Source organism: Emys orbicularis, chromosome 13 (genome assembly GCF_028017835.1).
Source record: "Emys orbicularis isolate rEmyOrb1 chromosome 13, rEmyOrb1.hap1, whole genome shotgun sequence".
In the NCBI taxonomy this organism is placed as follows: Eukaryota; Metazoa; Chordata; order Testudines; family Emydidae; genus Emys; species Emys orbicularis.
Window position 1 is genome coordinate 42,232,886 of NC_088695.1, and position 288,358 is coordinate 42,521,243.

General features: G+C 41.7%; 4 protein-coding genes and 2 non-coding genes across 6 annotated transcripts in view; 3 read left to right on the plus strand and 3 right to left on the minus strand.

Moving 5' to 3' along the window:
- Nucleotides 1–9,119: 9,119 nt before the first annotated feature.
- On the minus strand, nt 9,120–45,806 carry ERN1 (endoplasmic reticulum to nucleus signaling 1). Its single transcript, XM_065415329.1, has 22 exons — nt 45,726–45,806; nt 44,545–44,665; nt 31,039–31,072; nt 30,047–30,119; nt 28,406–28,478; nt 26,790–26,912; nt 25,752–25,853; nt 23,475–23,736; nt 23,074–23,152; nt 21,502–21,664; nt 20,668–20,786; nt 20,002–20,193; nt 19,015–19,219; nt 17,927–18,017; nt 17,376–17,565; nt 13,986–14,085; nt 13,160–13,359; nt 12,232–12,379; nt 11,552–11,679; nt 11,001–11,124; nt 10,299–10,366; nt 9,120–9,917 (listed from the first exon to the last, which is right to left on the minus strand). Exons 1-22 carry the CDS (start codon nt 45,804–45,806, stop codon nt 9,711–9,713), a joined length of 2,883 nt encoding a protein of 960 aa, XP_065271401.1. The 3' UTR covers nt 9,120–9,710.
- Nucleotides 45,807–67,936: 22,130 nt separating this feature from the next.
- On the plus strand, nt 67,937–68,001 carry LOC135888544 (small nucleolar RNA SNORD104). Its single transcript, XR_010561887.1, has one exon. It is a non-coding gene; the product is annotated as a small nucleolar RNA SNORD104 (small nucleolar RNA).
- A 320-nt stretch (nt 68,002–68,321) lies between these two features.
- Nucleotides 68,322–68,459, plus strand: LOC135888546 (small nucleolar RNA SNORA50). The gene has a single exon (XR_010561889.1). It is a non-coding gene; the product is annotated as a small nucleolar RNA SNORA50 (small nucleolar RNA).
- A 5,073-nt stretch (nt 68,460–73,532) lies between these two features.
- TEX2 (testis expressed 2) lies at nt 73,533–183,044 on the minus strand. Its single transcript, XM_065415037.1, has 12 exons — nt 182,967–183,044; nt 130,920–132,571; nt 112,895–113,095; nt 110,516–110,852; nt 108,549–108,796; nt 103,252–103,401; nt 99,233–99,332; nt 90,889–91,021; nt 79,373–79,498; nt 76,131–76,340; nt 75,532–75,652; nt 73,533–73,655 (listed from the first exon to the last, which is right to left on the minus strand). Exons 2-12 carry the CDS (start codon nt 132,543–132,545, stop codon nt 73,533–73,535), a joined length of 3,375 nt encoding a protein of 1,124 aa, XP_065271109.1. The 5' UTR covers nt 132,546–132,571; nt 182,967–183,044.
- Nucleotides 183,045–191,333: 8,289 nt separating this feature from the next.
- PECAM1 (platelet and endothelial cell adhesion molecule 1) lies at nt 191,334–267,908 on the minus strand. Its single transcript, XM_065415330.1, has 19 exons — nt 267,875–267,908; nt 267,658–267,684; nt 261,900–262,190; nt 259,311–259,610; nt 257,481–257,750; nt 254,749–255,009; nt 253,031–253,318; nt 245,201–245,479; nt 243,499–243,603; nt 242,401–242,428; nt 241,873–241,946; nt 240,011–240,064; nt 237,104–237,172; nt 229,868–229,924; nt 219,879–219,901; nt 199,463–199,526; nt 196,673–196,771; nt 195,709–195,774; nt 191,334–191,434 (listed from the first exon to the last, which is right to left on the minus strand). Exons 1-19 carry the CDS (start codon nt 267,906–267,908, stop codon nt 191,334–191,336), a joined length of 2,490 nt encoding a protein of 829 aa, XP_065271402.1.
- Nucleotides 267,909–283,021: 15,113 nt separating this feature from the next.
- Nucleotides 283,022–288,358, plus strand: part of MILR1 (mast cell immunoglobulin like receptor 1) — a 15,679-nt gene continuing 10,342 nt past the window's right edge. Inside the window, exons 1-2 of the mRNA XM_065415660.1 lie at nt 283,022–283,064; nt 283,156–283,200. Of these exons, the coding sequence (XP_065271732.1) occupies nt 283,022–283,064; nt 283,156–283,200 (88 nt within the window). The remainder of the gene's footprint in view (nt 283,065–283,155; nt 283,201–288,358) is intronic.

Below are 288,358 nucleotides of genomic sequence, written 5' to 3' on the forward strand. Positions count from 1 at the left end.
CTGACCAGTGGATTACCAAGGGCAGTGTTGAAATAGCAACAGTAACCCTAGGGGACCTAGCGTACCTCCTGCTCCCCTCGCTCATCAAACTCCACCCCAGCCACCTCAACAGCACCAAGGAATGATTCAGCTACCACATCAGCAGGTGGAGAAGGACAGTTGAATGTGCTTTTAGTAAGCTGAAGGGACACTGTCACTGCGATCCAGTCTTGTTAGTAAGTAACACCAAAGATATCCCAATGGTTATAGCTGCCTATTGTGTCCTGCATAAGATCTGTGAGGCAAAGGGCGGTGTGGGGGGGAAGAGGGTGCAGCCAGGGTAGAGGGCCTCTCAGTTCAAACAACCAGATACAAGGGCTATTAAAAGAGCTTAACGCAGTGCTATGTGGCTGAGGGAGGCCTTGAAAGAGACTTTCCTTAACGTGGTGTAGAGGCCTGGGCTTTACCTAGCCCAGAAGGGTTGGGGGCTGACAGGAATTGTGTGATGCGTGGTGTACATTTGTTAATGCACCTATTAATTTTGTGGTGTTTGCTGTACCTTTATAATTATTACACTGTCACTGCTCATATGAGTTCCATCAGCCTGCACAATATCATGCTCTCAACAGCCTTAGTCATTCCACAGCATATGTTATGAAATAATAAAGATGAATTAGTTTCCAAAAAAATAGATTTTTATCATGTACCAAAACCCGTGCACAAGTGCTATGTTGCAACTAAAAACCCCATACAATAAAAACTTCTGAAATAAATAAACAAAAGAATTTAACAAGGAGGAATATTCATGTCCATTTTGACTATCCTACAGCAACCATGGCTCTCATAGGCCAGTGAATGTGAAGCTGTAGTTTTCCTGGGGGGGGGGGTGCATGTAAAAAAGGAGGTGCTAAAATGGACCTCTCACTTGACTAATTGTAGCCAATTATTTTATCATTCATTTATTGTGGGTGGTGTGATGTTAGGATTATAGAAGTATAAGACTGGTTAGTAGTTGGAAGAGACGAGTCTGTATGAGGTATCTAAGTAAGCAGGGCTGGAACACGAGGCCTAGAGCCTGAGGCCGGTAAGAGTTTGGCTTAGCCATATTAGCCCTTAGAGTTAAGAAATGCTGTATGTAAGTAAGTGACCGAAGAATAACCTGATGCCACAAGATTATGAAAAAAAAATATACCAATGAGTGGTATTGTGAAAAATTAGCTGCAAGATTAATTTTAGATTACAAAATGCCCTAGAGGCACTTTAAAAAACAAACAAACAAACATGTTCCTTAACCACAGGATACAGGTTGTGCGTCAGTGCTGAGAATAAAAGGAACTATACACAACCTATGGAAAACAGGGTACCCCAATATTCTTGGGGGATACAGTACAAATTAGGGAAAAGGTGGTTGACACTTTCACACATACATGCACAGGGTATGAGGTATAGTCAGAATCACATCATAAAAGAGAGTGCCCCGGTTGGGAAAATTGAGATCCCTATGGGAAAACTCCAGCAGGAACCCTCTGTCTACTGATGATCAATCCACGAGAGACCCATCAAACCCTAAGACCATCTAGGAGGAGATGAGTATAACTATAGCTATAATTTGTGCATGGATAGATGTAGGATTTGTCTGTGCTTGAATATTCATTGTTGGTCAATGAATTTTATTAAAGATATTAGAAGTTGTTCTAGTGAATGTATGTGTTACTTTCCTTGGTCTTCATGTGTTTCTAGAGACTCCAGATCTGAAACAAGTGGCAGAGGGAGCTTTCACTCTGTTGAGCTTGAGACTGTAGCCACCAGAGCCAAACCCACAGTGGTGTATACAACATTGTTAAATGATGCACAACGAATGTGCGGGTCAACTGACACTATTATGAACAGTTCCAGCTCCAGCACATGGTGCGCATGCACTCTTGGAATCCACACAGGGACCATCACTCAAAGAAGAATAAAAGGTAGGTCAACCAGCGTTTGCAGTGTCTGTGTTTGCTGCTAGAGACGCCCCATCTGCCTCTCCCTTTTCTGCCGGGACTCCTGGGGCTGTCTGCTCTTGCCCTCTCCACTGTCTGAAAATATTCACCCTCCAGGCCCCTCTGTTCATGGTGTAATGCAGCACAGGCTTGCAGGATCTCAGAGAACATGTCCTCCAGTATCCTCTTCTTTTGCCTCCTCATTTGGCTCAGGTATTCCGTAGGTGTGGTGGAAGGACCCCTCAAGGCCACTCTCTTACCACTTCAAAAGTTATTTTCTTCCCTTGGTATCCTGCTGTTAATTGATTTATCTCCTTAGACTGACCTCACACTTGGTAAAGCAACCCCCATCCTTTCATGTATTTATACCTGCTCCTGTATTTTTCACTTCATGCATCTGATAAAGTGGGTTCTAGCCCACGAAAGCTTATGCCCAAATAAATTTGTTAGTCTCTAAGGTGCCACCAGGACTCCTCGTTAACACGGCTACCACTGAAACCTATGCTCTCTGTGCATGTCTCCACTGCCCTCTGGTGGATGGAATGTCAGACTCACTCAAATGTTTAAAGAACAGGAGTACTTGTGGCACCTTAGAGACTAAGGCCTTGTCTACACTACGAGAGTACTTCGATTTTAGTTAATTCGACTATGTGGAATCGATATTACTAAGTCGAACGTGTGTGTCCACACTAAGGACAGTAATTCGACTTTGTGAGACTTTGTGAGTCCACACTAACGGGGCAAGCGTCGACATTGGAAGCGGTGCACTGTGGGCAGCTATCCCACAGTTCCCGCAGTCCCCCCTGCCCATTGGAATTCTGGGTCGAGCCCCAAATGGCTTCTGGGTAAAAAAATGTGTCGAGGGTGCTTTTGGGCGCCTGTCGTCATCCGTCAGTCACTCAAGCCCTCCCTCCCTCCCTCCCTGAAAGCGCCGGCGGGAAATCAGTTCGCGCGCTTTTCTGATTACTGACAGCGCGGACGCCACAGCAGTGCGAGCATGGATCCCGCTGCGACCATCGCTGCAGTTGTGGCAGTTCTCAACGCCTCGCAGCTTCTCCTCCACCTGTACCAGAGGCAGCTGCAGATCAATCATGAGAGGAGGCTACGGCACTACCGTGACGGCATGAAGTCGGACACTAGCTCCGACCTCTCTGAGAACATGAGACCCAGCACCCAGGACATCTCGCTGTCACTGGGTCTTGTTAATACTGTTGAACGGCGATTCTGGGCCCGTGAAACCAGCACGGAATGGTGGGACCGCATAGTGCTGCAGGTCTGGGATGAATCCCAGTGGCTGCGCAACTTTCGCATGCGGAAGGGGACTTTCCTCGAACTGTGTGAGTTGCTGTCCCCTGCCCTGAAGCGAAAGGACACCCGGATGCGGGCAGCCCTGACTGTCCAGAAGCGAGTGGCCATAGCCCTCTGGAAGCTCGCAACGCCAGACAGCTACCGGTCCGTCGCTAACCAGTTTGGCGTGGGCAAGTCTACCGTGGGGGTTGCTGTTATGCAAGTAGCCAGGGCAATCGTCAAGCTACTGCTATCTAAGGTAGTGACCCTGGGAAACGTGGAGCTCATCAGAGATGGCTTTGCCGAGATGGGATTCCCAAACTGCGGTGGGGCTATAGATGGGACTCACATCCCTATCCTGGCACCGGAACACCAGGCTAGCCAGTACATCAACCGGAAGGGCTACTTTTCCATGGTGCTGCAAGCACTGGTGGACCATCGGGGACGTTTTACCAATATCTACGTTGGATGGCCTGGCAAGGTTCATGACGCTAGGGTGTTCAGGAACTCTGGTCTGTGTAGACGGCTGCAGGAAGGTATTTACTTCCCGGACCACAAAGTAACTGTTGGGGATGTGGAGATGCCTACAGTCATCCTCGGGGACCCTGCATACCCGCTAATGCCCTGGCTCATGAAGCCCTACACTGGCGCACTGGACTCAGGGAAAGAACTATTCAACTACCGGCTCAGCAAGTGCAGAATGGTGGTGGAGTGTGCTTTTGGCCGTCTCAAGGGCAGATGGAGAAGCCTACTCACTCGCTGTGATCTCAGCGAGACCAATATCCCCATTGTGATAGCTGCTTGCTGTGTGCTCCACAATTTGTGTGAGAGCAAGGGGGAGACCTATATGTCGGGGTGGGAGGTTGAGGCAAATAGCCTGGCTTCTGATTACGTCCAGCCAGACAGCAGGGCGATTAGAAGATCACAGCGGGACGCACTGTGCATCAGGGAGGCTTTGAAAGTCAGGTTCCTGACTGAACAGGGTCTCCAGTGACTTTTTACTTTGTGGACACAGATGCTGAACCTGCCCCCGTTTCTTTACCCAGTTACTGTTGACTATCCTTCCAAGTTACATACCCCCTTCCCCACCTTCCCAACAAATAAAATCTGTTCTGTTCTGTTAATGAACAAGGTTTTCTTTTTTACTGTTTTCGCGGGAATGTTTTAAACCGGGGACGCAGACTGTGGCGGGGGGCGGGCTTACTGTTTTGATGCAAATGATGCTTCTAAAGTCCGGGAATGACAGGCTCCGCAGTGCTGCATTGGTTGTTTCAACGCAGCCTGCCAGCAGTCCTGGGCGGGACTGGATGTATGTGTCGGCCAAGTGACTTTCTGGCAGGGGGCGGAGGGTAACAGATCCCCTGCTGCGTGGCTCTGTGATCCAGGATAAGGACCGCGGCATAGGATCTCTAACTGCCCTCCCCCGACACAAAGTCACAGATCAATCCCCCTCGCACCCCAGAACAAGAAAACCGCCTCCCAGACTGACCAGGGTAACTGGTGACTGTGCTGTGTATGTGTCCTGATGCTGGACCTGCCCCCGCCTCTGTAGCCTGCTACAGGTGACTGTCCTGTCCAAGTAACAAACCCCTTCCCCCCCTTCAGACAGAATCCCCTCCAAAAGACACTCTCGGAAACAGTACTTAACAGAAACCGATGTTTTATTACGAACCGCACATGAAAAGGGGGGGGGGGGGGGGGGAAGGAAACTTGGACATGGGCTAGTGTGAGATGGGTAGGAAAGGACTTTTCAAACTTTGGAACGAGAGCCTTCCATTGCTGCAGCAGTGTGCAGTGGCCGACTGACAGTTTTAACGGCCCTTGCCGCCCCTCCTTCTTTGTACTTTTGGTGAGGGGGGTGTGGGACTTGGTGGCGGGGGAGGGCGGTTAGAGATAGACAGCAGCAGTGCTCTGTCCTCCTGCCTCCGGTCTTGCAGAACATCCACTAGGCGCCGGAGCGTCTCCGTTTGCTCCCTCATTAGTCCAAGCAGGGTTTGAGTAGCCTGCTGGTCCTCCTGGCGCCACCTCTCCTCCCGTTCCATGACTGCTCTGTGCATTTGTGACAAGTTCTCCCTCCACTGTGTCGTCTGGGCTGCCTGCTCTCGTGAGCACTCCATAAGTTCATAAAACATGTCTTCACGAGTTTTTCTCTTCCTTCTTCTAATCTGCGCTAGCCTCTGGGAGTGTGATGCCAGGCTGGGTTGGGAGACGTTCGCAGATGTGTCTGTTGGAATGGGAAAAAGGGAGTAAATTCCTGAGACAGATAAATGAAGTTGCTAACAAAGAGCATAGTCTTTCTCTGTGAACAACACCATGCACTGCACCTTTCACATGCGCACTCAGGACAAGGTCGAATTTTCGGCCCTCGCCTTATGTGTCTGGGGTCCTGCAGTTGCGATCAGAGAAGCGTTGCAGGACACCTCTACTTCTGCTGCGGGAAAACATGGTAAGCCGTAGACTTGTGGCAGCTTAAACATGTAATAGTAGCACTGGGCTCCTTTCGCACTGAATGCAAGGCCACTCTCTGCTGGCAGCAATCAGGGAAGCATGAGCTCTGCCCCTGTCCCACCACCTCGCGGCTGTCCCCGGGAAAGATCCCTGTATGCTGCCCCTCTGCCGCCTCCACCGCGTGGCTGTAAAGCAGTCCAAATACTAACATTCCCCTCCCTAATTTAAAGCAGGGCGTCATGTGTGACATAACCCTCATGAGGATCTCGGAGACCGAGAGGGGAAGGATGCTGCGTGAATGCATGCAGAGGCCTGGGCCATATGCCGCCATGCTGTGCCGCGCACTGATCCCCGACTACCTCATGGACTCATGGCGTGGGAACGTGTGCTACCACGGGGGACCAAACAAGATTGCCCTGCCGTTGAACCTCGTGCGCATGCTGGAGCGGTACCTCCAGGAGAGCTATGCGGAGCTATCACAGGAGGACTGTCTGTCCATTCCCGGGCACATTGACCGCCTTTTCCTTTAAGTTGAGCATAACGGACTACAGAGTGGAGGGGCCGTGTTGTGGACTAATCATGAATATCCGGACAGTACTTGATTTTCTATACATAGTTAGTAGAAAAAAGTTTACTAAGCCAACTAAATCATGAACAACAAATTACTGATATAGTTATTATTCCTGTTTTGTTATTAATAAAAGTTTCTATGTTTAACTGAGTGACTGAAAAGCCCATTCTTAACAATATAAATATTCCACTTATGTTAAAATGAAATGTTTAGATGTTTAAAGCACTCACTGCTTGATCCTTCCCCTGATTCGGTGTCCGGGGTAAGGGCTGTGGACGGTTGGTAGGGGATCTCGGTAAGGGTGATGAAGAGCTCCTGGCTGTCGTTGAAATCAGCGGTGCAAGCGCTGTCGACTGCCTCGTCCTCCTCATCTCCTTCCTCATCTTCCCCGTCACCTAACATTTCCGAGGAGGAACCGGTCGTGGACAATATCCCATCCTCGGAGTCCACGGTCACTGGTGGGGTAGTGGTGGCGGCCGCACCTAGGATGGAATGCAGTGCCTCGTAGAAACGTGATGTGTGGGGCTGGGATCCGGAGCGTCGGTTTGCCTCTTTGGTTTTTTGGTAGCCTTGTCTCAGCTCCTTGATTTTCACGCGGCACTGCGTTGCATCCCGGCTGTATCCTCTCTCTGCCATGGCTTTAGAGATCTTCTCATAGATCTTTGCATTCCTTCTTTTGGAGCGCAGCTCTGAAAGCACGGACTCATCGCCCCACACAGCGATGAGATCCAAGACCTCCCGATCAGTCCATGCTGGGGCCCTCTTTCTATTAGATTGCACGGCCAACTCCGCTGGAGAGCTCTGCATCGTTGCTAGTGCTGCTGAGCTCTCCACGCTGTCCAAACAGAAAATGAGATTCAAAGTGGCCAGACAGGAAAAGGAATTCAAATTTTCCCGGGGCTTTTCCTGTGTGGCTGGTCAGAGCATCCGAGCTCAGACTGCTGTCCAGAGCGTCAACAGAGTGGTGCACTGTGGGATAGCTCCCGGAGCTATTACCGTCGATTTCCATCCACACCTAGCCTAATTCGATATTGCCATTTCGAATTTAGCGCTACTCCTCTCGTTTTCGAGGATTACAGAAGTCGAATTTAAAAGAGCTCTATTTCGAACTAAGTAGCTTCCTGGTGTGGACGGGTGCAGGGTTAATTCGATGTAACGGCGCTAAATTCGATATAAGCTCCTAGTGTAGACCAGGCCTAACAAATTTATTTGAGCATAAGCTTTCATGGGCTAGAACCCACTTCATCAGATGTATGAAGTGAAAATGTTTATTGGCCTAGTGGTTGCAGCATAAAAACTCTTAACAGTACTGCACAAGCAGGGATTACCTTTAGCTCTTTATTTAGGAGTAAATAGGAACATACTTACCCAGCCCCTGTATCTATTTCAGAAACCTGATGCCTTGCTCAGGAGGAGTTAAAAAAAAAAAAAAAAAAAAAAAAAAAAGGGCAAAACCTTCCACCTTACCCTTTTTGCTTGGTTACCTTTAACACAGGTTTTCACACTCTCCTTCCCCCCCCCCCCCCCCGAAAGCCATGCTATTTCCATGAAAACAGCAGCAGAGAGTGCACAGCTTACTTTCTAGTCCTACCCATCTTCCCAGACTCCTACTGGTGAACAGCCATTTTACTAAAAAAGGGGAACACGCCTCAGTTTCTAAACCTATTTGTATTTATTATTGAGTACAAGTCATTATTTAGTAGAATTATAAAAGAACTGTACATTAGAGGTATAAAAATATGAAATAGGCTTTGAATCATCTTAGGTAAAACTACCATTTTTTCAAGCTTTTAAAAACATGTAACTTGCACAATTTGGCATCTTACCTTGATATCTGGTTTCATACAATGTAAAACTAGGAAACTCCCAAAAATGTAAGCTTCAGAAAGGTGACTGCATTAGAAAAAGAAAAAACACACACCCCATAGCAATGCCCAATCACACAAGTAACCGTCAATAATTTACTAGTTTACGACACAATGGCACAGTCAGACAAATTAAAAGCTTCCCTGTCCACATGATTTACCCATTAACAAAAACAGACAAATTAGTTCCATTGAAAGATGCAGTATAGCTTTTCCTCTTCCAGTTATTAAAAAGTGGTTAACAGAAAAAACTAGAAGGGTTTTGTTTTTTTAAAAAAGATTTGGCATGCTTTATCCTTGTACCATTTAAATTTGATACCACTTTGTAGTAAAAATTAAATAAATATAAATATGTTAAATAAATATATTGTAAAAGAATAATACACATGTATTACATCAGAACCCAGCATTTCTTAATGCTGTTCACACACTTAATGCTTGTCACAGCTTTAGGGCCACTGAAAAGGAATACTGCATCCTTTCAAATGTAAAGAAAATGTATATAAGCTTCACCTTGGACATCATTATCAATCCAGACATACAGGAACTCAGGTTCCATTGCTTATTACTACTTTCGTTCACCAATTAAAAATGTGGTCCATAATTTCAGTGTTCTTTAGAGCAATTCATATTTCGATCCCTTCCCCCCTATCGGGTCACATTGCTTCTGGCTCAGTAACCGAAGACCTTCTTAAGAAGAAAGCAAGCAACAATTCCAGCCAGACAGTTGCTGTGTTCAACACACCAACTGGCCTCCTTTCCTACAAAGGATCTAGAAACGGACATCTGAATATGCTTCTCCAAATTATGGCATAGCTCAGTTCTTAATACTGTGATCTAAGCCAAACACTGCCATTTCCTTTCTATGAACATTTGGCTGATCTCTCAAAACACCATGGCATGGAGTCTTGCATTTGTGAAGTAAATAAAACTGACCGATTTTTCCAATCGGTAATCGATAGGATGGCATTGTATCTACACAAGAATTGCAGACTAATATTCCAGGGTTGCACTAATTAGAAATTACATTCTCGTTACAGGTTTTGGATATTTTTAGATTATTCCCTTCACAATCACTGTATTGTATCTAAGACACTGTTTCAAATGCAGAATATGGCAGTAGTGCAATAGCAGGTTTGGATGGTTTGCTACAACTAAAAGGCTCCTTTTCCAGATCCTAATGCCTAGTAACGATATGGTTTCAGTCACTGTGTTTGATTCTGTGCAGTAAAATATATGAATTATAAAATCAAGTACAATGCAAGTATGTTCAACAGCAGAATGATGTTTACACACAACTATTTGCACTTCATTTTCATTTTCTTTCTTAAAAGCTGCCTTAGGATAACTCCACCAGCTTGGTTCAATGCTTTTCTGAAGTTAGCACTCATTCCTTGTGCTCCTACTGTACTTTTCCTGCTCCAGCGCAGACACAATATAAGGCACATTTGGAAGCTTGGTTTCTTCAAAGAGACATTTTACTCTCTGATGATCCCACTAGTCCCTGCTAAAGGTAGGCCAATTTCACAGCCCTATGCTTGGAATGTTCATCACAGAGAAGGGAACTCCATCCCCATCCTCTCAAATGGTATCTCCTGGAAGTCTTTGCTCTGCAGAGTCCTGACTATAGTAATGCTGAAAGAGTCTTTCCCCACTGCAGATTTGCATTGCGTGGTAGGTGTGAAGGAGAAGGCGAGGGAAACGAGATGTGAAGTAACATACAAAATAGTCTGGGATAGAGCCCAGCGTCTCCTGCACTTCCAGGGGCAGTTCTCTGTAATGATGTTTCTAGGGGGAAAAAAAAAAAATACAGACAAGCATTCTTTATAGGGTATTCACTTTTTTCCTCTATGCAACATACTAAAGAGATGCTCACGAAGAAGCAGCAGTTTAGTGGCCAAAGAAGCCTTACTAAATGACAAGTGTCATTTTATAGTGGTGGATTGTTGGTAGTAAAGTGGAACACCACCTAAGATAAGCCAATAAAAAGATGGTTTAGGTGGAAACCATAACATATTAGTGGAAACAGAATGCGTAACATTCAAGTTATTTTAAATGCTGTTTATACTTCTAAATAGGCATGGAGAATATGACCGGTATGGGTGGCTAAAGTTTAACGTGGTACAGATTCTAAGGTGGTTTGATGCTGGTTCACACACACCCCTTTACCTTATTTCTCATCGCCCGTAGAAGATCCCGTACTGAGCCCCCTTTATAGGATCTGAATTTTCGAAGATCTGCAAAAGCAAATAGGCTGTGTTTGTTTGGTTGTTTTTAAATGAACTGATGTGTACAAAGTCCTCCAGGGAGCTGATCTGTTGCTATCTCCCATACTTGCAGCCAAAACACATGAAAGACCTGTTTGTACTGTTCTGCCCAGGTAAATCAGGATTTGATGTATTACAACCTTTTTCAAACACTAAAGGAAAAAAATCAGTGCAGGAGGCATACTGACAATGCAGAATATTAAACAGTTTGATGCATGTGTGGCCCATATGATTTTTGAACTGTATTATCTCTGCTCTTAAAAAGTAAAATGTAAATACCACTAAAGCCTGGTAAATAAACAATGGAAAATAGGCCTGAAATTGCTACACTCTTGTTTTTTGTGTTTTCATGCTTGTTTTAAGTCACTCAGCTCTAAAATAGGATTATATATATATATATATATATATATATATATATGTATGTGCGCGCACAGGTGTACCTATATGTACTTTTTAATTTAGAACAATTCAGTGCTTCAGTTGCAGGCCAAGATCTCATGTAACAAATTTGAGAGACAATGGTATTGCTGCCTTCCTGTACATGCAGGTTAGGGATAATAGCCTGTAATTCCCTTACATTATTATGGAATATAATCTCAGTTACCTGTCTGAAGGGGAACCGTGATGTGCTCTCTCCAGTCCATTTTTACCACCTCTCTCCCTCCTCTCTCTAACTGCTTGACTATTGGACCATCTAGAGATTCTTTTTCTATTCGGTCACTCACATCCTGTAAGAAACGTTCAAGTTACTTCAAATGCTGTATTTTTACTTCCAACTCTCCTACCCACTCCCCTCCCCCCAATTACAAATTGCCACCCTCTGCCAGATTAAAGGGTGTCCTGAAAAACAGCTGCTTGCGGACAGTACAATGTAATTGGATTGGTAGTCAGGAGCTATCTGCCAGAGTTCTTTCAACACAGAAAACCCAACATGCTCACTGGATTGAAACCCTCCAAAGGGCTGAGCATTTCCTTACATGCACTGACTAAGCATACAACCTCACTTCTTTGTTCCTTACACTGTATGTTCATCAACTGCTGATTCTGCATGCAACTATCTCAAAGATTTTAAACTTGAAGTTTTAATGTATACGATTTTAAAAACATATGGAGAATGTTTAATCCTGGACAAAATAAAAAATTGACAAGACAGACCTGAAAAAACTGGAGCTGTCTTTCTAGATCCCAGAAGAACGGGTGCTTCAGCACACAGCTGGCAGATGGACGTTTCTGAGGATCCATGTTTATCATCTGCTCTATTAAGTCACGAGCAACTATGTCATCTAAGAGAAAAAGGGTGATTATTCCCAGACTGTCTGAAACAGTTAAAGTTGTTCTCAGTCTTTAAGAAGCCATCACGACTCCTTCGAGTTTGTCAGAGATCTAGAATTTCCAGTTGGATGCTCAGCCTACAAAAAACAGGCCAAATCCTGCCCTGATTTATACTCTGTGCAACCCATCAGAAAGTCATTGGGGTTGAACCAATACAGCTAAGAGCAAAGGTCAGTTCAATCTTTTGAACATCCCGGATATACATGAAATTCCTCTTAAAACTATCACAGTAAAGCTCAGAGGGCTCAAAACTTTGCAATCACCCGGAATTTCATATGCTTTTGGACAGTAAAGTCAATAGTTTTAAGGGCTTCTAACTTTTTAAAAGGAGCTTCCCATATAATTACTTCAAGTGCTTGTACTTCACATTTGCAACTTTGGGGGCATGGTGATTCATAGGTCTCAGACAATTTCCACTGGTGTTCTGGGCGCTATTGAGCCCCACAGAATAAACTGTGCAGTGCTTTACATTTAACAGAGTAGGAAAACATCCACCTGCTTACCATGCGTCTCTGGATTTAAGGAGTCCAGACTGTAAACACCCAGTAGAATGTTGGCTTGCCGCTGCAGGGATTTGCCAAAGGGATGGCTGCCTTCAGATACAACATAATAGAAGAGACAGCCAGCCGAAAAGATGTCCACCGTGTATGTCTGCAAATGAACATATGGTTTATAAGCAACATTACAATATAGTTTATTCAATACTTGGGCTCAACTTCACAAGTCAGTTGTGCATCTGAGGGAACAGCAGAAGTTTCTATAATCACACTTCTCTCCGCAGTATTCAAAAGTAATTAGAACATGGCAAATCCTGCACTAAAGCCCACCTCCAAGAACATCTCCAGTCTTAAGTGACCACTTAAAGTATCTCCACGTTTCTAGTACAATTCTGTTCTATCACTAAAGGCCACCATGAGTAAGTAACTGATTTTTGGTGGCCCCTTGGGTGATCACTTTGATTTCACTATGACTACAAAATATGGTACAGGATAATACAGTAACAGCCACACTGATCAGAAATTCAGCCCTCAACGAGAGCTAGTTGTGTTCACAACCTCTGAAAATTAGTCCACAGACATTTTAGTTCTAAACCAGCTTGAATGAAGAGGGGGGGAGGAATAGCTCAGTGGTTTGAGCATTGGCCTGCTAAACCCAGGGTTGTGAGTTCAATCCTTGAGGGGGCCACTTGGGGATCTGGGGCAAAATCAGTACTTGGTCCTGCTAGTGAAGGCAGGGGGCTGGACTCGATGACCTTTCAAGGTCCCTTCCAGTTCTAGGAGATAGGATATCTCCATTAATTTAATTTAATTTAAAAAAAAGAGGCAATGAACTGTGGACGTAAAGGTCTGATTGCAACAACGTGACACTTGCCAATCCCACTCCATGGAACTTCCCTAACCCTCGGAACAAGAACAATTATGATTGACTTACAGGGTTCTCTTTGCAATCTTCACTCAGCATCTCTGGAGCGATCCACCCTTCAGTGCCTGGCACCCCAGACTGACGGCTAAAACTGTGCCTGCCCACTGCCAGCTTCTTACACAGGCCGAAGTCTGAAATCATGGCTTTGACCTTGCCATGGGCATTGGGCATTGAAATTAGGATATTATGAGGTTTCAAATCCCTGTGGACTAATACAAACACCAAATAATTAATACAAGCACCAAGAGCATTTTTAATTGTTTTATTTATTTGGAATGAAATCCTTTCACATTGCTGAAGCAGTTTTTGTTAATGTTCAAGGGATCCATAGGCTTAAGTTCAAGGAACGTGTTGCCTGTTCATGTGGGATGCCTATCCTACTCCATTTCCTTCAAATCTTGCAAGCTCTTGTTAGAGCCATCACCCCCCCCAGGCATTCCAGAGAACATCATTCGTTATATTCTACTTCTACAGCAGCTGAGAAGCTCAAAGCAAATACTAATATAGCAGGGAAGTATTATCCTCATTTTACAGATAGGAGAAACTGAGGGATAAAGGGGTTGTGTCACATACAAGTCTGTGGAAGAGCTGGGAATGGAAGCCAGATCTCCTGGTTCCCAGTGCTGAGCGATCATGGCCACTCCGTAAATGGGCATCATAGAATGGTATTGTTATTTAAAAAAGGAAAGAAAAAGAATGACTGGTCTTCACTTCTCCCAGCCACCCAGCAACGAACTACATGGCTGCCACAGCTCCCTGCACCAGGCCAGCTTATTTTGCTTCTTAACCAATAAAACATACAGTCACCTGAAATCAAAACAAAGGGCCTTCTTACCAATATTGAGAGAGTGTAGATAAGTAAGACCAGATGTCGTCTGTTGCAGTAGGGTAATGGGCTGTAAGCCATGGCGACTGAAGTCCTTCTGCTCCACATACTATACATCATATAAGGGAAAACAGAAAGTAAGCCTAAAACCCCAGCACGTTCCTTATACACTGGTCTCTACATAGATCCCAGGCCACTGAAAAGCTCCCTCAACAGAGGTAAATTCTACCCAGTCTAATGAGAGCTGGTTATGCACTTGCAAGAGCCTATCCCACAGACAAAGGGGAACTTTAAGACATCAGACTGTACTAAAATTCTACAAGTCTGTCGCACAGAGAGCCCATGGGCTGGGCCACTCCAGCATGCTTTTCAGATGAAGGACTTTTATTTACAAGGGGATCCCAAATAAAAGCGAAGGGCAATAGACTGCTCAGTAGATCAGCAGAGTGATTTTTTTCAGCCTAACATTTATTTATTTTTGCCAGAAATGCAGATTCAGGTTCAAACTTTTTGTGTCTTTGAGTCAAATTTGCTGGTTTGGGTCGAACTCCACCCCCACGCGAAAAAATAATTCAGAAAAAAAAACTGTGTTTGAGTTTCGACATTTTCAAAACATAACGTTTTGATTTTTCAATTCAAAATGCCCATTTAGAATTTTACTGCAATTTTATTTTTAAAAAGGTTAACCGCCCCCCCACTAAAATTAAATGAAACTTTTTGTTTCAGGTTTCACTCAACTCAATTTTCTCCCCCAGTCTGGGCACCAAAGCAAAAACCCAGCTATTTGTACATACTCATAGAGGTCTGAAGGGACCATTGTGATCTTCTAGTCTGACCTGTGTAGCACAGGCCACACAACTTCCCCAAAATTATTCCTGGAGCGGATCTTTTCGACAATCATGATTTAAAATGGTCAATGATGGAGAATCCCACATGACCCTTGGTAAATTGTTCCACTGGCTAATTACTCTCACCATTAAAATGTATAGTGTATTTCCAGTCTGAATTTGTCTGGCTTCAACTTCAAGCCATTGGATCGTTTTATATCTTCTCTGCTAAATTAAAAGACCAATCTGAAATATCTGTTCCCCAAATGGATACTTATCATCAGCTCACCCTTTAATCTTCTCTTTGTTAAGCTAAATGGATCGAGCTCTTTGAGTCTATCACTATACGGCATAAAGAACAGGAGTACTTGTGGCACCTTAGAGACTAACAAATTTATTTGAGCATAAGCTTTCGTGGGCTAGAACCCACTTCATCAGATGCATCAGATGTAGCCCACAAAAGCTTATGCTCAAATAAATTTGTTAGTCTCTAAGGTGCCACAAGTACTCCTGTTCTTTTTGCGGATACAGACTAACACGGCTGCTACTCTGAAAACTATACAGCATGTTTTCTAATCCTTTAATCATTCTTGTGGCTCTTCTTCAAACCCTCTCTAATTTATCAACCTCATTCTTGAATTGTGGACAACAGTATTGGATGCAGTTTTCCAGCAGCAGTTACACTAATGGCAAATATAATGGTAAAATAACTTGTCTGTTCCTACTTGAGATTCCCCTTTTTATGTATCCCCGGATGGCATTAGCTCTTTTGACCCAGCGTTATACTGGGAACTCTTGTTCAGCCAGGACCCCCAAATCTTTTCCAGAATCACTGCTTCGCATGATGAAGTCCCCCATTCTATAAGTATGGCTACATTCTTTATTCCTTGGTGTATACATTTACATTTATCCATATTAAAACGCATATTGTTTGCTTGCACCTAGTTTACCAAGTGACCCAGATTGCTCTGAATCAGTGACATCTCCTCTTCATTATTTACCAATCCCCCAATTTTTGTGACATCTGCAAACTTTATCAGTGATGTCTTTTATGTTTTCTTCTAGGTCATTGATAAAAATGTTACATAGCATAGGGCCAAGGACATATCCCTGCAAGAGCTGACTGAAAAAAACATCCACTCGAAGATAATTTTCTATTACATGTTGAGATCTGTTAGCCAATTTTTAATCCATTTCATGTGTGCCAAATTAATTTTATATTGTTCTAGTTTTTTAATCACAATGTGGTGTGGGTACCTGTGATCCTAAGCACCCAAGTCAAATGCTTACACTATTACCTTTATCAACCATACTTGTAATTTCATCATCATCAAAAAAAAATAATGTTGATTTGCATTAATTACATCATCTTTTAATTCTTTATTAATTGAGTCCAATATCAGGAGCTCCATTATCTTGCCTGGGATCAATGTCAGGCTGACAGGCCTATAATTATCAAGCCATCCCATTTACTATTTTTAAAAACTGGCACAGCATTAGCTTTCTACTCTACCGCTCAGTATTAAATCTCCCTTATTTCCACAGTGAGAGCCCAAGATAGGTGGGGCTTTTACTCGTCAGTTTCCCTAGATGGCCTGGTTTTTAAAGGAACATAAAAATAATTATGTTTTATCCTAGCTCAGAGAAACCTTTCAACAAGAATTTAACTCTGAGTAAATGCTGCTCATTAGCACTGCCCAGTGGAGGCTGAAAGTAGGTAGGCCAAGGTGTCCAGCACCTTACTCACACCAGGGTAAGCAAAGCCCCTGCCTCACTTCCCCCCACAAAGCTTTGCTTAGCACATGCGCCACCTGCACACTCATGCTTCTGTGCTTCTTTAAAAGGCGGCTCTCAGGACAAGCTAAGGCCTTAAGAAGCAATATTTTAGAGAGGCTCCTAGTGAGGGCAGCAGATGCCTTACGCATGGTGGGAGATACAGAGTGACTGAGGAGAAGCCTTTTTCAAGAACACATATAGAAGGTTCAATAGTCCCTTCTCTTATATCAGAGACCTGGGGAGGGCTGGGAAGCCAAATGGCAGGAACACACAGCAAAGGGGGGAAAGGAATGTTGTCTGGGCAGCAGAAAGCCAGGGAGGAGGAAGGGTAAGAAAACGTTTTCTTGTTCTGTTTTACCACCAGGGCATTGGCAGGCTCTGTGACACTGATGCCATACCCCTTCTCTTTATTACAGTTGCTGATTACAAGATAGAAGGTAAACAGCAACTGTGTATAGCCCGTGAGGCTGTATCCTTTGCTTCTGTGATACCAGAGTATTACAGTAAATTGGGCTGTCTTAGATTCACCCTGGACTGTGATAACACTGAAGGGATGATGATGATACGAGGAGGAAAGCCTCTTAACTACACATACAGCAAACGACTACACTGTAAAAGTAAATAACCAATTACAGACGTTGTCTGCATATGACAGGTGCCTGAACTGCAGACTCAAAGCAGAGTTAAGAGTCTGCCATTGAGAAGCCTTTCACAGCCTGTGTTTTCTCTCTGCATTTACCCGGCAGCCAAAGCTCTTTGCTTTAGCAATCTTTGAGGTTTGTAAGTGACCTGTTACCTCCTGTAAGGTGGCAGCACAGAGCTCTATGGCAATGTACTGAAACTGCCTGTCCCTCTCAGTGCAGAAATAGCGGATCACGTTGGGGTGCTCGTCCGACTCACGCAGCAGCTGCACCTCGCGGTCAGCAAAGCTGAAGCATTCGGGGAGAATTCTTTTCACCGCCACATCTCTGTTATCAAATGTCCCTCTGTAGACAGTGAACCATACAGCAAAGAAACCTCTTTGAGTCACTCTGTGCACTGAGATAGGCGGGTTACATGGAACACACTTCACACAGCACTTCTTCAGTATTGGACAAGGTTCAATGCTTTCATTTCAAACAAACATTTACAAATGACAACATAACCCTGGATTTTTGTTAGTGAAGGGACACTGCAGAGAAGTGACACCCCCCCCCCCCCCCCACACACACACACCCCGCTTACTTTTAAAAGTTCCATGGTAACGTTTCCATTCATATTAGACCATAAGCATTTTTTAAAAAATATTCAAAAAAATAGTGGGGCATTAATTGGGCTCTAAAATCAAATGCATATATTGTCTTGTACCTGTAAACAATTGTTCCTTCAGCTCCATGTCCCAGTACGTCTTTCGGGCTAAATGAAATCTTGCCGACCATTACTATGCGTGTGTCCTCATCTGAACAAAAGCAAGCAGCGAAAGGATTAATTTAAGGCAGATTTTAAAAGTCAGCACTTTGCAGTTGCATTTCCATATGGAGTCGGTATGTAAAACCTTCTCTTTCAAGTTTAAATGCACAACACTGAGAACTAAGGAGCCCTTTGGAATTTTGGCTCTTACAACACAAAAGGCCATGGCTGGGGACATACATGAGACAAGCAGCTTTTAGGAGACAAGAAGCTCTTTCCAGTTTTTAAAATGCTTATGTGAATGTAGTGTTGGGGGAAGGTGCCGAACTGACAGAGCTGGAGAGTGGGTGCAGTGCAGGCACTGTGCTGCCCTGGGGGTGGAACTTACTTCCCTGGAGGGACCAGAGACAACATGCAGAAGGCAGAGGGAAGGGGAGTCCAGTTTCCATGGTCCACTCAATTCTTGGCTTCAATTACTGCCAATATAACAATTTTTTTTTGTATTAGGGTCTGGACTGAGGCCGCCAACCCATTTCAAATATGCCAATGAGCACATGGCCCATTGGCAGCTCAATACTGCACTCCTGACCCAGGCAAACCTTCTAGTGAAGTCAGTGGTAGGATTAAGCCTAAAATGACAAAAACTTGTGGTCAGCATTGAAAAAAGAATTTGAAAAGTCACCTCTCACTAGAAGAGCTCAAGAATAGGGATGGAGAGAATACACCCAATGGTGCACATGAATCCCCAAAATCAGGATTCAAGACCGGATGTCTTTCTAGGAGATGTTCTAGCTCAACCAGAAGTCATGGGCTTGCTGCAGGAATCAAAGGGGAGGGAAGTTCTCTGGTCTGTGTTATACAACAGGAGGTCACAAATCAATGGTTCCTTCAGGTCTTAATCTATGAAATATTGTCAATATCCTACTTTTGTCGTCCCCCCACCTCTTGTTGTACTTTGTTACCTTTGGCATTGGGGGAAATGTTATGAACTTTCTGATTTTAATTCTTATTGGGACACACTATGAAAGAAGTTAGATTAACGTTACCTCCCTCTTCCTGCTCAGTGGAGAGACATCTCCCAATGTCAGAGCCAGAGAGGTTGGAATACGCTGAGTGGTTTGATGCTTTGGGAGACACGTTGGGTGTGCTGGTGGCTGAACTCTCCGTCCGCACATAGGAGGTGTCCAAAAAGTCTGCCTCTGGGGGGAGATCACTGGGGGCACTGAAGGGCAGTTGCTGTTGCTGCGTACTCTTCAGGAGGAAAGAGAGATGGTCTTAACACCACACCAATGAAGGAATAACAATCTCAATAGACATGCCGACGAGAAAGCACGTCCATGACTCAGCATCCAGAAAGGGCAGATTCTACTATCCTCTGAGTGAAAAACTTCTCATTGCCAGACTCCTAACTTATTTCTGGTAGGGCAATTAAAGAGTCTCTATCACCCAAACTGTTCTCTATCTTGTTATACATTTTTAAAGCACGGTTGATAATTCAGGCTGGTTGTTTGTTATAGCAAAAAATGCCATTAGCCTGAAGTTTATTTTCCCTTAGAAAAGCATCTTTAGACTGAATAGCTATCATTAAACAGTAAAAGGATACAGGGCCTGATCCAAAGCCCAGTGAAGTGGATTTGGGGTGGGTGTGGGGGGGAGATCTTTTGGTAAATTCAGTGGTCTTTGGATCATGACCGGGAAAAAAAAAAAAGAGCAACACACACAAAATAACTGAATGGGCAAAAATCCATGGGAGAGTTGCAGGTGGAATAGGAAAAGTCTTGAGTGTAATGGTGTGGTGTCACAGAAATCACTGCCACATGCAGTAGCCTTAGTTATCAGATTGCACACCTGTGAGTTATCAAAGTGATAACCGTTACTACTGATAGCTAATGGAGAAAGCAGAATTGCCCTTCTTTTATGAAGTCGTGACTCTTTTCCTCTCCAGCTCCTGCATCATCTTTACCAGGCTAGGCTGCCAAACATTACAGCCCTTTCTCAGAATTCACTAGAATACCAAGCTCAATCAGCATTACCATTGGACAGGTGATGACGAATGCTACCCAGCCAACGAACAAAAAAGTGCTCAGGATGATTGTGGCCATGTCTTTCAGCATGGAATCTACGGGAGCCTCTGGCCGAGGTACAGGCTGACTGGGCTTCTCGTCAATGTCCTTTGGAACGGTAGGAGGCAATTCTTTTGAGGAACCTTCAACTATACCAATAACCTAGGAAACACAGAAGACTCCATCAGTTCAAAGTCTCAATGGATAATGTATTTTGCAGCTGTACTAGCATATATAACGTACATTTCAATGAGGGACCATTTCTTAAAAGCTTAATGATGTGCAAGACTCTCTTGGATGTAATGGTGGCTCACAGCAAAATTGGTCAATATTCTGACGACCCTGCAGTTCATTTATTCAATGGACTATTTCCACTGAAGTCAATGGGAGATTTGCATGTGGAAGGAAAAGCAGGACTCAGCCTTAAGTCTGATATCAAGAGTTCTATAACACAGAATAATGCCAATGACACCCCATTGGAGGGTACTGTGCTGCACTTCCACAAAGAACTTGGGATAATTCCCTACACTTTTTCCTATAGAGTCCAAGTTCTCCCAAAATTTTCATTTCCCTCCCCCTGTAATTTTCCAGTGGCTTCTTCCGTTATTCAGTAATACGATCAGGTTATTCACAAACCTCCTCAAAACTGGCTTTATCAGAGTCAGCTGGAATCACATTTTCATGCCGTTTAGGCAAACTGCTTGGAAATTTCTCCAGGATCTTTGTAGGGGCTGATAATGGTGTTTCATGGTGCCCTTTAAATAAAACAACATTTGTTACAAGAAGTGTTCCTTTTTAGGGCAAACATGCTTGATTTTGGCATCTCTGCCAAGAAGCAATACTCAGCATTAATAAAATGGGTTGAGGCCGTTACAGTATGACAGTTTAGAATAAAATGAGGCTCTCCTATATGTACCTTAACACCAGAGCGCTGTCCCTGTGGAATGACCCAAAGCTTGGAAGATTTGGGTATATATCTGAAAACTGTTACATGCCCTTTGAAGTGAAGCAATGCTCTTGCTCTTAAAGGCTCTAAACCTTCAAGTAGTGATTATGGCCACTGACTCCAGCAGGACTTGTGCTCAGGCTCTGGCTGCAGATTTGGACCCTGACTTTGTCTCTTGTTGAAAATAAATATTGAATAACTACCCATTCAGTGAGCATTGCCCATCTTGTGCACTGAATGAGACGGGGGCCTTTGGAAAATATAGGATGTGATCATGTAATTAAAAATTGTATCATAATGCATAAGGTGGCCAAATTAGGGTTGTAAGGCAAACTTAGTTCTGGCATCCTCTAACTTTTGAGTGCTTGACTTTGCATCTTTTACAGTCTTTTAATGTAGTGGTTTTGGATGTAATTTAAAATACTTTATATATGGTAACAATAATCTCTGTTTGGATTATTGCTTTTGTCCACCAGAGGACAGTGCAACAGAGAGCAGGTGGAATATTACTGACTTCCTGATACCTATTAACAGCCAGTGGTTCCTCCAATAGTTGAGTTTCTTTTCTTTCAATCCTGCTGAAAATTTTAGATCCGTACTAGGAGTGATAACACACTCGCCATTGTCTTCAATAGTAACTCCTTCTGTTTTGGGGCCCTCTAACAGAGGTATGGCTCTGCCACGGGGCTAGAAAGACAGAGATTTATTATTACAGTTAACAAAGCACTATATCGCTACACAATACTTTACAAAGCCTCAGAGAATAACTCGGACAAAAGACATGGGACATAACTCAAAAGTCATATTAGAAATAACACAAGCTTTCCCTTGGAATTAAGTAATGTTTAACTCAAAATATTTTATTGCTAAATTACAGGTGGGAAGCTCTACATTACTTTGGGGTTTATACTTCATATACCATGCCTCTCGTACCGCAGGGTCAGAGAGTGCTAGCAAGCAACAAGTTACATGCCAGCAATGCAGTAACTGCAGGTAAACATGAGCCATTATGCCCTCAGCCATAGTTCACAGAGCCTTAGACATTAGATCCTGCATTATTGAGAGAAGGAGTCTTGTTTAGGAGGTGGGGTTGCCCCCCTCTCTTTTTAAAAAAACAAACAAACAGGAAAAACGATCTTTATCTCCCCACAATGCCAGCAAATAAAACGTTGCTTTAACATCTCATCAAAATGTTGGTGCTTTCAACAGTATGAACTGGGTGGCAACTTTAACATCAATAACCACAACACATTGTCAATAGTGGTAGAAACAGCCTTGATGCAGAACTTGAACTCACACGCTCTGGTTCAGATGTGAGAGGGCTTCCGTCCAAGCTCAGCCACAGAGAGACACTTCCCGACTAGCTATAATATGCTTTCCTAAATTACATGGTTTGATTGATATCCTGTCACTGTTCAACATTTCCCTGCTATAAAGGATAGGAATGCTGTACAGGAGACTGTTTGTGGGTAAGAAGCCCTGCACTGATTACTCTCCGTTCATATTTGGAAAGGGATCTTCACAACCATAAGGACTATAATCTTAGTTAAATAGTAAAAGCAGTTCACAGAGGACTCCTGAGCATCTAGGACTTTTAAAGTAACAAATTACAAATCAAGGAAGCCACAGCAAACCATGAAAATTTGACAATCCAACCTTATTTCAAGAGCAGTTTCCAATGCTGTAAGTAACATTTTAATTATGCTTTATCACAACAAGATCTAGAATCACTAAATAACCATAACTCACAAAGATTCATTGTATCTATATTCTATGTGTATTATGGCTATTTCTCATTTGAATTAATTTAAGTACTTAGCAGATTTAAAAATAAAAACCACTCCGTAGATTTGAAAAAAACATTTTTTTCCCGCTGAAACTGACACTTGCATTTTTTGCTATGACAAAGCTGTGATTTTTCCAATGTTTTGCCAAGACAAACAGCCTTAAATGATAAGTAGAGATGGGCCTAAACACCCCAACATTACAGACAGGGTAAAGGGTCAGATCTCAACTTTTCAGCACAGAACCATACATAATACTAGAAAGTGGGCTTTTCAAAACATGGTATCAAAGTCCTGAAGTATCTAACTTACCACAATAGCCACTCCTTCATGCACCATTGATGGAGATGCATACAAGCTCGTTGAGTATTTTCCTACATAGAGCGTAGGCCTAGAACAACAACAAAAATTAGGAAGAAAGTTCAAAATGGCTGCTTTTATCACCCGAGTTACAAACTCAGTCAGACACTGTTTTAGAGACTCTTACATTTGAATCACTGGCATCATCAGCATTTATTTATTCCTGTACAAACACAATGTTCAGTAAATGTTAAAGAGTAAGGCGCCAATTATATAGTCCCTCCTTCTACTATCTTGCAATTTATAGAATAGCCGCTCTATTAAGTAACTGAATAGAAACACAATTTTTAATTAGAGTACTGCAAAGCACCATCAAGTCAGACTCTGAAAACAATACTAATATTTATACTCACGTCAACTTGCTCTTGGTCTCCGTTTCCTTCGGGAAAGGATACTTCCACTTAGTGATGCGTCCAACCTCCCCAGACATGAAGGTCAGGTAGCGCAGTGTTTCTATTCCCACGTTTGTGTGCATTACTTTCCGTAGTCCTTCACGCTGCCAGATGTAAAAAGCTACCACCGGGGAACCATAATTCTGAATCCACAGCACATCCCCAGACTCACTATCCACAGTCACCACCAGCCCGTCTCCGTTAGATACAAAGTGGGACATTTCTAAAACATACAAATACACAAGAGGTTATCTGGGTCTCCTGCTTATTCATGGCTATAGTAACACATACATTAGCAGTACTTGAACCTTAAATGAGCTACTAAAATCTGTTAGGGTTTGTCTACAAGAAGATGTAGTCCATGGCAAGCCAGAGTGTGAATCTACGGTGCATTCACTGCCCACTAACTGGCTGTGTGGACCCTGCTACTGCGCGCTAGTAGTGCACTTGGACATAGTGCTGTGTACATCAAAGTGCACTACGAGACTTTTAGTGCTTGGTAGCAGGATCTGCATGGCCAGTTGGTGCATAGCAAGCTACTGCGCTGTAGATTCACACGTTGGCGTGCCTCGCACTAAGTCTCTGTGTAGACAAGCCCTTAGACTGGTTCATTTTATATTGAAAAAGACTAGCCCTAGTGTGTGGCTCAAGAGTTCTCGAAATTATCCTGACGTAAATACATTCTTCTCTCTCACCAGTAGAAATAATATATTGTTTAGTTTCGCTCCTCAGCATACACTTCTAAGGACTTGCAGATCTGCCTCTTCTTTACATACAGAGTAATCATCATATAAACCACAGTATCTCCAAACACACATTACAAGACAGCACCACTCCTGTATAACTGGGAGTTCCCAGCTAGGAGGCTGAAAGTTCTTCCGTGCTCTATTTAAAATGACCAGATTCAGAATACATACAGCCCAATCCAGCAAAACAGTATGCTTGGGCAGGCCCCAGCACCTGCACACAGCCCCCCTGGAGTCAACAAGTCATCCCACTGCAGGACTGGAGCCTTAACTGGGAATTAAAGAACAAAACCATGTCATGCACATTTCTTTTTGTTTACTTCCATTAGAAGCAACTCTGACATTCAGGAATTAGGCTGAAATATTCAAGATTTACAGGGAAACCCCCGTGACATTGGGATTTAATGCTGCCTATTCCAGAGTCAAACATTTGTTTAAAAAAAAGCAGTATCAGCACTGAAAAGCCGCAGACATTTCCCAATAAGATGAACGGGAAGGTAACTGTTTCCATGTAAAGTTTGTGATTTACCGTAATTTGGGGGCACACTCCCATTGTGCAATAGTTTTGCAAGGTGAAGAAATACCCACTAGGAATCAGAACTGGAAGGTTCTTGTTTTTATTTCTAACTCACCTGATGCTCTCTTCCATACCACAGGACAAGTTTTAAATTTCAAGTGTGTTTTAAAGTTATTCTCTCTAGATCACAACCAGGCAGTGCCATTCTCCTGATCCACATGAAGCCCCACTGTTTTTAATAAACTTAGCCTCAATAGTTACCTCTTCCAAAATTTCCCCTTCCACACAATAGCTGTAAAGAATATCATCATCATCAATTCTGTGCTCAAACAGCAGGCACTGTAATTCTGGGGAGGATACACTGTATTCTTCATACATAACTACTGTCCTACTCTAATAGTCATATTCTTTTGCACTATCACACTTGTTGAGATCATCAGGTGTAAGTGCAAATCATTATCAATAGTATCAACACTAATAATATTTTGCATTTCTTTAGTGATATCCAACTGATGATGCCAAACATCAAGCTTTACAAATATGATTTAAGCTTCTCAACCTCTTTATGTAGCAGGGAATTATTATCCCATTTTACAGCTATGGAAACTGAGGCGCTGAGAGATTACGTGACTTGCCCAAGGTCACACAAGAAATCTGTGCCAGAGCAGTAGGGCCATCCTTTCCCTGATTGGACAAGTTAAAGGCTTGCCATATATGCACTCAGATTGAAGAAAAGACTCCAGGATTAAGTGGCTGAATTGAGTTTTTTCCTGGGGAGCGGGGGGGAGGGAGAGTTGGAAGGGGGGAGGAGAGAACAGAAGGGGGTAGGGCAGAGCAACTCAAAAAGATCAGTGTGTAGATACAGAGGCAGGGGGGAGGGAGGGGTTGGTTCTGCCCATTGCAGAGAAAAATGTCAGGATATTGGAGCTATCGCAAAAGTGAAAAAAATGCAAAGGACAAGATCAAAGTTCTTACTGTATTTCACATCTTCATCAGGTACAGTGGCTGCATAATCAAAGTAGGTGGCATTCCATCGGAGCTCCTTATTTTTGGTATCATACATTGTAATAGTGTATTCTGTTAAAAAATACACACTCTGTGAAAATAATCCTTTGAGACAACAGAACTAGTCACCTGTAATGCCAGACACTTCTCAGGACAACACACATCCTGCTTTTCATGTTTTTAGCCTTCTTTTAGGTTTTTTCTGGCACTCAGAGATATAGTCACACCTCATGGAACTTAAAGACAAAACTAATGTATGTTCCACTGAAATCTACTGCTCAAAAGGAAGCTCAGAAGACAAAAAGCAATAGCCAGTGCTCCAATCCATATTATCAGCTCTTTGTACTTCTTCCTCCAAGACTTCTTCTGTAGCATTCCTATCTAATTTTATCTACAACCAATCCCTCCATTTAAAAATTAGGTGCAATATGTTCTGTAACAGAATTTTTGCAATAAAGATAATTTTAAAAAATATTCTTAAAAACAGATTAATCTACAGATCTAATGGCAAATCTCTAAACACAGCCTACAGAGAGACATCCCAAATATAGGTCTTTGGTCTATTTTAATCTTCTTCACTTAGAACGGAGCATTTGTATTTTCAATATGACAGCTGCTGTCTCCATTTCCCCAACCCATTTATTCATGAAGACCAAAAGCTTCAGATGTAACCAGGGCTACAAGCTGCTAGCATGGTACATCATTGAATTAAAAGAATTTAAAAGCCACTTTGCTTGGGAGTCAGCCCCAGGAAACACTTACACAAGCACCACTATATGCAGGAACCACACATTAGTCTGTGAATGTATAAAATGGCACATTGCTATCGGAAGGCAAATAATTTTTTCTGTGTACATTATAAAGCCATCACCTCCAGAAGTTATTCTAGGAGATTAAACAAACCTGAGTTTATCATCACAAGGTTATCCTTTATGGGCCTGCACTAGCTTTAAAATGAACCCAAAAAGCCAAACTTTCTTTTAAGTGGTAGAGGGAAAAGTGTCTTACCGGTTCGCCCAAGATACAGGAGGGATGTTGATGGACAAAGGCTTTCTGCAAATGAAGACGTTAAGGTTTGTTGTTTCTCCCCAGTGACAAGGTCTATCACATACCAAATATCTTGCTTCTTTCCTGAAATCACCAGTTAAATTGCATTACTGTTCAGTCTGAAAATTACTCAGATACAAAATCCAGGCTCTTAGAAAAAGCTTTTTTGATTTGAGAAGTAATTCTCTAGTGGGCCCATAGTTTGGGATTTTTTTCATGGAAAATGTTTAGAAGTTTTTTTGTTAAACAAAATAATTTCAGACAATAATCAAAACTAGAAACCAAACAACACTGTTGTCCCCTCATTTAACGTTACTGACTCCTAGCAGGTACTGGCAAGCATAGTGACAACATTTCTATGATATCCTTATAAGCACTATCACGTAAAATAAGGTTATCACATTCACAATATCCAATTGGCAAATGGTTACTGAAGAGAGTTTTGAGGTTTGAAAATCCTTATGCTAGGAGAGGAAGAAGACTGAGGTGCTGTTTGTTGTAGCACAGTATGGTGGGAAGGAATTATCAGTTTCTACACATGTAGGAACAGTAGCACAATGGAACAGACTGCCTAGGGAAGTTGTGGAAGCTCCTTTGCCGAAGGTTTTCAAAAGGAGACTGGAGCCATCTGTCTTGGATATTTTAGACATAACAAATCCTGCATCTTGGCAGAGAGTTAAACTAGATGACCACTGCGGTCCCGTCTAACCCTATGATTCTATGATTCCAAACTGATAATGGATTTTAGTCCTCATAACCCAAATATCAGAGCCATAGTCTGTAGCAGCCTAGGTTAGAAGTGTCAAATAGTTAACCTGCTTCTCCCCCCCCCCCCCCCCAAACGGTTTGTGATGTGAACTGAACTGGAGAGCTAGAAGGAAGGGAGAGAGTGCAGATTTCTTCCAGGTCTTCACAGATGTGGTGTCATCTCCAAAGATGCCAACCAGGCAGAATAACGTAAATCCCCCTAACTATTAATGAATCAGGAGATCTGGTTACAACATGGTTAAAAACTGTAGTGTAAATTCAACCTAACCATGACCATGTAACCAGGCTTCAGATTTGAACCGTCCAGGACCGTACCCCAGTTAGGTCTCGCCTACACTACAACTTAGAACCATGTTGTAACTCAATTTCCTGACTCAGTTATAGTTGTAATGTAGGCAGGGATCTTTGGCTGGCTGAGGCAAGTACATTTATAAGCATGAGAAGGTGATTAAATATACCATATAACTGAGCTAAATATGTATTTGTGTCTGAATAAAGTTAATTACATTTTCTGTAGTGGAAGTGTAACTTTTTTTTTTTTTAAGGCAATGCAATGGTTTGAGAAGCTATTCTCCTTCTAAGGGAAGGCAGTTGACTTTTTATCTTCACACGTCAGTAAGTGCTGTATTTAACAGATTCTCTATCAGAAAATATTACGAAAGGTTATAATTAACAGCCAAGGCTGAGATGACATTTTCATGCAAGAAGTCCTCTGTCTGGTTTAGGCAGTTTGTATTTGTCAGTTGCTGTTGGGTAATGTTGCAATCTTTTAAATCAGTTAACCCATGGAGAGATTAACTAGAACTTACCCATGTACAGAATCCCATCTGAACTGCGACAGGGTGATGCCTGCACCAGCTCGGGGATTGTAAATGGAAGTTTCTAGAAAAAAAAAATGAAAAAGCTCAATTAAATCATAATATTTTTACACTTTGAAATTAGTGCGATTTTCCCAGTTGTGTTCAAGGGAACAGGGAACCAATACAGCTCATGTGGGGACTCCTCACTGTTTTACTACAAATGTAACAGGAAAAGGAGGAAATATTTATAGCACAGAAGACTGGAAGCCAGGACTCCTGGGTTTTATTCCTAACTCTACCTCCGACTTGTGCAACCTTGTCCATGTCCCAACACTGTGCTTTAATTGCCCCATCTGTTAACGAGTATACATATATTTACCTGCCTTGCAGGGGTGCAACATTAGCATTTGCAAAGCTCAGCGATCTTCATACAAACCGGGTTATTAAAAAGGCAATGAATTATTATGATCGCCAAATTCTATAATGCTCTTGGGCATGTATCACGCCTACATATTCGGTGAACAACCTTCCAGGATTTTAAGAGGCCTTCATCAGGAAGAGAAAAGTGACAAACAGAAGTGTTGCACAAACACAAGAGAGGCCAGGACTTTAAACAGTGAAATTACTTCCATCTAGCTTGGAACATCTACAATGATGCATCCAATCAGAATATTTTTACCTGAGGAGATTAACAGGTGAAAGGAAACATGATGTTCAGGACTGATCGCTACCTAGATCTACCCACAAAGAGCACCAAAAATACATACACAAATTAAGGCCACGTATCTGGGTGCATTAGGAAAAAAACCTGTCAGTAAATACTTCTCTGTTCAAAAATAAAAAAAAGTTAAAGTTCTAAAAGGAAGTCATAGTGGCTGCCAGGAAAAGAAACTTGTGGGAAGCCAAACATTTTATCTGAGTTTCATCACAAAGCTGTTGCTTTACTCAAGTGTTCAGCGGACATCTGCGGGGTTGACTATTTCGATGCAAATATTTTGGAAGGGTTCACAGTTTAGCCTGCTTACTAAGTGCTATAACAGCACCTGCTATTTAAGACAGCACAGAATCCGCATTTATCCTAGTATGGGTTGGACTTCTCAATAGGACTGCTAAAAATTTTATTTTTTTCAGGCCATAACTGAGTGTGCTGTATTGGATACCTCTCCCTCCCAGGCTGCTGTGAGGATTACTTAATATCTGGAGAGTGCTAAAGAAGTGGTGTTATCATCATCATTACATTAGCAAGTACTACAAAAATATCAAAGGTGGGTCAAAGCGGTCTGCCTTTTGTTGGTATCCTCAAGCCAAAGGGGTTTTCTGAAGCTCACAAGGAAGGCTGTAAATGTTGCCTGTCCTAAACTACAGGATGACCCTCTGACCCAGCAAGCAGCGCAACTCGAATGTTGTCATTCCAGGAATTTGTATCCTAAAATTGGCACTGAACAGTGCTCACTAGCCAATGTTGTCAGGCCTTCCCAAGAAATACTTGCTTCCAGTAAATGATTCAAAATGTGGGCAGCCTGAAGAACTTTACAACGCTGCCAGGAAAGCAGATAGTTGGGAAAGTAATTTAGGGACCTACCCTTCGTGCAATCTAATTAGGGTGCATGTGCAGACAGATTAGACACTAGCAAACCAAAATATACTCACAGTTAAGCCTTCATTATTTTTGCCACCAAGTGTATATAAACTGCCATCGTTTGGGTCTGGAAGAAATGCTGGCCTAGGAGTTAAATAGTGATTATAAATAAATCGAACACATTACACTTGTCACCAAACAGAGAAGCAGCAATGGTCAGTGTGTGTGTCCTGGTAAAGACCATTTGACATTTGCTTGTTGACTTTAGAATATCTGGTTGTTCGAAACACTTATTAATTGAACATCAAAGAGAATGAATATCAGAATTGGCACAGCCTGTTAAACCTAAGCTATTCTCAATAGTGTTCCTAGTCCAACTGAAGATGGGTTGTCCAGTATGAATACAATGCAGAAGGCCTTGCAGTATAGGGATCATAGTTCAAATCTCATTTATATATAGCAGCAATAAAACCAGCAGTAAAATATACAAACAAAAGCGGCACAAAAGCCAGGGGACAAAAAAGCCTGCCCAAGCCCCACTGCCCTGGGTGTGGGGGGCCAAAGCCCAAGCACTTCAGGCCCAGGCAGGGGACCTGTAACCTGAGCCCCGCCACCCAGTGCTGAAGCCCTAAGGGGGTTGGGCTCAGACTTCGGCTCTGGTGACCCCATTAAAATGGGGTCGGGACCCACTTGGGTCCCAACCCACAGTTTGAGAACTGCTGAGATAAGGTACTTAAACTAAATGTTTTGAATCTGAACACTGTTCCCCAGCAGGTTACGCTATTTTCCAGGCTGTTCAAGTCAGTGATCCTGAAACAGGCACGGTCAACCTGCATGTGTTCCAGTCATGTGCTCCAAGCATGGTTTTTGGAGAGAAAGTCTGAAGGAAGGACATTTCATTTGAATCCTACAAACAGGGAAAGTTTTTAATCTTTAACCCCATGTCCGGTTACCTGTGGTATTTCAACAGTTCCCTATTTTAAACTAAAACCAAACTTCATGATGTCAGTGAAAATCAAACAAGCAATAGAGGGCTGAAGTAAACAGAGAAAGAGAGACTTACTCTTCCACGTGTGTTGGCACCTGGAGGACAGGATCTGCACAGACAGAACATGCAGGAGTCAATGTATAGGCAATTAAAAGTCATGAACTCACACCAAACCCAGGATTAACCATTTTGCGAGCCACGTTGGGTGTTTGAGGGAGTCATCAATAGGAATGTATAGCATCATAACATTGCACACATCTGACAATGCAAACAGGGCTTGTAATTTATTGTATACCTCTGTAAGCATCAGCAGGGCACTTTTGCTCCCTATAAAGCTATCTTTGTACTCAGTGCTATCCGCACTCCTCCACTCTCAATAGGTAACTCCCCAAACCATCAACAGGAGGGGATTCACATGAAGCAGCAGTGTCACATCATGTCATGAGTCATCTCTGTATCTTTCCTTGGCCACAAGCACACTACACTGCATGTAAAGGCACCTTTCTAGCGTGCAAAAACTACCTCTTCTAAAACAAGTTCCTTGGTGTCTGGTCCTTGGCTGCCCAGAAGGAAGCTGATCATAATTCCCAAGCAGCCACAATGACAGGCTTCCGTGATCAATTTTATTTCAACACATGTAACATTCATTAACGTTAACGGGTCATGGAGAATAGAGAGAGGAGAATATAAATCTTAATGTCTGAATGCAAAAGGGCCTGCTTAATGCCTCTTTCATCTGTATTTTATGATCACTCACTATTCTGTGTCTACGCAGACAGGCAAGCATACTTCCTTAGCGAACTTCACACTTAATTTACGATGCAACTTGTAAACTGAGGACCTGGTTCTGCTCCCATTGAAATCAACAGGAACACAGCCACTGATTTAAGCAGGAAGCAGATCAAGACTTAAACCAGAACAACCCTCTTCAACTTCCTATTCCCAGGGAAAATATATGGGATATGGAATAATTTAACAAATTAAAATGTCACTGAAAAAAACCACAGTGTCCCAAGAACCTTCCTTCACATCTGTCTGTGACAGAAAGGATCATCTGAACACTCAAGGAAAAGTGCATTTAAATGATGTTTGGGGAAGTTTCACTGGAAAAATCCATTATTCACCCCTCAGCATTGCCAGTTCTCATGATTTTATTGCAAGTCTCGCAGTATTTAGTATTTTTCTTAAAGCCCGATCCCGGATTTCCTGTGATTCCATGACAATTACAGCTTCCATTTAAAAAAGGGAATTTCTAGACCTTTTGGATGCAGAGGAAAGCTTGAAAACATGATTCCTAAAGGCTCTCACAAGTAGGCATATTAAAAAAAAAAAAGTCGAGGTTGTTTTTGTTTTTTTAATCTCCTGATTTTTTTAGGCTAACTTCATACTGTTTTGGGGCTTGAGGTCTGAATGCCTGGGGTTGACAATACTGGTACCAACATACAGAGATACCCAAGTGTGCAGCATATACTCTTGTGTGCAGCATTTGAAAGAGGACTGTGTGCACAAAGCATGCATCCTTCACCCTCATCTGTAAGAAAGCTTTTAAAATAAACAAGAAGGTTCTTGCTCCCAAAAGAAAAAAAAATTAAAATAATTCAATGAATAAAGAAAACAGATTAAAGTTGACCAAACAAGCTACTGTAAAAAGCAACTCTTATTTATCTTTTACACCAGTTCTCTCTCCACACACAGGGCCTGGTCTACACTAACCCCCAAATTCGAACTAAGGTACGCATCTTCAGCTACGTGAATAACGTAGCTGAAGTCGACATACCTTAGTTCGAACTTACCGCGGTTCAGACGCGGTCCACACGCGGCAGGCAGGCTCCCCGTTGACTCCGCGGTACTCCTCTCGCCGAGCTGGAGTACCGCAGTCGACGGCGAGCGCTTCCGGGATCGATTTATCGCGTCCAGACCAGACGCGATAAATCGAACCCGGAACTTCGATTGCCAGCCGTCGAACTACCGCGGTAGTGTAGACCTGGCCCCACACACACACAAACAAAATGATGCAAGAGGAAGGAAATAAGGGCTCAAACATTCGCTTATGAGAGACTTTGATTGGGAAGCTGGCACATGTACTAGAGATTTCAAATACACTACAGTAATAGCAGAGCTATGCAAGATAAGGGCAACAGACTCATAATTCAGGGTGCCTGTGAACACCCTGAAGTCCCTCCACTCCCCGTGTCCTGCAGCGCACACACTGCTAGATCTGAAGAACAGTAGCAGAGCTTCCCCCACACCTTCAGCCATTTCTTCCCTTCCACTAAACAGCCCCACAGAGCTGCTGAGTTCAAAATCCAACAGGATCCAGAGTTTTGTTTGCTTTTTAAATCCTAAAAGATGACTGAGTAGGTTCTTTCTTAAAGCAGACAGAGCAGTTTAATTCAAAAGCACATAAAGCTTCTGGAAGAAACCCAATTCATGGGTGTGAAGCCAGCGCTCGGTTATGCTGTTCAGCAATGTTACACTTGTAGATTAGATCGCCCAGGGAGGCCATGGCAATAAAGTGTTGATGCCCCTACACACTAGCCCAGGGGTTCTCAAACTGGGGGTCGGGACGCCTCAGGGGGTCATGAGGTTATTTACATGGGGGGGCACGAGCTGTCAGACTCTACCCCACACCCCGCTTTGCCTCCAGCATTTATAATGGCGTTAAATATATAAAAAAGTGTTTTTAATTTATAAAGGGGGGGGGTCGCACTCAGAGGCTTGTGATGTGAAAGGGGTCACCAGTACAATAGTTTGAGAACCACTGCACTAGCCTGTATATGTCATAGAAAGCAGAAACCAGGACACTATCTACTGAAATCAATCATTTACTTAAAGATGAACTATCCTAGTACACCTCTACCCCGATATAACGCTGTCCTCGGGAGCCAAAAAATCTTACCGCGTTATAGGTGAAACCGCGTTATATTGAACTTGCTTTGATCCGAACGTGCAGCCCCTCCCCCCCCCTCCCCGGAGCACTGCTTTACCGCGTTATATCCGAATTCGTGTTATATCGGGTTGCGTTATATCGAGGTAGAGGTGTAATTATGGTTGGTCGAGGCAGGACAGGGATAGGGTTTAGACAATATAATGTACTGCTATATTTGATTTGTTGTGGGCCCAAGTGCCACAGCAATGAGCCTCAAAAGCAATTACATTTCAAAGACCTCTGAAATAGAGCAGCTAAGTGATTCCTAGTTGTACTATCTCCACAGGCCTGTTGGGTTAATCAGAATAATTTTTCCACCCAGCTACATAGAAGAACAAACTGCAACAACTCATTTCCATCTGTTCAGGGGAGAAAATGGTCTGAACAAACCCAATTTTTTCAATCTTCCCTCATAGGTCATGTTTTCTAGACCTTTAATCATTTTTGTTGCTCTTCTCTGGAATTTCTCCAATTTGTCAACATCTGTCCTGAAATGTGGCGCCCAGAACTGGACACAATACTCCAGTTGAGACCTAATCAGTGCGGAGTAGAGCAGGAGAATTACTTCTTGTGTCTTATTTACAACACTCCTGCTAATACATCCCAGAATGATGTTCGCTTTTTTTGCAACAGTGTCACATTGTTAACTCATATTTAGCTTATGGTCCACTATGACCCCCAGATCCCTTTCTGCAGTACTCCTTCCTAGGCAGTCATTTCCTATTTTGTATGTATGCAACTGATTGATCCTTCCTAAATGGAGTACTTTGCATTTGTACTTATTGAATTTCATCGTATTTACTTCAGACCATTTCTCCAGTTTGTCCAGATCATTTTGACATTTAATCCTATGCTCCAAAGCACTTGCAACCCTTCCAAGCTTATCATCTGCAAACTTTCCATTTAAATATCCATCTAATACAGGGGTTCCCAAACTTGGTTCACAGCTTGTTCAGGGTAAGCCCCTAGCGGGCCGTGAGACGCTTTGTTTACCTGAGCGTCTGCAGGTACGGCCGCTCGCAGCTCCCAGTGGCCCTGGTTCGCCGTTCCTGGCTAATGGGAGCTGTGGGAAGCTGATTTCCAAATCATCTCCTCACTGAAGATGCGTAGCAAAGAAAAAGCATGAGATGCCTGATGTAGGGTTTGGTTCAACTCAACAATAAAAAAACCAAAGACCCCTGTGAATTAAAGAGTGATCAGAAACCATAAGTGTCCATCAGAATCCGGGTGAGACAGACTAAAGGGAGAAAGATAGGACCACTATAGGCTAAGGTATTTATAGTCACAATGACCTCACAGGAAGGGGAAAAAATTGTTATTTGGTGATACGAGAGCATCATAAATCAGCAGTAAATGGCAAATGCTTCTGTTAAGTCAAACTTTAATTCAAATGTTACAAGCACTGCTTGAGGCACACACCAAGTGACTTTGCAAGTTCTTGATGAACTGATTATGTACAGAAATTTCTGATGTGGGAAGACATAAGCTGCCTTTGGTAATTTCAAAGATTTATATTGTCAGTCTATCTTCAGCAACAGTACTTGAGCAATGCTGCCAAAAGCCCTATCTATGATCATCGCTTCCTCAAGTGATCGCTCATGATGATAAACCTGTACACTTTGGTTTTGAAATGGTATATTTGTTTTTTGGGTTTTTATTAAACTCAGTACAACATTACACATTTTAAAAATCACTTACTCCCTAGTCTAGACAAGTTCTTAGGTGACTATTTCTTGCCTCAACTCTTCCTTTAAACTTTTCAGACATTTTTAGTCTAAGGGTCTCTTATTTATATGAACGTGAGAAGTAAGCCCATTGACAAACATGGTGTATAACTAGTGAGATCTGAATCAAGTTTCAACTTTTCTATTACACTATTTACTGACATACTATAGCATACACTCAAAGCTAATTCCAAATGTCACCTTTAATTTAAAGGCTGCTCTCATCTTCTTACTGCCGAAATCCACCATTATGTGTTACTTTACAACTTGCTTCTAAACAGAACTGGAAAGGATGTGGTGCTTTTTCTTCATATAGATTAGTACTTCAGGTTTTTCAACTAATGTATGAGAAAAGGCTTTAAGTGATCTGAACAACTGCAGGAATGGTCAGAAGGTTAGATTCTAGTGTGTGTGTGTGTGTGTGTGTGTGTGTGTGTGTGTGTGTGTGTCTTGTCCACAACCTTAGGCAAAGAGAGTTTTAGCTCTCCTCTCCCTGCAACAAAAATTAGAATTCAATTACAAACAGCCTAAGTTCCATAAAGCATTTGTGGACTAAAAGACCTTGAGTTCAACTCATCTTTTAATGCTGGAGAACCTACTCAAGAGGCATGCGCTTCAAGACTCAGCTCAAAGTAAAGCTCCCCTCCCCCTTTCCTACTACCTAAGGGCTCTTAACCCAAGAATATGCTGCGATTTTATCTACCAACTAGAACTAAGCAATATAAGAGACAGGAACACACACACGTTCCTATCTCTTATGCTCTCTCTTATACACACACACACACACACACACCTTAAACTCAGAGCTTTCTGAAGCTGTTAGAGAAGAGTGTCAATCATGACAATTTCATCAACCAATAGTACTCCCTTCAAGAGACTGAAGTCTCAACACCAGAAATCCAATTAATGTCATCTCTCCTTCCTCAATCAATCTTTCCTGTAGCATTGTTGCATGTCCCCAAATATGGAAAGAAAGTCTTGTAATGCTATGAAAATAATGAGCTCCACTGTGATGTAAAAAGTACTTTCTCCAGGATTTCAGGTAGATCCTTATAAAGATATCACCAGGACTGTGAGAAAGTTCTTAAAACTTTCTTTCCTGGCATCATGATTTCAAGCTCAAGCTCAAAGAAAGGGAAATAGTGATTCCTTAGAGGTGAGAATTCCAGCTTTTACTTACCCCCCTCAATGATGGTAATTTGATTTAGTAAAGAGTCAAAATTAGCAAGGCGGGTGGACTAGATTAAGATGTTATACTTAAGGGGCATGAAATTTTGTAGTACTTACTGCACAAAAAACAAAACCAAACACCAATCCCTCCTAGAACATTGCCTAAATGTCCCATATGAACCATAAGAAACAGCTGCCTATATATCAAAAATACATTTTCACTCCAGAGCCTGCTTGCAGCAGAGCATAACCTGATTGAGGAAAATCTTTTCTGTTCCTTTACCCATAATACAGTCTATCCAGAAAGACTGGTTGTGCACATCCACTTGTCTCAATTCATCCATTGAAACAAATTTTCTGATTTCCTGAACACTTACATTATCTTTAACTAAAGTTTAAATGCCCTTGTGAAACTTCCTTCACGTGACAGAGGGTGAACTTTTTCTTATTCTCTGTCATGTGGTTTGGGACACACTACAACTTTATTTCAAAGTTTAATTTGAAATAAGAAGTTACTTTGGGATAAAAAAAGAATCTTGTGAATCCAAGTTCATTGATATCATCTTCTGGCAGCTCCAATGTTAGCACAAGCAGACTAGTAAAATAAAGACGACTATCCTACTAGAACTGATGTCAAGCTTTTTCTACCTAATGGGCTAAAATGAAGAAGACCCTTGTCATAGTTACTAGGCTCTTTGAGTGCAGCCCTCAGGTCTTGGGCCTCGAGCCATCACTTCTCTCTTGGGGTGGAATCACGTAATTCTTCCACTCTCAGACCAGACCCTGGGCTGCAGTTCCTTGTGATCAACCGTGATTACCTCTGCAGGCCTGACTTATCTTCATGCCTACAGTTCTGTTTCCTCTGGGAACAATGACAGCAGTAACCAGTGACTAGACAGCTTCCTTAAAGAAACATATTATTTATTTAGAACCGAAGTATTGAAGAGAAAACGGATCTTAAAACAATAAGCCCGTCTAGATGCATGCCTGCTTCTGCCTGAGGCTCACCATTCCCCGAATCTAGGAATGATCCAGCTCCTTCAAACTCCAGCCTCTCTCTCTGTCAGCCTTTCTCCCTGGACAGCAGCTGACAACTCTCCCCCCCAGCCAAGTCTTTTTAACGGTTCAGTGTCCTTTTGATCACTAGGCTCCCAGCCTGGCAAAGCTATCTCACTTCAAGCTGGAGCCTGGAAGTATGCCCTTGTCCTGTAATTGCTCCCCATATTTGTTGGGAGGTTTGCTTATCTACATCTATTGTGCTGCTTTCCTGCTTGTTTTTTGCACTGTGCCCCTATTACACTAGATCAAAACATTCATATAATTCAATATATAACAACTTAACTTCACTGACCATTACATCACATTATTGCATCTCACTATTCCTAGATTATTAAACACAGCAGCTGCACGCCTGCCACAGTCCTGTCAAAGCCCTCAAAAGTACAGCTAACTCAGAGTTGAGAGATGAAAAAAACGATTGGCAGGGTCATTCAGTGCATACCCCTGATGATGCAGGAGTAGAAAATAATTTATTTCTTGAGATTTAACCAGTTTCCATTTTTGCAACTCTTTTAAAAAAAGATCTGTACTATTACAAAACCATCGGCTGGAAAAATAAAGGGTTAGAAAATAAGAGGTTGCTTCTAGATTCTCTCTGAGGGCCCACTTACAAGAACAGAGTCAAGGGGCCCATTTACATAATGATGGTCCATGGTTTTACCTCATGAATGGGGTCCAGTTATATCTCATTGGCAACAACATTATAACCAGGCAGCAGTCAGATGCCCTGACCCAGTTCTGCTTGTATTGTACTGTAGATGGACCCTACTAATGACAGACTAAATTAGTCTAGAATAATTCTAAACAGTATTTTGAAGGCACAGCCTGGAATTTAAGTAAAAAAAAAAAAACCCTGCCATATTTGTAGTATTTGAGAATAATTCCTAGGAAATGGCATAATCCTAAAAGCTGTATACAAACATCTATCGCTTTAAATTCTCTCTCTCTGCCTCATAAAAAAAGTGAGATAAGGAGAGATTTGCCCTTTGACAGTTCTTTTTAAATGCATGAGATATCACTTCCGATTTCCATCATTTTAACGTGCCTCTAGGTTGAACAGAAACACATGAAAACAATGACTAAAAAAGGAGAAGTGGCAGATTCTGAAACAACAACTGAACTAGTTGCTGCCACAGTGGAATGAACTGGAAAAAACGGTTTCTGAGCTAGGGTCTCATCAGAAGATGTGGGCTAATGGACTGGGCTAAAAAGTGTGTGTCATCCCAGCTAAGTGTTGCAACTTCTTTCGAAAAGATTAGAGACACTGACTCACAATCCTCTGGAATTTGCTAAGGACAGAGGAGTTGATCGCTTTCATGGATTTAACAGTTTCTCTCTCTAAAGTCCCTATGGATTTTAATCTTTGGATCTGCAATTCTGTACCAAACAATCCTCCAAGGCTGGGAATTATTATTATTTATTTTACAGTAGGATCTATAGATCCCAATCTGAATCCACTAGCAGTGCTTGAAATATAAATTATAAAAAGGGCCCAAACCTGCAACTTCTATTCATGAATCCTTAACTTCAGTGGGCTAGTCATGTCAGTAAGGCTTTGGAGGGTCAAGATCCTTTTTATAATTTATATTGACAACTGTTACTAGGCCCAACATTGTGCAGAAAAGAACATACAGTCCCTGCCCCAAAAAGCTTACACTCCAAATTAGACAATACACTCTAGACTAGGCTAGGGGAGGCAGACTGTGACTCTAGAGACCTGGCTCCATTTCTAGCCCTGCCACTGATCTGCTGGGTGACCTTGGGCAAGTTACTTCACCACCCTGTACCTCTATCAGGCAGGTGGGGCTGGTCAGCTCTGGCAAGCTGTCCACCCAGGAGACAGAAAACTCCAATTTCAAACCAAGAACATCTGGCCTGGCTGGCTGATTTGTAACAGTTGTGCCAATCACACATACTCTAAGAGTCTTCACACTGACTCTGACTAGTGGGACAAGGCAAAGGCAAAGCAAGCAAGCAACCAACCTACACTGGCAATAGATATAGCCTCAAACCTGTGCATGTTGTATATTCCTTTGGAAAACACTTCATGGAAGAAGTGGATTTTAGGTAGGTAGGGAAAATGAAGAGAAGGATCATTTGGGGCAAAAGGGCAAGGAGACTGTTCCAACCAGGACAGCGACAAAGGATGCAAAGAAATAAACTGGAGAAGGACAAAGACAAAATATACCCAAAATAGCACCCTGAAACACTTCATACTTAAATTCTTCACTGTTCAAGATGCTGCTTATTAACATAAAGTCACATGTTAACAGACTACCCAGAGCGCTTTTTGGGGAGACAGGGGGGACAGTACTTCTTACGAAACACCTTCTGAACAAAGACCACTGACATAAGACTTTTTAAAATACAGACCATTACATTGATGACATTCAGGGGAGAACCCTTCTTCAGATCCGATCTTGCCAATTGGCTCTGGGCCGCCTACTGTAATGCTCTCAGATTTCTCATCTGCACTTTTTCTCCAGCTCAGTCTTCCCTGCTCTGAGAGATTTCCTTTCCCCCATTGTGACACAGATTATAGTTTTGTGACCAAAGCAGGAGGCTGCCCAATAAGTCACTCGTAGGCTCATTACTGGTTGCTTGCTGGTAACTGATTCCATCTTCTTCTATAGAAAGAATACTGCATAGTTGTCAGATATGTTTAGCCAAGAGCACATAAGAATAGAGTCTGAACTGCTGCACCCTAGCCTTGCAACACAAACTAAGGAGGTGACACAGAAGCAGCATCAGCAGCAATGCCATCTCTAACTGCAGAGCCCCACCATTTTAAAAGAAAGAAGATGACCTTTCAATCCAGAGGGTTTTATTGATTAGTCCCTTAAGACATTGTAGATACAGATTCCAATCAGAAGGGTGAATGTTCACATTTTATGAGCAATAATGGTATGAAAAAGCTAAAGCGGAAAGAGCTGCAACTCTTTCAAGCTAACATGGAGACTGCTCAACAGTTTGTGAAAAGTGCAACTTTACATTGCCTGAATTTTGCCCTAATCGTAGCTTTGTTTAAATGATCGTTGTCTGGTGCAGTGGCCTGATGATACCCAAGTTGGATTCTCAGTCTCTGGATTCCACAGACAGGCTGTCAGTGCTGAGGAAGCTTGCTTAGCGTTTTGACAATGGTGAAAGGAGAAGGTAAGGGAGTGCGTCACCGCTCAGAACTAACCACTCCTTTTGTTGATCAGAGATGGCATTTCAGAGACTTGTTCAGAAATGGTGTCCACACGCTGGAGCCTCAAAATGCTACGGCTAGACTGTTTGGGGCTCCAGCAGGGACAAAGGCTCTTCCAGAATGGGACTACCATTTTTTTTTCTAACAACTCTAGGACCATCTTTGTGAAGTACATATGATGATGAAACATCAGTTACATGGCCAGTCACTGAGGGCCCAATCCTGCAAAGTGCTGAGCCCCAATTCCCATTGACACCATTGGAACCTGAAGGTACTCAGCACCTTGCAGTAACTGAGCCCACAGTTCACACTGCGGGTAACTGTATAATGTGTTCTTTCCTTTCTATATTACCTCGCTCACTGTTTACTGACAGTTGATTTGTGCTGCACATGGGGAGAAGAGAGCAGGAGCATTCAAATCATCTTTCTTGGCAGCACTAGATGAGGGCAGGAAACTCAAACAGGTTATTGTGGTGATAAGAGGCACTAGTTCATTTACTTTGCATTCCTGTAATAGGTTTTAGTGCTAATCAGGACAAACTGTAACTGGAAAGATGTTCGTGTTTGTTTAAGCACTACTAGAATGTGAATAACCCCCCTTCCTGATACTGAGTTTTAGCACAAGACGACACATGGCTGTTTTGTTTTTAACAAGAAGGTACTATACCAGTTGGTCGTGCTAAACACCTAACTTCTTAAGTGTAATAACAAAACCTTAGGTCACTGATAAGTGATTTCACTGTGCTGTAGGTGACCTCGAGAGTATCTCAAGTCATGTGAACAACAACATATGCTTAATTTTCCGATATCTAGGGTACAAAGCAGCTGTCCGAGAACCCAGGCAGTGTGTGCAATTTCGAAGTTTCACAAAAAGTTTTGTATGCGTTACAAACTTATAGTTAACAGAGACAGACAGCACAACATATAGTAAACATACCAAATTCAGTACTAATACTACAGCTCTTCTGGTATTGAACCCAGCATTAGAGCAGGATGGTAGGTGATTAGCCAACTCGGATGTTGGGCTCCCAGTACTGCAGCTGTCACACATCTTTAATGTGGGCTTTTCACCAACCTGGTAGCAACCAACGGAAGTTTCAGAAATGCCAATTTCAGTTAAAAATCTAATTTCCAAATTCAATTACCAGGTCATACATGTAGTTCCTTGCCCGTTGAGATTTCATAAGTTTCACTAAGCTAACCCAGAAGGATGCAGCTTGTTTTTAAATGAATTCCAATGCTAGTGACTATTACCATATATTTGTGCATTGAGGTTTGTGGTTTTCATTGTTGTATAGAACCAAACTAGTGGGTGATAAGCACTTCACAAAACACTAGTTGGGTGTACTGCACACAGATAAGGATCCAGAATATTAAGCAGTCAACAAAATAAAACTAGCACCACCAGACTGGATAATCCAGTTCTATAGGACATTAATGTACCAAAAAAACCAATGGTGTTTGGCAACTTTTTTTTTTTATAAGGAGGAGTAACTTAAACAATCTGGACTAAACTAGTGTCCTCTCTTATTTTCATTAGTTAGGTGTCCTCATCAGAGGCACCTAACCTCTTCCCCTTAATAAGACTGCTTACAAGTGAAGGCCAACTACTGCACTGAGTCTATACAAGCGAGTCTAATTCTACAGAGGATCGGGCTATACACTTGTATGCACATATGCTGTGTTGTCAGTATAGGTTAAAGTTTTTCTTAATATTAATATAGCTACAACCAACAAGGCAATAGTGAATTAAGAGAGTAGTAATTTTCATTCTTCTAATCAAGACTGCTCAGGGATAGAGGGGATCTCAGTGCAACATTTACCTGGGTGAAAATATTGGTACAGAGGGGGGGAAAATTGTGAGGATACCCATAAACTGAGATTCCCGAAATTTCTGGCTCACTAGCTTACCATTTCCTACTCTACTGTGGATAAGAGGGGTTTAAAAAGTGCTCCTTGTGCTCTTATAAAAATAACTGCTTGTTTGCTAGAACTACATTCAAACAATGAACAGTCTCATAAGGACAGAAGAACTGGTTTGGACCACAGAGATCAGACTAGCACAGTCCTTCGCCACCAATTCAGCCTGCTGACTGAAAAGGCAACTGGTTTACAAACACTGAGTAGAATGATGCAATCACTGTGACATTTCATTTAGCTGCTTTCTAATGGATTTCCAAAAGGTGAGGAGAAAGGGCTACATCTCAAATATATCTTTCATGTGTAATCAACCACCAGAGTCCAACCACAACCATTTTATTTTGTAGTAAATGCCATGTTTTCACAAAGAAAAAACGGATCAAAAGCTATTCTTATAAGAGCCTCTTTCTTATTATTTTATGTATTAAGTTATAAAAGTGTGCAGTCCCTAGCACACAACTTGTTCAACGTCTAATGCTGGGTTCAACGTCAACAATGACAGACCTGAACCATTAAACTTATGATATCCCTAATGCCATTTCCCTCAGGCACACAGCAGAGACCAGAGATGACCTTTATACCCTGCCCTTTAGGTCAATAGACTTAGCCTTTATTGTACCAGTGGGAGAAGCATATTCCAGGGTTAAGAGCCTTCCACTACAAATCTTTTGCCTCCAGTTCCCATGGTATCAGCAGAAGAACCCCAGGGAACCTCTATTCTAATCAGAGGCTTATAAGGCACCCATCATGCCATGGTATTTGGGTGCCTACTCAAGATTCTTATACCATGACTCAGTTGCCATGGTGGCACATACAGAGAGTGACTCTCTTTCAAGTAATCAGAAGCCTATCTGTGTACAGTTTTATAAATCAGACTCGACACTTTCAATCACATTTGGAAGCAACCATAGAGCTATTGCAGTATTCAGAGAATTAGTGCAACTGCTATGCTCCCCCACAGCTGGATGGGGGGAAAGCTATGTCCCGTAGTAGTGCTTTGTGTAATCCAATCTGGAAGGGACAAAGGTACTAAAAAATCCTTGCAGATCCACATTAAAAAAAATGGTCACTATCACTTTACCCAGTGCAGAAGAATCAACTTTAAAAGGGAACATTATGTCCAAAGGCAAATAAAGCTGTACAAATATTGCTAATGTGCAGGCCTGAACTAAGATGTTTGGTACAGTAATCATATCTATAACCTCTGCCTAAATGTTCTGAAACATTAAAAGAAAAAATCAGATCTAAAAAAAATCCAAATGTGAAAATATACAGATCAACATGATTACTGTAATGCTGCAGTTAGATATCAAGTCATGTCCAGAAGGAGAACAGCAGAGCTAAGGAATATGTCTTTCAGTATCTACATCTGTTTCAAAGATTTTTTTTGGCTTCTGCACCCCTATGTTCATCCTTTACAAAACCATGATAAATTTTGTACAAAGTATGTCTTGTGAGGAAGTATTTAAAAACTCATAATCAGCTGAACATTACTGTCCTGGTAAAATATGTGTATCAGCATTGTATGTAAAGTTATATAGAGTTATTGAAGTTACTGCACAGAAGACAGGAGGACACCTCGTACTCACCTTCTTTTAAAGCCCACTTGATTGATCCTGTCCTTTTGCTGACAGCATGCAAACTTCCATCAAGGGTTGAAACAAACAACAGCGTTTCTGGCACAGTCACCGAGCTAGTGCTTCCATAGCACTGAAAAAGAAGAGCCCATAAATTTACAGTATAATTTGTTTACAATCTGTTACTTTTAATTATTTTATGCTGCAAAAAGTCAAGATTCTTTGGTTTTGCATGTAAGGATTAGTCTGCTTTCTGCAAGACAAACTGTTTTACCAAATCCCTGCTAGGCAGCTGTGTATAGTAGAGATGAATGAATGTCACTCAGGGGCACCCAGTAAACCTGAAGGACAGAGGAAATGACACTGCCAGACAGAAAATTGAGGAATGGCTAGCACCAATCAGGAGATAAACTAAAGTATCTAAAATCTGAGCACTCATTTAGACCCCAGCATATCTCTTGGCTATTCCTGCTCCCACAGCTCAGCCCTCCTGCTGTATCATCACTGCAAAAACAAGCTGTGTTAGACACTTGGGGTGAAATCCTGGCCCTGTTAAATTCAATGGAAGTTTTACCATTAACTTTACCCTTAGTGTCAAGCCTTCTTTCCTACATGGGGTACTATACTCTGCTATTCCTTTTGATACCAGTGGAGAAATCATTCTCAACACTGGTTTGCATAGGCGGGAGAACTGTTTACTACTTGTCATTTTCATAGCACAGACAGTCTTTGAGTCTACCTATTATATACATGTAATTCTATCATAAGGCATCCCAAAACTATGTAAAAAGATAACTAGAACAATGAGGTTGGGTCAAAGATGCAAGCAGACTAAACCAGAAACTTAATTGAGTCACGCCTCTCTCTCTACATGGTACAAAATGAACCAATATATACCAACAGCCTCAACACATACATTTTGTTACAAGCCTTCAGTTATCACTCAAATAACTTCCTTGTTTGTAAACTGTATTTGTATTGCTCATCAGCCTGCCATCTGCCTTGTCTGGGAAGTTTCAGAACTATATTTAAATCTCAAGCTACTATTGTTGGTAAGGTGAAACTATGTGCATTGATAACCCAATGACTGAAATTTTAAAAATAATTTTTAGATAAATTCAAAGAGTTTTAGCCATATTAGAATTTGTGAAGGACAAAACATGAAGTTGCCAAGCTCAAAAGCTTTGGCTCACCTGTGGCTCTCTCCTTGGAAAATTATGGATGTTTTCAGAACAGATCAATTCTGCAGTAATATCCCCTAGTTCTTTTCCCATTATATAGCAGTATATTATAAAGTAATACTTAACTAACTCCTAGGCACCATGCACTGACATAGTAATATGGCGAGCATGCATGTTGCATTACAGCAATAATGAATATTTATGGAACAGCTTGATTTAAACACAGAAAACAGTTAAAAGTACAAATCAACAACAGTACTGAAAACAGGGATCGGAGATAAACTGCTGTAGGTGCAGAGGAAGGAAAAATATTTTAGTGCTTAAATATAGTTACAAACTCAGTCAAATAATAAAAGCTACAAGGCCTAATGTTTAGACAAAGGACATTTCCAGTTAAATAAAATATTTATACACTGTATTATAGACCAAACTATGTAATACTTGTTCAACAAGGGGCACTTAATAGCAGCCTCTCTCATGCTGATCTGTAGTGCATAAGGCAAATTATGTCAGTAATCAATGTTCAGTTTAAAAGCATCTTTCCACACAAATAAAATCAACTGCGGCACAGCAGGAAAAAGAGAAGCTATGTTTTAAAGACAGGGCATCTGAATCATCTTGCAAAAATTATGACAAGTTTTTTTGAAATCAAGAAGTGTCCCTAATTCTTAAGTTAATCATCTTTTGGTCTTTTCCTACTTATAGCAGTTAGCATTTATGCAGCATGTTTCCTCTTCAAATGCTGTACAAACAATTATTTAGTCTCATACTGCGTAAATCACCAGTTACTCCAGTGGAATTGCACTGGCGTAAACATGGTGCGAATGTCTGAGTAGGTCTGTGATGTGGTTCTAGGTGGGGGGCTGGCTTACATGGCCCCATAAGTCTGAAACCAGTTTTATTCAGCTACATCTGAAGAGGACCAGCTCCAGGAGACACACAGAGGTGTCTCTGGACTGATCAGATCTCTTCACTTATAAAATACAAAGTATAAAATCTAATCTTAATCTAATACATTTTAACTTTAAAGTCACATCCTTTAAAGTGACTTAGAGTAAGCTAAATTGCTCACGAGCGAAGACCTGGTGCAATGGATGTTAGCCTGGAGAGATTTATAATGGAAACGCTGGCACAAATGTGAGCAGAACACATCAGAATAAAAATGGAACACCCTTTTCTGATTAAACTGTAAAACATTAACAAGAACAGCACATGTGCATATCCTGCCTAGAGACTGGGAATACACTGCCCATGCCTTGCCTGCTATTGATTCTGTGCAGACCAGTTTGCCCCAGGGCGGAGTTCAAGAAGAAAACACATATACATACATATATATACACACACATACATACATACATACACACACACACACACACACACACACATATGTGCTTGTCGTGTTGCATAGTTTTGACACACCCTTTTTCTGACATGTGATTAGGATATCCTAAACCCACCATGAAAATACCCAGGGGGGAAAAATGGTGCAATAAGGACTGAACCACATACTGTGCTTCTATGAATTTTTGGCACTAGCATCATCATCTTAACAGGCTTTGCAATACAGAAAAACTGTCTGCTTGATAGGGTCCATCTTGATCTAAAGATTCCACCCAGTGTCTGTTGTAACTATCATTGTTTTGTGGATTGAACTCTGCAGCAGAGGCTTCATGTGGATGGGGATCATTGCAAGATCAAGGCCCAGAGCTTTTAACTATTAACACTGAGGATTAAAGGTAATAGACAATATTTTTAAATACAGTGCTGTTCATCACCAGATCTCAAAGTATTTACAAAAATGGATGTACATCATATCCTCATTTTATAAAAATGGAGACTTAGGCACAGTGGCTTGCCCCATTACACACACAGAATCAGTGGCTGAGCGGGGAATAAAGCACAGTACTTCTCCCTACCCACTCCACCATGCCTCTTCTCATAACTATACAAAAATGCTTTTCAAACAAATGCAGTGCAAATCTTTTTAAGCCATCAATTTTTAATTTTATAAAGTAGATTTGAAAGGTTAGGCCCAAAATAACTAGCAATTTTGGTGGCTCAATATTTGGGTGCCGAATTTGAGATGCTTAAAAGGCCCTAATTTTCAGAAAGTGGTCAGCAGCTGCCCTCTGAAAAATCTGGCCTCTAACATGTCACAGCTGGACACCCAAAATCACTAGTCACTTTTGAAAATGTAGGCCTTACCCTTCTTCAGTGACGTCAAAGGAGCATTTTTAAAAATTATGCATTAGATAAAATATTGAAAATAATAAATCGGACAAAAAAAAGATTGAAAGAGAAACACGTTAAAGAAAAAAAATAACCTCCCCACACTATTCTTACCTTCAACAGCAATAGCACCATAAGACAAAGTGTGAAAAATCTAATTGCTTTTCAATATTATACTATTTAACATTTTCAAGCTGAGAAATGCAAAAGTAAAAAGACCAATCAATTTCATTTCTGTTTATTGTAAATTTCACTTTTAGTTTTGATAATATGGTTCAGTGCTATCAGTCTAAAAAAAAACAAAGTGCTTACATTGGAATTTATTTGCTTTTTAACAATTAAATTTCATGTAAATATGAGTATGGGTATTAGGTTTATTGGATGTTAGTTTCACAAAACAATTTTTTATATATTTTATGGACAAGATTATGCAACAGCAAGATAGCCATCTAAAGTGCTTCTACAGAAAGATCAAAGACCTCACCCATAGGTCTCTTGTCCCACAGCAGGATTTCACTTTTTAAAATAACCTGCCCTTCTATTGTTCATTGTTGCTTAATATGCAATACAGATAATCATGTTGGGTTTTTTATTAATGTTCAATAAGGCATGAACTTTTTTTTTGGCAGGTTTTTATGATATGTGGTCAGGGTATGTGCCAGATCTTTCATGGCTTGCAAAGAGTTCCCAATTATTTTGTTTAGTAAACTGAGGCACAAAAACCCTAAGTAATTTGCCCAATATCACACAGCAAGTCAGTGGCAGATCTAGGAATAGAATGCAGGAGTCAAACACTAGATACCACTCCATCCTTGTTTACACAGGTGCTTTCCCACACCAGGTCAAAAAAAAAAAAAAAAAAAAAGGAGTGAGAACGACTGTATTACACGAGCAGTTGAAACCCTCCATAACTCTGAATATTTTCCCCATGAAGTTATGTGAAACCTACAGTATGTATTGTTCTCTCTCTTATGGTGTTATTTTTTCAGGTTTCAGACTTTTCCTGCAGCATTAGCACTACAGTGCAATTTAATTCCAAACTCTTTTCTTTCTATGGATCATCATCATCATTCATAAATTCAGGACATTCTGGTCTGGCATAACCAGACCTAACTTTCTGGTTTGCCTAAAGATTCAGCAAACAGCACTAACAGAACAAAAACGCTTATGTTTGTTTCTCATTCCCATGAAGTCAAATTCTTCCTCCCCAACAGGAAAATCAACATAAGATGTGAGTTAATCTGTGATATTTGTTTTGGAGGGGATTTGCTCAAGATCTGACAATATTCATCAGCAAAAATTAAAAAACACAGCCTTATGTCTTCCAAGAGATGTGCATGCACTCAGGCAAACTACATTAGTATTTTTAACCATTTTGACACTGTGTAATTAACAAAGAGTTAATATTTAAAGAAATTGGTTCTTGTTCTCAAGAATAAATTACTTTGAAAACAAAAACTAGTGAATTTTAATCAAACCTATAAATTTAAGGGAGGTTAATTTTCTGAATATCATCATTTGCACAATAATACTTTGTAACAGTACTTTTCATCTGGAAATTTTCACAGATGTCACAAAAGATAATTAAGCCTATCACTGCTGTGAGGTAGGTAACCATTTTAAAATGCATTTTAGAAATGGGTAAACAACCACAGAGAGGTGAGGTGATTTTCTCTTGGGCACATAAATCAGTGGCAAGCCCAGAAGCAGAAGTCAGGAGACCTGACTCCCAATCCCTTGCTCTAATCACCAAATATCACTTTCTTTCCAATATTGGTACAGCTGATACAGTGGAGTTTTCTCTTCTGGGCCAGAAATTTATGGATTTAATTCCATACCAAAAACTTTAGCTCAAATGCAATACCTGTAATGCAGTTCTAGGTGAAGGTGATGTATTGTTTATTAAAGGTGCCCATCCTTCAGGTGGTATATTAAATCAAGGGCCTGTCTGTCTATACTTTAGGCTGTCCATGTCAAAGTTAAAGATCTCATGTTACTTTAAGGAAAAATAAAAAAGAAGAGAGACTCTGGGATATATTACCCAAGTATCCTGAGCAACTTTCCCTATCTTGATAATACAGGTTCTAAAGTCCAGGACTCTGTGTTCAAGTAACTAACTGCAGAGTGTATAATGTCTGAATAGCTAACATAGTACTAAGAGCTACTAGTATCTAACAGCTTTGGAAATCACTCTGACGTACTTTAAATAAGACAGATACTATATAGTATCTTACTCTATTTCACTAGGTATTTTACCTCCAATGATTAATGAACAGCAGCACCTAGTTCTCAGTTAGCAGTCTCTAGTGTGCAAACTGAAAGAAAGCATAGAAGTTTCTTACTCCTGTATGTCAGGTATTCATTCTTCCTACATCTAAAAATGTTAAAGAGCTAATGTACATTTAAGCTAGTGTATACTTAAAGCACTCAAAATCATTGAAATACAAGAGAGGCCTGTAAAAAAAAAAAAAATAGATAAGCAATTTATTTAATTTGTTCAAACATTCTTTAAAACTGTTTGTAACAAATTAAATAGACATTCAAACATTTTTTGTTGTACAGAGTGATCCATCATCATTTGTCAGCGTCCGCAGGGAACTGAGCTGTTTTTAAAAAAAGAAAACAAACCACCACAGCGGAACCTAGGAAATTAAATAAATGTTCCAGTTCTGAATGATCTATAAACTACATAAACAAACTGTGCCCATCAAGTTAATTGCACTTAATTACGTATCATCCTCATATGCCAGATGTTGCCCAACTGTATGTAGCAGGTTAACTAATAATAGATAAAGCTCATACTGGACACCTGTGGTGGTTCATTTAAGGAGACAACCACTGAACTATAAATTTTAAACAACCTGTGTTTATGTCCACTTTATTCACTTGCTAACTCAGACTCTTACCTACTCCAATTATCAGAATGGGACAATTATCTCCCATGTCGTACATACGGCACTCCCATTAATACACTCCAGAATGATATTAGCCTTTTTTACAACTGCATCACATTGTTGACTCATTCAATTTGTGATCCACTAGAACCCCCAAATCCTTTTCAACAGTACTGCCACCTAGCCAGTTATTCCCCACTTACGTAGCTGTGCATTTGATTTTTCCTTCCCAAAAAATGGCTTCCTTCAAAAAGGAAGAAATAACATTCTATCTTTACATAACACCTTTTATCCCCAAAAGATCCCAAAGCACTTCACAAACAAAATGGTATTCAAACAGATATTACTTTATCCCACTACTAAAATGCAGTTATCTCTGGGGTGAAACACAGCAGTTGTTTAACAGCATACAGCCGTTAAAGACAGGAAGTGAAGATTATTGTAGCCATCTAAAACTGCAGGTAGGATTGAGGTAGGCAAAATGTAACAAATAGAGTTGGAATTTGGCCACGAATAAAATGGCTCAAGCAACAAATCTGTTTTCAGACTCTACACAGATTAACTCTGCTCTTCTAAACTACTCACTCTCTGAACAAGCATTTATCATCTCACAGATTCAGCTAGTTCTCCAACCAGCATTTTCACTTCCTGTCTTCTTTTGAGAAGTGAATCTAGTATGTATCATCACTGTAAAAAATAAACATATGCAGGAAATTCCTGTAGGGGCCCATTACTAATAACTAGGAGAAACACAGTCAGGCTGCAGAACTGATCATGGATCAACACCTTCAATAAAGGAGAGAATAAGGAAAGAGGAGAGGGTGAAGGACCTCAACTATCAAAGTCCTTCTCTCCAGAGATGAGGGGAAGAAGAGTCTGACCATCATTAGGGCACAATACAAAATTTGTGTTTTAGCACAAGCCTCCCCACAGTAATGAAGGCAGAATGGCAGTCCAGCTCCTTGCATGCCAGCCCGAATGCTATCCTATACAGACTGAGACACACCAGAGTAAGCTTAGCTGATCCCTGGCTACCATCCAGGCTTCTTTTTTCAGCTTGGAAAAGATATGACTGAGGTCTATAAAATCATGACTGGTGTGGAGAAAGTAAATAAAGTGTTATTTACACCTTCTCATAATACAAGAACTAAGGGTCACCAAATGAAATTAATAGCAGGTTTAAAACAAACAAAAGGAAGTATTTTTTTACACAACGCGCAGTCAACCTGTGGAACTCCTTGCCAGAGGATGTTGTGAAGGCCAAGACTAAAACAGGGGTCAAAAAGAACTAGATAAATTAATGGAGGATAGGTCCATCAATGGCTATTAGCCAAGATGGGCAGGGATGGTGTCCCTAGCCTCTGTTTGCCAGAAGCTGGGAATGGGCAACAAGGAATGGATCACTTGATGATTACCTGTTCTGTTCATTCCCTCTGGGGCACCTGGCATTGGTCACTGTCGGAAAATAGGATACTTGGCTAGATGGACCTTTGGTCTGACCCAGTATGGCCGTTCTTATGAGTTCTTCCATTGACCTAGCCACCATCTCTCAAGGGGGTGGATTAACTACAGTGATGGAAAAACCTTCCATTGTTGCAGTAAGTGTCTATGCTATGGCTCTGCAGCGGTAATGTAGACAAGCCCTGATATCACCCACTGGATTTTGAGTGTGCAAGGAGAGTTACTCACTATACAAATTCACAAAAGCAGTGTTTGAATAATTACACCTATATTTTAGTTACAAAAGACACACTGGGGATATTCGGCATGTTTTCTCCGCAGGCGATATTCAGCTGCTTCAGACCCTTACATTGGCTTGCACCATCATTCCTCACAGAAAGCTTCTAACTATTGAACCGCTGGTGCCATTAGCAGCTTGGGGTTTTCAGGTCTGAGTCAGTTCCTTACAGCTTTATTGTGGCTTCTTACAGATAAAGGCAACACCCAACAGGAAGAGAAAAACAAATAAGATCAAAACCTAATAAAGTCATTTTACCATAGTGTGCAAGAATCTAAATGATTAGACTCGGAAACAGTACCTGGAGATGCAGCACAACTCCTGAGGAGTCTCCACATACAAGAGAAGAACTCAAACATATTGAAATGTTCCTCTACTACTAAGGCTGCAGTACTGTGCATAGGAGGAAGAGGACCAACCCAGAAAACACTTCACATCCTTAGAGTTTTGAAATCTTATGAAGAAAAGTACTAGACAAGTGCAAACAATTAGAGAAATTGGTTATCTTCACCACATCACAGCAGAGATGGGAAGTTGGAAGGCATCACTGTAGCTCCAGATAAATCACTGGATTTTTCTTGATGCCTAGATGTCATGACGATGGGTGAACAATATATAGATCTATGAGATTCTGAACAAAGGAGAAATTAGGAATTGTACTAGGTGGCCTGGCACACCTGCAGTTTTACACCTACTGCCCTTGTTGCAGCTTTCAGAGTACAAGAGTTATGCCTGTAAAACCCATTCATTCTAAACTGTTTAAACAAGGTGCAGTTCCACAAACACAACTATACAAGGGGAAGGGCTGTAGCAGCCACTATTTATCAGGTGCTGTGGCTAGCCTATAGAAGGCACCTCAAAGCCAGGCCATTTGCAAATTTTGCAAAGCCTTTGCCTATAGGGATTGCTTCAAAAAAACATGCCTTGTCCATGGATTTCTGTTGTATCTACTCTTTACACAACATTAAGAATATGAGGAACACCCCCCACCCCAGAGACTACCCCCCAGAGTTAGGTTCTGGTAGCTTCCGCAATAGAAAACACGGAAACCCACGAGAGGGGTTCCAAAATATTTAAATGAATACTACCCAATTCCTGTACACTAACATTTCCATAACTTCTGACTGTGTGTGTGGCTCAAAAGCTTGCGTCTCTTATCACCAGAAGTGGGTCCAATAAAAGATATTATCTCACCCACCTTGTCTCTCTAACTTTCCCACAACTAATACAAAAAATTTCCCAGAAATCACCATGACAAATGATAATTGCAACCATAATGATGTTTGGAAGGTATGTATTGTTTTAAAAAACAGTACTTATGAAGCAGAGAACTGAAATGTTGCTTTGTCATGGCCACATGAATTGTGAACTAAACAAGACACCTAAACTGCTTGTTGGTATATCAAAAACCAATATTTCTTTTAACTCTCAGTTATTTTACATGATCAGTAGTACCTGGAAAGGAATGGAAAGTAGTTAATGTGCAAAGAGTTCTTTCTGCACACACTGCAAATGGGAAGCATGAAAGTATTTTCTTACTTTTAGCCTTCAGATCATTACTGAGTTTAAAGATAAAAGGGGAGAGCGGGGAGACCATAACTGAAGGAGGTATTCACACAACTTTCTACCACAAGCCAGACTGTCACCTGCACAGAGTATGACACAGAAAGTTCTGAAGTATTAATCAGATCATGAAATTCTAGCAGCAATCCACACTCATCTTAATCTGTTGGGTGTAGTATAACTGGAAGGGGGAGGGAATAATCTCACTCCCACACAGCCAGTTCCTTTTTAGTCAGGTAGAAACCTGACATCACTTTCTGGTTCAGGGACAGGGATAACCAGGAAATATGTACCTTCTATACCCCCTCTCTCATCCAAGTTTCAGTGAACAAGGTGGGCGCTTTAGTCTGCATGGCTGTCTGTCAATCTAATCCTGTTCACAAGCACTAAATAAAATAACTAAAATAATAATAGCGTTGAAGCACGTTTTCACTCAGAACATGCTTATATTCTAAGTATGTATGATCTACTAACTTTTACATATTTTCAGATTAAATGAAGAAATGTGAGAGAGACTGTGCTGAGAAGAAACCAACTGCTGCACAGCCTTTTCTGATACTAGTGTGGTATGTTTTTACGCTGGCAGTCAAGCCACAGAAAATAATCTACTTCCAATGCAGTTGGATACAACTAGCTAATCTCCTCCCCGACACGCCAAACAGGTTGCTGTGCACGTGGCCCACTATCGGTAAGAGTCCAAGAAGCAAACGTGCCAGGTTCTTTAATGGACCTTAGTCTTCTGCGACTTGGCACATAGCACAGACATTGCACAACTAGGATGGCAGTTACTTCTGGAATTCAGAACTCAAACTGGGACTAATATTTTGAAAAAGATAATATTAAGGTTGCAAAGCAGACACAGAAATCTCCTGTACCAAAGAACTTATTGTCAGGACTCCGAAGGCCAATTTCTGCTCACTTATGCCCAGGAGGTTGAAACCAACTAAGTTACATAGCTGTAAGCGACAGCAGAGTTTGGTCCCATGTATATATCTCTTCCCTTCAACCAACTGATCCTGTAACAATGATGCCCCTGTTAAACTTTGTTCTCCCTTGCTCCAATTGCCTTGTTCCATCACCTCTTGCTTCCTGCTTTTTTTTCTTCAGCCTTCCTTCATTCTCCATGCATAATCTCCAGCTGCTCAAGGGTTCTCTGTTTATATTAAACCATTAAAAGGGTGTTTATGTGGTGCTGCTTCTTACGCGCTGCAGCAGCCACCTTAGATAGCCAGGGTGCAATCATGAAGCCTTGAGCTGAACCCTGAAGGTGAGTCAACTATTTTAGGCTTGATACACTTGTCAGTGTTCCTTTATTTCCAATGCCCTATTTGTTTGACCTACTAACAGGTTAAAAATCCATAAGCATATGCAACTCTTAATTCAAAATCTCCAATTAATTTTAATTATTTGAGGCACAATATTTTTAAGACTTTTAAACTGACAGACCCATTGCAAATTACTGAAGTTTGTGAGTTAGCAAGTAAAAAAGAAACCAGGAATGCTGCATCACAAGATCTACTTTATTCACAAACAACTATACAGTCACCTGGAGCAACTGATAGGTGCTTAGTATAAAACAACAGAAATAAGTTGATTTCATAATTAAAATTCCTTCATGGCATATTTGTAAATATCAATAGATTATTGAAAAATTAACATGTATAAATGTCTAAATCCAAATTTTCATTATTCATGTTGTTTTCTTGGATTCTGCACTTCACATTGGACAATGAAAATAGACAAGTCAGTTTCACTTGTGTTTATTGGTGTACTTCAGCACTACCCAAAGGCTGCAGTGTCTGGGTTGCGAACACTGAACAGAAATGCATATTTGTTTTTCAAAAAAACCAAAAAAACAAAAAACCTGCTCAACTGGAATTTTTTTAAATGCCCAATGAAAATATTAGCATGAGATCTTATAAAAACTTGTATTTACAAAGCCTAAACTTGAGACAAGTTTAACCTGATGGTACCCAGAGAAACAGACTGCTCCACCATAAATAACACTAAAGCTCCAATCCTGAGATGAGCTCCAGGTATAGGGGTCCACTTCTTCAGATCTCATTTCAGCACTGGGGCCTAAATAGCTATAATTCAATACAAATTCTTAAAATAGATTCTCATTTCACATTACAATCATAGTCCAAGGAGATGTAATACAACACATTGCCAGAGATATATGGCAGGATGGAGAATTAACAGGGCAAGAAGACAGACCAAGCAATACCTCTTTAGTGAATAGCAGAAAAGATGATTATACAGAACACGTGAAAAGCTTAGTTTGGGTCCTCTCTCAAAAAACCACCCGCTGTGGAATCGATTATGAATTTCGATCAGCAGGATAGCTCCTTGCTAACCAGGAATTTCCATCCCATTGGTAAAATTACATGAAAGATTCACAAAAAGAACAGGAGTACTTGTGGCACCTTAGAGACTAACAAATTTATTTCAGCATAAGCTTTCGTGGGCTACAGCTTACTTCTTCAGATGCAGCTTATGCTGAAATAAATTTGTTAGTCTCTAAGGTGCCATAAGTCCTCCTGTTTTTTTTGCGGATACAGACTAACACGGCTGCTACTTTGAAACATGAAAGATTCAGAGTATTAAAGAAACTATATTGCTCCTTTTGGGATTCTAAACAAGAAATTCTTTCTTTAAATAAAAGCTAAAAAGATGGGGAATAATGATGGTGTTATCTGATATTTTAACTAGAAACCCAAATTTTTAGGTATTCTTCATGCCTTTAGCAAGTTAAACTTCAACAAATATTCTTGAATACTGAATGTTAATCAGGATATAATGGAAGAGGGTTGGATCTTTTAAGTGCTTGTTGCCACTAGCATAACAAACCTCCTCTTACTTAGACTCACTACCTCTTTGAGGGAAATAAATAAATAAATTACAAACCAATAAAGAAACGAGTCAAAACTAATTTGAATTAAAACAAAGCCAAAATAAAGTTGTGTTACAAATTCTGATATGTTTATGTATTTGTGCACAGCTGAGTATCAAACAGGGTATTATCTACCATTTAGGAAATCTCTGTATGGGTTATCAGATAAGTGCCCTATTTCTAATACTTCGCTTTTAAGACTAGAGAAGTTTGTCTAGAACTGGTTTAATGAAGATCAAATTCCTATGAGAATAGTTTCCTCCATTAATTTAGCTTTGTTTAAAGACAGTGGCCTATATTTCAGAAGTACTAAGCACCCATATCCTACTGAAGTCAATGGAAGCAGCAGTTTTGAAAAAAAAAAAAAAAATCAGGCCACTGATTCCTTAAAGTTTTAGTTCTGTAACTTAGAAGTATGTCATATTATTGGAGTGCTTATCACTAGGGGCTCCTCAGGTGCGAGTAAACAACACAGAAAAGTATTCCAGCTATCCACAATATGTCCCAAACCTTTTGCTTCATTGAAAGAGCTCAGACACCAGGGATGCCATGAATTAGCTGTGAGCTAGAATAGCAGTCTGAATATTGCTTCCTGTTACTTCAATAAAACAGCATACAGTTTGTTAGTAAGCAAATCACAATGCCACGTGTTACCAGTAAATGATTTCCACTTTTTAAATAAGAAAGTGTTTGGAAGAGATTATAAATGCATTTACAGTAAATTCAACTTGCAAGGTTTGGTGGGATAAAAACACTGACATTTTGCTAGGTTTAAATAAATCTTCACAACTTCGCTGCTAAGTAAAGTACTAACATAAAACTGTTGAAAGTATAAACTATTAAGAAAAGACCAAATCCTGCATTCCTTGGGCACTCAATACTCACTATTTCAATGGAATGCAGAATAAGACTGTATATTTATATTTGGAGATATTCTAGCAAAAGTAGAGTCTAAGCCTATTCCCACTGACTTCTATGGGAGCAGAATCAAGCACTTTAGCTACAGCAAAGACCAGAAATAAATTATAAATAAATAAATAATAAATTAATGGAGATATCCTATCTCCTAGAACTGGAAGGGACCTTGCAAGGTCATCATGTCCAGCCCCCTGCCTTCACTAGCAGGACCAAGTACTAATTTTGCCCCAGATCCCTAAGTGGCCCCCTCAAGGATTGAACTCACAACCCTGTGCTCCAGGAGACAAGGTGTGGACAAAGTAATATATTTTTTAAATGAGCATCTGCACAATACTGGAAACATTTAGCATAATCATCACGTGATCTATGATTCAGGGAGCCGATTTTGTCAGATAGTGCTCTAATTACATTGCTGGCTACAGGCTGAGAGTCACTGCATAATAAAACCAAGCCACTAAATAAATTTTGTGAAATTGAATGAACTAATTTTGCAGCATTAGTAATTAAGTTGATGCTTAAAGGAAAGCTGACCAAAAAAAAAAAAAAAGCTACTTTACACTTTCTTTAGAAAATTAAATAAAATCTAGCAACTATCTATCGGTTATTTCTAGAGTCCCCGTCACTGCAGTGTCTAGGCACTGGTGAGTCTTCATAATTGTGTACATGCACATGACAAGAACATGTCCGTACACCACATGCTGTACCTCTATTCCCAGGAGCAGGCAGGGTATTGAACTATACGTAAATTCCACTCTTACAGGATTCTATCCTCTTTCTAGGTCAAATTCTGAGAAGTGCTGAGCATCATCAACTCCTAAGAAAGCCAATGGACTGAGGCCCCTCTGGGGAAACAGAACTTGTTTAAATATTCACAAGAACACTAGAGCCAGGAAGGAAGGGTAAGGACAGAATGATACATATGCGCATCTGTACATTAAGCCACACTTGTCAGGTCTAATCTTAGGTACATGCATCTTGTTAGTATTCCTCTAAAGGAAGATAAACAGTAATTATTACAATGAGCTACCAAATGTATCAGCAATTCAAACCATATATACTGGTGTTATTCTACATAAACCTTAAAAAATATGTCTCTTTTCAAGTCTTAATACTGTCTCACCTTAGTTTTCATGCATGTTTGGCAACTTAACTAATACTGCCTGATGACAGAAAAAATACTTAAGAAGAAAACATATGATCAAGGCTGGGGTTTTCCACTTTCTAGAACATGCTGCATGTGTTGCACCTTATGTATGTTATTAGACAGCATTAAAACTCAGCCCACATCCCACGGTAGAGGACATACCAGTGCTCTAAACACTCATTTTATTCTTAACAAGAGGTTGCTATTTTTGAGCTGTATAATCTTCAAAGGCAAACAGGGAGAATTCAGGATGTTCCACTATAGCACTGATCACAAGGAAAGGGTTAAACTAACTAGCTTTCTTAAATATATTTATCTTCTCAGTTCACCATAACACATTTTCTTTCAAATTCCAGTGTTATATTTCAGTGCTCTATAATATTTATTGCGGCACCAGTGACTATTTATAGGCCACTCTATTATACTCTTCACTGTTGTATCTAAGATGTTGCTCCCTCATAATGTCCGTCCATTTATTGCTTGGGCAATTCCAAGAACTGCTCACTGAGTCGCCTAAATAATGAGGAAGGCCATGTTAAAATACAAGAAAAAATAAATATAAATATAAACTACAAACAACAGCAATGGTATCACACAAAATGACAAAGGCTGGGAAATTAGCAAACTTCTACAACAGAATGTTCCCATTACTTTTTCTTAATATGTTCATCTACGTCTGTCCAGTTATTTGGGTGATCTGCATTTTCTAGACTGTTCCATGTTGTTCACATCTTACTTCAATGTTATAGTGATACCAAAAATTATATGCCAGTTGGCCATTTTCATATGTATTTATTATCCAAGTGAGCTCTTCTGGTCAATTACCTTAATTATTGTCCGGGATGGGGGAGGGGGAGGGAGACTGGGACTGGCTGAGCATTGAGATTGAGAGTGGGAGATGGAGAGGGAAAGGGAGGGAACAGGGAGCTAGTAGGGGCAGGAATGGAACTAGCCAGGCAAGGAGACTGGGACTGAGAACCAGTGGGGTGGTGAAAATAGGGAGTGGGAACAGATCTGACAGGGAGCCAAGGTGCAGGGGAAGAACTTGGATGGGCTGGTCAAAGAGACTGGGACAAGGATCTGGGGGGTGCGGGAAGAATATCCAGATTGGCCAAAGAGCCCAGGGAGGGAGATTGGAACTGGGAGCCCGTGGGAATAGGGAATGTGGGGTGTGACTGGAGGCCAGGGTAGGAGAAAGACAAATTGAATAAGGAATTGGGATGTGGGGACTGGTTGGGAAAGGAGACTGAGGACCAGGAGCTGAGGGCCTGGAGAACTTGGAATGGCTGGTCAAAAAGACTGTACCTGGGCGTGGGGAGGAGACTGGGAGGGGCATTCCAGAGGGGTGAGACTAGGACGTGCAAAAAGATTGAGATTAGAAGCCTGAGGAGTAGAGACTGGTACGTGCAAGGTGAAGAGACTGGGACAAGGAGCAAGGGATGGGGAAGAGACAGGACTGGTAGGAGAGGATAAGGCAGAAGGGTTATGCTTGAGGGGAGTGGGCAGAAAAGTCTGTGCCTACTAGAGCATGTTCCCCTACAGAGCCTAGAGTAGAACCCAAGTTCCCTGAGTCTCATTATTCCTCTGCTGTCAGCAAATATCTTTGAAACCCACTGACAAAGTGTCTCATCCTCCTCTACTGCCGGTCCATGTGATAGAATCGTACGACTGGAAGGGACCTCGAGAGGTCATCTAGTCCAGTCCCCTGCACTCATGGCAGGACTAAGTATTATCTAGACCATCCCTGACAGGTGTTTATCTAATCTACTCTTAAAAATCTCCAGTGATGGAGATTCCACAACCTCCCTAGGCAACCACTCTGACAGTTGGGAAGTTTCTCCTAATATCCAACCTAAATCGCCCTTGCTGCAACTTAAGCCCATTGCTTCTTGTCCTATCCTCAGAGGTCTGTCCCCTCTCAGTCTTCAATGCTCCAGATTAAACAAACCCAATTTTTTCCAACCTTCCCTCGTGTTTGCTAGACCGTTAATCATTTTCATTGCTCTTCTCTGGACTTCTCCACATCTTTCCTGAAATGTGATGCCCAGAACTGGACACAGTACTCCAGTTGAGACCTAATCAACGCGAATAGAGTGGAAGAATTATTTTGTGTCTTGCTCACAACACTTCTGCTAATACATCCCCGAATGGTGTTTGCTTTTTTTTTTTTTGCAACAGTGTTACTACGTTGACTCATATGTAGCTTGTGATCCACTATGACCCCCAGATCCCTTTCTGCAGTACTCCTTCCTAGGCAGTCATTTCCCATTTTGTATGTGTGCAACTGATTGTTCCTTCCTAACTGGAGTACTCTGCATTTATCCTTATTGAATTTCACCCTCTTTACTTCAGACCATTTCTCCAGTTTGTCCAGATCATTTTGACTTTTAATCCTATCATCCAAAGCACTTGCAACTCCATCCAGCTTGGTATCGTATGCAAACTTCGTAAGTGTACTGTCTATGCCATTATCTAAATCATTGATGAAGATACTGAACAGAACTGATCCCTGGGGGACCCCACTCGATATGCCCTTCCAGCTTGACTGTGAACCACTGATAACTACCTACTACTGATATCCGTTACTCTGTTAGCTCAAGTGGCAGTGGTCTGTGTGGTGGACCTAAAGGTTGCAACTCTCTTGATGATCCATATGGATGTTCATATGATGGAATTTGTTTTTTTCCCCCCAACTTCTGCAATAAATGACATAGGGGTCCTACAGACAGCAGTTTCTTCAATTGCATAACCCTGATTCATTCTCAGAGCAGATCCATCCTGTGCACTGAATGAGGCAGGGGTCCTGTGGAAAAAATAGTATATGGTTATGTAATTAAATACTGTATCATAATGCATGTGTACAAGGGGGCTAAATTAAGGTTGCCCAGGCAACCATAATTCTGGCATTTCCCTAAAGTTGAGTGCTGTAACGTTAATAATGTTATTTTAATGTAGTTTTGTGCGTGTGTAATATAAATTTAAGTTATACATTTCCAATGGGTGGGAAAAATTGTATCTACAAAATATATTTTTTCAAGTGATCTTTACCTGACTGGATGGAAGTTCCTTCTCAGAGCCATTACAGCACAGATGAAATATAGACAGAGTTTTGCACTGATCTCTTATCATTTGTTAGTGTTAATATGGATGAATTTTAAAGTAACTGCAGCTTGTGAATAAAACCTAGATAGCCTAACCTATTTTTAGGGTGGAGCAAAGGGGAGGGGAAGCCGAAGGGAAAAGGAGTTTCATTTCAAGCCCAGCACCAGCAATCCTAATTGTAACTAAGGAGTATTAATGTGATCTAGTGACTAGGGCTTTACTCTGGGACTCGGGAGACCTGGGTTCTAGTCTCAGTTGTGCAAGCGACCTTGGACAATTGCTCCTTGCTTGTGTCTCCTTCTGTAATGGATAATAATCATACCTGTGACTAAACATTTGTTCCTAAAAACAAATAAAAGGCTGTCCCTGGACAAAATCATACATGCCAAGTTTTAGGTTGGAAAGAATTATCATAGTCAAGTTATAAACTTCTACATACAAAAAGCACTAATATTAACTATGGTCCCAATCCCACACTGTGATCCTCATGAGCAAACAAACGACTGTGCTCATACAGTGCCCGTTGATTTCAATGGACTCTGAATGGGTTCAGCAGTCCACCCAGGCAAATCATCATGCAAGATTTAGCCCTATAGCAGGATGAAATTAAATGGGGTTTGCAAATGTGTTTGGACCAGGTTTCATTTATAAGACGGACCCTGCCAGGCATAGGTGCTAGAAGTAGGGGTGCTGCTGCACCCCCTGGCTTGAAGTGGTTTCCATCATATACAGGATTTACAGTTTGGTTCAATGGCTCTCAGCACCCCCACTATGCAAACTGTTCCTGCACCCCTGCTGCCAGGCCCAAAATTTAGGTTTTTCTGATGGTGTTGGCATGGTGAGAATTTTACAAAACTTACTATTAATCTTTTTTTTTTCAACGTTAAAACACAGTGGGAGATTAGGAGACTATTTAAAGTTTTCCTCTGCAGTGCTCCAAATGCAATAGCAACATGCTACGCAATGAAACTCACCAATTTAGATAAACTGTCCAAACTGACTAGAATAAAAGAAGCAGCTCTCCATTTATGTTGGTTACATCTTTTTTTCCTTTGAAGCAACCATATAATTATACCTAAAATTCAATACAAACTATGTATACAAAAATCATCCTAAATGGTGAAAGGCAAATTAGATTACCAAAACAAGGAGCGTAGAGAACAATATCTAACGTATTACCACTACACAAAGATTTTTACGGTAATTTATCTTGACAGTATGCTTTCAACTTTTGCACTTTTCCTAATTGAGCAACAGTATAAAACACTTTAAAGTTTCACTGTTAAGCATGTTTACTTTTAAAAAGGGGAGTGGAGCTGTGTAGGGAAAAAGAAAGCCTCCAGCTTTGCTTAACCTGAACTATAACCCCATCTATCAAATCGGTATTTTCAGGTGAACAACAAGCAAGCCATTATACCTGCTTAAAAAGCATAACCTTAAAACACCCCTCTCCCAGATTCAGGTATAGCTCAAATACCAAGAACTGCATGGCAGTTGGTCCTTTTCACTATCACTGGATCCATGAAGGTCATGAAATAGAGGGTCTTTTTCAGGAATGGGATTTTTAAAGAATAGATATTCGATCTAAACACACTTTTTTAAAAGGAAATAATTTAAAACAACCTGTCTCTGTAGCAAAAGCTAATTGCCATATTAAATTTATCTGCAAAAAGAATTCACTGGTTAAACACACTATCTACCTTGGTGAGTCCATGGCTACATTCTTTCCCATACCTTTTGATGCCCAATGATGCAAATCCAGGCACAACCTGATTATTTTTCAAGAGAGTTTGTGATAGTGCATGGTTCACTTGCTTTTCACCCCTAGAGATCAAGTTTCAAATTCTGAATAAGAGTCCCCTCTATATATTTGTTCACATCACAAAGTCATCAAGTCATCAAGCACATTTAGCATAACTGGCAATTTTTGGTCAAGAGAGCATGGAAGTAAAACAACAAGAGCTGCACATTGGGAATGCAGTGGACTGGCTGAGTTGTGTGGGAGACACTTAATCATTTTTATCTCCACCATCAAGAGTGTTTAGGTGTTTCACAGAATGTAAGAAGACAAGGCCTCTGATTTGAAGAGCTTACAATCTAAACAGAAATCTACAGATGAAGGACAGGAGACAGCAAACAACAAAAAAAGTGAAGGGACTAAGCTGTGATGTTTTATCACGTCTATCTAGTTGCTTTATTTTTCTACATTCTTTTATCCATCACCAGTTTTGTTCATGCTTCTTTAACCATCACCCATCTGCTTGCTACCAAGTTCATTCTATTTTTGGTTTGAAAATTAGTATATATACCCATTTTTGCAGCAAATATTTAGATAGCGTATTATAAGTAACCATGGCAGATAGCAAGTGGGTACACAGCTGCGTGTTTAGGACAGAAGTGAAACCGAGAACGTCATCCACATGCATGCGTATACAGAGTCATTGGGCATTCAACGGGAGAAAACGGAGATCACACAGTGACGTTTAAATAGGCAAATAAATAGCTTTACAAAGATATACAAAAATTATTGCCATTATTATTATGCAGACGCAGGCGGCTGTCTGACTTTGCAGATGTGACCTACATAAGTTACAGTAACCTCTTGGCAAGCCCTAGCCAAACACACCCAGATGGCAGCTCCCCTCTTACATATTCCCACATACACCCACAGCTAAGGGAGCAGCTCCTCTCTGTTCAACTCCCTTCACACAGTATCCTTGTGGAACTGGGGGGAGCAATTCCCTCCTCTCTCTGTTCACACTGTAACTCAGGCTGAGGGTACTTCCCCATATCTCTGTCCCACACACTGAGCCCAGGGGAGCACCCCTACCTTCATAGGCCTGAAGCAATTCTCTCTCACACCCCCCCCAAGGGATGCACAGCCCTGATCCCCCCCACTCTTTTATACACATCTCCTACACAGCCAGAGGCACAGCCTGAGCAACTACCCCAGAGTGGGGGAGGAGACAGCTCCTCAGTCACCACCCCAGCTGCCACCAAAACTCTTGACAGAGCCCCAGGGAGCTGGGTGCCAGTTTGGACAGGGCTCTCAATACTGGGGAGGGGGAGTACACAGCCTGACCAGAGAAGGGTTCCCTCAACCAGCGCAGGGGGATACATTGGGTAACTCGCCCATCTCAGCCCTGGGGGTGGGGTGCCGGGGGCAAGTCCCCACTCGCTATGCCCCCCTCCCAGCCCCGGGTGGGGCGAGGGATGTCGGGGGGCAACTCCTCCCTCCCAGCCCCGGGGGTGCAGGGTATGGAGGGAACTCCCCCGGTGCCCCCGCTCACAGCCCGACTGACTGGTATACATGGGGCTCCCCTCCTCTCTGTGCCGCCAACCCCGGGCCCTGGTGGAGGCTGAGCCCCGGGCCGCCACTCACTTACTCTGGGCCCCGGCGGCAGCAGCACCAGCAACGCGCCCAGGCTGAGGAGGCAGCGGCGGAGCAGGGCCCGGTGCGGGGGGCGGCCGCCCCGCTCCATGGTTCTGCACCGGGGGGCTCAGCGGCGCCCGGCCGGCTCGGCGGCTCCCTGGCTGAGCCGCGGTGCAGCGTGTCCGGCCCCCCTGGCTCCGCGGGGCGGAGCCGGGCCGGGGAAGGCCACCGACGTCACCCCCGGCAAAGGAGGTGGAGCAGACTGGGAGGGAGCCTGGCACGGCTCGGGAGGAGCCAGGGCGTACAGGGGCCATGCCCGCCGGCCCGTGGTGGGCTGAGCCAGCGCGTACACGGGGAAGTGCCCCCAGCCCCTAGCTGCAGACGGGGACACCGTTTTATTGCGCCCGGGCATACACGGGCGATTCCCCCTGACCCTCATGCAGAGAGACAGCCACAGTGCTGTACTCACTTTCTCATTAGCCTCGCAGCTCCCATGAATGCTGCTCTCCGTAAGGGGAGCTGCAAAGCTAGCGCAAAGGGCCTTTAAAACTCTCGGACTCTGTGGGTGGTGGGGTGCACTGATCTAAACCGCAACTTTACATACTTTACATATTAAAACAATTTACCTTTTAGAATGGCTCAGCAAAAGTTTGAATTTCACATATAAGAAAAGTGTCTTCCAAAAATATGGAATATGGAAAGATTAAAATATGGAAACTTTGCAAAAATAAGCAAACACACTGGAATCAACATTGTACAATATCTATGAAAAACAGCATGTTTAGAAAGTGCCTTATGTTTAATGAAAAGGAAACTCTTTTCTCTGGGCACAGTTAAAATACATTTTGAAATGATCAACTCCCACAAAAGAGAAATTAGGATGACATCAAATTCTGGAGTGGAGGTACTTTACCTGTTTCCATTGTAGAGAGTGACTGTCTCCCTCTGCTGGGCAAAACACATCCTAGGCATTACAAGTCATGTATTAGATCACAAGTCATGTATTAAAACGTATGATCTTAACAGACAACTGCTGGTGGAGATTAGCAAAAGCATGTGAAAAACGACCTTACTGTTTTTCCTACTTATTTAGGTGTGTACAGTGCTTTAAACATATATAATAAACAAAAACGAGGTCACACCCTTTAGTATTCACATAGAGGCCTGGTCATGGAAATTCTGCACAGAGAAGGGCTGGACTTCTATACAAGACAGAGAACATATAATGGCAACTGACCGCAGAGATGGGGAGAGTTCACAGGAAATAAGGGGAAAGGGAAAACTCCTCTTGGGTGAGGATCATTTATCAAGGAAGCAGAGTTTTGAATTGTCAGTGTAATACTGTACAGGTCAATATTTGGGATTTATGCATCTCATTTAGTTGTCATAATCCTGAAATCCACGCCCTAGTAAAAAGCACGTTTCCCAGGGTCTCAGAACTGGTGTTTTTTAACACAAGGCAGGCAGGATAAATGCTTCTGTGGGGGGAATCAAGAGAGCAATGGTCAGTGGGTTTGGAGCTGGTTAATCTAAGGGAGCTCTGGCGCCCACTGGTCCCAGGTGGGCTGGACGCTACCGGGTCTGACTCAGCCAGGCTTGGCCCAACCTGGTACAGTCAAATTCAGCTATTGTTCAACCCACGATCATGCTTCCGACCCAAGGCCCTGCCGCTGAGCCCATCTCAGCTCCTTTGACCCCAGCCTAGTTCGAAACAGGACCGCTAGCTCACGGTGCTCTGTGCGCACCAGCCAGAAGCGGTTGGCGCCAGCCCCAGACCAACCAGCCCCGTGCGGGCCAGTTTGGGCCTAACTGGCTCAATAGACCCCGCCCCCTCATCATATCCCCCCCCTTCTCGCGGCCCAAATTGCGCGAGAACCAGCCGCTGACATCAAACTGTCATGTGGCCTGTGACTTACATTTTATTGGTTGCTGATGAGAAGGGGAGGCGCCTGTTGAGGCGCCCGAACTATAAATACCGGCGAGCGGCCCCGCTCCGCCTTTCTCTCTGCCTATGGAGGTAGGCAGTGCTGGAGGTGAGCGGGGGGAGGCGGGGGTAGATGGGGCCGGGTCGGGTCGGCGTTCCGTGGAGAGGATAAGGACTGGCGGCGGGGGCAGTGAGGTGACCCGGTGGGGTGTACCATTGGCTCGGGGGAGTGCGTGGGCCGTTTGCTCTGGCGGTTGGGGAGGGAAGCGGTGGGAGGCGGCGGCTCTAGGGATGGGGTGTCCCACCCGCTCCGGCAGTCGGGAGGGGAGTACGGGGGGCGGTGTCCCGTGGGGGGGGGGGAGGAAGGAGTGGGGGTTGGGGTGTCCTGCCCGCGGCTCTAGGCGGCCGCCTGGGGGCGGGGGCGTCCGTCCCACCGGCGCCGGCTGCCGTGATGATTCTCCTTACACGTGTTAGACTTCTGACGCGGATGAAGTAAAGCCTAGTCTGAGCCCCCGGCGCCGGGTCCCTCTAGCTCGGGCGGGATATGGCGTCCTGCCTCCCCCTGGGCTGCGGGTTGAGCCCGGCCCGGCCCCCAGACGCGTTGTGGCTGCCGGGGAGTCGGGGCCGTGCCCTCGGGCTGGGATCCTAACAGGGCTCCTGTTCCCCGCAGGCATGACAGGAGCTGGCCTGGGACCTGCTGCAATCCCTGGAGAGCGCCTACCCAGTGCTGCTGACCCATCGCCAGCTGCTTTTCTTTTTGTAAAGGGGGAGAATGGTTAATAAAACAGCAGAAAAAAATTGTGAAACTTGTATTTCCTTATTGTGCTCTCCAGCACTGTCTTTGAACTGGTGAAGTGTCCGGCTGATGGCTTCACTGGCTAAGCAACAGTGCAACAGGAAAAAGCTTGTTCATAACTGGTGCTGCTTAGTTAAAATCTGAGTGGCTCTTTTAAGATCAAGTAACAATGTGATTACTGCACCTCTTAAATCTTAGTTGAAGACCATAATTAAATTCAAGCCCTCCCCTTTCTGAATGAAATTTCCTTTGCCTAGAGGCCCTGGACTTGTGGATGGAGGACTTCTGAAAGATATACCTGTCTCTGATCAAAGTTAATATGATCTCTACTCAGTTGCCAGCCTTGTCTTTTCATAGTGTCCTTAAGACATTGGCACACCCTTCATAGAATTAACTCTTCCTATGATGGAATAAAGGTAGCATCAGGTATACCACACTTGAAGCCTGGTGATGTATAATATACAGTTTTGCATTGTATGAGGGGGTAGAATAGCTTGCAGCAATATAGTCCTCCTCTACCCCAGTGGTGCCTAAACTTTTCCTGTCCTGTACAATTGGTGCAGTAAAGGAGCTTGAGGGGAAGGAGGTAGTGTTAAAGGCAGAGCTAGCTTAAGGGTGGAAGGGGAACAAGGGCAGGGTGGTGCTCTCCCTGTCATATGGCCCCTGAACAGTCCTCTGCTCCTAGAGGGAATGCCCTGGAGTTAGGCCTGTTGGGAATTTGTGAGCAGCAAAAACCAGGGTAAATACTTAATTTTAAACACTGGGTGAAAAGTGAAATGCACTCAAATGCTGGCAGGATCTAAAAATAAAATGAGCATAAGGCTATAATACAACAACTGAACAAAGCTTTTGCACAGTGGAATAAGATGCAACATGTGAAGTGGATAGGGAAAGAATTTTTCATCTCCCATACATAAATTGGGTTGTCACCTAATCCTATAGTAGCTTTAAGATCTATGTATAGGATTTTTCCCAAGTTTGGCCTCACTACTGTTTTCCTGCAATGAAGATCAAGCAGAGGAAAGAAAGGTGTGTAAACTGTATTTGAACCACACCACCTTGAGTAGGGCCCAGTGATTATAACTATTAAGGTTTTTCCTTCACAGTTCTAAGGCATCTTTCAAAGGTACTTAAGATGTCCACTACCCTTATCAGCCATGATCAGTGAGTTTGTCCTTCCACTTCTGGTAAGGCATACTGACTTGTAAGAGGAAGACTTGGCAGCAGCTAGAATTGAGCCTAGGACTAGACAAGGGGATAGCTTTCAGAGAGGAGCTATTTTTTGTCTTTGACCAAAATATTTTGAGAGCCACATCACATGCAAAGCGTAAAGTTAGAATTTATCAACTAATAATTGAACATATTAAAGTTATTACTACTCACCAATACTTTTAATGTGACTTCTGCTGTTTGAATTTGACTATAAACAGGAGGGAGCTATGTGTTGTGTGGTTGCAGCCCACATAATATATATGCACACACATCACCTGTATGGCCCTCAGGAGGGGCTGCAGTCCAATCAGAGCACAGCTGCAAGTGGGCCATGAGTTGTGAACCACTGGATTAAGGAATCCTACGACCTACCGTACCAAATCAGACTAGTGGCCTCTCTAAATCCAGGTTTCAGAGTAGCAGCCGTGTTAGTCTGTATCCGCAAAAAGAACAGGAGTACTTGTGGCACCTAGAGACTAACAAATTTATTAGAGCATAAGCTTTCGTGGGCTACAGCCCACTTCTTCGGATGCATATAGAGTGAAACATATATTGAGGAGATATATATACACACACATACAGAGAGCATGAACAGGTGGGAGTTGTCTTACCAACTCTGGGAGGCCAATTAAGAGAAAAAAAACTTTTGAACTGAGCCATCGTGATTATCACTACAGACAGTTTGATAAGAAGCAAGTGTGAAAATACTTACAAGGGGAGATAATTCAATGTTTGTAATGGCTCAGCCATTCCCAGTCTTTATTTAATCCTGTGTTGATTGTGTCTAGTTTGCATATCAATTCCAGCTCAGCAGTCTCTCGTTGGAGTCTGTTTTTGAAGTTTTTCTGTTTTAAGATAGCCACCCGCAGGTCTGTCATAGAATGGCCAGACAGGTTAAAGTGTTCTCCCACTGGTTTTTGAGTATTAATCACATCAGCCATACCATCAGGGGCTCGTTCACCTGCACATCTACCAATGTGATATATGCCATCATGTGCCAGCAATGCCCCTCTGCCATGTACATTGGCCAAACCCGACAGTCTCTACGCAAAAGAATTAATGGACACAAATCTGACATCAGGAATCATAATACTCAAAAACCAGTGGGAGAACACTTTAACCTGTCTGGCCATTCTATGACAGACCTGCGGGTGGCTATCTTAAAACAGAAAAACTTCAAAAACAGACTCCAACGAGAGACTGCTGAGCTGGAATTGATATGCAAACTAGACACAATCAACACAGGATTAAATAAAGACTGGGAATGGCTGAGCCATTACAAACATTGAATTATCTCCCCTTGTAAGTATTTTCACACTTGCTTCTTATCAAACTGTCTGTAGTGAGCCATCTTGATTATCACTTCAAAAGTTTTTTTCCCTCTTACTTAATTGGCCTCTCAGAGTTGGTAAGACAACTCCCACCTGTTCATGGGGGGTGGGGTGTGTGTGTGTGTGTGTGTGTGTGTGTGTCCCCTTTTTTCACTCTATATGCATCCGAAGAAGTGGGTTGTAGCCCACGAAAGCTTATACTCTAATAAATTTGTTCGTCTCTAAGGTGCCACAAGTACTCCTGTTCTTTTTTCTCTAAATCCAGTTTCCTAATTGTAGCCTGTACTCTGTTTCAAGAAATGCTGAAGTGGCCAACTGTTGGATAACCTTGGCTTATGGTTTAAAATAAGTTTATCACTTTCCTCATCTAATGTAGCTAAATAGTCTTTATCCATATGTCTACTTCCTCTACATTTGGAATACTTTTACATAAACTTTCTACTGGAACTAAATGAACCCATTTATCCATTACAGCAGCATAGAATTCAAAATTTTGATTTTTAAGCTTTTATTTTCAAAGCCAGAACAATATATCCTTTAAATCCCTTATCCTAAAGCATCAGTCTCTATAGCCTCATAGTGCAGCTTGAATTGAACATACAATAAAAATGAACTTCTGGAGAAATTGTAAGAGTGGGGTACAACATGAAAGTGGCTTCCCAAATACATCTTTTGAAAACATGGGTGTCTTGCACAAACTCAAACTACTGGCCAAACAAAATTATGCAGAAATAACTTACAAGCTATGTAATGTGTCTGACATGGGATAACTTTATTTCAGAAAACAAAGCAAGCCAATTGTAGTTACCCACATAGTTTGATTAGGAAGTGCAATATGACAATTGTGTAACAAATCTGGATATCTTTACACATTAGTGCATCTAGTCCTTTGACTTATAATTCAGTTATTGCACATAGAAATCATATAAAAGACCTGCGTACAAGACATGCAGACTTCATGAAAGGCAAATAATGCCTATGTAGTAATGAGCGCAATACCAGAACAGTATACACAAACTGGAATGGTCACAGGAGTTTAGGTAACAAATATAACCTGCTAATATTGCAATTAAAAGTAACCAAAAAATAGGTGTTCAAATATAGACTTAATTTTTAAATATATTAAATGCTAATTTTATTTATGATGTTTCAGGCAAGGTGCTGTTTAAAAAAATCTTCACTATGATAGCTTCATTTAGAGATGGTAAATCATCAAAAGTTACACAAGGTCATTCTGATTTACAACAAATGGGACTGAACACAATATACAAAGTTCTTAAAAATTTACTTTTCAAAAGAAAAAAGCAAATTATGCTATTCAAAGGGGAGCTACAAAACTCACCTTTGTAAACTAAAACATTCTGACACAAATACATGAACAGTTGGCAACACTGAGAAAAAAAAGTCATGTTAAATATCAGATATGTAGTGTTCAAATAGTTATTGATTTAATGCATACATTTAATCTTGAATCTCCACACAGGATAGAAATAAAAAGGCAGTTTTTTTCTCATAGTTTTGGCCATTTATTAGCAGAAACAGTCCTTACATCTGTCATAACCAGCTTGTGATCAGCCTGAACAACTTCAAATGCTTGAATTCCTATTTCACATACAAAACTGAGAAAAACACCTGGGTGTCAAAATCTGCCTTCAGTTACAGCTACAAATCCTCACCAACATCTGGTGATTTGAAGTCACTGTGGATGCATGGCTGTCACAGATCAGAATTTAGTCCCATGCTTTGCATGTAAACACTGGTGTCATGGGAAAACACAGCAACAGAAACTCCTATGAGAATCCCACTGTTTATTTCATTGTATAAGAGACTTCATACACAAGTAGGATAATTATTTCTGGTCAGTATGTGCAGTTTTAGACATTTTCATGTGTGCTCATATCTTTAAACATTCAGAATTAATCACAAACCATGGTGATTGTACCTCACTATGAGGCAGGCTTGCTATGGTTTGGTCTCATGGCTTTGCCTAATGCTTTCTTAATCACAATAACCCCACCAATTCCCACCTTCACTGATATTTGAGAGTGTGTGTTTTATGGCTACTTGCTTCCCAAAAAGCACTAACTTTGTATGAAAAAAATAAGTTAATATGTATACTCCACATAAATGGATTCACAATATTACCTATACATCCAATTTACATTCTTTTCTCCTGAAAGCATTTCATATTTCAATTGCTTGACACAAGCTATTGACTGCAGAAGTGAAAGAACATAAAACAGTTCATTCTACACCTCCAACTGCCTGAGAGAGAAAAATAGTCTTCCAGTTGTATACATTTGTTCCTGCCAGAGGATTTGGCATGCAGGTCCTTTACTGCAAAAGAACCACCCTTCAATGCAGCAGCATGATGTATGAACACAAACTGACCACAATTTGTGTCATCAAGCTCCTTGATCTATTACAATTAGATTTTCTTTTTTTTCTTCAGAACAGGTCATCTTAGCCTCAGTTAAAATCCTGACAACAGCCATTACAAAATAAATCAACTTATAAATGGAATTAAACTTCGTATAAGTGCAGTAAACAGGAACAATAACCAGGCATGTTGAGCGCAAAGAAATGGGTATAGGCAGTCCTCTTTAAAAAGGTGTGGCACAAGTTAAGGACAAAACTACCGCACAGTTTAAAAAACCATGAAAATAAATTTCTTAATACTGTACACTGCAAATCTTCACATTTCATGGTTGATCAGCAGCCTCTGTGACTGGATCTTTTGAAGGGCACGTAGATAAGCGGGGATCCATGGCTGAGTGCATTAGAGGAATATAAACATCATCCATGTTTGGCATGACAAAAATTTTCTGCGAAATGAAGGCAAAATTAAATGCAACTTAGTTTAATATGTCATTCAACATTTTTGGGTTTCTGATTAGCATAATTCAAAAGTAAGTAGCATACTTAAAATCAATTTCGGTTTCCCTGGGTTGGCTGGAATCTGATGCAATTTGTATATGCAAACTCTGCAGTGCCTACTAGCCACAACAGTTTGGGTAATATGTGACACTGCACCCCATATTCTTCATAGTGATTATTATGGTATGATTATAGCATAATTATGGTGTATTTTATGCAAGACGAGTCATGTGAGGGGTCATTGGAAAAGTTATGATTTGTCAAATATGATTATCCTATTTGAATGCATCTATCATTTTTGTATCTAAAGTTAGGAATATTGACTATGTATCTGTATTTCAATTGTGCTTACTCTGGGTGACAACCATAACTAGCCTTTCCAGTACAACAATGAAAAGCCAGACAGTGCTGATGGCCCATCAGCAAAGACAATGGACCCTGGAAGAACTTAACCTTCCTGTGAACATTCCAGACAGCCTGTAAGTAATGGCTGCTATGACTCTACAAGGACATGAGACCAGGCCACATGATTCTGGACGCCATCTTGGGATGTCAGTATTTTTCCACAAACCAGTCTGAGAACCAAGTTTTGAAACAAAGGGTTCCTGCCATATGCTATAAAGGCAGGGAGTGATATCATCTGTTGTTCTTCACTCCCCACGCTGAAAGATTCCTGGAAACACCTGAGCTGGGGGAAGTGCTGGACCCAGGCTAAAGGGATTTCTAGCCTGTGTATGAAGACCTGAGAAACCCAAGCTGTAAAGCTAATGCAGCTTGTGCCTTAAGAATCTACACGTCTGCCTGTACCATCAGTTAGATTGGATATGAACAGCAGAGTCTCATCCTATCTAGTATATAAAGCTTAGGTTACGTTTTTGTTTATTTGCTAGGTAATCTGCTTTGATCTGTTTGCTCTCGCTTATAATCACTAAAATCTGTCTTTTGTAGTTAATACATTTATTTTGTGTTTTAATCTAAACCAGTGAGTTTGGAGTGAAATGCATGGGAATCTTAGCTCAGAGAGCTGTTGCATATTCCTCTCCACGTTGGGGGTGGAGTGAGGGGAAGCGAACTCTATGAGCTTACGCTGTGCACCGCAATACGGTATAATTTTTGGGTTTATGCTCCAGAGGGGGTGCGTGCCTGGGGAGCTGAGAGTTACCTTGGCTTTTGCCTTTCTACAGTTGGTTCGTGCAGTGGCTAGTCAGAGAGCCCGCATGTAACTGCCGCTGGGTGTGTCCCCCCCTACCTATGTTTATGCTGATGGAAGCGTAAGACTGGGAGCGGGTCTGCAGCTTGTCACAGCTGCACAGTGTGAGAGAGGGCTCAGCCGTACCCCAGTTCCAGGTGGCACCCGGGGGGAACCCGTCACAGTATAAACCACATAATTGAAGATGAAACATTAGGAAGTGTTGAGATCCCTGCACATTTCACTCAACTCAATAAAGAGCCACAGGGAAGTGCCTGTTTCCCCCCCCGCAACCCACAGCATATGTCTCATTGCAGTTCCCTTCAAGCAGAATTCAAGGTGGCAATTTTGATCTAGCCAGTCTGCTTGATAGGTTTGTCTCAAGTTTGACTCTCCCACTCTTTTGACCATCCTGGAAATTTATATAAGTTGGGGTGATCAGTCTGCCAGATTTTCAGCAGTGCTCAGCACTAGCAGCTCTCACAGAACAGGAGAACTGCTGGATGCTGACCACTTCTGCAAATTGAAAATCTGCACTTCTCTTATGTCTGCACTAGGAATTAAGGGAACAATTTTGAACTGTAACCTCCGTTAGTTAAATGAAAAATGTCTTTAAAGTTATTAAAGAAACATACCTGAAACTCTTGTTCCAGTTTCTTTTCTATCCAGTCAGTCACAGGAACCAAAGTCACTTCTCTCTCGCCGAGCTTTGGCCGAGCTTTTAGCTCTAGATAGGGAGGTCTTCGGAAACCGTACCTCAAGAGCACACACACAAAGAGGAGAGAGTTTTTTATTGTGACTATCTCTTGAAGGAAATGCTTGAACACATTAATTGTAAAAGCAATTCAGATTTTGATGATAGCGCCTGTCACCACTCTAGTTTATAAATATTAATTCCTATTGCATCTCTTCCAAAAGACATTCCAGCTGAGTGTCTAAGCTTTTCTTGTTCTTCTCAGAACTATTTTGCATATGAAATACTCTGCAGTTTGCAGAGGAAGGTTCTATTGATACTAGAGCTTCTGACGTGATGGCGCACACATTTTGTAGCAAAACATTTCAAAGACGCTAGGCAAGGGAAGAAAGAATCACACTGATTATTTTATTTTACAGAACTGTCAAATAGCTGCAAAGATATAAAAGTACCCAGTGTCTTTTATAAAGGAAATTAGTATCACAAGTGGAAAATGACAGTTAAAAGAATTTAATTTCTATTTTGATTTACTACACTTACCATATTCTGTCAGTAGGTGGTGGTGGAATGTTAACTGCTAGTGTTCCTTTACACTCCTGTATTTCAACAGTTAGCAGTAGTGGAGTGTTGGAGACCTCTTCAATCTTCTTTTTAATGAACTCAGTCTCTGTTGCTTTCTGGAAATATTTTGACTTGGTAATTTTATCCACAATCCTCATGATCTTACTTGTCCGATGTCCTCCAACATACCTTCATATGTAGAATAAGAAAAATACATAATCAAAATGATCTGGTTTTCCTAAAAATGTCTATCTCCGCATGCTCCATGAAGGAACAGCATAGTAGGAGCTACAGGCTGTAAAAACAATGATCTGACACTAAAAGCTTTGGAATAAAATGTAGGCTGAATGCCAGGGAAAAGGTGTGTGATGGAAGCCTCAGCAGTTGAGAAATGTAAAGCAAGGCATGCTAAAAGCACTCCTCCAAAAAAAATTTTTTATACATATGCTGGGATTTTCAAGGGGTTCTAATAGAATTAGATGCCTAGCTCCTTTAGGACCCTCAAAATCTCAGTGATAGTGTAGGATTGTTCCCTAAACTATCTGGGGAATAGACTAGGCCAGATTTTCACCGGTATTCAGGTGCCCACCGGAGTTTTCAAAACAGCGCCTAAGTGCCTAACTATTTTAATTTCAATGGAAGTTAGGTGCCCAGATGCTTTTGAAAATCCTAGTAGGTGCCTAAACACCTTTGAAAATCTGGCCCTAGGTGACTTAAGAGGTCTTTTCCATCTTGACTGCCCAAACAACTTACATTTTTTTCCTGGGTGTCTTGCATAGGGTCAACTAGATGGGGCCCCAATTCTATTTGCAGCCTTTGGGCAGTACGGCAACACAAAAAAGCTACAATTTCTATGACTATCACCAATTTCATTTGCTAAATTATTTATAGATTTTCTGTGAAGTCATGCTGATTTGCAAGGTCTTCAATAAAAGTCCTAAACACAGATTCACACTGATGTGTCCAGGCAATGCTGTCAGAGTCTGTACCCAGCACAAACACCCTGCTGGTTACAAGTGACTAGTGGCTCTTCTATCCAGTCTAAGTGCACTTCCTTTCCAGATGGCACTAAAAGCATGACAATTTTTTTTTAAATGGCGAACGATGCTTACACGCCTGTCAACAGTAAGTTGGCATGATGTGTGCAAATTTGTATATCACCATCTTAACAAAAATTGTCAGGAGACAGATGCACTGAAGCATGTGCACATACATCTTGAGCTCAAGGGGACCAAACACCATGTCCCAGCTGTTTAATTATAGGTTTTTACAATTGTTACTGCGTTTAGTGTGGCGTTACTGGCAGGAGGACCAAGGAGGAAAGAAGAACCAGGCAGTAGAAGGCGGCTCCAGGAACTGTTAGCTGCACATATGCAGAAAGACTGTTTCCCCCCCCCCCCCCCCCACTACAACGGAGTCTAGATGGGATGGTAGCAAAACAGACACTTTGTTGTAAGGACAAAGTACATCTCTACTTCCTTCTACACCTAGCACATCTAGGAATCCGAGCACTGCATAAAAGCCATAAGGATGGCATCTTCCACATTCCTGCGGTGCCCAAGTCATCCACTGAATGAGATGGTCCTGACAGAACCTAGCAACAGATGAGATACCACCCCCTCTCTACAATACATGCAACTAATAATTCATGAATTTATTCAGGTTCCTTTCTCCCAGGCACTAATCTCTATTAACACAATGGGCCAATTTTCAACTGGTATAAAACCAATGTATCTCCATTAATTTCAATTCCCCGATTTACACCAGCTGTGGATCTAGCCCAAACAGAAACAGAGTTATCCATTCATTGGATACTATGGTGGCAATGGTGAAAATTTTCAAAGGCATGAAAGAGAGTTAGGTGGCCAAGCAGAATTTCCTTCTACATTTACATAAAAGTACAGATTGCATATAATTAACGTTGCCAGAACAAAAAGGGAAAACAAAGTATTTGTAAAAATATAAGATATATTACATATAAATAATTCTAGTATCAGAGGGGTAGCCGTGTTAGTCTGGATCTGTAAAAAGCGACAAAGAGTCCTGTGGCACCTTATAGACTAACAGACGTATTGGAGCATAAGCTTCCGTGGGTGAATGCTCACTTTGTCAGATATGTCTGTTAGTCTATAAGGTGCCACAGGACTCTTTGTCGATAAATAATTCTGACAGACCACCATATACAAATTAAATGGATTTGCCGGTTAAAAATACACACTTTGGGGAACTACTGCACAGTCAAGCTACTCTAAAAGCCATTGAAGAGAAAATAAAAGTGACAGTGATCAAATGCTATGCACTTAAGCATCAAGTTTAGAAATTCCTAAACCCTAAAGACAGGTTCAAACCCCAACAAAGGTGACCTAGTCTTTCAGCCTCTCAAGGTATTTAAGACAGCTGTGGTTTAGTTGGTGGTTTAAGCACAATGCTAGGAGTTCTATTCCTGGCTCTGCCATTGGGTGAGACATCTTAGGCATAGGCCTTGTCTATACTACAGGGGAAATTTGATCTAAGCTACACAATTTGAGTTACGTGAATAATGTAACTCAAAATCGACGTAGCTTAGACCTACTTACCGCGGGGTCCACACTACATGATATCAACGGGAGACGCTTTCCTGTTGATTCCCCCTACTCTTCTCGATCCGGTGGAGTACAGGAGTCGACGGGAGAGCGATCTGCAGTCGATTTAGCAGGTCTTCACTAGACCTGCTAAATCGACCGCCGATGCATCGCTCGTCGATCCCTCCTTAAGTGTAGACAAGCCCATAGAAACTTCAAAGTAACTTGGCGAAGTCACCACATCTGTAACATGGGATAGGGACATTTAGTCATCTTTAAAATCTGCAGATAAGTTATGGAAGTATCAGGTGTTGTAAACTGAGCACTACGCAGTTCACTCTGCAGAGATCTTTTGCACAATACATTAGAAACTAAGCTCCTGTCTTTTCTGCTATGATAACTTGCAAGAGTAGCTATTTGTTTTGGTCAATATTTCCCTTTCTTCCTTTATTGTGTACCTAATTGCCCCCCTCCATCCCAGAAGCGGCTGCTTTTCAGTTGTGCTGTTGGATGGACATATACACACACGTATATAAGTGATGCCCTTTCCCATGACAAGCACTATAGTGGAACAGAACATGAAAGGTGGTCATAATCCTTCAGCTGGCAAAGCATGGTTTAAAAAAAAATAAAAATAAAAAAATCAGGTAAACGTCTCACCCTTCTGCACCAGGAGTCAGCTGCTTCTCTCCTCCCATCACCTCGGGAGCATCATCCTCCTCTGAAGACCCAGCACTAGAAGACTCCTCATCACTGTCTGCAAGGCAATATGCCCTTGGCCTGAAACTGAAAGAGACAGAGATGACAATTTCCATATGAAACTTGACATTAACACCCATTCGCTATGGGTAGCTCTTTTGGTGCCTTATATATTTATATACTAAACTGTCTGTAATCCCCCCACTCCCTTTCCTTAACTATCCAGAGAGATAAAGTAAAACAAACAAACAAATAAATGCACACTGGGATTGGTTGCAGAATCCTTGAATTAAATATACATGACTATTTATACAGAAGCCTGTTTTTCTTCAGTAAAGCCGAATCCTGCATGAAATGAGAGGGTATTGTACGGCAAGACAGAAAACAGAATGGCTATTTTGCATGCCACCTAACGGAATGGGAGATAGCTTGAAATATGTTTGCAGACACATTCTTGTTGGTGTTAGTTGCTTTCCAAAAGGTTTGAATAAAATGAAGAATGTCAAAAGTTTTTAAAAACAAACAAACCCAAACATGAGTTTTAAAATGCTGAGATGAGAATATGCAGCTGTATTTTGTGCTGAACAAGTGGATTTATATTGAATGCCAACATAGGACTCTATTCAACACAAATTTTGACTAAGGGTTCCAGGATGGGAAGTTTCAGTTTTTATTTTGGAGAGCATAAAAAATGCATACTGTGCCATGCCAGGTATGGGGTTTATGCTTCACATATGTACACAAGCTATTATCCCTGGTCACTACCAGAGTCACATGGGTCCTTTGCATCTATCTACCATAATTGTTGTGGGGTGCCAGATTTAGAAACGATGTGTAAAGTGGTGTAAATTACAAACTGGTAGGTGAGTGTACAGGAGGCTACCTGATTTTAAGAGAATCCGAGTGAAATCTACATGCTGAAGGGCCAGATGGTGGTTTAAGGGAAAGTATCTTGCCCACACACAGTTTAACTCACACCCTCCTGTTGGCTGCTTTTCTTCCTATATCTTCTCTCTTCTGGCCCCTACCTGGGCAAGTTGTACGAATTCAGGCTCTCTTACAGCACATACACCCACTTACTGGTGTGTAACTTATAGCATCTTACATATTCTTTTTTAATTGAAATCTGTGCAAAGCAATGTGTTGTGCACACTGTTGGTACTTAAGATATTGAACCTCTCATTTTAGGTGAGAAAGTCTATGATCATTAGTAGTTATGAAGACAACACCTCCTCTAGAAACTCATAGACCTTAGTGCAGTGGTTCTCAAACTTTTCTACTGGTTACCCCTTTCACATAGCACGCCTTTGAGTGTGACCTCCCCTTATAAATTAAGAACACTTTTTATATATTTAACACCATTATAAATGCTGGAGGCAAAGCAGGGTTTGGGGTGGAGGCTGACAGCTCATGACCGCCCATGTAATAACCTCATGACCCCCTGAGGGGTCCCGACCCCCAGTTTGAGAACCCCTGCCCTAGTGGGTGTTAGAGAGAGAAGGAAAAAAAGACTAAATGGGAATTTCAAGGGACACTGGGCCTGATTCTCCATTGGTCTCTAAATAATGTATTCATGTACATCCGAAATTGATAGTATTCTACACCCACTTTGCATGAATGTAAGTGATTACACAAGGTGCAGGGCACTGGAGATTCAGGTCTGAAGGCTCTGTCTACATCAAGGAAACTTGCAGTGTTGTAATTAATTGGTGTGGTTACATTAGTAATTTGTATCATTGCAGCTACAGTTGATGTAGCTACATGGGTATAAATTTCCCTAATGCAAGTTTAAAAGGGAAGGGTAAGAAAGGAATTTTGCTGCTGGGCAAAAAGAAAAAATGATTCTAGGTACTAAAATTCCTTTAAAAAAGTATTTTGTAGAATTCCCTCCATCCCACCCTAGCTGGGACACAATCTCCAATTGGTCTCTTTGTGGCACACATTTCCCGCCCTATGGGGAAATGGTTCTGCAGGCTGATCAAGTTGTAGCTCATTGTGCCAGTGAGGCACAGGAATCTGGTCAGTGACCTGGTGTATATGGCAATAGTGTAATTTCTGCTGAAGAGAGTCCATCATGGATTAAGAGGAGCAGGGGTAGTGGCGCAAAAAGGTTACTCACTTTGTACAGTAACTGCGATTCTTCAAGGTGTGTCCCCCGATGGGTGCTCCACTTCGCATGTGCATGTGCCTCCTAAGCCCTTGATCGGAGATTTTCAGTTATCAACATCCATTTGGCCTAGGCATGTACCCTATGCCTCCTTGTGCAAGGTAACAAGGCTATATAGAGATGCGCAGGCAAACTGCATTCAGTTCCTTATTCAATCAAAACATCCCCTAAGGAACAGTCTGAAGCAGAGGGGAAGGAGAATGGGTACTGGAGCACTCATGGGGGGACACATCTCAAAGAACCAGTTACTGCACCAAGTGAGTAACCTCCTCCCCATGGGTGCTCCACTTCAGGTGACTTTTGAGCAGTATCCCCAGATGGAGTTTTGAACTGCGTCCAGAATTGAAGACAGTACTGCAGAACCAAGTACCACATCGGATCTGACAGCATGGATCAGGGCATAATGTTTCAAAAATGTATGTATTGAAGCCCATGTAGCGGACCTACATATTTCAGATACTGGTACATTCTTCAGTAATGCCGTAGACATTGCCTGAGATCTGGTTGATTGTGCTATCACCCTTTTGGGGGTGAGGGGGAAAGCCCACAGCATCGTAAGTGATAATACATCCCAATATCCATCTCAATAGTTTCTGACTAGAGACTGAGCACTCCAGGGATCTACCTACGAAGGAAATGAAGAGCCTAGGTGACTTCCTAAATTGCTTGGTTCCCTTCTATCATCCATGGTACGTAAACAAGATTGTTGTAGAGAACTATGTGGCTTCAGGAAAAACCCTGATAGATGAATGGATTAAGGCGGAACTCTGACAGAACCTTAGGTAAGAATTTAGGTTGTGGGCGTGAAGAGACCTTGTCTATAAAGAACACCGTAAAGGGACGATTTGCTGTCAAGCCTCCAATCTTCCTGATCCTACTGGTCTAGGTGATGGTTACTAAAAAGACCATCTTAATAGACAAATGCAACAGAAAACAGGTTGCCATTGGTTTGAATGGAGGTCTCATAAGGTAACTGAGTACCAAGTTGAGGTTCCAGGTCGGGGTAGTGTCTCCAAACCTTTAATAAGCCTAGATGATACCAGATGTGCAAATATGGAGTATCCTTCCATTGAAGGATGAAAGACTGATATTGTGGCTAAATGGACCTTAACTGAACTAACACATAACCCTGATTTTTTTAGATCCAACAGATAATCCAGGATGAGTGAAAGTGGCACCAAATCAGGCAGAAGGCAGCACCACCACCACTAATGGAAGAATCTCTTCCATTTCTGCACACAAATAGTGTGGGTTGATCTCCTTCTACTATTCAGTAACACTTCTTGTACTTCTGTAGAGCAGAAGGATTCTAACCCCATGAACCAACAAGAAGCTATGCCCTGAGGCGGATAACCACTAGATTGGGATGAAGCACGCGACCTGCATGTTGTGACAGGAGATGAAGACTGGTCAGGAGCCTGAACAATGGTTGGACACATAGGTGAAGCAGGTAATGGTACCACTACTCTCACGCTTTATGTAAATTAACTATACTAACCACTACAAAATATTAGAAAAGCGAAGGCACGCTCAAGGCAGACATGCTAGGGTACCATGTGCGGCCACGGTGGTTGAGAAGAAACTAAGGACCATTTGTCTGCGTATCCCTATATTGCCTCGGTATTCGGCACGAGGAGGCATAGGGTATATGAGCAGGCCAAGCAGGCACTGCTAACTGAAAATCTCTGATCAACGGCTTGAGAGGCATGCACACCTGAAGTGGAGCACCCAGAGGGAAACTACTTGAAGAATAATCTTAATCAGGATGCAAAATATTACACAATAGCAACTAATTCCTGGACTCCATTTTTGGAGTAATTTTGTGCCCAAATGAGAACCAAATCTTTTCACAACAGATTCAAGTTAAGGAAGGATATGGGTGAATACACTTTGACATTAATATATCTCTTGTAATGCAAGAGCAAGAGTTTTAAGCAGTTATAAAACAAAAACTTCAGGCAAGAGTGAATTACCCAGGATTGTAATTTTAGGTGTGTAATATTTCACAGCTTGTTAAGAACATGCAATTTATAGCTGGGTTTTCTTTCATTTTTGTTGTTGTGGTTTTGTTCTCATGTTTCCCTTTTTCAAAGGAACCAGGCAGAACACTGATTGAAGCCATTGTCACTGCCCATATAAGTGGGCAGAGGAAGATGTTTAGATAAGGTTGCTGTATGGAGTCCCACCTAAGGACAGTTCAAGTACAATGCACCAGTACACAGCATTCTTCCCTAAGAGCATGTGTAAAGAATGAGGGCAATAATCTCAAATTCCTTTTTAACTAGCAAGTATCCAAGTTGTGAGGTTTGGATTTGACCTTCCTCAAAGATATCTTCGTAGGTACAAACCCACTGTAGCTCCCTGCTTGTATCAGAGCACCTAAAAGTGATGAATACCAAGTGCTTCTACACTAAGGCTGAAAGAGGTCAGTCTCACAATACTCCCAGTGAGCATTCCTAAAATAATCCCACAACTGTGACACTACCAGCCAAGACATCAGCAAGTCCTCTCTGCATTAAATTAAGTGATATCAAAGACTATCTCCAATCTCAGTATATGATGAGTGGATCATACTACATGATCACAACAGAAGGGAGTGCCATTCTCAAAGTACCTTCTTGTGCTGACTGCATGGGATTTTACTGAACTGCCACTTGTACCCTGTATTATTACGTAGTATACTAAACTAAGAGGAATTATATTGTGCAGGAGACTGCATTGCATTTCTAAATGTAGATTAGCTTGCCTGTATTTGCATACAGAAATCTCTGGTATGCTGCCTGAGACCTGCTACAGTCATTTGTTTATAGAATAGCCGTTTCACATTTTGCTCATTGGCAGTGTCTCAGAGTTGCATTTTGTGTCTGAGTGCTCTCCAGCAGGATAATATCCCAACACACTTCAGAGTACGGTCCAAAACATTAATGCAAGATACTGTTTTTGACAGAATAATGCTGGACATGTCCGTCAATATGAGGGACTGAAAGCAACTTAAAGCTAACTAGTGTTGTGCCTTTTTCAAATGAGGGAGATGTCTTTTTCCAGCTATTTGGGATGTAGGCTTTTTTGTCTGTTGTAGCTCCAGAGCCAATTTGGCTCAAGGCACTTCAGTAAAGGTCACATTCAGTCAACTGCCTACGCTCATTTATATATGGTCTGCACTGCTAACTGATATTTCCCCACTTGTTTATACAAAACTCACCCATACTCAAATCAAGTATCGCTTTGGCAGACAGTGAAGTGTGGTATGGGGAGACACTGACAGAATAAAGGTTTGTGTGTTAGGCACTGCGGTCTGGCAGAATAAGTATATTGCTGGGAGCCAGGAGGTTTGAAGTTCCACTCCTGGTTTTGCCACTGACTCTCTGAGATGCATTGGTAAGTCCTTCAACCTCCCGGTCTCAATTTTCCCATTGTGAGGGATTGCAATTTGTAAAGCATTTTGGACATGTCATAATAGTAAGATTACTTGAAGAAAAGATGTTGAAAGAAAGCTTCACTCACTCAATGAGAAATATTTATGATGGCTTCATTATTTATGGCTATTTCTGATTTCCTCATAGTAATTAACCCTTTCGTGCCAAAAATCAGATATCCCAATGCTGTCTGTTAACACACGCTCCAAGAGGTAACATTTCACCACTCAAGAAACTTCAGTTTCCAAAGGATTTGTTGGAAAGTTTTCAATCTATCATGCTTCCTTGGCATCCCTACTTAGAATGGATATGCCTTTTTACAGTCTGTTTTGCCTAGAAGTGATTGTTTTGTTGGTTTGTTTGTTTTTTTGGTGTGGCCAAAGAAGGGTAAAAAGGTTTTATATATATAGGATAGCGACAGCAGTGTTGTGATCAAAATGTTCCTGATATGATGGACCTTCAGCCTGCTTCTCATGCTACACCAGTCTCTCAAAACTCTACCTCGACAACTGGCCTGGGGATAATGATTTCTTCAAATAGGCAAGTAATATCTCACTTCTTTATTACTGTCGTGGTAAAGGCAGGTGAGCAGATTAGGTCTGGGTTGGAGAATCTTTGCAAGGCCATGCTACACCATTATGTGGCTATGTTTTATTTTTAAAGTGCTTGTCAGAAATACCTGCACAACTATGGAGATAATTATATTGTAGTATGGTTAGCTGAACTGAAGTAAGTGAAGTCATTTCTCCCCACAGTTATGAAATAGTTTTGCATATTACCATCTACCTTCTCCAGTGAAGGGCACGGACAACGACTATCAAACTTGGATTCAGAAGCATGGAGTTCAGTTCAATTTGTCATGGCAATTATCCTGACATAATCTGAACTAATACTTCACTGTGCTAATTTAATAGTTTGAATTAAGATGAGCTGTGCAGATCAGAACTGAACTGTGATTACTACTAAGGTTTCCATACTCTTCATATATCACATTTAATTTTCAGAAGCTTCAGACAGTATCCATTGTATATGGTAAAAACAAAAGTATATTGGAAGTGTCCATGGGTCAAATTGATGAACATCTGGCCCTGGGCACGATGCACACTTAGGAGAGGCCATCTAAACTACAGTTTTAGTTCTAAATTCAAAGTATACATTGCCTAGTTACTGATATTAACATTTACTTTACCTATAAATTATTGCTGTGTGAGAATTCAAACTATGGGTAAATTTAAAAAAGAGAGGTGTGGAATCAATGTGTTTGCCCGCTGTATTTCAAAGACTGTTCCTTCCTTGCAAGGATATAAATCCATACAAAGACAATTCTGTAGGTTTGAGGGAGGGGAAGCAGAATCTCCATCTCTATAGGTGTTTGTTTTTTTCCATGGGGGGGAGGGGGGCGCGCATTGTGTGGAAAAGCTCCTTTTAATATTTAGGATCACATTCTTTGTGTTAGTGACACGGATGTAAATCAAAAGTAATTTGTGTAGTGACTCCACCAAAGTCTGACATTTTACTTTATTAAAACAGAGCAGAATCCCGCACACTGACTTCAGATTCCAGATTTATCTGTGCAACAGTGCAGAATTTGGTCATTAATATGTTTTTGCTTGTATTTACTTTTTACGTCATGTCATTTAGCACTGCTATAAATCTCACTTTAATATACTTCAGAATGGACCAGGTTATGTCTTGAGCATGCAAATTAGCTTTCATTAAATATTAAGAGACAGTTTTATTTATATACCAGCAAAAGGTTAGATTTGCAAGAATATTTTCTGGATTTGTTGGCAGTGGATATCCACTAAATCATGGAGTCTGCCTACTGTTCAGGGACTGGTGATTTCTCAGGAACTACTATGACATTCTAGTTTGTTGCTGGAAGAGAAAAAGAGTTACTTTGAACCATGCAAATTCTAGGACCCCAGTGGCTACTTAAAGTCTGACTTCACTACATAGCAAAACTAGCATAGGACATATGGATTTAGGAGCATTCTTAGCTTCCAAGGATTCCGAAATGGTGTTTTTATATCCAGGCTCGATAGTACTGAGACACTAGGGGGCAGTAACAGCAAATGAGGAGGCTGAGAGCAACCTATATTAACTTAGCCTCTAACTTAATGCATTATTAAGATTCCTTTTCCTTCTAAACTTAGAGAAAGAAAACCCATTGAATGGTTTTATATAGCACAAAAAGAATCAACATTCCACAGCTAAATTAGTTGGATATTTGACAAATACCACTCACCAGATAAATACAAATCCACAGAATGATGAATCCAAACACATTATAAAAAATGAAACAAAAATAGCACAAATACAAGTTAGATAGGATACAGTATGTAATTTCTAGCCAGTTTATCTAAGAGGCATTTCTCATTTAAACATAGGAGGTAAACAGAACTGTGATATATACAAAATTGGACTTTAAAAGGTGGACGTGTTTATTCACACTGTGCAGTAAAGTTACTGAGGAGTGTCTGAACTGTTGACATGCAGGATGCAGCTATCCTTTCACATTCATTTGCAACATTATTTGTGTTATAGTAGCACCACATAATACCTTCTAGTCTAAAGAAGAAACTGGGCAGAGTATTGATTTCTCAGGCACAAATGGGAGCGTTGTGTTTATGAAAGAAAAATGGGAAACCACTATGGACTCACCAAAGGCACATTCAGCATTTAGAATTTTGCGCATGAGAGATTCAAGTCAAGTCTAATGCCTAAACAGCACATACCTAGACAACTACAAAAGAATGGTATGTAGAGCCAATGAATAGGGATGAAAATAGGTGTCAGAAAAACCTAGGCTCTACTTTCAGTTCTGCCATAGTTGTGTAATCTTAGGCAAGTTGCTCCACCTCTCTGACTCACTTTCCCCCCCATTTGTTAAACATTAATACTTGCCTGCTTACTTACTATACAAGAATAATTTGAGAACTATCTAATAACTAAAGGTCTTTGAAAATGTAACATCCATATTGGTTTATGCTCACATAATATTCGCTAATTTAAATTTCAGAAAGACTAACTACACACAAATGTGGAAACTAGTTAAACAGAAATAAAAAGGTACAGTCACAAAAGTGAAATGCCTGCAAGCTGCATGGAAACTTTTAAAAACACCATAAAAGAGGCTCACATTAAATCTATATCCCAAATTAAAAACAGTAAGAGGACCAAAAAATGCCACCATTGCTAAACAAAGTAAAAAGCAGTTAGAGGCAAAAATGCATCCTTTAAAAATTGGAAGTCCTACTAAGGAAAATAGAAAGGAGCATAAACTGTGGCAAGTCAAGTGTACAAGCATAATTAGTCAGGCCAAAAAACAATCTGAAGAGCAACTAGCCAAAGACTCAAACTAATAGCAAAACATTTTTTAAGTACATCAGAAGCAGGACGCCTGCCAAACAATCAGTGGGGACACTGGAAGATCGAGGTGCTAAAGGAGCATTCAAGGAAGATAAGACCATTGCAGAGAAACTAAATGAATTCTTTGCATCAGCCTTCACTGCAGAGGATGTGAGGGAGGTTCCCAAACATGAGCTATTCTTTTTAGGTGACAAATCTGAGGAACTGTCCCAGACTGAGGTGTCAAGAGAGGAGGCTGTGGAACAAATTGGTAAATTAAACAGGAATCAGTCACCAGGGCCAGATGGTTTTCACCCAAGCGTTCTGAAGAAACTCAAATATGAAACTGCAGAACTATTAACTGTGGTCCCTATCATTTAAATCAGCTTCTGTACCAGATGACTGGAGAATACCTAATGTGACACCATTTTTTAAAAAAGGATCCTGGCAATTTCAGGTCTGTAAGCCAAACTTCAGTATCAAGTAAATTGGTTGAAACTACAGTAAAGAACAGAATTATCAGACACACAGATGAACACGATTTGTTGGGGGAAGAGTCAACATGGGCTTTTGGAAAGGGAAATCATGCCTCACCAATCTATTAGAGTTCTTTGAGGGTGTCAACAAACATGTGGATACGGGTGATCCAGTGGATATAGTGTACTTGGACTTTCAGAAAGCCTTTGAAAAGGTCCCTCATCAAAGGCACTTAAGCAAAGTAAGCAGTCATGGGATAAGAGGGAAGGTCCTCTCATGGATGAGTAACTGGTTAAAAGACAGGAAACAAAGGGTAGGAATAAATGGTCAGTTTTCAGAATGGAGAGAGGCAAATAGTGGCATCTCGAGGGATCTGTATTGGGATTAGTGCTGTTCAACATATTCATAAATGATCTGGAAAAAGGGTAAACAGTGAGGTGGCAAAATTTGCAGATGATACAAAATTACTCAAGGTTGCTAAATCCAAAGCAGAGAGCAAAGAGTTACGAAGGGATCTCAAAAAACTGGGTGACTGGGCAACAAAATGGTAGATGAAATTCAAAATGTTGATAAATGCAAAGTAATGCACAATGGAAAAAACATGATCCCAATTATACATACAAAATGATGAGATCTAAATTAGCTGTTACTACTCAGGAAATAAAATCTTGGAGTCATTGTGGATAGTTCTCTGAAAACATCTGCTTAATGTGCAGTGGCAGTCGAAAGAGCTAAACAAATAAGAAAGTGTTATTTACTCCTTCACTTAACATAAGAACCAGGGGTCACCCAATGAAATTAATAGGCAGCAGGTTTAAAACAAACTAAAGGAAGTATTTCTTCACACAATGCACAGTCAACTTGTGGAACTTGTTGCAGGGGATGTTGTGAAGGCCAAAACTATAATGGGGTTCAAAAAAGTATTAGATAAGTTCAATGGCTATTAGCCAAGATGTCAGGGATGTCACCCCATGCTCTGGCATGTCCATAGCCTCTGACTGCCAGAAGCTAGGAGTGGATGACAGGGGATGGATCACTCGATGATTGTGTGTTCTGTTCATTCCCTCTGAAGCACCTGGCACTGGCCACTTGCAGAAGACTGGATAGATTCTCGGCTAGATGGACCATTGGTCTGATCCAGTATGGCCGTTCTTATGTTCTAATTTAGGTACACTTGGGTATCATCTGCAATATTGGTGAATATGTTAAAAATTTCACAGCAAGAATGGACAAAATTAATCTCTAGTGGGAGCCTACCAATGCCACTGGAGTTACATTGAGAATGTATTTATCCAATATTTGCAGTTAAACTAAATACTTCTATTACATACTTATCAGTGTCAAAGAAGAGAACACTGGAAGGAGACCTTATACACGTTCAAATACCTATATAAATTTGTTAGTCTCTAAGGTGCCGCAAGTACTCCTGTTCTTTTTACCTATATTTTAGTTTATCAACATTTTTCCTTTTAGAAGTTAGCATTTCACAATGTCACCATTTGTCTTTTTCTTGCAGAAAATATACAGAATAATGAAATCAGAACTTATCAGGTAATTAATGAATGAATTCAATTGATTTTAAAATAGTCTTTTCAAATCTACTTATTGGTAATTTAAATGTCTATATGTTCTAAGATTTGGGATAAAAAAAGTATTTTGTTCTGCTTACAAAAGCTTTATAATTATTATTTTTTTAAAAATAGGTCCTATTTGGAGAGCATATTTAGACCTTGTATACAGACTTATCTTCAGAATTTGCCAGGGGTCTAATGCAAGTAGAAGACATCTTAAGATCAAAATCTATTGTCTAAACAATGAAGAACTGATATAATAAAGTATATTATCTTGTTATAAAAAGTTAGTTTATGAAGATAATCAAATATCAATAAATAGAAGTAGTTGCCTGGTTCCAAATGTTATTATATACGTAAGGCCAAATTCAGTCCTCGGATACAAACATCAACTTCCACTGATCTAGAATTAAACTGCAGTAATATCTGAGGGTAGAATTAGCCCTGCCTTTCTAAACACACGTCTGGTTTCTTTCTTGGGCAGTAATATCTTACCCTTCTTTGCCAATCTCTCCAACTTTCAGTGCTTCACCAAGAGGCTCTTTACCAAGTTTGGTCAAATTCATTTTAGTCTCGAGGGTCATTAGAAAAGACCCATTGTAGGACATTTCCAAATCAATCCAAAGCCCTAGAATTGTTAATAAAAAAATTAATTTTTTTAAAATGTGACATTGCAACTTAGAGTAACTTACACAATGATTTTATATTAAAGTGATGTCAAGCTAGAAATAATTTTAGAACAAAAGCGTTCATAGGGTTACTAACACGACCAGAGATTTTTGAAAATGGAAAATATTTTTAAAATATCTTACTTTTTAACCACTTGTGCTGTTTACTTTTCACATTTCACTCAGCTTGGACAGTGCAGGTAATGAAGATGTGTCAGTTACGCTATGTGGCGAGCCCGCCCTACCATAATGCCATTATGGTTCAACTTCCAAAACTTTGGGGCATTGTTTTATATGTGAGTATAACATTTTTGCTTAGTTTTCATAAAATAAAATTATTTTTAAATTGTTTGAATCCCTGGGCTAGTTGATATCTCTTTAAACATTATATCCCGAGGCTACCAAATGAAGACTTGTCAAAACCCTTCTGCTGTCAGCCATGATTTGTTGAGGTAATATATAAATGCTCAATCACTTTTAACTCAAATTTAACTTTTTCCTGAGGTCTAACTCCAAATATATCACTCATGAAAGTTGCTGTATAAGTGTAATGTTTAACTTGCACTTTCAATCATCTGACTGTCATTCACTTTGTACAGGTGGCCTCTTATCACAGTGACCAAGAGAATTTCTGGAGACTTGGATATGTGTGCCTATCCCTTATCAGTGACACATCCTTGCTCCTAAATGCAACTGTTAGACATGGTGCTGTTTATCCTCCTGTGAGGCATGAAGTGATTGTCAAATGTGAAGAGCTATAGGCCATCTGTGATATGGAAAGTAGAGATAAACAGGTGCCACTGAACATGCTACAGAGAAATGCTACATTTTCACAAATGAGGAACTGACATACTCTTTTGAGGCACTACCCAGCTAGCAATTCAGGGAAGACTAGCTTCAAGTTATGTGCATGTATAACTTCCAGTAGTCCACATTCCTGCTGTACCCCCACTTTAGTGGTTTGATAAAATACCAAAATAATTAATTAAATAATTACTAAATAGTTACTAGTGAAGTTCTAGTTCTACTGTGGTGCTCAGAAATCTATACAATATCATCATAATCAACATTAAATGATGAAACTGCCTATAAATTAGACAATCACTCCCTCTACTGGCTCTATAGAGTCACAATCCTTTCTAAGCCACTGTAAAAAATGAGCTGGGGAAGACCCTCTGATACGTCCTCTGCAAGGGAAGGAGAGTGCCACACCTTCCTGAATGGCAAGATAGAGCCCCTCAGAGAAGGTAACAGACAGTCTCATATTGCATGATCTTACCCAAACAATCCTTGAGAAATGACTTCTATATATTCACATTAAGGCTTCATAATACAAAAAAGAATTCTTCTTTGAATAGCCTTATTTCCTCTAACGATTTACCTTATGTGAATAATAATAAACACTCTCCTGCTGCAGTGCTCTAATGCACTGCAGACCAATATGAATATAATTCAAGTATTTTTAAAAAAAAGTAAAAACCGCCCTCTTAAAATTCAAACAAAACCTTTTGAAGAGACTGAATACAAAAAATTCAGATCTATGTTTTCAGAAGTGATTAGTGATTTTAGGTGCCCAATTTGAGACACCTTAAAAAGCCCCAATATACAAAGGGCAGGTGCTCAACACTCAGAAAAATCAGGCCCCTTTGAACTGTCTCAAGTTGGGCAACCAAAAATTGATCCACTAAGAACACTAGTCACTTTTGAAAATGTAGGCCTATGTGAATGCAAAGTATCTATGGTTCTCTTTTCTGCAAACACACATAAGCAAAACTGAAATGCCATATACAGGGTCCAACCCTGAAACCACAAATTCCAGGATGCAGGCCCCTAAGTATACCAAGTCTGCTATCATCATACAGTTAGAAATAATTCTGAAGGCAAATTGTCTTTAGTTTCCTCAGTTACTAATATAAAACGTCTCTACAATTCAGATGAATGTGAGTTGACTGTTTCACATTATGTTTCTAAACAAGGAAACAAATGCCAATTTATGCAGAATTTCCCCCCTCTGCTTTCTGCTGGTGAAATTAAAGATGGCATTGGGAACCAGATATCACAGGTCTGAACAGCTGAGGCCAACTCTTTTTGTAATCAGCATGCTCCAAACTTCAATGATGTTTTAACAATTGATTAAATTAAGCTAAGGAAACAATTCAATCAGATTACTGAGAGAAAGGATGTTCTCTTCTACTCAGGGTGACTGGTTTGTTAGTATAAAAAAAAAAAAAAAAAAAAAAAAGATAGCCCCCGCCCCGGTACAATTTAGTCATCAAGTTGTCTGTGGCCTAACCTTGATGAAGATACAGTAACACCACAGCACATCTTATCAAGTTATGGTTATATTAACACAAGTACTGTTTAAATTAAAAAGCTGCTTTCTCTGTCAAGGTCCGTAATTGCTCAAATGATGAAAGCCACATGAGCAGAATGTCTGTTTCTTGAAGTCAAGCATTAGTGGAAATTTGTTGTTTGTGAGGCTCTGAAAGAGTTCTTCAAATATTGTACATCACTGCATTTTTAAGACCCAAATCGACTTTGTGAAGTGGCCTCGAACAGCATAAAACCACATTTCATTCAAAACTGCAATTTTGATTGAGAAAGTTGTCTAAATTACCTTTATGCTAAGGAACTTACTGACAAGGAAGTTCACATTGCTTATGCAAAAATAAAAATATTTTCCAATGATTGTTGTCATATTCACATATATCCCCTTAAAAATTAGGGCCAAAAGAGAATTAAACTAAGATTACTGCAGTGGTTCCATGTTTATTACAAGAATTAATAAAATGCAGGAACTAAAACATCACGTAATTGGACAACGTGACTGCAATTACAAGGATTATGAATCCTACCATAAACACTTGTCTGCTATAACTAGTCTGTAAACAAGAAACCGAAAGGATTAGTTTTACTGAATGGTAGTGCTGTCGTAAATACAAAAGTAAACCAAAACACACAGCAATCTCATAAAACCTGTCTCCTGACTTTTAAATGCGACACATTTATTACAAAGATAAGAACATAGAACTGAAGTACTAAGTCAGAACTGGCAGTCCAAACAGATTCTTAATTCAAACAAGCACTTCCAGAATAAAATTTTTTAGAAACCAATTTAAAAAGTTGTTGAATCTCACTATCAGTGAATCTGTCTACAAAATCTTAGAATAAATAAAGCTTAATATACTGGAGCAGTTAATGCAGTTTTATTGGTTTTTAATCAAGGTTGGGTGTGATATGTATTTTTGTATTCTGTTCAGTTATTTCTGTTAAAAGTCACAGTAATGCTGATGGGTTTTGTATACTAACAGCTTTCAGCTTCCAGACATGGGCATCATTTCAGAAAAATTTTGATGGTGGGAAAAAGAGGGCAAAATTGTGTCAGCATATAGAACATTATATTATATTCTGTAAAATTGGCGGGGGATTAGAAGACATAATGGAACATATACACCTGTGAAATGTCGGGGGGAGGGAAGGAGGGAAACCAAGGTCACGGGGGGCAATTCCCCTCCCCTGCCCTTGCTCTACAGCAGGGGTAGGCAACCTATGGCACATGTGCCAAAGGCGGCACGCGAGCTGATTTTCAGTGGCACTCACACTGCCCGGGTCCTGGCCACCAGTCCAGAGGGCTCTGCATTTTAATTTAATTTTAAATGAAGCTTCTTAAACATTTTTAAAACCTTATTTACTTTACATACAACAATACTTTAGTTATATATTATAGACTTATAGAAAGAGACCACCTAAAAACGTTAAAATGTATTACTGGCACGCGAAACCTTAAATCAGAGTGAATAAATGAAGACTCGGCACCCCACTTCTGAAAGGCTGCCGACCCCTGCTCTACAGTAAATGATGCCCTTGCTTGCACATACTGGGGATAAACCTGCCACTTGTGGAGACCAGTATCAGCAGAGTGCAATTTTCATTGCACAAAATATAAAGCTTATTGGCAATCTACTTTTATGAGAGTTCTTTGCATCTTTACTGGAGAGAACAGGCAAACATCTGCCACTAGACTGGATAGCTAGGTCACATGTTTTGCAGTCTAATTCTTCCCTAATTTACATGTGCATCCCACATTGAAATCAATGGAATTACAAAAGGAGTAATTCAAGATAGGACTACTAGAGATCCAAGTATACAGTCTGCATTCTACATGTGGAATAGAATTGATGACAAAAGTAAAGAACAGATTTTTTAAATACACAAAAACAGTTCAGTGAAAAATGTCAGAAGTTTATGCAAAACAAAACTATTTTGCTCACACTTCTGATAGGGACATTAGAGCTTATAGGCCTTCTCGTGTCCTTCGTTGATTTGAGAAAACAGAATTTTTAGTGTCATTCATAAAGTGTGTGTATGGCATTAACCAACTGATAAGTGTTACAATTTTCAGTGAGTGTCAATCATTGCAAAACTTGGTCTGACATCATAGAGTTTGCACTAAGTTAATTCAATTAATATATCAGACTCTCAGCCCTTTAAGAAGATGATGCAAGATGATCTTGTATATTGCACCCAAGCACTTCAGACAGTAACTATCAGATATGAAATTGATGAAACAACTTTACATAGAAGTTAGGCAAAGAAATATGGAAGAGTTGAATAGAGGAGTCTATCAGATGTTAAAAAGTTCTGACTTTACATCATTTTTATGTGGAGCCAAGGAATCCTAGCCTAGAGACAGAGTTAGTTATTTCCCAAGTTTACAAATAGAATCTGCATCAACTTAGTCAACTGGCAAAAATGCTTTTTCAAAGATCCTAATCTTTTTGATGAAGGGAGAGCTTGTTGGATATTCTGTTTTTTTCCAAATGATTAAGCTACACCTTCACCAGTTATCTTACTGCACTGGAACAAAACTCATCTTCAAGATCAAATTAAAAATGATGGGTCTTGGTCAAATAAACAGCTATTTACTCGGAGACTAAGGAGATGCACGCAGTTGTGCATGCTCACATCATGACTTCCATGTTTCCTAGAATAGAACAGGTGTATTGACTTTCGGCAAATCCCTGAAGCACAGTCCCCAACTTGAGAGCACCCCAAATCTCATATCAGAAGGTAAACATAAATGTTTCTAAGATCTTGCCTGATCATGAAGTTATACCACTTTAACTCTACTAATAGAATTCAAAAGTGGTAGAACTGCCCTCGTGTGGATGCAGTTATATTGGTACAAAAGTACTGGTATACACTGGTATAGCTTATTTATGTAAATTTAGTGGAATAAACTATACATCAGAATAACTGCATCCATACTAGGGGCGGTTGTACTGATTTAATTATTTTGGTGAAAAGTCACACCTCCAACCAAAATAGTTAAACTGGTACAAAACCTGTGTGTAGACAGGACCTAAAGTTCTGCTGGGCAGACTGTGATGATCTGGATATGATGTTAAGTAAGTAAAATGCAGCTAAGCACAGCAACACTACCACAGGTCTCCAGCTCCAGTGAGCCATCGTCACCTGATCTTTTTAAATCTTGGTTCCTCTCATTTGTTTGCAAAGACAGAAAATACCCACCCTGGTCAGGAATTCATCAGCTAGTTTAGTACTGAAATTTCCCCTAAGAAGCACTGGAGAAGAGACCTGGTGGTTTATGCATGAGTGTGTGTATGTTTTACCATCCTTGTGTTCTGAGAAAATATTGTTGTTGTTATCTTTATTTAATATGTTTATTCCTGGTAAGGGACACTGGTGGAAAAGTCGGTTGGTCAGGAGTATTTCCCTAAAGTTCTACTTAATGGAAACTACTTAGTACTTATTTTCATCCCATGACGTCAGTGTACTTCAAACATTACGTAAGCCTTTAATGCTTTTGTGAGGGATTATACTTGTTTCACAGATTGAGAAACTGAGCACAGAGCATGTATACAACTTTCCTAAGGCACACAGCAAGTCAGCAGGAGAGCCTGAAATAGAACCTAGTCACATGTTCTAATCTACCCTGCCAGCGGATCGAATTTTCATTAGTCTTGAGCAAAATTATCTTTGGGGCCATTAATTTGACTGAACACCTGTGCACTGTCTCGAGTACAGAAGCAAGAAGCTGGATACAATCCTGCTCTACCGTTTGAATACATTCTGTTGAGAAGTTTGTAGAAATAAATGGAGTTTAACCTTTTGCTAACTCAGTCTCTGAGACTTAGAGGCTCTATAATGTTCTCCAAAGTCCCCACAACTGAGGCAATTTAAAATCCATGCTGACTCATGCTATGATTAGTCGGGGTATGGTTAGGATCCAGACATAGGTTACTGAGTGCCAGCTGGAGCAAGTTCTTATTCTGACATCTTTGCTGTTCAACTATCTGAAAGATGGGAAAATGGCTTTAAAGAGTGACTAAGTTATGAAGCAGATGTGGAGGGATGGTAAACAACGGGCTCCCTCAAGGGAGCATTTCCCCATAGACCAATTAGAGCCTTCTAAACTCTGGGTCAAATAAGCCCTTGTAGATCAACTAGATCCTTCAAAAACATTTCCAATAAGTCACCATCAAAATTAAAACAGGGAAGAGAAGATGTGGAATTTAAAAAGAAAAGGTTTGCTAAAGGAGACAGCTGAAAATCATGCCCAATGGCTACAATCAAAATCTAGTTCCTATCTAACAAACTGTTTCATCTATCAGAATAGATTTCTATGTTAATGGGAGGCAGGGGGACACGAGAGGGGGAAGACCTACCTGCCCCCTCTCTTTAAGTGTACATCAAATACTTCTAAAAACAGACAGACTTTTTTCAAGCTATAACACTCTGTCAATCTTTGAACTTTTTTCAAAAAAGGACGTTTAAGCTATTCTTCATCTGAGTGGACTGACAAAAGATCCTGCATCTTTACGAAAATACCAAGGTGACAAAAGTCACAGCCATGACAAATGCCTTGCTTTGGGGATACGTTATGCCAGAAAGAACCCAGACTGAATTTCAGCTCCCAGGGATTGCAGTAAGAAAATCATCACTTCACAAGTTATCACCTTTGACATTGAAAGACCAACACAATACCCCACAATGCTATTTTTAAGAAGTCTCTTTTCAGAGCTGAGCCAATGTGTGTTTTCTGGTTTATTAGTTATAGTATTTTGCTGAATCATTGTTTACATAGAGCAAGGCTGCAGCTCTTGAACAGAAGTCAAATCTGGGTTCGCTATAGTACAGACAATTCTTCTCTGGGCATGAAGAAAAGATGCTGGATCCTTTACTACTTTGTACTTCCTCAAATTTTACTTTACTTTTATAATTCTGTGAATTTAGTGGTTTTCAGTTGGGAAGAGGATATCATTTCCTTAAATTCATCCTGCTGCTCACCTATAAAAGTTATAACATTGGTGCCAGGCACTCAGTACCTTGCACAGCCAAACCTCTAGGGCCTTCATTTGGCACTCCTCCCTCAAGCAAAACTCATACTGAAATCCAAGGGCCAAATTCTGCTCTCAGCAGTTTCACAGGGTAGAACTGGAAAAAGAGGGAAGTCGGCTTTTCATCAGAATAAGTTTTGCTAAAGAGAACCCTCAAAGTGGGCTGCTTTTCCCAGGTTTACCAGATCCCAGCCTCCTACACCAGTCTACATCTTCTATACAACTTTTCAGGCATACAGCATATTTGGAGTGCTAAAGACACTTTATAATCACTGCAATCTGAACGTCAACAGCTTTACAAATCCGTTCTTAATAATGGTATGGTAGCCAAATGAAAAATAAGAGAGGGGCACCTAGATAGTTTAAGCCGAGATCTTGTGCTTTGTTTAGAAAAATGTTTTGCCAAACATAAGAGAAACCGTTGTGGGGTGGTTCTGTTTGTATTTTCTTAATATTTCAGTAGAAATAGTTTAGGTTGCAGACACTAGGGAACATTTATATCTATCTATTGTAGTAGTGAACAATAACAGGAAATGAGAAATAAAAATGGAGTATAAGCACAAGTGAAGCTAATTATGTGTCCAAATTGAATGAAACGGAAAAATTAAACAAGTCACAAGTAGTAAAGTGTAACTACATGGTTAGTTTCAAAAATTTAAAGGTTATCAGTAACACTGGGTAAAGTGTTTTTAAAATAAATGGTTTATAACTTGACAGTGTCCTTTTAATTCTGCAATAGACGCAAAACATAATGAATATCCTTTTTACCATCAAGCTAAAAAATTCCTGTTCAAACCAAGTGGTCATTACCTTTGTGATCAACAGAAGGTTTGAAGGCTTGAAGGATCTTCGGCACCGCTACTCCCATGTCAAGTTCAGTTAGAGCTAGCTCATTCATGAAATATGGCAGCTGGAAGAAAGGAGAGAATACAAAAATCAACTATAAAGAGACCAGGTGTTCTGTGATATTTGGAAGGCGGTTAAAGTATATTACATTTGAGAAAACGTTTAGCTGAGTTACCAATTAAAGGACACACAAATGACGATTACATGCAGAAATTTAAATTCTAGGATTTAGCATTCCTTTATTTGAAAATGATATTTTAGAGGATGCCTTGGTTTATAAACTCTGAGCCAATGCATTTTTAATATTTCCATTCCAATCAGTTGTGTGCACCCAATCAAGAATACAAATTTCAACCTACAGCAATAGGTTGATACATTGTCAAACACTTGTATCCCACATTTGACTGATAAATGAACTGTATGCTCTATTGGTCAAAACAAACAAAAGGTGTAGACCAAGAATGAAGTGTAGATACTTGGCAGTTTGCCAGACTTAAAATGATCAGTTTTTTGTTTTTAAACATGTTATCCAACTGCAGTTACACACTTTTTAGTGGAGAAATTCTGCAGTTAGGCTGATATTTTAAAATAATAAGACCATCACTACTATTATCCACAGCAAACTCTGCCTGGGGTCTATGCCTTTTATCCTACATCATGCTACTAGTACTATATCTTGCATGTGCACAAACATACAAAATAGGGATTTAGAACGAAAGCATATGAATGCTAATCATATAAACATTATTAAGATATAAATATATATTTATAACACTATATGCAAAGGTACTTTCATTCTGAATCCCAGTGTTTACCTATATAATTTCAAACACATACATGTCCTAAACTGTGTTATACATGGTGAAGAAACCCTCATTTTTCTATTCTTGTTGCTGGAGGCTCATACATTCCCTAACTCGCACTGCCCTGTGCTATGCTGCTCATCGGTCACAGTACACATGCTTTGCCTCTCTGCCTCCATCCTAGATGTTCCTTGCCTAAGTGAAGAGATTAGACAAATTGCTAAACAGCTGTTTTATTTACTAGGGGAAAGTAGTAATTTCAAGGAAAATGCTGTAGGTGAGAAAGTACATTATGAACACACTCAAGCAGTCCGTAATTAGAAATTATTTAGGGCTTGTCTACACTACCGCTAAAGTTGATGCAACTTACGTTGCTCAGGGGAGTGAAAAAGCCACCCTCCTGAGCCACATAAGTTACATCGACTTAAAGCACTTCTACACTGTGCTAAGTCGGCAAGAGAGCGTCTCCTGCCAACACAGCTTCCGCCTCTCATTTATGTGGAGTAATTACATTGACAGGAGAGCGCTCTCCCGTCGACAAAGCGCATCTTCACCACATGTTCTACATGGGTGCAGCTGCATTGCTGCAGCTGCGCTGATGTAGCACGGTAATGAAGACAAGCCCTATGCTGATGTGACTGAGTCTCTTGCAGCACTGTTTCCAACCAGGATAATGCTGCCTTTTCTAATTTTGCCCAAGACACAGCAATTCCCCCTCTATCACTGCATGGATTAATACCAAATGTAGGCAAGGGGAACTTCTGCTGGGTTTAGATTGGTGCCATCACTGACAGCATTACAGAGTTCAAAGCTGGCAGATGCATTATTTTCTGTAATAACATTCCTGCTGAGATTCCTGGAGGAATTAAGGGGAGAAGTGTGGGAGGGAAATGAAAAAGGCAGCAATTTAGCCAACCAAATTAAGGGAAAGTTCCTAACATCAAGATGCTCAGCAGGGATGAGACTGTTCTAAGCTGGTTGCACAGTAATCAGACTGCTCTAAAGGTCATATAATAAAGTACTGCAGCTTGCAAGAGGAAGAGGGTTAAATGGGCTGTTTGACATAAGGTGAGGACAGCCTTGAACAAGAACACCATGAGCACAAATTTGAAGACTACAATAACCTCAGCAATTCAAGGCACCAGGACCCAACAGGGAGGCAACTAAGAGCCCAACATCTTCCCATTCTCCACTGATACGTGGCCACTATTTGGGGGAGTCACATGGTAATGCCATTGCTTGGGGCCCTCACCATGCAGACTGAGCACTTTACAGACTATGTAGTCATTGCTGAACAAGGTAAAACATTTGAAATATTAAAGGCTAGACTATGGCATCTAGGGGTGTTTCAGGGCCACACGGCCAGGAGCAGCTTGGGAAGATATTGTGCCACATTCAGACTCTTTCCCTCATGGAAAAAATTATTTCTAAGACTTTAGAGGAAACCCACATGTCACCTATGAAGTCCAGAAGCAGCATAGAAGATTTATTGCGCGTTTCCCCCACTTTACTTTTACAGTGATGTGAAAGAAAGCTGAGAAGTGCTGGCTTATTTGAACCTTGAGTCAGTGGATGGAGCCCACTGAAACAAAAGGCCCACCCCCCCAAAAAAAATAAGAGTGGGCCCACAGTCCCCAGGACTTAATAGAGGACAAAGAATGAACAAGGGGCAGTTCACAGGGTCAAAACAAGGGACCAAAAGAGAGAGACCAAGCAAAGAACTGCAGCCAACACCCACTGCTCAGAGGAATCATCTGGACTCCACTTAGAGGAACTCTGCCTGGATGTGTGAATGGATGAGGGACCAGACACAGGCCCCAAAATCAGAGACCACCACCCTGAAGAGTGAAGCCCACCTGCTGAGACCACCTAGGGTACCTGTTGTGGGGGGTAGGGTTCTGTGCTGTGGACAACTCCCAACAAGAGACGGCACTGACACCATAAACGCATTCCCCACAGGACACCAAACCATCAGAGGGGCTAACTTTGTTACCAGCAGACTGAATTTGCACTGACTGCCAAGGAGGTGAAAGGCCCAGAACAGCAGAAGGGCAGCAAATGAGAGAAAATATATTGTATACCTTTGCCAGTAATAGCAGCGAATATTTATAACAGAGTAGTGCCCTATACATTTATGGTGTTTATCAGCATTTCACCTCTCTCTCTCTCTCTCTCCCTCCCCATTCCAATTTTTTGCACTCAAACTGTTCTCAAGATGTTTGAATAGCTTGCTTCAGTGGCTGTGGAAACAGCCCTGGGTTTATTGCTTTCTTTCAGTAGTACAAGGCGCACTCTCACACAGCTGGTTTTGGCAGCTAAATTCCAGTGCTGGTGACAGCAGGTCCACTCCTTCCTTTGTGTTTAGGAACAGACTGATAAACACCCCCACCCCACAAGTTGTTGAACAAACCTGTGATTAGCTGCTGCTATTTGGAAGAGTTTGAGAATGCAAGGGGCAGACCACGAAAGTCAGTCAAAACCCTCTCTCCTTTTCTTTTTTGAGCTTGTGCATTAGATAGCACAATTATACCCCTTTGCCCTTCAGATAGCTGCTGCCTTTACCACTACTCCCACAGAGAATCCTTGTTTGTAATGGATTTCTGAATTTAAAGTGTGCTCATATGGGCACAATTACAGCTACCTGGTCCCCACCCCTTCCTGTTGTCAATATACCATTTCTAAAAGCAGTTTGCATTTCACTGAAATCCTGAATCCTCATCGGGGGTTCCTGTTCAGATGTGCCAGTGAGTAGAGAAACAATACACTATAGCACAATGGGTTTGCAACATTAGCCTTAGAGATTTGCTGGTCAGGCAAGCTTAAAATGCTATAATACTACTGCTTAATGCTAATACAGTAATACTTTCCACCTCTCTCAGAGGACCTCTGTGTGTTTTGCAAACATCCATGAATTCAGCCTCCACACCCCATGAAGCAAACAATTACTACAATCTACATTTTGCAATCAGATTAAGTGACGTGGCCAAGATGCCACCGTGAAATCAGTGGCAGAGCATGATTACATCTAACTACTCCTTTTGTCATTAACAGGGCTCAAGACACTATTTCAAAGTACAAGATATTTCAAAAAAGTATTTTTAAATAAATTCTTTTTATAAATCATGTAACTAAACTTAAAAAAATATCCTTTTTTATGTTGGAGTCCCCAAGGAGAGATACCTTTATTTTGCTGAGTTTCATTTGGATCTTCTTGGACACAAGATCAGACCAGTACTTTTCTCCTAAGAAATCCCAAAATATTCTTCCAAGCAAAGCATTTACCCATGCCTCCTGTTCCTCTTCTTCAGCTACCGTATGGATATCTGGCAACTGGCAACACAAACATATCATTCAGTTATGGAGCACAGCTTAGACAATCTAGTCATACTGCCTAAAGAAACATTTCCCTCTAGATCTGGTCTACACTGGGAAATTCATACTGTTCGTTAACACATATTAAAATAATGTCTACACTGTTTAACAAGGACTATAATCTTCAAAATCATGTAAACTGATCATGGTTAACCCTCGTGTGTGTCTGTTAATGCAATAAAATTTCTCAGTGGAGACCTAAACTAGACAGATTTGGAGTCATTTGCAGCAAAGGATGAAGGTATTCAAGTTATCAGATAGTCACACAGACTATTTTTAATGCTAACAGCAAAACCAACATTTTTCATACTAAAAGATACAAAATTCCACAGCACAGCAGATAAGAATCTGACAAGTGCTTAGGTCTCCTTCCTGCCCAAACCCACTTGCCTTATCAAGTCCGAAAGCAAAGCTAAACATTTTTTTGCTAAGCAAAACTAAATCAGAAAAAAAGGAATATGAGGAAAATGTGAGATAATAGAAGGGAAAAATCCTTTGTATTCTTCCTCCACTTTATGTCCAAAAGTCCACTAATGGAATGACCAGAGCTATATACAGTTAAAGATGAAGACTGAATCAGTGAGAGAGAGGAAATAGGTTAGGAAATGATTCTTTGCAAAGTTACAGGGGTTCAAGCACAAAAATGCAACATGACCAGACAACATGAAGCAAATCTCCCACATCACTGACGTTTGACTGTATGTCTGAAGAAATTATACGGTTTGCTTTCCACTGAGCTGGGAGTTTTGCAGCAATATCTGAATGGATCATGTCTTGATTCATTTGAGAGTAATCTCAAACAAATGAAGACACAATCCATTTGATACGGCAACGTTCTGACTTCAGCTATAAAGGCAGAGCCAACCAAAGCTACATGCCAATACGTACGCACCTCCACTTTCAGATTCAGATGCAGGGAATCTGAACTCTACATTGAGGAGAGAAAGAATGTATGTGATTTCTCTATAAAAAGTTTAGAACAGGGGAGAGGTACAGGAAAACTTAATTCAAAGACTCCTAAAGCACAGTCTTTCAGCACACTGTATTATATACATATCTCCTCTTGTTCATGGGAGAAGTGTGTGCATAAATATTCCTCTCCCCTCCCTCCAAATCTACTCCCAAGAAGCTCAAAGGAACATGGTCAGTCCTTTGACTGAGTACACTTAAAATAAATGCTTGCTCAAAAGGAACTGACCTGTTATTTAGATTGAAAGCTCTTCAGGGCAGAGACCATCTACCATGGTTTCGTATAGTGCCTAGTACAATAGGGCCCTGATTCACAGATAAGGCCAAAAGGGACCATTGTGATCATCTAGTCTGACCTCCAGCATAAAACATAGGTCATAGGACTTGACTGATTCATGTCTGGGGCCCCTAGGTTTTACCATAATACTAATATTGTGAGTAGGGAGCTCCAAATATACATGCAGAATTCTAGTGGAGCCATTAGTGATAGAAATACACCAGTTAAAAGAAACTTCTAGTCAGTAGAACACAGAAGCTAAGTTGCTGTGTCTCAAACGGAATGTATTCATTAATGGAGCTTTGCTCAATGGCTTCCTTGAAGGAAATCATCTTCCCCCACCCCTTCAAAAATGTGTGCATCAACTTTCACACCCAAATTCCAGGATAAGGCTAATGGCTCACTTGAAGGAGATTTTAAAACATTTGGACAGGAGGATAATGGCCATTCTGCGAGATGCCTTAAGCTTACAAAAGGCTGCCCCAGCTGTCAACTGAACTCAATATTTCTTGCTTAAAAACAAATCTCTGATGTGTTTATTGTTACAGACAACTTAATCTTAATGTGCATGTTTAAACTTACAGGAGGAGGAAAGTGACTGCCACATTTCCCAATCAATACTGTTTAGTGATGCATTTCCAAGCTGCTTGTAAAATTAATGCAAAATTAGAAAGCTTTTGATCTTTTTTTTTTTTTTTTTAATTAAAAAATGCAACTGACAAGTACAACTAATAGTTCTTGGATGGTGTATGGAGAAAGTTCTTGCTCAGAAATCTCATGAGACTATGTTCTGAATAATGCTCTAAGAAGTTCCTTTTATATAAAAGCCTCATTTGAATTTTATTGTAAGAAAAGCCCCACATTCTAAATTGTCGTGGAACATACATTAGTCAAGCTAGCATTAAGAGTCACTGATGGGACTTTCATTAAATAAAATTGATTTTTAAAAGCTAGCTTCTCTGCTTTGAGGTGATGCAGAGTTGATTTTCCTGAGGCAGTGTAGATTGCACATTTCCATGCTACTCTAGATCTCATTAAAAAGAAACAAGTTTAATAGGGAAAAAAACAGCAGCAGGCAGTATATTTACAGTGATAAACTGAGACACTGATAATATACGTGGCACATGTTTCAGTCTAAATTCTTTTATGCGCACCAAGAGGATGGTCTTAAAATGCCAATTATAAACAAGATATGCATAGATTTTGTGCTCTCTGAGAAGCTCCACAACTTAACAATAAGTGACTCTAAACACATTTAAAATCTGCCATATTAAAAAGGGGCATAGTGCAGATGGCAGCTTGCCTAGGACCATAGGAGGTGGCATGTTATTTTGCTCAAGACAGAAGGATCAAGTTTCCCAAGTCTGGACTCTGGTAAAGTGATAACTTGATTTGAAGTGCAATTAGTTTCACTAGCTGCAACAAGTTTTCCCCCTGGCTCCACAGTATCTTTGTTTATTTTTTAAATTTTCTGTGTTGTTGATATTTCACATGTATATCCCCATACACAAAAAAGGAAGCTTTTTTTTTTTTACCATTTTAAGTTAATATTTATCCCCCCTGCTTCAAACTCTTGTTTTGGCACAGCAATCAGCTAGACACAGTGGCTGCTCTGAAATCAGCTGAACAGGATTTCTTTCCAACCTTAATATTCCCAAGGGCTGTGACTTTATACAAAAAGAGAATTTGCTGGATTGCTAAATTCTGTCATGACCCAAGTTCTTGCCAGCACTGTTTCAGAGGTTGAGTGGCCAGGATCTCTCCTGGCCAGGGCCAATGAGCACCAAATCAGCTCGTATCATGTACTGTACGTGGTCCTCCTTAACTATGAGCTGTATGAGGGTCCTGAAGTGCAGATTATTTTACATGCCACAAAATATATATTAAATAAACTGGGGTCACATTTTATATTAAGGTTCCATTTATTAAGGATAAATGAATGGATTAATAGGTGTTTTACTAAATAGTTGAGCAATTGGAGAGTCCAAGAGGTGAAGAGACTCCTGATAAGCCATGGTTTCTCTACAACACCCACTCATAACACGTACTACTCACATATATAACATGCTTATAACATGTGTTAATCATTTAGTAACCCTTTATAAAAACGGAAACTTAATATACATACATACATACACACATACACAATACCCATGGTTTAGTCTTTGTGTGGAAGGTTGCATCTGAAAGCAAGTAGCAATCTAAATAGAAAAGTGGATAGTTCCATTGCTTTCACTCAATTAACTCTCTTGGAAGGGCTCCTGCATTAGAAACTATGTCTCTTGGTCTTGGAAACCAAACAAACACTCAAAAGGTCATCAGATGACATTTACATCAGTGATGAAATCCTGACCCTATTTGAGTCAATGTGGCAACAATTTCACCCTAGATGAATAAAAAAACCTTTCCTTTGGGTGAATTTAAAAATACACAGAAAAATACACTTGCATGATATAAAGAATTGGAGAGATGAATCAGCTTTTGAAACATGGATAGAAAAACTACATCGCAGGTTCCTGAGTCAATTTGTGTTTATTCCTAGTGTACTCCCATGCAGTTTAGAAAAGAGAATAGTGGAAGCTTTTAGGTAACACAACTTAGGTTGAGGGAAGGAACAGGAAAAATAGTTTGTTTATGGAAGTGTCCAGCGTATTGCACACACACAAACTGCCAGAGATCATAAATGCAGAGCTAAGCAGAACAACTGTGTGTAGTGGCTCTAAGGGGACCGAAGTTCTTAATCAGATTATCAAAGTCCACTGAATTGTTGGCCGTTCTGAGCTGAAAACAGAATATGTATTAAATAACATCACAGTACAAGTCCCTACTTACATGCATCTGAGGATGGGCTCATCATAAAATAATTCCATCTGTGGGATGGTGGAGATACATGGACATATCTGAATGTTTTATAACTCCCCTAAGGCCTGGTCTACACTGGGGGGAGGGGAGGGGCGAGATCGATCTAAGAGACGCAACTTCAGCTGAGAATAGCGTAGCTGAAGTCGACGTATCTTAGATTGACTTGCTTTGCGTCCTCGCGGCGCAGGATCGACGGCCGCCGCTCCCCCATCTACTCCACTTCCGCCTCTCGCAGCGGTGGAGTTCCGGAGTCGACAGGGAGCGCGTTCGGGGATCGATTTATCACGTCTAGATGAGATGCGATAAATTGATCCCCGATAGATCGATCACTACCCACCGATCTTAGTGTAGACGTACCCTAAGAAAGATTAGCTAATGAGAATAAACTCTTTACTCAGCACTAAATTGCATTTATGGCTGAAAAAGGAACTCTAAAAATGACTCCCTCCTGATTTCAGCACGTCTGCACACCAATTACGTTTTTAGTTGGCTCTGGTTAACATTAAACGAAAGTTAGTTGATATGATCTTTTTACTACTCTTACTATTGCAGCATGAGCACAGCTATAGGAGAGTGAACTGGATGGTATCATGGTTTACCCATCAACAAAAGAGGTAACTCCATATTTATTGTAGGGACTAATTCTGCCACCCTCAGTTACCCCTGTGTTAACACCAACTGAAGGAAAACAGCTGAGGGAAAACTTGGCCTACAGAATAATTTTTGGTACTGATGTCGCACAAGCCAGGAGACCACAACTGGACTTTGGAGATCCCAGGTTGAGCCTAAAGTGCTGGCACTTAGAAACAATGTTTTTATAAGGAAGCAAGGGACAAACACAGATCCTCACAATGCCAGTTTCAGAACAGAGCTGCACTTTCCAGACTTATTTTTTTCCCTTCTATACAATCTATACTTTTTAAAGCAACAAGTGTTAAAAAAGTAACAGGACCTTACAATGTGTCTCATGGAAGTACACTAAGCACAGGGCTTTTACCTTTTTCACAGAAGTAGGGCTACTGTCTGCACTACAGGCTGGACTAACCACAGGGCTTTTATTTTCTTGTGGAACACACTTTGCCATGTATACACTGTAGTCCAAAATCATCTTCTGTCGCACGTTTCCTGCCAGCTCCTTTTGCTTAGGCTGGGACATGATTTCTTCTCCGCTTCCTTTGCTACTGCTGCGACTGTGCGTAAGAATTCCAGACTGGCTATTGGTTCTACTGTGTGATGGCAAGAACCCTAAAGCAGAAGGAATAACAGCCATTAACAAACAGGGTGGAGAAGGGAAGAGAACAGCAAAGCAAGTAGCAAACCACGTGAAAATAGATGGCTGTAGAGTATCAAGCATGAGGCATGATTATCACTAAAAAAAAAAAAAAAAAAAAATCTAGCATCACCAAACATATGGCTACAAGGTTACTTGTGCTTAATTTATTTCATAAAAGGTACAATTCAAAGAAGTGCTTTTCCATCACTCTTTTAAGGCTACAATAAATTCCATAGTTACATGTTTAGATGGCCTTAAACTCTAAAGGTATGTCTACACTACGGGATTAATCCGAATTTATCTAATTCGAATTTAGGAAACCGATTTTATAAATTCGAATTTATTCGGCCACACTAGGCACCATTAATTCGGTGGTGTGCGTCCAAGCTACCGTAGTAGCATCGATTTCCAGAGCGTTGCATTGTGGGTAGCCAATAACATTGAATTGCCAATAACATCGAATTGTGGCCACACTAACCTTAATTCGGATTAACAATACCGATTTTGACGCTACTCCTCTCGTCGAGGAGGAGTACAGAAATCGAATTAAAGGGCTCTTTAATTCGAATTAAATGGCTTCGTTGTGTGGACGGGTCAAGCGTTAATTCGAATTAAAGCAGCTAAATCCGAATTAAAGTCGTAGTGTAGACCAGGCCTAATTTGCCAGTATTTAGAACGATTCAACATCCAGCAACAATGCATGCAACTGGAGATGTCAAACTCCTCAGTTACCCAAATCATATGCAAGCAGGTTTGTGGTCACCTGTACAACAGATGCTCGATTTTCAGAGAGTTTTGTTGGGGAGTGCCTAAGGCAAGTACAGACTACACTTAATTTTAGACTATAAGGATTAAATAGATTGTCCAAGGATCTGAATATCTGAAATTTATAATCCTCAGGAGAAATGTACAAAATATCAGTTTTGAATTTGCATTTCAGATACAAAAATGATGTTGTCTACACATTTCAAGAGAAAAACTCATAATAGGGAGGCATGATAAGGAGAGGGAAAGGAAATTTAGGATTACACCAAATGAAGTATTAATTAAAAAGCATCCAACACTTAAGAACTTTAACACTTGGGTCATTAGGAAGACGTTCCTCCACATATTTCTTGTTAGTTGCGGCTGATATTAAGGCAACAGGATTTCATAATTAAAGAGCACTGTCAGCATACATGGCCATTGACAAAAATATGTATTTGTGTGAATCTACCGATGGGAAGGCTTTTAATTTTTTAACAAAAAGGAAAGGGGGGGAGATGTAAGTAAAAACTTACAGACCTAATTCCTACACCCATTGAAGTCAGCTGCAAAAAACTCATTGACTTCAATAGTGGAGGACTGAACCCTTTTTGTAAAAATATTCAAATCTTTGCACTATGAAAATAAATTGATACTAAAGAAAAATTTTCAAGTAACAGTTTATATGTATGAGGTTACAACCACATACAATTGTATCTTGGTAACAGACGATCTCTAAAAACCTGCTTAAATCACAATTTTAGGGAATATCTAATTCTGCATGATTATTTTTAGACTTGCTTTTTAAGAGCTAATGCTTAAATTGGTTCACTACAAACAACACTAGCCAGACATTCAGTTTTATGGAAGCTTTTTTTGTACTTATTGTAACTCCCTTTATAAAACTGTAAATTAAAAAAAAAAAAAAAAAAAAAGATACTGGTTACCTGGCTTGTTTCCACATAAGCTGAGAGGCTTCTTCGCTTCAGACTTTAACTTGGAAGCCAGAAGGAATCTCCTAAACCATTCCTCCTTCTCCCTACCCGTTCTTCCAAACAAATAAAGTATTTGATCCTTCTGGCTAATGGGCTTTGTCCCATCTTGAGGTTTCTTAGATTCTTCACTGCCTAAGTCTAAGTTCTCTGCTGGTGACCTTTCTTCTAAGTTCTCTTTATCAGTCTGGGCCTTAGCCATAAAGTCATCTTGTCTACCAAGTTCAATGCAAATAGGATACTTTTTATTCCAAATTCGTTTTCGAGCCAAACTCTTGGGAACCAGATAAATCTGTGAAATAAAAAGGGAGAGGGTCAGATAGATCAAAAAAACCCAAAAACAAAAAAAGAAATTCCATATGAATCAATATCTTCTCCACTTATATATTAATGTATAGCATTGTGCATTAAGTGATGAGGTCATTCACCTCAAAGATGGTGAATGACCTCAGTTCCCACTTGGTTTAATGGGAGTGGTGGGTGCTCAACTCACTGGTCGATCAACAGGCTTCTAACAAATGATATGGAGAGGCTTAGCAATAAGCCTTATTTGAACCGGATCATGCTCAGGTAGTTTATACTCCTGGAATCACGTGAATACACAAGAATCTCTGCTTTCATTTAAAAAAAAAAAAAAAAAGGTTTTCAGCTCTCATAATTGTGCACAAAAAAAAAAAAAAATCTTGAAAATGTGACTCAGAAGCCAGAAGGTAAAGAACCCCAACATTTTTTTTTTTAAAGTCTCATGACATTTGGGGGTCCAACACATGATTTTTGGATGCTCGAGATCTGCAATACTGGTGCTGTGTGACTGCATAGGAACCAGAAAGCAAAACTATTTGATGGTCATATTCTAAGCTGAGTAAATGCAAACAGCACCCAAATGCAAGTAGAAAGAAGGAATTTCTTTAAAGCAAAAATTTCTTACCTCAACTGTTCCTTTAAAAAGGCCTATGTTGCTAAAGATACCCACAGTGTGTTTAAAAAGTAACGCTTAGCTTAAATTCCATTATTTGCTTATTGCATTTGGGGCACACTGTCCCTCTGTAATGGATTTTGTAACAAAAACGTCATGCTACTTTTGGTCAGATTTTAGATACCACTAAGAACAAACAACCAAGTCCTGTTGTACTGAGCTATAAAACTGCTCAATCGTGATTTCAAAGTCTTATCGTTAAAATGTTTCCAGCAAGAGAAAATATGCACAGAGGACAGGAATCTTTACAAATTTCTACCTCATCTTTCTATCATGGAAGTAGTTGGGCCCCCTCTGTGTGCAGATCTTGGGAGATCAATGAAGGCCTATTGCCCCTTTAGTTTTCTTTATTCTTCTCTTCCCCAGTCCCAGATTCCACTGTAGCATGGTTTCCTCCTTCACCTGTGCTGCCAATACCTTTCTGTGGTCACCATCCCTTGTGATGCACAGGGATATCATGCAAGATAATGCTGATATAGTCAGCTTTTTTTTATGCTGGGATCCCCCACAAATTTGGGAGAGGGGCAACGTAGGGCAAACATTTCCCAGCCTCACTTCTTCCCACTCTTGTCTTGGTGTACAGAAACTCAGAACCCATAATGCACCTACCTGGAGGGAAGCTTCCACAGCACTGTAGTGGGAAGGGACATGATGCAGCAGAGCTATCCCTTTCATCCATCTACCCACCCACCTCCCACTCTCTTCTGCTGCATCCACACAATTTGTGTTCCCTCCACTTGTGCAACAGCAAAAATGACTGGGCTCTGAATCCTTTTGCAGTCTTGAAACAAGCAAATTTGATTGCAGATTTCTAAAATATTATATGCATATTGTTTCATGTATATGAGAAGGAATGCTCAATCTTCCCATACCACACAGTTTCAAGACTCTGCATATTTACGTGAGGAAATAAAGGGGGGTTGAGTTTTTAAATGTCCTTTTGCTTATGTGCTGCTGATTTATTCTCCCAGTCCCCTTTTTAACTTTTCAAGAGGATGCTCTGAACGTTGTTCCCGATGGTTTTATTCTTTTTATAGCAAGATTCATCTATGTGGCAATGTAATGGAAGGCTTGCGTAAAAAAAAAGATACCAGCCCAAAAATGTTTATGTTTTAATATTTTTATACCCATAAAAAGAGATTACACATAGATCAGTCTTCAGTATGAAATAGCCACTGGCTAATGTCTGTTCCCTTTTACGCTCGCAGATTAAACCAGCATAATACTTTGAAAGCTAATCAGTAAATAAATAATCTTCATTTACATGACAGCAGAAATTAAACAACTAATAATGTAAAAAGGTAGTCTCTCTCTATACTACTATACAGCAATCAGCTGCATAACTAAATAGAACTCACCTTGCTGTCCGTAAGCTCATAAATTTTCTGGCCAATGTAGGTGACATCAGGCTTAGATTCATTGTAAATCGCCCTTCTGGAAATATTTTTATTGGGTTTTGAAAGTCTTAAGGTGCTTCCTTCAAGTCGCACGTAGACAGAATGAGTCAATGTAGCATGATAAGTTTCTGGATCATAATTATAAATTTCATTCATCCAACCCTAGAAAAAGGAAAGATTTGTTAATTGATATTGAATTGGCAACCTGATGTAGTATGAAAATAAAATTTTAAATAAATAGTTGTCAACCATTTATAGTAAGAGACTCCTTCCCACCTCATGTCACATATTGCATGGATGAATGCAATGAAGCAGTAGATTGGGACCAGAGTGAAATCAGGAAAGCAGGATTCTTTTCCTACCTCTAGCACTGGCTGTCTGAGACTTTGGGCAAATCAGTTCACCTCTCTGCACCTCTTTGTTTCCTTATCTATATAAATAGGGACAAATGTTTCTTAGCCACCTTTATAAAGTGCTGTGAGATCTAGGGTGAAAAGCTCCATATTTAAGTAATTATTCCCAATCCTAGGGGTACCAGATTAGCCAATGGAGGCACTTGGCAGAGGAGGAAAGAAGCAGTGTATTACCCACAGCATACATGCATGAGACATGAAGTCAATCTTTTCCTTGTCATAGTCTGCCAGATGACATACCTTAACAGTGACTCCTGCATTTGTGCATTAAGAGCCAAGTCCTGCAAGGTTTTGAGTATCCTCAGTGCTCAGTGAAGTCAATGGAAAGTGAAGCTACTCAGGACCTTGCAGTCAAGCCTTAAATCTGCACAGTAGAAATCCTTACAATACTGAAGGAGGGCGTGGGAGGGACGGAGAGAGAAAGGGAGGAGGAAAAGAGTCTATGAACGTACATCTCTCAATACCCTATTAAAAATAAGTTACACAAGCCACTATACAAAAAGTCAATTTACATATTATTGCAGCACTATAGCCAATTTAAAAAATCTCCTACACAAAAAAACCAGGACAATTTTCTAAGGCCAATTTACTTCATTGGGAGCTGGTGCCAGACAGTTTCTCAGAACAGACATTGCACAATTTTCTGAGGATTCTTAGATGCCATTACCAATTAATGGTGCCTAGATTATATTAATTTCACTGCCTATTTGCATTTTCACTAATACCCACAAACAAAACACTAGGAAAATTAAGCTATTTTATATGTTCAGTAGCCACCTCACTAAGTCACACATCTGACATTTCAATTTAAAACACATACAGTCTGCTTTTAGATTTCACCAACACCTAAACTCGCTTTTAGAGCCGTTTTGTATTTGGGTTTTGTTTACAGTGGAGATAACCAGCCTTCACATACAGAAATAAAAATGCATCAAGGAGACAGTTTGTAAAGCCATGATGATTTACAGTATGCACAGCAGGGTTCGTTTGTAATGGGCCCACCCTACTTCCTTTCTGGAAGTTATTAAGCCAAAAAGTTCCAGAGCAGACACAGCAACTAGTTTTCATTTGAGTTTTGAATTTCATCCAGAAATTCCAGCTGGAATTATCAAAGCACAAGGACATCACAAGACTTGCCTACAGTCATAGTGTGTTACTCTGTGCAAGCCCAGAGTATCCATATGGCTCATGTAAAAGTTCCACCTCCGCCCCAAAGAAGTTCTCTAGTGTAATGCAGATCTTTGAGCTTTCTCTGGACTTCCTACGGCCATACTAACAGATGGGCATGCTTCTGAGGCAGTGGCTCTAACCAACATCGCACCAACACCAGAGACAGCTCACACTATACCAATGGCCTCAGCCTAGCTTCACTTTTTTTTGTTGTTGTTGTTGTTTCTTTTGGGGAAGAAAAATCAAGCTTTCTTCCCATCTCCACTGAACCTTTGGCCATAAAAGTCTTGACAGTCCACCTTACAAAGAGAGGCAGTAACAGACTAGAAAACCCTTTGTTCAGGGTGCAGTCCTGTACGTGTGGTAGGTCTTCCCTCTAGCCAGGGTCAGCCAACTCCATCAGCAAGCTCTCAAGGGTGAAAGAGGGTTAAGCTGGCAGCACCCTCATGGAACAATATACTTTGATCACCTTTGAGGTGTGGGCAGCTGTGTAAGGGGGAGTCTGCCACACCTTCATCAAGTGAGCCTGCCCAAGGTCAGGTGCCAGGGCACAGCAACCCTGGCAGATGAGACTACAGGTCCAGGTCCTTTAACTGTGTCCTTTGAGTTAAAACTGGTACAGGAATCTACAAAGTCAGCTGCCTTGGACAACTTCTGTAATACCTGAGGGAAAGATGCTGTATTTCCCGAAGGATCACTATCCTGGTGATCTTCTATAGTGGAAGAATATTTGGCATTAGAGCCTTTCGACTCAGAGTCCAAATAGTAGATTTATTGCCCCAATCCTCAGCTCTGTTTACCTGCAAGCCTCCACTGCATACGGGCCAGTCCTGGAAGAATGGAGGGGGGGGCTCACAGGACATGTGCGCATGTCACATGATACTGGAATCCATCTTTAACCTGGTGCTTTTCCATTTAGAAGGAGGGGTGGGAACCCAGAGAGACAAAAGATTCCCGCCTTGTGCCAAAGATATAAAAGGGGGTGGAACAGAACAAAGGGGGCTGCCAGTCATGAGAAATCCCCTAGTTACCACCTGAGCTGGAACTAACAAGGATTGACTAACCTAATTGCCTTCTATGATGAGATAACTGGCTCTGTGGATGAGGGGAAAGCAGTGGATGTGTTATTCCTTGACTTTAGCAAAGCTTTTGATACAGTCTCCCACAGTATTCTTGCCGCCAAGTTAAAGAAGTATGGGCTGGATGAAGGGACTGTGAGGTGGATAGAAAGCTGGCTAGATCGTCGGGCTCAACGGGTAGTGATCAATGGCTCCATGTCTAGTTGGGCAGCCGGTTTCAAGCGGAGTGCCCCAAGGGTCGGTCCTGGGGCCGGTTTTGTTTAATATTTTTATTAATGATCTGGAGGATGGTGTGGACTGCACTCTCAGCAAGTTTGCAGATGACACTAAACTGGGAGGCGTGGTAGATACACTAGAGGGTAGGGATCGGATACAGAGGGACCTAGACAAATTAGAGGATTGGGCCAAAAAAAACCAGATGAGGTTCAACAAGGACAAGTGCAGAGTCCTGCACTTAGGACGGAAGAATTCCATGCACTGCTACAGACTAGGGACCGAATGGCTAAGTAGCAGTTCTGCAGAAAAGGACCTAGGGGTCACAGTGGACGAGAAGCTGGATATGAGTCAACAGTGTGCTCTTGTTGCCAAGAAGGCTAACGGCATTTTGGGCTGTATAAGTAGGGGCATTGCCAGCAGATCGAGGAACGTGATCGTTCCCCTTTATTCGACACTGGTGAGGTCTCATCTGGAGTACTGTGTCCAGTTTTGGGCCCCACACTACAAGAAGGATGTGGAAAAATTGGAAAGAGTCCAGCGGAGGGCAACAAAAATGACTAGGGGTCTGGAGCACATGACTTATGAGGAGAGGCTGAGGGAACTGGGATTGTTTAGTCTCCAGAAGAGAAGAATGAGAGGGGATTTGATAGCTGCTTTCAACTACCTGAAGGGGGGTTCCAAAGAGGATGGAGCTCGGTTGTTCTCAGTGGTGGCAGATGACAGAACAAGGAGCAATGGTCTCAAGTTGCAGTGGGGGAGGTCTAGGTTGGATAGTAGGAAACACTATTTCACTAGGAGGGTGGTGAAGCACTGGAATGCGTTACCTAAGGAGTCTCCTTCCTTGGAGGTTTTTAAGGCCCGGCTTGACAAAGCCCTGGCTGGGATGATTTAGTTGGGAATTGGTCCTGCTTTGAGCAGGGGGTTGGACTAGATACCTCCTGAGGTCCCTTCCAACCCTGATATTCTATGATTCTATGTACCAGGGGAAAGGATTGGGCCCAGACTAGGAAGGAGTCCAGTCTGTAAAAGAAGCTTATTGGAACATCTCTGAGCATTCACTGAGAGGCTTGAAGCTGGTGAGTAGTTTTCCTTCCTTCTAGGTATCATACCTGCAAAAGAAAGACAGAGTACTGGCCACAGTTAAGACAGAACTGACTGGAATGTTCAGCAAGGGGCGCATGGCAGCTAAGATGATGCATGGCTCATGCTCCATTCTGTTACTGTTGTCATCAAGGGCAAAAAAAAAAAAAACCCCTTCCAATTGAGCAGAGTTCTACCAGTCTCATGATGATTAAGGAGCTCAGACTATAAGAGTGAAAACTTTAGACAATGGATTTTCATAATTTAAAAATACTAAACTAACTAGAGAAGCAAAGTGCATAAACTTTGCTATTCTGTCTAGATACTTGTGTGACCCCATATCTTAGTGCCTCAATCATAATTAATTCTATCCTCAACAGTTCTGAAAGTAGGAAAATATTATCCCAATCTGTGAAACAGGGAACGGAGGAACAGGGTAGATTAAATGACTCACATGAAGTCATACAAGGAATCTGTGGCACAGCAGGGAACTGAACCCCTGGCTCTTGAGTCCCCATCTAGTGCCCTATCCACTACATGATCCTTCCTATCCAGTCAGTAATCACTCCATCACAGAATACTGTATCAAATCTGCATAATTAGACACAATATAGTACTTGTTGATTGCACCACAACAGAAGATTCCTTAACACAACATCATTACATAGCAAGAGAGACACCACTGAAGGTGGTCCCATTTTTTTCACATGTATAAACTCTTAGTTGGAAAGCAATCAGACAAAATTAAACCAGCATCTTGTTTTCCTCTGTTTATATATTCCTGACTCTTTTCTCAGAATGGCTGGATAATGAAATTAGAAGAGACCCACACAGCTTTACTGATTTCTGCCATGTGCTCCAGCTTTATGTTTAAAATAACTGGATAAGCTCTGTAATCAGCCAGTCTAACAAACACTTCTAAAAATCCTGTCCTGATCATTTGCTTGCTCTCTCTCTATTCAATAACCCAAACAGAGGCTCTCTCTTCATTCAATACATGCTATTTCTCCAAACATCATTTTACTGGGGATACAGGAATGGCAGCAAAGATTTTCAAATGTGACTAGTGATTTTTGGATACCTGATGTATCTCCATTTGGGCACCCAGAAATTGTCACTTCTGAAAATCTTATCCATTATTCATACATAGTTCCTGCATAAGAGGACACAGAGAATGGCAAACAGCATATAAAACAAGACAATGGGTACTATGCACACTTATAGTTTAGTGCAAAGAACAAAGCTACAAAAGAGTTAAGAAATTCAAGTTAGCTATTACTTAACTAATATCCAGGCCATCATCAACACTTTAGGATATAATGTCTGATACAATACTTCTACATAAACTCTGAGGGTCACTCTACATGAGCCTTCAATTCGCAGCAAGCTGGGGTGCAATTCTATCTTGCACCAGTGTGCCACACATTAACGGTCTGTGTGGACACTGCACGTTAACCCGGTTTCAAAGCAGGGTAGATCAAACCACACTAATGAACTATTAATGTGCATCAGCAGAGTCCACACAAACAGTTAGCGTGCACAGGCTATTACAGGGAAGATTCACACCCCAGCTTCCTCCAAAGAAAATATTTGTGTATACAAGTTCTGAGTTTTCCTGACTTGTAAGGAAGCATAGTTTCCTTTTTACACTGAAATTTCAAGATATTTAACAGCAAATAAATTTAAACAGGTCCATGAATAGATGAAAAGCTGCATTACTTGAAGTCAAGTGAGAATTCTTTGTCAAATGACCTTTGTTAATTAATCTGAAGCTATAAGCCTGATGAAGAAGTATTTTCCGAATATCTGCTATTTTACCTCAAATTTAATTGGCTGATCAATAAATCTGCTTGGGGGGGGGAGGAGAGGGGAGAAGGTGTTTTTGCATGTTTTGTTTAGAATAAAACCTTTGGAGAACAAGTGCAAAAGACATGTGAAAACCTCAAGATTCTTTTCTCCAATTCTCATATTTTTAAAGCAATTTAGTTACTTTCTGAAATTCCTCCTCTCTCTGAAAAATAGTCAGTGCGGATGGGCACATATTTTCAACCCATGTTGCAACCTATTTTGCAGCGTGTCCAAAACAATTAAATTAATGGACTATGCTTAAATATAGCAATTCCATCACTATAATCCATTAGAGACAGATACATTATCCCAGGCTATTGGAACATCAACAATGGACTTCATTGTTGTTTGAGGGATTGTATGGTTTGGTTTTCGGTACTACTGAAGCAGTTAAATTAAGAAATTTAGTAACTCAGGGAGGACAATGGGAACAGTCAAACGACTTTGCAGCTGTTTGCCATGGACAGTGATCTTATGATCTCCATCTTTAAAGATGAGCAGTTTTGTTTAGAGGATGGAATAGGAGAAATTGTCTGGCTATCAGTAGAATAACTAAATTGAAACGTGCTTTGTTAAAAACATTAGGTGAAACTGCTTTTAGGAAAGGTCAGCCATACTGTTAAAACAGCTAGATACACTAACAGGACCTGGCCTGGTTATTAGACAGTAAATGTTAAGCTTCTGGCTTTAATGAACTGTGTGACCTCTGTCTTACCAGTACCATAGGCTGTCCTAAATCTCCTATGAAGGCATACTTCTAAAGAGCGCTCACAAGAAATTCAAGTAATTTAGGTTAAGATGGACTAACATTTTATATATATTCCCTCACCACCTGCCCAATCCTGCAACTTTGTACTTGAGTTGTAGTCCCATTGAAACCATTGGGATTACTCTTGTAAGAGCTGCAGAATCAGGCTCTTTAGTACCACACTTAAGCAATCAGACATATTAGATAATTTCAATGTAACAGTTTAATACAGTACAGTTAAACTATAACATGCCTGAGATTTCAACATGAAAAACTGAGGCTGCCTCTTGGAACAGTAAAAATAACAGGAGTACTTGTGGCACCTTAGAGACTAACAAATTTATTAGAGCATAAGCTTTCGTGGGCTACAACCCACTTCTTCGGATGCATATCTTGGAACAGTGTTACGACTGACAAGCCAAAGTGTTCAAAAATACCAGGTTTTCTGCACAAAGATACCATCAAGCACATAAATGAAAACAACAGCCAGCCAGTTTCACAACATGAGACAGAATTCAAAATATCACTTCCTCCAAGAGTCACTTGGCACCACTTTCACAGAGATTGATTAGCAGACATTAGCACTAAACTGATTTCATTTTAAGCCCCAGTACTGAGATCCAGAAATGCCTGCGAAATCTGATAGATATGCAGTCTTCATCAGAACAATTCCTCTTTCGTAGGTTGTTTCTACTCTTTCGTAATTAATTCATTTCAAGAATATGTTGCTTGATAAAATGGGGAAGATAAAGAAAAAGATACCTTGAACCAGCATCTTTCAAATCAGAGATATCAAGCCACTTTACAAAAGGTAGCCAGTTAACGATAGGGGATACAGAGGCACAGGGAGGTTAAAAAGACTTGCCCAAGGTCACAAAAAAAAAAAACCTCAATGGCGTTATCAGGAATGGAATATGTGTCTCTCACTTTAATCATTAATACACTTTAATACATTTTTTCAAAAAATGCTCAGAAGTCCACTTGTCCCTGTAAGTGCTCCTCTCCCCCCCTTTTAAAAAAAAGCGTATGTCTCCAGACTTAAAGTCGTATCTTCATTGCATAAAGGTGTAAAAATTGATAAACCTAAACACAGGGTGGGGAATCTAGCATAAATTAAATATAGGAAATGATCTGTGCATGATGTAAAGCATAAACATGATGGAATAAAGCTTAGCATCCATAAACAGAAAAAAAAAAATTAGAAAAGGCTTACTAAGTTTATCTATGCTCCAACAACATAATTGAACCATTAGCTTCTGGAAATCAAACTTCAACAATTACTGTGGCCAAGTGAATGGACTGTGGCCAAGTGAATTCCAGACACATTAGCCAAATTCAACCCTGGCGTAATTCCACTAACTTGAACTGAGTTACTTATTTGGTCCATTCCGTGAGCCTCGGCCTAGTGTCTCAAGGCATAAGATCAGCAAATTCAATATTAATGCAAGGCTTTGGGGGATCAAATACTTGAAAGAACTGACTTCAGAAGGGACATTGGCTATATTGCTGAATCATAGGCCTAAGAGGAAATTGAACTCTGAGCCAGCGGACATATTCTGCACAGTTCTGTGCCGCAAGCTGAATCTAGTGCATAGATGAAACACCATCTGAAAGTACACCGTTTCTTCAATAAACCAAAGTTTGCTACACTCAAAGCTATCCGTTTCCTAACAAAGTAGATTGTAAGTTCTTTGGGGTAGGGACTGCCTTTTACTACAATATATTTTTGTACAGTGCCAAGTGCAACAGAGCCCCTCTATTCTGATTAGGGGCTTTGGGCTTTTTAATTCATATTACCTGTATTATAGTAGATAGAAACTGAGACCTAACCTCTTTGCTTTTGTCCTCTCATTCAAAAGACACCTTACTTTTCTGCTTTTAGAACTAAACAACTTCCTTTTGCTACACAGATACTTACTGGATAACATCTAAAGGCCAACTAATATATTTTGCATTTAGATAGCATCTTCCAGCTGAGCTTTCAGCATGCTTTACAAACACTAAATATAGCATTGCAACCCACTTGTGAGGTAAACACTGTAATTTGTATAGATTAGGAAACTGACACAAAAAGGGTAAATGATTTGCCCAAGAACACACGGGAAGTCTGCTCCAGTGCCAAGAATAGAACCCAGATCTGCTGATGCCTGGTATTGTGCCTTACCCCCATAGCCATCCTTTCTTCTAACTCAGCCAGACCAAAAATCTTCAATCGTAAAGATGACCAGCTACTTCAGGAATAGTTTTTCTGAACTTACTGCTGTAGTTATTTAAAAGGGTGTGAAAACTAGGGAATTCTATGTTTATGACAGAGATTTCAAACCTAATGACTCCGTAGGTCCTAGATCACACACACACACACACACACACACACACACACACACACACACACACACACACACACACACAACCATATTTACCAAGACCATTCAGCAATAGCTTTCAAATGGGGGAATTCTTAAATTTCCAACTGCTTTTATGGGTGAGTTTTACAAGATCTCAAGGGACAAAATTTACAAGTCAAAATCAAAGCTGTGCTCCATGATTGACAATTACTCCCAGACTAATCCTATAAATAGTCATTCTTTTAATTAGTCAAATCCAAACATTAAGTATTCATGTAGCCAAAGATTAGTCATTTTAAGTTAAGGGACAAGGAAGGAAAACATAACATACAGAAGAGCCTTTCAAATTTTGATTTACCTCTAGAATTGACAACCGTTTACATTAAAAAACATGATTACAGATAAATACATAGATGAAAAAATTGCCTGTGAAACTTGGGTTTTTAAGGCATAATTTGAGATCTCCATTGTTCATCTATGCATTTATATAGTTGGTCATTGAAGTATGGGGGGAGGGATAGCTCAGTGGTTTGAGCATTGGCCTGCTAAACCCAGGGTTGTGAGTTCAATCCTTGAGGGGGCCATTTAGGGAACTGGGATAAAAAAATCTGTCTGGGGATTGGTCCCCCTTTGAGCAGGGGGTTGGACTAGATGATCTCCTGAGGTCCCTTCCAACCCTGATATTCTATGATTCTATTTGCCTCCTGCATTACCTATGATTTCTGCTGGTGGATTACGCTCCGCTATACAAGTACCAAGAGCTATTGTTCATGACCATAATACAAAACTGGCAAAACAAGTTACTCTCTAATGTAAGTGTCCTGTTGGATCTGAAGGATGCTTTTTGCTACAACTAAGTAAGTGCATAGCTAAATCAGCAGCTAAAACCAGGCTCTGCAATTTAAAATTTGGGGTTTTTTTTCCTGCAGGCAAATAAAGAGAGAGGACATAATCTGAACCTCCAAGATAGTATTGATTGAAAGACTTAGAGGAAAGACAAAGGTAGTTACAATTGTGGATCAGAAATCAATAGGATGAAACAAGACTATTTAGTTGGGGAAAGAAAAGGGGACTCAGGTGTTCAGAGTTCTCAAGAATGTAAATTAAAACTAGTCACCTCCTCTTAAAACACTATGTGCCAAATACAAAGAGGCATTTGAACTTAAAAGGACAGCACAGCAGCGGTTTTCAACCTTTCCAGACTACTGTACCGCTTTCAGGAGTGATTTGTCTTGCCTACCCCCAAGTTTCACCTCACTTAAAAACTACTTGCTTATAAAATCAGACACAAAAATATAAAAAAAAAAGTCACAGAACACTATTAATGAAAAATTGCTTACTTTCTCATTTTGTCTGTATGAAATTTTAGTTTGTACTGCCTTCGATAGTGCTTTTTCTGTAACCTGTTGTAAAGCTAGGCAAATATCTAGATGAATTGATGTACCCCCGGAAGACTTTTGTGTAGCCCCAGGGGTACGCCTACCCCTGTTTGAGAACCATTGCAGTAAAGCACTAAAGAGGATGTGGAAGAACAGGCCTTCAATCATGAACGGTTGTCCTTCTCTGCACCTTTTCCAATTCTAATATATCTTTTTTGAGATGGGACAACCAGAACTGCATACAGCATTCAAGGTGTGGGGTGTATCATGGATTTATATAGTGACATTATGATATCTACTGTTTTATTATGTATCCCTTTCTTAATAGTTCCTAATATTGTTAGCTTTTTTGACTGCTTCTGCACATTGAGCAGACATTTTCAGAGAACTATCCATGATGATTCAATATCTCTTTCTTGAGTGGTAACAGCTAATATAGATTCCATCATTTTGTATGGATCATTGGGATGATGTTTTCCAGTGTGCATTACTTTGCATTTATCAATACTGAATTTTGTCTGCGATTGTGTTTCCCAGTCACCCAGTTTTGCAAAACTCCTTTGTAACTCCTCGCAATCTGCTTTGGACTAAATTATCTTGAGGAAACGTGCATCATCTGCAAGCTTTGATGCCTCACTGCCTGCTCCTTTTTCCACAGTAAGGCAAGCAGCATCTTCTTTCTTGCTCCCTGGCAATGGCAATCAACAGCTGCCTTGAACCTGTGTAGGATAATTTCTCTGTAACCCACTTGAATGTGGTGTAATGGGAAGTAGCACCAGAGATTCCTACAATGAAACACAGAAGATTTATTCCCCTTTATCCTTTTGCTATCGGCATGAATGTGATTCAGTACTAGCTTCTCTCTTCAGTGCTGCACTGCAACATCTGAGCACTATTTGGGGTCAGGCTGAGTTAAGGGGGGAGGCAATTGCAGAAGGTGAAAATAGCCCAGGAATTTGATTCAGCGGGAGGTGGCCAGGCCAGAAACCACTGTTCTCCAGAGCCCTCAGAAGATAAACACGTTAAGACCATAAACCTTTGGACCTTGGTTTTTGTAAATATTTTTACTTTATCAAGTTGGGTTTTTTTTTGACTGAACCAGGTACAGATGGAGAGAAAAAGAATGTTCATTTTTAGCAGTCAGAGTTATTTTATGTATGTGTGTGTGGTGGGGGAGTGGTAGGGTTGCCAACTTTCTAGTCGCACAAAATTGAACACCCTAATCCCACCCCTTCCCCTCGCTCACTAAAGCATCAAACATTCCTGGAAAATCACTTTCCAAGTCCAACATAAACAACTACATTTTGTTAATTATTTCATTGACAGAAGAATAGTTTTGGGGTTGTTGTTGTTTGTTTTTAAAAGAGACAGTACGGCAGGTCAAATGCTGGGTCTAACCAACCTGGCCTTCTCCACTTAGGCGTCTAAAAAAAGTCTGTATCATTGCTTGAAATATAAAGCAGTCAGAATTGTGCATTGGCTAGATTATTAATAAGGAGCATATTTTAAGATAGATGTAATAAGACATGCTGGCAAAGTCAAGAGACCTTTAATAACAGATGGTGTTTCTGACACAGCCTATTGAGTTTGTACAGGTAAAGGTGATTATCATTTCTCAGGTTGACTAAAGATTGCTCAAGCAATACATTCTGAATACAGATGTGAACCTTCCAAAACAAAAAACATACCCCACTTTGCTGGAAATATGAGGTTTAAAAGAATTAGTTAAGTATTCTTTTAAGCTATATAAAATAGGCAGGTAGCAAAAAGAAAAAAAAATTACAATAAGTGCACCAAGATTTTTTTTTTTTTTCTTTCAAAGTGATAATCAAGCTGTGCTCATTCTTGGCCTATGTAAACATGTCATCTTAATATTACATTTGTGGCTCCTTTCACACTTCACTCCTGTTATTTTTCCCTTTCCCCTCCCTCTCTAGTCTTCTCTTAAATTAAGCTGTTTGGGGCAGGGGCCACATCTACCTCTATTTGTAGAATACCTAGCACAATGAGTCCCTGATCCTTATTGTAGACTTTTGTTGATACCATAATATAAATAAAGTTGAAGTACTATGCTAGTGTAGTTTTGCTCATGCTAATCCAAGGCATGGACCCCAAACCAAAACTTTACGTGAAGTCGGGAAGAGTTTTTCCAAACTAACACAAAAAACGTAAACATCAAGAGCAAATACACTGAAGCAGACTGAGCGGTTCAGCAATATTCACCATAGATACTTGATACACGAATCATGCTGAATTGGATGGGCCTGGTAAGCCTCTCGCCTATATCCCCCCCTCTCATATAAATGTATTACCTAAATCTGAAATACAGGATAAGAAAGAGGTGGCATAGATACACCTCAGGATGTTTAGCATCAACTGTAATCCAACCTTCTGCTCACTAGCTCTTGCAGATTTGAGGATGAAGTGGTCATTCAGAAAGTAGTAACTGGCAAGATTAAAAAGTTGGTAGGATGATAGGTCAACAAGGTGGCAAGGAGGATGGCTTTTGGTGCAAGAGAGAACAGCAAAGAGAAAAATGGTACCACTTAGCCAGATCAAATGAGAGCAGTGTACCTGCCTGCCAAAGCCCAGAAGTATTCAAGATGGATCCAGCCCTGAAAAACTCATATGGAAAAATCTTCAAATTCGTTTTTCCCAAGTTCACATTTGCAGTAAACTATTTAAGATATAAAGACATTTTCCCATGTGATAAAGGGGAACCCTAATATCTCCCATCACGTTATATAACATTTGGCCAAAGACTATTCTTGTTAGATTCTAAAATGATTCAAAATTCAGGACTGTTTCCCCCCCAATCCGTACTCAGAGTACATTGTCTGTGCTAGTTCAGATGCCTTATTGGACTGAGCCCTCATCTGCACCATGAACTTTATTCTCAGAGGTAAATATGATGCAGATAAAGTGATTTGATTTGAGAGCACCAAAGTACACCCGGTTTAATCCACCTCTAGTGCTCATCCTCTTCCCCGTCACTGCTTCATATTAGAGTATTTGAACACTATGTACACAGAACTTTCTGCCTAGGAACAGCAGCAGCAGCCTCAAACTGAAACTCTATCACATAAGCACATTGAAACTTAAACAATACAGCACATTGTATGATTGCTAACAAGCTAATGCAAAGTGCCCCCTACGCACCAACAAAACCCTCTTAAAGTTAAATCATATGCAGCACTGGAAAATGATTTTAACAGAAGCCAACTCAGTCCCTGCTAAGAACACTGCCATTTCAATACACAGATTAATCTAATGTATTCAATGCTTGAGAATTTCATGACTAAATATGTATCATCAAAATAACCTGTATATATTTAGTCTATTCTACCACATCAAATTCAAGCTCCTTGCCTCTCACTAAGCTCTGCACAAACGTCAGCCCTGCCCACGTTTGCCCTCTCTCATTTCTTATTTTTCCTCCCAACTACTGTTACTGGGCTTATTTTCTTTTCCCACTTGACTTCCCACCTTCTTTCAAGCCCACCATTACTCTTGGAATAGCCTTCCATTTTGTGTTTGACTAGCACCTTCTCTCTCTTCTCCTTCAGATCCCCTTTAGAACTACAGCTGTGCTAAATGACATCAATGAACCCTCAAGTACACACCAGCAATGCTTTTAGAAGTTAGCAGTTCAGTGCATCTCAGACTATACTTGTGAAAGTTTAACAAACATGGGTTGAAGCTATCCAGCCTCCCCACAGCCTTCCAAGCATCTGAAGACCCTCTCCCCATTATTCATATGAAGCTTTTGGATGAAGGTTAATAAATTTCTGTGAGAGGTAGTAAGAATTCTTTTTAGGACTGAAGTGAAAACTGGCAATTCCTGTTAGCCTCACCTGTTTTAAAGCCCACAGTTCAATAGCTTCAGCAATTAATGGATTTTCAGTGGGTGACTCTTGCTTGAGCTGATCAGAACGAAAATCCTTCAAATATAATCAACTACACAAATGGATGTTATGCTGTTTTATTAGTTACTTAACCAGAAAGGTCGAGAGTTTCCATGTTAGCTTGCTAAAATTAGCATCCACTTACAATCCAATGGCAGCAAATCAGAAGTGCTACAACCATGCTAGTCACTTCCCTCATTATTTCATGCATTTAATCTGGAGAGATCAAAAATTTAGGCCACAGAATTCTACAATGTGGTTTGCAGTAGCCTTCATCTTAGGAACTCACAGAAACTACAGGTCCCAGTATGCAATGTTCTCTCTTGAAGTAACATGCCATTTTATGCATCTTAGTTACTGCCGAACCCTCAGCAAGTTCTCAGTTTGGCAAAATCTGGGCACACCTGCTATAAATACAATGTCATCCAAAATATTCACTATCCTTTGATTAGGAACTAAAGTATTCCTGTGGAAAATTAAGATGTTGTGTGTAATATTTTTATAACTATCATGTGGCCCTCAGGTAATCTGTTTGATATCAATCTGCCTGAATGCCAAGAGTTGAATAAAAAAAGGCTATAAAGGATGAAACCCACAGGAAACGAAACAATGGCAAAGATAAGGCTCCTGGAGTAACCAGTGCAGGGGAGCTATCAACTGGGGAATACCCCCATCTGGCTCCATAGAATGGTTTCATCTTCCTAAGGCTGAGCTAAGATCAAAGGGGATCCTAAAGCTTCCAAGATGCTAGAAAAAAAGGAAAAAGGTAATGAGTGAGTAGCCAAAGGCTACCAGTGTGTGCTGGTGAAAGCTGACACCGTATGACATGCAGAGACAGGGAACTAGCCCAGGAAATTAAACAAAATACAGTATATACATCAAAATTCTTCAAAGAACCTGCACAAAATTCCAAACATCTTCCTGAGCTCATTCTAATGCAAACACATAGCATATGATTTAGTGAATTTCAAAATGTAATTTTACCTGGAAAATTGAATCAAAAAAGCTTTCTTAAGCCTCCATCCCACATATCTGACATTCCCCATAGCTTTGATGCAGTGCTGGACAGAAAAATAAAAGTGATTAAAGTCGAGACTTCCTGAGGATTCAGATTATATCTATCCTCCCACTGGCAACAGAACAAAAGACTACTTGGCTACAATGGCCAACTACAGATCTATGTCTGCACTGCAAGGCTGCTCAACTTCAGGGTCCAGTCCACACACAGAACTAGGGCTGGTTGAAAACTGAAACTACTTCTTCCCCCTTCCCATTCAGAAAATTGATTTTTTTTTTAAACTAAAAAAAGAATTTTGGGGGAACTGCTTTCCTTGAAAAATTTCAGCTTTAAAAAAAAAAAAATGTATTGTATTCTTTGGTTGCTATAAATTTTGTAAAAATGTCCACGTTTTCTATAGAAGTAGAATTCCCCCCCACCCCACACAAGCTTTACACAAAAAGAGAAAAATGACAAACACTTCAGATTATAAACCTTTCGGGGCAGGTACTGTCTCTTTCACATTTGTGCAGCACCCAGAAATTGTGGTGTTTATTACTACAACATTTGTGACTGTGGGGGGGAGAGGGGGAGTGAGATTACAACACAGTGAAGAAAACAATGAGGGAAGAGTGACAAGTGTGTGGGGAGTGAAAAAAATGACGTGAGATACTGACTGAAAAGAGAAAAAAAGAGGACATGGTCAACCAAACTCATTTTTAGCAGAGTAACCCAATCCACATCGGTTTTATAGGGAAGGTGTGTTAGGAACCAAATTCAGTCAAATATTTTTCAAATACCACGAACTCCAACTTCCGCCTGCATACCCCTCCACACTCTCTCTCTCTCTCCCACCTGCTTTTCAGCCATGCCTGCCGTTTCACCAGAATTTAGTAAGTGCTCCTGAGTACATGTGCATTTTCAGTAGCATCAACTGCAAAGAATACACATTCCTAGCTATGCCACTGGGAAAATACTCAGGCTCGGGAACAGCTGCTGGAGCAGACAGTCCTTATGGTCACCTGTTGGAGAAGAGGTAATGTGCTGTCAGTCAGTTTGCATCTTGGGATGACAAGCTAGTGACATGAACACCTGCGCTGAAGAGAACAAAGATTGATTGAGAGGAAGACCCCAGACTGAGAAAACAATAAGTAGAAGAGAGAGAACTAGACTGAGAACAGCAATAAAAGGAGTTGATTATTTATTGAACACAAGGTGTTTCTGGAACAGTGTTAAGGATGACACTCTCCACCCCAAAGAACTTTTCTCACTCTAAATTAGAGTGTGAAAAATATACAAATGCACATGACAGTGTGTAGGCTGAAGGTCTCAGCTTCAGAGAAAAAAAATACTGGAACAGAGAAGTAGTAAAACAAAAAAGACACAGAAGAAAATCAATCATTACAAAAAACCAAGCCATTATCTAAAGAAAAATACAGAATGAAGAATGTTACATAAATACTAAAAACAGTCCTAAGAGAATTTATGAAGATCATACCAAAAAGGAAAACATTTTTACTTGTTCTAATAAATATTCTAACGTTAAAAATCAAGAGACTTTTTGTCATTAAAAATATTCACTAGTTCAATCTGCTTTCCCCCTCCCCAAATCTCTGACTGAAGGGCTTTTAAAGCATATGACATTACGTTCCTGAATATGTGACAACTAAAAACAGAGATTAAAAGAGAGCTCCAACCAGGTTTATATTCCTTTAATAATCAGTATTTAGTTTAATCTATTATAAGTAGACTCTTTCTGGAGAGTTTTAACTGTCATCTACCTAAAAAACAAAATAGTCTTCAATTAGAGAAAAAAAATAAGCAACTTGTCTAGAAAGTCCGATTCTCCAATGCAGCCAGACACATTGCAGCAACATTTTTATGTTCTCTGATGGGAATGGACTCCATTAAGAACGCCAAGAGATCTGCATCATTTCACAACAGCCTATTCATTATTTTTATAACCAGTATTTTGGGTTGACTTGTTAATGGACAATTTTTTTAAAATAAGACTCACATTATACTGAGATTTTAATCAGTTAAAATGATATCAAGCGAAATTCATGGTCACTGAGAAGTTTGAGGTTATGTTCTATTCCAGACATAATTTCTTATCTAAACTATCCAATTAACAAATTGCCTATTCTTTTTCAAGTTTTATTTTTATTATGGTCACCAATGTAAAAAGATGATTACGTGACTACAAGTGAAAACATCAAAGTAATAGAAAGAGTGGTCACATGGGTCACAGCTGAACAAAGTACAGTTGTAAATTATACAAGGCAAGAGAGAGTACATCGGCTCTGAACAAGGAGGGGAAAAAACAGTGCTAGCACTTTTAAAATCCAGGTCTTAGCTCATTTGATTGGTTGCAATTATCAAACTAAGATATTTACAAAGTATTCAAATAGAGACATACCCCAACCCAGACTGTCCCCCTTGACATTTTTCCACTTACCATTTCCTCCTCCCACCCTAATTATCTGACATTTGAGGTAAGTTTGTTTTCTCTCTATTTCTATATTGGAAAGGTGGAAGCTTCACTAAAAAACTAAAAAGTCTATTGTAGGTGAAAGGTTTTTAGAGGCAGAATAGAGGAAAAGTACAAAAGCAGATCTATCTATAATTATAAGGCCTATGATTCATAATGGCTCATTAACATTAAATCATTTCTGATATTGCCAACACTACATGCTCCCAAAGGGATACTTCAATTGCACTCACTGACAGATATGATTCTAAGGTGCAAATGAGCTAAGTTACTTTACTCTGGCTAGAAAAAACTATGTCCATTAAGAAACCTCACCTTCAATATTTCTGGTTCTTTGATGTCCAGAGATGCTGTATTCCATTGCTTGCTCCGTTTTTTATGTAGTTTGTGATATTCACGAGCACTTGGTGTCAGAAGCCAAATCACACAGATAGCAATCATAAATCCAAGGGCAACTCCCAGGAAGAGTCCAGAGAAGTAACTAGGGAGAGGGAGTATAAGATAAGCATAGACTAACATTGTAAAGAAGTACAAAGTCTTAACGGGTATTTTAGGCTGCTGCACACATAAATCAACTTCGTCTTCGCTATTGAGTGCAGTACCATATTCCTCAGTTATTTCTGCCTGGAGCAAAGGTTCTGTGGGTTTTTCCACTTTGCTTTCATCCTCTATTAAAAAAAAATCTTCAGAATACAGTTCACAAAATTCTTCATCCTCTTTGCTTGCCAGTGCAGACAAAGAACATTTTTCCAATACCAGCAGAGTCTTCAAATTTGGGTCCTTTGTGCTTACAGACTGGGAGCTTTTAGTCTCGGTGTCTTTCACATGTTCCTCAGCAGTTTTGGACTGGTTACTTTTATTTAGAGTAGAATCACTTCCATAGTAGTCCCCTTCAGAATCACATTCTTCTTCCTTAATGCTATAGTTGTTATTGCTTTCCAAGTGGCCATTTAAATTGGAAAGATTTGAGAGTTCTGAAGCACTTGAAGATAAGGCTTTGGGCCTGTGGCTACTACTTTCATCGCCCATTATTTTGCTGAGGAGTTGAAAAGGCTCATAGATGACCTCTGAAAGGCGTCTTTTAGTGTCTTCAATTTTAGCCTCCATTTCAGGTACTTTAAAAAAGGAACGAGTATCTGAAGGAGACGTTAATGGGGAAGAGGGGGCAGTTTTGGAATCGCCCCCTGTAACTCGAGGCTGAGTGAACTGTTTGAACAGGTGCAAGTTCAGTTTAGAGTCAGGTTTGTAGGATACAGCTTCAGATTCTTGTTTAGATGTGTCTGTGGACAGAGATTTCACTAAGGTTTTCATTAAGTGTCTATGTCTCGTGGGCGGGGTGGGCTCTTTTGGTTCTACATCTGTTGAAAGGGACCTAACTAAACTCATAAAAGGCTTTGAACTAGAAACAGTGGATGAAGCAGTAGACAAGACAGTTGGCTTGGATGGAGAGGACAATGGGGAGGATGACAAGCTGGCTTTCTGTTCCAAAGGAGACAACACACCTGATGAGCTAGCTACATGATACGAATCAGATGAGGGTGATGGAACTAATGGCACTGCACTGAATACTTGCGATGCTGAAGAAGAATCCAATGGCTTTACAGTGTTTACGGTTGGCAAAATCACAGGTGACGAAGATAAGAGGGATGCAGAGTCGACCATGCTATGCGAGGTAGCTGGACCAGAAAAATCATGGCCACCATGTTCAAAGCAGAGGTCTTCCTTGGCTTCAAGTGCTGTTACAATGCTTTGGTCATCCAGTTCATCATTGGGAGACTCCTTAAACTCCTCTTCCTCCTCCTCTTCCTCCTTCCCAAATGCCGAGAAGTGAATGGTGATGACATCTCGGGAAACAGATCGCTGAACTTGCACTTTTGGGGCAGACTGCTTTGAAGACATTTCATCAGTTTTCTCTGCATGGCTACTGTTCAGACTTGTCATTGCAGGTCCCAGAGATGTGTCAGGGTCTGTGGAGAGAATATTGAACTAAATTAAAGGCAATTTCTCCCCAGACTCCACTCTTATTTCCAACTATTAAGACAAACACAGAAAAAACTATGTACATATGACATGTCTGCAACTTAAGAGCAGCAAATATCCATACTGGCACTTTTCATTCCACTGGATTTAATTGTATTTTATCAAGTGAAACAAACGTATTCTACAGTAACTAAGAATTTATTTTCAAAAGTCAGACTTATATGTTTTAGATAAAATACGTACAAACTTGAGGAAAAAGTAGTTTCTCCTAGTGCACATAACAATGCTTTGCATATCATATGCAAAGATTAAAAGGGGAACTTTTAATCTTTGAAAAGAAATGAGAAAATGTGACAGGGAGCAAAGGAGGTGGAGGAGAATGAAGGCAAAGGAGAAGTGTGGGGGGGGGGGGGGAAGAAACAGGGGAATGGAGAGATAAGAAGATTCCTGCCAAACCCTTTCAGATGAAACTATCAAGATTTTGGTGGTAGTGGTGGGAAGAAAGAAAAGATAACAAAGATGCCAGGAATTAGAGGTATGAATTACTAGTGTTCTCCGTGATAGCAGAAGTGCAGCTAACAGCCAATGCATGTTTCCACACAGCAGAAAAATATACCTTCCACCATTAAGATAGTTAAAAAGATTCTACGCTGTTAAGCTACCTTTAAGTTTCTACAATTATTTGCCCTGTGAAGAACCCCCATCATCTATATCCCCAGTATATTTAGTTCTTACAGATTTATTTCCTGGGATTGAGATGCTATCCAGGCTTTAACAAAGCCTCCAAACTCTAAGCAAAGACAGAAACATGTAGAAATGGTGAGGTTAGCCTTTTTGGTTGCCTTTTTAGTTCTCATTTCAAGTTCTGTGAATTATGGACAAATGGTCAGGATAACTATCATTTTAGCAATATGCACTAGAACAATAATTGCAAACAATCAAAATTAGTTTTGGGCAGTACTGAAATTCTAAAGTCATCATTTAAAAAGAATTCTCAATCCCTTTTGACTGAAAATCCTTTAAAATACATATTAAATTTTGGCAGTATTCCCAATAAAGCAAATTGTAAAATGGTTCAAAACTCTGAAAATAAGCAGCTAGTGTGCTTGTCAAAAGGTTACTACTACCTTAGTTAGGACCATTTGCCTTGTCATTGGATATGAATTTCTTCTCTGAGAAACACCTCAGACAATGAAGTTCAAGGCAATTCTATTGCTAGGAGGGTAAGTGTACGACTGTCTTTGACTGTGTGTGGTAATAAAAGGGTGTTTCCATTTTGATCCAGGTTTTGAACAGGGTGTTCAGATCTGGGACAGTTCAGATTCACCCCATTGCAGAGATAAGAGGTGAGGTGTATAACATGATCATCTAATTTCCAAACCCTTCAACTAGCTTGGGGTTGTTCACATTGAGGGGGTTGTTTTAAGCCCATCTTTAGCTGTGACGTCAGTTCAGACATATTACAAGTGCCCAGAAATCTATTGCTTGTCATGTAGGCTTCCTGGGGAGAGGTCTAAAGCTGAAAAATGGAAATATAAAAAAATACAGTTAAGGCAGGGAGTGTGTGCACCCAGTGGCTAGAACTGGGGTCTGGGAGTCAGGAGATCTGGGTTCCATTCTTGGATCTGAGGGAAAAAAGCCTCAGTTTCACCCTCTATAAAATGAAGGATCATGCCACCTACACCACAAGGGTGTTGCCAGGTGTAGGTTAGGAATGAAAGCATTTTGAGATCCTTTGATGGAAAGGTGTTGTGTAAAAGCAAAGCTTTATGTCTGTCATTTAGGAAATTGAACTCCAAGTAATATTGAAAATGATGAAGTTACAGCCCCGTAAAATCATCTGACAAAGCAGCAACTAAAAAGTAAAAGAGCATAATAATAGAGACAAGGAGAATTAAATAACAGGAGGCTTCTAGCTTGAGTTAGAGAAAAAACTTTTTTTTTTCTTTTTTTTTTTTAAAGTTCCATCCCCACTGCATGCTAAGAACTAACAAAGTCTCCTTTCCACACCTCTCAACATGAAGCAGCCCTTAGCTTATACAAAGAAGATGGTACTGCAGTATAGGCAGACCGACTCCATTTTCTGAAGCCTAATTGTGTCACCATTATGACATACTTCTATTAGCTCAGTGACAAATGATCACAAATCTGTTTCAAAGATACTCATCTCCACGTCTAGTTCAATGCACCAAGGTCACTTAAAAAATAAAGTCCTACTGAGCCAAACTTGCTAGCAACACCACTTTGTATATTATCACATCACATCCATTAATGACAGGCATACGATAATTCAGGCATCTTTCCTGTCCAAAAAAGGACTGGGGGAAAAAAAAAATGGAACTAGCACACACACACACACACACACACTTACTTTTAACAAGAAATGAATCCAAGGCACTGGTGACCACCATCCAAAATGGTCAGGCAGAATAGAACCTCTGCAATTTCCCATGAGGCAGTACTTTATTTTCATTGTCAAGACAATACGTTTGTCACTTTAGTAACTAAGCTATTTTCAGGCGCTGTGAACATGCTGAAATCAAACTGACAAGCGGAATTAATCAGAAGTCTTTGCTGATGTTTAAAGTGCTGTTATACTTAGAAAGGCTATGGGAGAGGGAGCTGGATTCTGTTCTGGGTTACACATCATCCACCGAACTGTTAACCAAGTTCCAACTGCAGGACCAAGTTTTGCCATGCGGTTCAGCAGTGCAATCCTACTGCAGACAAGGAGCTAAATTTGGCCTGCAGAAGCAATTACAGGTGATAACGTAAAAGAATGGAAAAACCCAGCTGAGGTTTCAGATACCAAGGTGAATTTGCAGTTGGGGGGGGGGGGGGGGGAGATATAAATATATAAAAATGTGTTTTACTTGTAACATGAGCAATTTGCTCTGGAAATTAAGGGTGTCTTCACTATCAATGTTATAGCCCTGCCGCGGCAGAGCTTTAACATGGCTGTGTAGTCGCGGTGCCAGCGCTAGACGACAGCTCTCCCAGCACTGTAAAAAACCCACCCCCACAAGGGGCCTGGTTCCCAGCACTGATGCACTGTCTACACTGCCACTTTACAGCGCTGAAACTTGCATCGCTCAGGGGTGTGTTTTTTCACACCCTGAGCGAGAAAGTTTCAGCACTGTAAAGCGGCAGTGTAGGCAAGGCCTAAGATACAAACATGAAATCCTATATTGTCTGTTTTACAGATTCACTTTACATAACAGAAGAGCATTTTTACTGATAATTATGCAAACTGGTATCTTTGTACCAGACATAAAAGCAGTCACATATACCAAGCTTCTTAAACTAAATTAATAGCAAGAAAATTATGAATATTAAGGTTTCCCCCACCCCAGAAACAGTAGAATGCAGATTAGGAGAGAAATGGGTGTGGAGTGCTATTCCCAGTATTTTGGGAATGTTTTCTGTTCTCCACCAAAATTTGATCAAACACATTCCTTGTGTCCCATGATTTACCTCCCACTTTTTTTTTTTTTTTTTTTGGCTTTGTTACACAGCTAAGTTAACAGTTCATTTCTGAGAAACTCTGTATATTGCTTTCAGAATGCAAGACCAGAGTCAAATAGGATTTTGACTTGATGCCCATAGTTAGGACACTAACAAAGAACGTACTCTTGTAATAAAACATGCATTACTGAATCATATTTTACTGTTTAGATCATAATCTAGATCTCTTAAAACATACAGAATGCACAGTGTAGATGAATTAATGCACTCAAAACCTTAACTTCTGCACTTCCTAATTTTTTTTTTTTCCTTTTAATTGCACAATCCTCTGGTGTTTCATCTTTTTACTTCCACAGCACCTTTCTTCTGAGGAGCTCAAAGATTTTTACAGGTATAATAAATTAAGCCTTACAAAACCATCAGCATTTTGCCCCATTTCAAGTGGGGAAACTGAGACAAAATATAAGAGACTTGATCTAGGTCATACAGGAAGTCTATAGCAGATCCCCAAGCTTCTCAGTCACACGAGACCATCCTTCCTTATATTTAGTATGCAACAGTTTAGATAGGAAATTTGATATTAACAAAGTTATTTAATAAGAAGTTCAGCACTTTGCCACCATTAAAGAACCAGGAGTGTGCTTGCTGAATCAGCCAGCCAGGCCAGAAGACTTGTTTTCCCCAGCCAATAGACTACTTCTTCACTGAAACTAGAGAACGTTTACGGCTGAACATTGTCCCAAGTGGCTTATTTTGCTGGTCTGTTCTGAACCAAGGCTTTTAGAAATCACAGTATCACCACATCACTACTGCTCCCCCATCCAAAAGAACTCAGGATGGAATTAAGTCCATTTTAATCTCATCAGAAGGATGTCATCATTCTTGACCACAGTGTACTTCTCTCCTGGATATATGCATAAGAACTCTTTAAAAAAAAACGAAGGGGGAGAGGGGTGGAATATTCAAGACCCTCGCAAATGTTTTGTTGTTACAAAAAATCCAAATAAACTCCACTGGAATCACAACTCTTCCAGTGTCCTTAGTAGTTACTGGTACATATTGCCTAACTTGCATATTTTTACTTATGTGTAAAGAACCTTGCAATATTTCAGTTTGAAAAACAGAATTAGTTCACACTGTCAAACACCTCACAGTGATTAGTTGGAATACAATAAACACAGGTCTTGGTTTCATTGTATTTGCTATTAAAATACAGAGACATCTACCACAGCTTGCAAACCTGCTCATAATTTGATTGTTACCAAGGAATGAAAGGCTGGAGAAATCAATACTTCAGGGCACAACTGTCAAACTCTCAAGTACAGATATATTGTTTTTGAGAAGATTCATACAAGAAACCCAAACAATATGAAATTGATTAACCAATCTTTAGTTTGCTTTGCTTTCCCTCCTAACAGTGAAGTTAGTGCTATTAATCTTTCACTTTACTTGAGCCAAGCTTAGTGCAGGTAAGAACTAGGGCAGGTTTTCTTACCTAGCTCCACCATCACACTGCAAACCTGACCTACAACACTCCCACATCTCGGTCAATGCATTTCAGTCATAACCTACAGCATCTCTGCTATTCCAGTTCTCTGCAACTTTCCCTACTTTCCCTCCCACCTCCCATGTACACTCCCCCACTGTAACAGTCCTAGGTCCCCCACCTTACCTCTGCCAATGCCCATCAATCCTGATCTTCAGCACTCCCTCTCAACTGCCTCCCACCATTCTAGTTTTGAGCCATTTGTTTATGCACTATCAACTGTGCCAAACTGTGTAGATCTGATTTTGGGGGGGCTCATGAAGTGTAATTGTATTACCAGAATAATAAGTTGAAGTTGCCTGTGCCCCTGCTCCATAAATTTAAATACTAGTAGTACAAAAACTTTCCCATGCCATTTTGCCTCTTGAAGGCACCACTTCTCGAGGGTTAGAAAGAAAGAAAGTAGATGAGCATGCTTGCCAACAAGGGAGATGGCAATTTCTGCAATATGGGTTTCTGGTTATTAGGAACTGCCCTAAGGTCACCAATTAATTTCACACAAGCTACCTATAATGGGTGTAGAGATTAACGATCTTCAAATCCTATGGACCTAATTCTGGATCTGAATCAGTATCCTAGAAATGAAAAGCTCCTTTTATTTATAGTATGAAATTGCATCTGAGCCCTCTAGCCCCCACTGTTAAGTATTCGGATTTTATATATATGTATATGTATATGTATATGTAATCCAAATACTTAATATATATATATAGCCCTGCACGGATATAAAATTTGTATCTGCAGCCGATCCGCAATAAGAGAGCCACATAAGTAAATGACACTATGTGCCCCAAAAGAGTAAGGCATACCCAAGCTAATGTTCAAGTGTTGTGCGTAATGTGGTCTCTCAGAGTGCCCATGGCATGAACTCTGTCATGGGGAGATAAGCCCTTGGCCCTGACAGTCTAGGGCTGCTCTTATAAATTCTACTGTCTGCATTGGAGTCAGGTTAGACTTCTCCATGTTTACACAGAATCCCAAGGATGCTAGGAAGTGGAGTAGCAATAAAGTGGATGCCAGGACTTCTAGGCAGGACTAGCTGTTCAGAAGCTAGTCATCTAAATACAGGAAAATGTGATGAGTAATCTCTGAGTTACCTCTCAGTCTAAGCCTGTTTACGCCTGATGAGTCATCCCTGAATTACCTCTGAGCCTGCTTGAGCTGGTTTAAACCTGATGAGTCATCCCCCGAGCCAGAAAGTGTGATGAGCCTCTGTAGGTAATTACCTACAGGTCTTGTGATAGGCCACACGGCATTCAACCAAGCTTCAGCCAATCCACAGGTAAGGATTCACCCAGGTGATCCCAAGGTAGGTAGGTAAGTTCCTAAGGGAAGCAGCGTCTCCAGTCGGCTCAACATTACATGGCCAGGAATACTCCCATTGCCTAGTAGTTCTGATGGGCACAGCTGGAGCAGGGGTAGTCTGTTTCCACGCTAGCCAGCCCCTGCTCCAATCTCAGCTGGCCGCCTGATGATTCTGACACTCATCTCAGCTGTGCTACTACTACTGAAAAAACACTTTTGTGAAGACCTTGCATGCTGTTGCAGGGCCAAACAGAAGTACCCAGTATTGGTAATGTTTGGGATCCAACACAAACCTATAGAATCTTCTGTGGGAAAGGTGAAAGTCCACATGAAAGCACATGTCTTTCAAGTCAAGAGCTGTGAAACATGTACCCTTTACAATAGGACCAATAAAAAGCCTCCCTGGAAAACATGGGGAATTTTAGTTTGCAAATAAAAATGCTGAGCCAGCACAGATAGAGAACCTCCCCTTTTCTTGGGAACTAGGAAATATTTTGAATATAGCCCCTTTCCCTGATGTTGAGGCAGCACCCACTCTATTGCTCCCTGTTGGAGGAAAAGATGCTAACTCCTGAAGGAGGATCTCCTCCTTGAAGTAGTCTCTGAAAAGGAGTGGGAAAGGGTTTTTTGGAGGGGGTGGGGAGAAAAACCTTAAATGGTATAGCCAAAATGGATGGTATCCAGCACTCACTTGCCTGTTATCTCCCTCCAGTTGTGGGGAAATTATGATACGCATATACATTGGTTCACAGTTCCCAAGTGTCCCATCAAAGTATTTTTGGACCAGGGGATGGAAGTTGGATAGCTGTAGTTGAAGTGGAAGGGGCAGCGTATCAACCTCTGTATCTCCTGCCATTTGCAATACAACTCATAAGAGGACTGGTGATTGAAGGGTTGCAGTAAAGGCCTCTGTTTGTACGGCTGGTTCTGGTATTTCCTCTTTGGAGCTGGTGTATCTATACACTTAGGGAGTGGAGGGTTTCCCTGGAATCTTTTAAATGAGTACAATGACTCGTCTGAGGTTTTGGATGAAAAGGTTGTGCAAGTCCTCTAGAGTGTTTTGTACCTCCCTGGGAAACCCAGAAAAGTGCAACCATGATTCCCACCACATCAACATGCCAGTTGCCATTGATCTCGATGCCATATCGGCTGCATCAATCACAGCTTATATCAAGATTCTAGCCACTAGCTTGCCATAGCCAATGAGGGCTTGAAATTGACCTGTCTTCCCAGGGTAATTTGTCCTTAGAGTTCAGGAGCTCAGAATAATTCAGAAAGTTGTACTTAGGCAGGAGAGCCTGAATTCCAAATTGGAGGCTAACAGATGTAAACCTTGGCCTCATCTACAGGGTGGCCATTGGGTGGTGTTGCCTGGGCAATCAGGGAGCTCAGGGGAGGATGAGCGAACAAGAACTCTGCTCCCTTCAACATGAAGCACCACTTTTCTGCCTTCTTGGGGTAGGGGCATGTGTTGCCATTATGTGCCATATGGCCCTAGTCAGTTCCAGTATGGCTTTGTTCACCAGGAGTTCTCAGTCCACCAGGTCCTGGTGCTTTGTCTGAGTCAGTACAGCAGTCAGTGTCACTGTTGATTCAGAGTGGTACCGTAGAAGCCTTGGTACGATGCATCTTATGATTATGAGGCTTAGGGAGGCTTATGTCCTCATGGCCTGGGCATGAAGACTCACCTGACTTGGACATAGTCGGGAGGGATCTCTCCTATTAGTAGATCTAGGAAGAATCTGCTTTGATACTTATGAGAATGTCCCCTACTCTCGTGAGAAGGCCCAGCCAAAGGGTCCTTAGCCTTGCTCTTTCCCACTCCTGGGTGAGATATTGCACTAGGAGGTGCACTTCTTGGTGACTCTGGCTGATGTACGGAGGATTCTCCATCCCAGGTCTAAGTCCTCATTGTGCATTCCATAAAGGTGCTTCCAAAGCCAGAGTTCTCAGGCCTGCCCTGTTTGACTGGGATAAGAGTGGTAGATTACTGCACTTAGTGGGGATATGTGCTTCTCGGAGGCAGTACAGGCGGTTGTCACCGACTGAAAAGGAGCAGGGACACGAGACCCAGTTTTGAAGGCTGATAGCCTGGGTATAATTTAAGTCTCATGCAGGAAGACCATGAGGGGTCACTGGGGTAGGCTTTCTAACAGCTAGCTAAACTGGAAAAGCTATTACTCTAACAATAAATTGTGAATTATAAAAAAAACTTTGAAACACTTCCAGGAGAGAGGAGCAGCTCCAGACACTGGAATATTCCGACGCAGGCCATGCGGCGGACAGAAAGACTCTGAGAGGCAGTCAGTCTGCACTGACCCTTTTACCATCAGTGCAGAGCAGGGGGAGGAAAAGGGTGCAGGTGTAGACTAAACCAACAGACACCTCTTGCAAGAATTCTCTGGTCTCGGGTGCAAGGAGCACATGTTTACCCACAGTGGGATACACATAAGGAATAGCCTCAAAGAACAAAGAATTAAGAGAATTCTCTGTAAAGCTCATACAACTGCAGAAGAATCTCACATGAAGGGGTAACAAACAAAGATGTAGCATACAGGAATACAGAGTTTGTAACATATGTATTGACGACTGAGGTGAACAACTGGTAACAGTTTTAAACATCATATGAACAAAAACAGCTCTGCATAAAAACAGAACAACACTGACCCAGAGGGTGGAAAAAGCCACACCAAGAAAGAGGGGGTAGGTAACAAGATCTATCTGAGAGAAGGTTTTGTGGAAGTTTAAGTGCAACAGACAAAAACAAACTATAAATTAACCTACAAGACCAACAGCTACCAACCTAACCTTTGCAATAATGCTAGCAAACAAGGATATTTTGACTGAATATCATACTATATGCTACTAGAAATATTTTTTCTCTGTCTTTCCCTTTTATAAACTCCCTATGTCACTTTTCTATCAGCGAAGAGCCTATTATGTTCTACAATGACACCTCTTAAGGACTGCTTCTTTTATCGTTATTCTACCTTCCAATTGGAAGGACAAGTCCCTCCAAAAATCAAAACCAAAAACCAGTACTTTTTAAATCAGCTACTCAAACCCAATAGAGAAACAGGAGTTGGAACAAAGCTTATTGGACCATATACAGATTGATTGAAATTTACTTTTTTCAGTTTTAAGTATCAGGCTCATAGTGGGGACAAAGATCCCGTATCATAGAGCAGAAGGAAGCAAGGCACCCACGCATGCACACCCACCCATCTCCAGGATTCTAGAGGAGCCGTCCCTCAGTTTCTGCTGCAGGAGATGTTGCTAAAACCTCATGCATCTTCTTACAACACCATTGGTGAAACCTGATTTATTTACTGTCATGAACATACAGCTGAAGGGTAGCATAAAATCCCTCCTTTATCTATAAAAGGTTAAGAAGCTCAAATAACCTGGTTGGCACCTGACCAAAAGGACCAATAAGGGGAGAAGATACTTTCAAATCTGTGAGGGAAGGTTTTTGCTTTGTGCTCTGTGTTGTGGTTCTCTCTGAGACAAAGAGAGACCGAACAAGTAATCCAGCTCCTATTGAAATGATACTTACTATTTCTGTAATATTAGATGTAATAGCAAGGAAATATGTTAGATTCTTTTTTTTTAGCTTGTGAATTTTCCCTAGGTTAAGAGGGAAGTATATTCCTGTTTTTTTTTTTTAATATAACTTTAAAGTTTTGCCTAGAGGGGAATCCTCTGTGTTTTGAATCTTTTTGTTACCCTGTAAAGTCATCTTCCACCCTGAGTTTACAGAGGTGATTCTTTTATCTTTTTTTAAACAAACTTATTTTAAGAACCTGATTGTTTTTCAGTGTCCTAAAGACCAAGGGGGTTTTATCTGTGCTCACTTTGTAACCAATTGGTTAGGATATTATTCTCAAGCCTCCCCGGAAAGGGGGTGTAGAGGCTTGGGGGAGGTAGGGCTCCAAGTGGCCCTCCCTGAATGTTTGTTTAAAATCATTTGGTGATGGCAGCGATACCAAGGGCAAGGAAGGAATTTATGCCTTGGGGAAGTTTTTAACCTAAGCTGGTAGAAATAAGCTTAGGGGGGTTTTCATGTGGGTCCCCACATCTGTACTCCAGAGTTCAGAGTGGGTAGGGAACCCTGACATTTACAAACAGGGAGATCCTTGAGAAACTTAATATATTCCTTAACATTTCATCTCCTTCAACATGCAGCATTTTACACGGTTTGACAAATATTTGAAGCAATGGGCTATTGTTACAATAAGGAGATGTACAGTTTCAGTTTTTAAAATAAATAATTTAGTACCACATCTTGCAGTGGAGAGAAATTTCATCGTTCTGGACCACATTTTTGGAGCTTTAGGATTTCATTTGCTATAGACTTAGATATAATTTGCCTTGGTAAGAGAATCAGCAAGCTACCAATATAAAATAGGTCTTTGAACTAAAAAAATTTATATAGCAAACTGCAACAAAAATATTATGCAACAGTCCAAACAGCAGTCATTTGATGTGAAGCAATACACCTTCTGAAGGACTCCTCTCAGTAAATGTTCCTTATCTGGTCTTTCTTTACCCTTCTGTAAAATACGAGCATTGGCCCTGCACTCTGGTCTAAACCATCAATTCTTTCCCTTAAAAAAAGGGTAAAGAAAGTTCCCTGAGCTCCACATAACCATGGCTAACCTTTACCTTTATATTTATTTTAAGAGCAAAGACAAATGTGAAAAACAAATGATTCAAGCTGCAGTGACATTCATACCTTAGGCAGCCCGAATTCTTGACAAAAGAGCAAAATTTTCAGATTCTGTTTGTTACCTCCAATCAAAATGTCAGAAGTCTGCCACTTGGCGATAGATCTGATTATCAGAGTTGCTTCAGGCAGGCTCCATATTGAGTTATCTTACAAATTACAGTCAGGAAGACAGGGTCTTGTATTTCTATATTTTGTTGTTGTTGAAATAATAAGTAAAAGGATCAGTCTTAAGGGCTCTTGTGGTCACTTGACAGAAATACAGAGTTTAATTGAGGCTAAAGTGTATAATGGTGTAGTATCAGTTAAGAGAGAAATTTACCCCTCCTAACACTGCTTTGAAAAAGAACTTCTGTGCTTTTAAAAATTAAACATATATTGACATTTATTTATTTATTGAAAGCAGATTTGGGGTTTGTCTACCTTATAGATTTCTGCATTAGTGCTAAAATCCTAACACTTCACTGCTGTAGTTTATTGTGGAGTAAGCAAGCCACTTCTAGTGGCGTTATGTCAGTGCACAGTCCACAGGGTAGACAAACCCTTGAAAGCACATTCATCTGTGTTTGACAGGAAAAATGTAGTTCCGCCTCATGGCCAGATAATACAGCTACAGTACAGGGAGCCAGAATCTCCATTATAGTGCACTGACTGTCAGAGGCATACTGCAGCAAGTAACTAAATAGCTGTAATGGGATATCAGTAGGAGGATGGAGGAGGAAAATCCATGCAATGAAGGTAATGATTGAGAATACTTTACACAGGCCTCTTCTCATTTAGAGAAGTGTATTTGCAAGATCGCTTTGACTTACACCTCCATTGTGGAATTTTTTTCCCTACTCCTCCCTCAAATTCCACTGCCCTCTCAAAAATAAACAATGCCCTCACCCCCGCCAAACAAACAACCTACTGAGAAAAAAAACACAGGAAGGAAAAATCCTCCTTTATTTAAGTAATAGAACTTTAACTCCAGGCCATTAATCAAAACACATAAACAAGTTTGTTTGTTTCTTTCCACTTTCAAAATATGCAGTCAAATAGCTTGTTTCCCTAAACAGTGTAAACTCTCTTCAATTATTCACAAGCTCAGATACAGATTCTTTTTTACAGGTATCTGAGCAGATATTTTGCAACTGGATGAGCCTTGTGTGTAAGCTAAGGGGAGAATACCATAGTATTAAAGAGAAACATTTTCATCAGCTGCTGGAATCTGAGTGAGAAGGTGGCTCTTCCGGACAGTGTGTGGCTCAAAGTGGTGAATCTAGAGAGCTGATGTGAAAGCTAACAGCGAAGCCATTTCCTTGGTAAGGTGTACATTAGGGATAGGCACAAATGTATTACCAAGACAACTCATCTTCCTGTCCAAATCCATAAGGATAGTTAGCTCTGAATAAGTGTATTTATAGGCACAGAGGGACAAGGTGGGTTATGTAATATCTTTTATTGGACCAACTTCTGGTGAGAGAGAGAGAGAGATATGCTTTTGAGCTTACACAGAGTTCTTCTTCAGGTCTGGGAAATATACACACAGCATCACAGCTAAATACAAGGTGGAACAGATTGTTTAGCATAAGTCCAGTAAAAGATATTACTGTATCCACCTTGAGTCTCTAATATCCTGGGACTGACACAGCTACACCACCACAGCATATTTATGGACATATTTATTCTAATACACCAAATCCCAGACTGTTGGAGGCGCTCAAAATGCTTTCACACAAATGCTATGCATCTCCTTGATGAATAAACGAACAGGCACCAGCCAGCACGCCCAATTACACCTTTAGTCTTTAGCAATTTACATTTAAATCAGATTCTGGTAACAGGTGAAAAGGGGTTTGTCTATTTCCTGCAATAGGAAACACTTGTCCTCATCGCCCAAAATCCATTGCAACAGAGCACACTTATCAGATCCTTCCGCAAAGACATGGTAAATAACAATGTGTCAGCATTAGGTACGAGCCAAAATCAGTTTCAAAACCACAATTTTACAATCCATAAGTGAGATCTTCAAATGACAATATGCCCAGGAACTTTGGTAACAAATACTTAAATGTCTTTAGGGTTCTGCTTCAAAGTTCTGGAGAATGTTTTTGAAACACGCTGGTTTAAATTTTACTGTTTTCAAGTTTCATTTACTGTTTTCAATTTACAGCCAAAGACAACCAAATCTGTAGAGTGTAAATACACTACTCTAGATACAAACTCTCAATGGGCAAATTTACAGCTTGTCTAAATGATTGCTTAAGTTTAAAAGCAGGGTGGATCAAAGCACACCAAGAAACTTTTAGTGTGCAGCAGCAGGGGCCACATGACAGTTAGCGCACAGCACACCAGTGCAGCACAGATTTACTTTCCAGCTTGCCACACACTGTGTGTCTGTATAGACAACTGTTAGTTGTCTTTATTGGAACAGAGCTATTTTATGAAAACAGGAGTGCGTTATATATTTAGGATTTCCGTTTGGTGGGAGATTGTGTTTTTTGAAACATGCTTTCTTATCCCTGCAACACTACAAAATTATGTCGACCTAATTTACGCTGGCATACAGCCACTGCAGTTATTAAATCGTTTGTGTGCACGCAAACTTGGCTCCTTGTGTCAGAGGTGCGCAACCTCACCCGGAGTGCTTGTATTGTATTGTTAGTGTGGGGCATCGTGGGATGGCTCCTGAAAGCCAGTAACAGTTGATGTAAGCAACACAGTGTCTACATTGACACTTCATCAACCTAATTACATTGACTGTGACTCTACACCAATTGGGGAGGTGGTGTTAGTAAATCCGCATAGAGAGGCACTTACATCAGCAGGAGCCAAACTGAAGTGAAGACACTTCCACAGCATGGCAGCTGATGGCAACCTAACTGTGTAGTGTAGACCAGGCCTATCTCAGAGACAACAGTCAAGGGCATTATAAGTACATAAACATCTCACAATCTTTAAAATGTATTTATCCTAAGACCCTCCCTATGAGGTAAGGAAGTACTATTACCCCCATTTTGCAGATGGGGAACTGAGACATGCAAATTAAGTAGCTTGGCCAAGGTCACACAGGAAGACTGGCACAGCTAGGAATTGAACCCAGGTCTCCAGAATCCCATTCACTGGACTGTCCTTTTCGGATTATATATATCAGTATGCCACAGTAGTTTTCTGAGTTCTAATGTTTTGCACCATGTATAAATCATACATGAATGACCTACTAAATGTAGGAAAAGAGCAAAAGAATGCACACACACCATTCAACCATGAATTACGGGACATCAACATTTGAAAGGTGAAAAAATGTACAATCCAAGTTCTCTCATATACCACTTTCTTATACTTTCCTTAACTGTAGACCCTAGCTTCTCTCAAATGCACTAAAATCACCCCAAACTCAGAAAGGTGATGGGAGAAAAAAAACATTTGCAACTGAAAAGTAAAAAAATTAATTGGTTTGTTAACAGAATTATCTGCCAGATAAAAGAATTAAAAAAAAAAAATCAAAGTACCATGGTCACCCTTAAAGACACTGTTTGCATGCAGACAATGTTCACTTAAAAGTTATTTTCTAATCTAAGTATAGGGGAAACTGCAGCATCTGACCCCAACATGTGGTAACTGTTTTTCCCTAAATGGCAAACATTTGCAATTATTCTGTAAGTGCATGTGTACACACCCATACACAGTGATTGCCTTTAAAAACTTTTCAATTACTTTAGACAAAGTAAATGTTCTATCATTACGTGCAATTTTTCCTATGTTAACTACACTGATGTACACAGAATAATGCAAATGAGGTATCCTTATGCAAGACAAAACTTTTTAAGGCTGACGACTCTAGTTTCACAAGTTGACCAGAGGTGAGTGGTGCAACAACAATGCACTTGAGCACTATTACCTTGCCATTTTTTTTTAGCCTCCATAGATTAAATCTTTTAAGGGCGTCCATTTGGATCATGAGTCTGGCAACACAAAAGAAATAACATGCTCTTCAGGTTTGTTTTAAACATTTTATTTCCTATACAATATTTTTGACTAGCAATAAGTGTACTCTTTAGTTAGGTCATTAGCACAATCTGTATTTACAATCCCAGATTCACAATGTAGTGTTAATTACCTGGTATTTAAGTTATTTAAATATCAGTTGCTAATATATACGGTGTTAATTACCTGAAACAGATTAATTTTACTAACAAAACAAGTGGGTTGGAAATAATTTTGATACATAATGAATAAGCAAGTTTTTATACCATGATTGACTAATCATCATACCAAACAGGGAAAGTCTCAATTAGCTGATATTTTCCCACCTCCATATTATGAAGTATATATAATTTTATTAAAAAAAAAAAAAAAAACCTTCCTAAATGCCACTCTCAACACAAATAGCGTAGACTTTGGCATCAGTGTTACAAGACACAGCAGGACATTCCCTATGGTCAGGATATGCTTACACTTTGGCCTCATCTACGCAAAGCTATTTAAGGTTAACTCTATATTGACTGAAACCTATAACAGTATGGCCAAACCATGGTATAAGTGGGTTAAAAAAAAAAAAAAAAAAAAAAACACGACATGTTTCTACCTTACTCCCCCACCTGGGCTAGAGCATTTTAACCTGGTTTGATCCTGCCAACACAGATTCAGCTATGTTTATAACCCAGTTCTGCCACAAGAATTTAAACTGTGCTCATGCAGTTTAAGTTAAACTCTTGAATGCAGTGTATGCATGGGGCCTTACACCTTCAGACTAGTTTGTCCAACTAATACTATCTGTGCAAGAGAGAATACACATCTGCAACTCCTTACTGTAGATGGCTACGTTCAATTTAGCATGTCACACACCATGCATACATATCTTTAGCAGATCCTGTTTACTTCCAACACTATTCATTTCAACCCCAGATCAGCTGCCCCAATGAAATTCACTCTGTGAAACTGCAGTTAATTCAACCTATCAGCTTAGTAATTTAAATTTTAATATAAAGATTGACCACCAGTGTAATAGGGTCAAGGGATTTTCATTCTTCAAGATGTTATTCTTAAGAGCCTGTCTATTGACTTCATTTATTATAAACATTTTAATTATCCATCAGGATTATGACAATGTCTCTATTACCTCTGAGAGAAAAGCAGATCTAATCTGGACTCACTAAACATCATAGGTACCACAATGAGTCTGCTTCAAAAGGTATTTGTTCACCCTTATTGAGGTCATCAGCTATATTAAAATAATGTAGTTGTAATGCAAGTTCCACTGTTAAAAGAAAAAAATCTGAACTCCCTGGAACTTGGCAAATTAACACCTCAAACACAGTGCATGCTGATACCATAAACATTCTCAGAAACAAAGAAACACGTATTCCCATCTGGAATAACCCTGTTTAAAATAGTTCTTTCTAATTTGCAGATATTTCAACATTCCCTCTCCAAACCCATATTTTTAATGTCTTTGGTTGATTCACAAGATGTTTCTCCGTGACCTGGGAAAAGGCGAGAACTAGAAATTTCCCTGATCCTACCTGTGACCATTTTTCTAGTCAATATCTTGACACCTACATCCCCTTTTTAATAGGCAGGGAAATAATTTTTAAAAATACAAGTTTAAAAAAGGTTTCTTAAAGACAACACAAGAACTATTCAATATTAACATCCACAACTACTTCTCACTAGCTACACGCCATCCGGCAAAGGTTTCCCCTTTAAAAAGCTGATAAATAGCTAATATTTAAGATTCTTCTCCTCCACTGAGGAGCCTGTTCTCCCCCTCTAAACTTTGATTTGTTTCTTAAATCATTTTATATATTTGCTCTCCCTCCATCTTAGATTTCTCTTCTTCACACTCTTGCTCAGGCTTCTCCTAATTCCAATTAAGTTTTCCTCACTTACTCCTCCCACTTTCTCTGCTGTTCCTGAAGAGTCCTGCTTCTCTCTTCTCTTCCAGATGCTTAAAACAAACTGCCATTTCCCAACCTCTAGGGAACCTTCTGACACCAACATTCTTTCCCCTTTTTCTTTTAAAGGAACATCACCACAAACAGTCTGCTTGCTATTTTAAGCAGATAACATAAGCACCAATATTGAGTAACACCAGAAAGAATTAACACATTTTATACCCCCATTGACTGGGATATTTAAAACACTCCTTTACCACTTTTCCTAGTTTACAGGTTGATATTTAAAATCACAATAGTAAAACAGTTATGTTTATTTAATAGAGAAATGGACCTGAACCAAAATGCTTGATCCCTGCACCTCAGACTTTGGGTGTTTCAAAACCCGACCTCCAGCTTGGCTTGGTGGCTGGCTGTTCCTTCCCTCAAATGGTCCAAGACAAACAAGCCTGCACTTGGATGCCTTTGCAGGGTGGGGTAGGAGGGTCACAAAGTTTTATCTTGAACAATCACAGCAATGTCATTGCTGGTATCCAGGTGATCGTAGCAAGTTTAATTTGTAATTCTTACCCAGTAGGCTTTTCTTTTAGAGTTCTGCAACATAACCCTGGTTTGCTGTCCCTGATGATTGTGCAGCACTTAGCCCTAGACAGTGCATTCTGCTCTTGTGTGAGGGGGGAGGGGCATTAACGGTCTTTTAATGGGATTCTAATGGCACGTCTGCACTGCAGCTGGGAGTGTGGTTCCCGCCTGGGTAGGCAGTCAGCTAATGCGCTAAAAATAGCAGTGTTAGAGTGTGTTTTCCCCCAACCGACATTTGTGTACTTTTCCTATCCTTTAAGAGATATCAGTTTATTTCTCTGTAGAAAACTCACTTTCTCCAAGACATTCCCCTTTATTATGTCCTTACTTCCCTCCATCAATTCCACGCATCTCTCCATTGTCTACTTCTTGGTTCTCTCCTAGAGCTCACTGAAGTCAGTGGATAAAGTCCCATTGCCTTCAATGGGCTTTGGATCAGACCTTTGCAATGGGGCTGGAGCATGAGCCCTGCTCACCCTCTAGATGTAGGTGAGTTGACAGCCCTGCTGCTGTTGTCTTATTTCTACCCTCAGTTTGTGGGCTTGAATCAGAGGCTGTAGATGATTTATTTTGAAGCTGGTTGAATGTTTATTTCTCAGTCTTCTAACTGGTCATTATTTGATATTAGTCATGTGAAAGGACTAACAAATGACATACTCATTGCTCATTAGTGAAGCAGCAGCTGCAGCCACTTCAGTCAACAGTTAAGAGCCAGGAACTGGTTGGCTTTACAGTATGTTGCAAGAAAGGTCTGTCTCCCCATCCCACACATTATACTCTTAATTCTGAGTGGCTGCCTACACAATCTTTGCCGTTGATGTCAATACACCCACTCTGGCAGTGGGTCAAGGGGCATTCTCCAGATTAACTGCCAAGAAAGGAGACGGAGTATCCATTCTGGGACACAGCAAAGAGGAGGGTGAAATGACTAAACACTGGTATGTCTTTGAATGACCAGCATTAGACCTTGGACATACTGTCCTGGAAGGACTATGAAGCCAGACAAAAGTATCTGGACTGAGTCCAGCTGAACATTCAAAGGGCTGCTACAAAACGCAAATTGATGTGGATATGACATATGTTGCTTTTACACAGTGCTGCCAGGATCGATCATTAGCTTTCCTTCACGCCACTAGAGATATTTCTATTGAACTTGTGCAAAGGGTAGTTCTAACAAGGCATTGTGAAGCATGCTGGAAAATACGAGACACAAAGACATTCTCTGCAGGATAAGGAAAAAGATTTTTAAACATATGAAACGCAAATCACGACCCCTATCCCTACTCCACTATCAAGAAGATTAAGGGGACACAGCAACGGTCAATGAAGTTCTTTCCTCCTATCCCCTAGATCTCAATGGTTCCTCAGCCCTCATTCCTGGAGCTGGATCCCAGTTTAATCACTACTCCCAGGCTTTACCTGGCTGGAATTCGGTTTTCAAGCTCTGGCTTTCAAACTCCATTGGTGTTAGGTTCTTCCTCCTGTCTTAGCAGTACAGTCCCAGTGCTCTTATCTAGGGCAACTACCCTGATCTCAGGGTCTTTCCTGTAGGAACCTCTCTGCAGACACCGCCACAGCTTTCAGAACTTCCACCCCAGCTTCCTGCTGCCCTTTATAGGGGAAATCAGCTGTCCTCTGTCAGGCCCAATCAAGGTTAACGCAGCACAGGTGGCTCTTTCGGTAATCAGGTTTGGCTGGCCCCTATCCAAAGACCCTTAAGGAGCAAGCTACCTCATACTAACATTTAACGTGTAGATTTTATTCTCAGGAGAATTAGCCCTCTTGAAATTTCCCCTCTTTAAAACTAATGGTTAGAGGATAAACCTTATCATTTGTAAATGAAAAGGTATCATTGCCTATTGTAGTATAAAAAATAAGAGCCTGTGATTAAATAAACTCAGAGGACAACCATCTGGATAAGGCACTGTGTATATCACTGAACAAGTGGGAGGGATCCCTTGCAAGCAGAAGGACTAGGGAAGTTTTACTTTTATAATGAAAGGAGTGGAAGTGTGTTGTGTTTTGCTTTAATCTTTCCCACCCCATCCCCAGCCAGTCCCCCCTCAACAGTGACAGACAATTTCATATTTCAGTCTTGGCATAAGCCAGGAGGGATCTACTGCTACTGCAGTTTGGCACCCTTCAACAAGCTTCCTACAGCTTCAGTAAAAGGTCTATTTATGAGAGACAGAGGAACAGCCACACGGAGGCAACTGGTTCAACAACAAAACAGAACACTTCAACTTGAGGGGGGGAAAAAAATGGAATGAGCATCTCCAAATGAGACCCCAGAGATTATATCTTTATATTCAATGTCCTGCTCTCCAAAAGTGGTGCCCCATAAATATAGACCTCCTAGGCTGATTCCCCAGAATCATAACACTGTATATTACAGCAGACCCTCTTATTCACAACACTACTAGAAGACCTCCCGCAAGATACTAGATATTGTGTATACTTCTGGTAGTTTGCCCTGCCACATCCAGACACAGCATCTTAAAAGAGTTCTCTCACTTGCCGGATGGAGAGTGCTTAAGGATTGAGATCTGAAAATTTCAGCTTCTGCACCGAGAAAACAGACTGACTTATCAGAAAATAAGAAGGGAGACGTGGAGCATATACAGTTGGTGCTATTTGATTCCTAAATGGGTTATTTACCTATTCTAGTCTTGATTGTAAATTGATCATTGCGCATGCATTCTGCACACAGAGTTGATTGTCTGCATGTGTTTATTTTACTCTCTAATAAAAACATCAATGATTTAAAAAGGTTAAAGCCATACAGAATTGCAGAAAGGCTATGATGCAAGGCCAGAACCTTTTCAGGAAGTTTATTATAAACTCAACTCTGAAAAAATGGCTTTCAAAAGGAAACTCTCAGAAAATGAACATTAGAGAGAAAGGTAGGATCCGCTGGCATCCACACACAGTTATTTAGGGATGGAGGAGGGATGTAGTTCAGAAAGGAAAACAACATTTCTTAATTATTTGCTAGTGTTGTGACTAAGGACAGGGAAGGCAAGGTGTTTCTTTCACTATCAAGATTCTGCCTGATCTGAGTGGTATCAGTTTCACACTGCTAGCCACCAAAGCCAATTCTCACCTCCAACACTTGGGGCTCCTGCAGACCACTGGGAGACCCACATGCGTTCTGAGAGCAGGATTTGGCTCTTAGAGTGTAATTATACACTACAGTGAAAGGCCAGCAATCAGATCTTCACAGATACCGGCAATTCAGCTGTCCTATTAAAACATCCATGCCTTAAAAAGAGGAACAAATAAACTGGATGCTTTGTACAACTAAGCAAATCCCTCTCTCTTTGAATTGCATTTGACAGGGTAATGTGAAACGGACAGAACACTAAGATATAGACTATAAAACTGATGTTCTACTTTTGTTAAAAAATAAAAAAGTAGAAGCAGGACACAGGATTGCAAACAGCAGTTTGGAGAAATAAATGGCCACTGAAGAGATTACACACACACACACACACACACACACACACACACACACACACACACACTCTTTAGTTTTTCCTCTGCAGTTCAATGATCATTGTGAAATACATGCAGCTTTATCATGATGGATGGGTCACAAAGCAGTGTCTCTATCAAGACAGTAGGGAGTGGAGGTGGATCAATCAGTAACGCTTGAAATAATTAAGTCTTACTTGATTTCATATGCAAGAGAAATGGGACACTTTCCTATCAACTAAGATATTTAACAAAATGTTAAGCCTGCCTGGAAAGTTTGACTGATGCACACCAGGTTGCTTTCCAAACTCATGAGAAAAAAAAACCACCACCACAACACTTTGATGCACTTCCAGTCCACCAAAAGGGATGTTTTAACAAAACAGGATTCACAGGGTGGAACCAGTTCATCTGGTTACAAATGGCTTCAGCTTAGCATTCTTTTGGCTCCACACTAGCTTGCAAGGGACGCTGCTAGCCAAGTACACGTCCTACATTAATAAGCAAACCCAAAATTATATGTTCAGCCTTTGCTTACTCTAGTTATCCTTCATTTATTAAACAGACAAAACTGCTGGTCATTAATTGCGGCAGAGGAGACAGTATAGTCAGCCAAGCACAGTGGTTTGAACCAGGGGTACACGTACTCCTGGGGGTACATCATCTCATCTAGATATTTGCCTAGTTTTACAACAGGCTACATAAAATGCACTAGCAAAGTCAGTACAAACTAAAATTTCATACAGACAGTGACTTGTTTATACAGCTCTATATACTATACACTGAAATGTAAGGACAATATTTATATTCCAATTGATTTTATAATTATATAGTAAAAATGAGAAAGGGAGCAATTCTTCAGTACTAGTGTGCTGGGACACTTTTTTATTTCTAAGTCTGATTTTGTAAGCAAGTAGTTTTTAAGTGCGGTGAAACTTGGGAGTACAGAGGACAAATCATACTCCTGAAAGGGGTACAGTAGTCTGGAAAGGTTGGACCTAGCAGCACAGTTACGGTAACCTATTTACTGCACCACAAGATAAGCAGGAAAGACAGAGGTGAGCAGCAGGGCCACAGTAAGATCACTCAAGGCTGGGAAAGACTTGGTGGACTGGAGATAAGGCCATGAAGGCCTGAAGCACTAGCTTAGATGCCAAGAAACTGGGCCAGTAGCCAAATATCTTTCCCAGACCTGAAGAAGAGCTCTGTGTGGCTTGAAAGCTTGTCTCTCTCACCAACAGAAGTTGGTCCAATAAGAGATGCCACTTTGTCTCTCTAAGCTGAAGATGAGAAAGTTTGGAAACATGAAGAGAAGGCTGTGGGGACAGTGAGAAGAACCAGCTTTCATACAATTCACTCATTGGTGCTAGTTTCAGCTCTCACTCACCCAGAAACTAGCAAGCAAGCTAAACCTCTCCATTAGTGACCATTTGCAGCACTGTGGATCTACTCTCCCCCCCAACCAGGACAAAAGCATCCCATCAAAAGCTCTTGGGAGAAGAACATGCCCTCTCTTGTGTTTGGAAAGCACCTAGCTCACTCATGTAGATCTTTCCAAAACCAAATAATAGTACCCAGCAACTAGTTATTGGTGTTTGATTTTATGCACTATTTTCTCTCTCCTATTTTTTATTTGAAAGCTTTGTTTCTGCCACTGGGCTTTAGTATTGTTTTAATCTCATTCAACATCTTAGACACTTTAAAAGAAATAAGTGAAAGTCAGTACAGTCAGTTTCTAAAAAGGTTTGTTTTTACAAAGAAAATTTCTGCAGTCCTTTAAGGCCACAATAGGGACTAGGCTGTTTTTAGATATTTTACATGTATGTATACACATACCCACGCAAAACTCCTCATATTTTGGTCCAAAGCTACCTAACAGTGCCCCCTTTAGCACAGGGGGTTTTGGTGATGTTTAATTGTGCTAAAACCAGCACAGGATCCAACTATCCAGTCCACAGTGCTTCTTGAAAAGGTTAAATGTTGAGATTAACCTCAATTTACATGTTCAGAACTTTTAAAAAAAAATTCAAATACATATGTAAGTCAATGGGAACATTTTCTTTTTTCTATCTTCTAAAAAAGGATACTTAAAGTGTCTATTTCATGATTAACTTTATACATGAAGGAAAGTCACATCTGCACAAACTAGCAACTTATTAAAGGAGGCTGATTAAAATAACCCATAAAGTACTGTAGTAAGCTAACAGACAATTTGAAAGAGCAGGTCAAAACCAGGGTAGGCAGTACTTATCTTGCCTGCCTTAAGAAACTTCAACACAGCCAAATTTACTGTAATGGTTACAAAGGAGAATTTAATTGTGCAATTCAGTATTTTCATAACCTTTTCATCTGAGTGGAAAGGGGTAGTAGTGGAACTCAATTCAGACATACTGAAACAGGCCAACCATTCCTGATTGTGTTATCATTGCTTAATGCAACATTCTATTTGGAGGCAACAGGAGTGATTCTTACTAATAGTGTGCAACAAACAAGTCTGTACAAATGGTTCAAACCTTCTGCAGCAAATGTCCTATAAGAAAACAAAATATTTGGCATTGCTATGAACAAACAGGAGCAGATGAGCTCTTAATTTAAAAATAGTTTTCAATTAAATATGCATATTTCCTTAACAAGTGAGGGGGAAATATAAACATTCTAAATAAAAGGCTTTTCAATTTTTTTCCTTATGAGCTGTCAGCTGCACTTTAAGTGTAGGCTCTGCCAGCTGCCCATGAAGACAATAATTTGATTATTCTGAATGCTATGATTGGATTTCATTCAGATTACCTCTCACAGCCCTTTTGAAGAGGAAAGAAGTTTTTAACCTGTTAAATCTTAGCTTTCTCAAATGATTCCTTTTGCCTTATATGTGCCATCATTCCTTAAACATGCATCCCTTGTCTTGGCATGCAGACATCTGGTGAAGGGCAGGTGAAAGAGGAGGAATAGATTTGTTGAGACCATCACACTTCACAGTAAGGGCCTGTCTTCACTGCACTTTCAATGGGATGGAGGTGTACCAGCTACACAGGTCCCTGTGGTATCTAAACCAGTAGTGTTTCAAAACATGCCAGGAGCCAGTCTGTGGTACCACAGACTGGCTCCTGGCATGTTTTGAAACACTACTCCTGAGTCATGCTAGAGGCATGGGAAATATTTAAAAGCAAGGTTATTTCAAAACAGGATTTTACGTCAGCTTGATTCTAGACGACCTGGTCATGCGTCCTATACTGTTGTTAAGGAATAATGGGCCAATTACAAAGAGAAAATTGTTTTCAGGTATTCTTATTTGAAAGTGAGAAGCATTAGCTGTTCAAACACAACTGCACCTCATGGCCAACGCAGCACCATTTTTCTAATCCGTCAGTCTTCATTCAAGAACAATAGCTTTTCCAAAATACAACAGCCACTGAATTTTGTTTTCCTGTTCTGCCAGTTAATTTATAATATTTTGTCTGTTTAGTGTGTTAGAAAGAGGTCAGGCAGATAGGATTGTTAAGGTTTGTAAGATACGTTAAAATGAGGACAAACCTAGCCTTGTAGTTCATTGAGCATGTTTTGGGATGTTGATATAACCACTATTTTATTCTCCATTATAAATCACTTGAGTACTTTGACAGTCATATCACTGCATGATACTTAATCTTGACTTTTGTCCTTCATAAAGCAAATACTATTAAAGCATGGCCCTTTACTCCCCTGTCCATTTACACTGATTTTCCTTACAAAGCACTGTGCTAAATATTGTCTGGACTCAGTACATTTCTTCATGGTACACAGAAATGAAAACTTCTCGTTTTGTACTGCATACAATCACACACACCGGTAAAATATAAGCAAATTTTGTTGCATGCTTTCTCTGTCAAATCATCAGGGATGCGATCTATGCCACAGCATTCAAGTCTGACCTCTCTACATGGGGAGATTCTTTAACTGGTTAAAACCAGTTCAGCTATAGTGGTCTGAACTGTAGCCCAGTTTGAGGTGCCTTAAGGTAGTCTGACCTGTTCTTACTAAACCAGTTGAAAGGGCAAATTGTGGCCACATTCATACAGACACCATAGTCACCAGCAAGGATTGAACCTAGGACCTTCTGCACAAAAGCACAAGCCCATATCACTTTAGCTGAAGGAGTACTTCTTGTGCACCAGGTCACTGGGGCCAGCCACTAAAGAAAGCATGGTCACACACTAAGCCAGTACACATTACTACATTGGATCTAGGATTTCAGTTTGGACCCCCAGATACAATTTTAAGGCACCAAGAACACCTTTGGAACATTTGGGGGTTATTTACTAGCTAAATAAAAAACTGGAAAACCCAGTTTCCCACATTAGCATCTTATAGGTTTTTTTGCATCGTTCTGAAGATGCCGATCTCTAGCTGTCAGCCACCTCTCCCCTCTCAAGAGCTATCTGCTTTTCCATGTTTCTGAATCTCTTTGATACCCTTCAAGGTGGAAAGCACTATAGAATCTGGATATATTTATGCTACAGTTACCATTTGGACAGCCAGTTTCTATGTTATCATACTATCAAGGCATAACAGATGCCAGTTTTCAGCAGGATGCCTCATTCAGGCCTGTTTAGTATGCTAGAGATTTCCAATTAACATACCATTCCTACTTTTATAGTAACAGATTGGTGGGAATAAGTACTGTTTCTTTAAATATGTAGAAGGATGCCAGAAAACACAAGGGCTAGAGGAAGCTTCCAGCTAGAAGAAGCTCTGCAATGATATATTCTAATAAAGGTCTTTGTTCAGTGTTAGAAAAAAGTTACTTTTTAACATTGCCAAAATGACAATCACAACCCAGAATAAGAATACAACAAGTATCCACAGCAGCAATCAGGAATCCCACTGGAACATTAAAAGCTTAGATATCAGCCCTATAATAGTAATCTTAAAAATATGTGCTCTCTCATAGTTGTACAAAATTAATCCATCAGATGAATATATTTAAAACAAAGTAAAATTGGAGCTGCCTAACCCAAAAATGCAAGTGATTTAAAATGTAGATGTCGCTATTTGATTAAAAATTTATAACAGCAACTTTGTTAATGCCTACATACACACACAAACTATGCCAAAGGTCTGATAGCAACAGAGTATAATAGAGAACAACAGAAGCCACTACATCACCAAAGCAGCATATTCAACACTTTAATTAGTTATTAAGTGGATTAATGCCGAATTCAAAGCAAGTTTCTATACTGTACGGGTTAGTTATAAAAGCTACTCCACCCTACTAAAAGCTTTTAGAGCACTCAGAACAAAAGGCAGCCACTGACAAATGCATACATTGTCCTGTATTTGCATTACCAATGCAGCTTTTGACTAAGCCCACTTGATTTGGGGTTCATCTTTTCCTCTCAAGAATTCTATTCTCCAGAATATTCACTAGAATCTCAGCCAGCATCTTCATGTCATCATTGAGAAACATAGGATAGTAGTTGTCTGGTGTTCTCCAGTCACTTTGAAAAACAAAATCGAGATCTTTATCATCAATTCAGCCTCTGTCAACAGCCAGAATTCCAAATACAACCAAAAGAATAAAAACTAAAAATCTCCAGTCTATGCGTACAAAACTCAATCTCCACAAAATACTTGTGGTCAAAGTGGTTATAGCCTCGAACTAAGCAACGAACTGTTTCATCAAGCCAGTAACTGAAATAATCACCAATAAACTTGCAACACTACCTTTGCCATAAAGCTAGGCTGGAATGCTCCTCCCAGTATGTTCAGCTAAGAATGATCCTGCACTAATGGAGGGATGCAGAAAAATAATCTACCATTAAAGGTCTCTCTCTAATTTCTGGGACTCCGTTTATTTATATCAGGAAAGTGATTTAATTCCTTGACAAACGTAACTTATTTTCCCTACTCAGTCTCCAGTCTTTTTCTAAGCTGGGACATTAAATATCCTCCTTAAAACAGAATCACAGAGCATTACATTACAAAACCATGGTTCCACTGGGCTACATTTCCTCATACTTTGAAAATAAACTATTTTGTGACATTAGAAGCTGACTGAAGGGAGAGGTGACTAACAAGTACTCGAGACAAATGCACAGGTCATTACCGACCTTTATGTATGATAAGGTACGTTATGTCCTTGAAAGGGCAGGAAAAAAAAAAACCAATAGGGATATGTGAAAGGCAGATTTTGTAATTGCTGGGGTCAGAAAACCACAATTCATTGCGATAGTTTTCAGTGCACAACAGTTGCAAGAATAAAGCCAAGATGTCTTCCCAGCTTTTATCTGTACTGCTTGAAGTTAGTTTGACCTCAATGTTGAGGGAATACAAACTTTAGAACCACGAAGGATTCAGATGGTAGTTGCTTATCAAGTGCTTCTAAAGCAACACCTCAGATTTAATAAATGCAGCCTACAAAACTGATGTGCTTCCAATCATCCTACAATTTCTGCAATTCATGCAATTTTAGAGATAGGACCATTTAATCCAAGGTCATTTTTTATCATTCTAATTTCCCCTTTACCACCACCCAGACTAACTAAATGCTTATCTTTGCATATTTACTGTATGATCACTGAACTTGAGTCAATTAACCACAGATCATCTGTGTTATGTGCAAGGGGGAAGAAAAACCCACCCCACCCTGCAAAGTAGAGTGGCCAGCATGGAAAGATCCTTCAGCGTTTGCTGGGATGAACAGGCAAACGGCATTATGCTGTGAGGATCTGGGAGGCATGCCTTCTGCAAGAAGATTGTTGTTGGATAGGCTTTTTGGTTGGGGGGGAATGCAGTAAGGGAATGGGGTGGGAGGATGGAAGGAATGTCTCTTTGTGCTAACAGAAGAAAAATCAAGATACACAGAAGAATAATTGGGCAACAGGCTGGAGATTACTGGTTATAAAAGCAGCGTGGGGAGGAGAGAGTCAGAACAGAAGACAAGAAACATGAACACTTAAATTTTAATCAATATACTCATACATCTGCCTATATAGATTTGACCAGCTGCTATCATGTATATTATTTTCAATATTACTTTTCCCTTATGTAATGCTTTAGCAAAGTACATTACAAAATAACTATCCTTGCCACCCCTTTATAGAAATAGGCAACGAAATATTTTCTATACAGCAAAAGTGACTTGCCCAAGAGCACGTAGGAAGCCAGAGGAAGAACCAGGAATGGAACTTAGGAGTCCCTGGTACAAACCCCGACGTAAGGCTGCTGGATCACGCTGCTTCTCTGAATATCTTTATAAAGGGTGGAAGAAGAGGATATATAGGCTTTCAGAGCGGTGATGATTCTGTCACCAGCCTAGTAATTCACCAGCATGCTCAACCATAGCCAGGATGTATACACAAATTGGCTATTTTCATTAAAATTAGCAGAAGGTAAGATGCAAATGTGAAGGGAGTTTAGTTTTTAAAAAACAGGTTGTGTTCCAAGGTGTTCTTGGTGATAAAAAAAATGTGGAATGTGATTTTTAAATCCACGTGACAAGGATTTTCAGAAGTGCTCACAAAGCAGCTCTACCACTGAGAATGACAAAGAATCCTCCCACCACCCTAGAGACAAGAGAGGGAGCTGAGCACTTTTGAAAGTGTGCCCTTAAAATAGATGTTTATAAGAGCTTTGTTGAATTGAAAACGTCTAACTCTTCATAGGTGCTTCATGTAACTTTCCTAGTGAAGATAAGAAATTCTGCCACTCACTTGAATGGTTAAGATAGAACTTTTGAATAGCAAGGAGAAGCACACAGAAGTGTTGTGTATAATTTATTGGACTAAATTCATCCCCATGTAACACCACTGGAACTAATGGATTATCATCTATCATGCAAATCCACTGCCTCCAATTAATTTAGTCCATCACCATAACGTAACTCAACAGGATCTAAAAATAAAACTAAATATCAGAGGTCCCCCAACTACTACATCCCCATTCGTGATTCTCAATAAGTTATTAGCAGATTTGGAGTCTCCTTCAGATAATGTATTCCACAGTCAACCTCGATTGTTGCTCTCTTACATCTACTAGTCATTATTTTTAAATGAACTACACAGGCAGGGTCAATAATTACCACCTCATGACAAGTCCACAAAATCTTTGTATCAGACAAGGGATCCAGTTACCAGGGTACAGACAATGCTCTCACAGATCACTTTCCTACAGCATTTAAAAAAAAAAAAAAAAAGGATCAGGCTGTGTCTTAGGTTTGTGCTACCAGCTGCAGGGGTAAAAAAAGTGAGCTTAAAACAATATTTTGAATAGTTGGGTGTTTATAAGGGACATAATACAAAGAACACAATACACATTCACATAGGGAATAGCTGCAGTGGTCTGGAAAGCAACTCGAAGTAGCATGTAAATGAACTGAAATATCAATTATCTGATAGAAGAAGTCTAACGTGCTCAACAAAAGCCAGCACTCAGAGGAGATCACAGTATGCACATTACCATAGCCAAAATTGTCCCCCCCCCCTTACCTCTGCATAAAGAATCCAACTACAATTCAAAGGGGCAGATAAGAACATAAGAATGGCCATACTGGGTAAACCCAAAGATCTATCTAGCCCAGTACCCTGTCTTCCGACAGTGGCCAATGCCAGGTGCCCCAGAGGGAATGAACAGAACAGGTAATTATCAAGTGATCCATCCCGTCGCCCATTCCCAGCTTCTGGCAAACAGAGGCTAGGGACATCATCCCTGCCCATCCCGGCTGATAGCCATTGATGGACCCATCTTCCATGAACTTATCTAGTTCTTGCCAGAGGATGTTGTGAAGGCCAAGAGTATAACAGGGTTCAAAAAAGGAGTTCCACAGATTGACTGACTGCATTGTGTGGGGGGGGGGGAAAAAACTTCCTTTTGTTTGTTTTAAACCTGCTATTAATTTCATTTGGTGACCCTTAGTTCTTGTATTATGAGAAGGCGTAAATAACAATTTCTTATTTACTTTCTCCACACCAGTCATGATTTTATAGACCTCAATTATATTCCCCCTTAGTCGTTTCTTTTCCAAGCTAAAAAGTCCCAGTCTTATTAATCTCTCCTCATTCGTTGTATTCCCCTAATAATTTTTGTTCCCCTTTTTTGAACCTTTTCCAATTCCAATATATCTTTTTTGAGATGGGGAGACATCTGCACACAGTATTCAAGATATGGGCATACCATGGATTTATATAGAGGCAATATGATATTTCTGTCTTATTATGTATCCCTTTCTTACTGATTCCCAACATCCTGTTAGCTTTTTTGACTGCGGCTACACATTGAGTGGATGTTTTCAGAGAACTACCCACAATGACGTCAAGATCTCTTTCTTGGGGTCTAAATTAGCAGTTACCACTCATCATTTATATGTATAGTTGGGATTATGTTTTCCAGTGTGCATTACTGTGCATTTATCAACACTGAATTTCATCTGCCATTTTGTTGCCCAGATACCCAGTTTTGTGAGATCCTTTTGTAGTTCTTCGCAGTCTTCCTGGGACTTAACTGTCTTGAGCAGATCTTCAGCCGATGTAAACTGTCATAACTCTACTGAAGTCAATGGAGCCATGACAATTTACACAATTTACACCAGCTGAAGATCTGCCCAAGAATCTTTCTTTTTAAAGACCACACACTTCAGGAAGAGGAGGATTACCTCAGCAGATTTTGATTTTTAAAAAAAGTGTTCTCCTGGAAAGTAATAAGTAATTCAACATCCTGCCTAATGTTTCTCTCTCTTTTAGCTGTACCTTAAGAATATATACATCAAGGAAAGATAACAACCTTAAAAATTAATTTATTTATATATATTCCTCTTTCTTAAAATACCAAACCTGAGTTCAGGGCACTGTTTCTCTTCTGGAAAGTTACTTCAATTACTACAGGAGAATAGAACCCTGAACTCTGATCCTGGCAGGTAATGCCTTTCACTCCAACTAGAAAGGTGCAGACATAAAAGTATGTGATTTTGCCCAGAGATTAAAAACAAAACAAAGCCAAAACGAAAAACAAAAACAGGTAAGAGCATCTATAAAAAAAAAAAAAAAAAAAAAAAAAAGTTCTTAAAAATACCACCTGTAAAATGGGTAAAAATATTCACCACCTTGAGAGGATAGTTTGTTGAGCTTCATTAAAGCAGGATTATGTTTCTGTGAAAATGAAAAGCATGAGTATTAAGTAATGAATGTTTGTAAAGCTCTTTGATTGTTCAGAAAATTCTGAGATTCATGGATGAAAGGTTCTACAGAAAGTGCAAAGCATTATTCTACTTTAATGAAAGCTGTTTCAAACTATCACCCAAGAGACAAGCAAGATGGGTTGTCCAATAAAGAACAGCTTTTAAACAAAAGGTCAAACAAAATTGCAATGGAAAATATGGGGACATTTTAAAAGAGAGAGTCACCCCAGTGAGCTTTAGTGCAGGTAACACTGTACTAGAGGCCTTTATAAGTATTTCTAAATTCATACGAAGAACTTCATTTAGTGTTAGCTAAATTTGCTTTGTTCTACTTCAATCACATGTTCCTCAAGCACTGTTTTTCTTAGCTTTCCAGCATTGGGTGAACATGTTATTAAAGTAGAACAAAGCAAATTTAGCTAACACTAAATGAAGTTCTTTGTGTAAATTCCCCTAAGTTTTAAAGAAACTGTAAATCAGAGATGAAAAATAAAAAGCAAACATAGTACCTTACAAAGAATGACAACAATATAGCAACTAGAGCTGGGCGTAGAAAGGTAATCCCATTTCACAGAGGATTATGATATTTCAGAATTTAATTTTGTTCAACTTTAGAATGGAAATCGGAAGTCCTGAAGTTCTCTGTGAAAGGGAATGGAGCTCTGGCTCCAGGGCAGTTTGCCTGGTGGGCCGCCCCAGAGCTGGGGCCCTTCAAAGCCGTGGGCTGCCAAGGAGCTGTGAACCTGGGAGCCAACTATTCAAATGTGGACCACACTGAAAAAGTTTGAGATCCCCTGCAGTAATTGATTTTGACAATACATTTTGAGGGAGAGGTATTGTCTATCTAGTGGATTGACCACAGGAATGGGAGACAGGAACTTCTGAGTTCCTGTCCTGGCTCTGATCCCAACTTCCTGAGGATTTACATAGGATAAGACAGTATTTTTACAAAATGTAGCATAGAGAGGGCAAGTCGTATTTTAAACACATTAACTGGTTGAAGTGAACATTATGCTCCCCATAGTGTGGACCTTGACCAGCTAACGTTTTTCTCATACACACTTTTATGCTAGTCCAGGCAGGCCCTTACAGGGCTTGAGCAAGTCACTTAGCTTGCCTTACTTCCCTAAAATGGGGATGATATTAATGAACCTACCTCACAGGGGCAATATGTGGGATTCGTTAGTGCTTGAAAAGTGTTCTGCAGATGGAGAGAGCTACCAGTATTAGATATTTACTCTAGTACAAAAACAAAATATGAAAGAGATTAAACACACAATGTAGGTATAAACTAAAGTGAAATCTTCTTAGTGATGCAGGATGGGGTAAGTACGGTGCTGCGCGGAACTTTATTGCACAGGAGAACGAGTTGTAAAGAGCAAACAATCAGCTCCTCTTTAATCTGATGAAAGATTATTTCAAACTTCAGTGGATTAGTCTATGGTTGACAGGGCTGCCTGCATCAGTGATTAAATTAAAGGATGTTGTAAAAGCTTTTTATTTGTTGTTGAAGTGTCCAATAGAAAAACCAAGAAAGGATAGAATGTCCATTTTGGATTTAAAATTTTAAAAAGCAAAGCCTAACAGTCTCCAAACTGTATTATAACCAGCTTTATTTTATTCAGTTCTGATTCTTGGTCACCAAGGTGAAGCTACCTCTAGGTGAGAATACACAAGTATTTCCCCCTCCCTCCCAAGAGATTTACATAATAGAGCAAAACTCTTAAAATTTCAGTTTCACTTTTTTAAAAAACCATACTTACAGATTATACTGAAACAGACTAATCAGTCTAATGCCACCTGCACTTGCTCATAAATCTTTTATTTTATACAAAAATTGTTTTTCTTCCAAAAAGCATGTGCTACTATCCACCTCAAATCTTTTCTTTTTTTCCCTTTTAAAAAAGTAGAATAATTTGCATGCTAAATTACTGCACATGTAGCACTGGCATATTTGCCATATAAAAATATACAATATACAGAGATCAAATTCTGCCCCTATATACTAATCAGGCAACCCCATTAACAATAATGGTTTGCCCACTGAGTAAGCCAGGGCAAAATATAACTCAAGATGTCTAACTTTCACAAATTGAAAACTACTAAAAAACTAGGAAAGAGGTCTCCACATACAGGAATAAAGAGAATAGTGTAACGGACGTGATTTAAAATAAAGGGAGTTAACAGCAACAAGAAACTACAAATAAAAATGAGCAGCACTGGATTAGTCACTAACTTTTTACTCTCGGGGATCCTGAGTTCAAATATGAAAGGTCACTGAAAAAAAGCCATGGAACTACAGCTTTGCAAACCATAACTCAGATTACACCAAACATGGTCTTTGCTCAACAGTTATTCTTAACCACACAAGTGCCCTCAAGTGCCTCCTAATGAGATTTGCCTCCTTGTGTGTTTTTATTTTTCAGAAGAAGAAGAAAACTATTAACTTACATTTTTTCATATTTTACATTTATAATCATAATTCTGATTTAATGCCATTCAGAGGATTATCAAACTGCAGGATTAGTATTTTAAGGCTCTTTTATATCTGATGACAAGACATATTCCATTCATTTTTTTCAGTTAAACATTTCCAAAAAGGTTGTTCCAAGGGTTTATTTATTTTTGTGAACTAAAAGCCACATTTACAGAACCATCTAAAAATTTGTGTGATTAACAATCAGAGAACAGAATTGCACAGGATGCACCTTTCTAGGCAGCGAGGTAGTAATCTAAAAAGAGTTGCTGCTCAATCATTAGAGAAAGACAGTACCAGCCCAGTAGCTTCTTTGTAGGTTAGTGCAATTTGGAATTCACATATTTTACACTATAAACCTATTTTAAGAAATCACAGAGGTAAAGGAGAATGGGGGTGGGAGGAAGAGGCAGGGAGAATCTCTTTGCTCTCAATCTCTAATGAACCAAGGTAAGTGATGGTCAGCTATAACACAATACTCCCCATGAGTCATGGACACACACACTGCACCAAATGCTGCTTGTCTGCCTCTCACAAGCACTGCCACTGATTAACTATGGCCCACATGCTGTCATCCTCAGTCAAGCAAACTCCCCTTAATTTCAATCAGAGTATCTGCCATCCTCCTTGTACAAATGCGTCCCTCGATTTGTAACTGTATTTGTCATAGGTGGGTTAACTTCATTCACAGTTTGATTGAAAGAAAAGCCAAGGTTGTATTTAATGGGCTATCATCATCCTGGTTCCTACACTTTTTGTGGGTTTAGCTACACAATACCATGCAGTTCTAACAATCCCACTCCAAACATGAAGGCCCTGAAAACAGACAAGCAGTAGCTACTGCATCAGTTAACATGGGTCATTGCTGACAAAGGGTTTATGAATCACAAAAGGTTATTCCTGCCTCACCTGGGGGTGGGGGTGGGGAGGGAGAAAAAACTAAACTGGTCTTCAATAAATGCAAGCCATACATCTCAAGATTGGACAGAGAAAACACAAGCAAACCTGGAGGTCATGTCTTCCTGAGCAAGCGTTCTCAAATTTGTTCCTAGCGCTGACAGTAACTTAACAAGAAATTGTCTAGCGAATACCTTTTCTCCCATTCATTATTGGATGAGCCATGTCTCCTCTCATTCATATCCTTGTGGCAGCTACTGCAATGGCTTACATGAAAAAGTAATTGTAGAAAAGTATTTAATGGATTCTTAGCCTTTTAATGTGATTTGGCAGCTGGAAATGAGAAAAGCCAGCACCATATGACCAGCCAGCTCTCCATGGTCCATGGCCCACAATTTGGGAACCAATGGTCTAGTGGGCCAGGATTTCCCAAGTTCTGGCCCTGGCACCTGATCTACACTACAAAGTTGGTCAACCTAAGTCGATGACTTGCGTCAACCTAGTTGTGCATGTGAGCTAAGGGGCCACCTGCCTTTCTGCTATTTGATTCTTCCCTCGCCATGTAGGGGACAAGAACATTTCCATCCAGGGAATTTCTTTTGAACTATTGTGCTGGAGAGATGGACTTTGCCTTCCCTTCTCATTCTCACGCCCCCCACCCCACTTCAGCAAATGAGGCTCAGAGCTGGTCTACACTTACAGCGCTGCAGCTGCACCACTGTAGCATTTAGTGAAGATGCTGCTTATGCCAACAGGAGGGCTTCTCCTGTCAGCGTAGGTACTTCATCTCCCCGATAGGTGACAGCTATGTCAACGGGAGAAGCCTTCCTGTCAACATAGCGCTATCTACACCAGGGGTTAGGCTGGTATAACAATGTCACTCAGGGGTGCGGAAAATCCATGACGCAGTTATACTGATGTAAGTTGGTAGCGTAGACCAGAGTTCTGCTGCCCAAAACAACAGAGGTGCCAAGACCAGCACAGATCTCAGGAGAATCACAGGTGAAAGAAGCATCTGAACAGACACACAATAACCTTTGCTCTCCCTTCCCATGAAGCCAAGCAAAAAGCCACCAATCTAATAACCCTAAAGCAAGGTAGGGCAAAGGATCTTGCAATATAACCAGAGAGGATAAAGCTTTCCATAGCGATCATCTCACCTGTATAGAAAATTATTAACTTAATCTTTAAATCCTTTTAACTCTATGCTAGCCCACAAATAAAGACCTGATTTCTTTTCCCCCCACTGGTGTGTGAAGAGGCACAGAGGAAGCAACGGGTAGGAAAACACAATTTAGACTATCATGTTCCAGTTAGTGTGCCAAAGAGGGCACAAATTCTGATCTGATGCCCCTAATAACTATATCAATATCTATGGGGTTACATCGAGAGATGAGTGGGGAGCCAGCACACACTTTGGCTCTACTTTAAAGCAGCAAATTGTTAGATCACCTAAAAATAGCATTCAAACTGGGACTTTGACAACAAATTAAGGATGACCAGCCAGGAAAGAACACCAACAAAAACTCCAATAAAAATCAATACATATTTACGGCATAGGTAAATTAACAAGATATAAGGGAAGTGTATGATCATGCAGATGTATCCCTCCAGCTGTGCTAGAAAATCTGAGGCTATGGCTACACTGAGGCTTTTAGCAACACGGCTGTGCCGCTACAGCCATGATGCTAAATGGCACACAGCGTAGCTGCTGTTTGTCAGAGAGAGCTCGCCTGCTGACAAAAATCTTCCAACCCACACAAGCAACAGCGGCTTTGTCGGCAGGAGAGCGCTCCTGCTGACAAAGCGCTGTTCACACCGGCGCTTTTGGTTGGTAAAACTTTTGTCGTTCAGGGGGGTGTTTTTTTGTTTTTTGTTTTTAAACACCCCTGAACGACAAAAGTTTTGCCGACTAAGTGCCAGTGTAGACAAACCCCAAGTTTCTTAATGTAGGGATAGCTCTTCCAAGCCCATTCTTATGCAAAACTTGCAGTCACTCATGCAATAAGGACCAAAGAGGTCCATCAGTGGGCCTTCTTGTCTGAGGATTACTCACACGAGTAAGGATTTGCAAGCGCTGGCCTTTAAATATAACCCAGTAGCAAATCATTAGTATTCTACTCTTAAACAATATATCTATTTCCAAGTAATGTTCCTTTAGTTTTTAATTCAAAATGTGGAACATAAAATTCTCAGCCTAGATTACTATAAACTCGCAAAAATATGTAAAACTCAAAACTACGGGTAACTAACCATTTTGAAACATTAAAAATGCTAAACAGCACAATTAAAAACAGGATCTCTCTATGGGCACTCCTTACTATTGCTCATCACAACATATAGTTTTAAGACAGGAATTAGATTTTTTTTTTTTTTTTTTAAGTATGTTACAGACATGATTAGGGACAGATACTAAAATAATTCGTTGCTTAGGTCAGAAATCTGAAATTTTCTGGTCCATTGTCATATGCCTTTATTATACAAGTTTTCAGTGCTTTTGAACAGTGCTGGTTTTAAATGAGGATGTCGCTCCAAACAAGGAGGATAAAGCCAGCCCTGTGGAGGACCCAAATAAAGTATGACAGTTTAACAAGAAAATTAAATTTATGGTAAAAAAAAATTCAAGAGTCTAAATCTCACTGAAAGCAAATCTGATCAGGGATCCTGTCTGTTTTAGTGGGTTTGTAAATGCATATTTAATAGTACTTCACAAACAATGTGAAACCAAGATATGAACTTGGGATTTAGACAACATTCCAGACATCCAACTGATTTAGCTGTACTTATGATTCCTAATCTTTTGTATTGGTAGTATTAGAATTGTTAATTGGTCCTGGTTGCAGGTCAGGGCTAACATTCAGCTGCTACCTGAAGTTAGTGAAAATCCTCAACTATAAAACCTAACAGTTACTAGTCTAAATTAAATGCTAATGAAATCAGCAGCACAATTTGACCAGTCCTATTCAGTTTTTAGGTGTCATCGGGGGAAGTTAATAAACAAACCTAGATTGGTAGGTAGGTCTATGGTATCCATCACTATAATATGAGTGCTGTGGTTCACACCTTAGTATAAACTAAGCCAGGGGAAAGGACAAGATGCTGAAGAGGAAGCTCAGGGGAACCGGTAGACATTGAACCAGTCTTCAGCACTTACTTTGCCTGAAGATTAAAAGTTCTCTATTGTCAAACACTCTCCACTATCAGCAAATGGGGTGGAATGTTGAAATTAAGAAACAATGCTTATTCATGAAAAACTGTTGCCTCGCCCGTTACCCAGAAAATGACATTTCTTCTTTAGGAACCAAGAAAACACATGACATTTAACACCTTCTCCCCACCCCAGTATCCTAAGTAAGGTGGCAGGAAGTGGTAGCAAACTGTCAGAGACAAAGAAAAAGTAGTTTTAATCCACTATGATCAATAGGCATTGTACTGTAATGTTTGCTAGTTTTAGCATCCCTCCATTGGGCCCCAAGTAATGTGACTACTGTTAAATTCCTTTCATTTACTGAGAGTGTTTTTCTTTTGTATCTTAGTATTAAGTCTATTTTGTTTCAATAATCTGCCCAGATTCCATAGTTATTTGTTTTATTAATTCTGAGATAGGAATCTTTTATATGCTGAAATCAAAATAAAACATTAGGACTAATACTTTTGGGAGAGAATCTTGTATATAAGAGTGGTGCAAGCACTTTGTGGACCAAAGAGATTGTGGGCTCCACTCTTAAGAGACACCACTAAGAAACCAAAGAGCACAGGGCTGAAGCAACTGTAACAATTGGAGTCACTACAAAGGCAGTACATTTTTTACACAATGCATAATTAGCCCATGGAACTCCTTGACACTAGACAGCGTTGAGGCCAAGAGCTCAGTAGGATTCAGAGAAGGACTGGACGCATATAGATAAACACATCCACATTTACTGTAGATAGCAATTTAAAAAAAAATGCAAATAAAAACGAAATGTTTCAGTGTATAAACCCAACCACTAGCCAACAGGAATTAGCAAGAAACTTTCCTGTGGGCAGATTATTCCACTGCAGGGTTTCATGCACCTTCCTCTAAAGACAGATGCTGGCCACTGTCAAAGACAGGATACTAGACAAGATGGACCAATAGTCAGAACTGGTATGAATTTCTGTGTTCCGTTTGTGTACCTCAACTTCATGTTTTAAGCAAGGTGTGGGGTAATAGCCTTAGGACAGTGTGTTATATTAGCAGATATTACAGTTCAATAATAGGCTAGGGCACTTGCATAATAACTCCTAATTCCAAAAACATTTTTGTATACTGCATGTTTATTGAAAAGGCAACATGGTGAGGCTGATTATAGAGTATCTACCAGGTGCTGAGCAGGTTCAGTTCCTACTGAAATCAGCTGGAACTGAGGGTGCAGCACAAGATTTTAATACAATCAACACAGTAAACCACAGCAGCTAGCTATATGCATTTGAAGGATTGAACAAATGCAGCTTTGCTATCCACTTGGAATAAATAGGTTCAAATTATGAAAGACTAGCAGGCACTATTGCTCATGACCTGACTGGCAGAAATCCCCATAGTCAAGATGACAATTATTGTTGGACTGATAAAATCACCCTCCCACTGTTCCCCTTTCTCAATGGCCAGAACACTGGTGACATCCCGAGCGGAGTTTCACATCATATGTAATTACAGCGGCTCCAAGAAGAAAATTGCAATGGTAAGGAGAGGGGAAGCTATGTTTTCTTTCCTGCAACTGTTGCTCTCTTCTCTCAGCTACATGATCCATCTCAGCATGGGTCTTCTCCATTACAAAGCAGGGTCAGGAAGTTAAAGGGAAAATTAAAAACAAAGCTCACTGAAGGGTTTAAATAAATTAGATACTGGAATTTTTAGCACTCACCAAAAGTACTCTTGCCCCTCAGGTGAAGAGGTGGCTTCCAATGGGCAATAATGCTTGGCGCCACATAGCCAACCATTTTATGCACACACTACCTCCTCCCTCAACTCAGAGGGCAATTGTTTTCCACTGTATGTCGTAGCTCCAGTCAAATACATGTAAGGTACAAACATATAGTGAAACAGATCTAGATCCCCTTATTTTACTAGAAAATGGACCTCAGCCAGCATAGACAGCTACTGTCCAATCCTCCCAAATCAAATCATTCCTCTAGGCTGCTACATAAAGAAGATGCTCATATTCTGAATTCTGACTGGCTACATATGGAGCTGTAAAACGTGTAGGCAGATTTCATTTTGCAAATGTTAATCAACCTAATTTTCTCCATGACCCTATAGAGGACAACTATACAGTTGAAAATAAAAGATTGTAGGTGGGAATATGTATCCTACTTCCCTGTTTGTCTGCAGAAGTCACAGTGCAATAATGTATTAAAATCACTGTTCTACTATCTAAGATCAGCTACCATGTATGCAAGTTCCCTGTTTCCCCTTCACGGCCAATATTTTATAACTAGTCTAACTTGAGACTGAACCTGCAAAGCCTTACTTGCACCAACAGTCCTTACTCATATGATTAGCCACATTGACTCATTGGCAGCCAATTACCTTGGGTCCAATCCTGAGAAGTACTGAGCCTTCAACTCTCATTCAAGTTAGTGGCACATATGGCACTCAGGACTATGTAAGATCACGCCACTCGTACATCTGCCTGTAAAGTGCCATGAAGATCTACAGTGCAGGAAAAATAATCAGTATTACAAGAAACTGGGTCAAACCTAGGGCCTCAGCTACTTGATAGCTTTCATCCAATCTAATACATCCCACTGGTTTTCTTCCCCTACCCCCAGTAGAAATACTATGTAATTAAAAGCAGTGCTGAGAAAGCATTAGTTATTTTATGTCTTGATTTGCCTGGCAATAAGTTAAAGAACAGCAAAAGCCACCAGATGGACTCCAAAGGGCAATATAAAATAATTGTCTTAGATCTACATCCTTCCTTGTTCAATTACCCTATGTATATTATGCAGGTCATTCAGACTTTGATACATATTGCCATGCATGCTATCTACCATAAAATGTTCTAATGTAGAGCTCATAAAAATTACTCTAGTTGGTAGATATGCTGTTAAAGCTATCTACTCATACATCTCTATGCACCGGGGGTGTGGTTGTTTCTATAAGACTATTAATTGCTGAGCCAAACTGGGGGTGGGGTGGGGGGATGTGCACAGGTGGCAGCAACAGTTGCCTTGCAGCACCAGATAACACAGCAGCACTGACTGAAATCTGAGGATGTCATCCATTATTGTCATGTCTCTTTAACGAAGTCCCATTTCCAACAAACAAAAAGGGAAGTGAATAACTCCCCCTCCCCCCCCCTTTTTTTTTTTTTTAGGGGGAAGGGAGACTGCTCATGGAATACAGTAACTTTCACCTCATATCCGTCCATCACAAGTCAATAGTGACTAAAGGTGTAGTGTAGGCGATGGAACAGCCATCCTAAATATAATAATAACTAAGTTTCCATACAGTTCTTAGTAGATAGTGTCCATGTCACAAAAGTGACCACAACTGACATCAGTCCTTCATCGCAGCCTCAACAGCATGAGATGTGAATGGACCATGCAGACTGAACTACCTACTCATTGCTAAAAGTGGTCTTGCTAGGTCACCAATAGGCATTTTGCCTAGAAGGTGTGGAAAGAAAGGTTGCAGTGCCACTACCCGTGTTTATCCACAGAATGGGTACCAGAGAACTTGAAAGGGCTGTCAAATCACACACAGTATATTCACTAATTATAATCACTATGGAATCTAGTCACAAGAAGAAGTAAAAAAGAAGTACAAGGGAGAGAATAAAAGCCAAGGTCACTGGCCAGAAGTAAAGTAAAGTAGCATTCAAGATACAGGGGTTTACTCACTGTTAACATTCCTACAGTTAAGCGTCTGTTGGCATTTCCATTACAAGCCCAGATCCGGTTCGAGAGTTGTATAACTTAGCCATTTAAAAAAAAAAAGTCTGCTCCAGGCTGAAAGTTGGCATATAATGTCTCAGAGGAACACAGATTTTTAGGGGTTGTTGTTTCTTAAGTATTAATTTAGCTCTGCACATTTTAAAGGCATAGGATGGCAGAAATAACAGAAGTTCTTACAGTTAAATACTGTTTCTGCTCTTATAAATGTGGCATTTTAAAAAATAGTATTTTCAGGCAATTAATGTATATGGCCCCGATGCAAAGAATTGCTGTGCATGGTACGTTAGCGTGCTTATAACATCCTATGAGTCACTAAGCACCTTGCAGAACTAGGCCTATTGTCACCAAAAAGCAATGAGCAATAAATGACAATCACTTTGCACGCAGAGCTAGTCCTTTTCCTCTAAGTATCTTTCTTGTGATGCTTTGGAAATTATGCATATAATAGCTGCACTGTTTTAATATATATTCACAAAATATAGTATAATGGTACTGCAGGGACAGTTAGGGTATTTGTTCAGGATGTCTATTAAAGACACAATGAAACCTTTATTAATAAACATTTTATTCAATTCACAGCTACCGAAGGATTAATATTCAATCATAGGACTATTTCCCTTTCATCCCCATTTTTTAAAAATATTTCAATCTAGCCATGAAGTCATAAAGTTAAAAAAACAAAAAGTGAAAAGGACACCCAAAGAGCTATGGAAATTCAGTGCAAGAACTGCAAAGCTCTTTACAAAGATTAGCTTATCAGGTCTAACAACCCAGCTATGAAGACAGCAAGAGATACATAAGGATCATTACATCCACCACTGAAATGCATTTACCCCTGAGGTGGAACACAAGCAACACTATGCAACAGGGTTGGGACAGAAAGTGAAGAACACCAGCCAATTGAAATTGCAGGGGGACATTAAGGAGGCAAAATGGAATTACCTGACCTGGAATCTGGCCAGGCCACTGTGAGCTAGAAGTGCTCCACTTAAAATAAAGTTCGTATGGTGGCAGTGGTGTGGGTTTTTTGTTTTGTTTTTAAAAGAACTCAATTGTCTGGACTTTGGCTTTAGATCTCAGCCAGAGGATGAATTCTTCAATCTTTAAATCACAGAGATATGTGTTGGTGTTCAGAGGGGTTTCTAAAGAGTGGACAATCATATATATTATATACTGCAAATCCTAGGCAGAAAAGGGTGAAAAAGGAGTAAACCCAAACCCAGCTTACAACTTTCATACTATCTGGTTTCAGTATTACATATGAAATATTCTTTTATCAAACTAGCACTATTTCACTCTATGCATCTGAAGAAGTGAGCTGTAGCCCACGAAAGCTTATGCTGAAATAAATTTGTTAGTCTCTAAGGTGCCACAAGTACTCCTGTTCTTATTCCAAGGATGTAAGTATCTTTTCCCCCAAAGCATAATTCTTTCATATGGCCGCCAAAACATGGACTTTTTAATTCCCCAACATTAATTCCCATTTCTGAATCATAACAGAACAAAAACTACATTATTGCATTACATTATTAATTTCACACCATGAGTTCATTTCAGATCATGAAGGATAGGCTACATTTATGAAAGTTATAGTACTTTGGATGCAAGGGGCTAGAAGTACAATTTCAAAGCACTTCACAAACATGAATCAGATCTCAACAATTCTGCCAAGACGGTGTGAAACATAGTTTAAACTAAGGAAACTTGCCCCAACTCTGGAGACAGGCCTAAAATAGATCCCAGTTATCTTGATTCCTAGTCCTCTGTAGCCACATTTTAATGGGGTCACCAGGGCTCACTTAGACTTACTGTGGCCCAGGGACAAAGCCAAGCCTGAGGGCTTCAGTCTTGGGCAGCAGGGCTAAGGTTACAGGCCCCCTGCCTGGGGCTGAAGCCCTTGGGCTTCGGCCCCTTGACCTGGGGCAGTGGGGCTTTGGCTTTCCGTTCCCCCTCCCCCACCCTGGGTGGCAGGACTTGGGCAGGCTCAGGCTTCAGTCCCCCTTCCTAGGGTCCTGTAATAATTTTTGTTGTCAGAAGGAGCAATTAATTTTGAGAACCTCTGATCTATACCACCCTTCTGGGCTTTAAGGGAAAAATGCCAATGTTTGTTATATTTTATTATCTGTCCTTCAGAGTCACCTCTTCTCATCTAAAACACTGACTCAGAGAGTAGTATATTGGTCTGTACTTTTCGCAGCAAAACAATATTTTAAAAGAATTAAGGTGCAATAGAGAGAAAGAATGGTCTTGCAGTTAACATATAGGGATGGGAGTTGGGAGATCCAGGAGGGGAAGAAATTGAGGCTTAAATTGCCCTCTTTTCCCAATCTTATTCTCCTACCTCCTCCAAGGTATTAATGACAAACTCAGACCAGACCTCTAGATCTGATCTGACTACCACCAGACTTGCAGCAAGTTTAGATTTCAACTCTGCAGGTTAGGGACCATCTCTGCAAACTACATGCAAGACTGGCACTGTTCATCACTTCACAAGAAATTATTCAACCATCCAGCCCCATTTTGTTCCCAAATAATTTTCTGCTGTATTTCAGATTTTTCAGTATTTTCTGGTTGGGAGAAGACTGAATATGGTCCAGCAATAATCCATTTAAGACATTTTTCAAAACCAACCTCTGACTTTGGGTATCTCAAGTTTTGAGCACCCAACTTGGGACACTTGGACTTCATTTTCAGGGTGCTGACTACAAGCAACTCCAATTAAAGTAAATGGGAGTGCACATGCTAAGTAACTGTTAAAAGGTGGCCACAAAGCATCAGATTAGACATCCAATATAAGCAGACACTTCTGGAAAATTCAGGTGTTATCCTCTAACAGCCTCAATCTACAGCACCAAACTGAAGAGGAAGAAGACACTCCTTAATTATTTTGCTAAACAATTAGACATGTAAATATGGTACTATGAAAATGATCTGATACAATCTGTCACACCATGCCAGGCATACTTCGATTTTGTCAGAAAATTTTTGCTGCATTAGAATGCTCAGAATTTATTAGAACTCAATGCTAACATAAAGTAGCTCTGTGTCAGAGACTGCAATATGGCTTTGGCTCTTCTGGGAGAACTTAAACATAACCTCCAGTAATTACTTTCACCTGCCAGACAACAATAAATTTTTTTGCCAGTTTGATTTTATTGTTAAATATTAAAGTAACTAAAACGTTTTTTGCGTATGTACATTACCATCTGTAACATACAGCATAGGGAAAAAATGAGCATTATGAACTTATAATTAGCATTTAATATTGTGATGTTTATATTGAAAAGCAAAAAAAAAATCTTTAATAAAAAAATATGTTTGCAGAGAAGGGAAAGTTTCTTCCGTCTCTCGGGTGACGGACAGCCCATCCTGACAATCACTCTCTTTCCCTCGCTCCTGGCTGTCCAAGAGCTTCATCTCATCACATACTTACAGTATGCAAGATGTTGCCCCATTTGCTTTCAACTCTTTTTCTAAATCCCTTGTTCTTAGAATAGAGGCATATAAGGACATGGAAAGTTGCTAACTCCTGTTTTAATCAAATATATGGAGAGGGGAGGGTAAAAAAGCCTGTGGTTGTTTCTCTAGCAGCCTTGATTTAAGGATCACAAGCAGATAAAGTTAAGTCTCACAACATTCCATGTATTATTATTGCCATGAGCAAGCTAAGGCATAGAAAGATTAAGAAACTTGGGCTCCTCTGACCTTCAAATGTTCCCGTTCTTAATCTAACCACTATGCCACAGTCTTAAACTGGAATGGGATCTTAACCAATACAATCAAAAAAAGTTTCCTAACTTTATTGGTAAGAGCTTCACTTTAAACCAGCATTGTTTTGGGTTGTCAGAATATCTAATTATAGAGATAAACCCTCTGCTTTAAACCTATTGACCGTGCTAAGTTAATGGTAGAGGCTTCCATGAAAACAAGGGGATACGTTCAGTGGGACTTCAGAACTTTCCTGAATCAGGGTCTTTATTATATAAACACTTGAAAGTTTTCATGTTTACCTCTCTATCTGAAAACTGAAATAGTTAATTCTGTTCTACAGTCATGTGGTGGAAAGTCAATCCTATTGCTCTCAATAAGCAAGCTACTATAGTCAACAAACACAGCATCACTTAAATAAATTTGATATTTCTTTACTACCCAATAAAAACTAATATAATGTAGAAAGGAAGGAGGAAAACAGGTACAATACAGTGACCAAACAGGTAGCTTAACAAGTCTAAAATGCAGGTTTGTTTGAAGCAGATGGATGCTACAAAACCAGAATCAAATTCCAAGAGAGTTAACTAATCATTTCATCCTACTGAGGTAGTTAGTACTAGGTGATTTATTAAATGTGGGATTTTTCTACTAAGGATTTAAAAACCAGTGTTAAAAGTATTCTTTGTCATTGCAGAGATTATTGCACTCTCCACTCCAGAGATGCCTACATCTCAATGGTGCCAGGTTTAGGTACATATAAATGCTACAGGATGAAAGGTGCTTATTAATGTAATTTCCTGTCTGCATACACACAAAGTAATACAGAGAGTGTGTTAAACTGAAGTGATCAAATCAAATGACTGTTTTCAGGGGGCATAAGTGAAAGTTTAAGCAAAAGAAACCACAGGTTTAATATGCAGCTGAAAATTTTAAATCTGAAAAGGCCAGATAGATTAAGGCCAATGATTAGTGCCATATAAATATCAAAGGAGCTAAATTTACAGCTGTCATTTCTCCGTCAGAACATTGTCATTTTGCATTCTATATCCAAGTGGTGGCAACATGAATAAGGTCAGCTGAACATTCAGAGTTGCAAATCTGGGATCGCCAAACACTACTAAGAGTTATACTAGATCAAGGTTTAGACTTTCATAGGAAGAATCTCTCACTACCTACAGGGGTAGAGCCAACCCTGCCCTCTTACTTCCTTCATCTGCCCTCTGAATTACAAAGCCTAACACTCCTGACCTGCAGTATATTCAGCTCCTTCCTAACATTTTCCATAAAATCCTTCTGCATTTCCATCCTTTAGTCTTGTCTTTCCTGCTGAATACGCAAAGTAGAAATCATTCCCTCCTAGAACAGTGTATACATACAAGGGGGTCACTGAACTAAGTTATTTTTATTGTACCTCTCTACTCCTACATTATTCTATTCACCTCTCTCATCAATATACTGTCCTGCCTGAAGCACCACATGATGCTCTACAGCTTTTAAGAAGAAAAATATTTTGGATCATACCATCTTCTGCTCAAGGATATCAGAGTGCTTGAGAGGCATCCATTAATTAAGCTTCAGAGTAGCAGCCGTGTTAGTCTGTATCCGCAAAAAGAACAGGAGTACTTGTGGCACCTTAGAGACTAACAAATTTATTAGAGCATAAGCTTTCGTGGGCTACAGCCCACTTCTTCTGATGCATCCGAAGAAGTGGGCTGTAGCCCACGAAAGCTTATGCTCTAATAAATTTGTTAGTCTCTAAGGTGCCACAAGTACTCCTGTTCTTTTATTAATTAAGCTGGCGAACAACCATCATTATTTCATCTGTGGGAAAATGGAGGTGCTGAGATTTGAGTGACTTGCAAACTCATTAGTGATCCTGGGCAGCAGGGCCAAAAGCAGAACCCACATCTCCTGACTCCCAGTCTTTTAACCACTAAACTATGCCTCAATAATAAGCTAATTTTGCTTCTCCTCCCTCCCCAGGCCTGCTCCTCCAACTACTCCATCATATTTAAAATCCCACTAGGTCTCAGTTCCATTTTTACCTAGCTGTATCATATTAAGAACTATAACAGAATGAAGTTTGGTCCTTCAACCTCTGTAGGATATGTCTGCATTCTAAATCTAATACACACCACTTCAAACACATGGGGGCTTGCTCGTCACTGGGCTCACAACCGGCCCTCAGTAAGTCTCACACAGCTCAAAGTTGTTGGCTTTCTGGGCATGCGGCAAGACTTTACCTCTTTTCCCAGATTTCACCTAAGGGGTTGAATGAGTGGAGAGGTGAGAGCTGGAGTCCAGATGGATTGACATTCACAGTTATTGATTATCAGGAAGGTTTTAGCATATAATGTTTATAAATCTAGAGCAGGGACAAGGGGACACAATTACACTTTTCCCTGATCATTGCCCCTTTCAGTAGACTAATATGTTGCTACATATTTCTCCTGATGTTATGTTCTCTTCACTGTCTACCTCCCTTCATTTGTTCCATATTGTTCTCTTCAAATTTCAGTAAAGCCCCTAACCCACCTTACTGCCATGTAACATATCAAATATTTCTGTCCATAACTGTATAAATTGCCTGTCTCACTTCATACTCATTACATCTTTTTATCTACATCATCCCACAGCTATCTAAACAGTTGTGTAGAGAAAACTAAATATTCTCTAGTAGCATTTGAAACTCAAACACTGATATGATAAAAATATGAATATGAAACTAACTATAAAATAGAAGTGCAAGTGACTTCTTTATCCAAAAGAAATAAAAAATAAATAAAGATCATTAATGTGTATTTTTAAAATTCTTTCATTTTTAATATTCTAAGGTACTTGTATTATGTTGTAAAAGTTTGTTTTTACCTATTGTAGTTAATAGTGTTCATTAAATATTCCCCCATATTCTCTATATATGATAAAGAATATGTTTACTTTGCACCTGAAATGTCAAATTTAATTATATGATTCGGATGCGAATAGTTCTTGGCCCATGACAAGAGCCAAGTAATAATACTACTATGATTTTTTTAACTTGACAGAAAGAGGCAGATTTAAGCCGCCAATCAGAACCATTCAGACCACTACCTCCATAGAAGCCCATTGAGAGGTCACCCAAATGGATCAGCTTGCAGAACAAGGTCTTAAGTCAATCAAAACATGTAACCCCCCTCATATATTATGGCATATCACAACAAACACTTAAAGGCTGACTTCTTTATTCCACAAAACTTTAACTTTACTTTCTTCTGCTGAAATTAAAATGCTTATACTTCTCAAATACTCTATTTTTAAGAGCGATCAAGTACTCACTCTAAAAATAATCTGAAGTTACACAAATATTTTCACTTTTTAAAGTACATAACGTTTTTCTAAATTCCAGTTAATGTTATAACTTATTGTATAAAACAAACCAGTGACATTGTGTGGTTGTTTTGGTTTTTTAAGCCACACAAACAAGATAGTGAAATTGGCATGTATGGAGACAAACAAGTATGACAAAGCAAACAGGACGATAGGTTTTATGGATTGGGATTTTCAAAGGTGATTAAGAGAGCTAGGCACTCAATTCCAACTGAATTTCAATGGGAGCTGGGCACCAAGCTACCGCAGGCCTTTCTGAATCCAAGCCACGGTTCAGAACACATTTGTGGATCAGGTATACGCTAGCAAGAAGTTTACACCCAACGTTTAGAGGGAACTTTGTTATTATTTATTTATTTATTATATATATATATATAGTTGCAAAACCCAATTTTAATGCCAACTAGAATAATGTCCTGGGATTTAAACACTGAACATCAATGGAGGAACACTAACATAGCAGTTCTGAGAATTAATTGCAGGAGAACCAGAAGGCGCAATGGACAAAGCCCACTTTTATTGAACAGAGTAAAGCACTAAAACAAAACAAAAAAAACATCAATACTGAAGAGTAAATTAATTTTTTTCAAAGTTTCAACAATTATTATTTGAAGGTTATTAACAGTAGAGGCCAGGAAACTTGTTTTTAAGTTAGGATAGTTTTTAAGATTTAAACAGTGTTCCTGTCAGGTTACATACCACTGAATACTAGTATCAAACTAGATTCCAATTTCAGTTACATTGGTGTGTAAATCAGGAATAACTCCACTGACTTCTGAATCTGAACTGATCAGAATCCAACCTAATAGAAAAAAATGGCAATCCTGATATATCTGACCAGAACCGCGCATTGCTCACCGGAAGGCAACCATCCAACCCCTCTTAATAGTAAGTGGAAAACAAAACAAAAACGTGATAAAGCACCGTTCACTAAGTCTGCTTTCAGCTGTGGCATACAGGCACGCAGCGTACGTGACATTAAGTACAGACCAACGTAATCTATATCGGGATGAAAACTGGCTGTTCTTCAAGTACTCTCTCCTGTTGCGGCTGGGGCTGTTCCCTGCATCGCAGGCTGGCTACCTGTGAGCTTCAGCTACTACAAGCTACAGAGACAGACATGATACAGCCTTCCTCCCAACTCCACTGCTGAAATCAATATGCGTGTCTGTCGCCTACGGGAACAAGGGGACAGATAACCTAGAGCGATGGATTAGGCTGCCTCATGGCGAAAGGGGAATTTTGACGGGAAGGTCACTCCTCCAACTGCCACCTCCCTCAACCACGTTAAAGTTCCCTTGACAGTCAGATCTCTAGACACCCAGCCCAGATCAGACCCTTACAACAATCCTGACAGTGACCCCCCCACACACACACCCCACTAAAAATTCTTCCACCCAGAGTCCCCTACACCCTAGGGAAACCCAGAGCCCCAATACAAGCTCTGTTACCCAGACTCCCCCAAATAAACACCCTGGCGCCGAGCCCCCTGCTACCCCAGTCATCACCCTGTCACCCCACCGCTGCCCAGAGCCCCAACACCCCAGTCATCACCCTGTCACCCCACCGCTGCCAGATCCCTGTCATCCCAATAAACACGTTGCTGCCCAGAGCCCGCCTCGCCCAACCCTGCCATGTGCCGCCCCAGAGGGGCAGCTGCGTATCCTCCCCTGCGTAGGCCCAACCAGGCTACTGTTACCTCCGAGGCCGGAGGTCTCCTCCTCGGCCAGTCCCGGAGCCTGCAGGAGGCTGCCGGGCTCCAGCGCCTCAGCCGGGGCTCTGCAGCAGGCGCTCCCGCCCGGCAGGCTGTAGCTGTGGGAGCGGGAAGGAGGGCGGTAGAAAGCCCAGTCCGGGGCGGGGGACGGGAACCAGCCCTGCCCCTCTTACCTTATCGCCGGCTCATGGTACTGCTCTGCCCGGGGTGTGGGTGGCTCCAGCGTCGCCCTGCCCGGTCCCTCGCTGCCAGGCCAGCCCCGAGTCCCGGCGGCGGCAGGAGGAGGGGGGTGGCAGAGCTGCCTGACGCGACGCGGCCAATCCAGGCCTGGCGGTGGGCTGGGCCTACCACGGCAATTAGCTTGGCTGTTAAAGGCACAGGGGCCACGGCGCGGGGCGCTCCCGCCGGACGGGGGGCCCAGTGTATGGGGGGGTGGAGCGGAGCTGGGCTCCAGTGTATGGGGAGGGTGCTGTGTTCCAGTGTAGTGGGGTGTATGGGGGGGGAGCTTGGATCCAGTGTAAGTGGGGTGGATGGGGAGGGGAGCTTGGATCCAGTATAGTGGGGTGGATGGGGGAGGGCTTGGATCCAGTGTAGTGTGGTGTATGGGGGGGTTGGATCTAGTGTAGTGGGGTGTATAGGGGGTGCTGTGTTCCAGTACAGTGGGGTGTATGGGGGAGGGCTTGGATCCAGTGTAGTGTGGTGTATGGGGGGGTTGGATCCAGTGTAGTGGGGTGTATAGGGGGTGCTGTGTTCCAGTGTAGTGGGGTGTATGGGGGGGAGCTTGGATCCAGTGTGGTGGGGTGGATGGGGGGGGGCTTGGATCCAGTGTAGTGGGGTGGATGGGGCAGAGCTTGGATCCAGTGTAGTGGGGTGGATGGGGGGGAGCTTGGGTCCAGTATAGTGGGGTGTATGGGGGGGCTTGGATCCAGTGTAGTGGGGCGGATGGGGAGGGGAGCTTGGATCCAGTATAGTGGGGTGTATGGGGGAGGGCTTGGATCCAGTGTAGTGTGGTGTATGGGGGGGTTGGATCTAGTGTAGTGGGGTGTATAGGGGGTGCTGTGTTCCAGTACAGTGGGGTGTATGGGGGGGAGCTTGGATCCAGTGTAGTGGGGCCGATGGGGTGGGGAGCTTGGATCCAGTATAGTGGGGTGTATGGGGGGGGCTTGGATCCAGTGTAGTGGGGTGTATGGAGGGAGCTTGGATCCAGTATAGTGTGGTGTATGGGGGGGGCTTGGATCCAGTGTAGTGGGGTGTATGGGGGGTTGGATCCAGTGTAGTAGGGTGTATAGGGGGTGCTGTGTTCCAGTGTAGTGGGGTGTATGGGGGGAGCTTGGATACAGTGTAGTGGGGCGGATGGGGAGGGGAGCTTGGATCCAGTATAGTGGGGTGTATGGGGGGGCTTGGATCCAGTGTAGTGGGGCGGATGGGGAGGGGAGATTGGATCCAGTGTAGTGGGGTGTATGGGGGGGGTTGAATCCAGTGAAGTGGGGTGTAGGGGGAGGGAGCTTGGATCCAGTGTAGTGGGGCGTATGGGGGGGCTTGGATCCAGTGTAGTGGGGTGTATAGGGGGTGCTGTGTTCCAGTGTAGTGGGGTGTATGGGGAGGGAGCTTGGGTCCAGTATAGTGGGGTGTATGGGGGGGCTTGGATCCAGTGTAGTGGGGCGGATGGGGAGGGGAGATTGGATCCAGTGTAGTGGGGTGTATGGGGGAGTTGAATCCAGTGTAGTGGGGTGGATGGGGAGGGGAGCTTGGATCCAGTGTGGTGGGGTGGATGGGGGGGGGCTTGGATCCAGTGTAGTGGGGTGGATGGGGCAGAGCTTGGATCCAGTGTAGTGGGGTGGATGGGGGGGAGCTTGAATCCAGTGTAGTGGGGTGTATTGGGGGGCTTGGATCCAGTGTAGTGTGGCAGATGGGGAGGGGAGCTTGGATCCAGTGTAGTGGGGGAACCACATAGGAATTGAGAATTGACAGATTCCCACAGACAGACAGACAAAGGAAAAGACTGGTTGGGAGGGGAATGAATTCTATACAGAGAAAAGGAGAGAGAATGGCACAGAAGAGACTATTCTGATGTGTTAATCTCTGTAGGGCTTTCCCCCTCCATCCATAAACCTGGCTGAAGTTTTAAATTTGGGGCAGGGACCGTTTACTACTGTGTTTGTGGTGCCTAGCACAATGCAGCCCCAATATTGGTTGGTCCCCAGGCACGACCATGATAAACAATAATAAAAATTCAACTCAGATATTTTTGCATATAAGAGCATGAAGCTGGATTTGCCAGAATTTGCAGTTTCTCATTACTATCAAGTGTTCAGGGAACGGTCAGATGTCTGTGAAAGTGTTTGCAAATCCTGAACAAGTACTCCTGTTCTTTTTGTGATAGGAATTATAATTTGTTCAAATGACCTGTGCATGAGTGTCTTGTTTAAAAACTTTAAATAATGCAGTCAGCAAGCAGAAACACAACTTAGGGTTTGTCTACATGGGAAAATTTACCGGCGTTACTATACTGGTATAATTACATTGCTATAATTATTCCAGTATAACTCCCTGTGAGAACACTCTTATTTTGGAATGAGTGCCTTTTTCCAGTTTAGTTTATAGCATTACCAAAGCAACATAAGCTAAACCAGAAAAAGGCATTCCTTCTAAAATAAGTGTGTCCTCATGGGGAGTTATACCTGTATAACTATAGTGGCTTATTAAATCCGCATAGTTATGCTGGTAAATTTCCCTGTGTAGAAAAGGTCTTAGGTCACTTTATTAGGTGATATGTCAAAATGGCAAATTTAATTTACTAACTAAAATTAAAATGAGATATGGAAACAGATTGCAATAGTTCCAAACTGGCTAGTGCAACCAATTAAGAACGTCTTTTAAAATACCCTTTGACCACCTGTGACAGTTTCTAAATCTTATTATTGATTGTTATCATAGAACAGTAGCACCTAAAGACCCCAATCAAGTATTGGGGCTCATTATGCTAGGCAGAGTATTGACATAAAGAGAGAGTGATTTTTTACTATTTCAAAACCAAATACAAATAGCATTCAGACTGTTTTTCTCTACACATCAAGTGAATTTTAGTGCTTGTGAAAAGGGATGGATTAACAGCCTGGAGACTGCAGACTAGGATGCTTACATCACTACATTATCTGAGTATCTTTAATGTATTTATCCTCATAACACCTGTGGAGGTAGGAAAGTGTTGTTATCCCTACTTTTCAGGTGGAGAACAGAGGCCCAGATCCAAAGGCACCTAACTCCCATTGAAATAATTGGAAGTCTGGCATCTAAATACCTTTGAAGTTCTGGGCCTACATGACTTGCTGAAGGTCACAGAGGATATCTACAGCAGAGCAGAAATTGAACACAGACCTCCAGAGTCCTGACCCCAACCTTAACCATAAGGCCATACCTCCTCCCCTTGCCTCAGAACAGGCAGTGGTGGTACAAGTTTCCCACATGCTGCCCTGCCATTATCCTGGTTCTAAAGAGACCAGCTCTCTGAATAAGAGGGTATTACACTCCTAATACTCATGAGGGTCACAATCCTTAATGCTGCTTAGTAGCTCCTCTAAAGGCTGAATGCTCACAACTCACACTGAAATCAATGGTAGTTGAAGGTGTTCAACATCTAGCAAGACCTGGCCCTAGTACACTAGGAAATGTACTGAGACTAACAACTTAAAGGCCAGATCCTTCAAGATGCTGAGCACCTCCTATGATAGTGAGCACTCACAACTCCCACTGAAGCTAATGGAAGTTGAGGGTGCTCAGCACCTCAGAGGAACAGGCCCTTATTTCCTATAGAGCATTGAACATCCAGCAGATGGGAATAACTTTTGATCACTACCAATGTGAATTGGATTTTCAGCCAGTGATCTGTGCAGGCAATAGTCTCTGTATCCCATTACCAATTTTTTGAGCCATCTAGTAGCATTCAAACATCAAATTAACCTGAAATATTGGTTCCCAAAATAGCATCAGGTACATTTAGGGCTCTCTGGCTCTATGATTTACTGAACCAAGATTGTTGCTATTATTGCCCAAAGTCATCACACCAACAAAAGGTGTAATAGGATCCTGAGAGCGGTTTACTCAGGATACGTAAACAAAATAAATATGATCGTGCAAAATGCAGATAATTATGTTAATCTTCCTGTTCTTGCTTTATCCTCTTGGAATATCCAGGTGAATGGAGGCTGGAAATATATGTGCAGGTTATTTGCAGCTTTGCTGATTGCTGTTGTTGCTGTTCATTTTAACATAGAAATCATTTTCAGGCTTCTGGTCTTAGGGCCTGATTCTCCACTACCTTGCATTTTGTGTCATTATTTACTCTACAGAGCCAAATCCTACAGCTCTTATTCAGTGGATTGCTCCTTCTGAATGCAAAAGGCTGGCTTGTTGAGTAAAGATTGCAGGGTGAGGACATTATTGTTATGTTTTTACCTGCCTTGCTATATTATACACAACAGATCATGGTGTTCCAAAGTTTAAAGATTGTGGTTTTTATTTTTCTAGCAGCATGTTTTATATAGCAGGAACATATCCTACTGCCTGAAACTGACCGATGGATTGTTCTCTTTTTTTAGCTACAGATGACATAACAGAAGCGCTGAAGTTATATTTTTAATACCTCAAAAATATGTAACAAAACATTACACTAAGATTCCAGTTCAGGAAAGCACTTAAGCACAAGCTTAACTTTAAACACATGTTTTGATCTGATTGACTTCAGTGGGATTTAAGCAGCTACTTGAGTTCTTTGCTGAATAAATATGGGATTATTTGTCTGCGTAAAGATAAGCACATACCTGATATTTACATGGCAAGGATCTATAAACCTGTTAAAACTTCCTAAATGAATAGGAATAGGAACTAAAACCTCCTAAATAAAAAGATTTAAATGCTTAGCTGAATTGGGACCTAAATGATCAAATCCTCCCCCTACATCCTTCCAATCTGAAACTTTTTTCACTTTGTATGGACAAATCAACAAATTGGCAGCATAATGAGGATATTCAGACTTATAATTAATATGTTTTAACATGTCCCAGACCAGTGTCCATATAGACAATGTTTACATATTTTAAATGAAAATCAAGGCCTCCAGTCAGTGACTGCCTGGTTGTATATTTGTTTTAGAGCATGAGTATGGGTATATATTCCATGTAGGCAAATGGGTTGAGGCTCTTTACAATGGTTGCTAGTGTTGTCCCTTCTCCTGATATGAGTGTCCTGTTCTGAAACCACTGTCAGCCAGCTGCCATGCAGTAGCAGATGTTTTGGGTCTTGCCAGTTGATTTCAGGAGAAATCAGCAATGTGGAATCTGAATATATTTTAAGTGCAACTTGTTTCATTTATACATACACACCAGTCCTGGAGCACAAGTGACTCCAACAGCTTGCAGGCAAGCCTTTCTCTCAAGAATCTCTGCAGTGCAGAGCACCAGAGAGCCATTCTGTTTCTAGAATTGATGCTAATCAGAGACCACAGCAGAGTGCAAACTCTCTGGCTGCTTGCACAGCTCCCTTGCCAAGGTCTACTGCCTCCGGCCAGAACCTTGCATATCCCAAGCTAACACCACCACTACATGTCTTCCCAAGACTGAATATTTGCTCATGTAAAATTGTGCTCCTGGAAAGGTCATTGATAGTGGGGATCAAACTGGGATCTCTGGATCTTAAGCATGAGCCCCTTGTGACGGGTTGGATCACAGAAACCCCCCTGGGAGCTGCCAACCAATATGCCAAGACTACTCCTGTTCCTATTTTCCCTGCCAGCTCAGGACTCCAGCACCCTGTCTTGCTGAGCCAGATACTCCCATCTGCTCCAACAAAGACCCAGGGTCTGAATTACTTGCCCCAAAGCTGCAGGTTTACCTGAAAACAGCTCACAGAAGTGTGCTTGTCTTTAGCACTCAGATGCCCAACTCCCAATGGGGTCTAAACCCAAATAAATCCATTTTACCCTGTATAAAGCTTATGCAGGGTAAACTCATAAATTGTTCGCCCTCTATAACACGGATAGAGAGATATGTACAGTTGTTTGCTCCCCCAGGTATTAATACATACTCTGAGTTAATTAATAAGTAAAAAGTGATTTTATTAAATACAGAAAGTAGGATTTAAGTGGTTCCAAGTAGTAACAGACAGAACAAAGTAAGTTACCAAGCAAAATAAAATAAAATGCGCAAATCTATGTCTAATCAAACTAAATACAGATAAGATCCTCACCAGTTCCAGAATGCTCCCTTTTACAGGCTAATCTCCTTTTAGTCAGGGTCCAGCAATCACTCACACCCTTGTAGTTACTGTCCTTTGTTCCAGTTTCCTTTAAGTATCCTGGGGGGGTGGAGAGGCTCCTTCTTTAGCCAGCTGAAAACCAAATGGAGGGGTCTCCCAGGGGTTTAAATAGACTTTCTCTTGTGGGTGGAGACCCCCTCCTCACCCTGTGTAGAATCCAGTCACAAAATGGAGATTCGGAATCACATTGGCAAGTCACATGCCTGTGCATGACTCAGGACTTACAGGTAGCAGCCATTACCCACATGCTACCTTGAATGTCCTCAGGTAGACTTCTTATGTGGATTGGAGTCTTCCAAGCTCTTTTGTCTGTTAAGTGCTCAGTCAGGAAGCACTTAATTTGCACATTCCTTTCCCAAGAAGTGGCCAAATGTTCTAACTAAGGCTACTTAGAAATCAAGCAATTATACAGCCAATGTTCATAACTTTGAACACACAAATGGAGCCTGCATACAACTAGGATGAACATAACCAGTAGATCATAACCTTTACATAGATATGTTACATGGCATATGTAGCAAAACCCTATTCCAGTTATATCATACATACATTTATGAGCACCCCCCCATAAAGCCTTATGGGGTATACTGTCACACCCCTACTGCCTGAACTAAAAGTCACAGCTCTGTAAGCCAATGCTGCAGCAGACTTATCAGTCTCACTAGGTGGCCTAGCCACCACCAGAGGGAGACAAAGGGATTGAGTCCGTGTTGATTAGCTACTCCTACTAGCCAGGGACTCTCCTGCTGAGCTTCAGCAGTCCACCTCTCTATGTTTCACCACAGTCTTTTACTTCAGGCAGTAGAAGTTCAAGTCTCATTCCTTTAGATCCAGAGGTCCTCAGTTCATTCCCCACTGCCAACAACCCAGCCTAGGGCAATTAGCAACACCCACATGCTAAATACTTGAAGACTGGGCGTAGCAGGAGCACCTGGTGACACCTGCCAGAACCCTTTATATAAATGGCTCTTGGTGTAATTTTTATTTATTTATGGGACAATGTTATATTTTTCTGTGTCAGGTGAGAAGAGCATAGAGGAAGAACAAGGGCTAAGGAAATCAGTGTCTAATATTTTTGTTTTAAGCACTGTTTCTAATTGCAAAAAGTTGTTGCTTACCTTCTATTATAGTTTTGTCAGGTATTTACAATCCATGAAAAGTCAAATTATGCCCAAGACTCAGTTTTTGTACAAACAAGATTTCAGAGACTTTAGGGCCAATATGAATGTTTCAATCCAATGACAAGAGCTTTTGCCTGGATTTGACCTGTCCTCTGCACTGTTTCTAACACAGAGCACTGTGTTACTGCACGAGGAAGAGAGAAACTCACTACAAACAGACTAGAAACAAAACATAACAGACAGAAATCCTGTCAGTACTGATGCTGCAGAACTCAGCAATAGCTAAGCATGGACCTCCCGGGATTCGTCCCCTTCTATTCACAGAACACTGCACAGGAGGTCTTTGCAGGGGGAGCTGCAGAGGTGACAGAGCCAGTTCTGCACCTGCTGGTGCACCAGGGTAGTTAGTACAGGGTGACCATGACGTGGGCCCAAATTGTCCAGGCTGTATCCTTGTCCACATTGAAATAAAATGCCAAAGTAAACAATCCACATTAATGGTCTGATCATTGGATCAAGTTAGAATTTTGAAATTCGTTCAGCTTTAATCATCGGTCAGATATATGTAATGGCTAGGTTTTTCAAAAGCAGGCACTGATTTTGGGAGCCTGAGCTGAAAGCACCATGGGCCTGATTTTCAGAGGTGTTGTACACCTGCCTCCAATATTGACTTCAGGTGGAGTCCTGGGTGCTAAGCATCTCTAAAAAGTAGTCACTCATCTATAGGTGAAGAATGCTATCACTTGTGAGAGTGTCAGTTTGAGAGTGATATAAGCTGACTGATCTGCCTTGGCATTAAACTACCTAACAGAACTGGCAGCATCATAGCACGATAGAGCTTTACCTCCATGCATTTGTCTGAGATGGGGAGTGAGCATATGGATACAAGGAACAATAGTGGGGCTTCCCAAGCATATCCTCACAACAGGATTCAACTGCATGTCCTACAAATTAGGGGTCTGATTCTCAGTATAAATCAGGGGTAGTTCCACTGAAATCACTTTATTTAAACCAGCATGGGGGGGGGGGAGATGCCCTATGAGTAATGGAAACACAACAACCCTCACACAATGAGGATGGGAGCGTAGCAAAGACATGAGTGGGAGACTATCTCTTTGCATTTAACAGCACACGTAATTCTTGAATGAGGCAATGCTCTGAGAAACAGATCAGATCATTTGACTGGATAATGTGATCTTCCAACCATCCTACAAAAAGACAAGGGAATAGAATACACCTTGGTATTCTTGGTATTCGTGCCATGAATGCAGGGGACTGGACTAGACGACCTCTCAAGGTCCCTTCCAGTCCTACAGTTCTATGATTCTCCAGGTAAATGTGAAGCAGTTCTCAGAAAGAGCAAATCCGGTAAGCTTCAGAAATAGGTTGGGTCAATGATTCTTAACTGCGGCATTTGAAGTGGCCTCTGATTTTGGGTGCCCTTTTGAAAAAGAAAAAAAATTGATCTAATCTCTCAGTGCCTGTAGTGGCTTTCAAATGGGAATTCTACTTATCTACTTCATGGGGGCATGGTGAGGCTTAATTAATTAATGTCTGTAAAGCACTAGGAGACCCAGATCAGACTTTCACAGTTCAGGCCCCTTTAGTGCTCACACTTTTGTCAGGAGATAAATTTGCCTGTCTGCATGGGTTACAGGAGCTTTTGAGAATGATTTGTTTCCATTGAGATACATTCTGAAGCCCTCCGTTGTCACTGAAGGCGATGAGAGTTCACTGAAAACAGTGCCTGGGCAAGATCTGGGAATTGCAGGACTTGGCCCATTCTAAATGTTATCCTCTGAACCTTTGAAATGAATTGGACAGCTCCAGTTCTCTGCATGAGTCAGGGGGTGCACACTTGGCTGTGTGTGTGTGTGTGTGTGTGTGTGTGTGTGTGTGTGTGTGTGTGTGTGTGTGTGTGTGTGTGTGTGTGTGTGATCTTCTTTTCTTCTGCTTCCAATTTTAATTTGCTGTGGTGCTGTACAAAACAAAGACCCAAGACCTGCCTGCTTCAGGGTATGGGTCATTCCAGTGAACACTTACAAGCTCTTCCTATTGCTGCAGCTGGTGCTGATTACATGTGGAGAGAGTGGGAGTTTACTGAATAATTCGCTCCTTTAACAGTGTTTGTCTGCGCCTCTGTTCTACCTGTCAATTAAATGCCTCAAAGAAAGAAGTGCTTCGTTTGTGCAAGAAAAGCATCCTTTACAACCCACCCCTCCAGCTCTTACCTCCCACTTCTTTGATTGTCATCCTTGAACCTGAACTCTCCTCCTCCTCCTCCCACACACCCTCTGTTTGCAAATCTCCCCGTCACAGCCCCTACATACATCACTGTCTCAATTACACCTCTGCTGATTTTCTCACCCATGCCTTTACACTACCCAAGGTGAGAGGCAGTATCTCCCTTCTCTTCCCCACCTGCTAGAGCCCCTGCTCTCCAGCAAGTACACAGTGCTGCTGCCCATCCTCTTTCATGTACAAAGAAACACAACCGTGTTGGAACACCACTGGCTCCACTTCCACCCTGTTCATTCCAAAATCCAGCTCCAAATGCCTTCGGTGCATTTTTAATCCTCCAGGGACCCTGTTGCAGGTCTCACCAATGCTGAACTGCCTCTACTCTCGTTAAGCATTGGCCTCCTCTCTACCTGCCATATGGTCTCACTGCTGGTGTTGCAAGAACCATCTCTGCAGATCCTGTCTTTGGGATTGGCTTTCCTGCACTGTTGCCTTATTGACTCTTAATTCCTTTTCCAAAGCTCAGCTGAAGATCAATCCTTTCCCCCTTGCCTGTCTCTTAATCTCTCACTTTCTCTCTATTATAATTATGAACACAGAGTTCTACCTTGTAAAGCATCTCTGTAGAAGTGGCCCCTTCTGACTCATCACATCAGTTCCTTGCATGTATTCAGAGATAGTCACGTCAGTTTGCTTTAGTGATAATAAAAGCAAGGGCTGGGGCTTTGTAGAGCCAGCACAGCCATGAGAAGCAGCTGAATTCTGTTCTTTCATTTGTGTCATTAATAAAATTGATTACTAAGCTTCAGTTACTGACACCTGTGCACCCTCAAAGTCAACAGGGTCAGTGACCAAAACTGGCCAAAACTCCGAATTTCTGGTTTGCAGGAAACAGCAATATTTAGAAAGTTGGTTTCGGTCTGATTCAGCAGGAAACCAGATTTTTTCAAAATGTGACGGAGAGTCTGAAAAATTCTCATTTGGGAAACACCTACAACATGGGGTGGAACAGCTGCCTGTCCCTGAATAGCAGCTTCCAGGGCGGCCAAGCTCCCTGCGGCACAACTGGGAACTACTTAAAGCTGGGACTTCCAGGGCTTTCAGGCTCCCAGCTTCATCCCAGGGAGTTGGAAGCCCTGGCATGGTGGAGCTACCCTGGAAATCCTAGGGTCACCAGCCCTGGGGCAGTCCACATAGCAGGGCTGACTAGGAGCCATGGACCCTGGCAGCCCACCAGGAAACCAGGCAGGTTTCCATCATGATTCAACAAAAGTTTGTCAAACTCAAGATGTTTCCACAAAACATTTCAGGTTTGACGAATTAGCATTTTCGGTCCAACAAAAGAGAGTTTGTCAATTCCAGGCAGCCAGCTGTCATTCCCACGTGGAAGGTCCCATAATCCTAGTGCTGGGGCAGGGATGAGGGAAGACAGCATGGGCCTCCCTCTCCTGTGGCTGCCAGGGGGCTGTTCAGCCCCCAACACAGATTAGGGAAACCCTCTCCCTTGCCCCTTTGAGGCTTGCGAGAACCCCCCTGCCATGCCTTCTCCCAATCCCAGCATGCCCCTGGCATTACCCCTGCACTAGGGAGATTCTGCAGGGTGGTAGCAGGGATATAGCACTAGCATAGTTAGTGCTATACACATCCTATAGCAGGGATATTCCTAGAGTGGGTGCTTCACAGCCCTTTTATGCCAACATAGTCAATGAAAAGCAGCCTGAGGGCACCCACTAACTGAGCCCAAAGAGTTTGCACAGATGAGTCCAAGGGCAGAATCTGTCCTGTAGAACCCTCCTGGAGCTTTTCAGATCGGCTCATTGCATCCCTAATGCAGACTTCAGACAGGTGACACAGCTGGTGCTTACCTGTCTGTTGTGCCATCCATCTCTCACAGGGAGGTGATCCTGTATTCTGTGCAGCATAGCCACATGTACACTGCCAAAGTCAGATGAAGGTTGCAGGAGCTGGTATCTGGAGTTCAATGCACCCAACCTGGCAGTTGCACAAAGCTCTAAGAGGCTGAAATTTGATCTGTACATGACGGAGAAGTCAATACCCCTCCTTTTGCAGAACAATTGTGAACAACACACATTGACCAGGCTTTATGGTGCAAGCTTGATAAAATACAGTAGCTGCAGAGGATAAAATAGCACTCAGTATTTTAAATGCTCTCACCGCAGACATTATACCAGAAATCACCAACAACACCAGACAGCTCAGGTATTTGCTATTGGCTTGTTATTAATAGAGAAAAGCAAAAGCCTGGGAAAGGCTCTAAGTAAACAGCAAGTGTCTTGCCTTCTTACCTGCTAAATCAGTCATTATTTTAAATGTATGAGTGAATTCAGTGCCGCTGAGCTTTAAAACACAGGTTTTAAGCTCTGCAAGCTTCCACACATACCCCTCTGCTAAGGGGGTCTCAGTGCCAAGCTGCAATACCTGGCTGTTCTTCTCTGGAACCATAACAACCACCGTCAGATGGAGAGAGTAGAATGCAACCACCGAAGTCAATTTCCTTTGTTAACTGAACCCAGGTCTGGAGAGACGAAGGACCCTGGAGGGCTTAATGGCACAAAGAAGTAGCTTGACTATTCCACAGTGTTCCAGACAGGCTCAGAATAGGTCAGAGTGTCATTTGGTACTGTTTACTCTTCCCTTTAACTCGAGAGTCACACACTTCACAACTTCGGCAGGTCACGCTCCCTGCACACACAAGGGGCTCCTTGCATCCCTCCTTTACCTTCCCTTCCCCTCCCCTCCCCCCCATACGTGCTCCCTGTGTGCCACTCTTCCTTCCCCCTCTATTTCAGGGTCTTCCTACAACTCCCCCCCCCCCCAGTAACCCGCTGCCAGGGGCTTGCTGTGCTCTCCATTCCCCCTATGCCAGCATCTGTGTGCTCCCCATTCCCCTGATCTCCCCTACCAGAGTCCCCCATTCTCTCACTGCATGGCACTCTGTGAGTGTGGCCCTCTTCCTCCTTTTTCCCCAATCCACGGGCTGTGTGCGCCTCCTCATTCCCCCATCTCTCCCTCATTTCAAGAAGCTCTGTATGCACCCCTAGTGTCCCCCTTTCCCTGATGTTCCCTTTCCCCCCATGCTAGTGGCTCTCCGTTGCCTCCCATTACCATTATTATTTCTTTTCCTTCTGTCCAGGAGATAAGTCATTCAGGGTGTCAGCATGTTAAACTCTATTGGGAAGATGGGCAGAGATGGGCATCTGTTCAAGAATTGTACCTGTACCTGGTAACAGATAATCAGAGACTGCAATATAAAGGGAATTCTTGGTTGCAAATGCAGAATACAAAACTGAAGATGTAAACAAGATAGATCATTTTCATAAGTGAATGACAGCAAAGCCAGTGCATAGTTCCAGGTAGTGTGACTTCAAAGCCAAGTGTTGCAGGAATCATTTTTTAAATGACCTTTACAGAAGTGCCAGGAACTACATTCTCTGCCGTAATTAGTTGTAACCTTTCTATAAGCAGCAGGGCTGCCATGGTCCATAATTGCACTTCATAGCAGAATCCAACACAACTGCACCGCGACAGTACATCAAAAAAACAACAGGGCTCCCTGTGTGGAGAGTCAGGCCCTTTTCTAAATGATGCAAATTAGTCCCTGAGCTTTGTATAACCGACACTACAGCTAGAGGAATGTGTTGAAAAGCAGAGTTATCATATATAATTCAAGGTTACTGTTTCCTCTTTTTAAGTTTCTAGGAAATTAAATAGTTAAAATAAGTGCCAACAAAGTTGGGGGAAAGAAATCGAGGTTTGTATGAAAACCCTACATGACTTTGATTTCTCTTTACCTGCTCTTTATCTGTGCAACAGTCAACTGCCTCTGCAGTCCACTAGAGATTTACAGACCACATATTGAGAACTGCTCCCCTTAGACATATCCAGCAGCAGCCTGGGAGGCTATCTGTGTGTGCCTGATAATGAATGCAGCCTCAAACTGTCCTTTAGCAACTATGGAGCTACATTCACTGGGCAGGCACTAAGACAGCCTTGAAAGCGGATGGAGGGTAGTCTGGCCTTTTGCTGTGACACAGGGCCCCCCTGTGGAAGAGTGCTGGCCACTTGTCAGTTCATTGGGAATAATCGCAGACCAGATCCAAACACTGCTGAACTTTGATGGTGGCAGGTGCCATTCAGAAGCTCAACCTGGATCTGTGTGTACAGATTTCACACCTGGCCCTTACCTGTAACAACAGATTGGACACAAACTCCAGAGCCAAATAGTTCTCCAAAGCCCAGATCCGGGTCCAAACTGTGCCACTTCCTCAATCCATCTATTTTATCTGAAAAGCATTGGGGATAAAAAGCTCTGTGCACACAGAAACATAAAATATTACTTCATTAAATTCCAGCTGGTCATTTTACTGACCTGAGGCTTAACTCCTTTTTTTCAGTCCAGGATAACTATGAGTTACTAATCCACAATATCCATATCTAGCTCCTGTTGCCAGATACGGACCTAGAATGGGATTTGCAATGCAGTTCTGCACAAATAAGCACAAGGGAAAAAAGCCATGAGCAGGAAGGGACGTGCAGAGGAAATCAGTCCCATATTAATGAGGGATGCTGCTGCATAGCTACCAAGTTATTCCTGTCTAGTAGCAACAGTAAGGCCAATGAGGGGAGCATACATTTAAGAACTTCAAGCAAACGGCAAGGATCACATTTAAGCTCCAAGCCATCCGCTCCCTCCTCTGCACTTGCCCCTTCATTCCCTGCCGCCTGGAGACCAACCATGCCATGGCCTCAAGGCTTCAGCTGAGTGCAGAAGCTTATGCCTAGTGGCACCCAACCACAGTGCTGTGTTGGGGGATTGGGAAAGAGCCCCACTGAAGCTGGTAGGCATAACCACTGCACTTCATTCAAGATAAGTGTAAGAAACAATCAATATGTTCTGTGGAACTAGATAGCTGAAACAATGGGAACCACCACCCAAAACAAGCCCATGGCAAGGCTTCAGTAGAAGCTGAATGGTGTGGCCTAGGGGTTTCCCTGGAGGTTGATACAGCAAATGCAGGGGCTGTGGCACGGATTGATAGAGCTGGATGTGTTTGTGTGTGACAGGGAAGCAGCAGAATGACACAGAAGGACGTAGGGTAGGAGCAAAGAAGACTCAGACACCCTCAGAGAAGCCCTGGTAGAATAATCTTGGGGAAAAAGTTAAGGAGACCTTTTGTGTTTGGGTACATGATGGCTGAAAGTTTCTTTGCTCACAGTTCAAAGCCTCTGTCTCCTGTTGCTGGATTCCTACTTCGTTCAGTGAAGCTGGATTTCATCCATTCTTTGTAAATAAAACAGGACTACATCAAAGAGATACGTGATTCCATCAGCAACTTCTCCTCCTTAGGGAAACAACCCACTAGACCCACCACAGTTGGCTACCTGCTTGGGTCAACAAAAAAAAAATCAGGTTTCCATTCACACTGGGTCTTGAAAGCAACAGTATCATGCTGCTGACTGCACAGGACTCACAGGGTCCAGGCCTAAATGGATGGCTGCTCCTATTCTTTAACTGGAATTGCAGGTGCCTCTTTATTGGTTGCATAGCCTTGATTGTCCACATACCATATACAGCATTAACTAGGCTTTCAAACAGAGATGACACATAACTGTTGATAGTGGGGGGGAGGGCACAATTTAAAGGCTCTGGTGGTATGCAGCAGGGTTCAGGGCAGAGCATATAAACCCAGCAGAAATCTGGGGCGCACGTGACCCTCCCCTCCATACACATCACCTCTGCTTTCAAACCAGTGGACTGGACTAGCTAGTTGAAAAACTGGGAGGAGTTGGGGGAGGAAGGAGAACTATTCAGCAAGTTTTCTTCCTCACACTTTTATTCCGGAAGTTACAGAAGATGGGAAAAGATGTGCCCGGTTCTGTAACAATCAGGCACAGAGCTCTGCCTCCTCAAAGGCCTTTTCCAGTTGGTTGGGGAAGACCCTTGCCCCACCCACTCTACAAGGCTCCTGGCCCTGAGCCCTTCAAGGAATAGAAGCACAGGTTTTCCCCAAGCAAAGACTATTCTCTGAGTTGCTTCCTCTTTCCCCATATCTGCCTTTGTCATTTTTCTGGATTCTTGGGTACCAAAACTTAAAGGGACCACACCACGAGGACAAGGGTGGTTTTGTGGATTGGTAGGCCTGTTGTGATAATTGGGCCTACCAAATTTTCCCTATAAGCTCAGCTATAAAGTAGTGAGTGTAAGTTCATAAGTTACCACAATAACCTATAACAACAACGTTGATGGGGAAAGGTACGAAAGGGAGACGGAGACACTGAATTAGCCCAAACTGAAAGGCTTCCTAATACAATTCAAGGACTGTGTTAAGATCATGCCTGGTAAATAAGAAAAGTGAATCAGTGAACCAAAATTGGTGTGCCAAAAACTAGCCCTAACTGGGGTACAAAATAATGAGGGGAAGAGTTATTCCACCTACAACTTCCTTTGCATGTCCTTAAAGAAAGAAACTGCCACCCTCACCATCCCCTGGGCCTTCATCATCCTGATTAGGCTAGGTCTACACTGCAGCGGGGTTCCGACCTAAGATACGCAACTTCAGCTACGTGAATACCGTAGCTGAAGTTGCGTATTTTAGGTCGGCTTACCTAGCGGTGAGGACGCGGGAAAGTCGACCGCTGCTGCGCTGCCGCCGACTCCGCTGCCGCCTCCTGCCGAGGTGGATTTCCGGAGTCGACGGCAGAGCGATCAGGGATCGATTTTACCGCGTCTTCACTAGACGCGGTAAGTCGATCCCCGAAAAACCGATTGCTACCCGCCGGATCGGCGGGTAGTGAAGACAAAGAGATGTCCGGAAGAGACCAGGCCAGACAAAGGGACCCAGACAATTTCACCACCATTCTGGTTCCAGCTGAATCCCAACCACCACCTAGGATGAAATGGGATTGGACATTTACAACAATAGCTCTAGCCCATTTCAACAAACTTCTTTTCCCCCCAAAGGGACAGTTATTACCATCTTTGATACCATCTAAGAGACTGTCAAACAAGGGTTTTTTTAGTCTAAAAACTCTCTGCAGCTAAAGAGAAAGGGAACAAGGGATGTTGTTAAAATGAAAGTCTGATTTAATACTTTACATTTAAGATGTTTTTCCCTCTTTTCTTTATCTTTAATAAAAGGTTAAAATGATTTTTAATGCAGTGTTTGCCATGAATTGAGCAGGCTGAGATCTCTGTATACCTAATCCCAAATCTGGTTTAACACTGTTTCAGGTGACTGGGTTACGTTAACACCTTTAGCCCATGTATTAATTTAGATGGAATATAACAGGCCCTACAACCCTGAAGGGGACAGACGAACCCTGTCACGTAGGCCCTGTGGTTTTACATTGGTGTGAGAACACAGTCAAACCCATGGTTTGTATGTGGTAGGGGAAAATATAGGTGTGACCTTTCTTAGAGTCAGTATGCTAATTAGCATGTCAGATAATAAGCATTAAAGCTTGATCTACATCTACTATAAAGGAGAAAAGGCAGCAATTTAGTTAAGCCTAGTATTATACTGTTAATGTTGGCGAGTTTAAAAAAATATACCGTAATCCTGGAAATCTATAATTAAAAAGCATAAATTATACTCTTTTCATTGTAGGGGACATTAATGAAGTCTGCTTTGCCCAGCACAAGACAGATATGTAGGATTATATGAATTATCCCATAACAGTAAAAAGGGAATAGAGACATTGGGAGAAGAATCAGCTTCAGCAGGGGGGAAAATATAATTAAAATGGCTTTAAAAATTTGTCAGCATAGCCTGTTATTTGACTAACCCTGACATGCACCTGGGCTTTCATTACAATACTGGGACTCCCTCACTTCCCTAAGGAAGGGTCTACAGTAAATTTAACTAGGATACACAAGGTTCTAAAGGTTTGGGCCTGAGACAGCTAATAGCTTAGCTCATGCTGACCGTACCATCTTCCTGGAGCGAGGAACAGGTCCCAGTGATCTCAGTGAATGACCTGGCTTATTCCTAAATCTTCTTATTTCCCACCTCTGCTTCCCAAAGATCTTTGACATCCAGACATGGGGCCCCAAGTTTTCTAAAGAGCTGGAGGCCAAATTTTAAACCGCTCAGCCCCCACAACCACAGCCAAATTTTCAAGAGCATTTAGAGCCCATCAGCTCCAATTGTGACACTGCCTGATTTTCCAAAAAGCTCAGCACCTAATGCGCACATTTGAAAATCTGGCCGTGGTTGTGTGTGCTGAGCCATTCTGAGAATTCCAGCCATGGAACTTGATTCTCCCCTACCTTGCCCCTTGTGCAGTAATTTACAGCTGTGCAGAGAGAATGCAAAGTAGATGCAAAATGCTCCCGTTCTGCTCTGGACGCATCTGTGCAGGGGTAAATAACTACACAAGATGCATATTAGTAGAGGATCAGGCCCATAGTGCCCAGTCCTGCTTGTGAGTACAGTAAGCAGGATTTGCCCCTTGATGGCCTCAGTGATTAGAGTTATATAGGTCATCTATTCATGGATGGTAAAGGGTTGGTAATCTGAAAACAGGGCTAGGAAGATGGATCACCTTGTCTATGCTGGTCAGAAAAACCAGTGTTAGCACCTTGCATTCAAGTACTGCACTGAGAACACGCTCTGGCTTACCTAGTTTCAACTTTAGTATGGACAGGGCCCCAGGCTCACAACCCGCCTCTTGAGACTTTGCCTCATGACAGATTTTATAGAGTTTGGCATTTGCTAGGCTTTGAAAAGCTGCTGAACCTTTAACAATACAATGATCTGGCCTGAAGACAAAGTGACCAAACACACTTATATTGAAACAAAGCCCAAAATATGTGTTGTGCATTGTAGAGATTTGGGGGGCTTTTTGTTACTTTGCCTTTTACTTTTAAATAATTTTAAGTTATTTAATCTAGTTTTCTTATTGACCATCTCATTTTAGTTTAGTAACCTGGGCTTGCTGCAATTTTCATTAATTTGACTTACAGTTGCTGTGTCAACTTGGTGCTATGGGTATTTAAAAATGAATATGTGGACAGCCAGTGCAGAGGACTTAAAAGCAAGCTCTGTGCATGCAGTGTCAATAACTGCTTTGTGTAAGGAGGATAGCTAGCATTTGTGCTTACTCTTCAAACTGCACATCACTTGGATAATACCATTTAATTGACAGATTAGACAGTATCACTTGTCTACACAAGCTCCCAATGACAAACGTCATGGTCTATTGCAGGGGTCGGCAACCTTTCAGAAGTGGTGTGCCGAGTCTTCATTTATTCACTCTCATTTAAGGTTTTGCGTGCCAGTAATACATTTTAACGTTTATAGACGGTCTCTTTCTATAAGTCTATAATATATAACTAAACTGTTGTTGTATGTAAAGTAAATAAGATTTTTAAAATGTTTAAGAAGCTTCATTAAAAATTAAATTAAAATGCAGAGCCCCCCAGACCAGTGGCCAGGACCCGGGCAGTGTGAGTGCCACTGAAAATCAGCTCGGGTGCTGCCTTCGGCACCCGTGCCATAGGTTGCCTACCCCTGGTCTATTGTATCAATAGTCCATGGATTAAAGTTCCCCAGAATCACATGGCTACATGTCCTAATCCAGTACTAATTAATAGACACCATAGAGTGCAGTGATCCAATGGTCTCCCTGGCTCAATGTATAAAAGTAGCTTTTATTGACATCTATATTTTTCTATTTTACCTCTCAAGAAAAGGACTCAGACCTTTGCTGATTTGTGCTTAACCCTTTTGTGCTGCTATGTTGTGTCGCTATCATTGCAGCTTCTTTCTCTGATGAAACTGTGTGATTCTGCACTAACTCAGCTATGATTGTTTGTTCCCTTTGTTGGGAGAGCTCTCTCAACCTTCCCACGCAGTATTTCAGTGTATGCGGAGAAAACAAATTACCTGTATAAATGTACACTCATATTTAAATTCAACTTCCCATGAAAGCCACATTCTGATGATTGCTAGACTCTCTGGGCTACTCTTTATGAGAGCACCTCTGATTTCAGGCTGGTGTGCTTCAAATAAGAAAAAGACAATAAAAGTCATTCTTTTTTGGTTCTTTAATTTAGACATGACAGGCATCTGCCCCCTGGCAGTACCCCACAGTCTCGCTGGGTCTCCCCTCCCCAGGGAACCCCCAAAACCCCTATCCCCACCTCACCTCAGTCTTTGGCTACTGCCAGTCACTATCTAGCCCCCGCTCACTGGGGCAGACGGCAGTATAATTGCCACTCATCAGCAGCAAGGAGGGTTTGGACCTACTGCCTCTGCCTACCCTTGGGCTGCCCCTCTGCAACCCCAGTACCTTTCCTGGCCATTACCAAGGCCTGCAGTCTCGGGGTTTTCCAGGCTGGAGCTCCCCAGCTCCTCTTGCCTTCCCCCGGCCCTGCTACACTCCAGGCACCTTGCTCAGCTCCCAGCAGCCAGGCCCATCCCTCTCAACATCTAGAGAGAGACTCTCTGTCTGCTTCTAGCCCACTGTCCTCTTATAAGGGCCAGCTGAGGCCTGATTGGGGTGTGACCCCACCTGTGGCTACTTCCCCCAATCAGCTTATCCTTCCTGGTTCCCTACCACAGCCCTCTCCCAGGGCTGTTTTAAGCCCGTCAGGGCAGGAGCAGGGTTACTGCCCCACTACACCCGCCTTTATAAAATGGTTTGACATCTGTGGATGAAAAGTGCCATATTGGTGCTAAATATTATTATATTACTCAATGCTTTGCATAGCTATTGCGGCGTTTGTCTCAAAAGTTTTGTACAAAAAAAAAAGACTAGTTAACCCTCATAGTGTGATTTAAGTATTATTATCCCCATTTCAGAGGTGGAAGGTCATGCACAGAAAGATGAAGGCCAAGAGCCTTCAAAGTCACTTGACTAAGAGTCAAGTGGGTTGCGCAGGCTGTAATATTGAATTTAGATTAATAGATCCCAAGGCCAGAAGGGTCTATTGTGATCATCTAGTCCAGGGGTTCTCAACCTTTTTCTTTCTGAGCCCCCTCCCTACCCCCTGCCCCCGGCTATAAAAACTCCACGGCCTACCTGTGCCACAACAACTGGTTTTCTGCATATAAAAGCCAGGGCCAGCGTTAGGGGGTAGCAAGCAGGGCAATTGCCTGGGGCCCCATGCCACGGGGCCCCTGCGAAGCTACATTGCTCAGGCTTTGGCTTCAGCCTGGGTGGCGGGGTTCAGGGCCCCAGGTTTCAGCCCCAGGCCGTGGGGCTTCAGCTTTCTGCCCTGGGCCCCAGCAAGTCTAATGCTGGCCCTGCTTGGTGAACCCCCTGAAACCTGCTCGCGGCCCCCCCAAGGGGCCCTGAACCCCTGGTTGAGAACTGCTCTAGTCTGACCTCCTGTATAGCATAGGCCATAGAACTTCCCCAAAATAATTCCTAGAGCAGATCTTTTAGAAAAACATCCTATTGTGATTTAAAAATTGTCAGTGACGGAGAATGGACCACGGCCCCTGGTATATTGTTCCAATGGTTAATTACTCTCACTGTGACAAATTTACATCTTATTTCCAGCTATATGAACATATGCTTAAAAAATTAAAGTATTATTAGGAATAGAAATCAGGGACAACTCCTGCAGTATTTGCTTGAAGAAAACTCCCATCGACAATGGAAACTGCAAGATTTACAGAGCATTCCATCTCATTTTCAAATGTTTAGGAAATGGCCTGTAAATTCTTTGGCCACCAGAGGTCAGAACTGGATTAACACTAGAACACAGGGGCTGCAATGGGTGTTTTTAGATAGAAAGCTCCAATCAAGCGTTGGTATAACAAAGTGGACGATAAGAAAATAGGCTAAATTCAACCCATGTGCATTGAATGAGTCCATTGATCCCATGTGTGTGCCCAGATGTCTACAGGGAGAGAAATTGTAATGAGAAGTTTGACATTATCTTGGGGAGAGAGGTTATTACCAAAATAGTTTGTACCACAATCGCTGTGGCCCACACTGAAGATATGTATTGTCAGGCCTTTTATGGTAAATATGAAAACTGTCTAATTTTAAGTAGATCTTATACTAACGTTAGTCAAATTGCAAAATGGTGCTATTCATTTTACTACATACGGTATAATCTTATATACAAGGTACAAAATATACAGGGAAACATCGTTTATCTGAAACTTGATTCTCCAAAATTCCTTCGTATCCAAAGCAAGGTCACGTTCAGCGACGTGAATCATTTGCATTATAAACTCCTAATCTGTGTTTGCACATGGACCTGCTTTTATTATTAGGAGTATGTTACATACCCAGGACAACTATGTTGTGTATCTGGGACAGAGGGGAGGGAGTGAACAAGTGAGCTTGCACTCTGATCACTTCGACACCCATTAGTTCCCCTGAAGAAAGCTGACTGGGTAATTAGAGATAATTAGATAATCAGGCAGGGGGATAGGTGAGATAATTAGCCCATCAGCCCAGAAGGATAGAGACACAGGAAGGAAATGCAAGGGGAAGGGAGGAATTGGGCTAGCTGAACCCAGGCTCCTAAAGGCCTTAGGGAAGGGAGACCTTTGGTCCCCTCTGGTCCTGAGGAGAGTGCTGAAAACACAGAGGATATTGTAAATAGATTGCTGCATGGGGACTGTAGTGGCGTTGGTAGAGGAAACTCAAACAAATGGCACTGTGAATGCCCCATCCATGGAGTTTGTGCCATTTCTGCAGGGCAAGATAGGGTGACCAGATGTCCCGCTTTTATAGGGACAGTCCGATATCTGGGGCTTTGTCTTATATAGGCACCTATTACCCCCCCACCCCGTCCTGATTTTTCACACTTGCTGTCTGGTCACCCTAGGGCAAGAAGACAGGAGTAAAGGCACACCCTGATCCAGTACAAAAACTCATCAAAAGCTTTTATTTATTTAAAGGAAAAAGCCTTCATCAGTTATGTCAACTTGTGTTTATACAGACAAGTGTGATGTTCACCATAACATTTGGATACCAGAGGGCACACTCCTTATCCCGTACAGAATATTAGATATGCACTTGGCTACAAATATCTGTTACACATAGCATATGTCCCACCCACCCATGAGCATGTTTAAAGCATTGTACCAGGAACTCTTGAATTATTCTATTTAATAAGCCGCTTCAAGAAACATTGCACTGGAAGAGCAAGAAGAAGAAAACAATAAAAAAGTAATAAACATTTCAAGCTCTCCTGCTACTTCTCCTCGCCTCACCCATCTCGTCCTTTAAGTATCTGCTGTGCCTCAAGACAGACTGTGTGAAAAATAATAAAAATACCAGCAATAGAAGAGAACAGGTTAAGCAAGCCACTGAGCATGGGTTTGAGACCCCTTTTGGAACCAGGACTCAAACACAGAGGGGTGCCAAGTGATTATTAAAACTATTGGGTTGCTTTCTAAATTACAAAATAATACAAAGGTACAACATGAAAAATAAATGGGACTAAAAAACAAGGAGGTCTACATTGTGGTTTGACAGCAGCATTTTTCATTGTAATTCCTCTTCCAGCCACCACATTTTATTGACAACTTGGAGTATTTAAAAAAAAAAAATCAGTAATTATGCCCCCAGAATAATGAAAGTTTAAAAAAATTAATAAATTTGCCCTCTGGGTAAGATGTCCTCTTTGTCCCTGGAGGTTTTGGTTCAGCTCCTTCCCTTGTGGGATGGATTGTGTGTGTGTAGGGTCACTTGAGAAGCTCATTGCCCTTCCAGAGGCTGGATGTGTTGTTTCTATGGTGCTTCTAGGCAGGGCCAGCTCCAGGCACCAGCGGAGAAAGCATGTGCCTGGGGCGGCACATGCTAAGGGGCGGCATTCCGTCCATTCTTGGGGCAGCACAGTCCGAGCGGCTTTTTTTTTTTTTTGTACTTCGGCAGTCCAAGCGACTTATTTTATTTATTTATTTATTTTTGCTTGGGGCGGCAAAAATGGTAGAGCCAGCCCTGCTTCTAGGCCCTTCCAATGAAGACAGCAAAGGGCAAACTTGGGACCTGAACTCAGCTCTCCAGCATGACGAAGCACTCCTAGAAGCATTGGCTCTGTCTTTTCTCCATGTGGGCTACTCTAACACGCAGACAGAACAGAAGGGCAGATCCTTGGTTAGTGTAGATTTTCAGAGCTTCATTGACTTCCCCTGAGGATCTGCCCTAGAGCAAAATATTAGTGGTATCTAAACTTTTCCAACCAGTTTAGTGAGAGGCTGGAAGTGGGACCAGGAGAAGAACTTGGTCACAAATTTTATGACAAAAAGATGTTTGGTGGGGGAAGGGTTGGTCAAAAACATTTTTTTCCACAGAAAAAATTTTCAACTGAATTATTCATTTTCTGGAAAATATGAACAATTTTGGGGAAATCTCCTGGAAAAAAATTGAAATAAAATTTTTCAGGAAAAAAATGGAATTTTTCAGAGTTTTCTAATTTCTATAAATTTTAAAGGTTGTCAGTTCTTCCCCCCCACACACACACACACACTGAATTTTCCATCTTTTGCCAGTTGGAAAAATGTAACAAAGTGTTAATTTCAGAGAGAAAGCACATAATTCTTAAATGTGAATTAAGTGCAACACGTAATAGCGAAAGTTACTTTTAAAAGTCAAAAGTTGTTGCTCACACACACACACACACTTTCTAAATGGTTTCCCAAATGGAAAAAGTTGGGAACAATAAGAAAGTTGGGGCAAAGTTACTTTCTTACATTTTTAAAATTTCCATGGGAAAGTCAGAATTGCCCAACAGGAAAATTTCCAAGGGAATTCCAAGCTCTCAAAGCATTTCCAGACAGCTCTAACTAGGACATATATCCCAGATGAATATTTTTGAGGCTAAGCCTCCCCACCACTACTTATCACAAAGTCTTGAAAAGTTGTATTTACAAAAGTTTTGCCATATAAATACCCTTACTGGTGCATTGGATGACCTGAGTCAGTCCACCCAGGTGCTGTGCAAGAAACATTAATATTTTGCATTTCATGGCATCCTCCATTCCATGATCTCAAAGCACTTCACAAAGCATAAAGGCAAAATAGTCAATACTGGACACCGATTTTCACTGCCACAGTTTTTAGGTGCTCAATTTGAGACATCTAAGGGCGTGATTGTCACAGGTGCTGAGCAACCACAGCTCCCATTGACTTTGGCTGAAGTGGTGCGCGCTCAGCACCTTCGCAGATTAGGTGCATGGTGTCTCAGGTGCTGCACCCAAAGTTCAATAGTGGCTTTTGAAAATGTTGCCATTACTTAAGCTTCACAGTCTCCCTGGGGGATAGAGGAGTGTTGGCTTCATTTCACAGATGGGAAAACCAAGTCAGAATCTTGGGGGATTTATAGTGTCTTCTATGGGGGAAGGAAACCCCCTCATCCTGTTGAGAGATTAAGTAGGAAAATTCACAAATTGGAACTCAAGCTATCCCTGTGCAGGGACGAACGGGGCCCCTTGATGAGCAGTGACTTTGTATCACATGCAGTAAGGTAAATTATTCAAATCTGCAAATAACTCTAGCAAAAATCAGTAATGCTATGGCAGCTCCAGCAAGGGATGAAATTACTAAACACCATGAGCCACAGTTGGCAATCTCAAAAATAATAAGGGAAACATCATTAAGCACTTAGGAAGGGGAAGAGAAATAAATTTCTTCTGGGCCCTCTGAATTTTGCAATTTCTCTTGGAAAGTTTAGCACAAGCCAGGGGGGTTACCGTGCCAAGATATTCCAGGAAAAATCCTAACACAGCTGAGTGTTTTCTGGAAATCACGTAGTGCCCAAACTTGGTCTCATTTAAATCAATGACAAAACACCTATTGATTTCAGAGGGAGCAAGGTTGGACCTTTAATGAGGTTTCAGTTAGGATTAAGCAACAGAAATAATTGTCTATAATTTCTTAGGATACATTTGAACACAGGGCTGGATTTAAGTACCCACAAAACCAGTGACCACTTGGAGTGCCTGCTTCAGTCCTATGCCAGCAGCAATAGGATCGGAATGGGAAGGAAAGTTACCACCCGATTCCCAACCAGGCAGCAGAATAGATTTTTAAGGATGAAGAACACTGAATTCCTTTCTGTTCAACTCCACAGTCTGACTAATAGGATTGCTGTGTGCTTTGCAAGCTAGGGAATTAGTAGGTTCTTCTTCCACTTGCAGATGACTGTGACTGTGTAAGGAAAAAGAGCAAATAAAATGGAAGTTCAAAGCTCAAAAAAGAAATCTACATTATCAGTAAGATGGCTGGCCTCTGTGTAACAAGTCTGGTCCAGTTCCCAGTGGACAGTTGTCCATAATACAAAAACCAGCTCCCCCTGTTGGCACTGTTATTGGCAGCTTCAGAGAGGCCCACACTGGATGGACACAGAGATAAAAGTACCCTCTCACCTCCACAGGTGAATGATCAATTCAGGTCACAGGATTATTTTTAATTCATTCTTTAGAAAAATATCAGTGTGTTCATCATGTAAATAATACAGTGATAACGCTGTATCATCCCAAAACTGAAGGAGATACAGTAAGCGTCATTAATTCCAGTAACAATTTCATTTAGCAACATGAAGCCTAAGAAATCTCAATCATACCAACCCCAAGCATTCAAGAGTCTGGAGTCAGGGTGCAAAAAAAATCCAGCAAACCAAAACAAAAAATACCCCCACAACCATGAATTTTTTTAAAAAGAAGCTTTGAGTAACTTTTATTTGGCATCTGGTTTCTGAGCTGTTGGCATGTACCTGGGTCATGTTTCCAGGCTGTTTTCTGTAAAACTGAGAGCCTGAAACTTTGAGTTGTCATTTAAAAAAGAAAGTGATTGTCTTCTTGTCCTCCTCACTTGACTCCAGAAGCTGGAGCTCTAGGAAAAGCATCTAATATCATGAGATTTCTGATAAAGTCATGAGCTGGCAACACTGAGATCCACTCATCATTTGTTTTTCAAAAGGAACACCCATGATATCTTTGTTGATGAGGAAAAGCTAAACCCACAGCATATACAAGACATCCACTTGAAAATTGTATATTGGTGAGGCAGATTGGGGGAAGCTGCCACACCTGTCCTGGGGAACAAGAGGGTTTCAATCACCAGAGATCTCTCTCCATCACCTTTCAGAGGCTGCCCTAATTTGTGCTCCTGCTTCAAAGGAGCAATAGAGCTTTGAAGGAATTCAGAATAGCCAGAGCATAAGAGCTTCTCGACAAACATCTCAGTCCTCTTCCAACCTTTGCTCATGCCCTGTCCCAGAATGCCGCCTGCACCTGTGAAGTCACAGAGCTCCCTGTGCTGGAGGAATTCCCCACAGTGCCCCAACACCTGCCCTGCAGCTGCTTTCTACTAGCAAGGGCCATATCACAATGATGAATAGGGCCCTTAAATTCACACAAGAGTGGTGGGGGGGAAGGGCAATGCTGGATTTCACAGACCGTTTAGAAGTATCCCCAAACTGAAGAAAAAGTTACCTTTAGAATTTCATTCCTTCAAAGCTCTATTGGGCCCTAGTGACTAAGATAACGAGTGAGTGAATGTTGCAGGCTCAAGCCTCACAGCCCGAAACAGCCATGTAGCCATGGTTGAGAATTCCTGCCCCTCAGTCTGCGCTGTACTGATAGATTCCAGGAATCACACTTCTGAAAGCTGTTGCATTGTCTTCTGAAATTATTATTAATTTCCTCCTGGCAGCATTCTCCCCATCTGCTGCTTTTCCCATGGAGACTTCTTGGCTTCTGACTTCTCTAGCTTAACACAAGAGGCTGGCTCTGTGTTCTCTTTTTCCACATTTTGCAGAATCAGTGCTTGCACTTTAATGATGACCAATTCAAGCAGCCTCATATGTGCTTTACATTAAGGGGATCTAGGTTTCCTTTCTATTTGCTCTTTCACTGTGTAGCCCCATGGAGAACAATCCCCTTGTGTCATTCTGGGACAGAGAGACTCTACTCACTCTCTCTCAACATATTGGCTAAAGATTTCTATGGGACACAAGAATAAGGCCAGTGGTTTTGGACACAAGTCTCCTACAAACTGTCTTAAATTTGTTTAAACTGGCTGCTGTTGCTAGTATGTTTTCTGCAAGTGAGGCTCGGAGGTCAAGCAAACCGGATCTGCATGCCTGAAAATAAGCCATCTAGTAGAAAATTGGTGTCTGAGGCAACAAGGTCTGTTCCCCCTCTCAGACCTGGAAACTCTAGCTCTCACCACTGGGAATTACACATGCAGGACCAGTTCTATGAAGTGATTTAACCGGTTGCTTCTCACACTATTGTGTAAAATGAATCTCATGAAACAACAGCTCCATTCTGTCTTATGCAAAATGGTATCCCCCAGTCGCTCTTCGAATGGAACTGAGGCTAGGGGATGAGGAGGATGAACTGGGGCTTTTGTAAAAGACCCCTTTCCCCCCTGCTTTTTAAGGTGAATACTTACAGCACACTTGGTTTTACATTTGCTGAGCCAGACTTGGTGAGATGCTAGAAATCTGAAGAACTAAACCAGCAGATTTGTAATGGCTCATTGTTTTGAGTCTTAATTGAATATGGGCACTGTTTCAACAACAGACAAGAATCTTTCCCAAGTGTTCAGTTTAACAGGTTAACAAATGAGGCTTGCTTGGCATCTGAAGCCACATTCTGTGGAACAGGAAGCTGAACTCATCATGTATGACTGTTCTTTGTTTAGTGGGTAGGTACATTCACTTTGTCTGCAGCAGAGAAGTTTACTGATCTATTCCCCAGCATGCCAGTGACACACTCCACTTCCACACACAAAAGTGTTCAAACCAATTCACATGAACGATTTCCCTTTATCCCTGAGCACCTCCCTAACCAGAGTTACCCTCCCACTGCCTCTCTCAGTCCCCAAGGGCTCCAGGACAGGCTCTCTTGGTTCAAGAAACCAGCCCCTAGGACATAGTGCAAATATGCCATAGCAAGAGTCCCAAAACATAGTCCATTTATCACCCCCAGTGCACGCAGGCTTTCAAATCCCACAACATACAATCCCTCAGCCTAGCACATACCACATTCCAGAATCTTCCACCACACCCAGACTCTTCTGCCAGACAAGCACGCCAGCCCTCCCTGCTGTTGTGTAACCCCAGTCTTCCCAGCAGGCACATCCCACTACCAACACTCTCCTGGGAGTTTGTCTTCACCAGGGAAGCAGCCATCACTCTCCCTGTGCTATTAACCAGTCATCTCAGACAAGCCCACAGGTAGACCTAGCCCTCAGCCCTCTCCAGCACGGAGATGTCAGCAGGTAAGCTCTCCCACTGTCCTTGCCTTCAGCTCGCTTTAGCCCTTAGCTCCAGCTCAAGAAGATCAGCCAGCAAATGCCTTGCCTTGCCCTGCCCTCTCCTTCTCCCACTACTGCTGCCTTCTTCAAGAACTTCCCACAACTCTAATTCTCCCTGATCCTTTATAGCCCCAAGTTCTGCCTTGCCCTCTTAACTGGACAAACTGGGAGCACCTGTACTGGCATGGAGGGAGGGGGGAAGGGCTGGATCTGTTTTATTAAAGGGCCCAGCTACCCTGTGACACGTTCCAAGAACCAGATGGAGTAGATGAATCTTTCAGCAGGGTAAAGAAATGGTTCAGCCTAAACTGTTTCTGTCTGAAATACTTCGCACCGGTGTGGGCATAGACAAGATGAAACAGCCCCACAGGCTCCTTGCTGCTCCATGGTGCACTGGGAGTCTTTTGAAACCTCCAAGAGTCCACTGGTTCTGGGAGCCATGCCTGGGACTGTAGGATAGATTTCTGGAGGGCCTTTTAACTGAAGTGGTTTTGAGCAGCACTAATGTGAATGTGGGGCAAGCCTGCAATGGTTCTTAAAGTGATTCAGCATGGCTGGTGTGGACACACTTGTTTGAGATTAATCTGGTTCATGACAACAGGTTCAGCTATTTCAAGTTGACAGAGTTTGGGCAGAGTCCATGCTTTCCCCCACGTTCTGTGACATGCTCTGTTCATTGATATCCCCACAGTTTACCATTAATAATAACCCGTCCACACAGCCACTTGTGATTTGCTGATAAGAAAAACATCCAAGGATGCAAAGTTAAGTTCAAAGATTTCTTTATTAAAATACCTTTTCCAAATTCACTGTAATAACATTTGAGGAATTTTTTGGGGGGTGGGAGGGTTTGTGGGATGCTTGAATGTATATTTGCCAACAGAGATGTGCTACAAAGCCCGTTGTTGTTTGTGAAAGGTTTAAATGTTTTATGATACAAGCAACCTTTTCCTAGGGAAAAATAAATTAAAAAGATATTAGTAAGAAACTGAACAGTTTAAGCTTGGTGGGAGGGGGGCAAAAAAAATCCTTTGCTTTCAAAGGAGATATATATCTTTTCTGTTCCAGAGCCTTTGATAAAGAGTTTAAAGCAGTAAATATATATATATATATATATGAATCCATATGTCATCTCTTTGTAAGAATGACTTAGATCCTTGTTGATTTAATTATTTTAAATGCTATTTGTCATTTAATACAAGAGCCTTCTTATCTATGTCCCTGATCCTGCAATTGAATCTGCAGTGATACATGGGAACAGATTGCAGGATTGGGACCCACTTTACAGTTTGAAAAAGAAAATCTCTGTTTGGGGTTTTTGTTTGTTTGTATTTTCTTGGCATCAATAAACCTGAGATTAGCATGAACTGCAAAGTTCTGATCTGGATCCAAACTTCTCCAAAGTTCTGGAGTATTTGCATCCAGGGCTTTGTTTGAACCCATTGTTGAAACAGGGAACAGCTACCTTAGTGGGATCTGGATGTAGTGCCAATCTTCAAAAGCAAGGAATCAAGGTGTTGGTTTGGCATATTGTAGAGATAAGGTAGGGCCAGGTATGAGGTTACAATCTGGACCCAAATAAGCTTCTGCACTTCATTAAAGTTTGGGGATGGGATTTGGATAAGGGTTTAGCTTCAGGTCCAAATCTGATGACCCAACATCTGTGATCTATATTTTGTCTAATCTGGACTGTGATGTGCAGTCATTCTTTCAAGAGAGAACCAATATGCCAACCAGCTCAATGAGCAGTGAAACTTTTAGATACAAGAAGTGATTTAACAAAGAACAAGGAATATTTGTGTCTCTAATAATGTAGGCATTATTTAATGTAGTAAAGTTCTGAATCGCTGTACAGTTATTAAGTTTTTAAAAAGCCCAGAATGTACTCTTACTCTATACTCCCACCTCCCCAGAGCAGGATGAAATGGAGGATAGAGAAACAAAACTCTTTTAGTGAGAGAAATGAACCATGTGGGGGACATGGCATTGGGTTCCATAGGCACTTTCCCATTCGAAACTTTATTCGTAATTTTTTTTAATTACATGCTTTAGGAATGTCCCTGTTGTTCACCCTGAGGAAACGAACATTGAAGAGAGGAGGCTGGCAGGTTCATAAATAAGTGCCATAGAGCTTTTGAAACAGGCACATCATCTCGCATCTTGTTTTTGTCTCCCAGCAGTTGATGTTTCCGATGAATCTTTTAAGTGGCATCAGGAGAACCTTCTATTCTCTATTGGCAATGAGGAGGGGGAAAAAAGCTAATAAGCATAAATTAAAAAAAAACTCTTGGATCAATGAAATTGCATAAAGAGATGAAATATAACAACAACTCTTTCCAAGAGCTGCACAATAAGCTAAACAATCATCATGTCTCCTCTCTAAAGTCATTTAACATCTCCATGGTACGGAGAGGAAACTAAGACACAGTGATATTTAGGCTAACATTTTCAAACTGCTTGCCTATAGTTAAACACTTAAATCTATGTTTGGGCACTGACTAATAAATAAGTGGCTAGATTTTCAGTTCTGCAAGTGGGTGGAGAATTGGAGACTTTTGTCTCCAGGATGGTACATTTTGTATTAGTACAAATGTACACCTGAAAGTACAGCGTGTCCTAAGTGATGCTAATCAGTCCACGTTCACCACCAGGACAAAATAAAACAAACAAACAAGTAAAAATGACAGGGGAGAATATGAAGTCAGAATGTATGGCTGCAGCAAATCCAACACAATACCAAATTAGTATTTGGCGAAGTGGCTATCTCATTGTTAAGATATTTCCTTCAATATGTTTTCAGAAACTAAGACCATTAAATAACTTAGAAAGATTGCCAGCTCTGATTCCAGGAAGGAAACCTCCTCCCAGTTCCTCTCTGAGTAATTCAATTAATTTACTCCAGACACTTCCAAGCTGATTTTAGGTAAAAAATAATTCAAAGACACCCGTTTCTTTTGCAAACGCTTCCTATGGATGGAACTTAAGATCTAAAATCCTGTAGCAGACAAGAAAAAGAGAAGAGGCCACAAGCCCAGAGTTTGGATCTAGTTCTGAATATCCCTCAAGTCCAATGTGTTGAGGCCCAGGTTACTTTGGTCTGTGCCCCTCTCTAATCAGAACTTGGACTGCAATTTGATTTTAACCCATTTAAATAATTCAGGCTTTGACTGGATTTGTCGAACATATCACCCTCATTGACTTAAATGGGATCAAACCCTTACTGTGAATCTGTGAAATGTAACCCTTTGTTGTCAATGTGTGGCATTTATTAAAGCACTGGGCTTACTTTTATCATGGCCTCACACAGCATGGAGGGAGCAAAGTTCTTCATTGTTTTCATGCTGGATTAGACTTATTCTGACAGTGACACAACTTCTTATGGGTTGGGGTTGGAGTAATGGAGGTGTGAGAGCTCATTATAAAGCTGTTTTCTTCATTTTTTTCTTCAACGCAGCAATTCTTGGCTTTGCCTTATGACTTCCTCACCATTAACGCAGAACATCATAATTTAATAGGTTTATTAGAAGCGAGGTGGGAGAGCATTACTTGAATTTGGAGTAAGAAGCAGACACTAAGGATCAGATTTCAAGCACCCACAACTGTCGCTGAAGTCAAAAGGAAGGCATGTGCTCCCACCTCTGAAACCCAGACTCCAAATAGGGGTTCGGTCCCACAGTCCTTACTCCCTTCTGTCCCCCCCAATACATTTGTATGGTGTATTGCCACAAAAATCCCCACTGTGTCATGTTCTCTCCATGAAAATGTCAAATCATGAGTCTTCAAGACCTACACTCTGACATGTAGCTATAGCCAGGAAACCTGCTACCTGGGCATAACGTTCTTTCCTGAACATGTTCCCTTTGATTAGGATGCCACAGTGTCAGGCCTGGAGACCAAAGGCCTCTATCCACAGATCAGGGGCAGCAAGAGCAGCAGCAGGGCCAGTCTCCCCTGCAGAGAGGTCTTCCACCTCCCCCAAGCTCTTCTCCAGACCTCTAAAGTAGAAAACTGCCTGTAGAGGAAGGTTAAGCCACTTGATCAGGTTATTAGGACTCTTTTCGCTTTGATAGGCAGGGTCAGCAACTCCCCTCAGTCGGACTCTCCCTGTGAGGCATTGCAGAGCATAGTGCTGCAGGAAAATAAGCTACAGAAGTAAAGTACTTCAATAAAATGAGGAGAAAAGGCACGGCCAGAGTCTCTCCGTCTCTTTTCTCTCTGCACTTTTATGTTGCCTGAGCAATGTTGAGAAGAAGAAAGAAAGAAAGAAAAAAAAACCCGAGGAAATTCACTTTCTGATCCCCACTGTGGCTCATTTATGTGGAGAAGAGAAAGAAACACTTTGGATTGCTCCTGCTCAGCAGGCAAAAGAACCAAGGCCTGATGCTGCTTTTTATCCAGAGATGGCCCTGCAAGCAGAACTGGGCCCCGTTGGCACAAGCCCTGGTGATTCAAATAGCTATTTAATCAGGAGAAGTTACAGTATTTAACTGCAACAGGGATGCCTAGCGAGGTGTTTCCTGTCCGATAATGTTATGTCAGAGTTTCTAGGGGATGCCTGTGTGTTGTGCAAGTGCCATTTCCTGGGAAGTATCGTGCTCACCCTCAGGGTTTAAGTTTAGTGGCACATGTACATCCTGATCCTGCACATCTATGTGCTGTCAATGTGAACCCCAAGGGCATATTGCTGGGGAAAACTCAGGTAACATGCACAGCTTGTTCCAAAGCAGGTTTTTCTTTTGTATATTGATGAGAAACTAAAAATGTTTGCGACCGTCTGTTGAATTTTACAGGGGATCTTATTACTCCTTTCCAGATGCGAACAGGGATTTGTGCGAGCAAGGAAAAGGCAGCCCTAAATCCAACTCCTCTCAGCTTGTCAGGAGATGGTAAAATGTCAGGGCCCAATTAATTAAAGCCAAAATTATTTACATAGGGTGCTGAGGTGTTTTCACTGCATCCCATTCAAGAACCAAAGCAGCCTCAATATGGCTCCAGATAATGGCTTCTAGACTCAATTTTGGTAATAGAAAAAAGTTATCAAAATTATCAATTATCATAATGATGGCACATCGATAGCACCTTTCATCCAAGATCTCAGAGTGCTTTGCAAACATGAATTAATGAAGCCACTCAGCACTCTCGTGAGGGAGATATTAAATTCCTTTTGCCCAACTGTCAAATAGTGATGAGTGATTGGGTCAAGGCCAAACAAGTCAATGACAGAGCTGGACACAGAACCCAGGAGGACTGACTGTCCCCTGGCTCACACTTACTCTATACCTTACAAGCATTGGGAAATACCTGTGTAAGTTCTATACAGCAAGGGCTCAGTTCATGTTAGCAGCTGGAGTGTATGTGGAACTCTGCTTTATGTAGCAGTTATGGATAAGGGTGCAAACAAAGGCCCCAATGCTGCATGCCCAGAACCTCTCACTGAAGTCAAAGGGTGCAGAAGATATGTAGGCTTGGCTCCAACAGGCAATCCAGAGCACTGAGAAAGCACAATGCCTCCCATTCAGGTTCACACCAGCTGTTTGCTGCAGTGACTTCTCTCCACCTTCTCCTGTGTATACTGAGCCCTTATCCCAGGCACAGATTTAAAAAAAAATCTCCTCTGTGATGCCATGAGGTTGCATCCTTGCAACTGGGAGGAGAACTAGGCTTGATTTATTTTTAGAAGATAGAGAGCAAAGTAAAACCCCAAACCTTTAAATGACAATGAGAAATAAACCCCATTTGCCTGTAAAAATCTGCCTGTTTATTGCAACACACTCCGTGACCTTCAATGCTCTGCCAATGGACTGTAAACAATACAGAAGTTTTCTTTTGTAGCCCATGTGGACTTGAATGCTGATGGAGGGTGGAGGGCCATGCCTTTCAGAGCCTGAGAGCAAGTCTATACTACAAAATTAAGTCAACTTAAGTTATAGCGACATACAGCCACTGCAGTAATTAAATCGCTTTTACATGTCTGGCCTACGCTCCTTATGTCGGCAGTGCATGTCCTCACCAGGAGCACTTGCACAGAGTTAACTGTCAGTGTGGTGCATTGTGGGACAGCTTCTGAAAGGCAACAAACAGTCAATGTAAACAACGCAGTGTCTACACTAATACTGCGTCAACCTAACTACATCGACCGAAGAGCTACGCCTCTCCTGGAGGTGAAGTTATTAAGTCAGTGTAGCGGGTGGGTTACATCAGTGGGAGCTACATTTTAGTGTAGACGCTTACAGAGTTAGGTTGACGTAAGGCAGCTTATGACGACCTAACTCTGTAGTGTAGACCAGGCATGAATGTGTATTGTTAGCTGTCGTAGAGAGTGCTACTGTGATTGTTATTTACAAGTCTCTTATTTGCTACAGTTGTTTTTTTTAAGCAAATGATCCAGAGTCATATAAAATAAGTGGCAGGAAAAATACACTCCCGCGTCCCGCCCTGTTTTTTGGGAGGGATCTTATACGTACATGCACATTCCTCTTCTGCAGGCTTCTGCTCAGGGAACCAAGGAACTCTGAGCCTGGGGCTGGCCCTGCCTACCACTGAGACCGCCTCCATCCAACAGGTATCTGTGCTCTACCAGCTGCCTTTTAGGGATCCAACCATCTTGTCTAAGATCAGGAGGCAGCTGGGCCTCTGCAGTCTCCCTCAACATGTGGCAGTTCCTCCCTCCTTTTCTTTTTCAAGAGTTACCTTTGAAAACTCCCTGTTCTTGAAATCAAATCCTAGAGGACTATAATGGGGGTTTTGCCGGAGTAAGGACTGAGCAAAAGACCTCAGAGTTTAGCCTCTGGATAGGATCCTCCTCTCTTTCTCTTACTCTCTTTAGTCTTATGAGGGCAGATTTTATCATAGTATGGTTTCCATTGTGTGCTTCTCAATTATTTTTTAAAAATAAGATTATAAATATATCAGGGCAGGGACTGTCTCTTCCTGTATGTTTACCCAGTGCCCGGCCCATTTTGGGTGCTAGCACAACAGCACTAGTAATAATAATTAATAACCATGATATTACTGAACAGCACCCTGGGGATATAGTCGGAAAGTATTTGATAAATAACGTTAATGTCGTTATTTCTGGAGTGCTTGTTCTTTGTCTTTTGCATTTCAGCAGAGCCAAGTGATCATTCATTTGAGGCATTTAGCCACTCGTTCTCTCCACAAATTGGCTTTTCCTCTGATTAGTTTGGTGTTCAAAGCTATTCACCGTATCATTTCTTGACTGGTAGATTGTCCATGGAATTTGAGCTGCGATGGTTAGTTTGGCTGGGCTCTTACATCACATGGCGTTGCTCCGGTTCCCTGATTGGATGATCGTAATAACGTCAGCATTTGCTTTCCATTAATATTTGTTTAGAATGTCACAGTCTCAACCAACAATCCTGCCAGTCGGCCCGTCTTCTAATATCCTGGTTGAAGGTGCTACATAGCACAGGTCAGGAGCACAGACAGAGTTGAATGCAAGCTTCTGCTCAAGCCAATAGTCACAGTCAGGAAATCACCTCGCTCTACACCTTAAGAAGGAAATCACATCTGCAAATGGTAAAAATCTCCCAGTGTATGTGTGTGCATGTGCTTGCACACTCCTTGGGAAGGCGACTCAGTTGGTGCTAGCCCCGCTGTAGTTTTTCCAGCTAAGGTTCTAAACACCCTTTCTTCATTCGCCTCTTTTCCCACTTGACACTGACGCTATTACTCCATAGACTGGCCAGCCCAGCAAGCCCTCATATCCATCCTCAAGTGATTCAGCACCCAACATGCTCTTGAATACATCAGCCCAGTGGAAGTCTGAGGACATTCCCAAGCTTGGCTCTGCTGTGTCAGAGCGCACACCCCTGCAATCAAGCCAAATCTGCACAGTTGTGTATTTTAATGTGTAAACTCCCCTATTGAAGAGTCATCATGGACCTACTGTGCTTTATAGTGGCTTTCTCAAATACCAGTTATTTCATATGACTTTTAGTGCTCACTGCTATATAAATATATCAGAGAAAACCTGGCCAATAAGGATATAAATGAAAGTGCTAAGCAGTACATTTCCAACGTATTGTGAACAATACAAAAATATAATAACCCTTCAATGCTATTTCACTGATCTAACAGTTATCCTAATCTAATTTCCCAATCTCTTATTCCTCAAATAAAATGTATACTTACAGAGTGTCTGTTTTCCCCAGAATCTGCAAAATAAAATATAGTTTAAAAATTGAATGGCACATTTCAAAGGGATCAGCTTTACATACAAATAAATGAGAATTCAGGGTTAAATTTTCTTGCATTGCACTTGGTAATTTTGCAGTGACATAAACCAGCTAGCTGGGAAGTTAGAAAGTGAAGATCCCCAGTCCAGCAAAGCACCTAAGTATGTGTTTAATTTAAGTACAAGAGAAGTCTCAATGATTTCAAAGGCTGACTTCAATAGACCTGTAGCTCCTGTTGAACTGCTTGGCTAAGCATCAAGTTGTGACTGGTTTGGTGGAAGTTACTCCCCCACACCTGCTCCATGTGGGGACTCAAAAAGGCAGAAGTCTGTCTGAGTGACAAAACATTCCCTCCTGAGAATACAAGCAGCTGTTGCACATGACAGAAACTTCCTTTTAGCGGCAAGTTATCATGGGTGATATGCTTTACTTCCCACTCCTAGATGGTTTTTCTGATACAGGCTGGGTGAGGTAATATCTTTTATGGGACCAACTTCTGTTGGTGAGAGAGAGAGAGAGAAGCTTTTGAGTTTACACAGAGCTCTTCTTCAGACCTGGGAAACTCAGAGTGTCACAGCTAAATACAAGATGAAACAGATTGTTTAGCATAAGTAGTTAACACATATTTCAAAGGACCATTCAAGATTCAGTGACCCTAGTGCCAGGGAGGGAAGTGGTCAGAGAATCCTGAGAAGGGTACAAATGCCAAAGAAAAAGGAGATCCCCCAAAGGTACCCAAGATTTAATTAATAAAAAGATTATTTAGCCTGGTCCAAAGCCCCCCGAAGGCAACGGGCGACTTTCCACTCAACTTCAGTGGGCTTTGGATCAGGCTCTTTGTGTTTATGGATTTAACTATTGCCATCTGAAAAAAAAAAACACACAACACTTTTGTGTTGGTAAGGAAATGTTCTAAAAAGTGGGTATGTAGCGAGGTTAGAAGAGTGACTCTGATCTTTCTTTTAGATGGGGTTATCAGACTTGGTTAAAGTACTATGTTTGTGTGATCTACTGATCCTTGTTGCACAGGAGATACACACTAGTGTTCAATTCCAGTGAATGCTTTTTGGCACAATGAGGTTCACTGAGGAATGGCCAGGGCAAGCAAAGTGGACTAGTACAGTACATAGAGCAAGGGATTGGGGTCAGGACTTTGCATTAATCCTGGCTCTGGCGCAAATTTGCTGTGTGAATTTGGACAAGTCACTTAACCTCCCTTTTGCGCAGTTTACCCATTTTTAAAATTGCATATAATAATCTTAACCTACTCCACAGGGTGTGATGCTTAATTAATTCAAGTTCAAAAAGCCCATGGAGGTCCTTGAATGAAAGACACTAGGCAAATACAAAAAGATGGTGGCTATGACTAGTGAACAGTTTAGTAGATCTCATTCTGAAGATGTTTTCTTTGACATCCAATATAAATTCACCTTTGTTCAGTTCATCCTGTTACTCAAAGTTGTATGTTCTTGTACCATGATAAATAATTCCCCTCACAGTTTCATGGCTATGCCAGTCACATTGTTGTGACCAGTTGAGTCCCTTTTTAGCTAAGTAGATGTACATAAGATTTCTATTTTCAGCATTTTTATTACATTAGAATTATGACTGTCTTATTTAACTGTTCATTTACATTCCAGGAGTTCTGCCTAAAGAAAGTGTTGCTTGGTGTCTTTAATCCTACCAATGGAGCTCAGGAATCTGAGTCTGCGCTCAGTCACATTGTTTTTATGCCAGTGCAACTCCATTGACTTCAATATAACATTGGACCTAATAGTCTTATCCCGTCTGAGAGGAGCAAAAGAAAAGCTTTTTGGAAAATATGCAAAAGCTGGATTGCTGGAAGTAGATACAGCTCAAAACAATAATGCCATTTACCCACTGCTAGATCAAAGTTGAACTTGAAGTGGACAAAAACTAACTATATTATTTATGAAACAGCTTATTAAGGAGAATGCATGCAAAGCCTCAGTCACTGTGTATTGTGCGATCCCAAAGGAGGAAATTATAAATTTTACATATTTCCCAAACTTCAAATGGACAGATGTTTGCTAATCCAAAGCTACTTTGTCCTATGTGACAACAACAGATCACCCATCGTCTTGTAACTGTGTCACCCAAGATCAAAAGGCATGTGGCCAATAACTAATTGGGTTTCTAGGTAAACACCATTGCTCCTGCCAGGGGAATGTCACACACTGCGTTTGTGGTCCGAGGGACACCACTTTAGCTGTTAGAGGTTTAAGTGATTTCTGCAAAGTTGTGAACCAGGTAAACACAAATATTCTGTACTTAAAGTTTAGGGCTGCCTAGGTGGTGCTTTTTGCAGAAGCCATCAGGTCATTAATATTTTACAAAACTTTTTTTCCTTATTGTAACCTTTAAATACATTTACAGTGATTTATTTATCTAAACCAAACTGGATTTTATTGTTACGTTGGGAAATACTGGTGTTTTCGAAGGAAACAGCGTTTACTCCTATTAAAGGAGGCAGGAAAAGATGCAGAGACATTCTGCGTTCTGATCACATATAAGTAGAGTTGCCAGTTTTCTTCCAGAGCAGCGGCAATGGGTTCTGTTATGGGCACCAGGGAATAAATGACCTGAAGTTACAATTCCTGTGACTGCGGAGATATTTGCCAAGTATTAAAGAGGTAGCATACATGTATGAGTTACTGAGGGACTCAAAAGTTCTTGTTTTTTTCTCAGTAGTGTATTAGGCTCAAATAATACATTTGCATGATGGAAACAAATACTGAATTTGCCACATAGCATGAATGCCAGCCCCGTTAGGCTTTGCCATATGTTTCCAAATATAGCTGCTGGGTATTTGGGAGCATACAGGCCCATTCACACGTAGAGAGAGATTTGCAAGTCTCATAAATATATACCAACCAGTCAGAGGCACTGTTTAAACTCAGTCATGTGTCCGTGATGGATTGATTGAGAGTATAGAGAAGAGGGGGGCTAAAGAGTGATCTCAGCTAAAGCAAGAGAAGCCTGCAGTAGCTCCATAGCACAGATTGTATAGCCCCAAGGATGCCATTACACCCGGGTACACACATATTTTGCCTTAAATTTGGGGTTCAGCTCAACCCAGAAACTCCATGCATACGCAGATGGGGCTGAAACCACAAGCTTTGCCTGGTTAAATATATGGAGATATACCTATCTCATAGAACTGGAAGGGACCTCGAAAGGTCATCGAGTCCAGCCCCCTGCCTTCACTAGCAAGACCAAGTTCTGATTTTTGCCCCAGATCCCTAAGTGGCCCCCTCAAGGATTGAACTCACTTCGGCTGAAAATTAGAAGCATGCCCACAGTACAAAATTTGGGTCCAGCTTTGAACTTTGCATACCCCACAATTGAGAACTGTTCAGCTCCAGGTTTCCGTTCACACATTCAGGGCCGGCTCTGGCTTTTTTGCCGCCCCGGCGGCCGGGGGGAGGGCGGCCGGAGCCCTGGGAGGAGGGCGGCGAGCCCCAGCCGGGGCTCCGCTCTCCCCCCGGCGGCCGGGGGGAGGGCGGCCGGAGCCCTGGGAGGAGGGCGGCGAGCCCCACCCGGGGCTCCGCTCTCCCCCCGGCGGCCAGAGCGCCGGGGGCAGGGCGGTGAGAGGGCGGCGGGGGGGAGGGCGGCCAGAGCGCCGGGGGGAGGGCGGCAAGCCCGGCCGTGGCCCTGCTCTCCCCGGCGGCCGGAGCGCCGCGCCGCCCCCCTCCAGGTGCCGCCCCAAGCACAAGCTTGGTGGGCTGGTGCCTGGAGCTGGCCCTGCACACATTACTGGGGAAGAGAGGCTAGACAGAAGATTTTGACCCAAAGCTGGATCTTGAATACCCCAGATTAGGTAAATGCTGTTGGCTCTGGGGGGTATTGTTGTGAGCTCAGATTTAGTTTATAAAAAAAAAAAAAAAGTCACCACAGGGCTTATGGTTTCCACCTCTTCCAGGTTGGCTAAAAATTTGGCCAACGGGACCGAGTTTTGCAATTTGCAATGAAGCCCCAAACCAGGTGAGTTTCCTTTGGTGTCTTGTTTTGCTGATAAAGATTTTTCACCACTCCAGTGAATATTTTCCCAGCTGAATACAGAGGTATGACATCTGGGGCCTGGCAGCACAAAAATGGTAGAGCAGATTTCCTGATTACCGGGGCCAATTTCTAATAGCTTGTTTCAAACCACTCAATGCAGTAGGGATTTCTCATGCCTCTTTCCACTGGGGAATATTTGTTTTTCCACAGTGTATTGTTGGTTGCAATAGGATTCTTAAAACTTCCTGTCTCGCCGCTGCAACTGCCTCTCAGTTACTGATTCGTTTTTCCAGTATAAGCAGACCTGGGTTTAGCTATGTATTTTGTTTGCTAGATTTCCCTTTTCCCAAAGAGGGATTAAAAATAGAGAGCAGTCCAGGAACCACACAGTAATGAATCACAATCAGCTCTGTGATGCCACAGAGGATGGATGGATGGGTGGATCCATCCAATGCCCAACCAAAGTCATTGAAAACCTTCCCATAGACATAAATGGATGTTGGACCAGACCCTTAGAGCAAATACACTGAACAAGCAGGAATTCACTAATACACTTTGTGGGAAATAGTGTGTCCTTAAAAGCTTAGGAAGGTCTCTGAACACTGAGTGGTTGCTGTGGGACTGAGATGGATACAAAACTCCACTCCCCCAAAAAACATCCCTTTCCAAAGTGCATTTGGAGCAAGGAGTATTTTGACGACCTTCATCAAGAGCTGTCCTGACAGAGGCTCCTTGTCAGAGTGAAGTTGCAGTATCAGAAGCACTAATACAGGTGGCATCCTGAGAGGTCAGAAAAGCAATTGATTTAGGATTTGGTTGTTTGAGACTTAAAGCTTCCATGTTTTCCATAAAGCCTTAAAGTAGACACCTACGTGCTTGAGAAAAAAATGTGATGCATTAAAAAAATAAAAGTTTTAAACTAAGCTCTGATGCCATCTTGCCATATCTTTACAGGCATGTGGCTTGGAATCAGATGGACCTTTTGCTGGGCAGAGCAGCTTCCATTCATTGTTTCAGGGCTTGACATCGATGTGATAATGCAGAGTCCTCAGTAAAGAAACCCATGTACTGAAATTGCTCCCGTACTATACAGGTGATTGTATCCGGAGTGCAGCTGAGTAGACTGAGGTCTCCTGCTATTTGATTTTAAACCAAGATAGGCCTGAACAGATTTGAATTTCACACTCTGCCTCTTTCCTCTACAAAACCCCAGATGTGAACCAGAAAAAAACGTTTGGGGGTTTGAAATGCAGAACAGGCCCATCTCTACACCCAACCCTCTAGGTAGCCATTGACATTGCATATTGGTGTGAACTAGGAGAGCAGCACAGTAACAAGGCTGGGGCACAGAAACTGGAGGAGGTGAAGTCAGAGCCTCATAATGGTGTTTACAAGAGGGAATGGGAATGGGGTAAGAGCAGGCAATACAAGACTAGAACCCTGACAACCAAGGAGGAAAGAAGGAGGCTCAGATACTCAGAGGACTGACTGGCAATGAGAAAAAGAGGCAGTGAAGTTCAGAAGTAGGGTTGCCAATTTTGGTTGGATGTATTCATCACATGACAATCTTTAATTCCTGGAGACTCCAAGACAATCCTGGAGCGTGGGCAACCCTATTCAGAACCCCAGCCACTTTACGACTCAGGACAGGCAGGATCTCTGGTTCCCTGTGTTCACTGAGCTGGAAGGTCAAGATGTGCTAGTCACCGAGAGGGCCTTGCAGCGCGCACTAGTGCCAGCACAGTCAGAAGTGAAAGCCATACAGACTTTGGCTCAGTTATCACATCAAATTGTATCAACAAAGCAACAGTTAGTGACCTCTGACACCCTATGCGACTTCTTCCTCCACAGGGCATTCACACTACAAAATTCTTATTGGTCATAATAAATTCTCTGGAAAGGCAAAATTATACATGAAGCCCTGTAACAGCCGCTGTCTCTGATTAAAAACACTGAAGTGGCCTTGAATCGCGTAATAATATAATATTTAGCACCCATATCACTAGAGCTCCACCAAGCTCGTGGCCATGAAAAATGTAACATGGACCGTGAAATCTGGTCTTCCCCCCTGAAATCTGATCTTTTGTGTGCTTTCATCCTACACTATACAGAGTTCAAGGGAGAGACCAGCGTTTCTCAAACTGGGGGTCCTGACCCAAAAGGGAGCTGTGGGGGGGGTTGCAAGGTTATTATAGGGGGTTTGTGGTATTGCCACCCTTACTTGTGCGTTGCTGCCTTCAGAGCTGGGTGGCCAGAGAACAGCAGCCGTTGGCCAGGCACCTAGCACTGAAGGCGGTGCCTGCCAGCAGCACCACAGAAGTAAGGGTGGCAGTACCATACCATGCCATCCTTACTTCTTCATGCTGCTGGGCTCCCGGAAATAGGGAGACCAGATGTCCCGATTTTATAGGGACAGTCCCGATTTTTGGGTCTTTTTCTTATATAGGCTCCTATTACCCCTCACTCCCGTCCCGATTTTTCACACTTGCTGTCTGGTCACCCTACCTGGCAACAACGCAGAAGTTAAGGGTAGGAGTACTGCAACCCCGGTACAATAACCTTGTAATCCCCCCACAACTCCTTTTTGGGCCAGGACCCCTACAATTACAACACTGACATTTCAGATTTAAATATCTGAAATCATGCAATTTACAATTTTTAAAACCCTATGACCATGAAATAGAGCAAAATGGACTGTGAGTTTGGTATGGCCCTACCTATAACACTTAACATCTTCAAAGCAATGTGACCAATATCAGCTCATTAATCCACACGATGCCCCAAAGCAATTAGGCAGGCGAGTGTTATCCCCAATTTATGAATGAGGAAAGAGTCCAACAGTCACAAGATCCACAGTTAAGCCTGGTCTACACTTAAAAATTAGATCAACCTAGCTGTGTCACACTGTGACCGCTGTAGTTAGGTTGACTTAACCCTCTGTGTAGACACAGCTAGGTCGATGGAAGAATTCTTCTGACCACCTAGCTACTGCTTCTCCGAGAGATGGATTAACAACATTAACCGAAAAACCCTATCAACGGGTGTCGACGTAGGAAGCGTCTACACTACACTGCTGTAACGGCGGAGCTCGTCCACCCAACATCCTCTGTAAAATGGAGAGAATACCAATTAAGCCAAGTATTCATAGCCTGTATCAATGAATGTATCCTCCCAACACTCTGTAATGCAGGGAAATAGCAGACAGGTCCAGTGACTTGCCCAAGGTCACACATGGGTCAATGGGAGGGACAGGACTATAACTCAGATGTCCTGACTCCTAGTCCCTCACTCTAACCCAAGACAACACTGATTCCTGCAGAAGAGGACCCAATATAAGCTCTCACTGGAAACATTTCAGCTGCTTTCCCCGCCCCCCCCCTTTTTTTTTTAAGTAGAGGATTTTAGTTGGGGGTGGAGGTAGGAGAATAGGGGTAATTTATTTTGAGAACTTGACAATGAATTTGAGATGGGCTCCAAGGTTCTGAGTCTAATTAAGTTTCTGGGTCCTTTTCACCCTAATTCTGTTTTACGTGGTCATAGAGGACGGGTTAGCCTATTTGATTCTGGACACCACAGCTGGTTCACCCACATACCAGACATCACTGGCTCATACTCTAAAAGCAGCTTCCCTGAGCTCATCTATTCTTGCCAGTCAAGGGTCTGATCCTGCAGAATGCTGGGCAGCTCCTGTAAGGTATTAGACTGAAGACCCATCCCTCACTGGCATCAAACCGATTGATGTGAATGGAAGTTGGGGGTCCCCAGCACCTCATAGGGGGCACCCAGCATCTTGCAAGATTGGGCTCTAAAACATTCATCAGTTTGAATGGCTGAAGATGCCCCTGCTATACAGGGACTCTGAACCCTGCCACATCTGTCTGTACGCTTTGCTACAGTGCTATCATGCAGCCTAGCCATAAACAAAGTAAATATTATGTTTAAATATGTAATGTAGCCATCCAAAACTACTGCACGCCTGTGTGATGTCCCGCTTATCTATTTGAAACACTTTTCCTGTGTGTCAGTCAGGAAAAACAAATGGGATTAGAACAATACGCTGTTATTAAGTTTCCAAAAATAACTGAAACTGTAGAATGTTATATATAAGAGAGCAGGTGGATTGTAAGATTAAGGGGGTGCTTGCGTATCATCTGTCCAATTCAGCCCAGACTTTCAATCGAATCTTATTTTGCTGGACTTCCTGCCTTATAAAACTGTATTTGTTGTAAGTGCCTTGAATAATAATCCTCTCAAACACACTTGATCTGACGAATTAGGTCTTGCAAAAGGTCTCTGCAGTACAGTATATACGGCTCTCTCCACTCTGGGAAAAAGGAATGGTATCATGAAAGGCATAATACTTCTGGCTTCACCACCCTGGCACAAAGAAGAAGTACACAATCTGTTTCTGCATTCCATTAAGGGCCTGATCCAAAGCCTATGCTTCAGTGGGAATCTTTTCACTGACTTCAATGGGCTTTGGGTCAGACTCCTGAAACCTGCTGTCTTACAAAGCTACAAGGGCTTCTCTCTGCCAAGTAACTGACCTCTTCTTTAGTATAAAGGCTATTTTGCTTTTTGGTAAAAGAAAGACTGCAAAGAGGGAGTGTGGGCTAGTGGTTATAGCAATGAACTGGGAATCAGAACTCCTAGGCTCTATTCCCAGCTTTGCCATTGTCCATCTTTGTGACCTTAAGCAAATTACTCAATCTCTCTGTTTACTCAGCTGAAAAATGGAGATAAAACTGACCTACTGTGTCTCACATGATAGAATTAAGTAAGATTTGTGAAGTACTTTGAAATTCTCAGAGGGGAGGTTCTATAGAAGTGCAAACTGTGTATGCGGGAAGGACAATCCCAGATGAAAACTGAAAAATAGAAAAACAAACGTGACATGCACAACAAAAGCCACATGGCAAGAAAAAAAGAGAAACTGGCCAGACTACAGCCTGACATTTACAAACAGATATTTCCTAATACAAAGGAGATGGAAGGAAATCCTCTCTGATAGGGTGTTTGACAAGCTAGCAGGAAGCACCCTTAACCTAGGTGTCTCTGGAATTTCAGTGCTGCCAGAGCAACTGTTGATAGTCACCAGCAGTAAGATACCTGCTGGGATCCAGGTACAGAGAAGGATCCTTGCTGACCTCAGAATCTGCAAGGAGGAAGTGGGTAGTGTCCACAATTTGGAGGGAATCTGATTATATTAAAAAAGAAATTAAGTGTGATAATATTGCTTCAAAGCTGTTAGGTTTAGGGGCAGGATAGAGTGGAGGCTGCAATACAGATGTGTGGGAGTTATGTATATTTTTAAAATAACTATTATTAAGACAGGAAAACAGAAGAAATACCCCAAAGTACATAATATTCTACAGTATGGGAAATAGTGAGCCACTACAAGTATATTCCAGCCTGGGAGGACAGATTTGGGCTTGTGCTAGCAGTCTAAAATGATACATGCGTACACAGCACTTTGAAGTTGGGCTTGGGCTCTTAAGCCTACAGAAAGGAGTGGGCTTCAAAAAAAACAACCCCCCCCCCCCCTCCAAAAAAAACCTAAGGTCAATCTTAGCAATTGGAATCGAGCTAGATTCAGAACACAAACCCCAAACCCACACAAATTTGGGGCAAGTTCAAATCCAGATTCAGATCCGAAGCAGCCCTTTTTGGCAGATAGAACATGAATGGATTAATGGAGCAGACGTTCCAGTTGTTAATCTCACCACACTACAGATCATTACTTTGGGGGAAATCACGAAGATGCTATGAAATGTATCAGCACTTAAATTTTCTTAGCTGCTATGTGGGATGTGTCCATAGGACCTCAATGTCTCTTTTCTATACCCTTTACCTTCTAACCTATCTAGATACAAATGCTTCCAAACCTCCTTCATGTGTTTAATTTTTCACTAGCTTACTTACCATTATTAGCTTTTCTGATTTCACTATATACTGTATCAGTCCCCTTCTTTACAGGAGCTGGAAAATGTATTGGCACAGAATCAATTTATTTCCTTTTTTTGTTTGCTTTATGTTAAGCTCCTTACACAAACAGAACATGCTGTTTTACTTTTAGAGGAAACCGTTATATAAACAGCAATGCGCCATTCCATGTCTGGATGAAAAACCAGCTGTGCCCCCTATCCTCCCCGTGTCTATGTGATAGAGAGATGGACCCTCTCCAGTTAATGTTGAAATTAGCTTCCCATTATAAATTTGATTCACACACACACACACACACACACACACACACACACACACACACACACACACACACACACACACACGTTTCCCCAGCATTAAACTGATCCTCAGATTTTACAAGGAATATCTTACCCTAGGGTAAAGCTTTTCCCTCACTAGTTTCCCTCAAACTGGACAAGCTGCTTTAAGTGAGGTAAGGGCTCACAAAATGAGGTCTGCATTCTGAAAACTGCTCACACACTCTGTGCTCCTCCTAGTTCAATCTTCCTTTCATGGAGCTGCTTTAGTTTTGTGGGAAGGCTCAAGGGAACTTTCTCACACTCAGCATTACAGTGTTCGGGATCAATGAGATTTTTACAAAAGGGAGATCTCCCCATTCATGGTGGTGGAGTGGGAATATGCAAGACAGTTCCAAATTTACCATGGGAGTGTGGTACATGAGCTGAAGACAGAATGGAAGGGAAGGCTGAGAGGGTACGGATAGGCAGGAGAGATTGAGGGAAGAATAGACAGAGATTGAAGCCTCAAAAGGCTAATGTTACTGGGTTTCCTCCTCCAAAATGCTATAGCTGACCTTACCCACACAAGCTCCATACAGCTGAGGCTGCAGAAGAATCCTCAGTAAAGTTTTCCTCCGGGCTCTGAGGTTCCTGTTTTTATCTGCTATGGTAAATCCTGCAAATAGCTTTTATTCTGAGAGGGACCATCCAAAAATACCAAATGAAAAGAAAGACTTTTCCTGTCTGATGCTTGTTTGAGATCCTTTTTACGGAGCACGGTAATAAACACAGGCGCTCCTTCTGGCAGAGGTGAGGCAGGGCTGAGCCAGCTGCCAGCACAACTCAGGTTCCCAACATCTTCATTAGCTACTGCAGCAACACAGCTGTGGTTACCATGTGACTAACATGGTTCTCAAGAAAAAAATCCCTGGGGTCACACAGCAGCCAGGGGAACCGTGCTAGAACCCTGCTAGCAACAACTCTATTTTAAATACTTCCTAGCATGGTTCTGCTCCTTGAATGGACAAAGGTTTTTAGCTTTACGAGGGCTTCTTGAAGGGCCCCGCCATGTGACTCTCATGTGCACAGGTAGATTTTTCTGAAGTCAATGGGAGTTTTGACTGCACAAGGATGGCAGGGTTGCACCCAAGGTCTTTCTTACCTTCTGCTCCCCGGAATTCTCTTACTCTTCCCCATCTGAAGGATGTCTACATTACAGCGGCACAGCAGGTGTGCTGTGGTAGTGTAGGTGCTTTCTACATCGACTGAAGGGGTTTCCCCGTTGCTGAGTTAATCCATCTCTCTGAGAGGCAATAGCTAGGTTGCTGGAAGAATTTTTCCATTGGCCTACCTGTCACTGCAGTGGGGGTTTGGTCAACCTAACTATGTTGCACAGGGCATGAAATTTTTCCACAGCCCTGTGCGATGTAGCTAGGTTCACCTAAATTTTAGGTGTAGACCAGGTCTGAGTTATTTTATTAAGAAACAGGTTTATAAGGCCTGGCTTATATCAAGTCAAATTGCAGTATGCTGATAATCAAAGCTTTCAACAAGGGATGGGTTTAAAAAAAGTGGCATTTGGATCCAGAACTGGATTATGTTTACTTTGGGATACAGGGCTTGGGTGAGAGGCAATGGACTGGACTAGAACTCAGGAGACCTAGTTCTGCCACTGGCCTGCTGGGGATGACTCTGGGCTAGTCATGTCACAAGTCTGTGCCTCAGTTACCCCCTCTGTAAAATGTGGATAAATCACAGTGACCTACTTTGTAAAGTACTTTGAGATCTACTGCTGCAAAGCACCATGTAAGAGCTAGATATCATTATTAAAGGCTCTCTCAGAGCTGGGTCTAGGCGTGATAACACTCTGGTCTTGTGAGATGTTAGCTCAAAATGGTAAAAGTCTCATAAGATTGCTCCTTCCTCTTTGACACCAAACAGACCCAAAGATAAGCAATTCTTTAGCTTTCAATATTAAGCAAAAAGTTATTGCAGAGCCCCTTGGTAATGTCCCTATCAACTCTGGGTCACAAACTAGCTAAACAATGTTTAAAACGGTTCAGTGTCAACTAACTTTAATCATAGTTTGGCCAATTCCTGTGGCCGGGACAAAAGAACCTAGAAATAAGTTTGTAAACATGGGTTGGCTGTGTCCGCACTCACCAGCCAAACTGTAGTGGAAGCAATTTAGATGAACTATGTCTCAAGTGAATTTCAACAGATCCTAATTCTGCCTAAAGGCCAATGGAAGCTGGGCCTGTTAAGGATCAACACATTTTAGAAACATCAGTTAAGGGACTCAACACTTCTGAGGTCGGTTATCTTCAATTTTCCTTAGGTGAAACGATTAAGTGAGAAGTTAAGTGACTTCCCAAAGATCATGCAGGAAGTTTGTTGCAGAGCTGGAAAAAGAACTCAGGTTTCTGGACTCAGTCCTGTACTTTATCCACAAGACCATTAAAACCTATAGAGCGGGAGACTCCTATATTTATTCTGCAGTCAAACTGAGAATCAGGAGAGTGAATTGTTAAATAGCTCAGTGTTTCATGCACCCTGGGAACACATTCTGCAATCCCAAAAAGATTTCTTTTGAATTAATTTTAAATAATTCTGCTAAACACACTTTAGACACTGGGGGCTAAGTGCTATTGAAGTCAATTCCAAAACTCCCACTGATTTCAATAGCAGCAGGACCCGAATTTCAGCAAGCACTTAATCACAACAATGCTGATTTGTCATGAACTTTCATGCTATAACAATCTCTGGATTTCACATGTTTTTGTTCTATTGTTTAAGTCGCCAGGGAAGTCAAAATGAGTCTTCCCATAATTCTAACCAGAGATGGCTCAGATCCTGAATTAACACATTTATTTAGTATTTTACAAGCCTGGGTCAACTTCCATGGGACTCAATGAAATGATTACCACTGAGAGCTGGATCAGGCCCTTAGATGGTTTTGATTATTTCAATTCTGTCCAATTTATTTTGATTTTATGCCAGTGTGTGTGTGTGTGTGTGTGTGTGTGTGTGTGTGTGTGTGTGTGTGTGTGTGTGTGTGTGTGTGTGTGTGTGTGTGTGTGTAACACCTTTCATAAGTTGTTCTTTTCCTAGCCCTGAGTAAATGTGCTAGCATAAAGGACCTAAAAATAATGACATTTTGTTCCAAATGACCTTATAATGCTGCACCCTGCAATTGACTAACCAGCTATAGAAGTAAAAGGAGGGGCATGTTCTTACTGAGCCACAGTTAGCAGTTTCTCCCTTCCCCTTTTAGGGATATTTCCTGACAATATTTTAGCTTTGGTCTTTGTTTTCCTTGTGTTAACAATAAAGGGTCTGACTCATTGCACAAGTATTGTGTCACAACAACAATTAACTTAGAAAAGATATGCAATATGTTTTGTTAAGCATAGTCTCTCCTTAAAGATTTATTACACCAGTCCCCATCGCCAGCACCTCTTTAAATATCAAATCAGCAAACAACTCTAACCTCCCAAAAATAATTCTATACCCAACACTTAGCTAGCCACTTTCATTAGAGGATCCCATCGCTGCTCACAAAGGGGGGGTATCAAATAATCCCAAATTTACAGATGGAGAAAAATGAGGCACTGAAGCCTTGTCTACATTAGCTTTTCTTCTGGCAGATTTACCACCCTTAACAATGCTGGTGCAGCTTTCGTTTGAGCAATGATGAAAGGGAGATCTAGTGCAGAAATGGTTCCCACAGCCACTGCATATTTACCACTATAAGGTGGTCAAGAATATTCAGCAATCCTAGAAAAGTGATCAGTCGGGAGAGATTTGGTTTGAGGGAAAAGGGCAAAATGCTAATAGCTCTTTAGTGCTGACACACATCATTCTATAATTGGATTTTTGGGGGGCTGAGGGGGATGTTTAATTAATCCTTATCCTCAAAACTGCCCCAAAGGTTACTATTATGCATTAATTATTGATCCTGCTCCCCTTGAGGTCAATGGGAGTTTTGATGCTGACTCCAGTGGCAGCAGGAAGAGACCTTTGTATAATTAGATATAGTAATTTAGAGCCTGATCCTGAGTGATTGAGGAATACCTGAGCTCCCATTAAAGGCAATGGAAATTGAATGTATTCACCATCTTGCAGGGTCGGGTCCTTCATTTTTTTTTTTTTTAAACGTAATCTGCTGTTGATAAAATTGAAAGTAAAATGTAATCTCCTGGGTGAAGAGGCTGCCCGCTGCAAACACTCTTAGCTCTGAATGCTGCCTTCTGGATGAGGAGTGCATCCACCCGGAGTAGAATGTAAACCTAGCTTTGTTGTTGTGTACTTTGCCTTTGTTCAGAAAATAGATAGAGCCAGAGGGGATTTAATTGCTTAATATTGAAGGCCTTAAGCTAAGTATGAGGATCATGAAGTGTTCACTCAGACCAGAGGCACTGGTCATTGTCATGGTAACAGAAACCTGAAAGAACACCGTGTCTTGAAGCAGAATATGAGCAAGGTCAACATGATAAAAGCATTGATGGGAATCCAGGAGCCAAAGTCCTTTATATGGGTGAGAGTAGTTACTGAAAAAGTATTAAAAACAAACCAACAAACCCTGACCTTACTCCTCTCTTTCCCTGAGAGGAAGGCAATGTCTATACTTCCAAGTTTACAGCAACATAGCTATGCCTCTACTGCTGTGCCACTGTAAGAGCACTTGTGTAGCCGCGTTATGCCTACGGGAGAGCATCTTCTGCCAGCATAGAGCTGTGCACATGAGCGCTTATACCGGCAAAACTTATGGCACTTAATTGTGTTTTCACACCCCTGAACAACAAACGTTTTGCCAACGTAAGTGCTAGTGTAGACATGGCCTAAATCTTATCCTGTATCGTGCAGTGCAGAGTTGAAAGAATTAATCTTTTTCATAGACTGCAGTTTGGTTTCATAGAACAGCTTCCACTCTAGCCATATCTCAAAATGCGTGGCCCAGTAACGCAGTAGGTACTGGTAGTGCAGTGACCACGCACAGAAAGAAAGCACTTATATGCTACGCAGTAGCTTTTGTCTCGTCTACACTACAAAAAGCGTCAACAGTGTAAGCTTTAAGCATGCTGAGTTGCATGATTTAGTACTGCGGGACAGACAGGACCAAACCATGCTTTAATCAGTCTCCTGAACCACGATACAGATTTGTATAGTCCAAGGCTAACTTGAAACAGTATCACGTAGTTAAAACATGGTCCAATCCCATTTAAAACAGGATCTTTTAAAAATGTCAATCCACTACTGTAATTTAACTAGATCGAGTTAATATGGCACTTTGTATTGTATAGACTGGACCTTACACTCAGCTTAGGATGTTAGAAAAATATTATTGAGAGAGGGAGTATGCTGGCTGGGATGCAAAGGTTATCCCTTACTCTTTTAGGTGTTCATTAACTTGCCCCTAACAAAGATCTTAGTTAAAATTTCATCTGATAGAAAGTACCTCTTACAACATTCTACGCCCTTGTACTGCACTGGGCATGCCTAGAGGTGTGTGAAACATTTGTAACTCTAGACATAATTACTAGTAATCCCCTAAAATACAATACAGTTGCTCTAATATCTAAGTGCACCACTTAACAATGGTAAATAGGTTACCGGCTTCGAATGCAGTCACAGAACCCCAAGGAGAGAACGACAGCGTATTGCAGTCAGAGCCCTGAGAAGCCAGCTGTCTTTTGCTGCCAAGTTCAGAGGCAGTACATTTGTACAAACAACCATTTGTACTGCTAACGAAACAAGAATGTCTTCAACACCGAAATAAACAGGAATCCTTTCCTAGCTGGAAAGGGCAAGTTTGTGAATTTCTTCCTTTGACTATTCAGTTTCTCAAGCTAACGCTGAGAGCTGGGACATGGCTTAACATCCCAAATGGATTTCATTTATTCTTAACTGCTTGGGCTTTTATGTGTGTTCTGAACAATTTGCCCACTTTCTGCACAAGGAGACTGAGGATACCATGCTGCTTTGGGTGAGGCGAAAAGACTGAGTTGTACGTGCCGTCATTGGGAATAGGATCCAGCAAGACGATTACCTCAAAGACTGCAAGGAGATGCACTGTAACGCCAAGCTAAGAGTTCTGGCGACCACCATCATTATTATTTGTATTACCAGAGTGCATGGGCGCCCTAGTTATGGAGCAGCTCTGCTGTGCTACGTGCTGTACCATGGAACTATTAAGACATGCGACAATGGGGCCTACCCATTTACCCAACTTGTGAGCTCGACTGTAAGAAAGTTGTAAAAGTTCATAAGATGTTACAATAACCTATAACAACAAATGTTGATGGGAAAAGGTGCAAAAGGGAGACAGATGAATTGAGTTAATCTAAATTAAAAAGGCCTACTGATATCATTCATGGACTGCATTGAATTTATGCTGGGTTAAAAACAGGAGATGAGGAGCCGGAAGTTAATGAGCCAAAATTAGTTTATCGGATATGAAACCTAATTAATGGACAAAGTGAGGGGATGGCTATTCCATCTTCAACTCCCTTTCTGAGGTCCTTAAAAGAAAGATTTGGAGGGGAAGTATGAAAGAACAAAGGAAGAACAGACGAAGTACAGACAGAGGCTATTGGAGCAAGCTTCACCATCATGACTGCCAACCCCACCATTTTCTGGGATCCCAGGCCTTCATCGTCCTGATCCTGAGAGGTGTCCTGACCAGAACGGTAGCTCTGCCTAGCCAAAGATCTTATGTGGAAGGGTAGGGCATGTGCACAAGAGAATCATGGAGGAAAGGGAAAGCACTGGTTGACTTTGGTAACCGCAGTCCTGCTGTTGTTACAGTAGTCCTTGCATCACTGAGAGCTATTACCAGGGAACTACCATGCATACACAATATGACCTACTCCTGCTCCAAGTGAAATCAATGGCAGAAACAGCAGGTCCGTAATTACTCCCAATACATAACTGGATAGGTCAGCCAGCTAGTTACCTTTGTAAGGATCAGGCGTTGACACTTCAACTTCAGTATATTCCACCTCAGCACTCTCATGGTCAGGTCCTGCCCCAAAATAGCAAGAAGATGTTTCTTTGTAGCACTCCCTATGCCATACTTGCTGTGAGCCTGATCCTGACACAAGTGAAGTCAATGGTCAAGCTCACAGGGATTTTAATGGGCACATGGTTGGGCCCTGTTCATGGCAGATGGGGGTTCAGCCCAGCCTGCTGAAGCAGAACTCCTTTCTAAAACCTTGGTGTCTGGGTGGTGTCTGGGTGGGGCCTGACACTCTTGTCTTTTATTTTCAATCTTGAAAAATAGCAAAATGCAAATTTAGAAAATCCCCTGCCCCAGAATCCCCTATGTGCCTATCCAGCTCCAACTACTCTGTCTCTCCCACTTTCTCCGCCCTTCCTGTCCCCATTATTTTCTCCTCCTTTTCCCCTGTCACTGACAAAGGAGCATCTCCTCTGTGCTTCTTTAACCCCTGTTTACCTCAATGTCCCCCTCCCATCTTCTTATCTCTTGCCCCCACTTCTGATCCCCTCTCATCAGTCTCCTTCCCCTCACAGTACAAGCGTGTTTTAGTGACTAGCATCTTCAAATAACCTACTGTTTACCCCACCGGTATCTCCAGCTGTCGCCCCATCTCCCCTCTATTTAAGTTAATTGAAGGTACCATCAACAACTGCTGTCTAGAGCTCTTCTCCCCTAGTTCCAGACTAGACCCTTTCCAGTCACCCCTTGCCCTCCACTAAAACAGCTCTCAAAGTCTTCAATGGCCTTCTCCTAGCCAAAGTTCAGAACCAATACTCCCTGCTCATCCTCAGCCTGCATTCAACACCTTCAACCATGCTTCCCTTCTTGAAATCCTGCCCTCTGCTTTCATGAACCTGTTCACTCCTGACTGTTCTCCTTCCTCCCCAGTCATTCCATCAGCATTTCACTCCGAGGATCCTCATCACGCCCTCCCTGCAACTTTCTTTTAGGGCTCCGCTGGCCTTCATCCTCGGTCTCCTTCTATAACTTTTCTCTGGGGAAATCTCGTTTGCAAACATGAATTCAACTATCATCTCTACATTGATGACACTCAGAGCTACCTTTCCATTCCAGACCTATTTTCCTTCTGTCCAAGATAATCTCAGTCTTTCTGACATCTCCTTAGGGATGTCAATTTATAAGCATAAGGTCAACATGGCTAAAAAAAACCCAGCAATCTTTCCCCACAAGCCTTCCCACATTCCTCTTTTCTCAATCACCATGGACACCACCACCCTCCTGCCTGTCACCCAGGCCTGTAACCTTTACCTTCAATTCGGCCCCCTCTTTAGATCCTCACATCCAGGCTTCGTCTACATCTGGATGCTTCTTCCTGCACAAGATCTAAGTCCTAGCCTTTCCTCTCCATTTGTGCTGCTAGAACTCTCATCCAGACCCTCTCTAGTCTTGACAATGGCAACCTCCTCTTCGCCAGCCTTTATTAATCCCACTTTGCCCCACTTGTATCCATTCAAAATGCCACTACAATAATTTTCCTGGTTCGTCACCTCAACCTTTGTTCTCTCCATTGGCTCCTCCTTCTCCACTGTACTATTTATCTTCACTTTTAAGACCTTTATGGGCTATCCCAGCCTTACCTATTATCTCATACAGTGCTGGGACAGTGACTCTCACCTCCTTTCTGCCAATGATACCAATTTTCAATGCCCCTTTGTTACATTTTCAACTATATCCCTTTGCGCTTTCTCCCATGCTGTATGGGTGGAGCTCCTGATAGAACATCGGCAAACCCACCCAGTTATCCTCCTCCAAATCCCTTTTTCGACTCCCCTTTTCCACAATGCCTATGAAAAGCTTGACAGCAGCTAGCCAGCTGGTGTGCTGAGATTGCTGCTTTTCATGCTAACCAGTAACGTCTGATTGTTGTAGCCATCTGATGTCTCTTGCCTCATATTTAGGCTATCAGCTCTTTGGAGCAAGGAACGGTCTTTTCATAGGATTCATAGAATTTAAGGCCAGAAGGGACCACCGTGATCATCTAATCTAACCTCCTGAATAACGCAGGCCATAAGACATTTCTGTTGTGGGCTTGCCCAGCCAAGACCATGTTATACATCAGGTTAGCAGGAATCACATTCTGAACACTCACATGCCTACGTGGCAAGCACAGACGGGAGCAAGAGGAGAGGGTGGACATGGTAGTATCTGTCTATGAGTTTTCAGCCATAATATCACCAGAATATTTACATTTAAGCACTGCTTTTTAATTAGTTCTTTTAAACACTCAGTCCTGAAAAATACTTTGTATCTGTATACAACTATGCATCTAGATGATGCAATACCGGATACCTCCTTTTTAAAGTAATAATTGTATTTTTTTTTAAACTTATTTGGTGCCTCAGTTAGCTGGAAGATCATTTTCTTCATATTTGACACCCGTTTTTTACTGCTTAAAATGTCAAGATCTGGAAAAATGATGAAAGCAAAGATAAATAGAAGGTAAAGGAAGCCTGTGAAAGATTCTCTGTAAAAGATTCAAAAATAATATTGGTGGTTTGAAATATAGTTGTAATAATATAGTATATTATAATAATAATAATTTGGAATAATAGTTTTCTTTTTCTATGCCACCAATCAACAGAAGCAACTCATTAGGCTCAGAACACGCCTGGGACATGGACATTGTTACTCTCATTTTGCAAGTGGGAAATACAAAAAACCTAGACACAGAGAGGATAAGTGACTTCCCCCAGCATCACTGACGACAAGGTGGGAGAAAACAAATGAACCTAGATGGCCTAATTGCCAGTCCCCTGCTCTCACAATCAGACATGTCCCCACCACTTTTAATTCCACAATGATAAAAAAAAGTTATGATTAAAAAAAGAGTGTTGAAATTACCTTTATTTTCATCTGTTGGTTTTACAGGATTTTCATCTTCAATGTAACCTGATCCTAAAATTAAATACACAAGCAGAAAGTGAGCCAACAAGCAGCTTAGGATAGGTGTGATTCATTCATTTAGCTTTCTCATTAAAATACAACAGAAACCTCCTACTGTCACAATATGTAATGATTTAATTATTTAGGGGAAATTCTGCCCTTGGGTACATGTCCAAGCCACTCACATAATATAGGAGAGCAGAATTTGGCCCTGTAAGAGGATCAGTTTAAAGCTAAAGGAAATCAAGGAATAACTTTTTGTTCACATTGAGAGATCTTTCCACAAGGTGACAGTTTACCCACATTGGATCACTGACACCAGTGGAGTTCGGACTCAGATTGAGGGCAATAAATAGCCTGCAGAGATCAAAAAACATATTGGACATAGTGGTTTTTTTTTGTTTTTGGTTTTTTTTGGGGGGAGGGGGAAAGGAGGGGATGGACTAGTGAAACTTATCTTGAAGACTGGTGTCTTCCAGAGTTTGGAAAAGATGAACAAGAGAGGGGTGTTTTCTAGTGGAGAGGCAGGATTATTTAGTAGCTAAAAAGCAGGGACTGTAAGTGAGCAGTCATGTGTTCTTCTGCCCCTTGGGCAGGTCACCTGATCTCTGCCTTGGTTTTTCCTTCTACAGAAAGAAGCTAAGTTGCTTATTCACCTTTATGAAGTGTTTTGAGATCCTGGGATGAAAGATACTATGTAAATACAAAATTATTATTCTTTAGTGGTCTGAGCACAGAGTTGGGAGCCATAAATCTAAATCTAAATCCTAAATCTCTGCTCTGTTATGTCTTTCTGTGGCCTTGGTTGTGCTGTTGAACACTTAATCTGCCTTTACCTCGGTTCCCCCCATCTGTAAAATGGGGATACTGCCTATCTTGCATAGAAGACCATGAAGATTAATAATCTGATGTTTGGTATGAAGGTGCTTACAAGAATATCTAGGGAAAGAATGGCTTATGAGAATCCTGTATATATTCATAGTGTCTGGATAGTCATCTTGGAAGCTCTGTGTCTGGGGGTCATCCAGTCAGGGAGCAGAAAAAATATGTGAATCTTAAGTCACATTGTTTCACAGAACTAACTAAAGTTACGTATAGCAAATAGTAAGTCTATTACTGTAGTGAGTAGTTTATAAGCAGATCATAAACTGAAATGTGTTTATATAAACTATTCATAAGACTCCAAGACTATTCACATAATTGGCCAAAGAGTTACTAGATTAAATGGTTCACAATAGTTTACCCAGCTCTAGTCACATTCAAGATAAGAAAGAGCCTAAAGTTCCAGTTCACCAGTAGCCAAAAAATCTCGCAATAATAGTCAGCCCAACATGGCAGAACAGCTTATAAAAATTTGTCATCTCATGAGAACAGCTTACAAGATGACAGTTCTAACCAACACAAACACAACACTACATCTGATTGGGCCTCAAAAATCAACACGAGCCTAAACCTGATCTGGTCCCTATCCTAAGCCATGTCTCATCTCAACCCCTAGTATTACTAAGGCTCGTTCCATTAAGCCATTTCTAACCACTATACCCACCTCATTTTCAGACCAGGTTTCATTGTGTATAGCGTCCCCGCCCCAAAAAACAAACAAAAAAAAACCCTTACATTTGTACATGCAAACTGGATAACTACATATCCTCATTTTCATATCTACAAGTACAAATGCTGTTTTTTCTGGGTGCATCTATTATTCCATTAATTAAAAATTGGGCCCCAGTACATATCATGACCATGCGAAGCCAAACTTTTAAACAAACATTTGTTCATTAAAGCAATATGCTACCAGAGAGTATAAAAAAATACTCTACCAGGATAGAATTCTGTATAATGGTTCGGTCCAGATGGCAGTTTCTCACTAGTCGAATTAGTGGCTGCTGTGGATCTAAAACGGAAACGTACAAAAATAGACATGACTAAGGAACCATCCTTGAAAGTAAAAAAAAAATAAAGTGTTTATTGTTTAAATTGGCACCACTCCTTTATAATCTTTTTAAATTAATGGAAGTTTCGCTGTTGACCTCAATAGGAGCATAAGCAAACCCCAATGTCAAATGTTATCTCCCTTTTCTTCTACCATATGTCTATTTGATTTTAATCCTACATTTGAAGGCATTGAAATCTAGGCCTGTCATTCCCCATTTTTAGTAATTAGCCCATTTCCTTTTTGGATTATTTCCTCATCCTGTTGTTTCTGAGTAGGTGGTCTGCAGCAAGTAGCCACAACCGCCTATTGTCTCCAGCTGCGAGACCTAATAAGATTCACCATATATGTGTAACATAAGCCTCCAGCATTTCAATCAAACATTTTACCATTTCCAGAAAGAAAGCCATCTTACCCAGACATCTCCATGGAAGGATGTTTACCTTGCAAGGGAAAGAGAAGAGATAATCTGTTATATCCTGCACAAGTAGAGAGACAAACGCATAAAAGGTGAAAATGAAAGTTACATGTGGGGCCCATCCATCCCTGAGTTAGGATCATGTCTAGTGGCCACAGTGAAGTTTGGTATCTTATTTAGTGGATGTGGAAGTTGCCAAATTGACTAGAGGACTTCATGGTCCAGTATGAGCACAGAACAGATACAGCATTGACAGTTTCAATACAGGCTGCCTCAGATCCCCCTCTTGATCTAGTGGGGATATTTCCAAAGATGAAGGGCTATCTCAGAATCCATGGCCCATTCAGTTCTTGGCCTCTCTTCTGAGACTAACAACTAAGAGGCTAAATGTGATGGTTTCATGTACAGACCACCATATAGTCCACTGAAAAGCTTTCAGACCTTAACTTTTGATTGAAGAGCTATACTGACCTGGACCAAAATTAAGTAAGTTACTTAACACTCTGTATCCTACTTCCAATCCCTTTAGCCAACCAGTCCTCTGGATCTGATGTACTCTTGCAGGGATGCTGTGATCTAAAATCCTGCTCCTTAGGCAGGCCAATATACAGATATCTGGGAGTTTCAGACACTCCAAATTTTCCCAGATATTTTGGTTCAGAATGGATTTAAACCAGTCCTACCCATTTTTCTATAACAAAAAATGTGAAAGAGTAACGCAATTATCATTGACCAAATCCTGAGGTCATTACTTAGTCAAAACTCACCATTAATAGGAATTGTTTTTAAGTAGAGACTGAATAAATGCTGAGTAAGAACCTCAAGTTTTTGAGGCAATAAGGATTAGAGATGGGCCTGAACACACCTGAATTTGTGGAAGTAAGGGGGAGCCCAGAACTAGAACCCAGATCTGAATTTCATAGCTTTATGATGGATCAAACCAAAACCTCCAAGCCAAACAACCTCCACCATTGGGGTGGTTTAAAATCCTACATTTGTCACCTTTCCCCCCGCCCAGTCCTTTGTTCTTGCAGCCAACCCCCTCATTTGTTCTATTCATTCAGCACCCAGAGAATAGAAGATATTCATTGTTACCCTTTTCCTTCTTACGCCAGTACCACCAGAAACCAGAAGCTGTTATGGCAATTACAGCCAAGACAAATAATGCGATAAACCCTTTCTGCCATGAAGCCAGGATGACTGGAAATGAGAAGAGACATGTGTGACAATACATGCAGTGGTATGAAGTCACTACTGGCTTTTACAACTCCCGAGTCCTCACTGCAGGTGGTCTTGGCATTATTAGAAGTATTTAGTGCTCAGGAGGGTGAGTTCAGACAGCTCTGCAAAAGCTTTAAATGGGTTACCATCCAGAGTTCACTACTGGGCTCTTCCCTAACGGATGGATCTGTTCCTAAGTCCAGTCAGGGAAAGCTTTTAGTTGGCTTCTCAGCCTCTCGTAGTATGGTTGAGGATGTAGGGACAGCCCACTGTAAAAAAGTGGCTCTCCCTGAATGACCTCTGCCACAGATCTGAAGCCACGGAAAATGCAAAAAAAGCCACAAAAGTTTAACACCCACTCCCCCAAAATTAGATAGACGTAGCCACTGGGGATAACAAATCCCCTTGGTCCAGTTCAACACTAGTAGGTATTTTATGAAATCTAGCATTGAGTGACAAGTAGGCAAGACCACCAACCCATCACCCCACTTACAGCTAGGCAGGGAGATCCCCTGGACACAGCTCATTTTTGCTGCTTGAGCATAGCTAGGGGACTGAAGGAAAGTGAGAAACATTATGGACTGCAGGAGGAGAACTTATTCTCCTGAGTTCTTCATCTGCCAGTCAGTTAAACTACGTTAAGTTTTGGATCTATTCACTCTTATTTGGGATTTTTCTAGAGAGGAGTGTTTTTGCATTAGGCCAGAGTCCATGCTGCCTAAGTTGGTTTTCCTTGGATCCAAGAGCTAAGTCTTCCTGGGGTTTGTTCAGTCCAGAACACAATGGGACAGTTTTGGTTAGATGGTATCCCAAACCTTTCATGCTGTCCCCCACCAACAGCGCATGCACAATTCCAAGTGGTAATACAATCTAGTGGTGAAGTCCCTACTAGGCTGACCAGATAGCAAGTATGAAAAATTGGGACGGGGGTGGGGGGTAATAGGAGTCTATATAAGAAAAAGCCCCAAATATTGGGACTGTCCCTATAAAATCAGGACATCTGGTCACCCTAGTCCCTACCTACAGTCGTGGCGCTTTATAATTCTCCTTATCCCGCAGGAAAGGAATGCTTGGTGTTTTTACCATGTACCAAGTGTTGCAATGGAATTCACCATGTAAGGCAGGAAATGCCCTGCAGAAGAGGGGGAATTTTAAAGGACCAGTACATTAAGATGCCTTCTTTCCTGTCATTTTAAAAAGTTACAGCTACTATAAGAGATGCCAAGGTTCTAGGTAATCCCAACCTTACATGTAACAGTAGATTTGAGATAGACCTATTCTGGTAGTATTCAGAGCAGCGTAAGGATCAGGGCCGGCTCCAGCATTTCTGCCGCCCCAAGCAAAAAACAAAACAAAACCGCGATCGCGATCAGCGGCGGCAATTGGGAAAAAAAAGCCGCGATTGGCGGCAGCAGTTCAGCGGCAGGTCCTTCGCTCCTAGAGGGAGTGAGGGACCTGCCACCCCCGAATTGCCGCAGGTGCCGCCCCTCTCCTTTGGCCGCCCCAAGCACCTGCTTGTTAAGCTGGTGCCTGGAGCCGGCCCTGGTAAGGATGTGCCATCAGGAGCATAGCTTACCTTTAACGGTTAGCAAGTTGCTTCGCATAGGTTCCGTGACTCGGTTGGAGGCTTCGCAAAAATATTTCCCTGCGTCCTGCTTGTGAAATGTTTTCTTCTGCCAGAGGAGTCTGGTTTCCATTTTGCTTTCATTAAATAAAGGTTTCTGGTCATTTTGTTTAAAAATTCTGAAGTTGATTGGCAAAGATCCTTCGCCTACGATGCAAAGAAAGTTGATATCTCCACCATCTTCCACTTCCCCATGGGGTAAACTTCCAAAGCTTACGTTGCGAACGGGAGCTGCAGATGAAGGCATGAGGAAAAGACATCATCAGGTTGTAAAATACTTTTGTAGAAATGCTTAGTTTGGCGCCACTTTATCTTTGTGCCAGAGAGACTGACAACACATTGCATTTATGTTCAGTTATTCCCATGCTCCTGGCCAGCCTCTGCTGGGGAGCAGCGCCCATTGCTCGAAAGAAGCAAAAGTAGAGAAAGTCCGATCCAAAGCCTAGTAAAGTCAGTGGGAGTCTTTCCATAAACTTCAATGGGTTTTTAATCAGGCCCTAAATTGGAAACAATTTAGATAATATCTCTAGAAATAATCAACCAGATCCTCAGCTAGTGTAAATCGGCATAGCATCATTGGCTTCAGTGGAGTTATTCTATTTACACCAGCTAATAATCTGGCACAATACCTGTAAATAATGTTTAGCGGATTTTTCAAATCAATTACTAGTGAACAAAAAGAACAGGAGTACTTGGGGCACCTTAGAGACTAACAAATTTATTTGAGCATAAGCTTTTGTGGGCTACACCCAACTTCATCGGATGCATGCAGTGGAAAATACAGTAGGAAGATATATATATATATATACATATACACAGAGAACATGAAACAATGGGTGTTACCATACACACTATAATGAGAGTGATATGCCCCTCTGCCATGTACATTGGCCAAACCGGACAGTCTCTACGTAAAAGAATAAATGGTCACAAATCAGACGTCAAGAATTATAACATTCAAAAACCAGTTGGAGAACACTTCAATCTCCCTGGTCACTCGATTACAGACCTAAAAGTCGCAATATTACAACAACAAAACTTCAAAACCAGACTCCACCAAGAGACTGCTGAATTGGAATTAATTTGCAAACTGGACACCATTAAATTAGGCTTGAATAAAGACTGGGAGTGGATGGGTCATTACACAAAGTAAAACTATTTCCCCATGTTTATTTCCCCCCCCTACTGCTCCTCACACCTTCTTGTCAACTGCTGGAAATGGGCCATTTTGATTACCACTACAAAAAGTTTTTTTTCTCTCCTGCTGGTAATAGCTCACCTTAACAGATCACTCTTGTTATAGTGTGTATGGTAACAAGAGAGCAGGCAAACCCTTAGACATTTTGAGTTTGTTGGGTATCTCTTTAAAACAGAGTCCAGTCTCTGAGTTGCTGGTGGTGGTAGATTCACAAGCAAGCATGTGGGAGAGCGTCTGTGTAGATGTTCATAGCACAGAGGGGCTGCAGTTGGTGAACACATCTAGCCAGCAAAGGAATTCCTGTGAGCAGGAAATTTCAGTTTTCAACCTTCTAGGAAAAAGGTGGGAAGGGAAGGGGGGGAAGGACCCAATCCTGCTGAGGGGAAGAATGAGTGTCCAGCCTTGGAATTGGTAACAGTTAAGGATTTGAAAACTAGTAAACAAGCTAGTGTCTCTGTTGATGCAAATTACCTGACTGACTGGGGGGAGAAAGACTTGCCCATAGCCATTATCAAAGAGGACGCACCCAGCCAGCCAATGGATTCTGTTACACAAAAGAGTTCAGATTTTGACCCTACTGGACAGGGAGGAAGGGAAGGATTAAACCTTTCAAATAAAAGCCATAGGTTAACCCTAAAGTACCAAAACCCCAAGGAAGTGGTTAAACTGAAAGCCTATGTTAAGGAAGACCCTGAGGTCAAGAAAAAGCTACAAAGATTTTAAAGGGATATTGAACAAGCTGACCTAAAGAATGATTTATCTAAACCAAAGGCTCGGCATGACAAAAAATAGTTGTAAATATACACTTGTGATAAAACTGATGTTATTGCTAATGATTGTAACTAACTTGTTGCTGATACCAAGAACTGTAAAAATGTACATACAGTGTGCATGGTTTTTTGGAAAAACCCTTGAACATGTTGAGGGTGATACATAAGAACTCATTCTGTTGTAAAAGCCTTCATGGGTATACTGTTTCATTACATGACAACACACACTATGTTAAACGGCCTGGTGATATGGATATTTCGCAGTTAGTGCCCGTATCGAATCTTGAAACTGTCCACAGCAGAAAAACCACTACAAGCTTGAATTGCTGCACACAAAGGGAAACTGAGGTACAACACCACAGCCTTCAGGGCTGAATGTCAGAGTAAGTGCTCTCTGAAGAACATTAATGGCTATGTTAAGTCAACACGTAGACCAAACCCTGGAATCACTAAAGTATTTCACGAAGTATGGGCTAAGTTTTTGGCTGGGGCCAAAGCATGCATCAATAATTTGGCCTTACAAAGAATTCAATGTAAACACAGCTCATATCAAGGTTGGAAGGTATTTAAGGTGTATCCAGGAGCTCTAATTTCGCCCTTCCATGCCAGTCTCATGTTGGGGGTGTAACGCATGGCTAGGACTCCAGTCACACTACCTATTCAATATTTCTTTGAACATGTGACCCTATGTTGTGCATGCCATACAAATCCTGCATTTAATACAGAATTATTAAATTTTTCAGCTGGCTTAGTATCTGAGTGCATCCTTTCTCTTTCGGCAATTCCCTGCCTCATTCACTACACACATTTCTGAAACAAATAAGAACAGCCATCTTATTCACTGCACAGCCCTAATTTGTCTCCAGATCAGGCCCACTGAATGAAGCAGGGTTTTTGTAGAAAAAAGTAGCACAGGATGTCATTAAAGACTGTATCATAATACATATGCACAAGGGGGATGAATTAAGGTTACCCAGGCAACCTTAATTCTGACATGTCCTAACTTTTGAGTGTTTGACTTTGCAACCTTAATAATGTTCTTTTAACAAAACACAAAGGGAAAAAAGTGCCCCCCCCCCCCAACCAGGTTTTCCTTAAAGGAAAAAGATAAAACAACAAATTCTATCATGTGCAACTGTAACAGCTGCACCATCATGCATCATCAACAAGGTCTGCATACTGAACCTTCAGCACTGCAGTACAGACTGCGGCCACTTGAGCTACCTATGTGAGCAGGCAGCTGAAGAAAGCTGCTGCTATTTGTGAGGAGAAGGATGGATGACCAGTCCCAGTGCTAAACGGTGAGGGAGGGTCAGCCAAGCCCATCCTGTTTCTCTCTTCCCCTATCTCTGGGGGGAGATGGGGCTCAGCGGGGGGTCCAGGTGTGGGGGGCTCTGTGGGGGGGCTGGGTGCTGGGGGAGTGAGGCTTGATGAGGTGCGGGTCCAGGTGCAGCTGGTTGGGGCTCAGCACCTGCAGTTCCTATTAAAACTCAACTGGAGTTGTAGGTGCTAAGCAGCTCTGAAAATCAGGACTAAAGGCAGCGATGGTGGTGGAATTATTAAACTATTAAAACTGAAGCTTTAAATGTATTACTGTGATAGACTGTACCGTTATGTTCACCATTTTACAAAACTATGATAAATTTTGTACAAAGTATGCCTTGGGAGGTACCATTTGAAAACTCATAATTCACTGATCATTATTGTCCTGGTAAAATATGTGCGGCAACATTGTATGTAAAGTTATAAGATTCTATTGTATGATGTTACTAAGGAATATTCCAATTCTGGGGAAGCAGCCAAACCGGTTCCTCAACAAAAGGCACCACAGCCATGTGTCAGCATAATCAAATAGACTATCACCCGCTTCAGCTGCCATTCTTTGGCGGGAAGAAGGGGGTAGGGGGAAAATTTACATATTGGCAAATAAACAGCTGGAGGTTCCCCTTCCAAACAGACTTGCTGTCCCCTGAACCCCAGCTGGAGGTGATTCTCAAAGAAGAGAAATGCTTTAAGAAGGGGGAACAGAGGACACAAATCACCTCTCATCTCTACTTATGGTATCAACCATGGGCGGTGGGTGAACTCCGGGCTCAGGGAGGCTAGCCCCCAGCCCAGAACACCCCTTCTGCCCAAGGTCCCGCCCCTCCCTCCATAGCCCACAGTCCCCCCATTCCCAGCATGGCAGCCAGCCCCCCCACACACACCCTCAGGCTGCCTCAGAGCCCCCAGCCCTGGAATGCCAGGCGGGTGAGCAGGTGGCGTGGCCCTCCCCTGGCTCCGGAGTGCAGGCCAGCCCCCATCATCCCCCCAGCCCCAGCCCCAGGGGGAAGAGCCTCCCACAGCACAGCCTGGGAAGCAGGAAGGGGTCTGGGGGGCGGAGTGTGCGCAGGGCCACACAATGCTGTTTGGGGAGGCACAGCCTACCCCTCCCTTCGATACCCACCACCCCAGTGAACTGGGGTGAACTGGGGTAGTGGTCCTGACTGAGGAGTTCAACCAGCAAAAGCATGTGGTGAGAAAAGCCTTTGCTTTTAATTCATTTAGCTTGTTAAGTTCAGTATTAGCTTGCGTTTGACCTTTTATTTCTTTGTAACGGTGACGTTAGTGACATGAACTGTAACCGTATAGATCACTGTTCTATATTTGTAGCAAATATTGTATAAAGGTTGTCGAGTGAGGTGTCTATGACAAGGTTATGATTTGCTGGTTATGATTATGCTGTCTCTGTGTGTGTATCATTTTTGTATTTGAAGTTATGAATATTGGCTATGTACTTGTATCTCAATGTGTTTGATTCTAAGTAGCCTCAGTGAAGCATTTGGTCAGCTTCTTGAGAAAGGAATTTGCAGATTAAGTGCCCAATCAAGAAACACTTAACTGACAAATGAACCTTGGGAGACTCCAATCCACATGAGAAGTCTTCCTGGGAACATTCAAGGTAGCATGTGAGCAATGGCCACTCTCCCTGTAAAGAACTGATTAATGCATGGACATGTGACTTGCCCATGTGACTCTAAACTCCATCTTGCTGCTGTGATTTTCCACAGTAAGAACAAAGGGGTGTCCTTCCACATGGCAGAGGATATAAATGGCCCTGGAAAGCCCTCCATTTTGTCTTCAGTCCTGCTTCTTATCTCTGGAGGAACTTTGCTACACTGAAGCTCTGAACAAAGGACTGAAAGACCCATCCAAATCTGTGGATGTACTCCAGAGACTTGATTTGAACTTGCAGTTTATTCCGTCACTGCTACAAGCCTGAACCAAGAACTTTGCCATTACTGTATGTAATTGATTCCATTTAACCAGTTTTAGCTCTCATCTATATTTCTTTCTTTTTATGAATAAACCTTTAGATTTTAGATTCTAAAGAATTGGCAACAGCATAATTTGTGGGTAAGATCTGACTTGTATATTGACCTGGGTCTGGGGCTTGGTCCTTTGGGACTGGGAGAAGCTTTTTTCTTTTACTGGGGTATTGGTTTTCATAACCACTCATCCCCATAAGGAGCAGTGCTGGTGGTGATACTGGGAAACTGGAGTGTCTAAGGCAGGGGTCGGCAACACACGGCAAGCAAGCCGATTTTGAGTGGCACGCTGCTGCCTGCCACGGTCCCGGCCCCCAGCCCCACTCAGCCCCCCCGCCCACCGCTCTCCCCTGCGGGGGCAGGAGGCAGAAGCTTGGTCCTGCGGCAGCCAAGCTTCCCTCCTCCCCCGCTTCTTCCCCCAGCGTGGTGCTTTCCTGCCCCTCCTCCTTCCTCTCCCTGCCGCCGATCAGCTGATGGCCTTGCAAGGGGGAGGGGGAGGAGTGGCAGCGTGCTCCCTGCTCCATAGAGGAAGCAGAGAAGAGGTAGGGTTGGGGCCTTGGGGAAGGGGGTGGAACAGGACATATCCCTTCCAGCCCCCTGCCCTGAGCCTCTCAGGGCAGGGGGCTGGGAGCAACCCAGGCCTCTGCCCTGACCCCTGAAACCCCCCCCAGCCTTCTGCCCTGCACCTCCACACCCCCCAGCCCTCTTCCCTGACCTCTGAACTCCCCCCCCAGCCTTCTGCCCTGCACCTCCACACACCCCAGCCCTCTGCCCTGACCCCTGAACTCCCCCCCACATCCAGCCTTCTGCCCTGCACCCCCACACACCCCCAGCCCTCTGCCCTGACCCCTGAACTCCCCTCCACACCCAGCCTTCTGCCCTGCACCCCCACACTCCCCCAGCCCTCTGCCCTGCACTCCCCACACACACCCAGCCCTCTGCCCTGACCCCTGAACCCCCCCCCAGGTCTGGGGTCCCGGCTGCCGGCCCCTTGCCAGCCAGCGTCCCAGCCGCAGGCCCCGCTCAGCCCACTGCCGGCCTAGGTGAACAGAACCCCAGGCTGGCAGCGAGCTGAGCATGTTGGTGGTATAAGATCAGCATTTTAAATGAAGCTTCTTAAACATTTTGAAAACCTTGTTTTCTTTACATACAACAATAGTTTTGTTATAATATAGACTTATAGAGAGAGACCTTCTAAAAAACGTTAAAATGTATTACCGGCACATGAAGCCTTAAATTAAAGTGAATAAATGAAGACTCGGCACACCACTTCTGAAAGGTTGCTTACCCCTGGTCTAAGGGAATTGCTTGTATGACTTCTGGTTAGCCAGTGGGGTAAAACCGAAGTCCTCTCTGTTTGGCTGGTTTGGTGTGCTTTAATAATAAAGGACACCCAGCTTTGGGCTGTGACTGTCCTGCTCTAAGCAATTTGTCCTGAATGGATACTCTCAGCTGTGTCCCGCCAGAGGCAGCATCGTTACAGTAACCAATTCTGACTTTTATGCCTCATTGCTTGTAATCACCGAAAAGTCTATCTTTCTGTAGTTAATGAACTTGTTCTCTTGTTTTATCTAAACTAGTGTGTGTTTGGATTGACGTGTTTGAAACCTCCACTTGCATATTTTCTATCAATGAGATGACTGACTTTCTATGAGCTTGTACTGCACAGAAGGAAAGAGATGGGCAGTACAAGATGCACATTTCTGGGCAACAAGTTTGGGACAGGGAATTTGCTAGTGTCGCTCTGCAACATAATTCTAGCCAGCCCCTACTGAAGCAGTTATATCATTCATCTGGGAGTTATTTTGCATGCTAGAGGCAGTAGATGAACAGGCCAGGAGTGGTTGTTCTCACAGAAAAGCAGTGGGAAAGGCACCCATGTTGGAGGGTTGAGCGGACACAGCTGTTCAACTCTCCAGACTGAGCTCTGGGGAATGGCACAATTACATAGGAATTTCACTAGGACACTGGAACTAACATGCACTGTCATTGTCAAGGGCCACCATGAGAACAGTTCTGTATATGTAAACATACATTTAATCCACGCTGCCTAAAAAAGATACAAAAGTTGGGTCTGATCCTCCAGCTCTTATTCATTAACTTCAGTGGGACTATGTCAATGAGTAAGAAACACAGGACTGGACCCATATTTATAGTTTCAAAGACTTAAGAATAAGTCATTTTGTTTTTGCAGTAAGCCTGAATTCAATAAGGCCATTTAAAAGTCACAGCTAACATGTGAAGGGTATTTTTCCATTAAAATAAAAGTGGCTCTGGTTGATTTGATCCAGCTTACTAGTAGAATTTTTGCATTGTAGACCACCACAAAGTGTTCTGAGGTTCAGATCCTCAAGTATTTTATAATTTGTCTGAAAAAAAGGTTTAATATAAACTTCAGTCCAATCTGCTCAGTCCACCACACGCTATCACAGACATTTTCAAAATTAAAATCCTCACTCATCTAACTTCCTCAACAGCAGCAGCTGTAAGAGTTAGTTGGGCTTACCTATCACCGTGATGTTCATCTTGTAGCTACTTCTCTTCGCATAGGAGTGACGGTTGCTAGCTTCGCATCTGTATTCTCTCAGATTATTTAATTTAGTTTGTCTGTCCCTGAATTCAGCATATGTATTATTAAATACTGTGATGGTGTGAATAAGTCTGTTTCCTCTGAAGAGCGTATAGTTTATAGGTGGAGTTCCAGACATGGATTGACAGCGTAGGAGTAGGGTCTCCCCTAACACCATCTCCGTGGATGGGCTGGCAACAGAAAGAACTGGCTCCGAGACTGGAGCTAAAAGGAGAAAAAACTGTTATTGAAGAAGTTGTATCAGGGGTAAGTCTAGTACCAGTAGTTAACTAAAGACTGCCATATTAATTTATACATTATATGTAAAACATATGCTACCTATTTAGCATCCACAGATTGCTTATACTTTTGTTCCAAGGGATAAAGAAAGCTACCCACATTGGCTGCACGGGTGTATTGCTAGCAGACAACTTGATTTCCCTATGGTGCAGTCCTCCGTGACCAAGATAACTTCTGCCTCCTACTGAGATCTGGGAAGACTGCTGGGAGGGGGTGGGGCAGAGGGGCGCTAAATCAAAGGAGAAGCTGATGGAGTTTCAGATAAAAACTGGTGACTGAAAAGGTGTGCAAAGTATGTCCAGCTACTGAGAAAGGTAACATGAGGTAGGATAGAGGGGAAGGTCATTGGGAAAGGGATGCAGCAAACCTTTGAAGGGAGTGACAGGGCATGGAAATGGGAAGACATGCTAATTTCCTTCTCCACTTATGGCTGGCCCTGGAAAAAGCGAACCAGTTTGCATCAGTACAGAACTCGTTCTGTATGTCTAGAGCAGGGGTGGGCAAACTTTTTGGCCCGAGGGCCACATCTGGGTATGGAAATTGTATGGCGGGCCATGAATGCTCACAAAATTGGGGGTTGGGATGTGGACTCCACTGGGGGTGCGGACTCTGGGGTGGGGCCAGAAATGAGGAGTTCAGAGTGCAAGAGGGGGCTCCAGGCTGAGGCAGAGGGTTGGGGTGCAGGGGGTGGTGAGGGCTCCAGCTGGGGGTGCGGGCTCTGGAGTGGGGCTTGGGATGAGGGGTTGGGGTGCAGGAGCGTACTCCAGGCTGGGACCGAGGGGTTCGGCGGGTGGGAGGGTGGGTCAGGGTTGGGGCACGGAGGGGGTCAGGGGTGCAGGCTCTGCTCGGTGCTTACTTCAAGCAGCTCCCAGAAACAGCGGCATGTCACCCCTCCGGCTCCTATGCGGCGGCGCAGCCAGGCGGCTCTGCACGCTGCCCTGTCTGCAGGCGCTTGGGGCAGGGGCAGCGTGCGGAGCTCCCTGGCTGCCCCTACACATAGAAGCCAGAGAGGGGAAATGCTGCTGCTTCTGGGAGCCATGCAGAGTGGGGCAAGCCCCTGACCCCGTGCCCTGGCTGGAGTGCCAGAGCGGGACAAGCCCTGGACCCTGCTCCCCAGCGAGAGCTCGAGGGCCGGATTAAAACATCTGGAGGGCCGGATGCGGCCCCCGGGCCGTAGTTTGCCCACCCCAGTGTAGAGACTACAAGAAAGTTACACAGAGTGTTACTTGCTGTTGGCAAACAGTACAGACACCATGTTAATTCAAGGGTTACAGCCTGACCCTGCAAACCACTGGACTACTGAGGTGCTCAAGTGTTTTGCGGGATTGGGCCCTTATAGCTCCTTATCAACTCACCGTAAACAGTTATCTGTACAGGGTTACTCTCCTTGATGATTCCTTTTATCTCAGCCCTACAAACATAGGACCCGGTGTCATTCACCTGGGCTTGAATAGTGAAGTTGCTGAAAGTTTTCAACAAGGTGCCGTTCTCCGGAGGTCTCTTTACGATAGAGAAGTTTGCTTTAGGGGAGCCATTAATATGGCACCACAGGCTTAAACTCTCATTTTCATCCAGGTCAGTCAAAGAAGGAGTCAATATTGGCTTGGCAAACAACTCTGCCAAAAATATAGACAATGGATAGAATTAATTCAGGTTGTGCATAAGGGCAAAGTAGCTACATTTCCCAGACTATCCAGGGGGAAGGACACAATGAAGTGAGGAATTGTTTGTGGTTTATTAGCTATTTTTATCCACCAGCTTGGTAATAGAACATAGACTATTGCCATCCCAGGGCACCGCTTTGTGGCCTGGAGTGGCCCTGCAGGCACCCTGCCTCAGTTTCCCAGAATAATCCAGTCATAGTCAAGGTCTTAGAAGTAATATCCCACTCAATATAATTCAGCTCCCGAAAAGGCCCTTTTCTGTTCACCTCTTAAGTTTAGAGTCTCCTTCTTGGGACTTTGTTCCAGCCCTGGCCTCCCTAGCCTGTAGACTCTCCCCTCAGGTTCAGTGGTTTCCCAGCCCTCCTTCCTAAGGCTCTGTCCAGGCAGAGCTCTTCCCCCCTCACCAACTCGTCCTTCAGCCAGCTTCTCCCTTGACTGGCCTTGGAGCCTCCTTTTGAGTCACCCTCCAGTCAAAGTCAGGCTCTTGATCTTCCCCAGGTGGGTCTAATAACCCCAAACACCTGTCTCTGCTAGCTGGGAGAGAAGGGAGCCTTGCCTCTCCCACGCTACAAGGCTCCTGGTCCCAGACCCTTGAAGGAACGATGGTCTGGGATGGCCCTAAACCCTCCCTTTCAGGCACTAACTGCTCCTTGAGACCATCTTCCTCTCTCCTTACGACTGCTTCAGTCGCTTCCCTGGACATACAAAATTGAGTAATTACCTGCTCTGGCCTTAAGAGGACAGTACCTCTTTACAAGGCACAACAAATCCTTGGCCACAAGCAATGGACACAACAGTTGCTAAATGAATCGCACATATACAGCATGGGAGTAGAACCAGGACCTTCAGCTCCAAAAACACAGGCTACAACTACTCAAGCTAAAGAAGTATCTCCAAGAGCTGTGGTAATACTGATGTTCGTATTCTCTGTGACTCTCTGACCATTAAAGAGAAACACAATCACAAACCCTTGAGCAGGTCTGACATACCTTCCAGAATGAGGCAGCAAAGACACACAAACATATTTAGGAATGCACATGACATACCTCGCCCCCCCTCCCCCCAGCCCCAGTTAGCCAAAGCAGATGTCAGCACCACATGGAATCCAGGAATTAATGTGGGTAGATTAATCTCCAACCTAGAATTTAGGCTGGAAGTATCACAAGAACAGGTTCTGGTGTCAGATTTTTTTTTTGGGGGGGGGGGAAGGGGGGATCCCTGCCAGACTGTAAATTGGCAAAAACAGCCTCTCCCATGGTATTTTAGCACTTTTTGTTGCAGACATAGCTAGAGCCAAGAACTGCATATGAAAATGGACAATAGTGAAATGGCCAAAAGCTTCTTCTGAACCCCCATGAAAATAGTTCAGTTTGAGTTCTTGGTGAAGGTCTAGGTTTGGTTCTTACTTTATCCAAAAAGGTTCACCTGCCCTTGTCTTAAGCCAGAAGGATAATTATTTAAAAAGAAAAGAGCAGAGAAATACTACAGTGACGGTTGATGACATAAGAGCCTACATTAAACTGATTAAACAAAACAGATATTCAACCAATCTGCGCATGATGCTGGCCATGTGGCTATATGGATATTCTGCACATTACATTATTAAAATCCTAGGGAATCCTCATTCATTATAACATAATAAGAAAAACAACAATAACTCATGCAATGATCCAGCTTGTGTGTGGCACCACTGTCCTCTACTGGATGAAATGAGAATTGCTCAACTGCAAGTCATAGACTTTACACTGCGAGCAGTGTAAGAAGATTCTCCTTTAGCTAAAGTTATAGAGTGCTGTGCTTTTGGAGCAGATGGATATGTTTAACCCTGTTGTCACTGTGAAGTTCCAAATGGCCATGGCACGCAGTTTAATGATAACCATGAAATGCCGGGTGGCCATGGATTTATCAGTACCTTCTACTGGTATAGCATTTTACATTTCCAGAGTACTTTATTAACGTCGCAGAAAAATATTACCATCCTCATTCTACCACTGGAGCAAACTGAAGGACAGAGAGGATAAGGGTCCATACAGACTACAGAACAGCCACTTGGTGGATTGATCATGGCTAGACTATGGCCCTTCTCTAACATGGCTGCTCTTGTCATTGTGGATGATACCAAACCATTTTATAATCAGGATTTTTTTTTTAAATCACTCTTTCCCCCCACAGCCCTAAGTTAATTTGGTCACCTTTGTAGTACAAATGGGATCTTTGCTAAGCAGTGGTCAGGCCCAGATCCTCAAAGTTATCTAGGTGCCTAACTCCCATTGAAATCAGTGGGAGTTAGACACCTAAATACCTTTGAGCATCTGAGCCTCAGTGTCAGCCAGGATTAGAACTCAGGAATTCTTTCAGGAAATGTACATACGAGTGTCACCCTCCTAAGCTAAGCAAGATCTAAGAATTAACAGTGCTCCTACCTGCCACAACAATGTTCATGCTGGTGGTTTTGGACACTCTCCCCAGTTCCACTTTGCACGTGTAATTGCCATTGTGCTCCACTATGGCTATTGCAGAGTAGGTCACAGAACTCTGACCTCGTGTACTGTTCAGTATCCTGCCGTCTTTCTGGATGAGGATTTCAAGTTCATATTTCCGGACTAGAATCGTTGTGCACACAATGTCAATTCTGTCTCCTTCTGTAATGTTCCATGGGGACTTGGATGTCAGTTTAGGATGTGAAAACGGTTCTGAAAGGCAATAAATATAAAGCCATTGTGACATTAACCTTCTCTTTTTTAAAAGAAAGTATTTGTTTGGGTGGGTAAGGCATTCACATCTTTGCTGCTGCTATTGTTTGGCTAGATACCCTTTTCTGCAGAGCTGCGTTAACAAGGAAGCAATGCATCAGTTCACATGGTGAAAGCTCTGTCTACAATCTTTTTATTTTAAATTGAAGCTTAGATTTTAAGAGAACCCAGCTACAATTGCAGGAAGACTCCAATAATTTTTGAACCTGCAATTTTCCATCATCTTTGCTAATGACAATAACAAGTGGTGTACAATGGTGTACACAGATGGATGTGCTGTATATGAATCAAGACTCACATTTCTCTTGGGGGCCAGTCCTGCAAGTTACAGAGCACCCACAACTTCAACTAAAGTGATGGGTGGGCACTTAGTAATCAGCTGACCTAACAGCACAGATCAAAACACGTTAGAATCTAACCCGGAGGATCCTGGATTTGGATCCTGAACACTGATGCCATTTGGGGGCGTATGGATCCAGGGTTTTAGTTCACACCTATCTGCCCTCCAGTAAACCAAGAACCAGATCTGCTCGGTCCCCTTACAAATACTGCAGCATTCTCATACAGTCGCACAGGGGACTATGTTTTTAACTAAAAACTATATCACCATTTCAAGATGTCCATGTTTTCAACCCAGGCAAACAACAAATTATAAGAATTACAAGCTGTTACAGGGAACCCCTGACAGAGGTGCCCTCCTGCGGACAAGGCGGTGATGCACGGCCACAATCTACCTCAGTGTCCCCTTCATCCACCCGTGCAAAGGAATACTTGCACAAGCATCCTAAAAATAGCCACAGTGCCACAAGCAGTGGGAGGGGCTACTGCCCCGAGTACGTACCTATGGTCCTGGGTGGGTATGTACTGGGCTAGCCCTTCCCACCACTTGAACTGCCATGGCAATGCTCTGTTTTTAGCACACTAGCTCAATCAGAGCTAGCATGTGTATGTCTCCTCAAGCTGGAAACCACATCCCCAGCTCAAAATGCAGACATGTCCTCAGTCTATTCTCAAGCAGCTCTCCCCTGCCCCTTCCTGGCCTCTTACAGGGGTCAGTCACCCTGTGACACGAGCAAAGAAATCTAAGGGCAAAAACTAAGGGCATGTCTACACTACAAAATTAAGTCGACCTGACTTATGTCAACATACAGCTGCCACAGTAATTACATCGCTTGTGCGTGTGAACACTTTGCTGCTTGTGTCGGCGGTGCATGTCCTCACCAGGAGCGCTTGCACCGATTGAACTATCAGTGTGGGGCATCTTCTGAAAGTCAGCAACTGTCGATGTAAGCAACGCAGTGTCTACACTGACGCTGTGTTGACCTAACTACATTGACGTTGACTCTACGCCTCTCATGGAGATGGAATTACTGTCGGTGTAGCAGGAGAGTTATGTCAGCGGGAGCGAAATTTTAGTGTAGACTCTTACATGGTTAGGTCGACATAAGGTGCCTTGAGACGACCTAACTCTATAGAATAAACCAGGCCTAAGCCACTTACCCACAACTGTAACAATTGTCATGTTACTGGGCTCTGATGTTTCAGAATCGACTGCTGAAGTAACCTTGGCAATACATTGAAAACACAATATTCGATCCCCCTCTTCAACAGGAAATTCAACAGATGCAAAGTTTTCTTTTAATTCTTGCTTCCTTTTCCCTTGGAACTGTTGATTGGGCAATATTTTTTGGAACAAGAAAACGAAGGGAGGCTTTTCTTCTGGTACTTCACACCGTAAAGTCACAACTTCACCCTCCGTTACTTCTCTTTTCAGGGCAGTCAGTTTTGGCTGGGACAGCCCTTTGGAAAAGAAAACAAGCAAATATAATTAGACAGACCTAAAGCAGAGACTATCTGTGACAATTGTGCTAGTGGCTATTTTAATGGACAGGCAGAAACAATCTGATCCCAGACCCAGGACAGATTTTTACAGCTGACCAAAGTCTGGAATTGGACATCCAGGAACTTTAGGGTAATTTTTTTGCTGTGTGGATGGACACTCCAATCATACCGCTGTAACCAGTGAATCAAGACCTCTCTCATCCCATAACTCTGCACCATTGGACATCCCACAGTGCACGTTCCTAGCTAACTTAGGCGATGTTTGCCCTGGGCACGTTCTACCAGTATACCGTACTGCCAAATCACTCCCAGCATGAATGCAACTATACCAACAAAGCTGCCGATATTTGGGGCTTTTTCTTATATAGACTCCTATTACCCCCCACCCCCGTCCCGATTTTTCACACTTGCTATCTGCTCACCCTACTGGGGCTCCAGAGTAAGTTACATGACTGAGCTTTATTGTGTCCACACTGTATGAGTTTTCACACAGCGCTGACCCCACATGCAGTGTCCTGTCCCAGCAGGCACTGGGCTCAGTGTAAAACCTGGGAATGGTTTTCTGTGGCAGCCTCTTCTGAGGATGCTCCAAAGTCCTGGTCAGGAATCTGGAGGGACCAGCTCTAAGACTTTATAGAAAGCTTCCCCTCAGCTGTGAGTGTGTTCCATAATAACAAGAGATAAGCAGACTTTAAAATGAAATGAGCATCACACTAGCACAATCCAGATGCCCTTTCACACACCACAACTGGAGGATATGAAGTATACAGAGGAAGACTGAAATCATCTCTGTGTTACTGAAATTAATCATTTAATGGTAGCATGCAAGAAATAACTGTGAGTGGTAATGTTCACATCTGACATAGGCATGTTGCTTTGAGCCAGTATAGGCTTGATCTCTGTCCCTGTCTTTTTGTTTATAGGTGGAAAGAAAGGAAGCTGGGTTCTTCTTGAGTAAACCTGTATTAATGTGTGTAAACTGGCTGCTTATTTGTGTAAGTAACTTGACATACAGAGACATTAACCGCATACAAATCTGGGGCTTCTGAGGGCAGCCCCTGTACCCTCCATTGAACATGTGGCCCTAAATTCATGAGACAGGCCAGTGACCAGTAACAGAAGTGTCTCCACTCCTGTACCCCCATCCCTGTATTAAGCAAGAACCATGGTAGCATAAACCTGGACAGGAGCCCTTTGGAAGTGCTGCACTCAGTAATGGCACCATGTTTGATGCACGAAGGTCACCCTTCTTCATCAATGTTTCTAGCTCCTACACTGGAACAAGCAACAGGGAAAACTTGGTTTCCCCATTTGGATATTGGAACTGGGGGTACTGGTCCTTTAAGGCAGTGGTTCTCAACCAGGGGGATATGTACCTCTGGGAGTCTGCTGAGATCTTCCAGGGGGACATCAACACATCTAGATATTTCCTAGTTTTACAACAGGCTACATAAAAAGCACTAGCGAAGTCAGGACAAACTAAAATTTCATACAATGACTTGTTTATACTGCTCTATACACTATACACTGAAATGAAAGTACAATATTTATATTCCAATTGGATTCATTTTATAATTATTGATAAAAATGAGAAAGGAAGCAATTTTTCAGTAATAGTGCACTGTGACACTTTTGTATTTTTATGTCTGATTTTGTAAGCAAGTCGTTTTTAAGTGAGGTGAAACTTGAGGGTACAAAAGACAAATCAGACTCCTGAAAGGGGGATGTAGTCTGGAAAGGTTGAGAGCCACTCCTTTAAGGCAGGGTACAGGCCCAGCAGAGCCCTGGACCCAGGCTTTCTGGGAGTTGCCATTCCAAGAGGGACAATATGAAATTGTAGGCCAGAACAAGGAACGTTGGGGAAGGGGACAGGGATATGCATATGCTCCCTGTCCTCATAAGTGGTGAGGAGGGAAAAAGACTGGCTGTGAAACTGCCCCCCAGATGCCAATAGTACCAGCTGCAGGGTGATTTTTTTGCTTTGTATGACATAAGAATCTGTTCTTTAGGAATTGGAGTGAGGATCTGCCACTGGCCTGCTGGGTGATCTTGGGCCAGTCACTTCACCTCTCTGTGCTTCAGCTTATCCTCATTTTACTGATAGTACTGCCCTCCTTTGCAAGGTGTTTTGAGACCTCCGGATGAAAAGTGCTAGAGTATTATTATTAATGTACATTGATAGAGTAGGACATAATCTACTCTGCTTTTTGTAACGTAGAAGATAGCCATGGTTGAAGGGATACATACCCTTAACTCGAACATCCAAATCATTGCTGCTTTTAGACTTCCTGTTTGCCTCCACAGTGCACTTGTAGCTTCCCGAATCTGCAAATCGAGCTGGCGATATTTTGTAACGTGTTCTGTTTTGCTCCGACGTGGTATTATGCAGAAGACTGTCATCCTTGTAAAATAAAAAAGCATGCTGCATCTGGAAGCTGGCGCTTTTGCTAATGTCCACAATACAGGTGAGTTCAATTGACATTCCATTCTCCACTTTCAGGGATGGCACAGTGAGTTCAACTTTGTTGATGGTAATAACTTGATAGGGAACGGGGGGGAAAAGTCACATTTAGTTTCAGTTTATCCAAAGCAATGCTGTTCTCTGAAGTTGCTACGTAATGAACGTTGCAATTGCTAAAGGCTGAGAGCTCTGTGAGACAGGCATGGTCCTACTTTCTGGCCCTGAGCCTGCAATTAGATCCACACAAACAGACTCCCACTGAAGTGTACGGGGCTCCAAGCAGATGAAAAGATGCATGTGATTGCAGAATCAGAGTCTATATTTGTATAATGCCTTGCACTATGGAGCCCTGATTGGGTGTGTCAGTGCTACCCCAATACAAATGCAATATAATTCCAGTTATCCGAATTCCCTTTTTTCAAAAATCCTCGTTATCTGAATCCACAGTGTTCCCCCCATGTAGCCCCATGCTAGTTAATAGCACTTCTGTTTATCTGAATCCTGGTTATCTGAAACTTTTGGATGTCCACCCGGCTTTTCGGATAACTGGGATTATACTGTGCTACCATTACTATTTTAGGCCGCCTCTCAATCCTGTTTTTTAAGGATTTTTGTGGTCGATGCTCAAGGTTCCCCTCCCATCATTTGCTTTCATTTTCAAGCAACACATCTGTACAATGAAGTGATTTTTTTTAATTACAAGATGAAATGGAGAGCAGGGAGGGGGAAATGCAATTTTGAGCACTTTTGCCTTTTGCTGTGAATATTTTGCAAAGCCCTAGTTTTAACATACTGCTCAGATTCATGTCCCCACTGGTCAGAGGAACCACCTAGGAACCATTCTGGCATCAATTGTGTTTTAACACAGTTGTTGTCACTACAGTTTGAAAAGCCATGTGGCCTAAAGACAACCCATGCTGGCCCACCCGTTGAATCCTCAGAGTTAATTCAGCCTTCCAGGATATCTCATCTCCTAGTGGGTGGGATTTCCTGACATTCCGTTTCAACTGGGGGAGGCAGGACAGCCTGCCACAGACTCTAATAATGTCTAAAGAAAGAGAATGCTCTTTTGTAACAGTTATAGTTAAAGAAGGCAAGATTGGGTGGGGTGGGGTCCACCCTTGTGCAAAGAGTCACAGCAAGGTCTCTATACACTGTTTAAGTCCTGCTTGAATAGTGCATAAACTTGTGCTGGCGCTCTGCTCTGGAGCGAAGTTATCTCAGGCAGAGAACAAAAGTGAAGAAGTGCTAAGCAAAGATGGGAGAGAAAAGAAAAGAAATGAGAAAAAGAAACAGCAAAAAAAGAAATGTGGTGACTAAAGAAGTTAGAGGCACAGTGCATAAGGGGTTTGTATGAAATATTTCAGAGATTTGTCCGCCCTATTGAGCTAAATGGAAATTTTGCTATTGATTTCAAACAAGAGCAGGACTGGGCCCTTTGTATCAAACCTCTGTATTCAGCGATGTGAAACACCAAACTTTTCAGCCACCTTTTTTTCCTCTCTCCATAGTGTCATCTCAGATGCTACCCCCTTGAAGAGGAGAAAGAGGTGAGGATAAGAGAACAGGGCATTCTTCACCCCAAAAAAACAGTTGTTTCCCCCTGAAGCTCATTGTAGAACTTCCTGGGCTGCCATGAATTCCTCATCTCCAATTCCCAGAGTCAGCTGTTCTCCTAGAAACTTGACCACAGGAAAATCTTTCCTGAGGTCACTGACTTTTAGATATTAGAGAAAACTAGACATTTTACATCACATTTGCGTATCCCTTCAAACATACATACGCACACTTGAACTTGGGGGGCTTGAATGAAATGGGACTTGGTTGCAAACACCTCTTGAGTAGGATTTGCAGAACAAAAACCCCAACGGATAGGGTTTTGCAAAAGGAAAACCCAGTTTGCTTGAGCCAGCTCTGCTGAATTTCCATTCTCTCTGCAGTAGGATGAGAAATGTGTGTACTAGAACTGGGAGGAGAGAGAGCTAAATGGGTCTGCAGTTGACTTGTTCTGGTCCGCTTATCTCTCGTGATTCATTGTTTCCAAGTCCGATAGCAAGGGAGTCTCCGCAACAGAGGAAAAGCCAACCATTATACTTATTTGGGTAAATGGAAAATTGCAGAGCAGCCCAATGTGCTGCTGTATCTAACCCTGTAGGCCTTGGACCAAATTGATCGCTGGAGTAATTTAGCAGAAGTCCCGGGAGTTATTCCAGGTTCCTTTATCTGCTTTACCTGGCTGCGTGATAAAAGATACAAAGTGACTGGAGACACGGTTGAAGCATTGGCCGTATTTTCTGTACTGCCGTTTGAGGCTGAGCTTTCAGGAAAGGGAAGATAAAGAAAGCCTGATCTTCCAACTTTTGCTCCTGTGAGTAGTCCTTACCCTACATGAGTGGCCCCACTGATTTCAGTGAGATGATTTTCCCAGGTAAGGACAACTTGTGAGAGTAAATCTATAGACTCAGGCCCATCCTTACAGCCAGCTAAATACAGAGTTTTATTTCTGAATGTATATTATTGTTTAGGCTTTTTTAACATGAATGTCGGATTCAGTATAATTTTTCAGGGAGCTTTTTCAGGATCAAAAGCTCTGAATTTTTGGGAGATTTTGTGAAATTCTATACTTTTACTTTGTCCTCTCGGATAACGGTTACTCAGGGCTCCCATTCTGCAAACACTTCTGCACTTGAGTAACCTTACACATCTGAGCAGGCCAATTGAACTCAATGGGACTACTCGCATGAATAAATTTAGGCCAGTTCTACACTAAAAATGTCAGGTCGACCCAGCTACATCACTCAAGGATGTGAAAAGTCCGCACCCCTGAGTGAAATAGATAAGCCACCCTAGCCCCTGGTGTAGACAACACTAGACTGATGGAAGAATTCTTCCACTGACCTAGCTACCACCTCTTGGGGAGGTAGATTAACTACAGCGACAGGAGAACCTGGTCGCAGGACTGGGCTCCAGTACTCCTCTCGTTGCTGTAATGAGTTTCTACACTGAAGCACTACAGCCTTTCTAGTGAAGATGTAGCCTTAGGCATGTGTACGTGTGATGTCCATGTTACTCAAATTGTCCTGAGCTGTTGAACTTCTAACTGTCTAAACATTGGGCTTTACTTACCCAAGTTGGGAGAAGTTATGGTCCTTTATATAGAGACCTCGACTTTGTCACTGTAAGTCTTACCCTTATATATACATGTATAATGGGATTTTCTGAGTGCCACAACCTTAACTCTATATAAGGACCATAACTTCTCCTTAACTGCTTGGTCGACCTGACATTTTAGATCAGGCTTTATTTATCTTCCCTTTCCTGAAAGACCAGCCTCAAACGCTTCAACTCTGTCTCCAGTCACTGTGTATCTTTTATCATGCAGACAGGTAAACCAGCAACACGGTCAAGTGTCACATTTTCCGGAGTTTTGTTAGTTGATGTCACAATATTCAGATTATTTAAATTTAGGTCTCTTTCTTGGTGAATAGCAAAGGAACAGTTAAAACCCATAATTGCAAGATAGAGAAATAATTGGAGAAAACTTTCATTTTTTCCTGCAGGAAATAATTACAGTTTCTCAACAATTTCCCAGTTTTCTGGTGGCCCAAATAGGATTGAGGAGCTCATGATTGCAAATTCAATCTGCTTCCATAACCCACAAGCTGCAATCAGGCAAACTCTGCATAGCTCACCTCCCGCTTTTGTATACTAGGTCTGCTATTTTGTTAAACTCTAATGCACTCCAGTGTGGCCAAAATGTTCTAGTAAATAATGATTTTTAAAATGTGCCAATTGAGGGCCTGATCCTGAAATCCTTGCCTCGCCAAATCTCCCATTGCTGTACACAAGCCTCTGCTTAGGAACAGTCGAGGTCCAGAATACTGCCGGGAAGTAACGCACGTCAGAACTACAATCAATCAGGAGAAACTGCATAATACCTTCACGCAATGGGTCAAATTAATCCTTGGTGTAACTCTACTGACTTCAATGGGATTATATCAAGATTGATTCTCACCCATTCTGACTTCAATGACACTTGAGCATGTGTTTCAAGGGATTTAAAGTTAAGCACATGCTTATGGATTTTGCTGAATCAAGGCCCCTATCTAATTCCAACTCCTTTGGACCATATGGTACTATGATTTTTTAAGCAGAACTCCCCATTAAAAGAAGGGTAAATAAGAACAGCAGAATCTGGCCCTGTAAATATATCTTTGTTATTAATAAATATACTCTCCCCTCTTAATATGAAAAATTCCATCCAGATCCATTGGATCATTGTTACAATTTTCCAGCAGATGGCAAAGTAATACCCTACCAGCTTTTTTTTTTTAATTGCATCAAAGTATTTATTTAATAAAGAAATATTTATTCCTTTATCACCTCAAAAATGATACATTATTAGCTATAAGTCTTATTCATGTCGCTATAAACAAGTCAAGGAAAACAAGTTTATGGACTTTGTTTGCTTTTTCTTGCCCTAAAACTAACGGCTGGTGGCTATGCCCAGATTGCTCAGAATTCAAATTACCAGTTAGCTAGAGGGAGCTCCTAAGAACCCTTGTTCACATTCAACCACCAAAGTGAAAGATGAGGTGGGGCAGTTTCCCTGCCTCTGGTGGAGTTGCCCCCTCCCTGTTTACTTGTAACTCCTCCTAGCCAGACATAACTTTGCCTTGGCACTCATGAAAAGGCCTCTGAAAATCTTTTTTGCATTCTAATGGACCCGACGGTACCAGGCATTTCCCAGCATAAGGGAGGAAGGAGGATAGCCCACAGGGCTATCACCCGCTTCACCCAGTTTCAAAAGGACACGGTTTCAACATCATGCTGGAACTTTCAGTACTTTCTGGATATTTTGCAGAACAAAGGGTAAATACATCCAGCAAGTGCCCTTGATTTACATCTACCAAATGGTCTCGCCTCCCTCCTGGGTTATGGGGACGAGACAGTGGCTTTGTTTAAATATGACAGCGCTAGTAACTAGATTCCCTATTCCATCCCTTCTTTTGTGAACCCTGTCAAATGAGATTTATTGGGGGGGGAAAGGAGGTGTCTCTGAAAGAAAAAATATTGGCAGCACACTGCTGATTGAAACACAGTTTGCAGCAGCAAACACTGCCCGTCAGGGTCCTTTTTGCCAGTATTTTGGGTTAAAGACTAAATGAAGATGTTTGAAAACTTTGTATATTGCACATCACCGATGCTGTTTACTCGCATTGAACATTTATCATTGCAATACGGAATCTTATATAATAAATAATCCTACAAAAACCCCCATTGACTTCAGTGGAGTCAGGATTTTACCCAAGATATCTGGATGGGATTCTGTTTCTAACTGACCATCCAAGCACATTTTCTGGCATTTTTTAAACAAAAACGGACTTCAAGTTAAATCATTTTACATGGGTCAAATTCTGCTCTGAGTTATATCCCTGCAAATCCAGAGTAACTCCACTGTGGATCCACACCACAGTAACGGAGACCAGAGCAGAATTCAGTCTTTGGCATATCAAGAATTTTAGAAGAAAGGTCACAACTCACCATCGTCTTGAGCTTTTAGACTTGGACCTGGAAAAGTGAGAGGAAATGTTATATTCAAAGCTTAAAGACTGAGTTTAAGGACACAATGCAAAAATTTGGAAATTCTTCATGACAGAGAATTCTGAAAAATGTTTGTTCAAACCTGAAGGTTGATCAAAAAACATACATACTAGGACAACATAAAAAACGCATGCAAATATTTAAACAGTGAACTTACAGTGTAAGAGAATCACCAGCACAGCGAAATACATCTTGTCATTGGAGAGCAGTCACCTAGTTACAGAATAAACTGATCATCAGCTCTGGTTGGTTATGCCTCGCAGTCCTAAAGCTCCACAGAAGTTTTGATTTTTGGGAAGAAACCAATAATGCAACTTTGCTATGAAAAACTGTAGGTTTTTCCACAACTTCGGCAGAAACTGGCTAGATATTGGTCAAGTAATCGTTCTCTTTACTGGAAAGTGGAAGTGGCAAACAATGAGAATCTATCTGCTGCTAACAGGCAGATTATTGCTCAGGAAGTGACTGGTCTTTTCCTGAGAGACCCACTGAACTCAATTGCTTTGTTTAGGTTTCGAAGGTGTATTAAAAAACAAGAAGTCCCAGTGACATTTATCCTGAGACTCCTGTCAATACATATATTTTTTAAGTCATGCTTAACCATTTAAAAATCAGAATTACATTTACTGTTGGATCTTGCTGGATTCCCAGTAGACTATTCCTCTTCCTTCTGGCACTGAAAACCCTTTCAGAGTGGATTTAGATATGTAGCATAACTATGTGTTTGTCCCACTATGGCTGCTCACAAGGGCTGTTTTGCTGCACTCTGTATGGGACTGAAATTTCTATTGTGATGCATGGGCTCCACTGTAGGTACCGTGGCAAGTTAAATTCATTTAAGCAAATATAGTGGTACAGCCCCTAGACCAATGAGATCCTAATGCAGATTACCATTGTGTGTACTAATGTTTTTTATCTGGTATATTTAAAGCTGTGCAAAATATACACACCCACAAAACCCAAATCCCCACAGTTATCTGGTTTTGGGATCTGTCTCCTATTAGAAATTTGAACCAGCATTGGCAACAAGGCTCATGGGTCAAATTTCAGAACCATAGCTAAATTTTCCAAAAGTTTGAGGCTGTTTGAATCTGGGAATGTGGTTGGAAGTTTTGTGAACCTTCTCTAGGGTAAGGTTAAGGTGAACAAGGATCGATTTGTGGGTTTTGTTTTTGTTTTGTTTTGTTTTTGGGCATTGAAATCTGCAGTTTCTAGACATGAAAACCAAGTTGACGTTTGTGATTTTGGCCACGTTTCATTTTGAGCCTAAAGCCTTGAAATTAAAACTCAGTGGGTGTGAACTAGAGCGGGACTGAGGGCAAAGTGAAGGTAAAATGGGTGTAACCCTTTGCACAATGTACAGGGAAACGGTGAATTAGGGCCATGGTGTGAATTTAGTTTAGAGCAGGGGTCTCAAACACGAGGCCCGGGGGCCACATGCGGTCCGCGGGGTTGTTTTCTGCAGCCCGCAAGCTCCTTGTGGCCCTCCCACCCCTCCAGCGTTTACCTAGAGCGGCTCCAGCCCGACGCACACCGGGGGCAGGGCAGGCTCCCTTCCGTCCTGCCCCCGCGCCGCTCCGGGAAGCAGCCGGAACGTGGGGAAGGGGGGCACAGGGGTCTGTGTGTTGCTCTTGCTTCAGGCAGCGCCCCCAGCAGCTCCCATTGGCCGCGGTTCCCCATTCCCGGCCAATGGGAGCTGCTGGGGGTGGTGCCTGAAGCAATAGCAACACACAGACCCCTGTGCCCCTCCTCCCCCAAGTTCCGGCCACTTCCTGAAGCGGTGCGGGGGCAGGACGGCAGGGAGCCTGCCCTGCCCCCGGTGCACATCGGGCTGGAGCCTGCCCCCCGAACCTCTCCTGCAGCCGAACCCCCTGCCCTGAGCCCTCGCCACACCCCAGACCCCTCCTGCACCCCCTGGGAACAGGAAGGGGGCAGAGTTGGGGTGGGGATTTCGGGGAAGGGGTTGGAATGGGGGCGGGGCCTCATGGAAGGGGTGGAGTGGGGGCGGGGCTGAGGGCAGCGGGGGGGAGGTGTCAGTAATGCGGCCCTCGGGCCAATGTACTAGTCCTCATGTAGCCCTCGTGGTCATTTGAGTTTGAGACCCCTGGTTTAGAGCTGTGCGGAGGATGGAAATTCAGTTTGGAGAAGCATTTTGAGATTGACATTTGGCTTTGTTAAAAATTGGAATGAAAACAAAAAAATCTGAAATTCTTCATGCAGGAGAATTCTGAAAAATGTTTGTTTTGGGTTAATTAAAACATTTTGTTTCCATTTAAGTATTGTATTATATTAAAATATGATACAACATTAAAAATTTTGAAACAAAAATCATTTCAAAACAAAAATTTAATGTTTTGTTCCAATGTTGAAATGGGATGTTTCAACCTTGATGGAATATTTTTCCCGATTTTCTTCCTAAATGAAATTCTGGTGAAGTTGACCCAATTTTGCAAAGTGTTTCAGTTTCAGCAGAATTGCATATTCTGACGGAATATGATTCTGTCAAAGTTTCTGCAAAGTCCAAGCAGGTTCTCACAGAAGGCAGTGGTAAAGTCCCTCACTGCCCTCAATCAGCGCAGAATCAGGCCTGCAATATTTTACTGATTGCTGATTTAAAGCACACACACACACACACACACACACACACACACACACACACACACACACACAAAGCAGGCAGTCTCGATATTTCATCATGCTTTGGTTACACAATCAGGGCGACACAAGGGTGTTGCGCAGCTCTGAGGCCATACATAATTTCTTATTACAGTTATCTGTGCTCTGTGTGAGATATATCAGAAAGTGCATAGAAATATGAAATATCGTTGTTTATTATAGTAAACTGCCCCATCTAGTCTGCAATTTAATGTTCTGCCTCTGCAATGAGCTCCACACAGGCAGATCCCAAGGGCCTCGCACAGACTTATCGACTTCAATGCGGCTTTGCACAGACACAGACAGGGGTCTGCCCATGCCAAACTCATCACAGGATCTGACCTGAACAGCTAAACTAGAGGCTAGTTTCATTGCAGCAGGTTTTAAGGTTATTTTTTGCTTTATAAAATAGATGCAAAGTCATTTCCTGTACATTGGAGGAAGCATATTTTGAGGAGAGATTTGAATGGAGCTGGGGTGAAACCTTGGCTCCGTTAAAGTCAGTGGAAGTTTTGCCATTGACTTCAGTTGAGTCCAGATTACATCCCAGAAGTACAGAAGACAGTAACTGTGCAACAGGCCCAAGTGGGAGTTGCAGTTTTGACAGGTCCCTGGATTTTACCATGAGTCTCATGATCAGTAGGGTTCTTCTTAAAGCCCCAGTTACTGTAGTTAAGTCAACATGTGAAGCACTTGGCTTTCCTTTTATACAAATGGGCAAGTCTTCATGGTTGTGGAGAAAAGTGAACCCTTAAAGCCTCAGAAACCAGAATGCAAAGAAAACCTTGTGTTTAGTCTTAAAATCTCATGATTTTTTAGACCTGATTCATGACTTTTGAACAGTCAGAGCTGGTAACTAGGGTGACCAGATAGCAAGTGTGAAAAATTGGGATGGGGTGTGGGGTAAAAGGCCCCTATATAAGACAAAGTCCCAAATATCGGGACTGTCCCTATAAAATCGGGACATCTGGTCACCCGACTGGTAACATTGGAGATGGTCCCAAAACAAGAGTGGGAGAAGGGCAGAAAGAGAGGTGGAGTGGAAGGCTTAGGCACAGCAAAAGGGAAGCGGGGGGAGTAGAGAGAAATAGTTTCCCTTAGCTCTTTTCTGCCTCTCTTGTTTTATTTATTTTTAAACTACGTGACACTTTGCAGAAGTAGCAGATCTGAGTATGGATTTGAATTAAGAGATCTGGAAGGTCAGACCCTGTCTTTTCAAATGGAGTCAGAGATTCTGAGAGGATATTATACTGAGTAGTCAGCAGAGCCCATGGAAAAAGTTACTTCAGCTAAAACAAACATGCGCTGACTCTGGCCAGAGGTTGGGGGGAAGAAGAAAAAAATCGAACAACTTAACAGTATACATAAACAAATAGAAGGGGATTCATTAACTCCATCACCAGCCTCAGTTATGGTTCTTCATACCCTGTTAGCCCTTCTTGTGGCCTAAGATTTGCAAACATACATGTGGAAAGCAACATGGGAGTGGTTGTTTTTTATGCCCATTAATCCACATCCAATAGAAAATATTCCATTGCAGCAACTCAGGCTTTGTTCTAATTCTGTTTTGGCAAAATAGGAATAAAAGAGTAGCTGGCAAAGCAGAACTCAGGAAAACAGCACACGTCACAGATGGCAGGGGTTGGCCAGAGTTTGCTTTATAGATTTTGTCACAGTCACATTTTAGGGCCTTTATACATATGTATGTATGTATAATATGCACACACACACACACACTCCTGGCCCATAGCATGTCTGCATATATACAAGAAATTATTATGCTATAAACACAAACAGTAAAAACTAAGTAAGGATTTCCAGAAGTGGCTAAATAATAGCAGCAACCCTCCCCTCCCCCCAAAAAAATCCACACACGCACACACACTTTGGTCATAACACTACCATTTTCCCCCATAAAAATGTTTCCCATTACTAGGCCAAATCCTAAAGTTCTTACTAAAAATATATAGAGAGATATTAGTCACACACACATATATAGAACTAGATGGTGCATTATATATATATATATATACACACACACACACACACACACACAGAGTCATACATATTTTCACCCATAATCGTATATATAGTCCTAAGACATGACTATGTAACAAATTGCAGTGCAAATACCAGTCAGCACTAACCATCAATGACATATGCAGGTTCCTCTCTTCTGCATTGCCAGCTCTTGCCCCCAACCCACCCTCCTCCCCCACACCGCGAAAAAAAAATTAGGAGAAAGCTTAAACTTTTTTTCTCTTGGACTCAGTTTATTGCATATTACAAACAGCCACTTGTGACTGATAGATAATCTACATACATCTCAGCTTTAAGGTTATAGATTTTCCCATAACTTTTTTTAATGGTAAAGGGAAAGGTGAATTTTTCATGAAAAAAAATGTCCAGTTTATGCTGATATAGACTAAGTAAAAGCTGAGTAAGGATTTCAGGATCTGACCCATTATTATTGTTTGTTACTGTTATTACGCAGGACACAGAAAGGAGATGTAATATTTTGCTCAGTTTTTAAATAAACTAATATATGAGTATCTCAAAAATGTATGCAAAATTTCTTTAGGAACTTGGTCATTATAGGTTAGTATCAGACCTTTATTCTACTGTTTGACTGTAGCAAAGCCAGGAGGGAGAGGTACTGGACCCTAGTTGTTCTCTAAAAGCCTATGAAAAAGTAATCAAGACAAAATACAAGGAGAGTCATTCAGCCTCAGTCCAGATGACAAGGGCAGAGAGTGCGGTCACTCACAGACAACGTTTTTCAACAGGATGAGTAATCTGTTGGCAGTCTTTTGATTTATACAGGACTTGCCACGCCTATTGCAGTAACAAATGATGCTCAGCCTAATTCTAGTCAATACCTGATGCTTCAGAGGACAGTTATACAGGGACTGTCGTATTATATATATAGTTTGTACAGCACCTAGCACAATGGCCTTTAGTCCTACCATAATATAAATGTTAAGTAATAACACCACCATGTTTACAGTTTATACCATGCAGCATGAGATCTGATTCACTGTAATATTATCCAACTTGCCTCACTGCAGCATTATCCACAAAAATATTCATTCATTGTTTAAGGCCAGTTAATTTTTTTATTGACGCCCCAAATATTTTAAAGTATGATTCAAAAGACCTTCAAACTTTGCAGTTCTTGTAAATACCTGAATTATTATTGTATCTTTCATGGAAAGTCCTAGTCAGAACAGAGAAACCCATAATAATCACTGTAAAATAGCCACAACTGGCATTCCTCTACCATGCATCATTTCTCTTATCCCAGTTCCACAAATTATCTCTGTCCCCCAAGCAGCATTCTAGGCAGAGCACAAGTGGACTTCAGCAATCCAATGACAACACTTCTCAAAAGATGGAGTGCAACCTCTGGGTGCATGAAGGACAAGCCACAGGGAAGGAAGCATGGCCAGAGCTCTCAACTGTTCACTAGAGTCACAGATTTCTTTCAGAAAGAAAGGAAGGGCTTGTCTACAAAGGGATATTTACAGTCATTTCTATACCGTTTTCTTGAAAGGGAAGGAGGGGTGTCAGCTTTAAAACGTTTGAGAACTACTGCATTAGGGCAACCCCATCTTCAAACAACCTCTAAAAGTACCCCCGTACTTCCACAGTAGTTGGCTCTACAAACAAACAGCTCTTCAGGCTCCATAAGCAAATTTAGTAAATGATGTAACTACTCCCTGAGGAGACTTCCGCAAGAATCACAGATTTATCAGCATTTTGTTTATGCTCTAAAAATCCTTCCTCTTCCTCTCTCTCATTGGAGGTAACATAGGGGATGTTAGCACAGTTTACCACTCCTGGCAAACAGGATTAGACCACTAAGGACATATAAATATTCCTTCAATTTTTCCTGATGTTGGGAACAATCAAGGACACCTGCACGCATTTTAGACTTGCAATTTCCCCAAGAGGTCACCTGCCCTGCATCAGGCCAGGAAAATGAGAAGTTAAGGCAAAAATTCAAAAATTCAGTCTACAACATACTGAGTCTCTCTTATCTGGCCCCACCCCTTGTATCTTTGGATTGATTTACACTAGCCATTTTTTCTGTACAGTTTCCCATCATGGCTATTACCGCTGCCACTCCTTGGATGATAGCAACTATGGGAGCATTAGTGTGGAACAGCTGCTGGCATTTTAACCACCATTTCATGTTACTCTCCTCAGAGCAGGTGTAAATAACCCAGTGGTAGCTGCGGGCAACGTGGCTACAACTCGCGCTCACATCGTTGCTACAAGTGGTGGAAATACAGCAAGAATCGCAATGGGGGAAATTTCATTAAAGGAATTCTAGAGCAGCCAAGGCCTTTCTGTGTTGCGTGTTTATGCCAAGGTTTCTTCAGAACTGAAATCAACTTGCCTTGCTTCCTGCCTGTGAAAGATCTGTCCTCTGGCATTCTTGACTGTGATACATGTGTTTTTTAGAAGAAAGTGCTGAATAAAAGGATTTTTTTTTTTTTAAAGTTAGGCTAACATTAAAAAGAAAGTAATAACGTTTTCCCAGCCCTGGCCAGTTCAGTCTGTGCAATCGAAATTTAGCAGGTGGGGTACAAGTGCATTCCATGTGCAATGTCCATAATATTCCCTTCCTCAGTACATCAGTACATTTTTAAACCAATCAACTTTTGCTCTGAGGTCAGAAGTGGGAGCCGGGAACTCCTGAGCTCTAACCTGATCTCTGACACTGACTCACTGTACAGCCTTGATCAAGTCAATTAGGCTTTAATTTTCAAAAGCGATTAGTGATTTTGGGTGCCTAAGCTGAGACATATTATGAGGGCCTGAATTTCACCGAGGAAGTGCTCAACCCTTTTTGAAAATCAGGCCCCTCCCGAGTTAGGTTCCCCAAAACTGAAACACCCCAAATCACTAGTTACTTTTAAAAATGGAGGCCTTAATCTCTCCATGGCTCAGTTTCTCCCGGCTTTCTGATGGGCATGATACATACTTGTTTACTTCCAATGGCACTTTGAGGGTTGATTAGTTAGAGCAAAGTATCAGAGCTATGTGATATAATCAAGGAAGTATGAAAATGGAGAGGCATGATTCTCATAAGCTTCATTGTTTACATGAAAACCTCTTTGTTTCTCTTGGGGTCAATGGGAACTGTTTTCCCTAAGTCAATAGCCTTCAGGTGTAAGCTGTGCTATAGTCCTTGCGTAACATACATAAGTGTGGTATTTTGCAACAGGGAACAGGAAGGAAATACTCATCTGTTTAACGATGCATCAATAACATTAGCAAGCCCCCAACTAGCTATTTTGCAGAGGAAATGGCATAGTAACCATAGCAATTAATAACCAGGAAGTAAGCTAGCTTGTTAGCAATGGTATTTATTCTCCTTAACCTGGTTCCCTTGAAATACATTTACAACAAAGCATTGAAAACTTGGCCAGTCTCCAGCAAAGGGTCTCCAGAGCCAGGTAGAGGAAAGGAGGAGGAGGCTGCATGCCAGATGGAGAACAAAGACTGATGAACTTTGGCTATTGATAGCAAAAATAGGAAGGAAGGAGATTTTCCCAGCCCCTTAAAGTAATGCAGCACAGATGTACAAAAGTCTGCACAAACCAACCAGCCTTTCCCACAAGGAGACAAAGGTGGTATATCCTCTTAACAGCAGAGGGGGAAGGAGTTTGAAGAAAGTATGTATAGGCTAATATAATATAATTAGAGTGGGTCAAAATGACTCTAGGTTCAGACTGAGGTTGGACATCTGGCTTGAGGATGAACCAGGGTTAGAGCTCAGGTTCAGTGTCACCAAAACTTCATGACTTGTTCTCAGGAGACTTCAGCCCAAAATGGAGGACCTCTCAGAGGATTTAACAATCTCCTGAGAGTTCCACCATTTTGCGAAGCATCCAAATGGCTCTGGAAAAAAGACCCCTTCTGGTTCTTGATCTGGCTCAGAACCAAAACCACACAGGTGAGTTTGAAACCAGGGATCAGGAGACCAGGGCGTCTTGGGCCCATCTCCAGTTTTAATTAAATTGATCTGAACTCCAATTTAATAGAGTTTCTGGGTACCTCTGGACCTGGGCTGGTGAGTAATATACCTGTGTATTTTCCCATATTCCCTATGGTCTCCATTCTGTATACCTTTATCTGATGCCATGTCAGACAAAGCTGATCAGGAGGCCTTTCCTACCTGTACCAGAATTAGAATGGAGGCCTAAGAGAGCAACAAAAGAAGAAGTTTCTTCCATACCCAGTATCCATTGTGCCTGTGGGCAAGTAGGGTGTGGAAAAGATACTGCATCCACAGACACCCTGACTTAAAGCGTTTCAAACCCAGCTCACTTTCTGAGCCAGATGGCAAAGTGATGAAAGCCCAAAGCCCAGTGAAATCAATGACCATTGATCTAATGACAATAACGGCCACTGGATCAGTCCTTCTCATTTGGAAACTGCTGATTGTTAATGCTTCTGTTTGCTCTTTCTGCTGGTATTTGCCTAGTTAAATAAGCCACCAGCAGCAGCATCTCTTTGAAATGGAGCTTTGCCTGAATAAGGCAACGAAGACATTTTGCCTGAGTAAGGACTAAGTAAATGGTGAACAAGAACTTCGGAATTTTGGCCGACAAATGTTCAGTCTTTTCAGCTGCCCTGTCTCCTATGACAAGACAAGGAAGTCAGAGTTCACACCACATTTCAGCCATTTATTTTTGCTAGCCCCCCAGCAGGCTAGCATTTAGAGTGCAGCACTAGGCACCCACTAAGCAATACAGTGCCTTGCTGGTTATCAGGATCAACATTTACTTTCTACGCTGAGCACACAACGATCCCAGTGGGCCCCACTCCCTTCCTTCAGTTCTGTGGGGCTCTGCCTCAGGCCTTGACATTTCAGTGCATTGCCTCCAGTACTAGCACACTGCTATGGGAAGAAGCAAATCCAAAGAGCCCTTGCAGCCTGCCACAACTCTATCAGACAGTGCAACACAGCTGAGATGGGCCACAACCAGAACCATTCATCTGCACTTTGGTTAGGGAGTTGACTAAACTATGATGTGGAGCCAAACAAGCTTCTATTTTGTTTTTGCAAAACAACCCCCCCTGCCCAGCTTTGCCCAGTATATAAGAGACAGTGGCTCTGAGTCCATACTGTTGAAGTCAATGAGAGTTTTGCCACTAACTTTAATAGGGCCAGTGTATATTTGTCTTAGCTTTTAAATTATTTTTTAAATGACTCAATTTCTAACCCACCAATTTCTGATCAGTGTATCCTAATCTGTCCGTTGCCAGCGGTGACCCTTACTACACTCAGACCTTTATTCTAATTTATAGAGTTGTCTGAAGTGCAGGATACTTGCGCAGGTTTACACAAGTCACAGGCCAATCGGGAATTAAGTGAGTTAGTTCTAGAAATATTTTTTTTTTAAATCCATATTATCTTTTCTGGAGAGAGTGACATTGGAATATTTTATTTACTGTAAAAACTGTCTCTTTACACTTCGGCAGAGTTCAATTTTATGCATTGATTTGAATGTTTATCAAGAACTTACCCTCTTTGTTAGGGGATGGACATTTCTGCCAGAAGTCTAAAGAGCTTTCTACAACATATAATGGTGGTCCCCAAACTGTGAGGCGCAGAGGAACGTTCAGGTGGAGCACTGCGAGGCCTGGGCCAGCTCCCACGGGGCGGGAAGGGAGCACCACTGAGCCCCGCTCTGCCCCCAACTCCACTCCGGCCCTGCCCCTAGCCCCAGATGCAGCTCCGGCCCTGTCCTCAACCCCCGGCTGCGGCCCCACTCCTGGTTGTGGCCCCAACTGCAGCTCCCGCCCTGGCCACGGCTCTGGCCCTGCTCCCGGCCCCAGCTCTGCCTGCGGGTCTGGCCCTGCTCCGGGCCCCGGCTCCCACCTGCAGCTCTGGCCCTGCTCCTGGCCCCAGCTCCTGCCTGTGGGTCTGGCCCTGCTCCGGGCCCCGGCTCCCACCTGCGTTTGGGGACCACTGACTTATAGTGAACCTACAATGCTAAAAATTTGCCTTTCTAAAAATAATATTACATATCACAATGGCACCACCTAGTGGAAAGTTATCACTAGTAAAATGGAAACAAATTCTGGTCACCACAATACTAATCTCTGCTAAACCAATAATATTTGAAAGCTTTATTTAGAGTTTCTCCCATTATCGCTGACATCTTATAGCTCCTACTTCAAACTGCAACATAAAATAGAATTGAAAGGGCACTGGATGGGTCAGAAGGGTGCTAATAAGAGACTGAGCCTTTCACATCAAAGTTATCCGTTCAGATCTAGCTGATGCAGGTGAAAGTCATTATTACCACCTAACATCTGATCAGTACCTGTATGAAGTGGGTGTGGTAGTCATCTATTTTTGTAATGATTATTTGTATTGCAGAAGCACTCAAAAAGTCCCAAGCAGGATGGGTCTGGACTCTATACAGACACACAGGAGAGGTTGGGTTAAGGCATAAGGCACTATCGTACTTTGCCTAGGGCAACACCTCCAGAGTCATGTGGTTGTGTCAGAATCTCAGCTTTCGTCTCAAAAATAAATGTTTCTGGCCCTTGTGGTTGGGAAGAAAAACTTGAAAGCATAAACTGAGTGTAGCCAATGTAGCAGCATCCGCCAGGGTCTGAAAACAGTGGGCACTTGCACTGGTGGGCACTGACACCACCACCTTTACTCATTTCTCTTGAATTTCATGAGGGTTTGGATTTAAATCCCTGGATCCAAACTCAGCTCTATGGTTTTGAGAGAAACGCAGAATTGAAAAGGGGGGTGTGGGGTGTCTATTTTTCCAGATTCATTCAGGCTGCTGCCCAAGATGTTAGGTATCTGCCTGAGTGTGCAGACAGCCTGAAAACAAAACATCCGTCAGGGTTCGCTGCACTGGTCTCCTGCGGAAACAAAGGAGCCAGAAGGAACCGAGCACTGTTACTTATGGCCACTATTTAACCTCACCTACCAGGACTTTTGTACTATAGGTATATGAATATAATTTACAAGCACAAGGCAAATACTCCAAAAAAAGTTTCCATAAACATTCATTTGAATGTTTAAACAAATTCCCTTTTAATGTGTTGGGGTCCCTTTCGTGTTCTTTTTCAGCGGAGATTCAGGTGAACAACCCTACTACCAGAAATATTAACCAAAACACCAAATTTTAAGCAACTGTTGCAAAATATTCATGGAACAGGAACTTAGAATTAATAATTGTGAGTATTTGCACCAAAAACCAAAACAACCCCTAAGCAGGGAACACTAACATACCATGTGACCTACAGTTCTATTCAAAATAGTTAACAATTTGACTAGCAATGACCCGCTTATAACTAGGAATCATTCAAGTAAATTATTTTTCTTGAACTTGTTATACAAAACATGATCTGTCTGTGGACAATTCTCAAACAGGAGAAGGGGCAAAATATGTTGAAAAAATTATATGTTATGCATTTTTGACCCAGCTGGACTAAGTAATATAATAGCAGAGCATATTGTAGTTTCAAAATTATAAACAGGACCTAGAAACTAGATCAATGTTTAAAATTATAACTACTCAGTTCAAATCAAGGGACTGTGAAGCACAGAGGAAACATTGATTTAATTCTGATCATCAATAGATGGACACACACACTTGCCTCAAAGCTTCTAACCATTCTCCTGTTTTAAAATATATGTGTAAAATCCTAACTTGCTGGTCTCAGCAATAAAATAATCACAGCTGAAAGGTTTTGGGGGCCTGAATGCTATGGTAATGGTGCTTGAGAAATCCCCACAAGAGATTTAAGGAATGCTATGTAATAGGTCTCTGTTTACAAATTAGATATGCCCCCCAAATGGAAATAGCCAGAACAAAAACATCAAGAACATTATTATTATTTTTTAATTAAGCATCTGGATGATATCTTTTCTTATATTCTTATTTCTTTCCTTAGACTCTACACTTCTGTGATTTTCTTTCTGCTGCATTAGAAAGACAGAAACCTCTAGTATGTTGGCTATAGAGTGAATCTTCCTCAAATGCCATCTCTCTGCACAGTACCTGTTCAAGCAAAATTCTGCTTTGATTTTTAAACACATCATCCATTGAGACCAGCACTAAGGACACCAATTGAAAACTCCCTGCCCTAAGTACAACCACTTTATAGTGTGAGAAATGTAGGTCTGCATAACACTTCCCAGCTGTCACCAACCTGGTCACCAGAGCCATCCAGAACTTTGTGGGCACAGTGAGGACAGAACCCCAGAATCTCTTGTTCCACAGCCACAGCCCCCTATCTCTTGAGCTAAAGGAGAAACTATCTGTTAGCGATAAAGGCTATTTTTTACACAGGAGTCTAAGGGTGTTATGGTCAGGATTGGGGTCCCTAACTCCCTTAGGCCTTGCTACATGAGAAAGTCTCACTACTAAGACTAAAGATGTGATTTTAAACTGATTTCTTTCACTGGTGCAACCTCCTGTAGGGACACTATTTGTGTTTTAAACCAAATTTATTACAGCTTAGTTTAAATTGATTAGGGATCCATTTAAAATACACTGAAATAAGCCACTCTTAACTGACATAAGATTGTCCATACAGGGGCTTGTACCAGTTTAAAAAGTGATTCAAGTCAAACCAGTGCAGCTTATCTAGACAAGGGCTTAGGCTCCTTTGAAAATCTGTGACAGAGCTTGACACACAATTAAGCAGCTCTCAATCCATCCAGTAGAGGGCAGTGGCCAACACGTCACAAGGACATCCCCATGTCTTTCCAACAATATTTGTATTTAATCTTTAATGAAAGATCCCCCTGTAACAAGGACTGTCTGCTAGGAACTAAACTTATTTCTAACTTATGGTAAAACACACCCTTTGGGCTCTGCCTCTACCCTGGATGCACCACTGTAAATGCCTTCCTGCTACTGCAGCTTTCAGGGCAGTTGGTCACTCATTGCAACAGATAATGTTAAAAACTCTTCAGGGCCACGTCTGCCACAATGGCTTCCCTGAAGCCCAAAGTCATCTTCCCCCACTTTCCCCGACGCACCCAATATCAAGCTCTTGCTTCCTTCCTCCCAGAGTTACAAAGCTGCACTAAACACTTACAGCACTGTAAATCAAAAGTAACTCCACTCTAGCCACTGGAGTTACACTGCTGTAAATGGCAGAAGAAGGAGACCCTTTGAAGCCAGCAGGGCCGTCCTTACCCATACGCAAAGTACGCAGCTGCGTGCCCCAAATTTCCTGGTGCCCTACACAGCTGGATGCTGCTCCAGTGGCCAGCCCAATCCCCCGACCGGCTGAGCTGCCCAGGAAAGCCACAGGGGGGCTGTGTAGGGCACCAAAATGGCTAGGGACAGCCCTGGAAGCCAGGTCTTCCAACAACCTACCCTCAATTAACATTTGTAAATTCTGCTTTTCCATGAAGTGGGAATGCGGCTTTGAGAAGACATTGAGTTCCCCTTACTGAACTTCTGGCTCCCTTCCAGAGATGGTCCCAAACACGCACCTCCAAACGTGTTGAACTCCAGATCCAATAGCATGGTTCAGGGTCCATCTCTACCACCATCTCGCTTTAATCTAGAAGGGAAGGCAGCACTGTATAGGAACTAGGATTTGAAGAAGTAGGACAGATACAGTTCATATATTCATATCTTGCCTCTTTTGGCTCTGGGTTTGTAAGATGTTTGTAGAGCTTAGAATGATATCAGAGTTCACCCCCTTTATAAATTGTGTTTAAAAAAAAATAAAAAAAGCCCCAAGGTTTATTTCCAAAACACCACTGAGTCAAGGTTACCCTCGTATGTTTGTATCTATTTGGACCTATTTTCAACTGTAAGGCACCTAGAACACCACTTACGGGTGCCCGAAACATTCATCATTAGCGTTACGGTGCAACTAAATATGGACTTCTCAGATAACCTGGCCTGTGTAACCAAGACATTGCCAAAATGTTAACTTTTCCCTTCTGTGCCTTTGGCATTTATGGTATGTTTTAAGTCGTATCTCAGACACTGCTGAGGAATGGCACAGAGATACAGAAACACAGCATATGTTGTTTCCTTTAAATAGAATTACAGGATTTATTAAAGTTCTCTCTCTTCATTTTAGGACAACACTATTCGCTCGAACATATGGCCTAGATACACCACTGTTTTACATTGGCACAAACGCTGCCATCAAGGTCCTGTCCACCCTGGGATCTACCCAATGTTAGCTCCAATTGTGGTTAAATATGGTTGTAGCTAATGTGGGTGGGGATGTTTCTGTCTGAGAACCATATGAGCCAAACTCTACTATAGATATGCACCACTCCCAGGCTGTGTTTTAACACTGTTCTAACACACCCAGCTCTTAGACAAAAATTCACTGATCACACTGGTCAGAAAACCATACTAGAAGCCTCCTAGTAACAATTGTGTTTAAGCACTAGAACCCAGGAGTCCTGACACCTAAGGCCTCTGCTTTAACCACTGGAAAATATTGCCTCTGCTAGGCAGAATCTGGACTGATTCTAGGAGCATAGAAGTGTTTATGTAAATCTTATCAGCAACATCCGTAATTTTAACTTCCTCAAATCTCGTCACATCCCCATCAAAGAGACTTTTACCAGCATAACTACTATTTCCTCATTCAATACACTCTTCGTTTTTGTAAGAAAATGCTTAAACTCGTGATCATTCCATTCTTCCTCCTATCCTGCTGTAAGCCATGGATCTGCTATTTATCAACTGCATCTTATTTCAAAGAGGGATCATTGACTAATTTTGCTCAAGTTCTTCTTCTCTCTTTTAGTTCAATCCACTCAGGAGAGTCAAAAATCCAATGAGAAAGATAGCGGTAAGTTTTCATTTTTCATTTTATGTTATTTACATGAACCCTTTAGAAAAAAATTCATGTCATTGTTAAACAGAATAATTCCATGTTGTACAAATTTTTCTCCTTGTTCTCTTTAGTCACACATGGAATGAGATAGTTACGTGATTTTTTCCCCTTGCTAGATAGACTGTGTGTACATTCAGAAATGTTTAAAGTTTTTAAAACCCCGCTAGAATCGCTGAACAAAATAACAGTTTCCCTATTTCATGTACCATAGCTGGCTCTAGAAAGGAAAGCAGCGTTGTATAGGAACTAGGATTTGAAATACTAGAAATACTGTGATTTACATGGACTGGAGCTCAGCATTATCCTATAGAAAGAGTTTGCAGACTTTTTTCTACGGTTACATTTATGATGATTCCATGAAAAAAAAAGTTACATTAACAGAAAGTTGTCAGCCACTTAAGAATTCCAAAGTCAGGGTAGGCTAAAGTTAAAGCTGCTCCCACAACCGTAACTCTGCTTGTTTGTACGTATGTATCATTACAATACTGTCCATATACATTTTCACATACTATTTCACAACTAATTAAATAATGGATCATGCCCTTTTCCCCATAGCTTTAGATACACTACTTTCATTGCTATAATGATTCAGCAGAGCTTTTTTGGCTTAGATTTTTTATATCTGTTACCTTCTGTGTTCAGATGTGTGTTTTACTATGATAGTTAGCAGCCATGTACGGATGACTGAAATGAAAACAGATGGTTCAGCCTTTCCTAGGACATGAGCAGCTAAATATAGTCTGGGGCTTCCTCGTCCCACAGAAATGTCCATGTCACGGGCAGGAACTTTGGGTGGAGAAGAACAGCTCTATGAGGATCCCCTTTTGGGGACTGTTCCATGCAAGGACAAACTTTGCCTCATCTCTGCACACCATAGGCAGCTGTTCTTCCCCATACTCCCAGGGTGGACCCCCAAAGGTTAAGACTCATTGAAGGGCATGAGCCCATTCTCTTCTTTTCCTGACACAAAATCTGAATTTCAGGAAAAGATTTCCTGAGGGTGAAGATTATTAAGCTGTGGAAGGGACAGGAGGAAGCCTTGTTGCTTGGAACAGTCCAAACTAGTAATTCTAAAATAGGGAGAAATCCCGCACAGTCCAGAAGATGGATTTAGCAGGTCTTTTCCATCTCTAGATACTCTGCTCTGAGCTTCTTGTCACACTGAGAAGCTACTCAAAGGGGTGTTGTGAGGATCAGTTAATGGGTGTAAAATTCTTTGATAATATTTTATGCACACTGCTATTTTTACTCCGTCTGAATTTCTACCTTGTACCTAGGAAGGCAGGTGCAGAATTCCCATAAGAGAGAAAAATAGTTTGTACTCTTGGGAGCCGATCTTCCTCCCTCCCATTCCAAAACTCTAAGAGACTTCAAGGGGAGCAAGAGCAGGAGGCTTTACTCCATAGTAACCTTCGTGAAGGATCTCTACCCACTTTAAAAACATTCACTAAGGGTTTGAGCTTATAAGCCTACTGTGTATGAAATTCCATTGAGGACCTAGTGCATAGAGCCCTTCCAGGCTTGGAACATAAGCCTCACAACAGCCCTGTGCATTAAATTAGCTCTATGAGAGTGAAATGCTCTGTCCAACGCATTTCTTGTTCTTTTTCAGTTGTTAGTAGGTGTCCTTGTTAGTTCCTGATGAGAGTGTTTGTTGGTATCTGCTGTTTACCACTGATAAGCTGCGTCATTTTGTAGATGGTTCCTTGTTCACCACAAGCAGCTGCATCCTCTGCTTGTGTAGCCAGATTATCAATATAATTCCATTTGTCCACTCTCACAAGGCGTTTGACCTCCCGGTGTACCTGGCTATACTGCTCGTGGTATTTGTCTTTTAGCTTCTGGGATTTTGTGTCTCAAACTTTTTTCTTCAGGACTCGTCTGGTTTCTATGGCATTCCATGTGCTGGGTGTAATCCTTCCTTCTCTTCTGCCTGTAGCCTAGACAGGCTTCACTGCTCTGTTTATAAATTGCTGTTACTTTGTCCCACTTCTTGTTGATCTCTTCATCTGCATCAAAGATTTGCTGAACAGGAGGCAGAAGAAGATCTTGATATCAACACAGCCTGCAGAAGGGTTGGCCTGCCCCCACACTCACCAGCAGCGGCAGGAAGCAGAGCGACCCGGCCCCAGCCCTCTCTGCTCCGCCAGCTCCCACCGCGTTGCTCCGCTTCCCACTGCCACCGCTGCTGCTGAGTGCGGGGGCGGGTCTGACCCCTTCCTCCAACCCCCCGCCCCCAAGCGACAGGGCTGGGAGCTGGGAGAGTGGAGCGGGCTGGGGCCGGGTCGCTCTGCTTCCTGCTGCCACCAGTTAGTGCAGGGGGTGGGCCTGACTCCTGCTGCTGGTGCCAGCCCCCCCCCCCCGCTAATCCCCCACGCTGCCCTGGGCCTCCCTGCCCTGCTCCTGCCCCCCACGGCCCTGCAGCCCTCGAGCGCAGTCCCCCCCACGGAGGGGCTGGCCCCACAGTAGAGCGGCCGCTCCCCCCGCAGGGGGGTGCAGGTGCTTGGGCTGTGTAGGGCACCACCATAGGTAGGGACGGCCCTGCTTCTGTCAAGGATAACTTGAATGGAGAATTGTTCAAGGTAAATCCTAAATTAGCAGCATCTATCCTGGCCCCTCTATTTACATCAGTCTGGGAAAGGGAAAAAGTGCCAGATGAGTGGACCAATGGGGTTATAGTGAAGATACCAAAGAAACGGACTCTCAGTGATTGTAATAACTGGCGTGGTATCACACTTTTACCTGTACCAAGCAAAGTATTGTGTAAGATCATAGTCCAGTGTATATCAGAGGCAGTTGATAGCATTCTCAGAAAAGAGCAAGCTGGTTTTCGGAAAGGGCGTGAATGCACAGACCAGATCTTCGCTCTATGAATCATCATAGAACAATGCTTAAAATGGCAATGACAACTCTACATAAATTTCATAGAGTTTGAGAAGGCTTTTGATAGCATTCACAGGACCAGCCTATGGTGCATTCTGCGGGCCTATGGAATTCCTTTCCATATAATCAACGTCATCAAAAGCTTCTATTTCAACTTTACATGCAGTGTTGATCACAGTGAGCTCAGTTTTTAAGTCAAAACAGGAGTACGTCAGGGACAAACTTTGCCTCATCTCTGCACACCATAGGTCAGGGGTGTGTCATGTCTGCAATCCTCTTCAACATTGCCATCAATTGGGTAATGCAGCGTACAACAGAAGACATACCAAGAGGCATTAAATGGACACTCTTCTCATCCCTTGAAGACTTGGACTTCGCAGATGATGTCACTCTCCTATCACATACCCAACACCATATACAAGAAAAAACAACTCAACGCATTCAGCCAGCAAATTGGACTGAAAATCAACCACAATAAGACAGATATCATGACCTTTAATATTGCCTCACCATCACCAGTACAGATAGAGGATTATATTCTCACCAATGTAGAAACATTCACATACTTGGGCAGCACCATCAGCCAGGACGACGGAACAAGCCAGGACATCCGGAACAAAATCAGTAAAGCCAGGAACACCTTCAGGAGCTCAAATACAGTCTAGAAATCATCAAAATACAACACCAAAACCAAACTCAAGATTTATCAGAGCTGCGTACTTTCAACACTACTTTATGGTGCAGAATGCTGGGGAATGAGAAAGTATGACATGTCCAAACTGTCTTCATTCCATACAACCTGCCCCAGAAAAATCCTCTGTATCTTTTGGCCCAGAACAATCTCAAACCAAGATCGATTGACACAGTGCAACCAAGAGGATCTGAGCACCATTGTTGCCAGAAGGCGTTGGAGATGGATCGGTTATGTGCTTCGGATGGAAACTGATTCCATCACTAGAGTAGCAACAAGATTGACACCTGAAGGCAAGCGAAAATGAGGCCGTCCAAAAACAACATGGCAAAGAGCTGTGGAAGCCGAGCTGAAAAACCTGGGGCACAGCTGGGGAATCATTGAAAGACTTGCCAGAAATAGACAGGAATGGAGGAGCTTCGTCACTGCCCTAAATGTCAGAGGCGTAATAGGAACATGATGATGATGATTAGAGTGAAGTGTCTGGTGAGTGACCACCCAAGGGATGAGCAACATTCTCCACTAGTTTAGTCTTTGAAAGTCAAACCAAATTCCCCTGGAAACCATGAGTGCTCTGGAAAGAGGTTGCTTAACATGGGCTTGGCTATGGGATGTGGTTCTTAGTGTTAGTTTAACTGGGTGTCCATTTTACAGCTGGGGATACACAAAGAATATATATTTCAATGTGGATGCCTCAACTTTATGTAGTCTGCTTATCAGTGGTGCTGAATAACCTTCATTTTTCAAGTCAATGGGAATTTTGGGGAACCGAGCTCTTTTGAAAACCTGGTCTAAAGTGTTTACATTTTTTCATCTGTAATTATAAAAATGCTGCCCAGGAGTACTTTACCTGACCATTATTTCATTTGTCTAATGCCATAGTTACCTGCAAGAAGAAAATTCTCCCCTATGGCTGTCTGAAAAGAATTAGTTTCTATTTTTGACCTTCTGAAAAATCTGGCACAATGTTGGCCAATTAGATTAGATATGTAATTACCACATACTGGTTTGCTCAGAACATTTATCAGGAGGAATTTTTGCTGCACTCGCTCAGATCAGATACGTAGTTGCCTACTTTGTGATTAGCTTGTAAAAAAGCATCAACAGGTTTTTCCCCTCTACCCTCTTTGGATTCTAACTTCATCAGCTCTTTGGCACGCTAGTTTTAAAAACCATTATCCCAAAGAAATGTCTGTAGCCAAAATGGGGGAAGATCTGCAGATATTTCCGATGAAAAATATTCCGAAGACAGATAATAATCCATATGATCAATTCATGTTTCAAACATTAACATGTTTTTGCCCGAGAGGCTGTCTTGGTCAACATTTAGCATGAGGGCCAATAAATCTCAGCCATCACTTTTCATAAACCAATGGCTCCAAATCACAGGCATGTGATTGGGCACTGATAAATCATGCTTCTGTGGCTGGCATGCTGGGGCCCCCTTCCTTACACCCTGGATAAGTCTCTGTATCTCATTCAGCAGGGTCAGCTCAGATAATGTTCAAGTCTTCAGCTGCAGGGGCCCTCCCAGGACAG

Excerpts from the sequence above, each read along its gene's own strand:
- TEX2 (XM_065415037.1), bottom strand. The coding sequence starts at position 132,545 with ATGACAAGTCTGAACAGTAGCCATGCAGAGAAAACTGATGAAATGTCT. Across the intron at positions 103,402-108,548 it reads GCCCTACTTCTGTGAAAAAG|TTGCCAGATATCCATACGGT; the intron begins GTAAAAGCCCTG and ends TTGTGTTGCCAG. Across the intron at positions 73,656-75,531 it reads AACTGGAACAAGAGTTTCAG|AAAATTTTTGTCATGCCAAA; the intron begins GTATGTTTCTTT and ends TTCATTTCGCAG.
- PECAM1 (XM_065415330.1), bottom strand. The coding sequence starts at position 267,908 with ATGTATTTCGCTGTGCTGGTGATTCTCTTACACT. Across the intron at positions 259,611-261,899 it reads TTTGGATGTTCGAGTTAAGG|GGCTGTCCCAGCCAAAACTG; the intron begins GTATGTATCCCT and ends TCTTTTCCAAAG. Across the intron at positions 199,527-219,878 it reads CTGGGGAAAACAGACACTCT|CTGCAGAGAGTTTTTAGACT; the intron begins GTAAGTATACAT and ends CTTTCTCTTTAG.
- ERN1 (XM_065415329.1), bottom strand. The coding sequence starts at position 45,806 with ATGGGAAAAGAACTAGGGGATATTACTGCAGAATTGATCTGTTCTGAA. Across the intron at positions 23,737-25,751 it reads TGATGAAGATGTGAAATACA|AAATGTCCCACTTTGTATCT; the intron begins GTAAGAACTTTG and ends TGTATGTTTTAG. Across the intron at positions 10,367-11,000 it reads CACGGTTCCCCTTCAGACAG|ATCTTCGAAAATTCAGATCC; the intron begins GTAACTGAGATT and ends TTGCTTTTGCAG.